Genomic DNA, 273,890 nt, shown 5'->3' on the forward strand with positions numbered 1-273,890 from the left:
TCCTTCAGACACAAGCTATAAACAACAAAATTTATGCAGCCTGGTGTAGTAGGTTTTGCCCTAGTAAAGGGCTGTCTCCTCACTATTTATTGCTTTTCTAACTCAAAGCCCATAAAGTACACATTTCCTTCATTTTATAGCAAAGCCCAGATGTACAGAGGAACCTGGCAAACTCCTGCTTCCTACAGCTCTTAAAGAAACACATAAAATGGACCCGTAGGGAAGGTGTTAGCATCCACAGTCAGAGACTCTGTCCATGTTGTGCTTATGGCATCGGGCAGAAGTCCTACCACCTAGCCTGTGCTTTTATGTATGCTTTGGTGAGGTATGATATTTGTGGGTGAATCTCAGGATGAAGAGCTCATCTTGGAAGCATGAACTCACCATATCATAGGACCATGAGCCCCTAGTCTAGTGGTGCTTGTATTAAAATCAACAAGAGAATAAGAAGCTACAATTGGAAGGGAGGAAGTTGCTGGCTGTGCTAGTTTGAAAGTGTTAGGTACCCCAGAAAAGCCGTGTCCTTTAATCCTGATTCAATATTGTAGGGTGGAACCATTTTGATTAAATTATTTCCACAAAGATGCTCCCAGCTGTGGGTACGGCCTTTTGATTAGATGGAGATGAGACTTTGTCTATTCAAGGTGGGTCTTGATCAGTTGACTAGAGCCCTGTAAAATGGTAAACATTTTGGAGAAACATCAGATGCAGATGTTTAGAGAACAGTTGCTTCAGAGTTGACAGAGACACGGATGTTCAAAGATGCTTGGAATGCCAACAGAGAGAGCAGACACCTAGACACAGAAGTTTGGAGATGCAGAGCCCAGCAGACTTTGCCATGTGCCTTTCTGTGAGATGCTAAGCAAGCCAGAACCCAGAGTTGTGTCCTAGAGGAATTAAGTGAAGGCCCATAGATGCTTAGAGAGGAAACTACCGGCATCAGAAGTGGAAGCAACAAGCCAGGAACAAGGACTAGAAGGCACCAGCCACATGCCTTCCCAGATCAGCCTTCTTTGAGCCAAAGTATCTTACTCTGGATGCCTTAGTTTGGACATATTTATGGACCTAGAACTGTTAACTTGTAACTTATTAAATTCTCTTTGTAAAACCCATTCCATTTCTGATATATTGCATTCAGGCTGCTTTAGCAAATGAAAATACTGGTCAAGTGTAGGTGCAGCCTGACTGTTGTTTCTTTGAAATTCCACAGTGTCTCCAAGGCCTGAAGCTTCCCACTCCAGAGGTTTCATCCCCCCCCAGGCCTCCAAGATCTCACTTTTGATGTCTGCCCTTCACTCTGATCTTCTGGTGGGTCTTTGCTCTCAGAATCTGCCTCTGGGCCTCAGTCCATTGACCGAGCCTTTGAACTATTTCTGCTTCTTGGCTCTGCCACACTACTCTGCATTGATCTCTCTCTGGCCCAGCTTGGCTCTCTGGCACCTCTGGATACCTTGCCAGGTGCCCCACTGAGGGTCCACAAGACCCCCTCTGGCCCTCCTCTGGTTCCAATTCTTTCCTGGAACCTGATAGAAGCTTATTCTCTCTAGTCATGACAAGGAGAAAGCCCAAATAATTTAAAATACATGGGCATATTTTGACATGCTTCATGTTGTTAAAATACAAAGGTCCAAATTCTTTTCTCCTGTGGACTAACGGCTAAGCATATGGACAAGAGAGATATTGCACAAAGATTAAATGTCCACCGTTAATAAGCATTCTTGCTGGGAAGACAACTTCTTCCAAGCCAGCCTTTCCACATCTCTGGGTAGAAAAAGAACACCATTCTTTCAACAGTTTGCTAACCAGAGTACAAGTCAAGAGTTCTTACAATCTGTGTATCACAAAAGGCAGAGTTTGGGCGTATCTGGACATTCTGGAAGATATCAGTTCTTCTGTTACTATCCCAGGAAAGCAAAGACTTGGATTTTTCTGAAATTCCCTTATTATAAGGGTAAAAAGAAACTTGAAGGAAAAGTTGCTCTTTTTTTTTTCTTTAGGGGCCCTTTGACTTGCATCTCTGCCTCCTTACACATGACAATGTTCTTGATCTCCCCAGGTGGCTTTCTCTGACTCCTGCATCTGAATTTCTTCTGCTTATAAAGGACTCCAGTAATGGGGATTGACAGTCCCCCTGATTCATATGGGCCACACGTAACCAGATCTTCAAAGATCCTAAAAATGAATGAACCTGCATCTTAACAGCTAACACATCTCCAAAGGGTCCTATTTGCAGATAGGTCCACTCCCACAGGAACGGATGACAATTAAGAACACACACATCTTGCATTGGGTACATAATTCAACCTTACCAAATGTCAAATTAGAAAAATATTTTTAAATCACAGTATTGTTCTTCAAGCACAACCTTGCTGTGAACTGGCATGCATTTTTGCAGAGGGAAAATCTGGAACAAGCTTAGTTTTGTTATTTTGCCGGTAACTTGTCTTGTTCTTCCAGACTGGGTGCTCATAGGCTCCTCATGTGTCTTTACTCTCCATGCACCTGCTCAGGGGGTGACATACACTTTGTTACTCATTTTTCCTTGAACATCATAAACACTTTTGACCTCTACACTTCTTTTATTTATTTATTTATTTTTTTGAAGCTTGGGAAATATCTCTGTACCTATCAGTTTATTATAGAGAAGATATTAAAGGACTAAATGAATAGTGGTTAGCAAAATAGCTAAATAGAGTTTAGATAGTTGCTAAAACTATAAAATAATGAATATTATTATTGAAAAAGAAACGAATACATACACATATGTATGCATAATTAAAATAAATTTTATGTTCTCCATATTTCTAAGGTGCAGACAGAAGAAATGAAAAAAATAGTGAAGTGACATTTTGCTAAATTTCTATCTTATATATGAGCAGATCTACACATATTATTTCATCCATGACTCTGAAATCAGAGAAATAGCCTAAAGTCTTTCTGAAGAATAAAATACTGGTAATAAAAATAAACAAACTATATGAAAATTTAAAAAGAAGCGAACTTTGGCTATGAGGGAGAAAAAAAAAAGCAGAAAGTAGCAACTGAAAAGCGAAAATCCAAAGACATAGATATGACAGCAGAAGATATAAAAATTGCATACAATACATTAGATTTGCTTAATACAAAACAAAAACTAGATTTATGTCAAAGAAACAAATTTCAATCATATACTCTTAAAAATACACACTTACTATGAAGGAAAACTGAAATATCAAATTAAATTAAATAATTAAATAAATTTAATAATTAATATTGCATTAAACTAAAACATTTATCAAATAAATAAAACAGGGCATGACCCTGGCCAAAATCACTAACTCCAGGAGTCTAAGTTTGCCGGTCTGCCTAATGGACACCATGAAAATCGAACCTACTCAGATGGTTGTTACGTACATGAAATTATTTAATATTTATAAAATATTATCTTTATCTTGAAAAATAAAACAAATGCGTAAAGATAAGTTGGCAGTGTTGGACCAGAAAAGTGAATTCAGCAGGAACGTGGGCATTTCCTTTGGGCTCACTATTGCTTCCCAATCCAGCTGACTTACATGAGAAGTCATTCCACTACTCCTTCCAGGAGGAAAGTTGCATCTCTTGAACTGGGTTTGCCATTTCTGTGGGCCAAAGACCAAGAACGGCACAACAAATCTGTTGTGACAAATTGGATTCATTTTTCCCATATCGCATCTCATTTGAAAATACTTGTAACAACTGGGAACACCTCCCATCAGTCTCACAAAGACTATGGGGAAGAGAACCCAGATGCACCCTTTGCGACAGAGTCTGGGAAAAGAATGGATACTTTTCAGACCTAAAGAACACGGTCCGTGATTTGCAGGCGCCGCGGTTGCAGTGTGTCTAATGCCCTGACACAGAGTCAAATGGGAAGGCCTGCCATGTACGGCTCATTAGCATTAGGCTCCCATTATTGTGTAATAATGGAAAATAATGCAGCTGTCCCATTCCATCTTTGTAAGAAGGAAAAAAATCTAAGTGTCCAAATTATGAAATTCCAAATTAGTAGCTAGTCTGCTGAGTTATTAGCGCAATAAAATCTCTCTAACTTGTTCAACATAGTATTCTCAAAACTCAGAAGACATTCTAGTTCATGGTAAATTCTCAATAAATAGGTTCTTAGTAATGATTAATAATTCATGATTAATGAGTGACTAATAATAAAAATAAGGGGGCAAAAGAAACTATTCTGAAAAGATTGAAAATCTTGCTGAAATAAACTATTTTCTAGGAAAACACAAATTGAAAAATTGCTTCAAGAAGGAGGAAAAGAGAATAGGCTGAATAAATCATATTGAATAATTAGGCAAAGAACCACCTACCAAAAATAAATTAGGCACAAATAATTTGACAGGTAAGTATTATCAAACTTGAAAGAAAAGATAATTGGCACTTGTTTAAAATGCTCCAAAGAATAGAAGTCACTTGGGAACACCTCCAGTTAATTTTACAACATTGACAAAACCCTGAAAACCAAACAGAAAAAGTAGCACACACACCTGCATGCAAAAACTACTGACCCTTCTCTTTTCTTGTAATTCATATAAATATCCTAAATGAAATACTTTAAATGTGAAATAATGAATATGTTTCAAAATAACGTTCCAAAACAAAGTAGGACATTCAAAAAATAGTATTCAACAAAATTTTAAAGCTAAGCAATTATATTACTAAGCCAAAGGGAAAATAGAAGTCTTTGAAGTTTGGAAAAGGTGGCAAAGTCTCTCTGCACCAAACAGCCAGGCGTATGCATCAGAATCATATACAGATTTTTAAAAAATCAACTACCCCACATCTTCCCCAGAATGAGAATCATTATCTCAGCCATTCTCTTAGAGAGACCCCTATGACATGAGCTTCAGACCCCCAAAAAACTGGCTCCTACCTCTATAATACTCAAATGAGCAACCCATTGGCGGAAAGGAAGAGGGCAGGATTCCCACGCCTCACTGATATGTACATTGCTTTTTTCATGCACACAGTAAAGAATAGAATGTTTTAGAAATTTCAGGAAGGATGTGTGTTTGGACATCAGAAATGCTAACTACTCCCTATGGGATAAAAGTTGATTTTTCCTTCAGAAGGCTGAAGGGAATAGAGGGTGGGAAGAAAGTGATTATTGCAGTGCCAGATGACAAACCACCATCCTGGGAGAAGGTATTAGTCAGGCCTCTCCAGGGAAGAAGAACCAACAGGAGATGTGTGCATAATGTAAATATTATGAGGCTTTTTAATAGGAATTTGCTCATACGACCGTGGGGATGCACAAGTCCAAATTCCTTAGGGCTGGCCACAAGCTGGGAACTCCGATGAAGGTTTTGCTGAATTTCCCGAGAGAAACTGCCTGGCTGAAGTAGAGATGGAAATGCTTCTTCTGACTGCTGACATCATCAGTTCTCCCTTTAAGGCTTTCAACTATTTGGACGAGCCTTCTCTCATAGCTGAAGGCCATTTCCTCGGTTGATTGAAGATGCAATCAGCCATAGATGCCATCAACTTACTGATGATTTAAGTCTGTGTAATGTGCTCACAGTGACCATCAAGCTAGTGCTTGCATGACCAAACAACTGGATGCCATCACCTGGCCAAGTGGACACATGAACTTAGCCATAACAGCGAGCATTCAAGAGATCAAGGGCCCATTTAAGGACGGAAGTATATCCTCCTGGAGGGAGGATGATTACAATGTAGTATCAGTTTTACTTTTCTTAATTAGCTTCACACCCCACTGTAGTGGTCAAGGTAAGTAAGGAGAGTACTGTGACTAAAACCCTGGGAAGATGTTGCAAGTCCAAGCCCCAGGTCCTTGGATGTGGACTCATTTGTAAATAGGCTCTTCAAAGACCCTTTCAGAGGAGGCCAAATTGAATCAAGAGGACCTTAACCCAATGTGACTAGAGGACTTATAGGAGGGGAAATCTAGACAGAGACAGAAACTGAGCAGGAGGGAGAAGAGTGAGAAGAAGACTGGAAGGGACAGATGGCCAGGAGACGGATGCAAGGTTGAGCCACCATCAGCATGACACAGACTCTGGAGAAAGCATGGCCTACTGGTGCCTTAATGTGGGACTTCTGGCCTCCAAAAGTGAGAGGCAAAAATTCCTGTTGTTTAAGCTGTGAGCCTGTGGTACTTGTTATAGCAGCCCTCGCTAACCAAGACAGGAGGCGTCTGAAGGAAAGGCAGGTCTCCAGCACATCTGGTGCCTGGAAAAGTGGACACTGGGCTGGGAAGACTGGAAAACAGCTGAGCCTGCCATGCCTGGGCCCTACAGCAGCTGTGGGGGGGCTGTGTCTGTGCCCCTGGGCTCTGGCAGTACAGTGTTGAGCCCTGAGATTGTGATCCTTTGAACGACAACCCGTGGCCTCCACCCTTGTTCAGGAAGGCCTCCTCTACCTGCACCCACTCAACCCTCCTCACTGTCCTACCATGCTAGGCCACCATGGTGAAGGTTTGCTTGCTCCTTACTCTTTGCCAGCTGTCATGTATTGAATCCCCTGAACTCTTTTCTCTGCCTTCTTCTAGTGAATTTTCCCACCTTAGGAGATCTCAACAAATTTCTGTTATGTTCTGCATCAATTAAAGAAGGAAGTATTTGAAGCTGATATGGATTTTAATTTTTTCTATTGATCTGGCCAACTTATCCTTTCAAGAGGCAATAACAACTGTGGCTAATGCCACTGTGAATATTGGTGTGTAAATATCTGGTTGAGTCCCTGCTTTCACTTCTTTCAGAACTTACCTAGAAATGGGATTCCAGGATCCCACTTCTTTGAGAACCACCAAACTGTCTTCCACAGTTGTTGTGCCATTTTACATTGCTACCAGCAATGAATCAGAGTACTTATTTCTCCACATCCTCTCCAACGCTTGTATTTTCAATAGTAGCCATTCTAGTGCATGTGAAATGGTATCTTGTGGTTTTGGTTTGATTTCCCCTGATGGCTAATGATGTTGAGCATTTTTCATGTGCTTTTTGGCCATCTGTGTATCTTCTTTGGAGAGATGTCTATTCAAGTCCTTTGCCCATTTTTCAATTGGTTTGTCTTTGCGTTGTTAAGTTGAAGGAGTTCTTTATATATTATGGATATTAACTCTTTATCAGATATGTGGTTTCCAAGTATGTTTTCCCATTTTGTAAGCTGTCGTTTTACTTTCATGACAAAGTCTTTTGAGGCACAAACGTTTTTAATTTTGTGAATTTTAAATGTTGAAAAGATACCATTTATCTACTTTTTTCTTTTGTTGCTCATGCTTTGGGTGTAAAATTTAAGAAACCACTGCCTAACATGCTCTAAGTCATTCAGCTTATGGGGATTTGGTTGGGCAGCAATAGTCATCTGGTACACCAAATTTCAACCTTTATTTTACCTTTTTATGCATTAGAAGAAAGTATGTTTAGCAGCAACCAGCATTAGGATGGATCAGATGGCATGAAGGGCAATAGCCGAGTTTTATTCCCCAAGACCTAAATGTGAGTGACCTTCATTTCCCTGTACCTCACATAAAGCTTCGGTATTGAGAGACAGCACTTGGCACCTCATGGCAAAGTATGGTGTTAAATACCAACAATTATAATAATAACTGTTATTATTTAATTTATAATGATTATTATAAATCAAAATATTGCACAATTAATATAAACTTATGGAGTAATATATATTATTATTAATTTTGCTGTTATCCTTTAAACTATATGTTTATGTGTTTCATAATAAAGGGGGAAAGCTTGTAAATATCATATTTTGAATTCAGGAATCTAATGTTATCTGTTCTGATTGGTTTTCAATTTTCCTTTCTTCTTTTTTCTAAGGACAGTGAAGTGTCAATGTGATGGGAGAACCTAATTCTAGAGTATAGCGGGTAACAGATTCACTGTGCAAACTGCTGACATCATCATATTGTTTCTTAGGCATAAGCATGACAGTGTGGCCCACAGACCCAGTGCTTGTAATCCTATCAAACTTAAATGGAGGAGCTTAAGAAATCCAGGATATGTTAACCATTGCCAAACATTCTGGAAGAGCACTTCCTCCGACAGGGTCTGCTTTCTTGAATGGTCCTTGAGTCAGTGTTCCTGCGAACTGTAAAGCCCATATAACACATGACTCCTGGCCTAATTTTCAACCTGATTTGGGAATTTAAATTTTCTCACATCAAAAGTCCCTGTTTGTTTTTGAAGATGCTATTTCTTCACATTGTAAAGAAATTCTATTTCAGGCCTGTAAACCACCTTCCTTGGGGTTGGGGGAAAGGAAGGGCTGGGGGTAGAATAAGTATCATGAGACCTGACCCCAGGCCGACTATGCCAGGGGCCACCCAGCAGTGTTTTAACTCTGCTAGGGCCTAGTTTTCTCAAGTGGAAACATTCGACCGGAGGACTTCTTAGGTTCCTTCAAGATGGAAAGTAATTTGACATTATTATTATTTTTACATTTCACTGAAATTGTGTTCTTACTCATGTAAAGAAATTCTAAAGGAGACTCTAACTAATTCACAGTATTATTAATTAATAAATTCACTATCTTTCAGAAAAGAAAATGAAGTGCAGGAGTTTTCCATAAGATCCTATGGAATCTTTTCCCGCCAAGAATTTTCATGCACAATACGACAATAAATTTTCCCATCTTGGAAACCCCTGGTGTTCACTCAAACATTAGGGACTCTCAAGTAAACAAACCAAGGCCTTGATTTTGAGGCCTGCCCTTATGAAACTTATTTTTGTAGGGGAGAATCTAAGACTACGTAGTCAAGACTATGTATAGATATGCCTAAGAGTTGCTTCCAGGAAACCTCTTAAGTTGCTCAGATGTCGCCTCTCTCTCAGTAAATCCAACTCTGACAAGAACATAATTACCGCCCCCTCTATGGGGGACGTGATATTCAGGGTTGAAAGTCTCCCCGGCAATGGGAACATGACTCCCAGGGATGGGCCTGGCCCTGGCACCAAGGGACTGATAATACCTTCCAACCAAAACGGGGGAAAGAAAAGTAACAAAACATGATATCAGTGACCAAGAGAGTTCAAATAGAACTGAGAGGCTATTCTGGAAACTACTCTTATGCAAGCTTCAGCTAGATATTGTTAATTGCTATGATTTGCCAACCCCTAACCAACAAGATGCCTATTAACCCTAAAGAACACCTAGAGCTCTAACTGAAACTCCCTAAAAGTTCCATGCACTAAATTAACTTTACTGAAACCCATCACCTCCACAGGGTTTCTAGGCTAGATAAGCCCTGAAACCCAGAAAAGCCCAGTTTCTACAAGAATATTAATTAATTCTACACCCCATCCTATATTATCAACACCCCTTTTTACCTGAAAAAGTCAGAAAGGACATACCCTAAAGATCTTTATAGAATGGGAGAAGGATCAAAGGAGAACGAGAAGTTATAATAAAGAAAGGATTTGACAAAGGCGAATGACTGCTGAATCATTACAGTGATATTTCCTTCAGCCTCCAGTGTTTTGGAGCAGCTAGAAGGAAAAACCTGAAGCTGGAATGGTAATCCATACCAAACTAAAAAAACTTTTCTGTAGCTGCTTGCAATTTGAAAATCACTGCTTTTTCTTATTTTCTTCTTTTTTTTTTGTATACATGTTATATTTCACGATAAAAAACACTTTAAGAACGCAACTGTAACGTGTATGAGACCTGTCTGACCAGTTCCAGCAGTGCAGGGGAAATGGAATAAGTTCACACAGACTGAAGAGACTCTTCATAGTTTACAAACAAACCTGATTCTAGGCTGAACTGTGTGAATGGTGGTTTTACCTACCAGGTAACATGCCCACTTACGTTGCTTTGGTTTAATGTTTATACAATTCAGAAAATGACTACTGTGAAGTTTGGTCCATAGAATCTAAAACACCATATTTCCACCTGAGAAAGAGTCCTTGCTTCCTTGATTTCGAGAGGAGAAAAATCCAACACTTGTGGAGGACTCTCTCCCAGATCTTTTGCTAAGCACTTGACTTTTATTTTTAATTTACATTTTATTCTTTATCAAACATCTACTTGATATTCGAAATGACTTGTTCTTAAGTGATAAGAACCATCACAAGGAAAACTAGTTTAACTGTCACTGGTCTAAGGCAGGGATCAGCAAGATTTTTCTGCGAAGGGCCAGATGGCAAATATTTTAGGCTTTGCAAGCTACACAGTATCTCTTGCAGCTATTCAATTCTGCCCTTGTGAAAGCAGCCAGAGACCATCTGCAAATGAGGAGGCTGCATTCCAATAAAACTTTATTTACAAAAATAGACAGCAGGCCAGATTCGATCATGAACTGTACGTTCCTGGCCTTTGGTCTAAACAAATGATAAAATTATTTTCCTAAATTTGAAACCCAAAGTTTAGAGGGCTAAGTTCTGTACAGGCAGCAAATTGAAAAGAGCCTCAGGCCGGCTGTTTGCTTGGGCCCTTCCAATATTCGTCTTCAGAGTAATTGATGGGACATTTTAAAATTGAGAGTCTTCACATGCAAATTTGGATTCCCATCTTTGATTTAAAAACAAGGAGAACTGGGACCTCACGAGTGAAAACACCCACCTGCCACTGAATTGCAGTTGCCCATTTTAATAGTGCCCCAGTCCTCTCCCCTCCCTGTTGCCCCTTCCTGGGACTGAAGCAGCTGTGATTTAGCATGTTCTGTGGCCTTCCTTATATCCAGCATACGAACTCATCTCAGCCACCAACCTGCTGACCCCATAGATATGGAGTCTGCTTTCCCCTGGATAATCTGTAGGCATTCACATTCTAGGATCAGTGTTTAATTGAATGTACAGTAAAAGGACCTGGAAAAGTCTTGTCATTGTAAAGGACATTGTTTCATTCTCTCTTTACAATGGAAAGAGACTCATTACGCAGTATTTGGGTTTTACTCTTTAAACAGAAGACATCCATGAAAGCGAATACTTGTCCATCAGCTATTCTTTCACTCCATCTGTTTGAACTTATTAAGAGAAAGCCCCGGGGTGTCTTCATGTGATCCTAGTTAAGACTTGAAAAATCCGATTCTTTTTCATTTTATCCTGCACATGATTAGAGATAATTAGAGGTCCCCATTTATCAAGTGTGCAATGCCCTGTATGCAGGACAAAGGCAGAATCTGCCTTCTCTTGCAAGACCTCGAAATGAGGCCTAAAATCCACTTCTGGGTGGGTGTAAGCTCCCTGGTGCACGCAGAGGCAGACACTCTCATACGTGTGGGGGCAGGGGGCCGGGGGTACCAGGTTTGGAGGCCACCCCCGCCAAAGGCTTTCATTCCGTTTTGTTGTTTGCCTTAATTTAAAACTATTCACACTTTTGAAAAGTGTTTACAAGTGAATAGATGTTAGAACCAGAACAGAGAGAGAGAGAGAGAGAGAGAGAGAGAGAGGATATCAAGCAGGTGTCAACCTATGCACGCCAGGTACTCCAGGTTGGCCATAGGCCAGAGTCCTGCTCTGAGCTCACCCAGGGGCACCCACAGACGCATTTCCTTCTTCAACTCCCCCTCCAAATGCAAAAAGCAGGAAAGCCAGGCTAAATTGGAAAGGAGGGACACTAGAACCAAGAAGCATGAGCGCAGACACCAGGACCCGCAGGATTTAGGTGGTCTGAGACCTGAGAGCAGCCTGCGGGTGCTGGGGAAGGAGGAGTCCTACGCCCGCCCGTGTGCACCAGGCAGGTGTCTGCACGCGCACCCCACACAGGCGTGAACTGAAGCACACAAACGCGCACACACTAACACCCGGACAAACCTTCGGGACAAACACAAGCCCACATCGCTGCACACAAGTGCACACACGCACGAATGCATGCACACGTATGCACACGTATGCATACACACTTAAATAAGCCCACACAAATGCACGCAACCACGCACACACTCGCGCGCACTCACGCTCATTGCACTACACGGGTCAGGCCTGTCGCCCCGCGGGTGGCCGCACACCCGCGGCGTCGGGTCCACACTGGGGACCGCTCCTTGGCCTCCCTTCCAACGGCACCCGGGCACCCCGCGGGATCCGGTAGAGGAGGTGCGGATCCGCCGGGGGGCGGTCGGAGCTCTGGGTCCAGCGAGCGGCGTGCAAATCGTCCAAGCCACGGAAGGGGGTTCCTGGAGCCTTCGTCTCTCATCACTTGACACGCTCTAGAGCGACGCACAGAAGTCTGTGCTCATCCACGCGTCCCAGGGGTGTCTCGGGACCCCTCCTCCGCCCCGGGTCTCCTCCACAGGACGGGAGGGACCATCCCAGCCGCACAGCCCTGCGGGGCCCAGGGGGCGGGGACAGCAGGTGCCTGGGCGCCTCCGGCTGTGGCGGCTCCAGACTTTGGGGGTCGGGATCGGGAAGAGCGGCCAGAACCGGGCCCCGAGTCCACAGCGGGGCCGCCGGACAGAGGGTGCACCCGCGGGCGACCCAAGCGGCCCACCGCCCACCCCCCGCTCTCGGCCCCCTTCTCCTCTACGCGCGCCCAGCCCCTCCTCTTCTCCGCTCTTTCCCTCGTTCCCGTGGCCCTCTTCCTTGGCCTCCTTTCCACTCTCCTTTCTCTCTTCCTCCTGCCCTCCCCCTCCTTCCTCCCCTCCTCCCCAACCTACCCTCTCTTACCTCCCACCCCTCCGCCCTCTCCTCCCTCCCTCCCTTCTCTCTCTGCTCCCTCCTGCCCTCCCTCCCCTGTCCTCTGCACTCCCACGGTTCGGGCGGGCGCTCCGCCGCCCCCGCAGCCGCCCCCACCCCCCGCGCGGTGCGGAGCCGCAGTAAGAACCCGCGCGCGGGCGCCGAGTCGCCGCGGGGACGAGTCCTTCGCTTGGGGCCGGGCCAGGTCCTCGCTGCCGTCCTGCACTCCTGCCGGCCGGGCACGATCGCGTGGCCCCGCGCCGCCCGAGCCTCCGAGCGCCCCTGGATGCAGTCTTGCGGGGCCGCCGCGGGGGCGCAGCGCGGGCGGCGGGAGCGGGGCGCACCAGCAGCTCGGGATCGCTCGGCCATGCGCGCCGGGGGCTGCGCGGCAATCTGGGTGCTGCTGCTCGCGCAGGTGGGTGTGCAGGTGGGTCCCGTGCGCGCCCCCCTCCCGCGGTCCCCGCCGTCTCACCGAGGTGTGCTCGCTGTTTTCCAGCAGGCACCTGCGAGCGCCCTGGGACCCGCAACCGCAGCACCTGGCAGCCCGGGCGCCCCTGCCCCTCACCCTCCCGCGGAGCGGCCCGACTGGGTGGACGATGGGGGTAAGTCCGCGAAGGGGTGGCGGGGGGACGTTCCGAATCGGTGCGATTTAGCAGTTAGCAAAACTGCGAGTGCTGGTTTATAAGGTCGTGATGTCCAGCGTTCTCTCGAACCCTTTAAGATGCTGCTGTGCTTAGCACCCCAAATCTGGGAGCTTTCACCAGTATTCACATCGCTTTCTCGTGGAGAATAGTAACAGCTCCCAGAGCACGCCAGGTGAGACCCAAGGAAATATATTCTACTTGTTAAAAGCTGGGTTTAGCGGTAGTCGGGAGGTTGCATGAATACAGGCACCGAAGCAGTATAAACAGCTGCCCCTCCTCGCCACGGTCCTTGTCTGGTCTTCCTCCTGCTGCCAAGAACCGCGTCCTTGACTCTCAGGACAGGAGCCCACAGGGCTCCTCATCTACTTATCACATCTGATGCTCTCCAAGAATTGGTACCTAATTGAAACATAATTGTGCCTAAAATGGATAACCAGCTATTAGGATATAATAAGCATTACTCATGTCCTGTGCCATGATTTGGGGTAAAAAGAAGTCTCATTGCTTTGGGTTTTACAAAGTGGGATTTTACTCCTGGCACTGAAATGAGGCCTCTGCGCATGCGGCATTCCCGTGGAAGGGACCTGTGCTTCCTCGCACCGCGGTAGGGTAAGTGCGAAAGCGAGGGTCTGGGGGGGTTGCTAGGTGGTTTTCACCTGAACCCAGCTCTTTAGTGATTATTAAATAATAATTGCATCACTTCAAGGATAAATTTTCATCTCAAGTGCTAATGGTGACTTTTAGAGGAAGAACTAGGTTTAATTATCCCCACGTATTTGCAAACTCTTTAAAGTTAAATTTAATAACTAAAAAAATCCTGAACATAATTTCTCGTATTCAAAGAACAGCATAAAGTCAATACTTAACGTATGCATTAAATATTGAAGTTCTCCCCTACTGAATGGACTATAATAAAATGATAAATAAGTACCTTTGTGAGGACCACCAGAGGGCGCCAGACATAAGTATATGAAATGCTCAAAATTCACTTTTCACTGTGTATTTGCAAGAGGAAATGATCTATTTAGAGCCCTCTTTTTTGTGTGTGCTTGTCTGTCTTCTTTAATGTTTCTCTTACAATGTGTTTTGCAGTGTTTCAATGTGATCCACATTTAGTAGTCCCAACTTACTTATTTTTAAATTAGAGAAGATGGAGGTTTATAGAAAAATCATACAGAAAGTAGAGTTCTCATATACCCCCACAGTGTTCCCTATTTATAAGCACTTTGCATTAGTATGCTAATTTGTTAGTTGATAAAATATTATAATTATAAAAAATAATATTATAATTATACTATTAACTGAGTGCTTATAGTTTACATTAGGGTTCACTGCGTTGTACAATTCCATGGATTTTTATTTGTATACCATTAGCATATATACAACCTAAAATTTCTCATTTTAACCATTTTCAATTATACAATTCAGTGACATCAATCACCAAATCTGTCCATCACCCCAAACAGAAACTCTGTAGCTACCTTTTATTTTTTTTAATTTTTGTTTTGAAAAATATTTATTGTAGTTCCTTAAAATCATGAGAATTCCAGACAGACTCAGGAATTCTCGGCATATGTTATTGCATTTGTTTTATTTAAAATTAGAAAGTTATGGACAGAGAACCTTCTCCAGGAAGAAAAAGTGAGGCTTCCTGCAAGGGTACTCTTCCCGTGAGGATGGATTCCTCAGACGCTCCTTGCAGACAGCCTGCTGGAGGTGGTCAGCGGGGACACTGGGGTCTTCGGGCTGCCCTCATCACCTGACCTCCATGGGCATCTCCAGCACAGCATTTCCATGATACCCAGTTAGGTACCTTGCTTGGTCAGAAGGTAGCAAGTCCATTGATGGGAGGACTCCAACTTAGTGGACACGCTGGCTCCTTTATGTGCTTTGGAGTTTCAACTAAAAGATCACTGAGAGGGGCATTTGCTCATTAGTGTCATGTGCTCTGACCTAGAGTAGAGGAGGAGGTAGAATAGCCTCTGTGAGGCAGCAGCGTCAGGTTACTGTTGAAGGTCTAGGTGTCTATCTCAGCTTCCTAAAACTGTGGGAATGCAATTTATCAGAAATGGATCGGCTTTCATCAAGGGTATTTATTAAGTTGCAACTCTAAGGCTATGAAAATGTCCAAATTTAGGCATCATCAAGAGGATACCTTCACTCAAGAAAGGTTAATGGAGTCTGCAGTTTCTCTGTCACATGGAAAGGCACATGGCGATGCCTGCTGTCCTCTGCCCACTTCTGGTTTCAAATGGCTCTATCTGCATCTCCCAGGGTCTGAACTTTCTCCAAATATTCCCCTCTTAAAGGACTCCAATAAGCTAGTTAAGACCCAACTTGCATGGTTGGGGCCACATCTCCATAGAACCAATCTAATAAAAAGGTCCAACCCAAACAATAGGTGGCCCCCACAAGATTGTAATAGGATTACAAGAAGGTGGCTTTTTAAAGATGGTACCAAACAGTTTCAAAGCACCAGAGTATCCATTATACAAGTTGACTTTGGAATAAAGACTCTGGCCATAAAATTTGTTTAACGTAGCACATAACTCAAGCCATTACTGAAGTTTTGCTGAATGTTCAACGTAATTATGCAACAGGAATGAAAACTCCATATATTCTTTGAGGCGATAAAGACAACTTACTTGAGATAAAATCCATATTCAGGCATCAAGTACACTAAATTCATGTGCTGATTCAGCCTTGCATTTCCCTGTTCCCTAACAGGAGACTTGAACACTTTCTCCTACCAATTTAAAAATCATGGCTCCTGCTAAATGCAAAGACATATCAAAGATTGGTTAACCTTCAATTCCAGAGTAAGCTAGTGCCCAGGGCAAGGTTAGGAGATCTTTAGAACCATGTTTCATTGGGCATGATACAGATGATGTTTGTCTCTGATTGAAATTCCTATAGATTCACATTGAAACATTTACATAGCACACGGCAGGGCTGTCCTTCTCAGGCAAGCCCATGTGTGCTTGAGAAGGGGGTGGACAGGCCCTTGGGGTGGGTTGGGAGGGGTGTGGGGCTCTGATTTGTAACATTTTCCTATTCCCATGGTGTAAATACTCCACGCTGACTGATTTTGAACTATCACCCTGATGTCACTGAACAAAGAGTTAGGAAGTGATGTGCAATATTAGCTCTCTGAAGCTGGGAAAGGCTGGCTCCAGCACACTGCTGGGTGGGTCTACAGGCCATGCTATCATTTTGAAACCAGAGTCTTCCTCGACTTGATGCTGTGGTCCCCAAACCTCCTGAAATCAAACAGTTCAGGGTACCAACTTGAGCAGCCATGTGGAAGTTTTTTCCCTTTCAAAAAATCTACATAGAACCAAAGTCTTATTTAAGGCTTCACAAAGAACTTTTTGAAGTCACAAACTAATAGTTTTGGAGGTTATAATTTAAGAAGAGAAACTCTAAAGTTATTTTAAAGTTTTCAAGTTATTTCCAGTGTGCGTTGAGTTCTCTCCAACTAATAGTAAGTATATGATAAGACACAGTAATTATTTCATTCACTCATTGGATTCTTTCTTGGACTCTGAGCTTTTACACATTCATTTATGCACAACTGAGAGTTCATATTTGGTACTAAGGACTACTATTTTACTAAGTCAGGGTTTCTCGACCTTGGCACTAATGTCATTTTGTGGTGGGGGCTGTCGTGTGCATTATAGGACGTTTAGCAGCATCCTTGACTTTGACCCACTAGATGCCAGTAGTGCCCCCCCCATGCATGCACACAACACTCCATTTGTGACAACCAAAAGTGTCTCCAGACTTTGCCAAATGCTCCTGGCTGAGAACCGGTGGAGCAGACTGAAAGATGTGCCTTCTTCCCCAGTTGTCCTCAGGAAGGGACTGTGATTGATCAGCAGAGAGTAGATATGCAATTGTGAGGTGTGGACCAGCTCTTGAGAGCTGATCAGTACATTGTCAGGAATTGTGCAAACTGTGTTTGCTAAATTTTTTTAATTAAAATATGCAAAATGTATTATGTTAAAAACAATGTTAAAAATACCCCAAACTCATCACTTATAATTATTTTACTATTATCAATGTTCTTGAGGTTATTTGTGTTTTTGTGTCTGTAGGGTAGAAATACTGCGGTGCATCTTCCTAACTCCATGTTCAGGGGTGTCACAGTGGAAATTCACATCAGCCCCGTGGGAACGTTTCCACCAGGGAAATCGGCAGATGCTATGAGCCAGGCCATTCTTTTCCCTCCAGAGATGATGGTTAAACATTTATCAGCACAGCCCTATGTGTGTGTGTGTGTGTGTGCATGTATAAAAGAGACTTAGCCATTATTTTGCAAGATAAATATTTTATGCCTCACACAGTAAAGGATAAGTATTGTATGCCCTCCAAAATAAAGGTCATTAGATGGCTTAGCTCATCTGGGAGCAATTCAAATGTTTAAAACTCTGATCCCCTTTTAATGTGCAATAGTTTGCTAATTAGCCCCTGTGTGGAGCGCTCCTGCGTTTTCTGCCCGTGCTCTGTGATGCTTGACCGGCTTTTACCCCTTGTCCAGAAGTCGGGCTGAGGGGCCTACACGGGGGAAAGGGTCTGGGGAAACGCAGTTTGGACAGGCCTGCCCTTGCCAGTTTTGTCTCGTGAGTGCCCAGAGGTCTGCCTGGGCATCTACCAGTCCTGCTAGTAGTTCCTCATTTGTTCTCCACTTTTCTGCCGTACAACTGTTTCACTCCCCCCTTTTCCCAAGTAAAACAGTGAATCATTCCCATGTATTTTACCTTCAGCCCCAAGTTACCTGCTTCACTGTATATTTCAGTGGTTTTGTTGTCAAGCCATCTACACTGCCTGCAGCCTGTCTCGTCCCCGTGCTGTCGCCTCAACCAGGGACCTTTGGCCGTCCCAGGGTCACCATAGCAAATAGCTGCAAACCCCGTGGACCAAAACAGCAGAACTGCTTCCTCTCGCTGCTTTGGAGGCTGCGGGTCCAAAGTCACGGTGTCTCAGGGTTGTGCTGGCCCCAGCGGCTCGAGGAGAAATCCTTTCTTGTCTCTTCCAGTGTCTGTTGGCCCCAGCAGCTCCCGGGCTCGTGACAGCACGCTTCAGTCACTGCCCCTCTCATGGGGATGCCTGCTTCCCAGGGTGTCTGCGTCCTCAGGGTTCACATCAGCTCTGGCTCAGAAGGGAGCACGTGGCAGCTCTGGAGCTGAGGGGGAGGGAAGACTCGGGGTGCTAAGTCCGCCACCACCCCCTCTCCTATCCTCCCGCTGCCCCCACCCCTGCTTACCCATCTGAGCCCTCGGCGTAGGGTCTGCCCTCCTGGGCTCAGTCTGCAGTCCGCAGAGCTCTCAGTAAAGTACCCTGTGACCCTTCTCTGCCACCGCAGAGCCCAGCACGGGCCGCGACAGGCCGTCTGTTCGCTGGAGCTGCTGTGTTCCAGGGCAGCTGTTAAATTCCCCACACTGACAGGTCAGCCAAGCTCAGACAGGGCCTGTGCTGGGAGGCTCCGGGCTGTGAAGGAACACTTCTCTTTCCAGAAACAATAATGACCCAATGACCGTTCACTCATGGTCAAATGCCATCTCTGCACGACGCTGCTTGATTTTCTCTTCTGACCAAAAGTCTTAGGCTAGAGACGAAAACGGGCCAAGTTTTTAAGCATCTTACGGAACACTCTCCTAATTGCATTCGATGGTCATCAAGGAGAAGATAAATACATCCTGCGAATATCAGACTCAGGATGGGGGTATGAGTCAGGGTCAGGAAGACGTCAGGAGGGAGTGGCCTTTTGAGCTGCGCCCTTCAGTGCAGGCCAGAACTCCCCTAATCCTTCGAGGTGCTTGGGCCAGGTGTCCTATTGAGGACTTCTCAGAGGAAACCTGGAGAAGGCTGGCGTCCTGCTGGTGGTTGGACAGACCGCAGACCTGGGAGCAGGCCCTCCCCGAACACATGCCGGCCCAGTGACCACAGGTTTAAATGTTTAAAAGGTGTGAATCGAATGGTTATTTTGTAACCCTGGCCTTGACAAATCACCTTTGTATGGCCTGTTGGTCCAGGCCTGAGTTTAGGACGTGGCGGTGTGGCAAGAGCTGACCCCAGCATGCCAGGCACTGTTCCTATCCTGGACCGAGACTTCTCTTGTCCGGGTTTAAATAAAACGCCACGTTGAAGCAACCTTTCCCGGAACTTTGGGTGAGAAATTCAGAGAAGATATTTTTTGTAATTGGTGATGAGTGAACAAATCCTGGTCGAAACAGGGAAAATAAAATGCTGAATTTTTAGAAGGGAAGTCACCTATTCAGAAAAGACAACAGGAATATTTACAGAAAGGAAGCTGAGGCCCAGCCCAGGATATTGAGAGAGCTACACTTTTGACAAAGAGGGGAATGATTCAAATATATCCAAAACGCAATGCTTTCCCTTCAGAATGTTCCTGAATATCTATAGGGGTAAATACCTGCGCACCCCAAAAGCTGACTTTTCCTTCCACCCTATAACCTGTGCCCCTAATCATAGCACCCACCTGACCTTCAGACAGGTGTGGGTTCTGCCTGATGGCCAGTTGGTCTGTGATGGCCAGGAGCCCTGTGGACCTGGTGAGTGTCCTGAACTCCAACAGCTCCTTGGGGTTTTCTTTTTTTAAAAGAAATTTATTTGAATACATTTAATGTATTTGAATTTGTTTTAATTTATCTGCATGCTGTAAGTGACAGCATGAAGATGAGGGCAGAGAGTTCTGAAAGGCCCTCGGTGCAATCTGCTCAAGAGGCAAGGATCCGTGGCCAGCAGGAGGGTCAGCAGTGGCTTTGAGTGGGAGCAAATACGTCCCCCAAGCACTGGGAACCCTGGAACGCATGTATTCTCAGCCTTTTCCCCTGCATGTTCAAAATATTTATAGATCAGATATTTTTAAAATTAGGCAGTGAATAATGCTTAATTTATTTGCCTCTTTAACTGTTTTCTGAAAAAAATTAGGGGTATTTTTTAAGTTAAGATTTCTCATCCAGTTCATTGAAAATGTTTATTAAAAAAAACATAATTAAAGGGATGTTTTAGAACTATAAAAAGTTTTAGTAAACTGCTGTGAGTAGAATTTATGGCACCTGACCGTAAAAATCTCTTCTGCTTTTAGCTATTCTGTAACTGATGTTCCTTTTTAGTGTCATAGAATTTGCTGTTGTAGTTAAAGCATCTTAGGGACAAAAGTGACTCGCCTATAGGCCCTTTTTCAGATTTGCCCTTTTAACTCGGATCTTGCTTATTCTACAATTTGAGCTGGAGCAGGGGGCCTGCTGAGTTTCCCCCCAGCATTTTGCTGAGTAAAAATGCCATGTGGGGATAAACATCGTCCTAAGTGTTGCCGCGTTGTGAGGGTTGTGTGCAGCGTTCTCAGCTGCTGCCGCTCTTTCCCTTGCAGACTTCGACCTCGTGTCCGCCTACGAGGTGGACGGCGCCGGCGCCTACGTGTCCCACGCGGTCCCGCACCACCGGCGGCAGAGGAGAGCCCTGGCCACGGGAGCGGATTCTCTCCACCTGCGGCTGAAGGGGTTCGGCCACGACTTCCACATGGACCTGACCGCGTCCAGCGGCCTGGTGGCTCCTGGCTTCATCGTGCAGACTCTGGGGAAGGGAGGCACGAAGTCAGTGCAGACGATTCCTCCCGAGGATTTCTGTTTCTATCAGGGCTCCCTGCGGTCCCACAAAAACTCCTCCGTGGCCCTCTCAACCTGCAGAGGTCTGGTGAGTACAGCCCTCGCCTCCTGGAGGGGAGGTGTGATCGCAGATCCAGGGTGAACATGAACCAGGATGTGTGAAAAAGGATAGGACACCGGCGCTTTCCCTTGTGAACTGCAGTGCCTTCTGCTCTAAGGGTATCTGTAAAAGCAGGAGGAAAATTGCCAAATAATATTTTCTGAAATATGTTGTGCTGCTTCCTTTGGCCCATTTGGAAACAGTGTGCACACCGCTGTACATGCTTATATATTTCTAGTTTAGCCTTGAATAATTGTGGCAGAGGTCTTCGGTTTGAAAATCATACATAAGAACTTATGACCAGGTCTGAACATGCTAACTTCTTAGGGGACGTTCTTATTCTGACTTACTGACTCACTGAAGCTGCAGGAATGTCTTCAATTTGAAAAATACAACCGTTTCCAGCCCAGGGACCATGTTGGTTATTTGAACAGACGCTGGGAAGACTGAGCCCTCTGCTTCTGCCACTCACATGGGGACAGTGTGCCTGTTGGCTAGGGTGTTCACTCCAAACAGGGTGATGAATCCTGGCAGAGGGATGTCAGTCTTGGGCTAATAAATCTATTGGTGCATTTCCCATTTTTTTAACTTCTGACGCAGACCTTAAGCCTCACGTAGAAGCCCCATGTTGCCTTGGCAGGCGAGGGGCATCAGACCTGGGTGAGAAGCACGTGCATCCCTCAGGCCTAAGCCCTACCCAAGTGCTATCCAATGACTTGTCTTGCCTTTGTTAAAATTCTGTATCTTTTGGGGAAAATTAATAGTAGATTTTTAGATTTTTGGCCAAAATTACTCATGTAGACACAGAGAGCAAACTATGACCTCAGTAAAAGCCTAACATTTTTTTAAGAAGTGACCTTTAAGTAAATACTTCAGTAGTGGAGTGAAACGTGTGGTCAAACCTTTTAAGGTCTTGAAGATGTTAAGGGTTTGGCAAACAGGTTTTTGAACAATTATTAGATTTCTAGAAAATGCTTTAAGCCTGTGTCTCAGATACCTTTCTGTCTTTGGAAAGAGAGAATTTTGACCCTACAGCTCATAGTTTTTTCATGTGTGGGAAGATCTGATGCTGAAGGACTTTCATAAGCAATTCCTTAAAATACTAAATATATGCTCTGATGGTTACGTTCATGTCTCACCTTGGCTGGGTCATGGTGTCCAGTTGTTGAGTCAAGCAAGCACTGGCCTGATTGTTACTAGGAGGGTGTTTTGTGGCTTAAAATCATTAGTCAGTTGATTGTATCTATGCCATCTGCAATTATAGGAGATTATTTTCAGCAATGAGAGAAGTGTCATCCAATAGGTTTAGACATTAAAAGGAGAAAAGATTATTTCAGCAGCCAGAAAGAATTTCTATCTCTACTTCAGCCAGTCTGCTTCTCCTGAGAATTCTCTGAAACCTTCCTTGGACTTTCCAACTTGCAGTCTGCCCTTTGGAATTCAGACTTGCCAATCCCCATGGTCATATGAGCCAATTCCTATAATAAATCCCAAAATATTTACATGTATATCCTGTTGGTTCTGTTTCCCTGGAGAATGCTGACTCATTCATATGAAAATGCTAAATCCTGCAAACACATTTTTAAAAGATTAAAAGTGTGCCTTCGATGGGGATTTGATATTGGTTGGTCTCATGCCAATTTTCATTTGTTTGCGGATATGTACAACAAGTTGTCAGGGATAGGCTGGGCTGCTTGGGGTAGACAGGGTGGTTATTTGGCCTACTTCTTAAGCATGTGGTTGATTTCTTTCACACTCTCCCAAGAAAAATAGGTCTTCTTGAACTGCAGGTCTAGAATCCATCATGCAGTGCACAAAATGAAGGTCTCTCATCCTTGGCTTCCTTCAACAAAGGCTCAAACCAGATGTGGAAGCCATTTGTGTGGCAAAGAGCATTTGTGTGCCATGCTCTTCAGGTTTCAGTGATCGTGGATTTACTTGTAGAGAATGGGAGAGGTGCTTCTTGTTACGCTGCAGGAAAGCTAGCTCATTGGTGCCCTGAGCCCTCTTAAGCCAAGGCTCTCCCATGGGGGCTGGGCCGTGTTCTGGAGTCGGTCTTTATAATAGAGATGGTGGGTGGCAACTTAAGATTTCTGGCTGTGTTTGACTTTCATGGGAGTTAACAGCAAAAGCTGTAAGTGAGCAATTACATGAAAGATAAAGAAACGAAAGGAGAAGAGAAACTTCTCTGGATGATAAACACTGGGTTCTCATGTTGTAATCACTGAGAATTATATATGCCTTCTGCATTCATCTTACTAATACATAAATTCCAACTTCACTGGTAGTTTGTCTCTAGATGGTCATTACAAATATGAGCTAGACTTACGATAGTGAGGTAGGTGCAGGGCCAGTAGCCAAAAGATCTGATAAATCAAAGACATTTTTAAAAAAAGAAAAAGGGAGGATTAAAAAAAGCTCTATGCCTACTTAGATAATAAAATTATTAAACAGAAACATCCCTCAAGTAGCTGCCAGATCTGTTATTTCTTTCCTGATTAATGGTTAGCCCAATTCCTCGCTTTTCAAATATGTCGACATCTGAGAAAACCCAGCATGCCTCTCCCATGAGATGATGGCTGCCTTTTGCTTTTGTTGTTCTGGACTCTTCCAGATTCTAAATAAGGCCAAGTCAGGTCTGGGCGAAGCCTTTATGTAGTGTTTCCAGTAGGATTTGATGGACTCGGCTCTCCCATAGGAGTGGGAATCAGGAGAATCCTCTTTTGTTTGCTGTCTTCTCTCTTGGGCGCCTTTGCAGCGAGAGTGTTGAAAGAAAAGATCCCCTGTGGTAGGGAACACAGTGTTTCTTGTTCTTCCATTCGGTCCACAGTGTGAGAATATTGTTTTTCCAGCTAAAAACATCTACTGCTTGATTTTAAAATGTAATACCTTGTATCATTCAATTAGAGGAAATGGTTTACAGTTGTGAGAAAATTCAGTTTCCAAAGTGGTATGTGTTTCGCCTTGTTCTCAGATTTTGAGTTAGGGAAATTGTGCTCTAGTCCTCTACTGCTTTTGATTTGAGGAACACTGGGCACACTTACTACTTGGCAGTGTGGTTCTCCTGTGCCTACATTTAAATGCTTAAATAGAAGAAAGACAAAGCGAAAACAAGTGTCTGCCTTAGCCCTGGTGGTCACATGTCCAGATGAGTGAAGACCTTCCCGACTCATGTGTCCCCCGGCCTGCTGCCCCTGGGACCCAGGAGTGAGCATCTCACGGGGAAGGCAGTGAACAGACAATCAGAGGGTGACGGAACAAGGCCTGCTATGGGTGCTCGGAGATTCCAGAGGTGGGTGTCTCATCCTGCTTTGAGGGGAGAGAAAAAGTCCCCTGCCCAAACCACCCAATATGTGGCGGTTTGGCTAGGGGACTCTCGTCCAACCTGAATCCCCATACTGGATCAGGATGCAATTCCTGTAAAGGGAAGAGGGAGAGGCGAGCATCCTCGGAAAGACCACCCACCTCCATCAAGTTCATGGAATCCTTGACAACATCATCTATGAAGGCAAGAGATGAATGTGTGCACAGTCAAGTCTGAGGATAGTAAACCAAAAAGACCCTGAAAGTATTTTGAAATTCATGCTGTTATTGCCACCAAATATCTTGACGCAAAATATTTCTTATATAATTAAGTAGGTTTTTTTTTTTTTTAAGAAAGAGATTGTCTTTCATATCTGTCTCTAATAAATTTATGTCGCAGACCTTTTGGGACCACTGACCACAGGCACAGCAGATGCTTCCCGTAGTGGGAAGTAGAAGGTGGGTAGAATCAGCAGGCTGGTTACTGCATAGAGAACAGCAATGGTGATGGCAATAGCAGGAGAAATAACTTTACCAAATTGTGTGCTGAATACTTGGGTAATTGCCTCAGCTTTGTTAGCTTACTTGGCCAGATGACCAGTTCTAGGAGAGGTAAATTTTCTAATTTATTGATCTACAAGTCACAGACCACAGTGTTCGCCCATCGAAATTGCACCTTTCGAGAGTTGTGCAAACACTGCCATCTGATTTTAGAATATTTTCTCATCGCTCCAAAAATAAACCTCATATCCATTAGAGGTCAGTCCTCATTCCCTAGCCCTAGGCAACCAGTAATCTGCCTTCTGTTGGTATAAATTTTTAGGCTCTGGCCATTTCATATCAATGGATCTATACAATATGTCTTCTTTTGGAATTGTCTTCTTTTGCTTAGCATAATGTTTTCAAATTTTATCCATGTTGTAGTGTTTATCAGTATTTCATTCCTTGTTAGCAATGAATAATGTTCCATTGTATTAAAAGTCATTTTGTTTATCTATTCATCTGTGACATTTGGGTTGTTTCCACTTGTTAGCTATTGTGAAATAAATAGTGCTATAAAGATTTGTGCCCAAGGACATATGTTTTCATCTCTCTTGGATATATATCTAGAAGGGGAGTTGCCAGGTTATAAGGTAAATCTGTGTTTAAACTTTTGAAAAACTGCCAAACTGCTGTGTAAAGAACCTTCACCATTTTACATTTCCACTAGCAATATCTGAAGGTTTCAATTTCTCCACGTCCTTGTTAACACTTGTTATTGTCAATCTTTTTTATTTTAGCCATTCTAGTAGTTGTGAAATGATTTCTCATTGTGGTTTTGACTCTCATTTCCTTAGTAACTGAGGAAATTGAGCATCTTTTCCTGGGCTCATTGTACATCTTCTTTTGGGAAATGTTGATTCAGACTTTTCCCATTTTTAAATTGTTTTTTTTTTTAAATATAAGATTTCTTCATGTATTCTGGATTCAGGTATCTTATCAGATGTATGGCTTACAAATATTTTCTCTCATTCTGTGGGCTGTCTTTCCACTTCTCTTGGTGGTGTCATATGCAGCACAGAGGTCTTTGATTGTGATGAAGTCCAATTTATCTATATATATATTTTTTCACTACTTGTGCTTTTGGTGTTGTGCATTAAAAAACATTGCCCAAGCAAAGGTAACGAAAATTTACTCCTATGCTTCCTTAATAAGAATTTTATAGTTTTTGCTTTTACATTTAGGTCCATGATCCACTTGAATTAATTTCTATGTGTGGTTTGAGGAAGAGGTCCAGCTTCACTCTCTGCATGTGGACATCTAGTTGTCTTTGCGCCATTTGTCAGAAAGACTACTCTTTTCCCATTGAACTGTCCTGGCACCTGGTCAAAAATTAACAATGGCTGTAAGATTTTTGTTTTTAGACTCTCAATTATGTTGCATTGGTTTCTATTTCTAATCTTAAGCTATTACTGTATGATTTTAAATATTGTACTATTCTGTTCCTTTGCATATCTCTCATTTCTTTGTTGAAAATTGGACATGAGAGATAATATAGCAACTCTAGATAATTCAGTCCAGGATTGTAGGTGATGTTCTTGGCTTCTTCATTTGGTTATTGACGTGGCTAGACCAATTCAGTCAACTGTGTTCTCCCCTCCCTGAGACTGTGCAACCTGTGGTGTCAGGTCTCAGAGGGTGCAGACGGGGGAGTGTGCAGTGTTTCTGAGAGCCTGTGTTGGTCTGTCTGCTTCTAATGGTATTACACCCAGGTATTCAGTACACTTATTGCTGGCTGAGTGCTCTGTTGTTTCTGACAGTAATTCCTGGGGCATAAATTAATCCATTGCATGATTCCATTAAAATAGGGCCCCTTTGCAGGAGCAGGTTGTTAACCTGTATTTGAGGCTGCTCTACTCGCATAAAGGATCGTTACCGTTGTCATTTCTCCTTTTAAGTTTATAGCTTGTCTGCAGTTTTGCTTGTTGTAAGTGTTGTGGAGACACCAACCACCACTTAGTTGCTCACAGTCAAGCCCTCAATTATTTTCAATAATGCCTTTAGGCACAAACTTCTTCACCCTCAACTACAAATGAAGTCCGCCCTTTTAGTGTGAGCTGTGGCGCTCCTTATTCTTACAGCCTTCCTCACTTCCCAGGGAAAACCTCTGAACCACTGCATTGGAGCTTGGGGCAGGAACAGGTTCTGCTGACACCCCTGCTCTGTGAGTGGGGCTCTGAATGGGGAGAGGAGCGCTTGGTCTTCCCTGCTTGCCCCTCCTGTCAGGGAGCCTCCACCCTACGCACCAGCTGCAGTGGAAGCATTCAAGTCTCCAGTGTTTTCTGCATGCTGCGCCCGAAGGAGAGTTTCCACCCTATGAGAAAGGGCTGGGTAAGGGCAGGGATTCTGATCTTCTTTCCTTCACCTTCTGGGTATAGAGCTTCTGCAGTACTGAGCTGAAGGGATAAGAGATGCTGATAGCCTGTCCCTTGGATGGTGAAACCATAGCCCTAGACCAGGAGGTGGGGGAGAAGGAGCCCTCTTCTTCTTTGGCTGCATGTGCCAATGCCATCGACCTGCTAAGGAATTTTGCTATTCTTATTGTGATTTAGTAAGTTTTATTCAACAGATGTTTCTTCATTTTTCCTTATGCCCTTGGACTTATGCCTTTTAAATGTCTATGTTTTTTAAATAACTTTACACAGTTCATGGTTGTTTCACTGGGAAGTGTCCACTGTGCTCATTATAGCATCTCAAAGGTCAGTCTCCAATATGTGTAATCGTAAACCTATTTTACAAATCATTACCACTTTATTATTCCCAAGGTAATTCTTAAAAAGGCTGGGATTTGGACCTAGGCAGTCTTGAAAGCCCGTGTTGCCATTTTGCTTCCCTTGGTCATGTGGCCTTCCCTGCTTTCCAGGCACCTGTGTGATCACTTATGACGTTCCACAGCATCATCCTTGAGCACCTGTGTGTAGTAGCGGCTGTCTCATTTGGTCTCCACCTCTGTGCTGCCCTCCCGACATCCAGCTCTGCCTGAGCTTAGTGGCCCCATCTGTAGTACACTCAGGGGCCTCTATGAAAACATATGTGGCTTCATTCTATACCTGTTTTCAGTCTTTTTTATTTTAAATATCAGACTGTGAGCGCTTCAAAATCTGTACTGTATTCATCTTTGTATCCTCAAGTTCCTTTAACATACTAACTAGAGTTCGTTTTTTTTTCTTTCAATGAATGATTGTACTTCAAAATTACAAACAAAAATAAGGTGTCTTAACTTTTTACTTTGGGAAATGAATGAAAACTCAGTGTATAATGCATTTCGTCAGATTTCTTTCAATAACTAATACCTATCACCCTAAATTTCCCTTTGACGCATATAGCTCATAAGAAATTGTTTAATTAATAAGGTATATGGCAAAACTACTTGTAAAAATTTTCATTACTCAATGTTTTTAAACTAGGTTTCTTTGGGCATAGTTCCTATTGCATGTGACAGGATTTTCTTAAAGGATTTAAACAAATTCTTGTACTTGGATTAACACTTTAGAAAAAATGCAAAGTCTATCAACTGTCCTTGGCAAAAATCAGCTATGAACTTTAGCTTCTATTGAGCAGAGTGTGATATCTGTCAAGGGCTTGATGCACAGGAATTATATTGCTTCCCCTCAAATCTAATTACTCTTTCTTTTGCAGCACTGTTGGGAAACTCACTCTTACAGTTTTTGGTTCTGTTTTTAAGAATTCCCTCCCTGGGTTTGAGATTTACTCAGGGCTCTGGTTTGAAATTGTACTAGGTTTTATTTCCAGCCACAAACTCCAGGGATTCTCTGGAAACTCTAGTCATTGAGAGATTTTTCTAAAGCACCCAATAAATCTGAAGAGCTTTCTGAAATACTGCCAAACCTAACTGACTTTGAAAAATGTGTTTGAGCCAGAAAAATGAAGCAGGAGTAAAAATGGAGAATGGGCAGGGAGGAATGGCTGGAAGAGATAATAAGAGTTTCAAAAGGAAGGTTTCACTGTCTGAAGAGGCCAGCAGAGACATTTCCAGATGAAACTAAGGCAGTACTGGGAGGTATGTGGGAAAGTTGTACTGCAATAAAGTTTATGGATGAAGTATGCCGAACTTGGTGGTGATTAGGGGATTTAAAATGCAAGCGTGAGAGCAACTGAAAAGTGTTGTACAATTGCACAAAAGTCTGCTAATTAACTATGAAAACTAATAATAAAATTTTGAAACTGCTAGAAATGAATGCGTTTAATCCAAAGAAGAAGGTCAAAATAACATTAAGATAATCTTTTATACTTGAAGTGACCACACATTTTTCTGTAAGTTGTAAACAGCGAGATGATTAGAGAAATTTAATTGTAAAATATATGGATTTGGTCTACTCCCTCATTCTTCAGGTGATACATCTGACAATCAAAAGGGTGGGGGACTTGGCCTATATTACAAAGCCAGTTAGACTTCAGGTAAGTCTCAGGATTCTCAGTTCAGTGATGTTTTCATTGCAACACATTGCCTGTAATTCATTTTTTGTCATATGAAGGAACTAATTGACGGAGTTCAAATGCTGGAATCTTCATCAGAGCTTAAAAAAAAAAAAATGTCTTTGGTCTGCAGCTCCGGGCAGAGTAGCAGTGGGCAGAGATCAGAGTGATGGGAGTGATTGGGCTTCCCTTCTGGTTAGTGTTTGGGGTTCCTGGTGAACTTTATCAGGAGATGGGTGCTTCCCCATCACTGACAAGAGCCTTCGGATGGACGTATTTGCTGTAACAGTCATAAAATGATGTTCATCCCTGCAGCCAGTATACCCAGGGCATTTTTCCTGGCCAAGATTAGCCTGAGAGTAGCTGAGGGGATCCTTGCTCCAAGTCTGGGGCTGGCTAAAGGGCCAGGATGCCTGAAACCCTTTTTAGACAGTGGCTATTCAAGAGAAAGTCCATCCCAGAGACAACAAAAGAAGAGGTCAAGTGAAACTAAACTCTTCAAAAAAAGATCCTGCCTCCCTGCCTTGCCTGAGGTTCTACCAGAACAACCTGTCCATGTCAGCTTAATGCCCAGGTGCATTTTCTTCCCACGCATCGCCTTCACTGTGAGGTCTTTCCCAGCCCACCAGTCTAAAACTGCAAGTCTCCCTCTCTTTCTAATTAGCTTCATCTTCTACCTTGTCTTTATTACTATTTGTATCAGTCAGAGCCCAGTTAGGAAACAGAAATCACACGAGTTACCTGAGCAGAGGGAATTAATGCAAAAGTATTGTTAAGTAGGTATCAGAGGACTGAAAAATTACAAGAGGAGGCCAGGGCATCCGGAGGCTATGCAGGGATGGAACTGTTGACTCCCTGGATCCAGACCTTCTTCCCCCATGAGGAGTCGCTCTGATTAAAATTAAACATCCTGTGCAGCTTGCCAGGCAGGAGAGGCAACATACTGTTCTTGCATAAGCTTGGTGGTTGTATTTCCTGCTTGTTGTATAGGAATGAAATGGCACTCAGGGACTTGTGTCCATGTGTGTGTTTTTTCAATGTCTGTTAGTTTGATTTCTCTTAATCACCACTAAAGGAGAAATTGGGGTGTCTGTGTATGTAGGCCAGAGGTCAGACTTTAAATCCTAATAAATTTATAGTCAGTGGAGTCCTGTCTTCAGTAATCCCATTCCACCTCTCAGGTATTCAGAGCTTCAAAGCTGAAGTTGAAGCCTCCAGTTGCATTTGCTTTTCTGTTGATAATCCATTTGCCCATTATTTCAGGTATACGGTTTTTCTTTTAGTGACTTTGATTGCTTTGCATAAGAACAACATCCAACCTTTGCCATCTGTTGTACACATTTTTCAATGCCCAGGAGTTCTATTTTAAATTTTAAAATTAAATAACAGCACATTTTTGAGGCATTAGAGTACATCATATAATTTTAAATGATCAAAATAAGGACTTATTTTTAGGTTGTTTTCAATAATAAGGCATTGTAAGCTTATTTCTGAAAGTCCAATGAAAACGAACAACCTTTCAAACAGTTCTCAGTAACTGTGGATTTAAAAGTACACTTATCACTCTGAAGGGGTAGTATCTGCTTTTCCATTCTTAATGACCTCTGGATCATTTCATTCCATCATAATTTAACTTTTCATAGGAGTGTATTGTACCTTTTTCTCATGGATGAAAATAGTCCACCCTTCCCTGCATCTCTATCCTCACTTTCTGTAAGTTTCAGGATAGGGCTGAGATCCTCCCTGCCTCAGGGCCTTAGGAAATGCTGTTCCCCAGCTTGAAACATGATTCACATCCCATTTTCTCTGGTTTATTATTATTTATTCTTTCGGTCTTAATTGGAAAGGCATCTCCTTAAGCAATACTTCTCTGACGTGCCACAGCATGTCACCTTCAAATCCATTCATGCTGCACCTTATTTTCTCCTTCAAATGACTTATCCTGATTTGATGAATTCCCTAGTGTGGCTTAGTGTGGTTTAGTATTTTCCCCTCCCTCCCGACAGAGTCTGAGACCTCTAAGCATGGCCACCTGCTCCAGCGCATAGCGCTCTGTGGGAGAAACTGAATAGAAGAGCAGGGGCGTGGCTGGACGGGTGGACGGAAGATGAGTTTCAGAGGACTTATGCTGCAGAGAGTCCCTGTATCCACAGGGAGGGCCCAGAGACTGTGAAAAACTCTGTCTAGAAATGGCCTTGTCCAGTTTAGGTTCGGAAAGTAAGCATTACCCAGATAGTCATTACACAGACCCCAGCCTGCCTCTTCAAGTGCAGGGAATGAATTTCCAAAGCAAGGAAGAGAGCAGGTCAGGCACTATTTCACATTTCAGATGATCTCAGGAAAGGCCATTTGTAAGTGAGCACTTTTTCACTCCTGTCTTGATAAATAAGGATTTTAAGACTGATAAAGAAAACTTCTAAACAAATTTTAAATCACGAATGCTGTAATATACTTTGGGCAACATGATATGATATACTTTATATAAAGTACAAGAAATGAAAATCCAGTGGCAGTTGTTCAATCCTTGGCCTGATATTCTTTACTGTGTAAGCATAGAGAAAATAATATTCTTGTGACTCAGTTTCTTAGACATATGTCTTCTTTAATTACCAAGGTTATGACATGGGACGATTGGCTACTTTGTATTAAGGTTTCTAAGAAAGGATATTTTTACCACCCTACATCATCCACAAAAAATGATACAGCATACTTACTCTGTATTAACACTCAGGATGACCACCTGGCACTTACCATAAAATAAGAAACATTTTTTATGCACATTGTTTAGTTAACCAGGATAAAATTATATAAAAAGCAATTATTTTATCAAAATGCAAAACCAAATGCGTCAACTCCCATTTTTGAGAATCTACAGTTTAAGGACTGTAGGAGTAATCTTGGGAAATAAATGAATTGAATTATGAGCTCTCCACATGCAAAAAAAAAAAAAAAAGAGAGAAATCGGTGTAGGGAGACATTTAAACTAGAAAGGGAAGAAAGGAGTTTCTCAAGGTAAACACATGGGAAGCCTGAAGAGCATGTCTTAGAGTCAGACAGGCCTTCTCAGATGTCACTTGTTTGGGTTGCTGCTAGTCAAATGGCTCACTTGACATCCTTCTGAACTCCAGCCACCTTAATTTGCAGTGACACTGGCCTCGAGTTGCCATGAGGATGAAATCAAACGATACACAGGGGAGCAGTTAGCAGAGGGTTGGTGCACAGTAGGAGCCCAACAAGTATTTGTTTTCCTCATCACCTCCCACTACTAAATTATGTACTACAGAGGAAATCATAATTAGGAAATGAATGCAAATATTATTCTGTAATTGAATTCAAACCTCATCAGAGGACCCGAGAAGAAAAGGTGCACTGCCCTTCAGAGAAATCTTGCCTATGGGCTGGGAATAGACTTTGAACATATTTTATTCACTGTAAAACCTTTAGTGTGGTTTATTGAAAGCAGTTAGGAAGATGGATAGACCTATCGTTTGGGCAGGTGATTTAAAATGTAAGGGTGTTGTTTATGCCATTTTGAGCACCACTGCTTATGTGTACACACTTGATAGAAATGTGTCCCTTCCCGACACCTGGGAGATCACTTTACGCTTAACAAGGTATCATTAACCAGGAAAGTTCCTGGACCAGCTAACATTTTGACTTCACCCCTGCATTTGCCAAAGGAGCTATAAACAATGTTTGTATTTGCAGAGATTATGTAACTGATGCTGGGGGAGTTTTGACTATTCCCTTTGCAGTCATCATTAGGTAATAAAATAAAGAGTGATGGACTGCAGGATGATAAGCCAAAATAGAAGCTAAGATATTTTATAGCACAGCTCTATTTCTAGTTGAAATGTGCAGCAGTGTGCAGAAGACTTGTGAGCATGAATAGTAAATGTTTAAATATATAAGGGCTGTGCTACAGGAGCTTGTCATGGATAGAAACATAAATCATCATTTTTTTCCTTAAGAAGCTCAATAGAAAAGTATTTATCATGATCCCTCAACCGTAATTATTAGGTTGAATCATGTGTAATTACTATCATTCATCAGTTTTTGACTCAAAATATAGCAATTTCACATCTTTTCAATGCAATACGATTTTATAGCAATTGAAATAAAAACCTGTTATATAAACCAATATTTAGTATTTTGCTTTAAAGAATAAACAGAAAGTTTGTTTTAAATTTGCTAATTCATATATACTGTCCTTATGAAAAACTCAGATGTCTTATGAAATTTTTTGATGAATTCCATCTGTGTACATATTCTACATGCATCATTAGTAATTTCATGCTTATTGAACTTAATTAAATAAGTATGAACTTAATAATTTATGCTTATTGAACATAACCCTCTTTCATATTTACCTGATAGTATTTGATGATAAAATGATCTACTTAAATGAACTTTCCATTTTTATTTAGCTGAATTAATATATAAATGTTAAGATTAATTAATCATAACAGAATACCTAACTAGAAATCTGTTGGTACCAAATTAGAGTACCTAAAATCAAATAGTACCAAATTAGAACCCTCAATGTTGTTTTTCCTTGTCTTGATGATTCAATATCATTATTCTGAATTTCTAATGTTTGATATTCAACATAATTAAACATTTGCAACTTAAAAACTGTTTTGTATCTAACATCTATACATCTATTATAGTTCCCTGTCTCTGCCTCTGTAGTCAAATATGTTGTCATGGTAAAGAATAGGGTGTTTTGTGGTAAATATTTCAGATGTTCAGAGTATTTTTTCCCAGCTTATAATAAGCATATGCATTTTAAGAGAATCGTGCTTACCAACTCCTGGAACTTTCAAGTTTCCCATCACGACTTGTCTGAATTGACCAGGAGCCACAAGTGCAGCATGAACTTAACTAGAAAGACTTAAAGTGATCCTGTACACTTGGGCCCCTGTTTTCAATGTATAGAGAACACAGCATTTGAAATTATGTGGATACGTAATGCTTTAAGATGTGCGGTGTATTAGCGAGAACAGTTTGATGCACTTGCAGGTTGCAATTTAAATGTGAAGATATCTTAAAAGATGGGACATTAAAAATTAAATTGTTAGTTAGGTATATAATCGCTTATTACATACGTTATCATACACACATGATATTATATATACTGTAATAAAATCAGCGGTTAAAGCCATTCCAAACTACGAAGGCCAAGCATAATGATTGCATTTTGAAACTGCATAGCATGCCATTGTATAGTTTGCAAATTAATCCTCTCATTTGGCAGTTATTCACAGTTTAGATTTCACTTCTATGTCATGCACTCTAAAATGGATTAGATTTGGAGACTTACAAAGGTCATTTTTTGTTTGATCTTGCGTTCAAAGTCAAGCGGTACCAACTTCTCCTTTCTCTGGTTTCAGCCCTTTCATCTACCCTCTTCTCAAGGGTACAGGCCACTCTAGGTTCATGACACAGCTGCTGGGGACATGATGCACGTGTAGGTGAAGTCAGAGAGTCCATAAGCAGAATGGAGAGTTTACTCTTGTGACTGGCAAAATGTAGATAGAAACATATAAACATATATACATTGGAAGATACTAGATGCTATTGCCATCATGCATGGCTGGATACTGCTTGCTCATGGAGTCAGAATCTAGAATATAGGTTAGCAGGAGGTGGGGTGGAGATAAAGAATAGGCAGTTAATTTAAAATTATAGCTGAAATGTGCAGGGTTCCTACTGGGAGCATTTTGGTAATGGATGGTATGATGGAAGCACAACATTGTGAACATATTAAGAGCATTGAAATATATCTGAATGTGATCAAAAGGGAAAATGCTGATTGTGTGTATGGTAACAGAATAATTTTTTATAAAACCCATAGAACTACACTACAAAGTGAACCCTAAATTCATCTATGGACTTTAGGTAATATTACAATTATAAAAATGTACTATCGTAAATTGTAGCAAATGTTCTACATTTGTGGTATGTGGAGATCCTGCACTTTATGCATGACTTTCCTATAAACCCACAACTTTCTAATAAAGAAAAATAATACAATAATAATACAGTGACATAATTTGAATAGTTTCAAATAAAATCTGAAAATGCACCTATTATAAATAGGGAAGTGAATATTTAAATGAGCACCTACAATATGCCAGGCATTTTTGCTAGGCAGATTCATTACATGTATTATCACTGCATATAATTATATGACTATTATGAGAAGAGTGTCTATTCCTGTTCTGTGTGAGGGGAAACAGGTTCAGAAATGTCATGAAACTTGCTAAAAGCTGGCATCTAACAAAGGAGAGAACCTGGATTTGGAGGCAGGTCTGTCCCATCTCAGAACAAATGATGAGCCTTCCACCCAGTCACCTCATCTCCTGCCAGAGGTTGTCCCCCAGCATCCATGCAGTCTGATTCACTGGATGGGGACACTGATCTAGTCAGCACAGGAACACAAGTGTACAAAGCCTGTGCATTTAATCACTTTGGGTGTGCGTGATAACTGCAGAGAATTCCCGAGGCTGTGCATGTCTTCTACAGCCCTAGCAGATACAAACTCATGTAATTATGTGACAAAAGTCAGAAAGAGAGAGAAAGAAAGAGATAGAAAGAAGGAGGGAGAAAGGGAGGGAGGTGGAGAGGGGGAGAAGGGAAGAGAATGCTTGTGTTTTGAAAACACTTTAAAATCCAAAACTAATCAAAGAAGCCTAAAGGAATTTCACATTAAAAATAGTGACTGGTTCCCTTAATTCTGCCCAATTCGCAGCCAATCTGGCTTTATCCATTTCTTATGAACATGATGCCGTTGCTTTCAAACTTCTGTGTTTCCTTCTGCGACCAAGCCAATGATGCACGTGGAGAATTGGCAGAAAGTTTCCCTCCGGGAGCACGGTGATAACGCCCACCCAGTGGTCTAAGAAAAATTAACAGATTGCCTGGAAATAGCTGAGATAGAACTGGTCCAGGAGCATCCTTTTTTTATTATTTCTTTGGCAAATAAAAAATATAACCTGTCAGGAATCATCCTTGCCAATGAAAGATACATATAAACACACTCATATATACTGATTTCAAGAAACTCCTTGGAAAAAACTATCATTCTGTTACCTGAGCATGAATAACTTGGTGGGTCCAAGAGTCACCATGTAAATACAGGTTTAGTATCTGACCAGGGACATGGAATTCTCATTTATTGATCATAAACTGCACTTCAAGTTCTTGCATGTATTTTAATCAAAATAGAGGGAAAGGAGTGCTTGGGTGGGCAGTGGCTGGTGGGTTAGAGGGAAAGGAGGTAGAGCCTGAGGGTGGGAAGGTGGATGAATGGAGAGCTGTCTGAGTGGGTGAGCAGGGAGCGAGTGGGTGAGTGGGTGGGTTGTTGAATGAGTGAGTGGACCGATGAGTGAGTGGGTAAGCAAATGGGCGAATGGCTGGATGGGTACTGGGTGATGCATGGGAGAGCAGTCGGTGAGTGACAGGCGAGTGGGTGGGCAGGTGGGCAGCTGGAGGTGGGTATGTGGGTGGGTGAGTGGGTAGGAGGTTGAGGAATGGGGAAGTGCAGGAGCAGGAAATGGGCCTCATGGAGAGCTTGAGGAGGTATCTGCAGTAGCTCATCACTGTCCCCATTAACTCTTAGAGGGGAGGGTGGGTCTGAGCTGGAGGCAGGTTGGAATGTCTGGCATGATTGAGGCCCCACAGGTGGAGGAACTGGGGAGAGCGGAGTCTGTGGATGAGAGAGGGTCCCAGAAGACACTGGAAGGAGAGGAGGTAGAGAAAAGAGGGCATGGAGTCCCTGGAGGCCATTGGAGTCATGAGGAAACAAATCCGATGCAGTGTCCTAGGGACTGAGGGCTCCAGGAGGGTCTCCAGGGAGAACTTTGGAAAGAGTGTGTTCAGTCAAGCGTGTGGTAGGGAGGGAGAAATTACGCTGTAGTGGGCAGAAAAAAATATAGGAAAGAAAAAGTACATGACCCAAATATATCATAGGGAGCATTTGGTAGTTGAGTCGAAATTATTATAACTAATAGAGGAAGCTAAATTCACAGTTGCATCCAGATGATGTAGAAAAAAATTATTTATGATACTCAAAAGCATTGAGTGCTGTTAGGGCCACACACTCAGCTCGCCTTTGCTGGGCCATGTTTCTGGCCATATAACAGGAGGAGGAATCCATTCCCAACCTTATTTGGAATTGCTGTCTCAGAGCCAAGAGTAGGAATCGTACTCTGTTTTCACTGTTTAGCAAGAATAGCAGTGAACTAAAAAGTGTTTTAGAGAAATGAGAGGGGACCACCATGAGGATCCAGCTTAGGCCGTGTTTTCCTCAGAATTACAGCAACCTTCTTATTATTTTTTGGTTCCTCTAGAAGTGACCGACCTGCCCAAGTGCTCTAGTAGGGAACTGTGCGTGATAAAATTCTGCAATCTCCTGTTGCTGGTGTTGGGAAGACCTATAGAGTTGGAGCTTCAGTCCTTCTTGGCTAATTTTCCATGGTGTTGTCAGTGCTTTATTTCTAGAAAAAAAAATGACCGTATTTGCTTAATAAATTTTTGATCACAGCTTATTAGGAATGCGTTCTAAAACAGACCACGTTGAACATGTTCTGCCACATTGCATAATGATTATACAATTTAATCTTACAGCCTGGAAAAAAAGATGGGTCATAATGTTTATAATACCCTTGGGACTCTGACATCTGTATGAACATTTTCGCAGCCATATCCATAACTGGAATTTGTGAATGGTCAGATTTGGTATCCATAGTAGCAGATGTTTAAAATAACTGCCTGAAATGTTACATGTGGAAGAAAAGGCTTGTAGAGTACACATTTTCGGTGCAAATGAACATTTCCAGGCCCCATGTGGTAGAAGCCATTGGATAACAATTCCAGCCTAGTTTAGTGATCTTAGCGGAGAGTCGCTGTACTTGATTTCTACAGTTTATTCAACAGTTTACCACCAGAAAACCTTAGTGTCTAATGCCAACATGCTTGAAAATCAGGAAACTTCAGTTATAACAAACTTCATTTAATGTTGACTTGTATCACAGCAAACTATATAATATATGCTAAACATCCACCAAAACCAAATTTCCCCCTTGGGGAGCATCTGTTGTGTCCTTGACAGGAACACTGGAAAATAAAATATGACAAACAGAATGCAGAGTCTCCGGAACTTGTGTCAGATACACCCACATGCTTACTAAAAATCCATGTTATAAAAAACAATGCATGTTACCACACCCGACCAGGACCTGTCAGAATACCTGGGGAGGAGAGGAAACAGCGTGGGCTTTATTTTTAGTGCAGTTTTAGGTTTACAGGAAATTTGCACAGCAAGTACAGAGTTCCCATATATGCCCCCAAACACACAGTTTCCCCTATTATTAAAATCTTGCTTTAGTCTGGTACATTGATTGCAAATGAACAAATATTGATACAGTATGAGTACTTCTTCTAGTTTACATGCTGCCAGAATGCAATATACCAGAACTGGAGCAGCTTTTAAAATGGGGAATTTACTAAGTTACTAGTTTACAGTTCTAAGTCTATAAAATTGTCCAAACTAAGGCATCCTGGGAAAGATAGCTTAATTCAAGAAGGTCGATGGGTCAGGAACACCTCTGTCAGCTGCGTAGTCCGTGGCTGGCATCTGCTGGTCCCCTGCTCTTGGGCTCTGTTGCTTTCAGCCTCTGTTCCTGTAGGGGTTCCTCTCTGTACTTCTTCAGGGCTGGCTTTCATCTCTTGGCTTCCCTTGCCTCTCTCTGCATTCTGGCTTCTTAACATCTCATGGTGATGTCTGCTGGGCTCCAAGCATCTCAAACCATCCATGTCCCTGTTCTCTGCCTGTCAGCTCTGCTTTGAAGTTTCTGTTGGCTCTCTCTCTGTTGTTTCTGTCATTTCTCACTCTCTCCAAAATGTTTCCTATCTTAAAGGATTCCAGTAAACTAATCAAGACCCACCTGAAATGGGTGAAGTCACATCCATCTAACCAAAAGTTTCTATCTAACCAAAGGTCACACCCACACTGGGTGTGCCACATCTCTGTGGGAATAATCTAACAGAAAATTTCCAACCTACAATATGGAATCAGTATTAAAAGAAACAGCTGCCTCCACAAGATCGAGTCTGGACAAAACATGACTTTTCTGGGATGCATAATATTTTCAAACTGGCGTAGTACCTAAAGTTTCGTGTATACATTAGGGTTCACTCTTGGTGTATGTCTTTGGACAAATGAGTAATGCCACGTATCCACCATTATGGCATCACACAGAATAGTTTTCACTGCCCCAAAAGTGGCCTCAGGAAGAACATGGATTTTAATGGACTTCTCAGCTGATCCTCATAAACAAAGTTTGAGAAAAAGAGATGGATACCTAGAAGGTAGCTGTCTCAATCAGTGACACCCTCCCATTTGGTCCCTTCTGCGGTGAAAATGCATTCACATCCTGTTGCATGCAGGAATCTGGGACCCCAGATGTGGATCAACACCATCCTTCCCTGGTGGGTTGCCCAGTGGGGTAGCAAGATGAAAGGGAGAAGACCAGAAACAACTGATTTCAGGACTCTCCCAACCCCACTGAAATGTAAGCTCCAGGAGGGCTGTGGATCTTGCTCAGTGGTCCCTCTGGATCCCCCTGGCTCAAGGCAGGCACTTGATGGGCATTCATGGAATGAATGCGTGAATGAATGAATGAATGAATGAAGGTACTAACGTTCCTTGGATGAGGACAATGGATTCCTTAACACTCTCTACAATTAAATTCATGTCTAAATTTGCATGACTTTGTAAAGGACTCTGTTACAATGTGTGAGGTCCATGAAGTTTTCATTATCTTTTGTGGCAACAATGTAGTAGATGTTTTGAGTAGGTGGTTGGCTGTAAAGATATAGAATGTGAGAATGCATAGACAAGATCTGGGAATTTGTTTACATTCTGTTCTTAATTCAGATTGCTCTGTGTGGGCCAAAAACAAGTTTACTAAATCAGTGTGGGATAATTTGTTCTGCTTGTTTTAGCAAAGACGATTTTATTCAGATGCTAGGGAACTTAATTCATAAGTTTGTTCCTAAAACATTTGCCTGTGAGATGTATATTGCTTGTTACAACTAAATTTATAGCAAAGTTATAGCAAACCCACTTATATAGCAAGCTAATCTTAAGAAGTAATATTTAATTATTTGTTCTAGATCAGCACTCTCCAGTAGAACTTTGTGTGAAGGTGGAAATGTTCTCTGTCCCTCCCAGTGTAGTAGCCACTGGCCACATGTGGCTATTGAGCAATTAAAGGATTATATTTTCCATTTTATTTTATTTTAATTAACTTAAATTTAGATTTGAATAGCTGTGTGCAGCTATTACCCAGCATATTGGATAGTGTGAGTCCTGAAGGATTCTTCCAACAGAGACTTAAATCCATTAATAGGTTGGCATGAAAAATGTCATAAAATTAAAAAAAAAGCACATAGAGAAACAAATTTAATAATATAAACTAAGAATACACACTGAAATGACATTTAATCTCCAAGAGAAGTTTAATCTCCCATTATACATCTGCATCATACCCTTTTATAGTATCTATTTTCTTGAATTTTTTGTCATTCTTTTCATTAAATTTTTATGAGGTATGTCCATTTTAGTCTAAGAACCAGGTCATGGATTAACTAGATTTCTTCTGTTTGTTAATTATATTGTTTTAATATTTACTGATTCATTTTTTCTGAGTTTGTTTCTTTAACTTGTCCTTTCTGGTTTCTGTATGCTCATTCATTGCGTTTTTAAAAAGTTCTTGCGTTAATGCTTAATTGTTTATTTTTTCTTTACAATAGGAAAAACTTTTAGGGCTTTGGGTTTCTCGGTGCAGCTTAAACTCTTCTCACCCCTTTTAATCTGTAGGGTCCTCATTTTCTACTTTATAATTAGCTTATTATTATACTTTCTTTCTTCAGGATACAGTAGTTATTAATGAATGAGCTTTGTATTTTTGGCCTCCACTTTGGTTGTACTGTTTGTTGCCTCTCACAACCTGATGTGTACTGTCGAATTTACAGGTTGGCCTTCCCTTCCTGCTTGCCTATCCATCATTGCTTCTCATATGGTTTTCATTTCTTTGTTCTTTCCTGTTATGGTCCTGCAGACAGAACTTTTCATGTCTTTCTTTCAGAGCACTGATTAGATTTTTTGCAACTTTGATTCTCTTCTTTGCTATTTCCCAGTAGAAACTTAATTGCATGATTTCTCTTTAAGTATCTTTGCTTCATTTTCACAGACCATATGTTGACTTCATTTTCTTTTGGCTGCTCCTTGAATAAGGTGAACATCATTCATAATCAGTGTTTGCCAATAGAGAGGGTGCCTGTGGTGACCCGTGCCATCTGCTCTTATGTGCTGTCATGCTGGCAGAGCCCCTGCTTGGACTTAGACCCACAGCAGATGTTGATGTGTCTACTCCCTAGAGAAACATGTCAGTTGTCTAGTTTGGTTCCACTGAGCTCATATGCGATCCTCTCCTCCATCTCCAAAGGATGGGTCATTGACTGTGTAGGAGTGTTAAAATCAGCAAGTCTTCTGTGACCAGAAGCCATTTATGAAAACTTACCTTACTCATGGGTTTTCCCCACAAGAACTTATCCCTACACTTACATTGCTTTATTGAGGCAATTATTCTTCTGGGCAGCAACATGACACACACTCCCTTCCCCCTTCTATCACATGTAATAGAGCAGAGAGAGTACTTGATGAGTTGGGAGTCACTCCAACCACATCAGAGAACATACCTCAAACTGTACAAGCCACCTTCCCTGTTTTCTGGGTCATGTGGTCCTTGAAATATGAGCAGAGTTAAGAGGCCTTCGATTTACTGTGATTTCTAATGTCTTTCCATTCAGAGGACGGAAGAACCTGATACATCATTGATTATCAGTCTATCATAGCTGCTGTTCTTATCAGGAAAATTCCCTTCACCTTTAGATAAAGGCATCTCTCTTAAGCATTAAGTCCAAACCTATAACCAGTTTCCCTCTATTTGCTTATCTTTTGTTTGCACATTTTTATTGAGAAATCAAGAACAGTAATTCTAACAAGCTACTACATTTTCCTAAATGTATAAACTGAAATTTAGGTGGGAAAATTAATTTACATGAGTAGGGGATTCTTGCTTTCAAAGCAATGCGTGTGAAAAGGTTGAAGACAATTCTTAAGCATTTAGTGTGTCAGCTCCTCAGCAGCTTAATGAAATCTCTCACTATGTTACTTAGACTCCCAAATCTAATCATTTCACAGACTATACTACCTTTGGAGATTCGTGTTCAGAAGAACATTGACAAACTAGGTTTTGGACCCAAGAGAACTATCTACAAGAGCCCAAGGGACTTACATTCACATACAAACATGATGAGGATGGTCAGAGGTTATTTGGCCTGGAAGAGAGAACACTTAGGTAGGATAGGGCTATGTTCATATACTGAAAAGTACTTCATAGAACAGTGATCAGATTGGTCCTGTCTAGAACCAATTATCTGGACCAGTGAAAGACTGACTTTAACACATATTTGAAAGAAAAAAAAAATCAGAGCTTTCCAACAATGCAAAGTTATGTTTCCAAGAAATGTCAATACCTAGTATGCAGAAAATGTAGTAGACATGAGAGACAATCCTTGGAAAAGCTGGCTTGCAAGGTTGGCCCCTGGCTGGTGTCTGGGAAGTGGAATTTAAGGAGGCTTCCCAACCATTTCCAAATATAGAAGAGTGGCTTCCTGATCCTGAACTGTACAAACAATGTGGTTTATGCTGAATGCCTGCTTTCGTTCCGGGAGTACAGAATCTTAGTACGTGCCTGACAGAAGCCCCCAGTTTTACTGAGCCATAAGATTCTAATGCACTTCCTGGTATATAACATTTCACAGGTACTGTCACAGTTTCTTGCTGTAGGAGTTGAGCTTGTCCTCGGTAATCTACTGGAACGTTTTTTGTTTGTTTGTTTGTTTGTTTTATTAATCAAAAAAAGAAAAGAAATTAACACAACATTTAGAAATCATTCCATTCTACAAATGCACTCAGTAATTCTTAGTATCATCACATAGATGTATGATCATTATTTCTTAGTACATTTGCATCGATTTAGGAAAAGAACTAGCAAAACAGCAGAAAAAAAGATATAGAATGTTAATATAGAGAAGAGAATTAAAATAATAATACTAATTATATATATATATATATAAAAAGGAAAAAGAAAAGAAACAAAAACAAAAGATACAAACACACAAACAAACGAACAAAAAAAACATATTTCAGGTGCAGCTTCATTCAGTGTTCCAACCTAGTTACATTACACTTAGGTATTATTGTGCTGTCCATTTTTGAGTTTTTGTATCTAGTCCTGTTGCACAGTCTGTATCCCTTCAGCTCCAATTACCCATTATCTTACCCTGTTTCTAACTCCTGCTGGTCTCTGTTACCAATGATATATTCCAAGCTGATTCTCGAATGTCGGTTCACATCAGTGGGACCTTACAGTATTTGTCCTTTAGTTTTGGGCTAGACTCACTCAGCATAATGTTCTCTAGGTCCATCCATGTTATTACATGCTTCATAAGTTTAGTCTGTCTTAAAGCTGCATAATATTCCATCGTAGGTATACGCCACAGTTTGTTTAGCCACTCGTCTGTTGATGAACATTTTGGCTGTTTCCATCTCTTTGCAATTGTAGATAATGCTGCTATAAACACTGGTGTGCAAATGTCCGTCTGTGTCTTTGCCCTTAAGTCCTTTGAGTAGATACCTAGCAGTGGTATTGCTGAGTCATAATCCATTCTGCCATTCTATGTCTTTTGATTGGGAAATTCAGTCCATTAACTTTTAGTATTATTACTGTTTGGATAATATTTTCCTCTACCATTTTGGCTTTTGTATTATATATATCATATCTGATTTTCCTTCTTTCTACACTTTACTCCATACCTCTCTCTTCTGTCTTTTCGTATCTGACTCTAGTGCTCCCTTTAGTATTTCTTGCAGAGCTGGTCTCTTGGTCACAAATTCTCTCAGTGACTTTTTGTCTATAAATGTTTTAATTTCTCCTTCATTTTTGAAGGACAATTTTGCTGGATATAGGAGTCTTGGTTGGCAGTTTTTCTCTTTTAGTAATTTAAATATATCATCCCACTGTCTTCTAGCTTCCATGGTTTCTGCTGAGAAATCTACACATAGTCTTATTGGGTTTCTCTTGTATGTGACAGATTGTTTTTCTCTTGCTGCTTTCAAGATCCTCTCTTTCTCTTTGACCTCTGACATTCTAACTAGTAAGTGTCTTGGAGAACGCCTATTTGGGTCTATTCTCTTTGGGGTGCGCTGCACTTCTTGGATCTGCAAATTTAGGTCTTTCATAAGAGTTGGGAAATTTTCAGTGATAATTTCTTCCATTAGTTTTTCTCCTCCTTTTCCCTTCTCTTCTCCTTCTGGGACACCCACAACACGTATATTTGTGCGCTTCATATTGTCATTCAGTTCCCTGATCCCCTGCTCAAGTTTTTCCATTCTTTTCCCTATAGTTTCTGTTTCTTTTTGGAATTCAAATGTTCCATCCTCCAGTTCACTAATTGTAGCTTCTGTCACTTTAGATCTACCATTGTAGGTATCCATTGTTTTTTCCATTTTTTCTTCTTTGTCCTTCACTCCCATAAGTTCTGTGATTTGTTTTTTCAGATTTTCTATTTCTTCTTTTTGTTCAGCCCATGTCTTCTTCATGTCCTCCCTCAATTTATTGATTTGGTTTTTGAAGAGTTTTTCCATTTCTGTTCGTATATTCAGCATTAGTTGTCTCAGCTCCTGTATCTCATTTGAACTATTGGTTTGTTCCTTTGGGCCATATCTTCAATTTTCCGAGCGTCATCCATTATTTTCTGCTGGTGTCTGGGCATTTGATCAGATTTCCCTGGGTGTGGGACCCAGCTGGTTGAAAGCTTTTTCTGTGAAATCTCTGGGCTCTGTTTTTCTTTTCCTGCCCAGTAGGTGGCGCTCGTGGCGCTCGTCTGTCTGCACGGCAGTCGGCCCGGGAAACCGCGCGTGGAGGCGGGGGTCGCTGGCCGCCGCGGCTTGGGAAAGTGCCGGTCCTAATTGCCCAGCTGGCCCGAAACGCCAAGCGTGACGGGAGGGCCCCGCTATCCAACGTTCCCAGTCAGACCGGGGAGCCACGTGCGTGGAGGGGACCCCATTCGCCAGCCGCCCCGGCCGGGAAAACGCGCGCCCCTCGGGTATCTCACCGCAGCAGATTCTCCCTGCCCGTTCAGCTGTTCCAGAATGGGGTACGCTGTCTTTTTGGTCACTGTCGTGACTCCGGGAGCTGTTTCGTATTGTTTCTGTTTCTTTAGTTGCTTTTCTGGAGGAGGAACTAAGACCCGCGCGTCTTACTAAGCCGCCATCTTCTCCGGAAGTCCTACTGGAACGTTTTTGAAGCCTGTGCCTAGTTTCCTCCAGATTTTGACCCCTGTGCTTGTGTTCTAGTTTGCTAGTTGCCAGAATACAACACACCAGAACCAGATTGGCTTTTAATAAAATGGGATTTATTTCGTTAGTTCTTCAGAGGAAAGGCAGCTAACTTTCAACTGAGTTTCTTTCTCACGTGGGAAGGCTCAGGGTGATCTCTGCTGGCCTTCTCTCCAGGCCGCTGGGTTCCAACAACTGTCCCCAGAGGTGATTCCTTTCTGTATCTCCAAAAGCCTGGGCTGAGCTGCGAGTGCTGAGATAAGGTATGCTGAGCTGCTTGGGCTGTGCTACATTGAGCTCCCTCATTTAAGCACCAGCCAATTAAATCAGACATCATTCATTGCAGCAGGCATGCCTCCTAGCCAACTGCAGATGTCATGAGCAACAGATGATTTTCATGTACCATTGGCTCATGTCCACAGCAACAGGTGCCTTCACCTGGCCAAGTTGACAACTGAATCTACCACAGCCTGCTTTTCCCATTCTTTTTGCCTTACTGATTTTGCTTCACATCCTTTTGCTGAAATAAATCTTGGCCATGAGTACAGGTATATCGAGAGTCCTGTGGGTCTTTCTAGTGAATCATCAAACCTGGGGTGTCCTTAGGGACCTTTGACATACCCAGTCGCTCAGAAGCAGAGGCTGGAAATCTGTGTCATGAGTATCCTACAGGGCTTGGCAGCATTGGAGGTTTGATGAGCTCCTGAGTCCTGGGCATTTTCAGGGCTGATCGTGTAGCTCCTTCCCATTCTGGGATGTAGTAGCACGTTGGTGCAACAGGCTTCCACCAGTCTGTTACTTCCTGGCATTTGATCTTGGATGGATGGTTTAGCATCGGTTACAGCAGCTTCTTCATAGGTGTTTGGTAAGGACTCAAAATTAATATCTCTGAAATACAGTTTTTGGCACAGAATATAGGCTTAGCAAATGGAAACTATGATGGCAATTATTTTATATTGTTTCTTGCAGAATCTCAGTGATGGAGAAAGTATGGTCTTTGGGAAATTCCCACATTTGGCGCCTGTGGATTTTCATGGTTAGCTTCTCAGGTTTTGTAAAATACCCAGTCAGGACCCAGGCAGGGCCGAGGAGAACTGCCACAATACACTCAAATTTGGAAAATACATTGTTTTTAAGGACTTACCGATATTGATTAATTCTTGAATAAAATTTATTTTTTCAAAGTTATTTTAATAAACACGGCATCAGAATCAGCTCCCCAGCCCTGGGGTCGCTGGGTGACCTCAGGCTGCCTCCACTTGACTCTCCCTTTGACCCCTCACCTTGCACGTGGCCAATAGTGAGCTCTTTGTCTTTTCGCATTAAAACAATTCCTTTTCACACTTTAGTTTTCTGTTAATAGAATAACCACTTTCCTAGAACTCCAACCTCAAGTCACATTCTATTCCCCCTTTTCTTTTGCTTTCCCAATGGATTTGTCCCCAAACTGTCCCCTCTCTCCTTCATCTGCCCCCCCCCCCCCGCCCACTCCACTGCCAGTTCCCTGGTGTAAGCCTCAGTCACCGCACACTTCAGGCACCAGTTGCACCACTGGCAAATGAAAGCAAATTGGGGAAATTCCTGAATTTGATTTCCCTTTCCTTTAAATGGAATGTTAATTCTCAGTTTACAGAGTTGTTAGGATTGGAAAAACAAATGGATCAAAAACACCTTATGCAGTGCCTGCTATAAAATAGTACTCGAAAGGTTGATACTCTCTCATGTGCATGTGTGTGCTTACTAGTACATATATATTATATAAAATATATAACAAATGATTTACTAATTAATAAACCTGGGAGCAAATAAAGGAGAGTATTGGGACTTGAGGAGGTCCAATAAATCGTTCCTTCTTTCCTACCTGTGTTCTGAGTGAAGAAAAATATGAACAAAAAAGAGTAAGTCAGATGGAAAACCTATATATCACCTATGTTACTGATAAAACCATTTTTGGAGAAAGAGGGCTATTTGTGCAGGCAAAGGATTTCCAAAAACTGAGCCTCATATTTATGCACAAGCACTAAGTCATGGGGACCTCTTGAACATTGCTAGCCACTCCTCCTGGGACAGGATCTGTAGCTAAGCTTATCCTGTGGTCGCGTCCATTGAGGACACAGAATTTTCCTGGAGGGCCTGTCCCGTGAGTTGAGGGCTGTCCCCTGAGTTGAGGGCTGTCCCTCATGTATTTGTTTCTGAGCCTAAACTCTCAGATAAGTCGTTCCCTCCCTGGAGAGGTGGAAGTGAGGGTCCAGAGAGGGGCCAGGGAAGCTGTGCTCTAGAACCTGCCATGCTGACGAAATCATTGTAAGTGGAGGAGAAATGTTTTCCTCTAGCAGAAAGTCAGCTTTCATTGTAGTAGGTTCAGTCCTTAGCCAGGGATGCTATTAGATCATCACAAATAACTTTTTTTTCTCTGAACTCTAATTGTAAATTATGTCACTATGAAGATTAGATCATAGTGTGAGATAAGAAATAGTAAATTAAATAGTAATTTAATTAATGTTCAAATGAATTAGATTAGTATTAAATACTAAAAATATGAGCATTCTTCCTCTTTTAAAGACAGGGACTAAAAGGTTTATAGTCATGTTGTCACACTCTCGGTGATGAGATTTTAAGGCTAAGAACCACTGCTTCTGACAGTGGATAAGAAATATGGCAACAGGAGTGGTCTTGCATAAATTCACTCTCAATTATTAGGAATAACCTAGAATAATCTCAATGCATTCTTAAGTTGTTCTCTGAAATTACATGCCTGCTTTCTCCAGCCTTCCTGCCTTAAAATTCACCCAGAGCCTGATGGTTAAAGGCGTAGATGCTCACTATTGTACAGGAATCGCAGGAGATATGTTGATCATCCTGTGACTGTGTATAGTGGCATGTAGGGTGGTGGCACTTCACCTGAGCTGTGTTTGTTTTGCTCTGTTGATTGTTACACTGGCCCACCGTGAGCATGTGGCAAGAACCAGCTAGAACTTAGCAAGCAAACACATTTATTTGAATTGTGCCGATTGGGAGGGACCCAAAAAATCTTCTCTTTGGGAGACACACGTGTTTTGTGTCTATGGAGTTGGCCTCCCCTAACTCCTTTGAAGATCTGCTTTTCTTGCCTCCACACCCACCTCAGTCTTCCCACTTCTCCTTACCAGGCACCAAGTCCTCAGGTGCCAAATTGAGATTTGGGAGAAACCTGGAGAGGAATTCTTTTGTGGACTATGATGATGTGACCAATACCATAACTAACGAGATCCAACTTTGAGCAGCACCTTATTAAAATATCTAGTGTCAAAATGTAAGCCCTTTGAATCTATAGATGAGAGAGGAAAATGACCATGTAGGCTGAGCGAAGGACTGAAAATTGAAGCATAGAATTTCTTGGGTTTAAGATGGTGGGTGATTCATGTCACCAGCACATCAGCTCTGTTGCATGTGAATACAGGAGGGTTGAGAAAGTCCAGTGACCAAGCAAGGTGTGGTGGTGAGAGGAGTAAAGAGAATCAGATGCAGAATTGCTCCTCTTGGGGCTAGAGGAAACCGTTGGTTTGTTTGGCTTCTCAGATTTTGATTGAATTGTAGCTGAATATTGATTTCCAAAGCATTGAAAATAATTGTGGAATATAGGCATTGTGGGTTTTGATGTATGTGGCGAGTGATGGATTGACCCTGCACCTGATTCATGTTGGATCCTGAGGAAATAAAAAGCAGTTTGGCTTCTAGAAAAGTTCTATAAAAGTTGACATTGCCTAATATTTCTGAAACATCACTAAGGCCTAGAGTGAGCAGACTATTACCCAAACAGCCTTACTTTGGGAGAACAGACAAAGGAGAAACGTGAAAATACGGTTGCTTGGGAACTTAAATGCATATTTATCCTAAGGAGCCAGAGCCCTTCTTCACTGTTGATTGACAGTTAGCTCTCTTGTAAAGTGGCATCACCTGAGCCAAGCTTGGGACTTATTCAGTAGGATCTCTTACACATTTACCACATCTTCCTAATTTTCATTTGATTTGTTAATTCATGCAACTTTAATGGATAGCTTTTATAAATCTCCATAGGTGCACTTCTAAAAATCTTATAACTTTTAATTATGAAGAAAAACAAATATATTTCTGTTTTCAAACTTGAACGTTTTCTTTACTTACATTGCTCAGAACCAGTATTTTCTCAACATTGTATTCTTTCCTTCTTTCAAATGTCATCTGCGTTTTGTGACTTTCCTAGTATAAAATGACTTACTGGATGGACTGTGAGAGAAGCAGTCCCAGAGAGCTCCTCTGCAAAGCCTGCAAGAAACTGGCCATTTCTAAAAGCCGATTAATTCTACCCCAGCAGGCAGTCCAGCCTTACTGTAGGCTGTGGGCAGGTTTGCACTACATGCTTCATGCATTCCCAAAAACGTATTCCTTGATTCAGTAAATAACAGCTTTGAGAATAAGAAAGCATTAAGTGGAATTAGTATATTCTTCCACAGCTTACCTTATCTTTGGAATAAGCTTGCAAACTAATGGAGAAAAGTTTTGTTGTTTTTTGCATATTTCACTATCTGTGGATTATGAAAGGATCTCAAAATATGAGTTTTCTGTTATTTTTTCCTATAGGTTTAATGAGGATGAAAATATCATATCTCAGACTAAATTATAAATGAAATAAGTGCAATTCTTTGACCAGTTCATGAAAATTCAGATTCTCCAACTGTAAAATGTTAATTTTTGCTAGGGATCAGCTTCTCTCAGATATGAGCCAGGAAGAAAGCAAGAGGCAGTTTTGAGTCTAGAAGAGCTGTGGTAGAGCTCAACTATTTTATTTCCAGTGAGGGGGCTGGAAAGGGTGTAAGAAGTAAGGCAGCAGACCAGAAGCCAAGATGTGTTTGGGTGATCTCAGCACTGGGTGGACTCACTGCGATTTCTAAGGGAGCACTTCTTGTCCTGTGAAAATTGCCCCCAGCGACCAGCTGAATTATCAGGAGAGAATCAGGCCATCTGGGTGGAGTATGACATTTTACATGATTTGTTTTATTAATTCAGCAAATCTTTTTCATATGTTTACCGGGGTCAAGTACTTTAAATTCATTATTGTTCATTACAAACTCATGATAGGTAATTATTCTTAAATCCATCCTCCTGATGACAAAGTAGCACAGAGTAGGTGAATAAATCATCCAAAGTCACACAGTTACTAAATGTTAGAACTGAATGGTACATGCCGAGGTGCCTGAGTCAACTGGGTCTTTTTTCATGAATCCACTCAGATTTGCACATAAGATGCTAAAACGTCCCCTACTCTAGGTTCTTTAAGAACTGATATCCTTCTAAAGGGCTGCTTGCGAAGTAGGGAATTGCTTGCATGTCAAAAAAGCCTGGTTGGTTTTTTAAAGCAAAAAATAAATTTTTCCTTTCTGAGTTTAATATTTGAACTGGCCACCTTCAGGAGTGTGGAAAACCCATGTGGGAAATGGAGGTGCTTTTGTAAAAGCTTGAATACACTGGTTATTGCTTATACTATTCCTGGATTAGTTTCAAAGCTCAAAGGATGAATCCCAACCAGTTTCACCTCGTTCCATTCCAATACATGGCTGTGCCCTGGTGGAACTGTAAGCTTTACCACTTTGTCTCATCCTTGTAAGCTGGTAGCATTCTAGAAGCCCCATCAGATTTGCCAGTAACTCAGGTGGAGCCTTCGGTGAGCAGCCGCCACCTCCTCCTCAACCCAGGTGAGGAGTTCAAAAGCTTTTCAGAGTTTTGCTCAGTGGCATCTGGCTCCAGGGGGTCTGTCTCCCACAGTGCCGATGGCTCCCTTGATAATTCACCAAGAAAATGGCCTTTCCTCTTCCCTCTTCCTGTGGCCAAGGCTCCACCCCCCAGTTTATAAGTCTGGTCTTCCTTTCCTTTATATCTCTCACCCCCAATCATGCTTTCCCTCGAGTTGTACTTGGCCCTTTCTTAAAATCAAAGAAATGCTCCTCCATGCTGGTTACCCGACAGGCACAAATACTCAGGCTTCCGCAGGCATGCTCAGACCAGCAAGCATAGAACTTACTCGTGGGGCAGTGATGTGCCCAGATGGTCAGACTCAGGTGCCCTAAATCAGGGACAGACTTACAACAACAGGCAGCATGTGGTTAGAATACCATGTGTCTAACCCGGTGTACCAAATTATCCAAATAACCTGGGACAAATTGGCACAATAATTACACTGGATAAAACTAGATAATGATATACCAATGTTAATCATAACTTAACATCTTATTGAGTCCTCAACACTGTGACCCACCCTTTGAGCAATTCTCTGAGGTATGTACCATCATTATCTCCATTTTATAGGTGGGGATATAGAGACGGAGAATGACCAAGTTACATTTTCATGGTCACCTGGCCATGGAAAATAATGTAGGGAGGTGAGCAAAATCAGAATAAGTTCAGAATCTGTAAGCTTAAAGTTTATAATACAGGGTTTCCAAAAGACATTAAGTCCAAAAGACCCAGATGACTCAGGCACCTCAGCATGTCTGAAAAAATCAGACAGTTTTAAATGCTGTTTTAGCAGATTTTCAGGATTAATTGTGTTCTATAATTATGGTGGGACTTAATATTTATGAGCGTTTTTGAAATTTACCTACAATCCCATGACCCAGCACACACATTTTAAAATCCTCAATAGTGCAGAAAGATAAAAATGAAAGTGGAACTTTCCCTTTGAACCTCTGATCTTCTTGTTCTCCCTGAAAACAACGTCTTTCAACAATATCTCATCAGTCTTCCCAGGAAAACTTTGTAAATTTTAAAAATTTGAGTCATGCCATTATACTTTATTATATGCCTTTTTTTTTTCAACTTACTGCCTTTTGGAAACCCTGTATTATAAACTTTAAGCTTACAGATTCCGAACTTATTCAGATTTTGCTCACCTCCCTACGTTATTTTCCATGGCCAGGTGATCATGAAAATGTGGCTTCGTCATTCTCCGTCTGTATATCCCCACCTATAAAATGGAGATAATGATGGTACATACCTCAGAGAATTGCTGAAAGGGTGGGTCACAGTGTTGGGGGCTCAATAAGATGTTCAGTTATGATTAACATTGGTGCATCATTATCTAGTTCTTTCTGATGGCTACATATTCTCCAATTATGTGAATGTACTTAAAAAAAAATGTACCCTGAACTCATTGATAAATATTGAAATTGTTTTTTGTCTTTATTTCATTTTACTTTTTATGCTTTTGTGCTATCACAAAGACTATTGCACTATGCATTGTTATCTGTTTATCAGTATTGGATAAGTATTAACCAGAAGTATTTGGCAAGAGTTCTGAATGGTTAAATTCTTGAGATTGAATTGTTTATTGTCAACCTAGATTGAGGTGGAGGATAGAAATGGCAGGTAAAATGGATAGACATGGCAGATGGATGTGGTTGATAGATAAGGGGAAGAGATAACAGTGGATAGATATGGCAAATGGCCCAAATGTGGTACCGGTCTATACTTTCTCAGGGTGTAAAACTGCCTGTTTGTTTACAGATAGAAACGATTGCTGTTATTAAGCTTTACATTTTATGTCATTCTAAATAACAAAATGTAATCTCACAACTTGGTCCTTTTAAATATTTTGATTTCATTTTTGCTATGTTCATTGTTTGTCATGTGGTACAGACATTTTAGGTCTCTTTAATCAAGACAGCTCTTTTCTGTTTCTTATACTATTCTTAGAAAGGCGTTCTTGATTCTATCAGTAAGCTCTCTCTTGCTTTTTTCTGAATTAGTTTTGATAAGTTACACTTTACTCGATAGGTATTCATTTTATTCAAGTTTTTAAAGTTATTTTGACAGTCTCACACATTAATCTGTTGAGATTCCTCTAACTTCATATCCTTATCTGAAATCTTCCCAATATTAATATCTAAGTTTGTGCATGTCTGCTTTCTCCTCCAGTATTTTTGTTTTAGATTAATTGACTTTGGAATGTTTGTGAGCCCTCTCTAAATCAAAAGTTACAGAACATCTCCATGCAATCTTTCTCAGAAGATACAGCCATAGTTTTATGCATAAAGGACTTGCCCATTCTGAAATCTCAACCAAGGTTTTTCAACCCTTTCAACATATGGCCCCGTGGAAGGGAAGGGCATGTTTGTAAAAGAATCATGAAATATGTAATGCTTGGAGAATTGGTCCTGTCTCCAATTTGAAAGTGTAATTGTGGGTTTATTTTTTTCATCTTCTTTATTTTTTCTAGTCAGGCATGATAAGAACCCAAGACGCAGATTACTTCCTGAAGCCACTTCCTTCACACCTAGCAGGGAAACTCAAGGGGTCTGGCCCAGCTGGCCCTCCCTCGCACATACTGTACAGGAGATCCGCGGAGCCCCGGTCTCCGAGAGGGCACGAGGTCACGGTGATGGAGAGGAGGCGGGAGCAGGAATGGCAGCCCGGCTCTCACCAGGGGAACCAGCACCTGCATGGTGCCTTCACCCTCAGGCAAAAGCAGCACTTCTGTGGAAGACGCAAGAAATGTATGTAAGGGCAAATCTCTTTGTCTATTTCATGATTCTGACATTTAGGTAGGCCAGTGCAATATTTCTAATTTTCCTCAGCATATATCTGCTGATGAGGTGAAACTTATTATTGTTAAAGTAACGCCAATTCCAAAGAAGGCTCGCTATCTGTTTACTATAAGATCTCTCTCCATGTTTGGATAATCCTAGATGAATTGTTTTAAGGAACTCTGTTCCTGGAGAGATTAAATGACCCATTGCTCAGAAGTGGGGAATTTTCTATAGAGGTCACAGAAGAACCCTGACAACCCACCTCAGCAATTCTGTATTTTTTAGATGAAGATTTATTAAAGCCTGCATAATAATTTATGCATGTATATACTTTACCACATCAATAGGACAGGTTATGCTTGATATAATATACCTTCAATTTATCATCAAGGCTTAAGCTATATCTTTTTTTTTATGGACATTCAGGGGATGATTCATTATGTTTTGTGCAGGTACCTCTCACCAATTCAGGAATCAGAGTTCAGTGTATTTTTGCAATTTCCTTTAGATCTCTTTTCAAGCATCCCTTTATTAGACTGTCCCCAGTGAGCCCCCAGAGAACCCAGTTGTCCCCTGCCCCATCATTCTCTGCTCTGTTATTTCATTGACTGCTGGGCCCCATGCCCCCTCCAGAAGTGGGCATGTTGCAGGAGAGACCACTGAATAAAGGAAATGAGGAATAATCAATGACACCTATGGCTAAAGTATAAGCTCTCTTTAAATTACAGTACCTTGGTGTCATTTGAACCTTGGTAGTAGTATGAATAAAACTCAAATGCTACACTCAGATGAACTTGAAAAGCCCAACTTCATCTTCTATGGGTTGTCAAAAGACATGTTCAGGTCTCAACTCCCAGTTCTGTAAATGTGACCTCATTTAGAAATAGGGTCTTGGAAGATATGATTAGTTCAAATGAGGCCGAACTGGAATGGGCTGGGTCCTACTCCAGTAGGACTGGTGTCTTGATAAGGGGAGACTTGGACACAGACAGACACCGTGGCCATGTGATGACTAGGTAGAGATAGAAGCTCAAGATCTGCAGGCAGACCTTGTCCACCAGAAGCTAGGACAAGGCAAGGAAGGATGCTCCTCTACAGATTTCAGACGTCTACCCTCCAGATCTGTGAGACAATCAATTTCTGTTGTTTTAGATCATCCAGTGTGTAGCGGTTTGTTATGGCAGCCTCAGGAAACTGAGACACAATTTAAAATTGTTCAATGCACTTGGTCTTATGGCAGCAGCAGGAGCAACCAAATTGAGAATGAGTAGAGGTGTTCAGGAGTGTGAGAGAGTTAAGGAAGACAGACGTTGAGTGAGGATTAAAACAGGGCATGCGTCTCAACAGCATCCTCCTGAGGCTTCAGCAGCAGGGAGAAGCAGAGGCAAAGCTGGCAGAAGGGGAGAGGAAGGGGCCGGGCAGGGCCATCAGTGGGAATGGGCAGTGCAGGAATCAGCATTGTGCCCGAGACGGCACGAGGCCTCAAGCCCCTGGATCTGGTGGGAAGGGTCTCATGGAGTCTTAACCTCTTTGGCAAAACCAGAGTCAGGAACAACTACTGCATGAGCCCGAGAAAATGGGGCAATAATGGCAATTCCAAAATGAGTGTGGATCCTTACCTGAAGGTGGTCTGAGACACTCAGACTGGTGACACAGGCAAGGCAAGTGGGGCACACATGAGAGACCCCAGAGAAATGATTCTCGGCTTGCAGTGAATGTGTGTGACTGTGCACATATGTGTGTGCAAGTGTGTGTGTGTAAGGGTATGTTGTGTTGAAAGACATTTCAGAATCTCAAGAACGTGTTGGTGGGAGACAATTTATTGAAAAAGACTTTGAAGCCATATAATAAATTATACATTTGGGAAATGCAGAAAGGCGCCACATTTTCACAACCAAACTAGAAAAGGACAGCTCAGCAAAGTCCTTCTCACCAGCTGAGGAGACATAGCAGTCAATATTATGCTATTTGCCGACCATTCCTGACCCCTCCAGGCTGGTGGGCGGCTGTCTGTCTGGGTGGCCTGTGGGGTTGGTAGGGCTGAGTGGCTGGGAATGGCCGTGAACCGTGAGTGGAGCATTGAATTCTTGGGACCTCTTATTATCTGTGAATGGACGTTTCCACTTTATCCAAGAGGGTTTTGGAGTATTCCAGAAGAAATCCTGGTCTCGTTTTGGCTCAGTGGAGTTCTTAAAAAGAGTCTGAAGCTCTTAAAAAGAGTCTTCCCCATTAGAATCTCTGGTTCAGAAAACCAGAGAGTTTGTATGTATTTATCGGTAGTAGCCTTCCTTGCAAAGGGGCAAAGGCAGATTGATTACTTAAAAACAATGTTGAGGATTGATCCTGAACTTGGGGCTCAGTAATCTGCAGGCTGCTTCAGAGAGACAGGGGTCATGCAAGGGTATGTTTTTAGCTGGATGTTTTGGGGGAAATGCAGCAAGCCGTATCCAGGGGTGAAACGTTTGCCCTGAGGGGCTTGTCAGAAGCCCTCGACAGTGAGATCACTACCCAATGGTCACTGCTTTTGCCTCCTGCACCCAGTTCCAGGGACACCCCACTTTAATTCTGCATATGTTTCCCCGCCAGCAGGCATTGAGGCCAAGGGGCCTGGAACCATGCTGCTGAGATCTGAAACCCATTCCCATCATTTTCTAGAGAGAAACTGAACAAATTCCTTTCCCTCTCTGTGCCCTGAGGTCCCCGTGAAGGGCCAGTGGGCTGTCAGAGAGACTGAATGGGTCACACGTGTGGTCTTAGAGTGTTGTGCTCTTAGAGGAGGACTTTGGAGTGCAGGGACCCGTGCTCTTGTTGTTTTCAGCCAGGGCAAAATTATATAATGGCAAATGAAGTAGTATGGTGTCTAGACAATGCAAACTTCATTTATATATAATCATTCTCCTTCAGCACACGTTATGCACCCCGAAGTATCAAAGGCTGTATGATTTGTATCATGAACATTAATTTTTAGGCCAGATCTCACGTATAATGTACACCATTTGATACTGCACAATGACTTTTGCTTTTAATTTGCTCTCTGTGTGTCTTCCACAGACATGCCCAAGCCTCCCAGTGAAGACATTTTCATCTCCCCTGATGAGTATAAATCTCCCTTACGGCATACGCGCTCCCTTCTGAAATCCCACAGAAATAAAGAACTGAATGTGGAGACATTGGTGGTTGTTGACAAGAAGATGATGCAAAACCATGGCCATGAAAATATCACCACTTACGTCCTGACAGTTCTCAACATGGTAGGCTGGTCCTTGTGAGGCTCTGTGTAATTCTACCTCCTTGCATATGTGTGTCTGTGTGCAAGGGTACACCTGTACATATCTATGCGCATGTGTGTGTATATGTGCACTCACATTTTAGTATTTTACATCCCAATTTTTGATGGCTTGCTTAACTATTATATAAAAGATATATTTTATTTGTGTCTGCTCCTTCAATTTTACTATGCCCCAATCAAAAGTTTAAATTCTAGAACCTTGAGAATAATATAAAGAGGAAACATAATTTGACCATCTGTGTGTATAAGCCTGTTTGGTGTTTACTGGTGTCTTCATTTACCAGCAATCTGTGAGGAGAATGCTGAGATGTGTTAGTTGATGTTAGTGAATCTGTTTCCCAGCATTATACATGTGGTTTTAGATGGCTGTGTGGAAAGCCTCATCTTTTCTAGAAATAGTAATACAAAAAATATTGAATATAAATTACTTTATCTACAGATACAGAAACACTGTACAATCGTTTAGGAAATCATGTCAGATGAAATGTGCCACTATCTCAATTTGATGGCTGTAGTAATTATTGAAGAAGGATGAGAGTATATTAAGCCCCATTTCATGTAGGTGAAATTTTATATTACAGTAGGCAAAACATTGGATCAACAAAGTATGTTCTGTTGAATAGTTTTAATAATGATATTTTTAAAATATGGCTCATGTACCTCTTCCCTAGTAAATGGAGCACTCCTACATGTGCTTCATCTTTCCTTGATGTGTGGTCAGCATTGCCGGCTGCATCATGTCAGTTGACTGAACTGCGTAGCTAATGCTCCCCCCAAAAGCTAAAAGGGAGGAAGATTGAGGACAACAAGGCAGGCAGTTCTGATGTGGGGATGCATTTGCCTCTGCTTTTCCCATGTTTCCACCACCTCGAAGGCAAATTGGCTCCTTGCTGCATCCTCAATGCCACATCATTGTGACTGTTTGTGTCTCTCAATCCGTGTCTTCCTCCCACATTGTTTCCCTCCCTTTCTTGCATCTATTTGGTCTTTCCTTGAGCAGTTCTCTTACCCCTTTGGAATTCTTCCATGAATTCTTTGTGTGAAAAGTCCTCTCTTCAAGGACACTTGCGAATTTGGGGGCCTTGTAATCCTTTCGTTGGTGTTTCATTATAACAGCATCCCCTCCCCAAATTTTGTTCATTTAGTTCCAGATACCAATGATGAGGATCCAGCTATTCATACTTAGACATTTCTGTACCTGTCTATGCACTAGTGTAAGAAATGCACATTTGTAAGACTGCTGAGGGGGAACCAGCCTTTGGCTGCAGGACCCCAGGCTGACTCACAGGCTGCGGACAGGCCACTATTTAGGGACTGACATGGGTTTCCTGCCTTCTCAGGTGTCTGCTCTGTTCAAAGATGGAACCATAGGAGGAAACATCAACATTGCCATTGTAGGGCTGATTCTTCTAGAAGAAGAGCAGGTATTGTACCTTTGAAACCAGCAGCTTCTTTCCAAGAAAAAATAAATGCAGTGCTTAATTTCCTTACTGTAATTCTTCCATGAATTCTTTGCTTCTCTTTCTCTTGGGGCCAAAAAGTTTTGGTATTTTATGTCTAATGTGATAAGTTTCTTCTCAGTCCTTGAGTGGTTTTTTGGCTCTTTGTGTTTTATGTGTGTATGTTTGTGTGTGTGTGTGTGTGTGTGTGTGTGTGTGTGTGCGCAGGAGATAGTAAGGAATAATTTTTTTTTTTTTGCCATGTGAGAAAATGGAAATGGAAGAGCTGCCTGTGTTGTCTTAAATGTTTGGATGGGAAGCACACTAGAAATATGAAGTAGGAAATTGTCTTAAGCTACTTTGAGCTTTTAGGGTACTGTCTTAGTGTCCTAGGGCTACTCTAACAAATCACCACAAACTTGGTGGCTTGAAACCGCAGAAATGTATCCTCTCTAGTTCTGGTGTCCAAAAGCTTGAAATTCAAGTGTTGGCAGGGCCACACTCTCTCTGAAAGCTGTAGGGGAAATTCCTCCTTTGCCTCTTGCTGGCTTCTGTATCTCCTGGCAATCCTTGACATTCCATGTCTGTGGCTGCATCACTCCAGGCTCTGCCTCTGTCTTCACATGGGGTTCTCCCTGTGTGCTTCTGTCTTGGTGTCCACATCTCCCTTACTTGCTCTTATAAAGATACCAGTGATTAGTTTTGGGGCCCACCCTAATTTAGAATGGCTCTTCTGAACTTGATTCCATCTGCAAAGACCCTATTTCCAAATAAGACCACATACGTAAGATCTGGGGTTAGGATATATGTCTTTTTGAGGTCACAATTCAACCCACAATAGATAACAGTGGGAGTTGACCACCTTTGCCTTTGCTAGAAGATTAAAAATGTTTCAGACCCTGAAAGTTAACTTGTAGTGATTCACCCTGCATTGTTTCACTATATCACTTCCAAATTCCTAAGTTTGGTCACACTCACCCTCGCTATCATCAGTCTTGGATTTTTATTTTCGTAGAAATTTGGGACCTTTGAACACATTTCTCTCCATGTGTACAAAATCTCAGGTTATGCCAAATGTTGGTAGCAGCAAGTGAAAGCATCTCCCTTTGCTTCTATTTCAGAAGCCTTCTGTGAACTCAGAGAGCAACACAGTGCTTCAGTTCAGAATGGGGAAGTATTTGAGGATTTCCTGAGAAAAGCAGTGGGGGGTGTCTTTGTCATAAAAGTTCCCCATTTCTATTTTCCTCCAGCCCAGAGAGTGAGCACAGGCTCTGCGACAGGCACCCTGCATTCAAGTGCACCCTTGCTGGTATCTCGGCAGAGTTCCCTCTTAGCCATAGTTCTTTTGTTTATAAAATATGGAGTTTGATGGATGAGCTCTAACATCACTTCAGACTTGAAAGGGTTGCTGCCTTCTTCTGTGCAGGGCTATACCTGAGCAGTCAGAGGATATAGTTTCATTGTCATTGTGTGTGTGTGTGTGTGTGTGTGTGTATGTGTGTGTGTGTGTTATGTGTGGGATGGGGGTGGGGTGGGGTGCTGAATAGCAGGGCTTCTCAGGCAACACGTTAATTATTCCTTGAATTAAAACGTTTTCACCTTGGAATGCATCCAAACTGCCCAGACTAAGCAAGGTTATCGTTTGATCATACACCTGTGTTGACTTAATGAATGTGGCTTTCCTGGAAATCACCAGCTGAAGAATGCAAGGCATGTTCCACTGTTAATGCAGAGCATCAAGCTTAGGCATATTTGATTCTCTGAGAAAATAAACTTGTAAGGAAAAAGCAATATTTTTGTCTGAGAGACAGATGTCAGCACATCCCTCTAGTCCTGAAAGCTTTAAATGATTGGTGACCTGAAATCAAGGTGTTTGACCTGGTTTTCTCTGACTATACATAGGAAAGGAGAGCAAGCCTACAAATAAGGCTTAAATAAGACAAGCTGCTTGCATGCATGTTCCTGCCATCCACAGATTTTCCACCATCCAAGAGTTGTGGTCTTCCTCACTGATATTTCTCTCAGCGATATTAGAACTGGGTACATCTGAATAAAATCATGTGCCTTCTATACAGTTTCCTTCCCATTCCAGCCTATTTTTAATGCAATTTTACTGACATGTATTCTCACACCATACAATCCATCCGAAGTGTGCAATCAATGGCTCACAGTATCATCATTCCAGTCTACTTTTAATACATAATATTTTGCTAGTCAATAATATTTTGGCCTGTCTTTTCTCATAAACATGTTGCCTTTATAGGAAAATTACTTAGTTTAAATCTGTCATAAAAAGTATTTAAAAAGTTATAAATTGGTAACTCTTATTCATCAAACTTGGTTATAAAAAGAGCATGTCTGTGTGGGCTTATGTATAGGCATAAATGATTCCATCATCTTATGTATTTTGAAAAGTATTTTTCAAAGATTATGAATGTAAAAAAAATCACGCACAGATGTGATCTTTCTTGGGTCATGAAAAATACATTCCAATATTTGCTCTGTTTCAGGGATGCAAAATTATCCAGCTGTGTTTCAGCCAGATATATCCCACCTGTTCTGGTATAGAGGTGTAGACATGACCTTAAACAGTCAATTTTCTAATACACTCCCCTTTGGAGTTTAATATATATACTGATACATGAGCTTATTTCCCCTTCAGAGCCTTCTATGTATTTGGAATCCAGGTTAGTGGTAGTTTGGTGTGATGAAGATATGAATGCCAATCGCATTACAACGTGTTGCCTTTACATTATCATGGCGGTTTTGGGCTCTCTCACTTAGCCAGGACTCGTGATAAATCACCATGCAGACCACACCTTAAGTAGCTTCTGCCAGTGGCAGTCTGGACTGATGGGCAAGGATGGAACTCGCCATGACCATGCGATCTTACTCACCGGTCTTGATATATGCTCCTGGAAGAACGAACCCTGTGATACTTTGGGTAAGACTTTCCGGTAGAGCTTGGAGGAGCTTGTGTGCATGTCAAGTCCTCACCAGAGTTGGGGATTGACTCATTTTGCTCTCATTCTGTACTTATAAGCAGCAAGTGCTGCTGAACCCAGTTGTAAAGAATGGGCTCATTTCCACATGTAAACACTTGCCAAACTTAAAAATGTGCACTTATTCATCAGAGGGCTCATTTAACAAGGAAAGCCCCTCATAAATTCAAGAATTCCTGTCTCTTCCAAATTGAGATAATTTCTTCCATTTATGAGAATGGGGTCTTTATATTCAGAGATATGTTATCATGTGGTAGAAATAGTACATTGATGAATATTTGTAGCTGTGACACTATTCTATTCTCCATTTTCCATTTTCCCTGTAGATACCTCAATCTCAGCAACACTTTAATGTTTATGGGGCTAGGTATATCTTGGAGGCATACTTTGATATTTTTACAGAAAATCAGTGTGCTCCTGAACAGGGGCTCTAGTGCACATTCTAACCCTCCATTGATCCCAGAGTCTTAAGGGGGAGAGGGTTTTTGTTGTATAAACTTTCAGATGGGAGCCAGTTGAACAGAAGGTAGTCCTTTTCTCTGCAGGACTTTTATTTGGCTTTTGAGAGCACAGGTGATTACAGAAACTCCCCCTGTGTCTGCAGTAAATCTCCCATCCTGTTTAGTTCCAGTTATAGCCTGTCATATGAAGATTACATAGAACCATGAATTGTTTCCCAGGCAAGAGAGGCAGAGAGAGAAGGAGAGTCCTGTGGGCTCTTGGGAATAGACCCCCTTTTCCCAAATTACTAAGGGTCCTCTCTGTCATTGTTCAAGATTACTGGGTCATATTTCTCCAAATAAAGATGAGAACCCAAATTCTCTAAAGGAGAGAGAGAGAATAAGTACACGATATTTTCTTCATTTCCTTCCAGCAGTACTGCTCTGTGTTCTCTTACTCTCGATGCCCTTTAGGATTTGCGCCCATAAGTGGAATGTGTAGTAAATACCGCAGCTGCACCATCAATGAAGACACAGGTCTTGGGCTGGCCTTCACCATCGCCCACGAGTCTGGACATAAGTAAGTGCATCTCCATCCTTCTCCACATTGCATGACTGCATGGAGATGATGCAATAAGCCGAGTCTATAAGAGTAATTCACAGTAATTTAAAAAATGTAATTAGCAGCTGTAAATCTGTTCCCAGTTTGGTACTGCAGGTTCTTTTGGTTTTGTTCCCATACCTGTCCATGCACACTTTAAAGCAGCAGCAATGTATGCATTTATACTTCCCTCACACTGTTCTTTTCTTACCCAGTCCTGCTCACACACGGGTAGAAGATGGAGGAGTGTTTTCTCTGTCTCTGTTTCTCTGATCTGTGCTTCACTCTTAGTCCTGGGTGCTGATCTGATTCCCTGGTTAGCTCCTACAGTAGGCTCCAGATGCCTGAGGACTGGGCAGGAACACACCCTCCCATATGTAAAATGTTGCCACTCTTGAGCTGTGTCGTTATATAAGTTTCTGTAATGTTTAGAGAATCTGTTGTTTTCTTACTATGCTGGGCAGAGTTGGGAGAACATGGGCACTGTGAGAAATACGTCCTGGAGGGAGCCAGGTGGCTCCCCATCTCCCCACGCCTGTCCCCGGCTCCAGTGTGGCTGGTTTTGAAATGGGCAAGGGGCCCTGGGACTTAGCACAGCCCGGTGCTGCACAGGTGGCTCTCAGCAACGGTGACATGCCCTTGCCATCTTCGCACGAAAGAGCTCATGAAAACATTTTCCTGTAGAGTGAAGACTTTGCATCAGTTGTTCAGAGAAGCCGTTATTCTAAGATGAGGTATCTTAGTCTGATTATTCTGTAAACTGTCTTACTTTGAGGTACCTTCTATTAAAAAACAATCAGCAGAAGGGTCCTGCTTGCTGTGGAAGCAGCTGCTTACTTTGTAACTGCTCTGATGAAATGTGGGTTTGCCAGCTGTGCTGCAACTGCACTTGAAATTGCTCCTAGAAAATGTACAACTAGGAAGTATAATTTTTCTATTATTTTTAACTTCCACTCCTGTTTACACTGGCAAAAGAAACCAGAGAAAGTGTTGGAAATTTGTGCTTTTTAGCAGAGTTGGGCTTCTCCACCCCTATGAGGAAATGAACTGAAGCCACAGACTCATGTCCTCGAGGCCTGTTCAAAGTGTGTGTTTATGTGCATATGCCTGTGTGTTCACGAGTGCGTGCTTGTGCCTGCGTGTGGCCCTGTTTGTGTGTATGTGCCTGTGTGTAAATGAGTGTGCATGGGTTTAATGGACTCCATCAGAGGCCTTGAAGGCTTTGTCTTTGTGTGAACCAGTGACCTGAAAATAAAAGCTTTATATCCCATTACTGATCCCTCATCATTACAGGTAATGATTGACTGACTTTGCCAGTGCCTAGAAAATTGCACCTACGCTTTATGAGGCTTTCAGTTAAATCATAATTGTATTTTTAATAGCCAGTTTAGAGCTAAAACTTCAAAAACCCTCATTATTTTAACTGCACTGGACTCTTACTGTCCTCTGAACCATACCTGAATTTAATTAAAGAATCAAGGTAAGAAATATTTAAATCACTGAAGCTGAGAAAGTCAATGTTAGATAAGCAGTTGAGATATGGGCATTGGCAAGCACTTTTGCAGGTGGCAAATTTAAAGTTAAACTTGATACATCACAAGCCAGTCTCATAGTTTCAGTGTCAACAGGTATAAGCCTTTGCTTTTCTTTTTCTTAGAAATATTTCCTTTACTTGATTCAAGCTAGGCCTAGATAGAAAAAGAATGTCTTCTAAAAAGAAAAAAAAAGTTTTTACTTATAAGTGGGAATGCAGAGGGGAGCACCTAATGTGTAGAGGACATGATGCCGGACACAGAGGAACTGGTGCCCTGGGTGCTCTGAAGAGCTAGTGTCTCCAAGGAAATAGCTTCTGCTCAGGTTGAGGAATTAGGAGGTGCATGTAGGAGACATTCAGGTAAAGGGCAAGTACTAGATGCCAGCAGGGGCTTACAATGACAACAGTCTGCTTGCTCTTTAGGGAGCAGTTACCTTAAACTATGCAGAGCAGTCATAAGGGTATCTGAAAGGCAGGAACCGCAGATAAGAGAAGCTGCTTGAGACAGTCGCCTCTATTGCCTTTGCTAGCTAAGGAGGACTATGCTGAGGACTCGATAAAGTGAAGGAGTAAAATAGGTGGAGTGGGTGAGTCAGTGTGTGAGCAAGTGAAGGAATGCACAACAGACATTTCCAGTTACTTATTAGCTGTGACAACTACTTCACCTGAGAAAGGCTGTGGCCTGTAAGTCTCCATAATAAATGCCAGTGAATATTAGGTGAATTGAGATAATGTGCTTTTAGTCAGTACACTTATTTAATAAGTGTACTTAAAATGACATTATTTAATAAATGTTACTTATTGAAGAAAAAATTATAAGCTTTATGCCTGAATCAAACTAAGCATCCATAAACATCATGCCTTCATTTTTTCTTTGGCATCAAGTTCCAAACAGAATCAAGTTTTAGAGTTCCCCACCCAGGAGTTCAAAGGGAACTTTACGTTTACTGGGCTTTTTATTATGATGGACTCGTAAAGCATTCTGACCAAAGGTGAATTTTAATCAGCGTTGTTTACATTCAGAGAGACATTATTTGGGGTGGCAGAGTGTTTCTCCATGCCCTTCAGCCATAGGTTTTCCAACTTTTAATTCAAAGAGAAACATCAGTTAATATCTACCCAGTCTCCTACTATGTTCAGTTCTTTTCATGCCAAACTTCTTGTCATTTAGGCTAGGAAGTGTAACCTAGAAATAGAAAATGCTAAGAGCGAGTGTTTGGATTTGTGTTGGAAGAGGGAGGAAGAGAGCCTGGAAGCAGAAGCGAGGAGGTACCCTCTCCTTTCTTAGGTGGGGTCGAGTTGGAATTCTGTTGTGAGGCAGAAGGTTGAGGACATTTGCTGGCTCTGTTAAATTGCTCGATACACATGTGCAGTCAGCCAGATGCACGTGCTGAAGAGCTGGCACAGTCACACCAAGGGCTGGAGTACACGTTTTGGAGAGTATGTCATCTGGACATGCATCCACTTGAAAAGTTCCCATTTGCTAAGGGAAACCATGTGGTTTGATGGTCAGGGTCCTGAAGCTTGGGTTCCAGTTGCATGATGGCTCTCCACATCCTGGCAATGACCAGGACCTTTATCTGGTCTCCTGCCTCCTTCTCCTGTCTGCAGAACCAGTGGAGCTCTATGCAAGCCTTAGCATGTCTGTGCACCTGTTCCATAAATTGCATTATATAGATTAAAAATGTTATGCTCTGAGTTGCATTATCATTTCAGACCATTAAGATAATATTAAAACACACTTACTGTGCTTAGAAGTTTATGCGTACATACATGTATGTGCATACACCGCATCTACACACAAATGACATCTTGAGGGATTTGGCCAAGATCACATTTGACTTCAGGGAAGGAATACAGATTTGAAGTTATTCTTTGTAACAAGCATTCTGCCAGGAAATCTGTACAATTTATGAAGAAGGTTCTATTATCAATGCCATTTTATAGGTGAGGAAACTGAGTCTCAGGCAGAGAAGTAATTTTCCCAGTATCTATTGCTTGTGAGTGACAGAGCCAAGACTGTGGCTGCCCAGGTCCCCTGATTCCACCTGTGTGCTGTCCCTACCATGGGGGATGCTTCATGCTTCTCCAGAAGCCTCCATTAGACTCAGGACATCAGGTGCCCCCTGTAGTTGCCATCACTATCCCAAGGGTATAATTTCCCACCAGGTGACACTGGCTGTGGCCCCTTTGAGGGAGTTTCATTCCTTGACTGCCACTGACTGTACAACCTGAAATAATTGACACGATCTCTGAAGATGCTTGGGCGTTCGTCATTCAGGATATGTAACTAGTAATACGTAAATTCCTGCTGAGGTACATGAATCACTTGAGAAAGTGCTATGGAAATGTTAAAAGCATCTGACATTTAATATAATTTTCAAATCCAGTTTAATCTACGAATATGTTTATATGTGGGTATTTGGATCAGTGGTGCAGTTTATTTGGTCAGCAAACATGGATGGAGAGCCTGTTATGGGCCAGTGATGCCTGTTATGCCCTGAGGCTGTAAGGAGGGATAGGAACAGTCTCAGTCCTTTAGAAGCTTAGAGGCTAATGGGGAAGCAAGGAGAAAATGTGATAATTATGTTATTATATGGGGCAATAACCACGTTGAATAAAGTGCCATGGTGCTTAGGAGCAAAACAGAAATGCATCTGCTATACATAAAATGAGTAGTAGTTATAAATTCTTATTTTTAGATTGCTGAATACCAGCCTTATCTTAAAAATGTGTTCTAGCCATTCTTGGATGACTCCGTAATGCTAATGTCAAATATCGCTGTGTGGCACTTTTAGGCTGATGTACCAGCATCTGCTGTACTACACTTGTGGGCATGGCATGGTTGGAAGCACAGCCTGTGAAGCGGTCGTGCTGAGATGTTGGGGGGCATCGGAACCACTTGGGGAGTGGCCGGAGCCTGGCATCCAGGCTGCTCACGCAGAACCCACCAGGGCAGGCTTTAGGTCGTTGCATTGTGCCGAGTACCTTCCAGATGGTTATGGTGCGCCACAGAGTCTGTGACTCACTGCTAGAAAATGTTTCAAGATACACTAATCCACAAGTTCACCAACGTTGTGACTTTGAATTCTTTAGAGACATAGGCACAAGTGGTGGGAGATTTATCTAGAACAAATGCTGCAACATGATACATCCATTCCATGTTCAGGTCTGGTGCCAGCCAGGAGGGGTCCTTTGGGATTTTGTTTTTATCACACTCTCCGCAGGGCAGCCTCCCATCCATGATGTCAGCCTGAAAGCTTTCCATAGTATGACCCACTTCCCCTGCCATATGGTTACCCTGGCCTTGATTAATTGCTTTTAATAGAACTGCAGAGAATGGGTGGAGGCTAAAATGACTAACTTTGCATCACCCTTGGTACTGATCAGGAATTTTTCAGAAATCTGACAATGTTTGCATGCCAAATTTCCATGGATACACCCTTCATGCATGCTTGGGTTACACCATCGCATGGGTTCCTCCTGGATTCTGGCATCAGGGTCAGATTCCAGAGCTGGCTTTATGACCCGGGCCAGTTTCCCCTCTAATCCTCAGCCTCCTCATCATTGTATAATACCTACTTCATGGGGTTTACATTATTTTGCCTGGGCTGCATAACCCAGCCAACATAACCAACATCGTACAGGCTAGTTGATTTAAATGACAGGAATTTATTGTCTTGGAGTTGTGGAGGCTGGAAGTCCAAAATCAAGAGGTCATTAGGACCATGCTTCTTCATAAATGGGACAGTTTGTTACCTGCCTCTCCCCTGGCTTCTGGTGGGTTGCGGCAATCCATGGTATGCCTTGGCTTGTGGCATAACTCATTCTCTGCCTCCATCACGTGGCTCTCTCTCTCTCTCTCACTCACTGTGTACAGATTCCCTCTTCTTGTAAGGACCCGAGTCATATTGAACCAAGGGCCCACCCTAATCTAGTTTGGCCTCATCTTAACTGATCACATCTTCAATAATCTTTACATACATGTTCACATTCACAGGATTGTAGCTTAGGGCTTGAACATGTCTTTTGAGGGGAAATGGTTTAGTCCATATCAGGATTATCCTGAGCATTATGTTAGAGAATGTAAGTAATACGCTTAATGTCATATCTGTAATATAGTGAGTGTTCATGAATGTTAGTTCTTAGTTTTAATGATATTAAAGAGCTCTAAGCAAATCAGTTAGTGCAAAAGTGTGCCTTCAGCCTCAGTAGGAAGTAAAGACTCTCCAGTCGCTTTTGCAGCCCACTACTGCCCTGTTGGTATCTTCCCTGTCCCTGTAGCCTGCCTTCCACTCACTCATCATGGGACTCTTGGCTGCAGCTTGGGACTGGGATCCAGTAACCACCTTGTCCCTCTTTGCATTCTCTCTCTTGTACCCTTACCCTTCTCATTCATTTGAGATCCTGCTCTCAGGGAATGCATATAGTAATTGAAAGCCAAACATTAATGGCCAATAAGAGCTTGGCTTTGGGGGAACACATTTGCCTTATAAGGAAGGTCTCTGAGACCAAACAAAGCTTCTCCCAAAGTAGTGCCTTCTGCTCTTTTGGGAGAGTGGAAGACAGCCATGCATGATTCTTCTGAAGTCAAAGTTTTAGGAAGTTAAGGGGAAGAGGTGAACTTGGTAAGGGCACATCAGACCATATGACTCACTGCTCAGGTCAGTGTGATTCTCATAAGTAGGTACAGGGTTAAAGATCTCCCCAAGTGTCAGTAAGGGGGTTCTGACTGACGTTATAATATTGGAAGCTCCTCCAGAGGATCCAGCTCAGGTTTCTACAGCCACTGTACCTTGGGATGGCCCAGTATACTAAAGTCAAGGCTGAAGCCCTCAAGCATGCTGATTTTCACTCAACATACCAGGTGCAGCTTCAGTCCCACAGGTAAATGCACCCTATGCATAGCCACCCATTGAGGGTTGTAGAGCTACTCCCTGCAAATGGGACTTAGGAAATCAGATCAAGCACTGTCCATCTGTCCCTGCTTCAAGTCGTACAGCTCTCGAATGAGAATGAGCCACACCAATGGGAATAGGGACCCTATGTCAGCACCACCATGGATTTCTGCCCAAGCAGGGCAGGAGGGTTTGCTGTAGTAGCTGTCACCCTTGTATTTTGTTAGGCATCACCTTCACCTGAGGAGGCTCATTTAAAAGCTCAAAGTCTGTATCTCTCTTTTCTGAGTCAATAATTCCTGGCTTAGAGCCTGACATCTGTATTTCTAATAAATATCACTGGAAATTCTAACAATCCCTGGTGAACAGAAATGACTATAGAGAGAAGGAAGTAGTATAAAGTAGTTAAGCTTTATCAAGAAGATCACAATTGAGTTGCCCCTCACTACCTTACCAGAAATGCTTTCCCATGACTAAACCATCTTAGGAGACATCTGGATATTGTCTCTGCTTTGATAGGGTTTACACTCTGAAGGGTTTACACTCTGAAGCAACTTGATGAATCATCTGTTCTTTAGAAAAGGTCTGTGAACATCTAAAGATTTCACATTTGGGCTGTTATAACTTTTTATTTTTACCCAACTAATAATCTTGACATATGTTTGTTGGAAAGTATGAAATAATTTAAGCTTCCCTTTATTTTGAAAGAAGTGTTTCTCTTTCTTGCAGTTTTGGCATGGTCCACGATGGAGAAGGAAACATGTGCAAGAAATCTGAGGGCAACATAATGTCCCCTACTCTGGCAGGACGCAATGGGGTCTTCTCCTGGTCACCCTGCAGTCGCCAGTACCTGCACAAATTTTTAAGGTATGAATTCCTCAACCAGTCTTGTGTTTTCTCTGTGTCTTTGCAAGCTTATTCCCTGGTTAGCCTAATCCTGCTGAGACAGTCCAAGTACCCACAGGTCTGGTGGCTCATCTTTGCCAAGATGATTCTAGTTTGATGGTGTTCATGAAACACTTTCTTACAGCATCGAGGCCTGCCAGCTTAGCCTGACATTGTTTGACTTTTAAACCCAAAAGAAACCAATAAAGACATTTACCATGAAATATTTGTCACTAGCATTTAATTTTCACTTCTATAATTAGATATAAATAAGTAGGAAGATCTGACATGCATGCATCTGTGTCTGCAAGGATAAAGCATGTCTGGTGGCTTGGAGCTGTATGTACCTCAGAAAATCATGTTCTTAAAGCTAATCCATTCTTGTGGGTAGAAAACTATTGTAAGTTCGACCTTTTGATGAGGTTACTTCAGGGAAATAATCCTCTTGTGGGAGTCCTTTATAAAAGAATGAAATTCAGACAAAGAGAGAGGAAGCCATGGGAGCAAGAAAACCCAGAAGAGAAGGGAGAAAAGAAGAGATGATGTCATGTGCCTTGCCATGTGACAGAGGACCCAAGGCAGCCGTCTTTGGGAAGAAAGCATTGCCTTAATGATTTCTTGATTTGAACATTTTTCTCACCTCAAAACTGTAAGCTAATAAGTTCCTGTTATTAAAAGCCAACCCATTTTATGGGGTATCTGCTTTCAGCAGCCTAGCAAACTGAAACAACCACTGTTTCTTTCTTTCTTTTTCACAAAATGCATTTTCTTTTAGAAAAAAATTCCATTTTTATTGGAAAAAGTTGAGTGTAAATTTTAATATGAATCTCAAATCCTGTAATTTTAAGAATTACTTTTAAATAATTTTATTATAAGATTAATTTCTATGGTGTTTAGAACACTGGGGAGGTGACCCCTCAGGAAGAGATAGTAGATTTTAAATTGTGGAAGATAGAAGGGACTTGGAGAAATGTCCTCAAATGTGCTGGTCAAATAGACTGTCCCTCAAATCTTAGTGACTTAAAATTTAGCATTTGGTTTGAGCCTTAAACCAAAACTTTATATTTGGCACGTCATACTCGAGTGTGGGTCTGTGGGAGACTGTGCTCCATGCAATCATTCAGAGGCCTAGTTTCCTTCCATCCTCTGGATTTTCCCTCAGCTACGATTTAGTTCTCTTCTGTGGCCAGATGGTGCATGTGGAACTGAGAGCACTGGAGGGTGTGCAGGCCAAGGGGTGCATTTATGGAAGTCGGAATTCATCAATGGCTTCCCAATGTGCAAGGGGGCTGAGAAATGTTCTCTGTGTGTTTGCTCTGGAAGAGAAGGACGCAGGAGTAAAGAAGGCCACCCATGGTTCATTACCAACCTCAAGTTGTATCACAGTAACTGAAGCCTGGAAGGTCTAAGCTAAAAATGAGTGGCAGAACTGAGAGTGGAGCCTTAGCACTCCAGACCCCAGAGCCAACCTCTGCCCACCACTCCAAAGGATGATGGAAACCAGCAGAAGAAAAGCCGTACTTTGGCAGTCATAGCCATCACTTTTATTTTTATCTGCGGGTACTTAACGAAATTACTTAGTTCAAATACTAAAAAGAAATGGGGAGATTCCTTATTTGTTTAGAAATCAGCTTTTATCTCTTTAAAGATGACTAATCTGTGAAAATTGCACAGGCATGCTATACAAAATGCCCCCACATACATGGACATAGAATGGACACCATGTCCTGGACTCATATGAACTCTTCCATTCGGGGCACAGTCTTCTGGAACCAAACGGCACTGACAGATGGTGCTCTCGTAGAAGACACACCAATTTCCATCTTCGCTATTTAGGGAATGGTATTAATTCTTTGGCCCCAGATAAGAGATGAGGGCTAAGGGCACATTTATTCATTGGACCAAGATGTATTTTGCGGCACATAGAAAGAGTGTGCTCGCCGTCTAACAGACTCTCAATAACCAGCCGATTCATGGAGATAAAGAATATGCTTCCTCAGTTCAAATATACACCAAGGTTGCCAGGAAATAAAGGCTAGTGGGCTGCTATGATTAGTTTTCAATTAATGTCATTCAAATTTTTCAAAAGAGCACAGTTCTGAGATTGTCACATTCGTTAAAGGAAGTATAGGAATTTTCAGTTCTACTTTAATTGTATACAATTCTACTCTAATAAAGCCTGCCATACCTTCAGAGTTTAGGGCAGTTTGTCACAGAAAACACAAAACAATTAAGTAGAAATAGAAAGTTTGATCAAGAGGAAAAGCAAATGAAAGTAAAAAAAAAAAAAATGAGGACCAGAGAAGGCACAAAGATTTATAAGTCATAATGAACTACTTACCTGTAATATTGAGGCAGTAGGAACTTTTGAAAAACCAAAGCAAGAAAAAAGATAGAGTCTTTTCCTATTAACTGAAAATAGGGCAAATACCAATATTTTAAGGAAAGCAAAGCTTTTAGTAGGCATGGAATCCTTCAAAGGGACTTCTCTAAAAATAATAAAATTGAATATATGTATATATAGAAATAGAAATAGTAAAATGCATGCATTTAAAAATATATGTATTATCATTTTAGGCATTTCTTTACATTTACATAATACACTATTATGTTGTCTTTACAAATTTATATTTATATGCTGGATCCCCTTTTTCTTCTTAGTTATATATAAAATAGACTATGTGTCAATGATGTCATATAAGGAGTGTTTATAAACATTAGTACAAAATCAAAAAAGAGAAAATGTGATAGGAGGTGCCACAGTGTGTACATGTGTTTATCTAATGACATGCATGTGTCCTCCCACTTCTGTCCCTCTGCATCTCTTTGGACCCAACCTGGGTCCCAAGACATGAGGATCCTGTTACTTCTGCCAGCGTGACGGCGGCAGGACCACATGTAGATGTGGCTGCATAATAGGTGGTATTTAAAACACCTCAGCAACACCCAACAAGTTCCCCGGTTAGCAGGCTGGAGAGCTGTCTTCCAAGTCTTGGCAGTTTATATTACATAATGCTCTTCTAGTCAAAACTAAGAATGAAGGAGGCAGTGTTTTCTTCAGCCCTAGTCCACCTTGTGGGTGCCACTCTGTTCAGCTGACCTCTCTGGATTGTCCCACTGGGCTCCTACTTTGCATTCTACCTTTTTTTAAAGAGGCCTTTTTCCCCCTTTTGCACACATTAAGTTGTCTTGATTCGAGAATACTCTTTGAGTGGGATCATGCCAGTATTTTTGTTAGGTTGACTCCATTTATTATTTGGACAGCTCCTCCCACGATTGCCTGTAGCAGTGACCTACCACTGGTTTACTTTCCCTGCCACCTCAGCCAGAACGTCTTGTAACAGGTTCCAGTGAGCTAGCATCTTCACCACCAGCCTTGAGGATTGCAGTCCTTTCCATAATCTTAAACTGGGATATAACTCCATCAAGTTATTTTACCACTTGAAGGAAGGATGACCATTTGCGTATTTGATGCCACTCAGAATTTTGTGGACAATCATTGTATTGTGTATTGTAAGAATATGCATTTGATTATTTTTCTTTTATTTCTGTTACATGAAAAGGCAGTGTGAGCATCCTTTAACGCCTGACCGTGACACATTGCAGTGCCTATAACATTTGTTATGCCCCATATGGCATTCTCATAGACTCACGAGGGTGGGGGGTGGTAGCTACTTCTTACAGTTGTTGAAATTATTTTTCATGTATAGAGGCTCTGCTTTCTGTTCTAAAGAAGAGAATTCTCTCTAGGTCTATGATGCTCTTGTGTGTATTAACAAGGAGAATTTGGAGTTTTCTATATCCCAAATCTTCTTATAATTTTCTAGATTCTTTTTCAAAATTTTGTATCTCTTTTTCTGCCTCCTGGTTATGATGAGTATAATAAGCATTTTTAATTTTTTGAAATAAACTCTGACAACTTAGAAAATGAGAGCTTGCAAACTTGGGTGTGTAAGGAGAATCCACATCACAAAAGAGTCCAGAAAAACTTTTGAAACTGCCAAGAAATATAGGAAAATTCATGGAAAGAAAAAGTTACATATTTAGAGAAGAGTTTATTTTGTGGACATTGCATGTGGACTGTTCTCTTCAAATCAGAATATGGTCCTAAAGTGATTAAGATTATGGAATTAAAACTCATTTTTTCTGTGATTCAGGGGTAACCAAACTGTATGCTGAATTTTTGTCTTTTTTTTGTTAGTGAAGTTGTGGGTTTACAGAACAATCGTGCATAAACTACAGGATTTCCTTATACCCCCCATTATCATTAACCCCTTCTTTTTGTATGGTACATTTGTTACAATTAATGGAAGCACATTTTTATAATTGTGCTATTAACTATATTCCATAATTCAATTTAGGGTTGACTATTTGTGCATTGCATTTTCATGAATTTTTAAAAATTTTTTATCCTATTACCATATATATAACCTAATACTTTCCCTTTTATCCACATTCAGGTATATATTTCAGTACTACTGATTACTTTCACAATATTGTACTATCATCACTACTCTCCATTAACCAAAACATTTCCTTCATTCCAAATAGGAACTCTGTACATTTTAGGCCTTTAAGTTTTTGTGCTAATGAGTAAACTCTTCTGTAGCAATTCTGTAATAAAACTTCATTTTTAGGGATTTTTCTTAATTTTTAGATCACATGAAAATGAATAAAATTTAGCATAGCCAGAAGTTTGTTTTCCTGAAAGAGTAAATTTCCCACTAAAGCCTTTCATTGTTAAATTCCCTGTCAAAGTTTATTCTATGTGAAGTGACCAGTTGCAAATTGGACTCTTCTACAGTGTATTGATGCTTATTTTTACATAGATTAATAAATCCTAGTCTGTGTTCTTTGATGTTTGCTGGCTTCCTGATCTCTCAGTATCAAAATGCTCTTATATTCTCTACCAATTAGGTGGCTGTTTAGGTATGATCCCCAAAATGAGTAAGGATAAATGGCCAAGTTTTAAAGATGACTCTGCCCTCCATACTTAGCAAACCAGCATTTGATACATGGCAAAAAACATGTAAGAAGGAAACTCAATTGGCCTGACACTGTCACAAAAATTTTTCTCCATTCATCCTGTAATTATGAAAAGTCCTGTTTGTTGAGAGTAAATTCATCAATCCAGTCAATAAAGTAGTATGTCATTTCCTATTAATAGGCATGGACCTCATCTTAATTACTCATGTCTACATCTGGGAGGCCTACGATTTAAGGAAATTTTAGCTCATGACTAAATTTAATGTCAGCATGGGCTCATCTTCAATTTAAATTTTAAATATTTACATCATGTCCTACTGATCAGTGAATATGCCTACCCTCAAGCCTTGTGTGTATAAATCAAAACATGAGCTCTGAATGCAGGGAAAAGGAAGTTTGGGGGCTGCCCACTTCCCCTGCCATAACCCATACCACCTGTTATTATCAATGAGAAAAAATTGATTTGACCTGAGAGTCCACTAAGCATAGTGGAAAATTTTTTACCTATTATGTGCACCTGATTTTTATATAATGTGCAAGAAGTCAAGATTCGTTTTGTCCATTTTGTCCATATGGCTATTTGAGTAGAGCGTTTGCAGAATGGCTACAGTGCTTTTCCTTTTTGTACCTACATTCTTTGGCAGGCCCACCCTAACTCAGCATCTCAGAATTTGGAGACAGCAGTTAAAATGTAGGAGTAAATGTGACTGCTATAAGAGCTTCTTCAATAGCTAGTATATATATATATTTTTTTTTAATTTTTAAATTTTTAAAAAATATAACAACACATAAACACAAACATTCTTACCATATGATCATTCCATTCTTGGTATATAATCAATAACTCATAATATCATCACATAGTTGCATATTCATCACTGCAATCACTTCTTAGAACTTTTGCATCAATCCAGAAAAAGAAATAAAAAGAAAAAAAAAATTCGTACATACCATACCCCCTCCCCAACGATGATCATCAGCATTTCAATGTATTAGATTTATTTTAACGTTTGTTCCCCCTGTTATTTATTTATTTTTAATCCTTGTGTTTTACTCATCTGTCGATAAGGTAGATAAAAGGAGGGTCAAACCCAAGATTATCACAATCACACAGTCACATTGCAAGAGCTATATCATTATACAATCATCTTCAAGAAACATGGCTACTGGAGCAGAGCTCTACATTTTCAGGCACTTTCCTCCAGCCTCTCTATTACACCTTAACTGAAAAGGTGATTATCTATATAACACGTAAGAATTACCTCCAGGATAACCTCTCGACTTTGTTTGAAATCTCTCACCCAGTAGCATTTTATTTTTGTCTCATTTCTCTCTTACCCCTTTTGGTCGAGAAGGTTTTCTCAATCCCTTGATGCTAAATCCCAGCTCATTCCAGGATTTCTGTTCCACATTTCCAGGAAGGTCCACACCCCGGGAGTCATGTCCCACATAGAGAGGGGGAGGGCAGTGAGTTTGTTCGTCGTGTGGGCTGAGAGAGAGAGAGGCCACATCTGAGCAACAAAAGAGATTCTCTGGGGGTGACTCTTAGGCCTAATTTTAAGTAGGCTTAGCCTATCCTTTGCAGGGATAAGTTTCATATGAACAAACCCCAAGATTGAGGGCTCGGCCTATTTCTTTGGTTGTCCCCACTGCTTGTGAGAATATCAGGAATTCTCCACATGGGAAAGTTGAATTTTCCCCCTTTCTCACCATTCCCCCAAGGGGACTTTACAAATACTTTTTTATTCATTTACCTAGTGAATAATTTGCTATTAGTATGTAGCTACTGTAACAGATTAAGAAGTTCTCCTTTATTTTGAGTTTGCTAAGTGCTTTCATTTTGAATGAGTGGTCATCTTTATCACATTTGTTTTTGTGTATCTATTAAGGCAATTTTATGACTTTTCTCATTTATTCTCTTAATATAGGGAATTAATTTTTCTCTCTAATAAACACAACTTGGTAAAGATGTATTACCCTTCCTTATATTACTGAACCTTATTTGGTAATATTTTCTTCGGAATACTTGCATTCTGTGTTCATGGGGTTGTCTTATGATTTTCATTTTTTGGAATGTCCTCATTAAATTTTAACTTTAAAGCTATGCTGACCTGGTAAAACAAGTTGGAAAGTGGATTTTTTTCACATTTCTTCTGTGTTCTGTTAAACTTGCTTTACATATTCTGATGCTGTGTTACTCTATACATACACAATTGCAATTGTAATGTATTCCTCTTTTACTTTCTCTTTTAAACTTGAAATATCCATAATTAGTCACAGTTCTTGGCTTGAAATAAACAGTGTCTGCTATCATTACAGCCTTGCCAGATTTATTTTGATTACAGTTCTCAGGGCATATCTTCTTATTTTCAAAATCCTGTATTTGACAAGAGTTGTTTTACACAGTTTCAGTTTATATTTATTTTGTTTTGTTTTATTTATTCATTTTGACACTTTTCATCTTTAATTAGGATACTTAGTCTGTTTGCATTTTAGGGTATTATTAATATATTTTCATTTAGATTTTTCTTAGTTCCTTTATTTTTGTCCTACCAGTTCCATGTTACTTTGCCCCTATTTCTATCACTTTTTCGGTTAACAAGTATTTTTATTAGCCTCTTTCCATTTATTGATTTGTTAGAGATGCATTTGTTAATGATTCTTTCATGACTACCCTAAAAAAAGTACAATTTGCCTCTGTAATTCATTTTTATTTTTATTTATTTATTTTTTTTATTTTGTAGGATTTGGTGATTTATTTTAAGTATTGTTTTGTTCCGTTTTTTTTTAGCGTAACCATAGGCATATTTAAATAATTATCCATATAATCATTGTAAAGCCTGTGTTTATGCAGTAAGTTTCATAAACAAATTTAAAATTAAGGCAGCAAGGAAAAAGTCTACATATTTCAGATCGCAAAGTTCTTAAGTTCTATATATTAAAAACTAATTTAGATACCATTTGATCAGCTGTCAAAACTGTGAATGTTCTCAAGATATCAAATAGAAAGTTCTTATAAAACATCTGCTTTGCTATAATAATGACCTACGTTACTAAATATTTTCCTTATTTCAGGAAAATATGAAGATACAAATATTTTTGCAATTAACATATGGAAGTCTTAACCAACTAAGATGGATATCTTGGCTAGCTTATCCATAGGCATATTTAAAATAATATCTAAGCAATCATCATAAAGCCTGTCTGTACAATATGTTTCATAAACAAATTTAAAATCAAAGCAAGGACAGGAAAAAGATTCTATAAGTACAGATAGCAGAGTTACTTGAATTCTGAATATTAAACAGTATCTTAAATACCATTTGATAAATTATCAAAACTGTGTGCGTTCTCAAAATATCAAGTAAAAAGTTATTACAAGTATCAGCTTTGCTATAGTAATGAGCTATGTTACTAAATATTTTCAAATTTTTGATTTCAGGAATTTATTTCTTCTGATATTACTATAACTGCATGTCGTTTTTTTAACTTTTTTTGTTGTAAAATATAACATATATATGTATACATCCAAAGAAAAAGAAAAAAAGCAATAATTTTCAAAGCCTACTTCAACAAGCAGCTACAGAACAGTTCCCAGAGTTTGTCATGGGCCACCATGCCCTCAACTCAGATTTTTTCTCCTAACTGCTCCAAAACACTGGTGGCTTTATCAGAATCGTAGTAATGGAATCATACAGTATCTGTCCTTTTATGTCTGACTTATTTCACTCAGTATTTTGTCCTCAACGTTCATCCATGTTGTCATAGATTTCAGGAAATCATTTTGTCTAAATGCTGCATAATGTTCCATTGTAAATATATACCACATTTTGTTTATCCACTCGTCTGTTGATGGGACCTGGATTGTCTTCATCTTTTGGCAATTGTAAATAATGCCGCTATGAACATTGGTGTGCAAATATCTGTTCGCATCACTGCCCTCAATTCTTCTGGGTATATACCGAGTATTGGTGTTGCCGGGTCATAGGGCAACTCAATATTTAGTTTTCTGAGGAATCCCCAAACTGATTTCCACGGTTACTGAACTTTTTACCTTCCCACTAACTGTGAATAAGTGTTCCAATTTCTTTCATCCTCCCCAACATTTATAGTTTCCTGTTTGTTTAATAGCAGTTATTCTTACAGGTGTGAGGTGGTATCTCATTGTCATCTTAATTTGCATTTCTCTGATAGTCAGTGAAGATGAGCAGCTCTTCATATGCTTTTTAGCTGTCTGTATTTGCTTTTCAGAAAAGTGCCTGTTCATTTCCTCTGCCCATTTTATAACTGGGTTGTTTGTTCTTTTGTTGGTGAGCTTTATGTGCACAGGATATCAAGCCTTTTTCTAATATGTGGTTTGTAAATATTTTCTCCCATTGAGTTGGCTGCCTCTTCACCTTTTTAACAGTGTCCTTTGAGGCACAGAAGCTCTTGATCATAAGGAGTTTCCATTTGCCTATTTTTTCTTTCACAGCTTGTGCTTTAAGTGTAAACTTTAAGAAGCTACCTCCTATTACTAGATCTTGAAGATGTTTCTTTACATTTTTTTTCAAGTATTTTTTTGGTACTGGCTTTTAAATTTAGGTCTTTGATTCATTTTGAATTAATTTTTGTACGGGGTATAAGATGGTGTCCTCTTGCCCATTTATTGGAAAGACTCTTCTGTCCCAATTCAGTGGATTTGGGGGCCTTACCAGAGATCAGATGTCCATAAATTTGGTGGTCAGTCTCTGCACTCTCAATTCGGTTCCACTGGTCAATCCTTCTGTCTTTGTGCCAGTCCCACACTGTTTTGACCACTGTGGCTTTATAGTAAGCTTTGAAGTCAGTAAGTGATAGACCTCCCAATTCGCTCTTCTTTTTTAGGATATCTTTAGCTGTTTGAGGTCTCTTTCCCTTCCATATAAGTTTGATAACCAATTTTTCCATGTCTTCAAAGTAGGTTGTTGGGATTTTTATTGGAATTGCATTGAATCTGAAGATCAGTTTGGGAAGAATTGATATCTTAACAATATTCAACCTTCCTATCCTATCTTTCCATCTATTTAGGTCATTTTTAAATTTCTTTTAGCAATTTTTTGTAATTTTCTGTATATAAGTCCTTGATATCCCTGATTAGGCTTATTCCTAGATGCACAGTTCTTCTGGCTGCTATTCTGAATGGAATTTTTTCCTTAGTTGTCACCTCAGATAAGTCATGGCTTGTGTATAGAAACATTACTGATTTTTGTACATTAGTCTTATATCCTGCCATTTTGATGAATTTATTAGCTCAGTTTTTTACTGTAGATTTCTCAGGATTTTTAAAGTATAAGATCATGTTATCTGCAAATAATGAAAGCTTTACTTCTTCCCTTCCTATTTAGATGCCTTTTATTTCTTTTTCCGGTCTAATTGCTCCAGCTAGTACTTCTAATACAATGTTGAATAGTAGTGGTGACAGTGGACATCCTTGTCTCATTCCTGATCTCAAGGGGAATGCTTTCAATTTCTCACCATTAAGTGTGATGCTGGGTATGGGTTTTTCATATATGCCCTTTATGTGAGAACATTTCCTCCAATGCCTAACTTTTGAAGTGTTTTTATGAGGAACGGATGCTGGATTTTGTTTAATGCTTTTTCAGCATCAATTGATATGATCATTTGATTTTTCCCTTTGATTTGTTAATATGCTGTATTACATTGATTGATTTTCTTATGTTGAACCACCCTTGCATTCTTGGTATGAATCCCACTTGATCATGAGATATAATTCTCTTAATGTGGTGTTAGATACTATTTGCTGGTATTTTATTAAGAATTTTTACATCTATTTTCATTAGGGAGATTGTTCTGTAGTTTTCTTTTCTTGTATCATTTCTTACCTGATTTTGGTATTAGAGTGATGTTAGCTTCATAAAATTAGTTAAGTGGTGGTTCCTTTTTCTTCAAATTTTTGGACGAGTTTGAGCAGGATTGGTGTCAGTTCTTTTTGAGAAGTTTGATAAAATTCTCCTGTGAAGTCATCAGGTCCTGGACTTTTTTGTGTGTGAAGATTTTTGATGACTGATTGAATCTCTTTACTTGTGATTGGTTTGTTGAGATCTTCTATTTCTTCTCAAGTCGGTATAGTTAATTCGTGTGTTTCTAGGAATTTGTCCATTTCATCTAAGTTATCTAGTTTGTTGGCATATAGCTGTTCGTAATATTCTCTTATGATTTTTTAAGTCTCTTCACAATCTGTGATAACAACCCCCCTCTTATTTCTGATTTTATTTATGTGTGTCCTCACTCTTTTCTCCACTGTTAGTTTAGCTAAGCGGCCATCAATTTTATTAATTTTCTCAAACAACCAACTTTTAGTTTTGTTGATTCTTTCTGTTGTTTTATTGTTCTCCAGTTAGTTTATTTCTGCTTTAGTCTTTATTATCTCTCCTCTTTTATTTGCCTTGGGGTTAGTTTGCTGTTCTTTCTCTAAATTCTCCAGGTGGACAGTTAAATCATCAAGTTTTGCTCATTCTTGTTTTTTAAAGAAGGCATTTAGGGCAATAAATTTCCCTGTCAACACAGCCTTTGCTGCATCCCATAAGTTTTGATATGTTGTATTCTCATTATCATTTGTCTTGAGATAATTACTGATTTCTCTAGCAATTTCTTCTTTGACCCACGGATTATTTAGGAGTGTGTTGTTTAATCTCCATATATTTGGGCAAGCTCTGGTTCTTTAGTGATTATTAATTGCCACCTTTAGTCTGTTGTGATCAGAGAAAGTACTTTGGATAATTTCAATCTTTTTAAATTTATAGAGACTCAGTGTTTTTTCAGTCTTTAATATCTATCTTTCTTTCTTTCTGATTTCATTTATGCCCCCAGCCCTCCTCCCTGTATCATTCTCACGTGCAGCTTCAGTCAATGTTTTAACGTAATTGTATTACAGTTAGGTAGTATTGTGCTGTCCATTTCTGAGTTTTTGTATTCAGTCCTGTTGCACAGTCTTTATCCGTTCAGCTCCAATTGCCCAATATCTAACCCTATTTCTATCCCCTGATGGTCTCTGGTACCAATGAACTATTCCAAGTTTATTCACTAATGTCAGTTCATATCAGTGAGACCATACAGTATTTGTCCTTTTGTTTTTGGCTAGTCTCACTTAGCATAATGTTCTCAAGGTCCATCCATGTTGTTACATACTTCATAACTTTATTCTGTCTTAAAGCTGCATAATATTCCATTGTATGTATATACCACAGTTTGTTTAGCCACTTTTCTGTTGATGGACATTTTGGCTGTTTCCATCTCTTTGCAATTGTAAATAATACTGCTATAAACATTGATGTGCAAATGTCCATTTGTGTCTTTGCCCTTATGTCCTTTGAGTAGATACTAGCAATGGTATTGCCAGATCATATGGCAATTCTATATTCAGCTTTTTGAGGAACTGCCAAACTGCCTTCCACAGCAGTTGCACCATTTGACATTCCCACCAACAGTGAATAAGTGTGCCTCTTTCTCCACATCCTCTCCAGCACTTGTCATTTTCTGTTTTGTTGATAATGACCATTCTGGTGGGTGTGAGATGATATCTCACTGTGGTTTTGATTTGCATTTCTCTAATGGCCTGGGAAGTTGAACATCTCTTCATGTGCCTTTTGGCCATTTGTAGTTCCTCTTCTGAGAAGTGTCTGTTCAAGTCTTTTTCCCATTTTGTAATTGGATTGGCTGTCTTTTTGTTGTTGAGTTGAACAATCTCTTTATAAATTCTGGATACTAGACCTTTATCTGATATGTCATTTCCAAATATTGTCTCTCATTGTGTAGGCTGTCTTTTTACTTTCTTGATGAAGTTCCTTGATGCGCAAAACTGTTTAATTTTGAGGAGTTCCCATTTCTTTCTTTCTTTCATCAGTGCTCTTGCTTTGGGTGTAAGGCCTATAAAACTGCCTCCAATGATAAGATTTATAAGATAGAGACTCAGTTTATGTTCTAGTATATGATCTATCCTGGAGAATGTTCCATGTGCACTATAGAAGAATCTGTATCCTGGTGTTTTGGGATATAATGATCTATACATGTCTAATAGATCTAATTTATTTATCTTATTATTTAGATTCTCTGTTTCCTTGTTGACCCTCTGTGTCATTGTTCTATCTATAGCAGAGAGTGTTGTGATGTCCCCACTATTACTGTTGATATGTCTTTAGCTCCCTTCAGTGTTTCCAATATGCACCTCATGTATTCTGGAGCTCCTTTTTTTCTTCCTGGACAATAAAAAATTGTCCCTTTTATTAATTCGCGGTGTCCTTCTTTGTCTCTTATGACATCTTTAGATTGAAAGTTTATTTTGTCTGATATTAGTATAGCTACTCCTGCTTTCCTTTGGTTACAGCTTGCATAGAAGATCTTTTTCCATTCTTTCATTTGCAATCTAACTGTGTCCTTGAGTCTCAGATGTGTCTATTGTAAACAGCGTATAGATGGATTACGTTTTTTGATCCATTCTGTCAGTCTGTATCTTTTAAGTGGTGAGTTTAGTCCATTAACAATCAAAGAGCAGTTCTTGATTCTACCATCTTGTCCTTTAGTTTTTATTTGTCAGATCTATATATTATTTTCCTTCTCTCTCTTTTCCTTTAAATTACCTTTACTCATATCCTTCAAATCTGTACCCTCCTCCAGACCTCCCTCTCCTGTCTTTTTTTTTATCAGCTCACAGGGCTCCCTTTAGTATTTCTTCTAGGGCTCGTTTCTTGCTGACTAGTTCTCTCAATCTTTCTTTATCTTTGAAGATTTTAATCTCTCCCTCAATTCTGAAGGATAACTTGGTTAGATAAAGATTCTTGGTTGAAAGTTTTTCTCATTCAAGATTTTAAAAATATCATACCACTGCCTTCTTGCTTCCATGGTGCCTTTTAAGTAGTCTGAAGTTGGTCTTATATGTTTTCCCTTGTGTGTGGTAGATTGCTTTTCTCATGCAGCTTTCAGGACTTTCTGTTTCTCTTCAACACCCAATGGTCTCATTAGTATGTGTCTTGGAGTGGGCTCATGTTCAGATTTATTCTATTTGGAGTTCACTGGGCCTCTTTTATGTGCATGTTCATGCCTTTTATAAGGGTTGGGAAATATTCTACAATTATATCTTCAACTAACTTTATCAACACTTTACTCTTCTCTTCTTCTGGAACCAATAATTCTTATATTTTGTGCCTTTTGTTGTCCATCATTTCCTTAAGATCCAATTGCATTTTTTCCATCTTTCTTGCCATTTGTTCTTTTGTGCACTCTTGTTCTATCTTCTGGCTCACTTCTTCTTCCTGCTTCTTTGAATCTGCTATCGTTTGTCTCCAATAAATATTTTACTTGGTCTACTGTATCTTTCATTTCCATGAGGTCTGCCATTTTTCTGCTTAACCTCCTGAATTCTTTGCTCTTCTAGTGTCTTCCTTATATCCTTTATTGCTTTATAAATATCCTTAAATAGTTTTTCCATATACTGTGTCCCCTCTGGAATTTTGATTTGGTTGTTAGGCCGTGCCACTTCTCCTTGCATCTTCATGTGCTTTGTGATTTCTGTTGTGTTCTGGGCATTTCTTTATCTTGATATGGTTATTATGCAAGTTGGTTTCCTTCACTTTTCTAAACTTTTGCATTTACTTAGCTTTTGCCAAATGTTTCCTTTTTAAACTTTGTTTGTTGATTATTTTCTGTCCAGTCAAAGTCCGGATCTCATGCAGGGGATACAATTCAACTTAAGGGGCTACTATAAAGTATGCCTGGGTGCATGGGTACTCCAGTAGCAGAATGGCTGCCTACCACACAGGAGACCCAACCTGAACTTCTAGCACCCTGGAACCTGCAATCCTGGACATTTTCTCCCTATCTTCTATCTTGTTTCACAGAGCAGGAGTGAACTCACTCCACTCTAGTCTGTCATCTTCCTGGAAGCCCCTCTTTAATTTATCAAAGTCTAAAATAAATGAATGATTCCTTCTTCTTTTAAACTGTGTATATCTATCACATTTTGTATATCATTATATATGGGTTTACTCTAAGATATTGTCTTTAGCATTTCTGGGGTCTGGCTAGTCAAATCTGAAGTCCACTCCAAGTCTGAAGTCAGAGAATAAGATTATAGCAGGCTGGAGCACAATGGGCATGGGTTAGGGCTTACTGTCCACAGGTAGACTGTCAAAAAGATCAAGGATGAAGGGAGACAATGCCAGACCCTCTTTTAAAAGCTTCCAACTGATTAAATCAGGCCCATGTAGGATAATCTCTTTTTTTGATTACCTTAAAGTCAACTAATTAAGGACTTCAGTTGCATTGGCAAAATCCCTTCAGGAAGAGTTCTGGTGCCCCAGGCCTCAGAGAGGGTGAAGCACGTTTCCTGGGGATTGGAGTGAGCCTGGCTACTACCCACCCTATTGTTCTGAAGGACTTGAGTATGTGCCCCAGGGATGGCAGAGAATCAAGGTGCCACCCAGATCCTTGACAAGGGTGGAATCAAGGTAAAGGTGGTCTCTCCAATGTTTCCCAATGCTGCAACCTTTATCCTAGTTTTGGAGAAAGCAGGGCCTCTGCATAGGCCCCAGAAGGGTGGGGGCTACCACTTTCTAAAGCCCCAATGTTGAATGACTCTCAGATTTTGGTATCTAATGGAATTTGCCCTGCATTTGTTCTGGTCCAGTGACTCCTGATTTCCTCCAGTTTTTCCCTATGGCAGTGGGATCATTTATCCTAGGATTGTTCCTTCCTTGTGCATTGAAAGCGGATAATTTGCTTTAAGTTCACAGGGCTGCAGCCAGAGTAGAATTTTGCCTATAACTGACTTGGATGAGATTATGTACTATTTATGAGTTGGTATTATATTTGTATTCTTACTGAAATGATTTAAGGCTTTTGTGATATTGTGATGGAATGAATGCATTTTGTATTTGGAAAGATTTAGTGCATTGTATGCAGGACAGGTGAGCACTGTTAGATGAAAATATGTCTGTTATTGTTTTCTATTTAGAGATTAAGTATGGTTTAAGGTGATGTGTACAGTTGCCAAGTTGATAGGACAAACACTAGTAATATTTGTGTTTTTAACTGAATAAATCCAATTTATAAAAGCCAATCTATCTCTGGTATACTGCATTCCAGCAACCTTAGCAAAGTAAAACATTCCCTTCTGTATTTCTGTTTTTTCATTTGGAATCATCATATTTCTTAGGTCTGAATTACTCACTTTAAGTTTTTGGTATGTTGTTCTGTTGCTTTTGTTTTACTGGCCGCTCCTATCTAAAAGTTCTATTCCTGTCTAAAAATGCCTTTACTTTCCCTTTCTTGGTGGAGGTTATTTCCATTTGGTTTGGAATTCTAGGTTGGCAGTTACCTTTGAAACTCTCATTCCCTTGTCTTCTGGTTTCTGTCATTCTGTTGACCGTCAACTGTCTGCTCTATTATTGCTCTTTCAAAGGTCACGTCTCTTTTCTCAGATTGTTTTTCATATTTTTCTTTGCTTTTGATTTTCTACAGAATTAGCCTGACTTACCATGGTGGTTTTTCTGTATATGTTTCCTGCTTAAGCTTTTGCTTACATCTGTGACTTTTTGTCCTTTATGAGTTTTGAAAAATTCCTAGCCATTTTGTTGATAAATATTGTTTCTGCCTCAATCTCTCTATTCTCTCATTCTCTCTATTCTCTTATTCTGTTGATTTATGAAATCAACAGTTACATAAATGTTAGAACTTTTCACAAGATCCCATGTGCATGTTTTGTATTTTCTACCTTTTTTTTCACTGCTATGCTTCAATCTGGTATCACTAATGCTTTATTTAGTCAACTTCAGTCATCCTCTCTTCAGCTGAGTCTAATGACTTAAAACTTGTTGTCAGGTTGTGTATATACATTAGTGTATTTGCTTTCTGTGTTTTGTTTTTATTTTTTAACATGAGCAGGCAACAGGAATCGAACCTGGGTCTCCATCAAGGCAGGCAGATCATTGCCCACACTGTTCTCTGTATTTTAGTACAGAATTTATATATAAATGTCAATGTGTTTGTGTGTGTGTGTGTGTGTGTGTGTGTATTCATTCTAGTTTTCTGGTGAAATTTTCCATCTTGTCTTCTATTTCTTGAACCTATTAATCAGAATAATTTTGAATTCTGTATATGGTTATTCCAGTGTCTGGATCTTTCTGTTATTTGCATATTCTTCTAGAATTCAGTCATTTTGTCTCATTTTCTGGTAGACTTGTTAGTTTGAACAAATGCTGGGCATTGATCATGAAAAAACTTAAAGACAAAATAAATTTCTAGATATTATTTTACTTCAAAGTGGATTTTCTTTATTTCTAGGAGAAAGAGTAGTTGCAGTTTACCTTAATCTGCTTTGGGGTTGAGCTGATACAAACCTTGCATCCAGCCTTTCTAAACTCATCTCTTTCAAGTTGTTCCTTACTCTGAGAGCAGAGTCCTGTTATGGCTTCCTTCAAGATCTGGTGATATTCACCAAGGCCCTTCCTCTACGACAGCCCTTAAATTCTAATTTTCATCTCCTAAGCCCCATAAAAGGGTCAAAAAACTGCTCAGCTTCTCAGCCTCTTAAGTACAACTTTAAACTCTGCCACTCAGCTTCTTAGCAGCTGCTTGTGATTCATCAGATTTCTTGAGATTAAAAATAGCCCCAAATGTTGGGCTCCCTTCTGTGCTTCCCTGCTCTGTGGGTGTTCCAGTCCCTCCTGGCCAGTCCACTTGATAGGTCTCTGAGGTCTATCACGTCAGATACCAGCTGGCCCACTATGGAAGTCCCCTTTGCATGAAATTCTGAGGCTGCATAATAAGTAACAGGTTACATTTACACAATCTGTAGAAATTCCTGAACCTGTCAACCTTCTTTTACTTGAAATCTTTTGCTTGGGCCAAACAATTTAACTGACTTTTCCTAGTTTTCTGTCTGTGGAATGGGAATAATATTGCCAATCCTGCCTTAATCATAGAGAGATAATATAGCATATCTAACTGGGATATAGAATCATTTGAGGGCCATTGTGGAGTTCCAAAGCCGCCAAAGACAAATATTTTTGTCTTTTTGCCACTTTGTAAGAGTGTCAATTATGTGTTCACGCATATCTTTACTTATAAATGTAGCCTTGAAGTATGATTTTAGTAGCCATCATAAACTAATCATTTATGGGATACCCACAAAGAGTCAGGCACTGCACTTAGCATTCACTGAATCACTTAACTTAATCCGTGCTTTCTAAAAGCCTTCTGGCTTCCTTGCCTAGAGAAGCAGAACCTCATCTGCATTTCTGCTATCTATAGTGAGTGGTGCCTTCTCCTGTTTGGTGTCTGTGGTCCTTAATTGAGGGCATACCTCTGAATCATCTTGGCAGAATTTTCTCTCTTGGTTATTTGTTGCTTTTTCAGGTACAGGCTTCTGAGCTCTGATGATCTGTATGAGCAGATTTATCATTGATGGGTTTTCTATGATTACAATTTTTCTGGCTTATGAGAATTTCTAGGAAGGATTTATTTGCTATCTAAAAACAAAAAGTCCCCACCCCAAATGCAAAAATTATACCTAGTCAAATCCCTGGTAGGAAAGGAAATACTCTCTTTGTGGGAGAAGGGATCATTAATTTGTCTTTAACCATCTGCCAGTGAACTTCAGTAGAGGTAAACTACTTCTTCCCTTGTGAGTCTGGTCAGAAATTAGCCTGAGCATTGAGCATTGCTCAATGGTGCAAATGACTGCATTGCTCCGTGAAAAACTTCTGGAAGTTATCAGATAATGCACAGGTGTCTCCTAGTCTAGAAAAAAAAAGAAAGCAAATTCCAGCCTTTGAAATAGGCTGCTTGCATTTTGACCTTTATAGTGCCCATTTCCATCTTTCAATCGTTCTGACATCCAGGAGTGTGCATTCAGGTGTCTGTAATAAGAGCTTCTCTTATCAAACATCTGCTCATAATTATTCAATTCCACCTTTCCCCAGAGTAAGTTTGAGACCTCTAATGAAAAACAAATCACTTTCCTGGAAAAGGTGAAATGTATTACAAACGATTGCAGAACATGTGGCCTCTGTATTTCAGTATAATTAAGATAAATGTTATATTGGACCTCAGGAGAAAATTTTCCCCTCTGCTCTATACAGGATAGGTTGTAAAATTGCATGGGAAAAAAGTATGAGCAATTGTTCATTCTGTGCTAACTCTTGGCTTCTTGGCTATACCAGAAACACATCTCCTCTGTGTTACAGCACTGCTCAAGCTAAATGTCTTGCTGATCAGCCAAAGCCCGTGAAGGAGTACCAGTATCCTGAGAAGTTACCAGGAGAGTTATATGATGCTAACACACAGTGCAAGTGGCAATTTGGAGAGAAAGCCAAGCTCTGCATGCTGGACTTTAAAAAGGCAAGTGATTATTGGCAAGCACTCAATGCAATATGATTCATAAAACTCTTTTATTTAATGGAACTGACATTGATGTATTCTTCTTTTATTGGGTACCTACCAAATGTTAAATCCTGTGTGTTAGGGCTGCTCCTATATAACAGGAAACACATGTTTTACTGGCAAAGAGGATGGTAGATGCTGTGAGGGGTGTCAGTTTTCATTTGAGAGCTGACTCGGCCTGTCAAGTCAGATCACTTCTTTCTGATTTATTATGCAAGAGCCCAGCAATAAATTTTGGTTGGTGTGAGTTGGCAAATTAATGCTCTGATTTTTACAAAGTGTGTTAAGAAAGCAGTGTACTCCCAGTATAAGCATAATCTACCATAAGACACCAGCCTATGCAGGGCTTTTAATTACGAAATTACTAGTAAAGTCTTTATGGAGTAGGTTCTCTGAAGGCAGTATCCATTCCGTCAACCGCTGGGACTGTCACCAGGGTGATTTCCTAGTATAAATTCCTCATACAGCTCACAGACGTATGCTCTGGGCACAAAGAGAAAATCAAGAATAAGCAACTTGCTCTCCTGAGCCATGGAGGATAGCGGTCCATAAATTAAATGCAAGTAACGAGTTTTGAGACTTCATTTATATTAGTTTATAATGGATCAAAAGGAAAACAGGAAAAATAATATAGTCCTCTAGAAACCATGCAACATTTCAGAATGTGCTTGGAATGCTCTCAACTTAAATTTAACATGATAATCTTCTTTCTTCTAAACCCCAGTTGAATTCCCCCAAAGATCCATTACAGCCTTGGGCCCAAATTGGGTTCTTACCTTCTCAGCTGGGTAATCTCAGTGTGGACAGGAGCAATAAATCGTCAGCTGCAGTATATACTCCCCATGCTGCCGGTTCTGTGCCCAGACTGTGAATTCCCGAAGATTGTTGTTAGTGTTACTCTTTTGTTTCTAAAGGAAAAGGAGGAAAAAACTGATTTTTTTTTCCAAACATGAGATTTTCTGTATAATACTTTGGCTTTCCACGTATTTTGCTTTGCAGCCATGCACTTTTTCATTTATGGAACACCAGCACCATTTGGAAAATCTAGGCACTAATAAATGAGAGTGCAGCATGTCTTTTATTTTGGGGGAATTATTTATACACATGGAAATGCTGTCATTTTAAGTTGACTACTTGAATTTTAGCAGTCATGTTCATCCATGTTATCAGCATCCCAGTCAAGATACAGATTATTTCCATAAAACCAGGACACTCCCTTCTGATGCCTTCTTCCAATCAACGTCTTCTCCACTCTAATATGCAGCCATCATTCTGATATCTGTCGCCATAGATCTGGTTTACCTGATCTTGAACTTCAAAATTGCCTTGTCCCAAAAAAAAAAAAATTTGCATTGTTCTATATAAGTGCTTAACATTTCAACATTTGTTTCTGTATAGATGCCCTAAATAAGATTGAGGAAGTTCGTTTTCTACTTTTCCTACTCCTAATTTATTGAGAAATTTTTTTATCATAAAAATGTGTGGCATTGTTCAAGTTGTTTCTACATCTATTGACATAATTGTATGGTTTTCTCCTTTGTTATGTTAATATGTTAGTTATATTGATTGCTTTTTATTTTTTAATTGACTTTTTAATATTAAACCAACCTGCATTCTTGGGATAATCCCACTTGGGATATCACAGTGTAATGTTCTTTCTTATATTTTGCTGATTTTATTTTTGAATATTCCGTTCACCTTTGCTGCTGTGTTTTTGAGTGATTTTATTTAGAAACCTTGTTTTCATTTCTTTTTTGAGAATTGATATCAGAGCTTTGCTGATTCCATAAAATGAGTTGAGCAGCATTCTCTAACTCCTTTCTTTTCTTAAAGAATTTAAGACAGGTGTTGTTTCTTCCTTCAGTATTTGTTTTAACTCACCAGTGAAGCCATTGGAGCCTGCATTTTGTCTAGTGGAAGGTTTTTTTAATTAAAAATTAAATGGCGTTAACAGATTTGGATTATTGAGAATTTCTTTTTTGCATGTGTACCTTTTGACAAGTTCTTAGCCTTTTCCAATGAATTTGTCTATTTTAGCTATGCTGTTGAATTTATTACAAATAGGTTGTTTGTAATATTCCCATTTATTGTTTTAATGATTGTAAGATCTGTAGTGATGTTTCCTATTTCATTTCTAATAAGGATAATTTATGTGTGTGTGTGTGTGTGTGTGTGTGTGCACACCGGTATATGTTTACCTTGACCAGTCTAGGTTGTAGTTCATGAGTTTAATTAACCTTTTCAAAATAACAAGCTTCTGGCTTTAGTTTTCTTTACTGTTTGTTGTATTCGTTTCTATTTCATGGTGTTCTGTTTTGTCTTTATTACTTCCCAGGGCTTAATATGCATTTCTTTCTCTAGGTTCATAAGGTAAAAACAGATCATTGGTTTTAAAATTTCTTTTCTTAGTATAACCATTTAAAGATACTCAAATCTATTACTTTCCTTCTATGCACCATATCAGCTGAATCCTGCAAATTTCAGCATGTTGTGCTTGTAATATTATTCAGTATGTAATATTTTCTATTTCCATTAGTGATTTCCTCTTTAACCTATAGATTATTGAGAAATGTTATTTAATTTCCGAATGATTGGGTATTTCCATATAGCTTATTGATTTTGATTTCTAAGTTAGTTCAGTTTCATTCAGAAGATATGTTATCTAAAATTTCAATGCTTTGAAATTCATTGAAGCTTATAAAAGAACTTAGGATGTGGTCTCTTTAGTGAACTCTCTATGGGCATTTGAAATAATGTTCATTCTTCAGTTTGGGGTGTAGTGTTATTTGTTCCTGGCTCTTTAATCATTATAAATATCCTTTATTTTTGATAATCTTACTTTTCTTGAATTCTTTGTTGTCTGGTATCAATATAGCAATATCATTACTTAAGAATACACTTTGCATGATTTTTCCATCCTTTTCCTTTTAATTTATTTGCATCTTTATATATATATATATAAACACTTGTGTTATAAATATCCTGTAATTTGTTACTGCTTTTCTATCTACTTGAAAATCTCTGACTTGTCATTGGAATGTTCAATCCACTTATATTTTAGTTTGATTATTCATATGGCAGATTTAAGCCTACGTTTTACTATTTATTTTTATTATCTGTTAGTCTCATCTCCTTTTCATGTTATAATTTCTTATTTCTCTGTCTTTTGTATTAAACGATTTTAAAATATCCATTTATTTGTTTAGATATAGTCCTGGGTATTAATTTTAGTGATTGCTTTAGATATTACAATACACGTTCTTAACTAGTAGTCTACTCAAAATTAATATTGTGCCACTTTACGTAAAATGTAATAACCTTACAACAAATAAATCCATGTATCCTTTTTCCATCCTTTGTTTGGATGGCCTATATTTTACTTGTATGTATGTTTTGAGCTGTGTGATACAATGTTATAAATTTCTATTTTATTCAGTTGCTTTTAAATAAAATGACACCACCTTTTATATTTACCCACACATTTTCCATTTACTGTTCTCTTCACTCTTTCCTATAGATCTGTGTTTCAAAATGGTATCATTTTCCCAGAGCCCAATGCAGCACAGATCTTCTTTGCACTAAGTATCTCGTTTATCAAAAAATCATTAATTTATCTTCATTTTTGAAGATTTTTTTTTTGCTGGATATCAAACTATAGAGTCAGAAGTTTGTTTTTATTTTATATTCTCCTTTAGAAAAAATTTGGGAACTGATTTTTTAGGTAAAAAAAATTTTAGCTAAATTATTACTTTGTAATTTAGAAAAATTAAATTTTGCTAAAATTATGAGGAATAAATACCAATAAAGTTTCAGAGATGAAATTAAGTTCAACCGAGTCCAGAACATGGGTCCTTGACTCCCTACTCTGCAGCATGCATCCATCTCTAAGCTGATGCCAGCTTCTGATTACGTATCCATTTCTTTTCCCTTAATGTTCAGTGATATTTTATCATGGACATATGGACCATTTGTGATATTGACTCTTTTGTGCTTCAGGACATCTGTAAAGCACTGTGGTGCCATCGAATTGGAAGGAAATGTGAGACTAAATTTATGCCAGCAGCAGAAGGCACCATTTGTGGGCACGACATGGTAAGAGCTAATCTTAGGCACATCCATCATATTCTGATATTAGAGTCTTTCAACGCATGTGTTTTTCTTCATCTCTCATTGGTACTTTTTGAAACCTGCCGTTGTTGTATATTTGTGCATACCCATATCCTTGCCAAACCATTGCATTTATTTTTATGTTGATACTCTGAAGAGGATTCTTTGTTTTCTTACTTACCTGATGATGTAATTGCTGAGCTATCTGGGCTTGTACATTAGGTAATAGGTGATGACTCCAAATCTTTTTTATAAGGGAGAATAAAAATATTAAACTATTGATTGCTATTTCACCATTGGTGATACTCCTTCAGCTTATCCTAGGAAAGAAACTAGTTATAACCTAACTGTTCTTGTTACATTTGGTTTACCTTGAAAGCACAGTGAAATTTACTTTTATTGTTGCTTAGTGGTATTTTAAATTATTAGCTATGCCTTCATATTGAAAATCATATTGTGTCTTTTAGGATAGAATAGGACCCTACAAATTACTGAACTGATATTTGATGGGATGAAATGCCCTGCCTAGCATGGCTTGGCTGTTTAGTGGCCTCAGCGGGACTAAGTCTGAGTCTGACATCAGTGCTCGCTTTTGTATCACGTGTATCTTTGTGCATTATTCATTCACATGTGTCCATGAAGTTACTAATTTAGAAGTGTGCATCACCAGAAATAGTATTTTTCTGATCACATGGGAGATGGTCAGAGCAAGCCTTGCCATGCAACATGTCTTCTTAAATGGGATTCCATCACAGAGGTCAATTCTGAGAATAAATTAAAGAAAACATGTTCAAACTATTGGGTCCTTAGAATCGACATTCTTCTCTTTGTTTTTGAGCTATCTTTTTTTATTTTCACTAATTATTTTTCATGTTCGGCAATTGCCTATTAAATAGATTTAAGGAAAGGCCCATGTGCAGAGGGAGAAAAATGTGTTCTGGGAAGAGAAACCAGTGTGGTTGGAGCTGAAGCTCCAAACAGCGGTATGTAACAGGGGACGAGTTTAGCATGTAGTTGCAGGCCATTCTAAGGTGACGGAAATTGGACCTCGTTGTGGAGGAAGTGGGATAATGCTAGGAATGTTTGGTACAAAATGTTTCGTACAAAAGCAGATTATAAGGCACTTCTTCTGACAGCTGTATTCCAAATGCACTGGGAGACTCTGATTCTGTGTGGTGGGCTAGGAATAGAAAAACAGGAGCGGTGCACAGCTGGATGATGGGCGGTAACCAATGTGGATATTGAGGGGAAAGGTGGATCATTGAACTTTTCATGCTTGCTGGATGGATTTGATCAGACTTGAGACCAATGGAAAGGGATGTAGATTTGAGGTTTAATTGGTACTTTTTTTTTGACCTCATGAGTTCGAAATTTCAGAGGAAGTCCAGACTACAGAAGAAGCAGTTGGATGACGCATACTCGAGCTTAACAGAGGGGAGCAGGGCTGACTCAGATTGGTAGCCATCCTCTAGACCTGCACCAGAGAGCCAGGAAAGTGAGTGAGTGAGTTAGCAGGACCAGAAAGGACAATGAGTATCCCAGAGAAGGTGATGGGAAAACACGTCAGAGAAGGTGCCAGGGTGCTTGAGAATGCTTTGGCTCCATCATGCCCACTTTAAACACCTAAAATAAAGGACATCATTGAACAGCAGAAATAGAAGCCCCTAACTGGGACTGAATGACAGTCTGTACTTAAACTCAAGTAGCAATCTTCAGCCAAAAATTACTTTCTTTATAGCAAGGGGGTGCAAGGTCATGGAACTGCATGAAGGTCCCTAATACTTTGAAGTATACCATGTTAGCTGGTGAGTTCTAGATGGCTCCCAAGAACTGTACTGCTTCTATGCAGTTTTCTCCTTGTGGGAATGGTTTCAAGCAATCATCCCATTATACACATGCTGCTTTAGCTCTTCTAAAGCTATTATATGTTATAGGATACAAGAAATAATTATTATGCTTATGTCGCTAAGAGCCAAAATTTTTAGTGTAAGAAGAAAGAGATAGGAATATAAAACTCAAAGAAGCTAAGTAATATGTGTAATCCTAAATTTGAATTGGATAAATTAGTATAAACTAATGAGGTATTTTTTAAATTAAAACAAAACAAATCAGACAAAAATTAAAGTATTTCTTAGCATTGTTCATTGACCAACCCTATAGGAAATGAGCACTCCTTAAACAGATTGCTTCCTTTCATTACAATAAAATGAGCCAGATCTGTTCACCTAAATGGAAGATTCCAGGTATGGAACAAGAAATGTAAGAGATCAGCTTGTAATACCTTCTCATGTCAGAAAGCTAGAAGCCTATCAAAGATTCCTGAGCACTATCAAAAGGACCTGCGGCTAACTTTTCCAGAAGATGCATATAGCATATTGTAGATCTTTCTTTAATACTATTAATCTTTCCTTCACATATAGAGAAAGTATCAAGCATGTGTCCTATTTTTCCCATATGAACTCAAACTCAGGGTACCCAAACATTTGATGAGGTATTCTCTTAAAGAAATATTCTAGCTTGTAATAGAAACAAAAAGGTCAAAATATTGTATCCTCATACTTGTAATCCTCAAAGACATAAAGGATCCAGGAAATGATTCTCAATGCCTGATGAAACCATTAGGTAAGAAGCTGATGGGGAATTTTACAATCAGTGAATCAGGCTGATGGGTCCTGAACCACTGATAAATCTTAACATCTCAAACAATGCCAGGCACCAGGTGCTGTGTGTGCCTGTACACAAAGCCGTCTGTGGTGCATGGCTAAACATTCTAAGTAGAACCTAGCAAGCCTCTCAATCTCACTAACTGATTACAGCAAACATAGGGGACAAAGAGGCATGGCGATGTAGCCAGCAAAATCCAGAATGTGGGGTCTGAGATCCAGAAATGGAGTGCTACAGCCCTGAATGTTAGCATAGTTGTATGTAATAACAGTTAAAGTAGCTAGAAAAAAGTTCAGGCCCTAATTAGAGTTTAAACAAAGCCAATCTGGCTGGGTCTAAGGTAAATTAGAATATAGGGTAAAAGATAATAGTGTGTGTACTCTAGACCTTTACCTTCTTGTATGAGACCAAACGCAGAGAGGTTCATTATGTCTAGAACCTATATTTTCTGTAACACATAATCTAAATCAACCTCTCTGGATAGCTCATTGAAGCAACCCGAACCCCTGGAGTCCAGAATGGGAATGAGGCTTTGTATTTCTGTATAGCTTGCTATAACGCAAGGATACATCTCAGTCTATGGTGGGCTGATAATTAAAAAGTACTGGTAGAGGGCAGTGCGACGGTGGCTCAATGGCAGAATTCTCACTTACCATGCTAGAGACCAGCACTCTATTTCTGGTGCCTACCCATGTAAAAAAAAAAAAAAAGTACTGGTTCTTGCCTGCCATGCAGGAGACCCGGGTTTGATTCCTGGCACATGCAGTTCCCAAACAAATGAACAAGCAAACAAACAAATGAAAACCAAACAAAAATACAACAAACAGTGCTGCAATAAGGGGATACTCACATGAAAAAAGAATGAAATGTGGCCCCTGCCATACAGCATACAAAAAAAAGTATTAGTAGAGCCCCTTGAGAGGGATCCAAAGGTTATATATATATTATATATAGAGATTTTATATATTCTCTCTCTATATATAGATACAGATGTGTATGTATAGAGAGAACTATATATAGAACTATTAATCTTTTCCATCTGGGAAACCCCAGGTACCCTCTCAACCATTGGAGACTCCCAAGAAAATAGGTCAAGCCTTGGAGTTTGAGGCTTATCCTTATGAAACGTATTTCTGTAGAGGAGAAGCTAAGACTACCCATAATGAGCCTCCAGGAAGCTTCTTTGTTGCTCAGATGTGGCCCCTCTCTCTCTAAGCCTCCAGGAAGCTTCTCCGTTGCTCAGATGTGGCCTTTCTCTCTCTAAGTCCAACTCTGCAAGGAAAATATCATTACCCTCCCCTCTATGTGGAACATGACATTTAGGGGAGAAAGTCTCCCTGACAATGTGGGGCCTGACTCTCGGGGATGAGTCTGGCCCTGGCACCTTGAGATCAAGAGCACCTTCCAGACCAAAGGGAGGAAGAGTATAATAAAGTAAAGCATCAGGGGCCAAGAGAGGTCAAATGGAGTCAAGAAGCTCTTCTGGAGGCTACTCTTATGCAAGCTTCAGTTTGACAGTGCTAATTGCCATGGTTTGTTAACCCCCAACCAGCATCCCTCCCGTTGGTTCTTAAGAACACCCAGGTTCCATTCCTGACCATGCGCGGCCCCCCCCACCCAAAAAAAAAAGAAACCTAGGGCTTGAATCAGACTCTATAAAGATTTCATGCACTATGTTTGTCTTCCTGGAACCTATAACTCCAGGAGGGTTCCCAGGTCAGATAAATCCTGAAACTCAGAGGGACCAGCCTCTCCAAGATGATCGATTAATTACATTCCCCTATCCTTTAGTGTAGACACCCCTTCTCAACATGAAAAAGTCAGAACTGGCATTTCCCAAAGATCCCTGTAGACTGGGAGATGGACCAAAAGAGAAGGAGGAGGTATAACAGAGAAAACAGGGCTTAACAAATGAATGTGACTGCTGAATCACTATGTTAATAGTCCTTCCAGCTCTTTGGAGCAGCTATAAGAAAAATTCTGAGATGGTAGAATGATGGCCCCTGACAAACTCTGAGTCTACCCTGTAACTACTTATTGAAGTATATTTTTAAAATTGTTGCTTTTTTTCTTTCTTTACTTTGTATATATGTTATATTTTACAGTAAAAAAAAGTTTTAAAAAAATCCAGAATGTGGGAAACTCTGCCAGGCAAATGCATGAGTTCCTTCAACAACCACGGATTGAAAGGGAAAAGAGAAAGGAGTGGGGAAGCATATATGTTGAAAAGAACTTTAGAGGCATATTAACCAAAAGCACTAGATGAACCTTTGTTTGTATTCTAACAAATCCATTTTAAAAAATAAAAATGAAACAAATTGGAATTTGAATGCAGACTGGATATTTGATGGTATTAAGGAATTATTGTAGATTTCTAGGTGCAATCATGATTTTGTGATCATGTGTTTTAAAACCCTTAATTTTAGAGATGTTTGTAGTATTTTTTGGAAGAAAATATGTCTGGCATTCAGTATTTGGGAGAGAGGAAGGTGGTGTATAGGTGAAAGATTGGACATAAGTTGATACCTGTTGAATCTGGGTCTGATTTCAAGAGTTTCTATGCTATTTACTCTATGTTTGTATATTTTTTTAATTTTCCATTAAAACAAAAAGCGAGTGTAAAAGCTATTAAAATATAATTACCCCTTATGAATCAGTGAACTTTGTATGAATAGCAGATAGATGGAAACATCATGATTAACTTTGAGTTTACCTACAGGCTCTTGGTAAAATGATGGGTTCATGGATAAATTAATCCTCCTTGCTTTTGAGAATTGCCTCCTGTCTTCAGCTTCTTATCTGCCTTCATTTTGGAATTCCAAATTCACTTCATTTTCAAACCAACATAGATTTTTGGGAAAATATTTTCTGGGTTATTTAAGTTGTTGATAGTTGCCTTTCTATCAGTATCTCTTGTATTAGGATGATCTCACCAGCTCATTTTAAAAACTTAAAACAAATGGCTACAGCAGCAACAGCAGCACTGATTTCCCCTCTCTCACCCCTTTGCCCTGCCCCCATCTGTGCTCAGAGAGACGTCTCTGAGTCATGTCTTCTCTTTGACTCACGAGGCCATCAGGGGCACAGGCACCCATTCGTAGATGCCAGACACTCATGCGCTCTCATGCGCTGGTGGGGGGAGGGGGGTTGCAGGGCCTCATGTTGTCATTTGGGGTGAGAGCCTGTGTAATTGAAGAAGAGAGCCATTTTTTGCTTATAGGGAAAATATGAACCAATGAGGCTTTTATCCTCAGAATTGCTTTTGTTTTAAATTCAATTTCTCTTGGTTAAATGATACTGGATTGAACCATTTGGAATTGCCATTTTTGTGGGACCAAACTGTTTAAATATGTTTTAACCTAATACATCAATTAACACTTCAGGTGTTTTTATTTCCCTCTTATGAAAGAAATCTGGTGGCTCTATTTGGAGATAGAAAAGTTGACACCCAACCTACCCACCCACAAACACACACACACACACACACACTCCAGTCCACATCCCAGGCCCTGCTGGCTCCACACAGATCAGTGACAAATGGCGAGCATCCTCCTCCCCTCCTGTCAGCAGAGGGCCCGCTTCTGTAAGGTCCTTCCATTCTTCACTCAATGCAGGCGGGAAATCCAGCACTGAAGATCACAGGGTTAGAACCCACTCCCCACTTGTGTGTGACGGAGGACATGTGACCATGTGGATTTCGCCACGAATCAAAATTCTGTAAGCACTTGAGAGAAAGGGCTGCTGGTGACATCTCCAGCCCTTTTGGGAACAGATGGAATGCCATGTAGGTTTTTTTCTCTCTTCAAAAAGCTGTCAGTGACCTGTGACATGCCATCAGTTAATGACTTTGAAGCAGCACGCCAGGTGCTTGGGATGAAAGCATGGGGGCACCTCCCACTAATGAGAAGGTGTTGAGCCACAGGAAACCATCAGCTAGAGTTTTCTACCAAAGCTTCAGTCCTTGCTGAAAACCAAATATGAAAAGCAGCTTGTTTCCACAACCACTTAGAGGCTACTGACTTGAGAGTTGAATAATCAGACCAATGTCTTTGTAACACTACTTAACAAAACATGTTCAATTCTAGTAGTTCAGACATTGGAAAATGATTTTTCTATTTATCTTTATTTTGATTCAGGATTTATAGAATGACATTAGATTTAGGGAGAAGAAGCAGCAACATTAAATTTACTCTTATTATATGCTACTTGAGAGTATGGGAATAATGTCTGCATATCTTATAAAACACCACGAGTCATGTAATTATGTTTTTCCTTTTCAGTGGTGCCGTGGAGGGCAGTGTGTGAAATATGGGGACGAAGGCCCCCAGCCTACCCACGGCCACTGGTCTGCCTGGTCCCCCTGGTCCCCTTGCTCCAGGACCTGTGGAGGAGGCGTCTCTCACAGAGATCGTCTCTGCACAAATCCCAAGTAAGTCTTCATCTCCTTCCTCATGAAGGAGCTGTTTCTGTGCCATGAACCTGCCAACAGCATGCTCACAGCTAAGCTTGGTAATGTGCACTCAGTACGTGACATATTCCTTTCAGAAGTTCCAAGTAGGAAAGGAATTTTACTCAAACATTTATTAAATTATATCCTTCTGATATAATTTAAGATGTTTATAACTATCTGCCCCCCCCACACACACACACACAAGACAGCCTGATGGTGATATTCAGGAACTGGATTTTAACACGACGTACCAAGAGTCTGCCTAAAATAATAATAGAATATCATGAGAAGGATATAGAACATAAATGAATAAGAATCAGTAAGAGCAATTCTTTCATGCAAAATAACCCACAAATTTTGATGTCCATTAAATATATTTAACTTTACAACATATTGAGGTCAGAAGACAATCATGTTCAAAGGAGGCACCTACAGAGTAAAGCGGAGAAGCTTCTAAATCATCCTGTTACACCTAGATTTGTTTAGGAAATCATTCATATTGCTTGTTATTTACGTCCTGTCTCTAAAATGTGAAAAGGTTCACAGCAGGTCACCCCTGCTCCACGCCTCATTTCAGGGACGCCCTAGCCCTGGTGTGTAATGCAGGTTCCACTGGGAATAAGGAGCAGGTGTCTGACACAAGCGTCAACCAGCAAAAAAGACTGATTCCTAGACTCAATCCTGTTGTCCAACAGGATGGTAGTGGAAAGACTTTGAGATCTGGAAAGCGAAGCAGTTGAATTTTTGTCTGGTAGTAGTCAGGGTTCTCTAAGGAAACAGAACCAACCTGAGATGTCTGCAAAGATTGGATTTTATAAAAGTGTCTCGTGCAACTGTGGGGTGCACAAGTCCAGATTCCATAGGGCAGGCTGCAGGCTGGCAACTCTGAGGAAGGTTTTCAATGAATTCTCCAGAAGCTGGCTGACTAAAGTAGAGACGAAAGTTCTCTCTTCTGACGGTGAAGTCATCACTTCTTTTAAAGCCTTCAATTGATTGGATGAAACATCTCTCATTGCAGAAGACACTCCCCTTAGTTGATTGTAGATGTAATCAGCCATAAATGTAATCAACTTACCGATGACCTAAGTTCACAGAATGTCCTTGCAGTAACATTTAGGCTAGTGCTTGCTTGACCAGAAAATTGGGCACCATGTCCTGGCCAAGTTGATGCATGAACCTGACTATTACAACTCTCAGCTGTGCTTTCCATCAAATATGTAACCAGGGAGAGTCTTGCCCTCCCTTCCTTGAAGCCTCCTTGTGAATGTGGGGAATAGCCTGCCCACCTGGCCTTCCTGGGAAGAGTGCTGGGAGGCAGCAGTGGACAGTGACATGCCAACCCTCTTCCACATCCTAACATGTTCTGCAAATCCTGTAACTAATATGCTCAATAGAAAAATAAATTGTAACCTGTACTACTAACACATGAGAAACTGTCAGCAACTTCTTAAAGGCTCTTGAAGTTGGGCCCTTATTTGGCCACTCTAAATAATCTAACATTATCAGCTCCATCTCCAATATCTAAGATGTAAGGATTCTAACTGCTAAATGTACATTCCAGACCATCCCACGGAGGAAAGTTTTGTGAGGGCTCTACTCGCACTTTGAAGCTTTGCAACAGTCAGAAATGTCCTGAAAATAGTCTTGACTTTCGATCCCTCCAGTGTGCGGAGTACAATAGTAAGCGGTTTAGAGGGTGGCACTACAAGTGGAAGCCTTACACGCAAGTAGAAGGTAAATCTCAGATCCCATTTTCTGTTAATAACCTTGTAGTTAATTTTCTGTTCTCTTTAGAGATTGTCTGTATCGACTGCTTGGTTTCATATGTATACTAAATATCATTGTATGTGGTCAAAGTCACAGAGTTCTGTTGTGGTGGTTAGTTTGATTGTACCTAACCCATACCCACTGGCTTCTGGTCTGCAGTGGCCAGTTCTCTGGTGAGAGTGGACAGCATGAGCATGAGGCAGTGCTAATTCACCAGGGAAAGTATAATGGAGCTGTGATTTTTTTTATTAAGAATCACCACAGTTGTTAATGATGATGTTGCTATAAGCATGTGACCTATCGAACACTTAAAACTGTCAAAGAAGAAAAGAAAAATTTTAGTAACTTTTGGAAAATCGGATAATTCTCAAGGATGCTTGACTTTGGTTGGAAAAATCTTGACAACTATAAATCAAGAAGTTTATTTGTAGCATATATAAGATTTCACTGTCCAATAAAAAAGAAACATGCATTATTCTTATGATTATAAAAAACTTAACTTGTTAGCTAAAGTGGCAGAAATTAGGGAGAAATTCAAAGAATACCTGATTATTTTGTGCCCTAAAACCAGGGATATTTATTGTCCAAGCAGAAGGCAAAGGTACTTGGGAAATACCTAAGTCAAACCATCCTCTCTGACATTTACAGCATCCAAATTTGTGCAGTGTTGTCACGGTAGGAGTGTTCTGAGGCTAGTAAACTCTGGAAGGGAATATTATGTGTAGTCCCATACAAAGCATTTTTAGTTATATTTTTACTCGTACACCCAATGAAAGCCAAGCTTCTGAGAAGTAGACCATTAGTCATGAGACAGAAGTACAAAGAGCTTTGAAATTTGGAGTAAGAAAATGTGTGTTACTCCTGCCTGTGCTAATCTTTAGTACATATATCATTAGTCATAGAAGTATATACTCAATTTGACTCTTCGTATTATTCATTTTTAGTCTCTTATTTGCACAATAAGAAAAATATCTGTAGATAAGTCTTGGACCTCTGAAACCTCTTAAGGCAACACAGAATTTTCATCACCAGTTATCCCTTTCTTTACCAAGAAGAGATCAGCAGGAAAAAGTTCATAAGAACTATACATATGTATCATAAATCCTTGAGATGGATTATCAAGGGAGGAAGTGAAATTAGCCTTCAATCTAGAAAATATAATGATATTTATATTCTCTATATATGGTTTTTTAACAAATCATTGTATTTATAGAAATATTCCCTGGGGATTTTTTTCTAAAAAGTTTCTCAGTTTAAAAATATTATGTACGTCATCAAATGCATTACTATTAAAAAATTCAGTGATTATTTTCCCCTTTTATTACATTTCATTCATAAGAATCTCATAGTATTACAAAATGGCAGTGGCTTTGCTGCATTTCTGCAAGAGAGTAGTGAATTATAGCAGTAAAAGAGTAAGCCGTCAATGCTATAGTACAAGTCAACAAATATTTATTGAATGCCTACTATGTGCCAACCTGTGTAATGAACAGATTAGTAGAGGACAGATTCGAGTGAAAACTAATAGTGAAGCTTTTAAAAAATGAAAAAAATAAGAAAGATTAAAGGGAAAAACTGAACCTAAGGAGGCAATGATTTTAAAAAATGTCTTTGCAATGCATTATTGTGTGGGACTTATTTTCTGGGCAAAAAATAGGAAATTAAAATAAGTCTAAACTTCAGAGCGAAAATGATCAGAGCTTATGTATCTTTCTTATTTGTGTTTGTGTGTGTATTTCTTTTTAAGATCAGGACTTATGCAAACTCTACTGTATCGCAGAAGGATTTGATTTCTTCTTTTCTTTGTCAAATAAAGTCAAAGATGGGACTCCATGCTCGGAGGATAGCCGTAATGTTTGTATAGATGGGATATGTGAGGTAATAATGAACGTTCATTCATTCAACAAACCCCTACAGACAGTCTTGCTTTGTGCCAGGCATCCCTCCAGGTGACAGCCCAGTGGGGGAGAAAGCCAGAGGCATGCACAGTGATGGCACATGGTGGTCTGTTTCCTTGGAGGTATTCCCGGAGGATGAGGAGAAGGGAACAGCTGATTCTTTCTTAGGTGGGGGACTGGGGGATTGTGGGCTCTGTGGAGAAGGGAGTCTCCCAGTTAGTTCTGAAAGGGTGAGGAGGCAGAGGGTTGTTGGAGAACGCACACAGAGGGGAGGTCATGGTGGGACAAGAAAGTGTGGACTGGTAGGAGCTGCTTCAGTCTTCAGGGAGCCAGAAGACAGGCTGGGGTCTGGGAGATGCTGAGTGGGAGAGAAGAGGCCAGTGGAGGCTCACTCTCAAGGGGCCATTCACACCCAGGATGAGGAATTGGGCTTTTTGTCCTCTCACCCATGTAAAAAAGGCCCTAGGATTGGGGATCGTGGAGTTGCAAAATCAAATTGTAATCCCTGGGCAGAAGCTCCGAAAATAAATGAAGGCAGGAAAGCTGGGACACCAGAAGCTAGCTGACAGCTATTTGCATTGCTGTCTGAAAAACCCAGTAGCCTAAACCTCAGGTGGGCAGGGAGGGACGCAGAAGACAATCAGCTGGGCAAGATTTGGTGGCTAAGCAAACTCAAATAGCGAGGCTGTCACCATGTGCTGGGGCCAGGGTTCCAGAGAATTCTGTTAGGAACTCAGCTCATGTGTCACCGCATCAAATGCATGGCATGTACACATGGGGTTGAAACAAAGAGCTCACTGAAAATGCATATGGTAGAATTAGGAAGCTTAGGTGCTAATGCTAGTTTCCTCTCCTGAGTTGTATGTTTCCTCTCCTGGGGTAGAGTTGGATCATCCACGAGGGCCCTTAGTGTAGGAATCTTGAACATGTGAAAATTAGACCAGATGAGTGTATTAAAATATCTTATTACAGCATTAAAATGCTCAAATCCCTAATTATTAGATCATTTGTTAAATATTTCATTATCTGCTAGTGTGTCTTAATTATACACTGTCACAGTCCCTTATTTGTAACTCTTAAATCCAGAAAGCTCTGAAACAGAAGTGTTTTGGAAACTCATACGGCCACAAAACACAGACTGACCCAAATTTATTTGGTGGCAAAAACCTGCTCTGAATTGATAGGAGACTGTTTTTTTTACCCACTTAGTATGAACATGTATTCATTTGTCATAGAAATACATAGAAACATTGTGTTTTATCATAGGGTGATGCCCTAGGCCCTACTGGGACCCTCACAACCTTTCTAAAATCCCAAAGCATCCTGAGTTCTGAAATGCATCTGGCCCTAAGAATTTCAAACAAGGGACTATGATCTATAGTTATTTTAAAATTGAATGGACTTTTCACATTTTATGGACTATACTTTGTTAGGAAATGTACAAGACACAAGCATCCTAACAATTGGAAAAAGCTCCTAAAATTCTTAGACATTGAACAAATATACTCATTGCAAAATTTTCTACTAGGAATAGTTTCCATGTGCCATTTTTTCCTTCCCTGCTATTGCACAGGGCTGTTCAAAAACACAATGGCATATTTCTAACGAAGCCTTATGTGGACACATTGCTTGTCATTGCATAAGTAAGCTGTTTATTTCCTTCCAAAATTTACCCATGTCTCCAGCATGCCAATCTGATAGATTTAATTTAGGGCTCAAGATGCTACTGCTGTGAAGCAGTGCTGAAGAGGAGAGGTTATGATTCACATTTAAAGGTGTCTTACCTTGGATCTGAAAAGTAGAATTTTAGTTTTGCTGTGCACATACTGGGTATCCAATAAATATTTGTTAACCAATAAGTGAAATTTTCATTTAGAGTGGGGAGGAGATTTCTTGCTTGAAGCTTGTGACCTTATTGCTTGTGCTGTTCTTTCTTTTATGAATGGCATGTGACCTCACCGTGTCCTTCAGAGGGTTGGATGTGACAACATCCTTGGATCAGGTGCTGTCGAAGACTCCTGTGGTGTGTGCAAAGGAAATAATTCAGACTGTACAATTCACAAGGGGCTCTATACCAAGCAACACCATACAAACCGTGAGTACTGCATAGGTGCCCGCAAGATTTGAGCAAGGAAGATTTAAACTGGGAAACTTCTTTGTGGGAATAACTGGAGGAGATGGTGAGCAGAGCAAGTGTTCAGACTGCTGAATGGTCTAACGCCATTTCATTTCCTGCTTTAGGTTGCACTTTGCTTCTCAAGCTTTTTGTTTGATTGAAAATGGTTGCTAGGTTATTTGAGTTAAAGTAGTTCTTAGATATAGTGAGAATTACAATAACGCTGCTCCAATTTAAAACACTTGTGATTCATAGGACTAACGTAATTGATTGCCAAAACAGATCTTCTCCCCATTCTAAATGTGGATTCTCAAGTTTTGGTTATGGAGGACTCAAGTTGCTAGGGCTTTGGCCTTGGCATTGTTGGGCTTTTTTTCTGTCTCCTTTAATCTAGAGTATTATCAGATAGTCACCATTCCCCCTGGAGCTCGAAGTATTCGCATCTATGAAATGAACGTATCTGCCTCCTACATTTCTGTGCGCAATTCCCTCAAAAGATACTACCTGAATGGACACTGGACTGTGGACTGGCCAGGCCGACTCAAGTTTTCCAGCGCTGTCTTTGACTACAAGCGGTCCTACAACCAGCCGGAGAGTTTGACCTCCATGGGACCCACCAATGAGACACTGATTGTGGAGGTAAAGTCCAACCCCTTGGTTTCAGGGCTTGGATTTGGGGAATCTTCAGGTGTTACGGTCGATTCATCACTATAAGCAAAATTTTCAGTCTATAGAAGAATGTTTACAATTAGATAACATACTGGAGACAAACACTAAACCTCAAGCAGATATTTGCACATCAACATTTATAGCAGCATTATTCACAACAGCCAAAAGTCAAGAACAATCCAAGTGTCTTTCAGTAAGTCAATGTATAAACAAAATGAGGTCTGTCCATACAGGAGAATGTTACTTGGCCCGATAAAGGTATGACATTCTGAGACACGTGACAATATGGATGAAACTTGAAGACATCATGTTGAATGAATAAGTCAAACATAAAAGGATAAATATTATGTGATTCCACTTACATAAAATAGCTAGAATATGTACATTCATAGACACCAAAAGTAGAGTTATTGTTTCTTGGATATAGAGTTTCTGTTTGGCATGGTGAAATGTTTGATAATGGACAGTGGTGATGGTAGCACACTGTGAGTGTAATGAACACCACTGAACTGTATTCTTGGAAGTGGGAAAAATGGGAAATCTAGGGTTGTATTATATGCCCACAATAAAATGTTAAAAAACAAGCAAAAAAATCAAGAACTAATCTATTCATCTTGAATGGATCAATACACTCTTGTTTATATTGTCTTTCATTCTTAGGTATAAGACTTAAGTTTTTATTTCCGCATGCACTCACCATGCAGTTCATGATCTTTATCAGTAGATTTTTGCAGGACTTCCCTTCTCTCCCATCGTCTCAGTGGCTATGAGAGGCTGTGCCTCTCAGGGGGATCAGCATCCCTGTAGAAATGGAAGCAAGATGAGGACCCAGATGGGTCCTGGATCCTTTCCTTCATCATTTCTCTTGTACCATGTGAGGATTTTTGTCTTAAATAACCATGGAGAAAGAGAGATCAGTCAGGATGGACCATGAGTGGGGCTTATTAGAAAAATGTTCTTGATGGAAGGAGAATGACAAACGCTTGGCGGGTCGAGGCTCTAGAGCACATCCGGGGCCTTGCAATCCAGCGCCTGCCCAGTGCCAACCCTGTCCCAAAATGTCTTTACCAAAGAAGGGCTGGCCACTTGCCGAGTTGGTCGGGAAAGGGTAAGCATGTTTCTCCATGTGAAAATCTTATCTGGGACCAGGCAAGGCTCTGAGACTTGGAAGTGGGATTTCTAACAATAAGCTAATAGTGAAGTTTCAATAAAAGCCTTCTCATTGAGATTCGAGCTTTTGATACATGTATGAGGGTGAGGGTAGCTTCTGCATCAGAGGTGGAGAGTCCAGATCCACCTCTGTGCATGATGCCATGGCTCACAGATGGGCTCGGTGCCAGTGGTCAGCCTCCTTGATAAAGTATCCTGTCTCCCTCCTGGCATTAAAGGGCACATGTCAAGCAACACATCCATAGCCTCCCATCTCAGTGGAGGGTGTTCTGACTGAACTTAACCAGGGCCTTGGTGAAACCTGCTTGTGAGTTCTGGGTTACCTACAACTCACTAGGAAGTTTTGGTGCTTTTTACATACCACTTTCCCCTTCACTCAGGGGCAGAGGATTTGCAGAAAATACCAAAGAAACACAGAATGCTTTCATCATGTTGCAAAGGCTTGCTCAGTTTTGTATGGAGGGAGAAAGTAAATATAAGGCTAGAGGGGAGAACATCTGTAAATTTTTCTAGATTTCGCTCAGTCTAATTGAGAGCATTATTCCTGTTTAGAAAGTTCATGCAAATCATGGAAAATGGTATTATTTTATCATAGTAAGTGGTTTCATATTAATCATTTTACTTTTCCCCTTATTTTGTAGCTTCTGTTTCAGGGAAGGAACCCAGGGATTGCCTGGCAGTATGCAGTGCCTCGATTGGGGGCTGAGAAGAAGCCCAGTCCCCAGCCCAGCTACACGTGGGCCATTGTCCGGTCTGGATGCTCTGTGTCCTGTGGAGGGGGTAAGTCACATCTCATGTCTGTCTGGGAAGTGGCCATAGTCATGCGTGGGGCCCCCTCACCGTCCTCGCGAGTATCCTGAGGCCTCTTCCTGACCATGGCAATGCCCTTTGCAGGGGCAGAGAAGGGGGCCAGGGCCCTGAATCTCACTTGAAAGCCTAAGCTACATTCTCACATTTCCCTGCATCAGAGTGTGGCTTTGAAGAAGTCATCTGATGAACGACTTTCTTCTTTCCATGTAACTTAAAATATTTTCAGAATAGTTTTGTTATTTGATGGTTATTGGCTATTCAGATGAAAACCACTTTATTATATATGTTGGTGGTGAGACAGTGACATAGTGTGAGGCTTTTTATCTGACTGGTCTTATTCAAAAACTTTCTAGGGAATAAATCTGTCCTAGAGTAGTATATCTCAAATTCAACAAAATATAAAAGAATGTTATGGAAGTTGCAGTGAAAAATGACAAGAACGAACACATCAAAAGAAAGAATTTCATATGACAACAGATGACTGTCATCTTACTACTACAAACATTCAAAGTCAATGTTTAAATTGACAGAACTTTATGCTACTGAGGTCTTAATAATTCAGAAATCAGTGTGGACATTAGGCATCACCAAGACTATATTTGATAGACAAATGAATACTTATATAAAGTGAGATTTTAATGATTGAAGACAGAAGAGTTAAGGCATACATTTTTAATAGTTGTTCCAAATAAATGATGTGAAGAAAACAAAGGAAAACTCAAAGATCAAGAGAAGAACATAGTAGTCTGAAAAGTTAAACTACATCCTTGAAATATTTTTGCTGTTCCTATTTATAAGCTAAAAACAAAAAGAGACCAGAATAAAATATTTAAATAATGGGTGCCAGTCAGGCTAATGATTTTGGCATTATATGCTTTCTGAGGAAAAATGTGACTCTCCTCTGCACAGGAGATTGCAAGCAAATGACTCAATTGGCAACTAAAGTGAAATGCACAAGGAATTCCCCAATGGTGATGTGGCCCCCCTGAGCCACCATTTAGGTCATTCAAAAAACATCGGACCTAGGGTGCACGGGTGGTTCAGTGGTAGAATGCTCGCCTTCCATGCAGGATACTGGGTTTGATTCCCAGACCATGTACCTAAAAAATTAAAATATCCATTAAAAAACAGTGGACATGGTTTTTTTTTGTTTGTTTGTTTGTTTGTTTTGTATGGTCATCATTTACATGAAATGGGAAAAAATAATGCCTACTCATACTTATTTTCTTTTTCTTTCACTTCTCTTCAAATTGCTCTCATAACCATCTTTCATGCACCTGTGGATTATAATAAATACAACTGATATACCCATCCCTGTTTGAGTCATCTGATAAAGTGTTTAATTCAAATAAAGCCTTATATTTGTCTAAAGCCATTGTGATTTTCCAAATTCTTTTTTGCATGTCTTCATTTAGTGAAAAAAAGTATAGTGAATTACACAGAAACATCTGTAAGAGATGGCCAGTAGATGATTATATTTCATTATAAGAGTTGTGCTCCTATCTTCCCGTCAAGTGTCAAGCATTTAGAGGGACTCTCAGGTTTCTCAGCTGTTACCAAATTACTCATTTCAGCGTGCAGAATAGCACTTCACGTTTGATTATTGTACTTGAAGATCATCTGATTATACCTAGGGAATAATTCTCCCATTGGGAGTTTCCTGGAGGAAGTCAACCCAAAATTCATTCCCTAGTAATTTGCCTAAAGAACTGCATTATGAAGTCAGTGGATTTGTTGTTTGTTTTCAATTTGGATGGAAAATCAAGGTTTCTAAATTCAACAGCTGGATGGAATGTGGGGTGCCTGTAGTTTTCAGTGATGGGCGTAGGGCCATAGTGGGTTTTGGTACCTAGAAATCAGATGCTAAATATCTTTCAGTGCACAGATTAGCTATTTACTGAGCACCTATTTTTTTTTAGGTTTTTTATTGTAATACTAGACATATATACAAAGCAAAGAAATAAAAAGGCAATAGTTTTCAAAGCACTCTTCAACAGGTGGTTACAGGACAGATCCCAGTCTGTCATGGGCTACTAAACAATCCTCTCATAATTTTCCTTCTAGCTGCTCCAGAATATAGGAGGCTAGAGGACTTAAATAGTTTTTTGTCATCAGAATCAACTTTTTTTCCTTCTTTTTTTGTGAACAATAAAATATATACATAAAAGCTATAAATTTCAAAGCACAGTACCACAATTAGTTGTAGAACATATTTCAGATTTTGACACAGGTTACAATTTCACAATTTTAAGTTTTTGCTTCTAGCTGCTCTAAAATACTGGAGATTAAAAGAGATATCAATTTAATGATTCTGCATTCATAATCATTTATTAATTCCTATCTTCTATGTATAATTTCACCATTACCTTTGATCTTTCCATACCTCTCTTTGGGGTTGTTTGGGCTATGGCAATTTTAAATTTTTGATATCAGAAGGGTCTGTCACTAATATGGGGTAGAGAGATGGAACTATCTGATGTTCTGGAGAGGCTGGGCTAGGTTTCATGACTTATCTGGACCAAGGATCCTTCTGGAGGTTGTAGGTTTCTGGAAAGTTACTCTAGTGCCTGGAAATCTTCTGGAATCTTATATGTTGTCATTGGTGTTCTTTAGGATTGGCTGGAATGATCCTGGTTGGGGCTTGGCAGGTTATGATAGGTAACAAGGTCTACCTGAAGCTTGTGTAAGAGCAACCTCCAGAGTAGCTTCTCGACTCTATTTGAACTCTCTCTGCCACTGATATTTTATTAATTACACTTCTTTTCCCCCTTTTTTATCAGGATGGAATTGTTGATCCCATGGTGCCAGGTCTTGATTCATCCCTGGGAGTCATCTCCCACGTCGCCAGGGAGACTTTCACCCCTGGATGTCATGTCCCACGTAGTGGGGAGGGCAATGATTTCACTTGCAGAGTTGGACTAAGAGAGATTGAGGCCACATCTGAGCAACAACAGAGGTCCTCCAGAAGTAACTCTTAGTTATGCCTTAGGTAGTCTAAGCTTTTCCACTACACACATAAGCTTCGTAAGAGTAAGCCTCATGATTGAGGGCATGGCCTATTGATTTGGGTGTCCCTAAAGTTTGACACAGTATCAGGAGATTCCCTGATGGTAAGGTTTAATAGTTGCTTTTTCTTTCTCCCATCCCTCAGGGAACTTTGCCAATACTTTTTGATTATCTGCTTAATATACTCTAGGATGGATCCAGGCATTACAATAATCTATACAGGATTAAGGGACCTCTTTCTTATTCTGTGCTTCCTGTGTTTCAACTGTTCAAATGAGCTATACAGATAGGTTGAATTAGATTATTGAGCACCTATTTTTTTACCACGCATTTTTTGCCCTTCCCAAAATGCCAGAGTGCAACTCACTCATTTCATGGATGAGGAGACTGAGGTTCAGAGATCTGAGATGGGTACTTAACTTTCTTAGAACTTCTGTTTATTGACATTGTATTAAGATTCTGTGTCTGTCTGAGGTCACAGGGGCAGATAATCTTGGTCGTTGAGTCTGACCCCTTCTCCCTTGTCACCTCCTAATCATTGTGCTTGCCACAGTTCTGAACGATGAGATTAAGCAGAAGTCGTGGAGTGGTACTCATGGGAAGACTTCCTCAAACGGGCAAGTGAGGTTGACATACATCTACCCTCTTAGCTCTGCTGCCTTGCTCTTGCTTGGAACTTGGTTCAGCAGTCATCATGTAGTTCATACAGCACAAAGCCGCACATTGTCGATAGGGGAAGAGATAGACGAAAAGATCCTTTGTCCCTGATGACTTCCAAAGAGTGCCCCAGCCCTAAACTGCCCACCTCTGGACTTATCAAGTGAGAAAAATAAAACACTATTAGTTTAAGCTACTGTTAATTGAACGTTTTGTTGACTGCAGCTGAATGCATTTTATGATAGAGTCATGGGGCTTGTTAGTAATAGAGCTGAGGCTGAAAGCCAGTCTTACTCTCTCACAAACTAATATTTGCTCCTCTACAGCAATGGTTCTCAAGTAGCATCAGGAAACTTACAAGAAATACACAATTTCATACTCTACCCCAGACTTTCTAAATGAGAATGCCTGGTGGTAGGGGCCAATAATCATTTTTTTATTAGAGAATTTGTAGGCTTGCTGAAAATTCATGCATAAAATACAAAATCTCCATATAGCCATTTGCCTAAAAAAATTGCATTATGAAGTCAGTTAATGTGTTATTTGCTTTCAATCTGGATGAAAAATCAAGGACTCCGAATGCAGCAACTGAGGGAGTGCTGCGTGTGCCTGTACTTCCACAACTCGGTAGGATGTAGCCTTTCTGTTGTATCTTCCCTGTGGAAATATGACCTTCCATATAGCTACAAACTCAGCTCCTCATCAAAGCACCAACTCACATGGAATCAATATTGACGCTTCAAAGAGATTGCCAAGGGTGGAGAAGACAGCAATGTCAAGGCCATGAAAGGGCCACGTGTGAATGATCAGGAAGGGGCACTATTTAAAATGGGGATCTCATGGGACTCAGATGAAACTAGACCCATCCTGTTTCCTTAGATGTATAAGAGCTCAACCTCACCCTTCTGTGCTTTCTCTTCACTCTCTTAGTATCCCCCAGGATTACTTTATTTTCCTACAAATATATAATTGCTATTTACTGAGCACCTATTTTTTTTTTCACATACGCTATCTTGCTTAAACCCTCAACATGGCTTAAGAGTGGATAGACAGGTGGGCCACGGTGGCTCAGCAGGCAGGAATGCTTGCCTGCGATGCCAGAGGACCCGGGTTCTATTCCCGGTGCCTGCCCATGTTAAAAAAAAGAGTGGAAAGATGACAGGCTTGAAGCCAGCCAGGTTAGGTTCAAATTTTGTCTTCAATAGGGCACGTTCCACAGAGTTTTTGAAACAGCCTTTCATGTCTGTGAAGATTAAAGATTCTATGAGCATCGGTGCCTGGAAGTGATCAGCGTTAATGTCTCAGCGGTCTCGGTGTTATTATCCCCATTCTCTACAAACCGGAGGCTCAGAAGTTTGGGCAACTGCCCAGGATAACCCAGCAGGGAACCTGGATTCAAACACGTCTACTGACTTCCTCATGATTTTTTCCCCATGACCGCAGAATTCCAGCTGAACACATTTCTGATGGGCTGGTATCTGTTCCTGTCCTTTAAGAAGGATTATTCTACTGGGAAACAGCATGCATACTTCAACTTGCTGTCTTCCTTTTATGATTACTGGAAACTGCAGTCCCTTGAATGTAAGACTGAAATGCCAGCGAGTAGGAAGCACCCTCACAAAGGAGCCAGTGCTTGAGTTTCACGGCCATCTAAAGGTTTAGGCTGATCATATTAAATTCTGGTATTTGATCTTTCTTTGTTTATATTTGGTGGACCTGTCAAATCTTAACTGACATATGGCTTGCTACGTATTAATGACAGTGACTTATTTTGAGGTGAGGGTTTTTCTTTCCCCAAACTTTAGCTACCCCATGATAAGTGGTTGTCTTGATTATACGGATTATCAGGACTCATTGTCTATACTTTTCTGAACTTTGGTGTTCAGGATTTGCTGATATCTGATGGCACATATCTTTAGGGACTCAAATTCTTAGTTACTTTAAGTCGATAAAATATTTCATTAGTTCTAACCTATTGGAATCATGTAAATTCTAAAAGTTAGGTCAAATTCCTTAAAGTCTTTACCGAAATATTCTTTAGCCTATTTAATTGTGTGAATTATTTAACTTTTGAGGGTGAAAATCAATTGTGAGATATCTAAATTTTCAATTTATTTCAACATACTATGAATAAAAAATAAACTTTGTAAATATCTCATTTTCTCAAATTTATGAGAGTGTACCCACCTTCTCCAATGAATCTAATGGAAATAGTGCTTGAGTAATGTTCTAATTTTTAATAACTTAGATCTATGTTTCACTTAATATTGAAATGATACTGCTTCTCAAAGTAAAAGGAAAAATATAGACACCATTTTTGTTTTACTTTCATATTTTTAAGACATCTACTTACATAGAATGGATTTGGGACTTCAAAATGTCATTTGCTTAGGTCTCTCCTCGTGAAGTTAATGTCTATAAGGGATTTTTAAAGGAACGTGCTAGAGAATTAATGAACTGGGAGAAGATACTTGGAAAAATTACCCTCATTCCTTACTTCACTCAGCAAGTATTATTTGGCATTGGTAGTGCAGGGATAATTCTTTTTTAGTGAAAGAGCTCACATTTCCATATTTTTTTTGTAATGGACCCATGTCTCTATGGAAAATAAGATTTCAGACAGATGCAGGGTGTCTTCTTTTCTGACACATTTCCTCTGTTCCTTTTTCTTTTTTCTCACACTTTTCTGAGACGACTGCATATTTTGTTTCCATATCCCTGCTTAGTTATGCCTCACTGGACCCTCAGTCAGTATCCGGGTCAATGGTAATGGGGAAGGACTCAAAAGAAAGAGACACAAAATCAAGTCACTTATCAGAACCGGCTTGGATGAGGATATCTGTTCCTAAGATAAGCTGCAGGGGCTTTTGTTGGTGTCGTTGTAAAGGCACCAGTCATTGCTCAAAATTTCATGTACTGTCATTTTTAAAACTCTGTGGTCTGTAGGTTCAGTGACTTTCAAGTAACTAATCTCAAACTTGAAAATGCTTCTTAACATTTGACTTTCTGTGATGTTTTAAATTTTCCAGTATGTATTGTGCAATGTCTGGGGATAATACTTTTCTTTCAAATGAAAATATTCATCTAATTCACAAAGTTCCTCACATAAATCTTAAAACTAGTTTGTAAACCAGCCTCTCTTATGGTTTTCCAACAATATTCTCCTCACCATTGTTTCACTTTGCTAAAGCTGTCACAATGCAATACACCAGAAATGGGTTAGCTTTTACAATTGGAATTTATTAAGTTATAAATGTACAGTTCTAAGGCCGTGAAAATGTCCCAATTAAGGCGTCAGCAGACAATACCTTCTCTGAAGGAAGGTCGGTGGCATCAGGGCACTGCTGTCAAATGGGAAGGCACGTGACCAGCGTCTGCTCAGTCTTCTCTCCCAGGTTTCGTTGCTCCCAGGTTCTGGCTCTTTCTGCTTCTGTGGGTCTTTTTTTGCTTCCACCAGTGCTTTTCTCTCCAAGCTGACTGGGTGTTTCTCTCTCTGTTCTCTTGGGTTTTTCCATCTTATCCTTTTATAAAGGACTCCAGTTAAGAATTAAGACCCACCTTGACTGGAACGGGGCATCTCAATTGAAACAAACTAATCAAAAGATCTCACCCATAATAGGTCTGCACTCACAGGAATGGATTAAAATAACATGGCCTTTTCTGGGGTCTGTACAATTTCAAACCAGCATAACCATCTACAAGTTTTTCTAGAACGTAACTGTAGTTTAGTGACTAGGTTTGGGAAAAGGAATGAAATTGTTCACAATCACCCATTATCAGACCATTCATTCTTTGATTCATTCACTCATTCAGTCAGCAAAGACTGTGTGTGTGGATCTGAATCTCAAACTTCTTAAAATTTCATGGGTCAAATGCAGGGGATCTGTGCTTACTTCATTTCCTCCCATCTCTGAGTTGGACAGTAAAATCATGTTGTCATTGTTATACATGAAAACTGCTGCTTTTTAACACTGAAGCTCATTGAGGTACTGTGCCTCTCTGCATCTCCACCAGATAAACTGAATACGTCAGTCCCATAATTCTTTCTTAAATGTGGGAGGCACCCTGCAAAGTTCTCAGTCTACAAAGTTTAATGATAAATACTGCCCCTGTCTTCAAAAACATACAGTCTAGATAGGGGTGTACCCACAAGTACACAAACAGCATTGCACAGATCTATGACAAAAGCTCTCTGGGAATGTGGCATAGAAAGAGGAAAATTGAGCTGAGTCTTCAAGATCTGTCTGACATGGAGCTGTATTTCTGCGATAGCTTATTCATAGCAACGGTATTTTCTGGCTCAATATTCTCATTTAGTTGGCTAAAATCTCTAGATCTTTTCTTACAGAAACTTGTTCACATTAGATCCTTACTCTCTTTGTGCTAAAATGTTCAGGATCTTAGAGTGAGTGGGTGCCTCCCTCTTTTAAACATTTCCCAAAAGATTTGGCTTGTCATTCTAGGCTGCGGAGATCAATTTGAAATGATTCTGTGTCTTTCCTCCCCATCTTGGGTCACTTTTTGAGTTGGATTAAGAAGATTGCCTTCTGTGCTTTAGCCAAGTCCCTGATACACTATAGAATACATTAACCTCCTTAACTTCTGCCCAAAAATTTTTAAAAAAATAAAAATTAAACAGAGGAGAGCAAACAAAGATTCTTCTCTTGGATGAGTAGCTTACTCCTCGGAGCCTCCTGTCTGCTGATCTCCATGTCCCGATTCACCGAGGTCACTCAGAAGTCCTGGGTAAAACAAGAAGGCCTGCCGCACCCCGAGGAGCAGTGACCTTTTCCCTCTTCCTAGAGACTCTCCCGTTGGGGAACACCATCCTGCAGCAGGCATTTGGGTCACAGTACCCCTCCTCCCATCCCACTGAGTGCTCATGGAGCGCCTTGTCCCTCCTCCGCCTGCTGGACGGGCCTGTGTGCACACTTAAGGGGCTAATTTTGCTGCTCACATGGCAGCTCACTAAACGTGGAGCTTTAGAAATGGGTAAAATGAGGCTCCAGCAAGATGAGGTGCATGTCTCTTGTCATCTCTGCTAGGTCAGAGCTGTCCGAGGAAACGGGCCAGTCCCAGGGTAAGCAGATTGTCTGCGTCTGACCAGATGGTTGAGAGCCACCCCCCACCCCACCCCAAGCTCTCCTGTGCCTTAGAGTGCCTCTGGTGTGGATGTGGTCCTGCCAAGTGGCTGTCATTTAGGGGCACCTGGGAATCACTGAGAATCTGATTAACTCTCAGGATGATTCCAGTTTCCTAGAATGATCTTCCTTCTTCCCATTTTAAAGCTCAGTAATGCTCCTGCAGCATAGGGCGGCACGACATTCGGCCCGAAGATGGAAATGCGTCGCCCTTCCCATGGGATCCCAGGCATTCACTCTTGGAGTATTTTTCAGTTTTGTGAGTAGTTTTGCTGAAGTGCTTGTTTTGATTTTTTTTTTCCAAATAAAAGGAGAATAAGGCCTTCGTCAACAGCTGGAATTCATCTTATATGAAGGACTATTGAAAACATAGAGATTATTTGATAAAATCATATTCTTTAAGACTGAAGACTACTTTCTTAGATACTTGGCCAAAATATGAAGATTTCCAAAGAACTGGCTGGAATTGGTTTCTGCAAAACGAAGGATGTTGTCCTGAGTACTTTGCTCATTAAACTCACCAGCTTCCCTGGTCACCAGCCCTGTTTGGGCTGTCATGGTCAGTGGAGTGTTCTCTTTGACTTTCTTACTTTATCCTTTGACTTTTATACACTTTCCCTTTTTATCCATTAGTATGGATCGTTTGAGCAAATTGGTCAGCGTGAGTCTGCATTCCAATGGCCTCCCTGACTTTCTTTGTGACAAAAATTAAGTGATTTTATGCACTGTTGAGAAATTGCTTCACAGATAGGCCTGTGGTCAGCAAAATCACTTCTGAGTCTTTGTACACATTCAGCTAAATGGCTGAGCAGGATTCATTCAACCAAGTGAAACTCATCTGACATTATTATTGTAAGTTCAAATAGAACCTGGGAAACCAAAATACCTTTGGGCATGCGACTGTGTCTGTGTATTTTTTCTCAAAATAATGAGACTTTTGCAAACATCTAAATTCATTTTTACGTGTATTATGATTTAGATAGGTTGTAGAAAAAGACAAATTTAAAATTTAAATGTCAAGTAACCCCACCAACCCACCAGACAGACTTGACCCCCAAAATTCGCTTACCACATATTGCAGACCTTTTAGATTTCTGACTCTTTTAACGCCAGGGAAAGCGCAGTGCCTGATGTTCCTAAGCTAAATCCCTGGCAGGGTTTCTTGTCTTTTGGAAGATGCTGTGACTTGATTGGAGAGGCAAAGCCAGGATGTCCCCCCAGGGTCCTCTGTGTGGAAGGGAAACAACTCCCAACCTGGTGAGAGCAGGGGATGGCGCTGAAACGCCTGGGCCACTCTGCTGTCTGAGGGTGCTCACCCTGGGGTGGCGGGCATTGGTGTGGTGGGGGCTCCCCTGTGGTTTCCAGACATTGCTGAGCATGTGTGCAGGGTTTCTTCGGGAAGGGTAGAGTACAGGAGAGGCTGGCCGTTTCAGTTTCAGTGGTCTTGGATTTGGGTATCCTTGGTCCAACCAAAGAGTACCTGGCATGTAATAAGTTATTTGTGTGTGTGTGTGTGTGTGTGTGTGTGTGTGTGTGTGTGTGTGTGAAGGGACTGGGGGCAGGTGAGCCTTGTGTGGCCTGAGGGAATCTGGTCTGTGCACTCACAGCATTTAGCTAGTTAGTATACTGAGCCAGTGCTCCTTCTCAGCCTATCTTTGCTCAGCTCTTTTAATTCAAAATCTGATCCAATCCCCATAAAAATGCAGTGAGATATGGAGTACAATAATCTTTTAGAAGATGAAGAAGCAGAGGTAAATGGCTGTTGTACCATTGGAGAGATTTTTTTTTTATATGTTCCCAAGTTAATTCTTGCAGAATGCCTAGGATCTGGGCATATTCGTCACATGAAAATGAAGAAGGGGCCTGCTGATAAAAGAGTCTGTGTCCTCCATCTTGGTGTCTAATCACTCCCCCAGCCTGTTGTGCTTAGCATCTGCCTCGGTTTTATTTTTCTGTGGTTCTGATTCTTCTCTGTATTGGTTTCATATTTATAAGCTTTCCTATTCCCTATTGTATTGGAATTTCCTATTTCCTATTGTTTGTAATGTTTTCCTGTGTCTGAGGAAGGGCCTTTTACAGTCTACTGTTGTCTGCATATTTACCTTATGTTCGCTGCACTCATCAATCCTGGATTTAGGAAGCCCTAAGCCAGCAGTCTGTCCCTCGCCACTGTTAAACCGTGCCACTCGCAATTCCTTGATCCAGGTATTTGTCTTTATAACACTTATGGTACCTGCTGTGTGCAGTGTCCATGCTTGTTATTTGCTTGTGCTCTTGTACTCTGGGCCGGCAGCCTTTCCGTCTTCTAGGTGGTGGCTGGTGCTGATGGCTGGTTGCATTGAGCTGCTGCATCCCTGGTGCACACCAGGCTTTGGCAGGATGGATGAAGGCACAGGCTTGGCCACTTTTTGATCTGTAAACATGCAAATGGTGGTGCTTGACAGTGGTGATGGGGGTCAGCTCCCAGAGCTGAGGACTCTGTGCCCCTGTCTCTTCTGCTTCTGGAGAAAGGGCCTATGGCACGAGTGCCCTTTCTTCTAGTTGTGTGCTCAGTTCTCAATGAAACATGGTGTAAATATTGTAAATCTGTCTCTCTCTAACAAGAAACAAGAAGGGGTTTAAAGTCCCTCCCTACACATCTTAAACTGGAGAGAGAGAGCGCGCCCCCCAGGCAACCCTGCAGCCAAGGTGAGCTGTGACACGCCACATGGCATGGACCACACTGCCAGGGGCCGAGCCCTGGTTCTGCCTCTGACACACTCGTGATGTTGACGAGTTACTTAAACCTTTTACATCTTAATTAGCTCATCCGTCTGGTGAAGATAATGGAGATATCAGCTTATAGGGCCCCTTTACTGAATTAGATAATACTTCTATAGCTCTTAGCACTTTGTCTAGCCAAATAATTATTGGTCTCTATTGTACTGGCTAATGCTTTAGTTGTCCCTAAGAAATATGGACAGTCTGGCTTGCTAGACTCTTGAAGCAAGTGGGAATGGGAGGTTGGCCTGATTGTGTGTGTGGCCCCAGGGTAGGAATGATGAACCCGCTCTTCCCTGTTTTGGATTATGCTGCCACCTTCAAATGTGTGTGTGTGGTGTGCACATGTGTGTGTGCGTGCCAGCTTGTAGCCACGTGCATGAGTGTTCAAAGAAAGCTGGGCTCACCACTTTTCTGCTGAAACGTGGCCACAGCCCATGGCAGGACTCCCAGGCAGCCTGGGGGAAGTGGTGCTGGAGGGAGGGCAGTATCTCCAACCTGGAACCTGCAGCTTAGAGAACAGACTGTATTTTATCCTGTATATTAAAGATGAGGGAGTGAAGGAGTCCTGTAGAATATTTTTTTATGTTCCGCACTTTCATGGAGCTGCCCTTTCTCCTGCTGATTCAGGGTCATCATAAGGGATCAAACACAGTGGCGCGTAGTCCTGTCGGCACTGGCCATCCAGGCCTGTCCACACTGCAGGGCCATTTACCCTTATGCTAAATGGCCCCAGACTCTGATTCTACTTGGCATCCCTCTTCCTTTCTTCTCCCCGGCTGATGCCATGGCATCAGTTCTTATTGATGCTCCTGTTTTTAATACCTGCCCTGCCCTTACCCAACAACGTGTTGCTTCAAGATCAGCATGACAGTGTGAGAACACGAGTGTGGTTTCTCTTGCATGATTTGTGTTCTTGCCATTTTCCCTAAAGGTGAGGCTGATAGATAGTTGAAATATGGGGAAGCACAGTACTATGAGTAGAAAACAGAAAAGCAGGCATTTGAGAGAAGGTTTGAAGGGAAATCCTAAGGGAGAATTCCTTAGGAGCTGCACAGAAATTGCAGTCCACGTCGAGGAATTTGGAAGAAGTTGCGTAGATGATCTTGGCCTAGGCTTGCAAGCTCTGCTTTCCAGATCCATGAGCAAAGCCCAGACCTTCCAATCATAAATGATTCTCCATAGCCTGGACTATCCTTCAAAAGTGGTTTCCTAAAGCCTAGCTCACCTGCAGCCTGAAGAGGTCACACCTGCTGCTCCCTAAGCGTTCAGGCAGGAACGTCAGGGCACACGCCCTCTAGAGTGGGACCATGAGTGGCCCGGAGGTCACTGTTTGGGAGCCTGGCACCTCCATCTGCCTTTTGCTGACAGAGGAGCTTAGATGGGTCCCCAGCCTTTCTGATCCCTTGTGTGCCTGAGCATGTATGTTCACAAGCATGCATATGTGTGTCTTAAAAGGGGGGCCTTAAAGTTCTTTCCAGTTCAATATTCTGTGGTTCTGTGGCAATCGAAAGTATCTCTTATCTATATAAGATGGCTTAAAAGGGAAATCAGAATATCAGCTCTTCCCTTGTCCTCTGGCTCATCCCTCCTTCTTTTGCCCCTTTGGTCTTCAGATACCCAGCACTAGGGGGGAAGGGTGCATGAGCAGGAAGGGAAAGGAGAGGCCAGAGGTGGATGGAGGAGACCACAGGCAAGCAGGACGGTGAGGGGCGGGTGCCTGTGAAGTGCAGCGCCCCCGCCCCCACACCTCACGGCACCAGGAGCCTCACGGGTCATACCTGGGCGGACCCCCACAGCGGAGCCCCTGCTGAAGGGCCCACTAATGCCCGTGTGGCCAGGCCTACCTAGGACATAAGCACGACAAGATGTCCACACCTACAAAGGCCCAGATTTACAAATGCTGGGTTTATTTTTCATTGCAAATGTAAGAACCAAATAAAAAATAGGAAAATAAGTCTCCAAAACACCCTAACCATAAGCATTTTCACACATTCCATCCCATCTCTTCCCCATGTGCGGTTCTGCGACTTCTTTTAGAATCATCCTCAGTGCTCAGCTTTTCCGTTAGTATATAATTTATAACCTTAATTTGTAAACAGTTCTCCTTTTTATATTGAACAAAAAGCTGTTATTATATGGCCATTTGTGTTTTTGAGCAGTTGTGTTGGAGTATTATTCTGATTTTTAAGAAATCGTAAACAATGCCTTCTTAGAAAATTGTCCTTAGAAATTACAGATTTAGGCCCTACTTGTGTTTAGTGGGATGCCGAAAGGGTCATTCCTTAAATTCTAGGACCCTTTCTCTTGGGAAAGCCCTGCCTACAAATACATGTTGAGGCAGGTACAGCCCCATACATGCACATTCTCACACAGAAGTGAAGCAAGGGCTGGAGCTCTGAGGTATGTCTCTGCAACCTGTGGATTCTGATTTCACTTCCCTAAACCTCAATCTCTATGGTTAAACACCACTTGATGCAAACTTCTGTGGAAAACTAACTGAGATGCCATTGGCCTTGGACAATCCCAGACCAGTGACTCATCCTCGTCTAAGAATACTTGAGAAATGCTGATTCTTGGCCCCCAGCCCCAGACTTGCTGAATCAGAAACCCTGGGGACGGGTCTAGCAGTCTGGGTTCTGAAGAGACTTCTTAGTGATCATTTTCCACACTAAAGTTTGAGTGGTCTAGGGAGTTGCTTTCAAATGTGCTTTATCATGGGGACTTCTCTAAAAAACCCATTGTCCAACAGAATCGCTCGCTGTGTGTGCCAGATAACTGGGGGACTGCCAGTCCCCTGCCCTGTGCCCCAGCATCCTCCAGAGAGGTTTCTAGAATCCTTTGTGTCCAGGAATTCAGTATGAAAACTACTGCCCTTGGAAAACTGGTTCTAAAAGAATCACAGTAAGTTCACTGAAGCAGTTAATTTAAAAATTATAATCACAAGATTGCCCATGAGGGATTGTGATATGAAAAGGCTCTTTGAGGGTGAGTTAAGACAGCGGATGGGTGTAAGAACTGAAGACAGGACTTCTTGAAAAACACCCAGGAGGCAACTCAGAGGCCATTGCTTGACCCATGCATGTTATTTTAATCATGGTAATTTTTTGAAAGAAGGAAAACAGTTATTGTTAACAGAATCACAAATCCTACTGATCTTTGTAGATTATAGATTAAAGTCAATGGTTTACACTCGGAAGCAATTGGAAGCCAGGCCCATTATGGAGGATGGCTGTAATAGTTTCCATATGTTTTTTCACTACACCAGCCAGTTTCTCTTCGTACATCTACGCAGCTTGCATCACTCTCCACAGGGAAGGTTACGCTGAATGTAAACGTCACGAACCAACCAGCAACCCATGGCAAAGTCCTCTGTCCGCTTCAACCAACTGCAAACCTGCAAACTCCTGGGTTCAACTTATCGCAAAGTCCTCTGTTCCCTCCAACCCATGGCAGAGTCCTGTTTGCTCATCCTCCTGTTTTGTCTCCCTGCCCCATAAATGTTTTTCTTTCTTTCCAAGACTAAATGCTACATGAATGCCCCTGAGCCTGCTACCCTGATTTCTTGTCACCAGATATACCCTTTCTATCTTTCAGTGACATCTACCCAACCTTTTTTTTTGCCCTAATGAGTACAGATGTGCTCTGTAATCTTGAAATATGCTCCTCCTTCACTCTCCCCTTTCTCTTTTCTCTTTTGCCTTTCATTGTGAAATTTTTCCTGACAGTCGTATACATTTTCTGTTTCCTTCCCAACCACCTCCCACCTTCTCATCTTTAATGCCTCACAGCTTAATTTCTACTGTCCTCATCTGCAGAAACTCTTACAGCCAAAACCATCACTCAGTCACCAATCCTAGGCCCTTTCTCTGACCTTATTCTCCTTGGCTTCCCTGCAGCACTCCATACTTTATCACTCATTCTTTGAATGTATTTTCTTCCTTCGATTTCCAACATTATATTACCTATGTTTTCTTCTTTCTCTATAAGTACATTCTTTCCACCCACTGTGCCTCTTTGCTACCCCAAACGCAGGTGTATAACAAAATCTGGGGCCCTTCTTTCCCCATATCCTCCCTTGGGACGCTGAGTTATCATCATGTCTTCCACCTTCATCACTACCCATGAGACCTATGAGCCCACATTTTTTGATACAGTGTCTGTCCCCAGTGTTACCCTTCTGTGCATCCCAGACCTGTAATAGCTGCTGGACACATTCATTTGCATTGCTCTCATTATCGCAAATGTAGGCCATTTCTGCAACAGGCCCAGAGCCAGCTCTGTTTCCTATGACCTCTTTGGTCTTGTGTCCCTCCCATTTCGACCCCTTTATTCCTGGGCCCATGAATCGTGGTTATGGGAGAAACAGCACCATATAGTAGATGCTGATTCAGAGCATATACAACCCCTTGGAGAATAATTCCCCAGCTCTACAAGGTTTTGCCACTTGGTTGGTACCATAATTGGGTCTTTAAAAGACCATTCCATCATTCTATCAACATTGCTGCCCCTGGATGATGGGGAACATGGTAAGACCAAAGAATACCATGAGTATGTACCCATTCCCACACTTTATTTGCTGTGAAGAGAGTTCCTAGATCAGAAGCAATGTTGTGTGGAATACCATGATGGTGGTTAAGGCATTTCATAAATCCACAGATGGTACATTTCATAAATCCACAGCAGCATCACATGCAGGGAAGGCAAACCTATATCCAAAGTACGTGTCTATTCCAGCTAGAACAAATCTCTGTCCCGTCCATGATAGAAGTGTTCCAGTGTTATCAACCTGCCATCAGGTGGCAGGATGATTATCTCGGGGAATGATGCCACATTGGGGACTGAGTGTGAGTCTCTCCTGCTGGCAGATAGGGCACTCCACAGTGGCCGTAGCCAAGTCTGCCTTGGTGAGTGGAAGTCCATGTTGCTGAGCCGATGCATAACCTTTGTCCCACTACCATGCCCACTTTGTTCATGAGCCCACTGGGCAATGGCAGGAATGACTGGGGGAAGAGATGACTTGTATTTACAGGATGGGTCATCTTATCCACTTGATTATTAAAACTTTCCTCAGCTGAAGTCACCCTCTGGTGAGCATTCACATGGGACACAAATATCTTCCTGGGTTTTACCAACTCAGAAAGGCCTATCTACAATAACCTCTTCCCCAGACCTCGTTGTCACCAGTTTTCCAATCATTCTCCTTCCAAGTCCCTGACTATCCACCCAACCATTAGCAGCAGCCCATGAGTCAGTGTCCAAGTGCACATCAGGCTAGTCCTCCTTCTAGCCAAAACAAATCAGGAGTGCACTGCTCAAAGTTCCACCCACTGCAAGAATTTCCCCTCACCACTGTCCTTTAAGGACATTCCAGAATGGGAATGTAGTACTACAGCTGTACACTTCTGGATGGTGCCTACACATTGTGCAGAACAATCTGTAAACCAGGCCCGAGTTTTCTCTTCCTTAGTCAACTAACTGTAAGGAACTCCCCAAGAGACCGTAGCTCTGTTCTGGGAAAGAGAAGGTAATGTGGTAGGAGTGCAGACTGTGGACATTTGGGCCACTTCCTCATGTAACTTACTTGTGCCTTCAGGATCTGCTCTGTCCCTATCTCATATATGCTATTTCTATTTTATGATGGAGTGCTGTTGTGGCTTGGGGGTTCAGACAACATCCAGCTTATGATAGGCAACTCAGGTCTCATGGTAACTTGGTGGCCCATGGCTAAGCATACGGTTTCTACTAAGGCCCAGTAGCAGGATAAAAGATGGTTCTCAAAGGGAGAGTAATTATCTGCAGTGGATGGTAAGGCTTTCCTCCAAAATCCTAAGGGTCGGCATTGTGATTCTCCAGTAGAAGCCTGCCAGAGGCTCCAGGCAGCATCCCTGTTTGCCACTGACACTTCCAGCACCACTGGATCTGCCATATCATATGGCCCAAGTGGCAGAGCAACTTGCATAGCAGCTTGGACATGTTGCAGAGCCTCCTTTTGTTCCTGTCCCCACTCAAAGCTAACAGCTTGTCTGGTTACTCACTAAATGTGCCGAGTAGCACACCCAAATGTGAAATATGTTGTCTCCGAAATCAGAAGAGGCCAACTGGGCATTGTGCCTTTTTTTTTTTTTTTTTTGGTTGTAGGAGGAGCCAGATTCTACAGCTTTTCCTTCACCTTATCTGATCTTAGGAGGAATATCTCAACATGCCCTATACCACTGGACACATAGAAATTTCACTGAGGAGGAACCCCTATAATTTTGTTGGATTTATCTCCCATTCTCTGACACACAAATGCCTTACCAATAAGTCTAGAGTAGTTGCTACTTCTTGCTCACTAGGTCCAATCAACTTGATATCATCAATATAGTGGACCAATGTGATTTCTTGTGGGAGGGAAAAACGATCAAGATCCCTGCAGACAAGATTCTGACATAGGGCTAGAGAGTTTATATATCCCTGAGATAGGGCAGTGAAATTATACTGCTGGCTTTGCCAGCTGAACACAACTGTTTTTGGTGGTCCTTGTTTACAGTTATTGAGGAGAATGCATTTTCCAGATCAATTGTTGCATATCACATGCTAGGGAATGTGTTGATTTGCTCAAACAGTGATACCCTATTTGGAACAGCAGCTATAATTGGAGTTACCACCTGGTTAAGTTTATGATACTCTGCTGTCATACTCCAATACCCATCTGTTTTCTGCACAGGCCAGATAGGAGAGTTGAATGGGGATGTGGTGGTAATTGCCACCTCTGCGTCCTCCAAGTCCTTAAGAGTGGCAGTAATCTCTGCAATCCCTCCAGGAATCCAGTATTGTTTCTGATTCACTATTTTGCCAGGTAGGGGCAGTTCTAGTGACTTCCACTTGGCCTTTCGTACCATAATAGCCCTCACTCCATGAGTCAGAGAACTAATGTAGGGATTCTGCCAATTACTGAGTATGTTGATTCCAATTATGTATTCTGGAACTGGGGAAATTATCATATAATGTGTCTGGGGACCCACTGGACCCACTGTGAGATGGACCTGAGCTTACTCCATCGATCACCTAACCTCCTTCAGCCCCTACTCTGACTGGTGGACCAGAGTGATGTTTTGTGTCTTCTGGAATTAGTGTCACTTCTGAGCCAGTGTCTAATGATCTCTGAGATACCTGATCATTTCCCTTTCCCAGTCACCCTGATAAAAGGCCATGGGTCTCCTTGGGGAGGACTGGAAGGAAGGTTAACAATGTAAATTTGGGCAATGTAAAAGGGTCCTTCTCCAAAGATACCCAGCCTTCCCCTCATTCGAGCGGCGCTGGGTCTATAAACTCCCTAAAGTCTGGTAATCGATTAAGTAGCTGTGACTCTTTATATTTGTAATTGAAGTTAGACTTCTGTTCAGTTGACCTAGAATTCTTCTGCTTATAAAACTCAACCAAGAATTTAGTAGACTGCCCATCTATTTTACTTCTAGGTACCCCACGATCTACTACCCAATGCCATAGGTCTCTGTGAGTCTTATAATTTTTACTGCTGTCCAGTAGAGTAGCCACGCCAACCTTGTCTTTAGTGATTAACCATTGCCACATGGCTTCTGCCAACTCAGGATCTGATCATCCCCATTGTATTTAAGGATTCCAGCTCAGTGACGGCATTTCTCACAATATCTGACCTACAGAGAAGGGTAACTACAGAGTTCTTCAGGGATGATGGAGCTAGCCTCACAAATTTATTTCTCAAAGTTCTGGTGAAATATGTGTCCTCTAGACATTCTTGGGGTGTGTGAGCAGTTCTTCCATGATAAATCCACTCTAACGTTCCAGTCTCTCTGAGCCACTGGATCCCCTCATCTACATCATACTAGGGCAGTTCTGGCATGTCAACCTCAGGTAATGCCAACCACCTTTTGATCCATGTTTCAGCCCACCATCCAAACTATTAATGCCCTTTCTAACCCCTTGAGCTACAATATTGATTGCAGAATCTCAGCTTAGTGGCCCATATCAATACATTCAGCTTGATCCAACTTTATATTCCTTCCATTATCCCATAACCTTAATGTCCATTCCCACACTTATTCCCCTGATTTCTATATTGACCGGAAAATCATGCAGTTCTTTTGGAGTATAGTGTACCTCCTCAATGATCATACTTTGTCCCTCACTTTTCAGGCCTTGTTTGGCCTTTGGTCTAGCTATAGATCTTGAAGAAAAGAGAGGTGGTGGGGGGAGGGGGGTCATGAAAAGAAATAGAAGTGTCTTTCAAGCCAATAACACAGGGCATTTTGTTACAGTTTTATCTGGTGAAACAGGATTAATTGCCCTAGGCAGAGGCGTGAGGGCTTTTTCCCCAGGAATTTGGTTTCAGGGTTAGCAGGCACTGAAGGGTTAATCTCTGTAGGTGGAAGTTGGATGGCAGACTCTTCTGGGCAGATTGGAGTCAGGGAAGCTGTTTCCTACAGGCAGGCTGGAGGTTGGGAAGCCCTTTCTGCAGGACAGGCCGGATTTTGGGTGACTCTTTTCTCGGGGCAGTTTGGAGGTGGAGTAGCTATTTCTCAGGGCAGGAGATTGGATGGCTGTTTCCTCAGGGCAGTTTGGAAGTGGAGCAGCAGTTTCCTCAGGACAGACCATTATAGGTCAAGGCTCAGCAGATTCCAGGGTTTCCAAGTCCCCATTGCCATCATTATCAAGCTATATGGCCCCATCCCAAGTTTCAGAATCCCATTCTCTTCCAGGCAAAGCTCTTACTTTAACAGCAGACACCCTTCAAGTTTGAGATTTTAGTTTAAGTTGTAAATCTGCTATTCGTACAGTGAGGCTCTGTGTCTGGTTTTCAGAGATCTCAAGTCTGTGACCACAGGAAATAACATTTTCTTTCAGGGCACACCTGGAAACTTTTACATCTTTCATACGGCACTTAAGTTGCAAATTTGAAGCCTTCAGCTCATCCCTTTCCCTCATAACTGTAGCCAGCATATCTAACAATATCCAGCCAACATCATTATACCTCTTAATACCACAAAAAACATTAAGATACCCAAAACACTGTCACCCAGAGCCTTGCCTTGTGTGAGCATACCATTAGCAGAATCAAATGGTGATATTTTGCATATCTCTATTCCCATCTCACCCGTTGGACTGTCAGTGCCATTTTGATTATTGGAAACAGAGTCTTTAGTGCCTCTGAGTCTAGACAAAGTAGAAAACCAATTGTAAAATCCCATTTTTAAGATTCGATTTCTCAAGAATCACTCCTGATTACCAAGCTATATTAGGGTGCACCAGAGAAACAGAACCAAAAGGAGATAGTTGTAATTATGAGATTTATGAAGGTGTCTGATGTAACCCTGGGGTTTTAGGGCAGGCTGTGAAGCTGGTATCTCCAGTTAAAGGTCTCAGTGAACTTCACAGAAGAGGCTCGCTGGCTGAAGAAGCAGTGAAATTTCTCTCTTCTTCCTCAAAAGTCTTCAACTGGTTGAATTAAATCTGATTGATTCGATTATCTTGCTTAGAGAGACATGCCCTTAGTTGATTGTAGATATAATAATCCACAGCTACAATCAACTGATGGTTTAATAAACCAACCTTCTGGCTTATCAGCCAGCCATGAAATATCTTTGCAACAACAGTTAGGCCAGTGCTTGCCTGACCAGAAAACTGGGCATCATTACCTGGCCAAGTTGATACAAGAATATAACCATCGCAGTAGGTAGTTATCCTTCATTAACATTTTATTCAAATAAAATAATTAAATATTAAGTATAAGTTAATAAATTTGAAATAATTGAATTCTGATTAAGAATTTGTCACACAATGAGCTTTATTACATTTTTTGTGTTCTTTGATCCATTAAAGTGAAGGATTAACAGATCTTTGTAACTTTGAAACATCCTTATATTCCTGGCATGAATCAATATCTTGTGACATATTTTTCTCAATGAGTTAGTTGATTCTTTCTGCTCTTAGTTGTTTAGTATTTTTCCATTAGTGTTCCTGTATTATTGATCTTTAGTTTTGTTTTATATGCTGCAATGTACTAAATTTTTTTTTTGGGGGGGGTATATGGTCCAGAGATCGAACCTGGGTCTCCCTCATGAAAGGTGAGCATTCTACCCTTGAACCACCCGTGCCCCCCTTAAATTTATTTTTAAATACTGGAAATGTTTCTAATGTTTTATGCTCTGAACAATTTAAATAGCATTATTGTTACCTGTTCCTTAACTGTTTGTAAAGTTTATTTGAAGTACTTGAAACTGTCTCTTTTTTAGGAGTTGGGTTTTTCATAAGTTTTTATTTTCTATATGGCAACTGGATGACTTTGATTATTTTTCCCAGCTGGATTAGTTTTGCTAATTAAGAAAACCATGTTTTCTATAGGATTTTAAATTTTATTTTTATATATTTGTACATAGTACCTCCTTTAGATTCATTTAATTTCTTCTGCATGTGGACATTTTCTTGTTCTCATTTCTTAGGTTGTATATTTGTGGTTTTCCCCATCACATCACTGTATCAGTCACAGTTAATTTGGTCAGGAAAACAGCTACTATTCTAGGTATTTCAAGCAGGAAGACATTTAATGCAGGGGATTGGGTGCTTACAAAATATTCAAAAGGGCTGAGGAGTGAAGATCATAGAAAGTCACTTGTAGCTCTCAGCATCACTCTGACTTTTAAAGAGCTAGGAAGTTGGCGGCAAATGCTAAAACCGTTGGTGATAATTACAGCTAAGCACACAGGTGATTTCCAGGAAAATGCTTCAAAACTGCCACACCCATGCTTATATCTGCTGCTGCTGGAGTTGCAGTGGTGTGGCTTCTCACTCTCTCCTGCCTTCCAAATCTTGTCCTAATGCCTCTTATTGCTGGAATCTAACTGGGAATCTCAAAGATGAGATTTAGGAAATGCAGTAGCTAAACTTTTGACTCCTGTGATATAGAGGAGAGCAAGAAAAAAGGGTGTACACTGCTAAGTTGCATTTTATTATGTTAAAAGTCTCCCCAAAGAAACATCAGCTCTTAGATTTATTTCACTTATACCATTGTCTGTTTTCTAACTTATTGAATTCTGCTTCAAACTGTTATCTTGTTTCTAATGTTCTGACTTCTGTTTCATTCTTTATCAACTCCTTCTTTATGCTTCCTTGGACTATCCATTGTTCTGATGTCCTGATTAGATATTTGATTTGCTTATTTTTATTCCTACATATTTATCAATATAGGTATCTAAGACCATGTCTTTTTGTTTGTTAGTTTTTTTTTTATTTTTCATTTTTTTGGCATGGGCAGACTCCAGGAATCGAACCTAGGCCTCCAACATGGCAGGTGAGAATTCTGCCACTGAGCCACCGTTGCACCGCCCTCTAAGACCATGTTTTATCTTCTAAATATTGCTTTAACTGTATTGCACAGATTCTGCTTAATAGCATTTTACATAAGTGTTACTTTCTTAAGTAATTTTGTTTTGAACCTGCTAGCTCCTCTTCTTTTTGCTCTATGTCCATTAATTACTTAAAAAAATTGGCGGCACTTTACATTCCCCCTTTCCTTTCCTTATCACATACTTTTTCCCTACCAGCTGATATTCTATCAGTGTTTCTCAACCAAAGATCGTATCTTTAGAAGCATTTGAGAATGCATGGAGGCATTTTAGTTGTAATGATTGAGAGTAGGATGCTATGGGCATTTAGTGCATAGGATCCAGGAATGCTAAAATCCTGCAATATGTGGTCTGTGCTACACGACAAATAATGTCACTACCCTAAGTTTCAATTGTCTCCACTAAGAAAGATGAAGGCTCTCCCAAGTCACTTGGCTATTAAAAATAATCAGCAGAGTCAGAACTTGCACAGTGGCTGTACAATCCCATGTTTGTCTGTATTTTAACCACATATTTTATTGATTTATGAAATGAATCACTAGATTTGGACTTCCCTCTTAAACCACCAACAGGTGAAAGTTTGGGGACTTGTATGTGGGATTTGACTGGCTCTGAGGCAGCTCAAGAGTGAAGCCAAAAAATCTCCAATGTAAAAGAAAAATAAGTACTATAATAAACTTCTCTTGCTCTGTCAAAGCAAAAAGGAGTTCTTATTTTCTTCACTGAGAGACTGTGCCTTGCTCAGAATCATCAGTGACTATTAAAGCATGATTCTTTGCCAAAATTTGAGCAGAGGGCTTGATTCGCATGTCTTTAATTTGAAAATAGGAAACCAAACTTGTAGGCATTTTTATAGAGTACACTTCTTCAAAAGCTGTAAGAGTTTGATTGAAGATTTTTTTAAATGAACTTTTAAATTGAATTATAAGTAGAGGAAAATATCAATTTTTCTTCTCTGTTAATTTCGGAGCTCTCTTAACAGTTTTAGAAAATTTTATCCTTTTCAAAAATGTTTCCCATTTAAATTGAATCATTATGATTATTAGGCTCAATTTAGGGAGTCCATAAGATTCTCTGCAGAGCAGTTCTAAGCAGACATGTGTTTTCTTTCCTAATTTAAGAGTCTCTTACTCTTCATTAGCATGTGGGAAAGTGGGTCCATAAAACACTGGTTTAGATTTCCTATCAGCAGTGATACTGGGGTGAATCTTCAAAAAGAGTCCCAGTTCATTATAAGTAATATTTAAAGGAAAGAATGTAGCACTGCTTTGATGATTTTTTTAACTAAGAATTTGATAACCCACTAATAGCTTGTCTAGTTACTGCTTGTAACTAAACTGACCAATCGCCCAAAAACACAATGAAAGAACAAGCTAATCCTTGCAACTACTGTGATTATAGAAAAGGATTAACATGCTCACTGCCCTCTGGATTTTTCATTAGAGTCTCATATACTCTATTGCTCCAGCTGCTCTCAAGCTGCTCTCAAGAGTGAAAGGGGTAACTATTAATGATTTTGCTAAGACAGCAAGCATCAACCGGGGCTCTCTTGGCCAAGCTGAGATGGGAACACCATAGGCTCTAATTTTGCCTAGAGTAGTGATTCTCACAGCCAGGTCTCTAGACCAGCAGCAGCAGCTGGGCATTTTTTAGAGGTGTGGGGTGCTCCAGGCCCTGCCCCAGACCTGCTGAGTCAGACATGCATAGGACAGTCTAGCAGTCTGTGTTTTAGCAAACCTTCCAGGGGATTCTTTGCACACTAACATTGGAGAACCACTGACCAAAGTTATTCAGGAAAGGGGATATTTGCATTTGACTTAGGGGCAGACTCCATTAGAGGGATGAGAAAAAATCTACCAGGTTAACCTGGAGGTGGGCAGCAGAGGGCAGAACCCTGGGCAGAGGGAGCAGCATGGGGACAAGAGGTCAGGACCACAAGGGCATGGTGTTGGAGAAGCAGGGAATACAGAAGGACAAGATGCAGAGGTCAGAGTTTGAAAAAGAAATAAGCTTTTAATCTAGGGATGACATGAATATGTGTGTCTGTGTGTTTTGAAGAGGCAGTGTCTTTGGAAGCAGGTAGGAAATTGGGAGCAGTTAGACCACAGCAGAGGCCATCACAGAGCGGGATAGAAGAAGCCTGGCATGGGGACCTGTCAGCCAGGCCTGTGTGTCCAGGAAGCAGTGTGCAGATACTGGAATGGAGTGAAGAGGGAGTACTGGGGCAAGAGAATCAACTTCTCAGGACTCTGGAAATGGATCTGGAACAGCCAAGGGGAAGAGCCGTGGCAGGTACTTCACTGTGAGCTCCTTTGGGGGCTGTATCTGCGCCACGTGTGATATGGCAACGGGTCACACAGCTGGTCCGTTGCCCTCTTGGGGATGCTGAAGGCGACCAACTCCTGGGCCTTCCCTTAGGTATGAAGCCTATTTGGGTCATCATGTGCCACACCTATAGGTCTCATGCAGATTTGCACATGCCCCTGCCCTCTGGGTTTCCCCTGAGCCTAGTTCAGAATGCACTGAAGGCCATCCTGGGACCACTGGCCTCCCCACATTCCCCTTTTGCCATGTCACACATGTGAGGCCCCACTGCACCCATGGATATGGGGCCGGGCATCTGAGCTGAATTATCCTGCCCAGGGTACTTTCAGTTGCCAGCTCCTCCCAACTGCGTGATGCCTGCAGGCTGGGAAGTCAGACCTCCAAAGGTCAGTCGTCAAACCCATCTTTGATTGTCCTACTTTTATATGTTAGAATAAACATCCCAGAGTGATTGAAATATATATATACATATATATTTTACCATTCTGTTGCTTCATGGGATTCATTCTCAATAGGTACCAATGTGACCTTCCTAACTTTAGTCTTTAGGAGGTAAAATTATATGTGGGATTTAAATCTTATACGTACATAGGCACATCATCCTTCCTATATGCTTCAGTACATCTCCTAACATTTTTACAGAAGTATTTCATGACTTACATCAAAGTCAGTAATTGCAAAATTTAAAATCACTTCATTTGGTTTAAAGATATGATTTTGTGATTCAGCAGACTGCTGAATATTTCTACAAACCTGCAAGGCTTATATATAAACTCCTTTTCTCCTTTTCTCCTTCATCAATGGCCCAACTGCTGAACCCAGGACATGGAGGGTTGAGGATCAAACCCATCAGTTTCCACTAAGGTTTCCTGCTTTGAACCTGGAGAGAGTTCTCCTCATCTTGCCACTTTAGAAAACCAGTTCTCTAGTAGAATGCAACTTTCCCCCATTGAATTGCCTTACTCTTTTTTGACAAAACTGAGCCAAAATGTCAAACTTCTTTCCAATTGTATTAGTTAGGGTTCTCTAGAGAAACAATATCAACAGAAAACACTCACAAATATAAAATTTATAAAAGTGTGTCACATAACTGTGAGAATGTGGAGTCCAAAATCCGCAAGGCAGGCTGTGAAGCCAATGATTCCGATGGAGGGTCTGGATGAACTCCACAGGAGAGGCTCACCGGCCAAAGCAGGAAGAGAGCCTGTCTCTTCTGTATCCTCCTTAAAAGGCTTCCAGTAATTAGACTGAACATCACTCATTGCAGAAGACACTCCCCTTGGCTGATTACAAATGGAATCAGCTGTGGATACAGCTGACGTGATCATGATTTAATTCTATGAAATGTCCTCATTGCAACAGACAGGCCAGCACTTGCCCAACCAGACAAACAGGTACCACCACTTGGCCAAGTTGATACGTGAACCTGACCGTGACACCAATGTATACTTTAGAGACTTTTAAATTAATTTTTGTCAAGTAAAGAGGGCTTTGCCTTCTTCTAGAACTTAGCATTAGAGAATTTTGTGCCTAGTGTCTACAATCTGCTGCTTTTCTCATTTGAAACCCATCTCTTTCATCTTTTTCCTTATGTACAAACTTCGAATGAGCTATCCTAAAATGGGACTCAGGTTGGGTGGATACATTGCAGGAAGTCATCTGACTTGCCACAGCTCAGGCTACAGAGGAGGGCACAACTCTTTCTTTCCAAGTACAGTGATAAAATTATCCTTCATCTTAATATATTTTAATTGTGTCCATTTTGTATCACTTGTTTGTTTATTTTTCTTTATTTTTCTTCTCTATTGAATGAATTCTTCAGTGGCATACTTCAGAATGTCTACCTGTTGATAGTTCTTTTTTGGGTAAAATTAATTGAATGAGTAAATTTAGGGATGTTTCACAAAACCTGAAACGTTACTGAGGATGTAGATAGAGGATGAGACTCAAACCAATTTTCATTTCCTTTGGCCTCATTTGATACTATACATGCATGGTTATTACAAAAAAGCAGCTTATAGGCTTGTGATGAAATAGGCCTAACAATGCTCTGAATTCTCTGGTCATAAGCTACTTATATTTTTGTGTGTGTGCTTTTTTTTTTTTTTTTTTTTTTTGGTGTATTCTGAATTTTTTTCCTACGTGCATTCCTAGTTAATATGCCTGTCACCTCCCAAATGAAAACATTTCTATATTTAGTATTGGTATTTCTTTTGAAAAATGGCTGGTGTTCCCAACTATGAAAGCCATGGGAGAGAACTCGTGTATGTAATCAGATATATTATAGCATTGATTTCCAGATATATCCAGATTTTAAGGGTGTTAAAATGAGGGGGAAGTATGTGCGTCTTAGAAATGATGACATTCCTCAACATAAACTATAATAGCAGACCGGAAAGTAGAATGTCGAAAGCAGGCCCTTGGTCATTAGCACAAACACAAGATATGGGTAAGATTTTTAAAAAGAGATTTCATGAGCTCTTCATCTGCCTTTTACAACAGGGTGTATTTGTGAGTCTTCATTATCCATTTCCCCCTTTCCAACAGGGTATATGACCACGAGGGAAGGTTGCTACAGAGACCTGAAGTTTCAAGTAAACACATCATTCTGCAATCCCAAAACCAGGCCTGTCACAGGGGTGGTGGCTTGCCAGCTCTCGGCCTGCCCTCCCAGGTAAGAAGCATCGCGTTTATCATAATGGGTCTCATAGTTTTGCTTCTTTGCCTCACCAGTCCTTGGACTCCTGAGCCTAGAAAATTAGAAGTGCTAACTGCTGGCCTGGAATTCATCAGAGCAAAGAGGCAAAAGTTACAATAACTGTCTGAAACAGTAACCTCAAAAAAGGATGTTTGGGTGAATAATAGATTGGAAAGTCTTATGCATACAAGTGGAAGTGCTTGTAATAGCCTCCTTCTTGTTTTATTTTTACTGTAATCCATTGCAGATCAACGTGAGTGATAACACATTACAGCAGTAGCTACATTTTATCTCACAGCCATTTGTCCCTTTCACTATTGTTTTCTTTTCTTACTGAGTGAAAATATGTTAGAAGAACCCATTCACACAACCAAGTTGTGAGAGGGGTCAGGGTCATGGGTTGCTGTAGCACATACGAGTGTGCAGATATATGTGATGGAGCCATAGAGAGCAAGGGCTTCTATAATCCACATTCTGTGTTGAGAACTTTTGCCCTTTGATATTTCTAACTGAAAGCTCAGTTCCTCCAGGACAGTGGCCTGGGAAGGAGGCGGGAGGAGGGAGCTGTGTGTCTGCTCTGACCTTAGTCAGCCATTACATCCTGGGTGAGTCCTCTGCACCTACACTCCCCACTTTCCTCACCCTGATCTGGGGACACGTCACAGTGGCTGTGAAAGTCACCTGAGATGACCTGTCTATGGAGTGAAGTCCTCACTCTGAGCACAGGCTTGAGATGTTTAAAACTTTCATTTCAGAAGACATGACATATCTGAGCCTGCAGGTGGAAAGGTCTGCAGTATCTGGCTGATTGATCCTGTTTTGGCTAAACTGTGCCTCAAAAGCATGAAGCTGGATGTGCTTTGACCAGAGACAACATCGTACAGGACAACTAGCAGCCCTGTTTCCGGATTCTCTCCTGGGGTGCTTTGGATCCCTGGTCTTTGCCTAGTGTGGAGCTGGTGGCCTCTTTACATTTACTCCTGTGTTAGCTAGGGCTCTCTAGAGAAACAGAATCAACAAGGGACACTTGCAAATATAAAATTTATAAAAGTGTCTCACATGACCGTGGGAACACAGAGTCCAAAATCCGCAGGGCAGGCTGTGAGGCCAATGATTCCGATGGAGGGTCTGGATGAACTCCACAGGAGAGGCTCACCAGCCAAAACAGGAAGAGAGCATGTCTCCTCTGAATCCTCCCTAAAAGGCTTCCAGTGATTAGATTGAGCATCACTCATTGCAGAAGATACTCCCTTTGGCTGATTACAAATGGAATCAGCTGTGGATGCAGCTGATATGATCATGATTTAATTCTATGAAATGTCCTCATTGCAACAGACAAGCCAGCACTTGCCCAACCAGACAAACAGGTACCACCACTTGGCCAAGTTGGCACATGAACCTGACTATGACAACTCCCTTAACAACATTTGAGGGGCTGGGACCTTCCCTCCCATCACAGTAAGGGGGTGGGGCTCTCCATGAGGACCCTTTCCTCACAATACACCTGTCTTCTCAGGTGCTGGGAACTTGCCATCTTAACAGGCCACTGGCCCTCTTCACAAATGGTTCTTACATCCCACAGCCTACTATTGAGAGAGATGCCTGTTAAATTTTACACATGGATTTCAGTGGTTAAAACCCACCACAAGGTGTTGCACATTCACTTGAAGAATTATCCTGGGATAGAACCAGGCTCTGAGAATCACTCTCTGCCCTGTGGTGAGGCTTTTTATCCATCAGTGAGCCCCCAGCCTTCCCTGTGCACCCCTCTGGGCCTCAAAAACCCAGCTTTGGGTCCTGGACTCCCTACCCTATGCCCCACAGTCCAGGAGTACAGCTTCCATCACTCGCTGTCCTGCCTGCAGTGGTACAGTGTACACCAGCAACTCAGAATGAGTTAGGAGTGCAAACCCATAGGCAGCTGAGACAGGGTGTGCACACCACAGCATGACTGTAAGCTGAAATGTGCATTCAGGCTAAAGTCAGAGAGGGCAAGAGAGCCAGGGCTGCCCTTGCCTCCTGCTGGGTTGGACCCCAGCTCAACTGCCTTCTCCCTAGGCGCCTGGTCCTGCGTCTGTTCTCGTCAACATGGAGTCCATGTCTCAGTGGCCTACAGTGAGTCTCTTGAAGCCTCGTGGCCCTGCTGATGGGGGTTGGGGGCTGCTCTGGGCACCACCATTGTCTTTCAACATTGTGCTTAGTCTGGGTTCCCTAAGGTAGAATCGTTTACACTGCATCAAGCCGTCTAGTTAACCTTGCTGTAAGGGAGAAAAACCTGAATAATTTAGACTACAGCAAATGTATGAATGCATGTATGTGTGTGTGTGTGTGTGTGTGTGTATCACTTTCTTGTACAGGAGAAACTACACAGGCTTCTGCTAATGCTCAGAAGAGCTGGACATAGACTGTGCCTGCATGAAATGGCTCCAGCCACCCCTTGTGTGACTTCCCCAGGGCCCTTACAGTCCAGCCTGCCCCGGTCTGCTCGCTGAGGCTCAGACAGGCCCCTACAGGTTCCTGCAACCCCACAGGGCTTGGGCAGCAGGAAAGGCAGGTGGCCCCCACAGAGCAGAGAGAAGTAAAAGCAGGCACAGGCTGGGGACAGCAGTGAACCCTTTCCAACACCACCCTTGGCCCTACCGTGCAGGGAGAGCCGACAGCTGTGTCAGTTCCCTCATGAAGTAAGCAGAGCAGTTTATCCAAATTGTGACTTCCCATCATTGTGATCTCGGTCCCCGTACCCGCCACCCCAGTCTCACAGAGGTCATCAGTGGCCCATGGAGACCGGGATGCTGGGGTTCACCCTGTGGAAGGGGCATGCCTCTTCCCTGAGGCGGCCTCCTGTGATGTTCCCCAGGCTCTTGCAGCAGAAACTCAGGTTGAAGATGCTCAGGGGACACCATATTGCTGGCTGTTCAGGGTTGCATTTATGACTTCTGGGTTGTCTGCACCCTTCTTACATATGTCAGATTATCACCTGCAACATGAGACTCCTCAACTTCCATAATAGAAATCTAATGTACCTACATGATCAGGCAGAACTGGCCTCCCCTGCAACCCTCACCCTGTTATCCTGTCTCGTACCCATTTAGAGCAGTCTTCGTTCCTGGTACAGAATGTCATACTCACGATATGGGAGGATCTTTGTTTTTCCCACTGATAGATCCCAGGGATGGGACTGGTGCCTGGACACAGGGGCACTCACCAAGTGCTTCTAGAATAAGTGTGTGAACCATTGGTCTCCATCTCACCAGGTGCAAAATGCTCCAGATAGATGGTGTGGCCTTGGGAAAGTTGCTTTACCCTCTTTGTGCTTCAGTTTCCTCAGCTGTAAAGTGGGAAAGATAAAATGCATGCATTCCCATGCCATCCTCTTGAAGCTCTGGCATCCTGTTCTCCCCTGGGGAAGTTTTGTAGGGATGCATGACAGATTCTCTTTGGAATGAGGCCATTGAGAAGTAAGTCACTGCACAGTATCTTGAAATGTACTTGAATCAGCTGTACATCTGAATCCCATTTGTGTTTTTCCATGTAGAGTGTCTGCCTTACCCCAACTTTCTTAAAGAACCCCCTCTGGAGGATGATGGGAGTGAGTGAGGTTGTGTTGTCCTTGATTCCTCATAGTTTTGTGGACTAAACTCGCATCAGATACTCACTCACCACCATTTCTTACTGTTGTGGCCAGTTTGGAGAACGCTGGCACCCATGGGAACCATCACCCCTCCCAACAGACCGGCCCCCTCCCCTTCCCTGACTCTCAACCCTCCTCTCTCAGTGCCTTTCTCCTGCCATCTGACTGCATGTGTCAGGAGATCAGTGTCCATTTTGTCCATCCTCTCTTGGAAAGAACCCACCCACCCACATCTCACCTCCCATACAGAGACACATGGGCATGGTAGAGACTGAGTCATGATCCCACAGAAGGCACATTCAGACCCCACCCCCTGTCCTGTGAGTGTTAGCCCTGTTGTAAGTAGGACCTTTGAGGACATTATTAGTTTAGGAGTCCAAACCGAATCAGAGTGGGCCTTAACCCAGTGTAGCTGAAGCCCATGTAAGCAAAGGAAATTGGATACAGACAGAGAAGCCACAGGGAACAGCCAGGAGCTGGAAGTCAGTGGAGCCAGGAGAAAACGGAGAAGATGCCACTGTGTGCACTGCCACGTGATGAAAAAGCCAAAGCATTCAAAGATCTTTTGGTGACTGGTCAGAAGATACCAACTCCAGGAGGAAGCTAGCCTTCAAGCCTCTGAAACGGTGAGCCAGTAAACTCCTGTCCTGTTGAACCCACCCATTGTGTGGGATTTGTTTTGAGAGTCAGAAACTAGGGTGCCCAGCAGGACGCTCCAGCTCCCTCCCGCCTGGTGTTAAGGCCAGTGAGGTAGGAGGGAGAGCCATCCTGAAAAGGCTGCCTTCTGCCCTCCCCGTCCTCCTCCCCGTCTGTGATCTCAGTAAAGCAGGCTTTGGTCATATGGGTAGGGCCGGCCCCGAGGGTCATGGAATAAAAGCCAGAAGGAGCCAGAGCCCCTGGGTGGCAGCTCAGACTTTCCCACTGGGCCCTTGTCAGCTTGGTGTCTGCTCCTGCAGCTGAGCCCCTCTCCCCTGCATACCTGCCTCTCCTGTGGCATCTCAGGCCCCAGCACCCTCAACTGGCTTCTGCCTCCTGTCACGCAGCTCACCTGCCCCAGGATCCGCCTCCCTTACCCTTCAGTCTTCCCAGGACAGGGATTTTTCCACTCCCTGCCATCTGAGACCCCTCATGTCCCCCTCCCCAAGTCTAGTGTCTGTGGTTGGCGCTGTAACCCTTCCCTCACCAGCCCCCCGAACCCTCTTGCCCAACACTACCCCCATTATACTGTCCCCGGGAAAACCCAGCTTACCCCCACCTTTCACCTGCTCCACCCCTGGACAGCTCTACAGCAGACAGTGAAAATGTGTTTCTTTCTGATCAGACCAGCCTCCCTGTGCGGTCTGAGCCGCTCCCTGAGACTCAGGTGTCCTTCTGTGTTGTTCTAAGCAGCCTCAGCCTCACAGAATGGAAGTGGTTGCACCCAGTGAAGACAAATCGCACATCCTGCCCCACCGCTGCCAGCCTGGGCTAATGCTAAAGGGCATGAAGCCATAGGGTGCAATTTGGTCTTTTGCATTCTGCTTGTAGGACCATCCACAAAGCATTGGAGAGCGGAACCTTTAACACATCTTCATCCACAGCCTTCTCACGTTTAACTGAAATGGAAAGGAGAAGTTGCCGAGTGGGTTGGAGCCCCCTCCCCATCGCTCAGTGTCCGGAGGCGTGCATGTGCTGTGTCTGGGAGCGCGCAGCTGGATGACTGTCAAACCCCCGGGTCACGATCCAGGTGGAATCCCAGAGGCCGGCCCTTTGCAGGGGGCAGATATTGGACGTCCAGGAGTCTCATGGCTGGAGGAAGATGGCTTTAAACTGTCTTGGAGGCTCCAGCCGGCAGGAGGGGCACAGCTGAGGAGCAGGCGTCAGCAATCCCAAGCCGCCCCTCTGGGCTGGAGAGATGCCAGCAGGCAGGCCTGGGTCTGTCCCTGAACGTCCTGTCGTCCCCCGGAGCAGCCCTCCCCATCCACCACCCATCCTTCTTCATTTTAGCATAAGTCAGGCAGTTTTATCACTTGCTTTCAAATGGATTATAAATCACATGAATATTCATTCCCTTTGTATTTCTCAGTTCATATAAATGGAGTGGCTCTTTGTGTAATTTATCCTATCTGGTTCCCTAAACATAAACACTAATAACATACCTGTCTGGCTGATGTATTGAAGCTGTCACAAGAGGAAATGCTTTCCAGATGTTAAATGGATACTTTTCCTCTCTTTTCGGTGTTTTTACTGAATTACAAATATTGCGAATAAATGCTTTGCTTTCCCCTCTTAGACATCTGTGCAAATAGAGCCGCCTCTCTGTGACCTTCTCCCTTGGGTGCTTGGATGTTGTATTATTTGTACTTTTTCCTAGGTGATTTCTTACAAATCCATTAGCTGAACTTTTTTTTTAAACAACAAAGATACATTCAGTCATATGCTATAAAAATTAAAGATAGGGTTCAGCAGGGTGATTTTATCACTAATGATATTCTGTAGTGACACTGTACCTGACAGAGAGGAAAGGGGAGTAATTGTTTTTTTGTCTCACCTCTTTCAGATATGAGTCAGGAAAATATTACCTCCCAACATGAGTAGAAGTTATCAAGGAAATGATAATTAGGTGATACCTAGATATAAAAGGGTTTAATTCATGGGAATGACAGGGGGTGGGCATTTAAATGGGCACTAAATGAGCTCATTTAGTTCTTTGATTAATCAAGAATAAACTAGCAATGGGGATGGCTTCATGGCATGTGGACCCCGCTCTCAGCAGGACCCCAGGCATTGGTTGGTGCTCTGCTTTCACCACCTTGAAATTCCTAATTTTTTTTGGAAATTCTTAATTTTTGAACGAGGGACCCACAGATTCATTTTGCACTGAGCCCCACAAATTACCTGGGCAGTCCTGCCCAGCAGCGCCAATTCAATTTCAGCAGTGTTTTCTGGAATATTGGGGAATTATATTAGAATATTTCTTGTTTTAGCAAACATGCTATGCATTTTACTTGAGTTAGGGAAACTTCTTAGCAGTGTCTTCAGATCATGGATTTGTCACATGATACTCGTAGAAGGAAAAGATGGAGCATACTTGGTAGCAGTTCTCTTCTTTGACTTTCTTTTCTCTTAGGGTGATGTTTCTAACTTTTAGAACACAGTCCTTGGGGCTACCCCTCTGCCTCCCCCACGTGGCTGAGTTCCTCTCCTTCTGGCATCTGCCCTCCTGGGGTCTGCCAACATCTGGTCTCTCCCTGTGTCTTTCTCTGACGGCATCCAAATTTCCTCTTTATAGGGCGCCCTGATTCAATTTGGCTCATTGACTAATAAGAACATCTTCAAAGCGCCGTGTTCACAGCTGGGTTCACACCCGCACGGCTGCGGATTGAGACTTGGCTGAGCCTCTTGTGGAGGGCGTGGCTGGGTCCACAGCATGAGAAAGGGCAGAGAGGTGCCTGGGGAATGCACCTGTTCCTCAGGCCACTCCCCAGATGATTTAGGGGGAATAACACATAAAACTTCCATATTTTCATCATCATGACCTCTAGACCTCAGTGCAATTTTATTCAAATTCTTTGACCAAATCACCCCATACCTCTGTTAACTGTCTCCTAATAATTCCTGTCATGGCAGACACTTCAAATAGTGTCTGCCATGTAGACACTACATGCCTACACCATGTAGGTACTACATTTAGTAGAGAATACTTCTAAAACACAGGTGTATGTGAAAATCACATGTATCACTATATACCTATATCCATTTCTATAGTCAGATACTCACATATATTATTGTTTCTGGAAATGATTGTTGAAAACTGAAAGCTTCACTGAAAATCAGGACTTTGTTGCAGGGAAATAATGTATTGTTTTCAGTATATTTAGATCCTGTTGCTTTATTCTCTGATCCATGTATTATATAGAATTGTGGTTTTTTCACTTCCAAATGGATGGAGACTTAGGGGTAATTTTTTGTTATCTCAAATGTCATTACATTGAGATAAAATGAAGGTTTATGGCTTTTTTTACTTTTGTGAATCTTCCTTTCTGGCTTAGGAATGGGAGTTTCTGTAAATATCTCCTGTGGGAATGAAGGAATGACGCGATGTGTGTGCTGGTTGGGGCCCAGTTATTGATGCACCCGTTAGAACCAGCTTCTTGGTTGTTTATGCAAATCTGTTACTTTCTGATTTTTTTGGTCTGCTTTGGTTATCTGTTTCTGAGAGAAGTTCATTGAAGTTTTGCATTATGATTAAGTATTTATCAACTTCCTCCTGTTAATTTTACTTTATCATTGACTCTAAAATTTCACTTCATTTTTTAGGTGTGGTTATAGTTTCTGCATGAGTTTGTCATTTAGTATTAAGTAGTAGCCGTCCCTAGCCTTGTGATGCATCCTGTCCTCGGGTCTATTCCAGTCTGTCCTTGTCGGTGCAGCACCAGCTTCTGTTTCTTATCTTTGGCCTGGATTACATTTCATCATTCTCTTTATTTTTTTAAGTTCTCTGTGCCTTGAGTAAATAATACTCTGCTGTATTTTTATTTTCCTGCTCAAGAACCTGTTTTTTAATATATACGAATTTAATCTATACACATTTACTGTGATTGCTGTTATGTTTGGATTTAGCTGAACCAGTTTATTCTGTTTTCTAGTCATCATGCTTTTTCTGCTTCTTATCATTTTATGCCTCTCCTGTTTTCTAACAAATTGGTGAAATACTCTTTCACTCCCACTGCTGTTTGGAAGTTTCATGTCCTCCTTCTTTGACACCAATGCTTTCAGAGAAAATGTGAAAAACAGACTATATATAAATTAAAGTGACTTTTTAAATATACAACATAACCTACACGTGGTTGTCACACAGCTCTTAGAAATAAGTAATTTATGCAGTTGACTAAATGACAATTAAGCTTTTTGACAAAGTTTAAACTGGAGTAAATCTTTCTACGAATCAGTTATTCAGGATTCCTAGAGTTCTTGCGTATGCATGGTGAGTGTTAGAAGGCACTGGGTCAGGAGCCAGACATGAGACAGACAATCCATACACAGGACAGAAATGCCCAGGGCAGCCTTGGCCTGGCCCCCAGGGTCACGTGAAAGCTTTCCTGCTCTGAGCATTTGGACTGAGGACAGCTGGCACCAGTGGGCTGCCACATGACCTAACACTGCAGCCCTGGCCTGAGAAAGAGGAGGCTGCCCCTCATGCTTGAAGCCACAGGTCTGACTCTGCTCTTTTCCTTGGCAAAGAAGAACAGCACTGCTTCTGTAGCCCTGAATCTGCTGAGAGCCTGCGTGAGGGTCAGTGGCATTTGTTTTTCCAGATACTTGCCTGTGCCTTGTTTCGAGGAGCATTGTGCCCCACCGAGGAGACCCCTGCAGCACTCTGCAGTCTATGGAATGACACTTTCATCCTGAGAATCCTGGCTCCATGTCCACAGTGAGTCAGAACTGCTGTCTAGTACAGCGAATAGACTTTATGCTGACGGTAATGATTTATGCTCGGAAGCCTCGAGGGGCACTACCCAGTGACTTTCTAAGACAGAACTCTGGACTGAAACCTGCCTTTGTACATCTCCAAGTATGAGGCTTGCTGATCTAATTAACAACAGAAATCAAGTGTCGTAGAAGGGTAAATATGGAAACTGTATCATAGGAAAAAAGACTCTTCCCTTGTCACAACTGCAGCTTTTAGTTTAGGGACTCTACACCCCACAACGTTATTTAGTCATTCAGCAAACGTTTACTGAGGAAAGACCCAGTCCCTGGCACTGTTCCCCGATGGGGGCTCAGGCACTGGGAGGGGCCAAGCAGCCAACAAGCAGGTTTCATTCAAGGTTTGCTACAGCACCAGTCACAGATGTGGGAGGTGGTGTTTACTTCCATAGAGGACCAGAGGGAGTGGCACATGGAATCAAGTGTGAGGCTGCTCCGAGCACAGAGAGTTGCAAGTGCAGAGGCCACGGGGCAGGAGCCAGCTGGGCATGTTGGAGGAACAGGAGTAGGCCATTGTGGCCAGGCCAGGAGCCGGTGACAGCAGGGCAGGCTAGGGTGGGGGTGGTACCAGGGTCTCAGCGCACAGCTGGTGGATCACAGGGTGGTATCCTATCCCTCCAGTGTTGACAGAACTTGGAAAGTGTTGAGCAGGCATTCCAGTGGGGTCTGGGGATGAAGGCAGTCAAGCATGGAAGAGAAGGGAGAAAGCAGAGTGGACAAGCATAGGCACGGCTTTTCAAGAGCTTTGCTATAAAGGAGAGCAAAGGAGTGAAGTCCTAACTATAAATGGCTGTAGGGCAGAGAGAGGGTCTACTGCTGTACAACTGAGGCTCTCCAGAGAAAGAACCACAGGATATACAGAAAGAGATTCATTGAAGGAATTGGCCTCCATGATGGTGTGGCTGGCAAGTCCAAACCCATAGGGCAGTGGCAGGCTGAGAATTCCACTGAAAGCTGATGCTGCAGTTTTGAGCTTCAAATCTGTAGGGCAGGAGGCAGGCTGGAAATGCAGAGGAGTAGATGCTGTGATCCTGAGGTAGAATTTCTTCTTCCTCTAGAAGCTTGGCTCTATGCTCTGAAGGCCTTTTGCTGACCAGATGAGGCCCTCTGTGATACTTGAAGTCAGCTGATTGTGAATACTCCCATCTGTAAAATCTTTCCATAGCAGCCTCTAGGCCAGCATTTGACCCAACACCTAGACATCACAGCCTAGCTAGCTGGACACATACACTCAACCACCACATTGCTCTTTCCTTGAGATGACCTCAGAAGATGATGTGTGCCAGTTTGAAAGTGTTAGGTACCCAGAAAAGCCATGTTTTAATCCTGATCCAATTGTATGGGAGTAAGAGCCATTTCTTTTAATCCTGATTCAATACTGTAGGTTGACAACTTTTGATTAGATTATCTCCATGGCAATGTGACGTGTCCAATTGTGGGTGTGATTTTTTGATTAGATGAAGATGTGACCACTGATTCAAAGTGGATCTTGATTAGTTTATTGGAATCCTTTCAAAGAGGGAACATCTTGGAGAGAGTGAGAAATGACAGTAACCTCAGAGCTGATAGAGAGAGCCTACAGAAACCTCAGAACAAACAAACTTGGAGGCAGAGCTAACATGCAGAGAACAGAGACACGGATGTTTGGAGATGCTTGGAGCCCAGCAGATGGCACCATGAGACATTAAGCAAGCCAGAATCTGGAGAGAACCAAGGGAAGCCAAGAGATGAAAGACAGCCCTGGAGAAATAAAGTGAGGAACCCCCACAGAAAATGGAGGCTGAAAGCAACAGAGCCTAGGAGCAGGGACCAGCAGATGCCAGCCACGTGACTTCCCAGCGGACAGAGGTGTTCCTGACTCATGGGCCTTTCTTGAGGGAAGTTAACCTCTTGTTGGTGCCTTAATTTGGATACTTTTACTTCCTTAGAACTGTAAACTTCTAAAACTTACTTAAGTTCTCCTTTTTAAAAGCTGTTCCAGTTCTGGTATATCATATTCTGGCAGCTTGCAAACAAACACATGGTGCCGTATGTCTGTACTCTGTTGACAGGGATCCAAGGGAGGATGATGGAGAGAGCTGACAGCAGCAGGTGCCAGGCCCAGGAGTGCAGGGGAGGGGAGGGGTCCAGTGTCCAGGAAGAGAGGCTTCATAGGCAGACACAGAGACAGTACTCAAGAGCTGGTGGCAGGAAGTTGAGGACATTCCTCACTAATCCTTCTCCTTTTCCCAGTGAGAGAAGCAGAGTCTTCATTAGAGAATGAGATGGGAAGAGGAGCTGGTGCTGGCAGAGGAGGGGGTCATGAGGGTGTGGGGGCAGTGAATGAGGCAGGAGCATGCATTGTGGTAGGGACCAAGAGCCCACTTGAGCTTAGAGGTCCTGGCTTGAGCCTGGTCGCCTGGGCTGTGGGTGTGGTTGTAGTGGGCAGAGATTTGCTTTCACCAGAATTAGGGGAAGAAAACAAAGAATCAAAATAGTTTATAATTCATTCCATCTTGGTGATGCCAGAAGAGATCTGTCTACACAAGTGGCGACTGGCGTTTGAGAGGGCCTGCTCTTTGGATGAAAGCACACTCGACGAAAACACATGGTTGGGATTTTCAGAAAGTAATTGCTAATTATTTAATTAAGCAAGAGAAAAAAAGATCAATTCAGTTTTGGAATGGGGAGACGTCCTTCTGCTGTTCAAATTTTGATTTTGCCTCCCATCCAACAGGGCTGACTGTCCATCTAACATTTAAGGGTGTCCATCTAACATTTAAGGGTATGCATTTTGCTGTTGTTTTGCTTTTTTTGTGCAAACCATGGCTTGGTTTGTGGCTCAAGGAAATAGCAGTCCATCCCACAGTTTTAGGGAAATGCATGGTGCTGGCCAAGCAGAGCCCATTGTAACGAGACAGAGCCTTCTCTTTGTGCTGCCCCTGTGGCGGTGGCTTTGTTTGCTCTTGGGCCCCACCTGAGCTCCCTGGGCCTCCCCAGTGGTCTCTGTCTCTGTTACCACCAATGCCGTCCACAGCAGCCATGTTTCAGGAAACAAGATATTATAAACTGGTGGACAGGAGATTCATTCAGGGAACAGATCAAGAATTTGTCTTTTCATGCCAGATATATATATATATATATTTTTTTTCTCATATTGTATTTTCAGGAAGCTAAGACTTAGGGAAAGAAAAGAGGTGGATGTGGTATAAATTGAATATGAAGTCAAGTATTTTTTAAATTATTGTCAGTCCAAGATTGATTATTTATAACCCTTCATGACTTGAGGTCCCACCTTGAAAGAGATGCCCCACGCACAGGTGTCTGCAAGGACTGCTGCATGCATGGTGTTCCTAGCAGGGACTGGAGGGTCTCCTCCCCGTGGGGCAGCCGGTGGGCTGGAGCCTCAGAGCCAGCGGGTGTCCTTCTGGATTGGTCCATGCCTGGACCATGCACAGGGTGTTAAATGTTCTGGACATGAATCCTGGTAGAATAAAATATTCATCTGATGAGTCATCTCAGGAAATCAAAACTGTGCAGCAAACATTAAGGATCAAAAACATAAGAAATAATAACTCAGCCCTGTAACAGTCCCACAAATTCTAAAGTGTTTTTTTATGATTCACCAGAACATCACTGAATATTATGCTTTTCATTTTGCTTTATCAGTAAATCATTCTCTATCATTTAATAAGAACTAGTGATTTTCATATTAGAGTGAGTGCACTGTTTTTAGATAGTATTCATATTTGATCAGCAAAAATTCTGAAGTTGTAAATGTGGGAGGTATTGCACATGGCATTTCCTGTGATATTCATGGGGTCAGCCTGTGCGTTTCCTCACCAAACGGACAGATCTTGGAAATGCTGGAAAATGGAACGTCAACAAACATCTCGCCTAATCCCTGACATGACATTTTAATTAACTAGATTTTTAAAAGGTAGACTTTTAAAAGAAGATTGTCTCCTCTTTGGATTTTTTGTTAGTGTTGGTGGTAGTAGTTTTGTTATATGTTTTCCTTCACGTGTGGGAATTACCAGGTAGTAGCCAGTGATTACCAGGCCAAAACTTCTGGACCGTCTCTTCACAGGTGGAGAGCTCCCTTCCCTGCCTTTCCCAGATTCAGGCCAGTGGAACTTGGGAGGGCAGGAGGGACCCCTTCTTTATATCTTCCCTAAAGGTGGCCACACTTCAGAACTGAGCACGTCCAGTGGAAAGGGACAGGGAGCAAATGGAAGATGACTTTTCTTTGCCTGCATCCCAGTTGTAGCTCTGCTAAGGACCACCTGCTTCTGACACCAAAAACACTCTGAAAGGTTCTATAAGGTTTCAGTCAAAACTTACAATGTGGGACCCAGTAGCACGTTATGAAATGGCACCTTACTGCTCTCTGAAAAGTTGCCTGAGCATTTTGGAAGGAAAAGTCATTTTTCCCACCATAATCCTCCTTTAGGCCTGCATCCCCCACCCCAATTCCCCATGTCTCCATAAACAAAAACCCCATAAACACTTTAAAAATCACTAACTGTACAGGGCAAACGAGCACAACACTACTGTGGAACCTCGGAAGAGCTGTGTCTTTAGAGGGAAACCGAGCTAATTGATTTTAGAATTTTGATATAGGAGTTTCATTTGTCTTAGTACCACCAACATATCTCTTTCCAATAGACGGGCCCCCCTGACCCAGTGCTACAAAGGAGAAACATGTCTCTCAGTGTGAAGGTGATTTATTGCAAATGCACTTGCCAGGAACTGGAGGAAATTTTCCTAAAATCAGTTCAAAGTGGTGATGTATGTTAGGGTTTTTATAGGTAAAGGAAAGGGGATAAGGGTTAAAAAACCTAAGTAATGTCCACATGACTCATTCTTGTCAGGCCAGTGATGTCGTTGGATCTTTGGGAGGAGGCCACAGGCAAATTTCTCTCAATTCTGTATTGTCTCCAACACATCTTGCTGTTCTGGTTTCAGTAACTAGATTTAGATACTGATGTGCAAGCCCTTATGTGCAGGGTCTTCATGACTCTACTTAGCTGATCCTCAGAAATATCAAACTTTTGTTTCTTGAAGAGGAAGTCACTGATTCATTGGCCTACAGAGAATTTTTGATGCTATTCTGTCATCTTATTCCTGTAAGCAGAGCTAAGAAGGTTTGGTTAAAGTTCTGGAACTCAAAGCTAGGATATGCGTATTTTCTAGTATCATAATTCACATTAGCATTTTACCAAAGAATTCAAGTTAGTTTTTGTTAACTTGTTGATGTGCTTGTCATTCCAAACTCACCTGTAAAACCAGGCTTTTGCCAAGCATGTTCACCAGTTGCAAAGACTTGAAAAGACTTATAAATTTGCTTATTGTTCCTCCAGAGAAACAGAACCTATAAGAGATAGCTATGTCCATGTAAATAGTAAGTGATTTATTATAGGAATTGGCTGACTCCACCATAGAGATTGCCAAGTCCAGATTCCACAGGGCAGGCCACAAGTTGGAAACTCTGATGCAGATGACAGTGAATTCCCCAAGAGATGCTGGCTGGCAGACACAGAGGTAGAAATTCTCCGGCTTTAAGGTCTCCAAGTCCTTGCCTAAGGAGCCCCCTGTCGTTGCTGAGGACCATCTCCTCTGTCGTAGTCAGCCACAGGTGCCACCGGCTGCCTGAGACTTGAGAGCCGCCTGTGAGCCACCTTCACAGTAACACCTGGCCAGTGCTGGGTGACCCAACAGCTGGGCTGCAGAACCCAGCCAGCTGGACACAGGAAGTAACCATCACACAGATTTTTCTAAACACTATTCCCAGAGCTAAAGGAATCAGTGGATTTTGTTTAGATAAGTTACATTTTCATTCTCAAGAACAAGATCTCATCTGCTGTGACATCATGTTGCAGAGTGAAAAATGTGACCACATGACAGCCGAAAACATTTCTCTGTTCAACTCAATGTGTTTTGCTGCAGGTTCCATATAAGTTCAGGGCAAAGAGACCTATAACAGCAAATTCTTGCTATGCCACTGACTGTGGCCACCAAGAATGTAAGAGCCGTAACGGAGGACCACAGACTCCCAGACTGTTTAGATTTGTCTGGATCCAGGGCAAGGCAGGAATCCACACAAGAAACCCTTCCCTCCTCCAGCTGCCTGCATTATTGCAGCGTCTGTTCATTTATGTCAAATGAAATTCCAACAATAAGGAATTTCTATGGCTTTGATGGCTTTATTTCATATTTCTTTAATGATAGAAGACTAAGAAGCATTGATTTGAGTTCTCAAAATTCAACCTTAAACTGTATCTAGATTTGTCCATTAGTTTAAATTATTTTTAAGTAACCATGGTACTGTAAAGCCCACGATGAAAAAGTGCATTCCCCTGTCCCACCCACCCAAACCCTTCCACAATCCCCCTGGCCAGAGGCAGCAATTTCAGTTACTTTACCTCCTCCGCTGGTATCTCTCCCAGCATTTCTAAACAGTGTGTGTGATTACCATTGCCGTCTTTATCAGTTGTTTAAGTTCAGCCTGTTATTGATCACAACTGAGGGCTTAGCTTTTTGCATCTCACTTTATACTCTTGTCACATGGCTTTCTTAGCACTGACCTCTGGTCCCCCCTTCCTGCCAATACCCTCATTTCACGTTGCTGTTCATTGCTTACATCGTTATCCATTACTCCCCCTGGGCTGAGAATGCCCTGATTCTGTTTCCTTTTTTATGCAAAATTTTGTTTTTCTTCAAGTTAATCACTGCCTGACTTTGGTTTCCTTACATGTATTCACACAAACTCCAAAAGATATATTACATTCACTCTTTCACCTAACAAGTGTAAATGTAAACTGAATATCTGTTATGTACCCAGGCACTGTTCAGGCACTTGTGGAACATTAGGGAATCCTCAGACAGAAGTCCCTCCCTTAAGGAGCTTCAATGTAAGCAGAGGAGACACACAGTCTACAATAAACATAAGACATGAAAAGGTGGTACTGTATTTTAGAAGATCCTTAAGTGTGATGGAGAAAAAGGAAATAAGCAGGAGCCAGACAAAGGAAATTAGAATGCTAAGAGAAGGGCTGTAGGCTGTCAAGGTAAACGTCATAAGGAAGGGATATTTAAACCAACTCAGAGAATGAGGATGTCATATGCATCACAGCAGGGTTTTCCACCCTGTCAAACACATCAGAGAGTCTCGGGCTCCCCTCCCCACAAGGAAACTTTATTTCTGATGCTTCTACCTCTTCTTCCAACCTCGCCCTCATCCTGGGACTACAAGGTTGAAAATTCCATTTCTTGGATGTCAATCATTGTGCTGCTTGGTTTATACCATCATATTGACAAAGCAGCTTGAGAGATTTTCAATGGAGTTGAAGTTTTCTGAGGCTTCACTAATGATTGATAGTTGGAGAATAGAATTCCGGGGTAGAATTCACTCTCCCTGGGAGTTTTACAGGCATGACATCATTGTTTTCCATTTTCTATCCTGGCTGCTGAGAAGTCTGCGGCTATGCTGACTCTTTTTTCAATTCCTGAGTTACTGATATGCTTTAATGAATATTTATTTTAGTTCATCATATTGCCTCCATAGTGGACCCATTCAATCTAGAGACATCTGCCCATCAAATTGTAAGGGGGAATGACTTAAATAATTTCTCCCTTCATTTCTTCTTGCTTTCTGAACTTCAATACCTTAGACTTCTTCATTTCTGTTCTTAGTTTTCTTTTCAAATGTCTGTTTCTCTTTTGTTTTGGGAGATTGATTTGATCTTCTAGGTTTTCTGCTAATTTTATGTTGTTTCTTCTTTGATTTTTAATATCTGACTATCCTCCTGTTTATTTCAAAATTCTCTTCCTTTTCATTTTGGGTCTTTGTCCCCATTTTTGATAGCAACCTGCTCTCCTTTTGTCTCTGAAAAAAAAGTTATTAAAAGAAAGTAATTATTTCTTTTCTTTCTTCTCCTAACTATAGATTCTAGTCCCCCCATATTCTTTGTTTTTTACTGATTTTTTTTTTTTTTTAACATGGGCAGGCACCGGGAATTGAACCCGGGTCCTCGGGCATGGCAGGTAAGCATTCTTACCTGCTGAGCCACCGTGGCCCACCCATGATGGTTTTTGCTCCTTGTCTTTCCTGCTGATATTGTCTTGAAGTGCTTAGTCATCCTCAATTGTCCTGACAAATCACACAGAGGCACGACAACCTGGATTGGATGTTCTCTGTGCTGAGACAGGCGCCTTCACTGTCGGATGACAAGGCAGCAAACAGCCCAGGTCATTTGTGTCCTCAGGGAAGAACTCTTGTCAACAGGTAGGTGTGTGTCTGGGGAACACAGGAGGGAAAGGGGCTGGAACAGGGGCAGGAGGACAGACTTCCCCTGGAGACACCCCTCCCTGCCCTTCAGTCACGTTGGGAAAGTCATGGGCATAAAAACACGTATGACACCCACCACTTTTCATGAGAAATCTCTATTTGCTTTGCTTGTAGGTACAACAGGGTGACCATATGATATTAAAAATGTGCCCATTGCTGGGACATTAATAATTTGAAGCTAAAGTTATTGAAATGGTGAGGAAGGTGCCAGGGAATCTTTATGTAAGTCTCTGGTTAAAGCTATTGACAGAAAAGAAAATAAACTGCTTTTAGGGTGATCGTTTCCTACCAGTTTTAAAACTGAATGTCTGTGTCCAGGGAACCCCCTCATTCCCAGGCAAACTGGAGCCACTAGACTCCCTGCCCCCTCTACCAGCTTTATTTTTATGCATATTGAATAGAGTAGAAAACACTGACATTGTGGGGCTTCTTTCTACCTCTTCCATCCAGTGATGCGCGCATAAGAGCCTGAGAAGGGGTAGAAAGGTCCAGGCGATATTCGTGAATTAAGAGCTGCCTATTAATAATTTAGGGAGATTTACAGGAAGCCAATGAATTCAGAATTCATAGTTTTCATTTTACTTTTCTTAAAGGGAGTTACCCTAAGTTTAGTAGGACAGACCCCACAAAACCAGGCTTCACCCCCACTGATGGCAGTGCTGATAATGATCAAATGTCAGCAGCCAGCATTGACCTCATTGTTGTCCAAATGAGAGATTAATTGATTTAGTACTCACAATAAGCCATTAAGTAGGTACCGTTATCACCTCCATTGTCTAGATGAGGAGACTGAGGCAGCAGGTGTTGGAGACAGTACAGTGAATGCATTGCCAGGAAAGGCTCCAACCACCACGGCGGGCAGTGGTGTACGCTTGAATACGAATCGGAACGCACACCTGTTTCACTGTGCCTTGTCTGTACTCTTCCATATGCGTGTGAATGTGTGTAAGGAAATATGTGCATGCAGGTATATTTCCTTATATATGCACGTACAGAAACACACGTGTGTATGTAGTAAAAATGAGCAGTGTTTACATCTAACTGAAATATGTTTATATGTGTGCGTGTGATGAAACAGAGTGGAAAAAAAAGAAAGCCCCCTAAGTAGGGCGATCACACATCCGGCTTGCTCAGAACAATTCCAGTTTGCTCATACATGTTATGTTGCAGTAATAGTTACTGGAGTCTCCCCAGAAAAGTATCCTAGTTTAAATAATGAATTCATTGGTCACTCAACTCCTAACCCTCCCTCCTTGAATAATCATTCGCAAAAGTTTCCTCAGGCACCTTCTCAGACACATTTTTTGTTATTATCATATTTTTAAATGCAATGAAATTTATTTATTTATTTAATTTTATTTATTTATTTAATTTACTTGTTTATAAATTTATTTGTTTAATAAATGCAATGAAATTTACTTATATTTTCCTTTGATAGTCTTCTTTTTATGACATGCTTTAAAAGCTTTATGCTCTGATATTATAAAATATGTACTCATACTCTCTTACATTTTGATTATTTAAAATATCTGACTTTGACCAAAATACTATATAGTTTTTTTAAATTATTTATTTTTAACTGCTAAAATATACATAACCTAAAAATCATCTTAACCAATTTAAGTAGACAATTCTTGAACATTAAGTAGAGAATAAAGTGCAGGTTTCCACAATTTTTCTTCCTTGGGCCTAGCAAGCTGTCCCAACACTATTTATTGAAAAATTCATCTTGTCCCTCCTAATTTGCTACTTTCATCATTGTTTTGATGCAAATTTACAAATGCTGGGCCCTCTCTCTCTGCCCTGCTCACTCCTGCTGAGTTGCCCTGCTAAGCCACTGTTCCACTGTCTTATAGCAGCACCTTTTGAAGTTTCCTGTGGAAGAAAGGTCCACCTTTTGCCACTCATCTTTCTTAGAACTTTCCTGGCTGTTCTTGAATGTTTTTTGCAGCCAAACTTTATATTCCTGTTGTCAATGAATTTAAAAAAAAAAAAGTCCTTTAAAAATTTTAATTGGGATTACATTGCATTTTTTACTGATTTAGGCAAAATTAAAATTTTGAAAATATAGAAGCTAGCTATTAAAAACAGTTTTTTCTTCATTACTCCATTTGCTTATTGGCATCATCACAATTCATAAATTTATTCATGTTGAGTGCTGTAAGAGTCTGGTTGTATTTTTCCCTAAGTATTTCTTAATTTTATTAATATAGCAAATGAAATCCTTATACCATTATATTGAATTAGATATTTTTGTAGAGTAAAGCCATCTATTTTAAAGTTTAATCTTGTGGCCATAATCTTACTGACATTTTATGTTTTTCAATATTTTCTCAGCCAAGAACCTTACCTTCTAATATTATGAAGTAATAATGATAATTTTGGCTTCTCCTTCTGGTATTTATACCTCTTGTCACTCCCCTCCTTCCCACCCCCACACCCAAGTGTAACTACAAAGGTTTAAATGTCTAGAACAACCCTAGATGTATCCCCTTTGTTTCTCATCCCAGTTGGGATGCTTCTGCATTGTCACAATTACCCATGGTCACTTCATCTGATATGTCATGTCCATCGCATTTTGATTTTATCTTATTATTGAAGCGTCCACTTATTCCTATTTTCTCAGAAGTTACTGAATTCTAGCTAATGCATTTTCTTCCTGATATAACTGTTTCATAGCAGATTTGAAGAGATTTTAAGAAAAGAAATTGGCAATCTGTTAAAGAAATTTTGTGAGGTTCTACACATAGCAGATGGTGGAGAAAGCCATGTCCCCCATGCCACTCTCCACCCCCAGAAAGCCCACTTTATCCTGGCATCAGAAGGGGTAGAGCTGGATGAATATTCCTTTGATCGAGAACATCAACCCTGGTCTCGACAGATGGGGGCTCTGGGCATTGCAGAAATAAACCCACCGGAGTCAAAGGCCACCACGATTAGTGTCTTCTGTCGACTGATGTTCTGTGCATTTATGTAGGGTAAGCTGTGTGAGCCCCCAAATTACTGGAAGACACTTGAACCAAGACATTTGCATCCTTCAAACATGTCGGTACTCATGGCATTAACTTCTGTGAAGTGAAGGAAAGAACATCTGCACTTTTAGGTGAGGGAGGCCTCGAATGTGTGCTAATATCACACCATCCTGGCAGTCTGTTATGAGCCCCAGTTGCTCATTGTTTTTCCCACGAATGCACTGGTGACTTTAATTTGATTTGATTTTCCTTATGATGTTACATACATTTCCGTAAGGTTGAAGTGTGGTTTTATTTCTTTGTGCACTGTATTTCACTAGTTGTATCATATTGATTCCTTCATCTATGTTTACTTTCTAATTTTATTTAATGTTTTAAATTACTTTTATAACTTTTGCTTTGTGATCTTCTCTTTTTTACCCCTCTGGTTATTTAGGAAGCAAACAAAATGTATTTCTAGTTCTGCTATAGTTCCCTATACAATTTAAAGTAATACGTTTAAACTTCTATTTCTTGATTTGTCAGTTTCACAAATTAAACTGAATGTGTAAAGGCCCTACTAGGCAAAATAAAGCATTTAGCACATTTCTAATTATTTCATTCTCTACTCATCCCAATCTTAGTTATATTTTCTCATTTCATTTTATTTTTCTGTGTTTCTACTGTATGTCTCTGTGTTTCGATAACTTTAGCATAGTAACACTGACTGATGATGACCGTAGTTGTTTAGGTTAATTATCTATTCCAGTGGGCCGGGTGGTCCTGACAGTCCTTTTATATTGTGACTTCCCTGTCCTTGGGTTCTGTGGTTAAAATCTTTTCTTAGTCAGCTGAAGTGTGCCACAAGGAGAATTTTCAGAAAAAATAATTAAGGCATGGCGTTCCTAACTTCTTGCATACCTGGGCTTGTCCTTGTGTTTCTTTCTTGAAGCTCCTTTCAGTCTCATTTTGTAATTATCTCTTCCTTAATGTCTTCTTTCATGGAATTCTTACTCCATTTTAAATTTCCTGACAATACAATGTATTTTGATTTTTTTGTTGTTGTTGAAATAAGTCTTCCAGAATATTTCCTTTTCTTAATTTATTTTTTGAATGCACTGTATCTCTTTTGTATGCATGTTTTGTTAGGGATGGAGGCTGCTGTATAATTTACACATAGGTTCCATTTGAAACCTGTGAGTTTCCCACTCATTTCTGACCAGGAGCATTTCCACACAAGTCTTTTACAGAACAGAAATGGAGTTGATCTCCTTCATAAGGTGTACTTTTCCTAAGTTGCTTTCTGGAGAAAATATTGATATTTTGTAATTTGTGTAGTCTTTTTCTTTTGGCTCTTTTGGTATTTTCACATTGCTTAGCCACTTCTTTGACTTTTAGGAAACGGAATCTCTGTAATGTCGTATTTGCACCATCTTGCCCAAAATCCCTATCATGACTTTTATGTTAAAAAAGAAATTACAGAAGGTGCACAGGTCGTTAAGTGGTAGAATGCTTCCTTTTGTGTGGGAGACCTGGGTTCGATTACTGGACCAAGCACCCAAAAAAAAAAAAAAAGAAATTACAGAGAAATCTTTACAAAGATATCAAACAGAGTCATGCCCAGCAAATCGCTGTGTGGCCTGTCTTAGACTATCAAAGACATTAATGCAGAGTCTGGATTGTTGGTGAACAACATCATCCATTATCTCTGAAGACAGCGTCCTGTCCGCCCTGCGGGGAAGGAGGCGTGTGTGCACAGGATGCTTACGAATGTGCTTCCCAGAACTGCCCGTTGGCTGTGGTGAGCAGTGGTCACAGTGTGCCTCTGTCCGCCTCTGCACGGTGGTCCTGCGATGGTCCTGGGTACAAGGGCCAGGGCCAGGCACCTGTGCGGGTGCTCCAGCCCACCTCCACCCAGTGCATGCTCCCCATGCAGCCTTGTCCTCTCGTGCTTTTGCACCTCAGTGTCCCCATCCTTGAAAAGGGCACAGCAATTGCACTTACCACCTAAATTTGTCATGAGCATTAAAGAGTTAATGGAGATAAAGTACCTCGTTAAATATTAGCCATCATTACTAGTGTTATTGAGGCCCAGTAAGCTACAGGAATTTGGGCTTTGGAATCATCAGCATGAACCATCTGACTGTGCATTGTTCAAGGACTTAGAATACATGTTGGTTTCTTTAAGGCACCGTGATCTTTCACACCTGACCCATGTCATCTAATGCCTATTAGACCATAATGTGCAACGAGCCATACTGTAGACCTCTCTATATTTGGCCCTCCACTTGTCCCAGCATCTGCAGACACCTTCACTTGTTCTTCTTTGGGAGAACCTTTCATGTGGTGCAAAGAATTGAATTTCCCACAGATTTCTTTCCCATGCTCTGACCACTAATGCAGTTCTCACTCATGGCCATTTGTGCATATGTAGACCTTACATCATCTGGGCAGATACAGAAAGACATTATAGTACTGTCTAAACTATCCAGACGGCGTTTCTATGTTCTGCACGTGAAATTGTGGAATAAATTATCATAAATGCTGTACTGGTTGGCTGCTGTCCCAATTTGAATCGCTGAAGCCAGGCAAGCTTGAGCATGAGGTCTTCCAATCTAGGGCTTCTCTCTGCCCCATCTCGTTGCAAGAATATCGAGCATATGTGAAATCATTTAAATATAAAATAGAGTATGTTCTCATATCCAAATACCTAATGTAAATACCATTGAATCACTAAGCTCTTCTGCAACATAGACTAAAAAATTGCACCAATATAGAAGATATCATAAATGGAACACCAGTACAGTACAGTACATTCTTTGTCACTGTCATAGATGTTTTTAAAAGCAGTAGCTAAATATGTCATTTGCAACCTGACTCATCTGGTAAGTTTTGTGATATAATTACTATAGCATCGCATTAGGATGTTAATTCCAAAGAATATAACAGTAACTAAATATTTCAGATGTTGCTTATAACCGTTCAATATCTATTAATATATAGAGCCCGTCTGAGGGGGAAAATTTAGCCAATGATTCCATAAGACATAGAAAGAAAATAAGACACACCTAATCTGCAGGTGTCTTAAAGAAGAATGAATGCACTTGGGAAGGTAGTTTCACAGGGACTAGAGCCAGGAGGTTCCATAAATATTATTCTATATACTGTGTTCATTTCCTGCATCAGGTTACTCTCCTCAGCATGCCGCAGTGAGAATCCCTTCCTACAGAGAGTGGAATTGTCCCAGCCTCCTCAAGAAAGATGACTCCTTCGTCTAATGTTAACCATATATTCTCTGCAGGCTCCCAGTTTAATGGCACCTGTTGGCCAGAGAAGTTGTCTACAGCATGTGTTGCCTCAACACTGCACTTAACAGGAGCTTGAAAAATGAAGCTGATCGATTCTTAGACATCATTGTAAGAATCGAGCCCTATTGTTATTTGGTGGAAACTGGGTTAATTATTCACCACTCTTCCCTCCTTTCTGCCCTTTAATTTTAAATTCTTTGCCTAGACCAACCTACTCCATCATTCAGTTGTCACAGACCCCTATTATAAATTAAAAAAAAAAAAAAAAAGCAAGGGAATGAGATTACCAGTTTTGTTTTGGTTTTGTCATGCCAACCACTCAAAGCTAAGGGGAAGCTTAAGGAGCCACGCTGTTGCTGCCATCTGCCTCGATTACCTGACAGGGACATGACTAAGACCATGCAGGATACTGACAGTGATTTTATTCACCTAAAATGCCCACTCGTTTGGGCACTGGATCTGTGTGAAATATGGCCTCAGTTGCGCCTTTGTCTGTCCGTGAAAACCCGCTGGATTTACAACTTTTCCTGGCATTCCCATCACCACTGTCACATAAAACCCTTACGTCCGTGGCTCTGCCTCACCAATCCCCTTCCTCTGGCTCAGACCCTTGCAACCTCCCCCCCCTGATCCTGCTCATGGCCTCGGGAGCGAGTGGCTGAAGTCCGAGCCAAATACGTCTAGACAAGGACACCTGGAAGGCATTCGTCAGCTCTGGAGAAGATCATTTCAAAGGGCTTATCTCGGCATGAATGCCCAAGAAACCCTGAAGAGAAAAGCCCAAAACTGCAGCGGGAATGAGACCACCATTTCTAAACCCTTGTCACAAAAGGAAGAAGCCGCAGGGAGAAGAGGGGAGAGTTCAGCTTCTGACATGGAAGGAGAAACCAACTCTCTTTCCCCAGAAAAGCAAGCTCCAGAGAAAGTGGCAGGGTCCCGGCTGTCAGTGCCTCCTCCGTGATTTGAGTTCCACGTTGCACCTTGAGACCTGAATTAAACCATTCCTAGTGGAAAGGACACTAAATTGAAAGAAAGAAAAGTGACCCTGAGCCAGTCATGGAATGTTTGAATTCGTGTTAGACACATAGCCCATCCCTGGGGTACTGCATAACAGGCTCTCTTGAGAGGCAGGAAGGATATTTCGGAAATCATAGAAAATCCGGAGGGGCTTATGATGACCGAGGGAAAACCGTCTGGACAAAGCATGGCCCTAACTAGGTATTTTGACCTTGACTCAATACTAAATCATTAAGAGACTTTCAGAACACTCCTCAGCATGGGTAATTGTCCATAAAGGAGAAATATAAAACTTTTACCTATAGTACTGAATTTCACACATATATATGTATAAAATAGATATGCATAACAAAATTTACAGCTATCCAAATAAGATACTGAATGCCCACCCCCAATCTCTAAATGTATGCATCTTTCCTAGGACATTTTTGAGCTAAGCAACATTGAATTGCTAACTCACAATGATTTTTCTGCCGCTGAAAAGCCAGCCTTGTAGTTCTTATTTACATAGAGCAAACAACAGAGCAGAAAGAACACAGGCTGACTGGTCTCCTTCTGGCCCTGTGATTACCAGCCACGTGGACTTGATCATCAAGGACCTGAGTGGCTGGAGCCAAGACTCTCACTGGCTCTGGGCCTCAGTTTACTCAGCTGTAAAATGGGGACACTCCTAGATCCTCCCCAAACTTTGTTGTTAGGGTGCCATAGCAGGAACCAGTGGACCGTAACTGGAGGTCAAACCCCACCCCATACCTCTCACGGAACCTTTCTGCACTGCCTTTTTTCTCCTCCACAGCATGGAGTTAATGATAGTCTACCCTATTGGCTTGCGGGAGAATTGAAGGAGTTAGTAGATAGAGAGCTCTCAGAGCCCTGCTGGCTTTGGGAGTGACCTACACGGGCATTAACTCTTCTCCACTGGAATTTCATTGGATTCACAAACTCCTGTAAGCACTGCTGGTTTTCCCTTCTCCCTGTGGCAGTGTTTAAAGCCATCTGCCACAGGCCTCATTTTGTCCCTTTAGGTTTTGCAAATGTTTCCCTAGAACGTCAAGATTTAACATGGGGTTTGATGATAGTGGTGATGGTTTTAATGTCAACATGTGTCTCCCACAAGGCAGTGGTTCCTCCTGATAACCTGCTATAGTGACAGTAAATGTACACTAACCCTAATTTAGCTACCCTCCAAATAGTAATAATTCTCCAACACATGCATCATAGCCACTGTTAAGAGAAAGACTGAGAAACTTCAGAACCAAGTTCTAAAAATGAGGGGAGAAGAATTAAAGAATACAGAAAATAATGCCCCCAAGCAAAGGCCTCCTGATGCATTTACTTGCCACCAAAGAGGCAATGGTATGGCAGCTGTAAAAATGCCAATACTACAGATTGCTTCCTGGTTTCTGCAAATGGTTTCTATCCTGTATCCATAAATGGAATTGGTTAGATCAGGGGTCAACAAACTATGGCCCACAGACCAAATCCAGCCCACCGCCTGGTTTTGTAAGTAAAGCTTTAGTGGCACGTAGCCACACCCTGTCTCAGTGTTGTCTGTGGCTGCTTTGGGACTGCTGTGCTAGAGCTGAGTGCTTGAGACAGAGACCGTACAGCCTGCAAATCCAAAATGTTTACTTTCTGTCCCTTTAATAAAATGTTTGCTGGTGCTTGAACTAATGAAAGCTTTTCCCCAGCAAAATGAATGTTCCCATCAAGCATGCTGTCTCTATGTCTATCACTTTTTGTCCAGAAAAAATGTCAAAATTAATGTTATTCCAGCAGTAACAGGTGACTTTTGAACTTTACTATGTATTTTGCAGAGTGGTTTATATGAAGTATTTGTTAATATATTTTTCTTTTCAGCAATTTAGGCACCATGTGTAATTATCTTTTCTCAGTGAGTTAGATTTGGAATCATCAAATTCAAATGCGAACTCACATGCCTATTGCTGTTTTTTCCCTAAATTGCATAAAGAAAACATTTCCTAGCCAGTTACTGTCTGAATCCTTGCAGTCCATTCTGTAGAAGTGGTAGGAGCCCTGCTTTTCCTTTGGGAAATTTTAGGACAAAATGTTACCCAAAAGCACAAATCAAGGAGCCCTCAGATTTCCATATTTCCATGACTTGAAATTCAAAAGCATCTTTTATGAGTTATTCAAATATTTATTTACCATTTCTCATTGAAAAAAAAGGATTTCTAGATGCATTACCAGTAGTTCCTTTTCCTTTGCACGTCTTTATACCCTGACTGCCATGCTCTCCCATCAGTACCACCAGCTTCTGTTCTGCCTTCAGGTGAGGTGGGGAATGCCTGACTAGGGCCCTCCGGGCATCTCTGATTTCGTTTAGTTTAACTGAGATGAACTTGCCTCTCCATAGACATAAATAAATGCATCCGCTTATCTTTTCTTGGACATATTTTCCACATTCTTTCATTCCCCCACCCCTCGCCCCACATATGTTTAGGAACTTGTTCTGAAATTTCTCAATATTTCTCCTAAGAGTGGACATCCTAAAACTCCACACTCTCCATATAGGGATCCCTTTATAACATTATTTTTACCCAGAGAATCCCTAAGAAGTAAGACCATGAAATAAAGTTTCATGACTCTGAAATATTTAGCTTTTTGAAAAATCATATGTACTACTCAACTCTTTATTGGTCTTGTATCCAATCATATCAATCTTGACTATTGTTTAATTGATTTTCAAAATGCACATATGAAGTTTTAATGCAGTGGGAAACATGGTTTTCCTCTTCATTTGTAAGTTGAGCAGATAGACTGAGGGACTGAAATAATAGAGTGCTGAACTAATATGGAAGTGACCTCACTTTCCCGTTTGGTGACAGGTGGTGAGAGCTGAGGAGGAGAAGGGAGGGAAGGAGGAGGAGAAAGAGGAGGGGAGCAACAGCAGCGCTAAGCCTTCAGTAGCACCTACTCTGAGTTAGCCCACCCAGTCTTCCTGGAGCTGCATGGAGGAGATGCTGGGCTTAGCTTCATGGATGAGGATGCAGAGACAGAGAGGTGCTGGGATTTGCCAAAGGCCACACAGCTGGCAGGGGGAGGAGCTGAGATAGGCACTCAGGCCGCCTGCCGCCCCTGCCCCACTCCTCACTGGAATATCCCTCCCATTCATTCTGTGCTCTGGATCAGACCCAGGAAAGGCAGCTCTTGGGAAGCAACAAGTCAGGAACAGGGATCAGTGCAGGACATCACAAATCAGTTGGATTTGCACGGTCCTGTTGGGACATGGTTATAATTTTGTGGATTTCTGTATCCACAGGCAAAACAGAGAAACACAGAGTCATAAATGTCCATCCATAAGGAAAGTTTGGGGGATATTACTATATCTCACTAACAACATAGCTTCTCTGTCTATGGAGTGAGGATGGAAATATCCTTTGTCAACTCCTCAGCAAATGTCGAGTATTTTCCATGTGACTTTACTAGGGCAGTGGTGAAATACCTCACTGTAAGTGCATATTTTTATGGGTGGACAGACTGGCCACTCCTAACGTGTTGTGCCCCCACCATGTCATGACCATGTTGCCATCATCCTTCCCAGGCAGCCATAGAAGCTTCCAGTTGGGTTTCCACCTTCAGCCCAGCTCCCTCTAATCCGTTATTCTTTCTGTAGTGGCATTCATTTAGCTAAAGAACAAATCTGAGATAGGGACTGCTCCCCACAAGCCTTGGTACCCCGAACTCAAATACATCATGTGGCTCCAAGATCCCTCCCGGGCCTGCAGCCACCTCTCCTATATCTTCCAGGCGCTGGTTCCTCTCAGTCCAGGCTCTGAGCAACACCAGACATCCTTCTTGCCTGGCCTTCATCACCCCTCCCACGTTTGGCCTTCCTTAGAGCCTGTGTTCACGCTCATCCTTACCAGAATGAGTTTGTACGTGCCTCATCATGCTGTTCTCTACCCCCAGGACCCACGTCAGGCCTGGCCATCTGCACAGCTTGCTTGCTAGAAGGGTCCAGGGGCTCTGGACTTAATTTCATAAAATCGTACATAGCCAGTGCCACTAGAACGTAAAGGCACGAATGCCCTGGGAGCCTTGGCGAGGAATTGGAGGAGGAAGCAGGAGCTGAAGGTGACTTCCTGGGACCCCAAAGGTCATGGGAAGAGGCCTGTGGGTGTATCAGGACTGTCTGTGCACTCTTTTTTTGTAAGGTGGAAATTTTTGGTAACAGCAGCAGACGCATTCTTAGCCCACAAAGTTTGAAATTTAGGACGATTAGGAATAATCGCCTGTTGTAGCTGTTGGTTCCAATTTTCTTTCTCATTCACTTCGTGAGAGTCTTTTCTGTGAGGGAAAAAAAGAAAAAACGTGGGGTGGGTGGTGACCCCTCCAGCTCAGGGTGAACAGACCTTTCTTTCCTGCTGGTTCCTCCTTCCCCACAAAACAGCCCCCCTCTTACCTTTTAACTGGTGAGAATACTGAAGTCCCTGCCTTGGAATGCAGTTCTTCAAAAAGTTATACGATGCATGAGGATTCCGATTTTGCCACATCTTCACCAACACCTGCTGTTTTCCTTTCTCTATTATAGTCACCCTAGTGGGTGTGACTTGGCCTGTCACTGTGGCTGGGCTTTGCATGTCTGGGTTCACATTTCAACTGTGGTTTTCCCTAGGCCCTGAGAGTGTAGGGAAATGATTCCCCTTCCTTCACTGTGACTTTCCAGTGTGTTTGCAGTAAGCTTATATTCCTTTCATTAATAAAATTAGTATTTTGAAATATTGCTAAGTCAGTTTCCACCAATAAAGCAAGCTTCCCAATTAGAGCACAGGAGAAAGGGAGAAACAAGCAGTTGAGGTCATTGGGAACTTGGAGTGAACAAATAAGTATTTAGATTTAGAGCTGTGTGAATGACTCCCTAAAACTTAGACTCTTTCCTATGGCCAGTAGGTTTTTAATGACATAAAGCCTCACCAAGAATGCCTCTTCCTTCCTCTTCCTCGGGGGCTCTAAACCCCAGCACCACATCTGCTGTGTGCTTAGTAAGGACTGGGGAGGAAGGCAGACCCGACAGGGGCCTTGGGTGGTGAGCTGTGGCCCTGGGCAGCGGGGAGCCACCAAGGGTTCAGAGAGTCAAGGGCATGTTGTCCTCTAAACTGATCATCCCTCTCGGCAGCAAGGGTGACCGGCATCGACCAGGGCAGCCCCAGAAGCGAGAGGCAGCTGCATTCTGCAGATGAGAGATGACAGGAGCATCCACTCGGGCTGCTTGTGGGTTACATGCTGGAAGGCCCGGAAGTGGAATCTGTGTGATTCCGTGAGATGTGGGAAGGGCTGGAGGGAAGCCAGCGGCCGGGGACCACGGGCACATCCGGGGTAGGTGACTAGAGGGGCGGCGGCATTTCTCCCTGGCCTGGGCTCTGGGACAGAACCTGGGAGCCACAGGACTCCAGGTTTCCATCAACATCCAGAGGGAAGTTTAAGCCTAAGATCACCAGGTAGGACAGATGCTCTCTTCTTCAACATGTCAATGAAAAGAGCAGGTTAAATTTTTTAAAAAACCGTTTAAAATATACATATAAATGTATATATGCACACACATTTACCTTGAGCTTTTATTTTTACTGAAAACACATGAATGCACTCTCTTGCTAATTCTGTTGCTTTTGAGTATGGATTTCCTTATTGATGGTCTAAGTAGATTATTTACATGAAACAAGTCCATGGTATGTGTTTTTCAGTTTGAGTTTCTTTAAGGAAAGGTGACACCTGCCCCACTCATCCAAGTGGGAAATCATTTTACATTTTTTTTTTCTCTCAGGCACACCTCACTTGACAGCTACTTTGTTTCATGACTGTTCTCTACTGAGTTGTTCCAAAGCATTCAACCTAGTTTTCATAGAAACAGCTTTCTCTTTTTTCGTGCTTTATTTCATCGAGCAACTCCACATTTAATTATATTACCTAATTCCAGTGGCAGCTCAGCTGGGCTAAACAGGTTTGAGCACAAAATGACAGGTTCTGTGTGAGCCTGCATGTCACCAGTGGCAGCTGGGGGCTGATGCCATGGACAGGGCTGGCACACCCCACAGTGGGCATGGCCAAGGGAGCAGGGCAGCGTGGCATGATGAGCCTGGCACGTCCATCCAGAGGTGATTAAGAAGAGGGCTTCTAACGAGGCTGGATATGAACCAGCGGGCAGGGATGGGCCCACCTAGGGTGGATGTGTGGTGTCCAGAGAAGGATGGGCCAGGGACAGGGTTAGCAGGGAAGCTGGGCAGAAACTGGTCTGGAGACTATTCCACGGCTTAGTTCTTCTTAGAATAAAATACTTAGGTGTCTTGCCCAGACCCTGCCCAGAGGGAAACCGGTTGTCTGCTTTGGATTTGCTCTGAAGGTCGGTGGCCCAAGGATGAAGACATCCATTATCACAACCTTCCGTGTCCAGATAAAATGTAGGTTTGTGGAAGCCTTGCACGACAGAGCTATCTTTAGATAGGCATGCCTCCCCAGGTCTCAAGTTGGATTCTTTAGGAGGCTGGGAAACTTGGGGGAGTGGATACTGTGTAAATATTGGACAGGATTACCTTGATTTCATAGCTGTCTCCATGCCAATATTGGAAGGATCAGCACACAGGGAGCAGCTCTGGTCCATCCCAGCTCTTAAGCCATGTTGGGTTCTGAGCCGGTCTTTCTTTGCAAAGAAACTTAGGCTAAAATGATATTGAATTCCCAGAAACTAAATTGTTGCATCTGGGACCAGGGGCCTGCGGTCGAGAACAGTCTTTAAAATCAAGAGGATTATGCAGAGGCAGAGCAGCTGGCCATGGGAGAGCCGGGTGGGCCTTTCTAATTGCTGATGTCAGGGAATGAGGTCGTCTCCTCCTTCCTCTGGAAGAAGAATCTGGTCACCAGGCCTCCCCCAGGTCTTTTAGGTTGGCACAAAATATGAAATCTGTAAAGCTGTAATACAAAGGATTAAAGCACAAAAAGGGGCTGGATTTCAAAACTGCAGGGGCTGGTGCCCTGGACCATCCTGAAGAGTAAGTTGGATGATGTTGCATTCTCAGAGGTGGACCTCAAACCTCCAGGGCTGGGCAGAGGGAGCACTTTATAAAAATCTAGACTCCTGGTCCCCAGCTCCTAGAAATCTAGGGCCTCTGATTTCTGATGCATAAGGAATAGAGTGTGGTTTGGGAAACCCTGTCCTAGCTCCAGACAGTGTCCCAGGCTAAAAGACCCGGGTCTCCCCAGACCCTGGGTGTCGAAATTTTGGGGTTTTCACCTGGGAAAATGGAGGGAGGTACCTCCTGGTCCATTAGTACTCAGTTTCAGTTGCTCTCTGGCAATAGCTTGCTCATTTCTCTCAGGTATAGAGTTTCTACCCAATAGTTTTACTCTGTAGCAAAGATGATTGTAACGTTAACAACTGGCTCAGCATTGGTTTTTGCCAGGGCTGCTATGACAGATATCACTCAGAGGGTTAGCTTAAACCAAGCAAGTTGTTTTCTCATTAATGTGGAAGCCGGAGGCCCAAAATCACGACGTTGATGGGCATGCTTTGTCCACGCTCGCTAGCGTTCTGGTGCTCCATTCTGCAGTTGCAGGCGATCACCCTCTCTTCGTGTCTGTTCTTCTGATTTCCTCTGGCTTCTTCTTGTGGCCTCTCCAACTGCCTGAGTCCAAATTTCCTCTCTTTGTTAGACCTCCAGCGTATCTATTAAGACTAACCATGTTTCCATTTGACCACAGCTTGACTGATCATTCCATCTTCAGAGGTCCTGTTTGCAAGTGGCTTCACACCACAGGAAAGTGGATAAGGTTTGAACATGTCTCTTTGCAGGGGATACAATTCAGTCCCCAGCAGATGGGTGGGTATTGAAGGGGGACAGGAGAGAGACATTTGAGCCCCCAAGGTTGAAATCTGAAGGAGGAAACGACCCTCGTTCTTTCCAGCAAAATAGGGAATAATTCTGAGAACAGTGTGGTTTAGGAGATGGGTGTTGGCTCTAAGACTTCCATCCCCTCCTATTGGCCTCCTCTGCTGACCCCTGCCTGCCCTCTCCGCCCGCAGCCCAGTGCCCCACGCCCAGTTTAGGGCTGAAGTCGTGCTTAGCTCTCATTCCCAGGCTTCTCTTTTCCAGTTTTCTTTGGAAACTGGGTAGAGGGAAAACTCACCAAAAAGACAGACCTTAATCTTCGTTTAGGATCTAAGGATTTCCCTTTTGACGTTTATGAGCTGAAGTTTTTCTTTTAAGTTAATGGAATGCAAACACCTTCAGTGTCTGTGGAGAGAAAGTCCTCAGATGAAGGCTTTTTGCTGAAACGGGGGATTGTTAAGACCCTTCAGAGAACAGCAAGGTCAGGTACTTTTCTCTGTGTGCGTCTCATCATTTCATTTCCACTGTATTTCCCTGTGCAAATAAAAGCCTGATGGATTTCACTGATTCTTTGTCAGATAAGTTCTGATGACAGGATAAGAGCAGACAAACCTAGTAAAAATAGCCTGTTGGCCTCTGACCAGTAGAAATTCACATACCTTTGGCTTCTCACTGTTCATAAAATTAACACCCACAGTGCCTCGTTTTGGGTGAATGTTTGATGTCCTACAGCCTAGCTTTGTATGATACGGAAAAGAAACCCAGCATTTAAAGATGAAAACAATTCAGGGCCTGTGTCTGGCTCGTTATAAATCTCTCCTTTGGTTTCGCAAGTCCAACAAAGCGCTGTGACTAGTGAAGCTGAACACAATGGAGGAACTGTTGAGTTGCAAGCTTCAAGGTACCAACTGCAAGGGCCAGGCTTCCCAGTCCAGCTCTCCTGTTTTCTAGCCTGGCCCCATTTCTTACCAAACAGTTGCCAATAATGGGCTTTGAGTTCTGAGGTGAGCAGTCATGGGCCCATTCCCGCCACCAGCCCCTAAGAGGAGGGGTGCTGGCCCACAGTCTGAGGAGTCCTGGCTTGTCCAGGCAGTGTCCAGAACATTTGTGCCAACAGACAGTCATAAAGGAGAGGAGGGTTGAGTGCCAGGCAGATTACTCTCAATTTCTAACTTATGACTGAACTGCAGAAGGCATTGGAATTTTTTTAGGCACGTTGCTCCAGAAGTAAGAGTTTATGAGAAGAGCACAGTCTAATAACTCTGGTTATGTCCACAACATTCACTTGCATATTTGATTACTAAAATCACTTGGTCTTTAGGAGCTGGATCTCTGCTTATTAACTTGCTTAGAGTGTAGTTGGCACCAGTTGGTTCTGATAAAAAGTCCTTTGATGTAAATCGATAGTGAGTTCCCTGACCAGCCAAGGAAGAAGACCAGCTCAAGATCCTTGGCCACCTCACAGCTGGGCTTAAGTCCTCAGTCCCTCACCTTGCAGTCTCCTGTGTCCTGCTGACCCCTGCCACCAGACCTTCTGCTTATAAGCTACCCACACTCTTTAACTTAACTTGTTTTTTCCCTATGAAAAGGCAGAGTTTTTCAAACCGGTACCTGTTTCTTCTTGGATATATTCTTGTCTTTCAAACATTGCATTAAAAGAAAAATGCAGGATTTTAGATCACCTAGAAGTAAAAATCTAAAATTGTGAAATTGTAACCCATGTCAAACTCTGAAATATGTTCTGTAACTAATTGTGATGCTGTACTTTGAAATTTATAGCTTTTTTGTATATGTTATTTTTCACAAAAAAAAGAAGGAAAAAGTCAATTGTGATGATCAAAAAATACTTAAGCCCTCTAGCCTCCTATATTCTGGAGAGCTAGAAGGAAAAATATGAGGATCGTATGGTAGCCCATGACAAACTCTGGGATCTGTCCTGTAACTATTTGTTGAAGAGTGCTTTGAAAACTATTGCTCTTTTATTTCTTTACTTTGTATGTATATTATATGAGACAATTAAAAAAGTGAAAAAAAAAAAAAACCTCTTGGGAGAATTCCAAAAGAAAAATGCAGAGCAGGGAATGGTGGCTCAGTGGCAGAGTTCTTGCCTGCCATGCCAGAAACCCGGGTTCGATTCCCGGTGCCTGCCCATGCAAAAAAAAAAAAAGAGAAAAGTGCAGTAGAGTTCCTATTATTTGCACATGTGAAGAAGCTGCAGTTTCATATTGAGTCCAAGACAAGTGCCTTCAAACACTGCACCACTGCCTATCCCATCTAGTGGGTCATTAGGTGGTGAGCAGGTGAGTTGTAGTTGCAGAAATTGTTAAAGATCATTGAAGAAAGTGAAAGTGGGTAACTTAATTAGGAACAAGCCTATTTGAAAGTTCTGACTAAACATTAACATGTGAAAATCAGATTCTCCAAAGGCTGGCTTCAGTATTGAAGAAGCACAAGGTAAGTGGAGCTGTATTTTGAGGCTGTCATTCACTGTGTCTAGCACTCGGCACTCTTGAACTAAACCCAACCATGAGTGCCTAATATTGTCCATGCACTACTTGTGGGTTGTACTGTGATGAGATTTCTGCCCAGTCATTATTCCATGTGTCTATTGAGCCTGAAGATACCATGTGGAAGGTCAAGAGTTATGCCTGAAGTGGAATGACAGAATGCTTCATCTTGCAAGTTCAGAAAGAATGATCTTAAAAAAAAAAGAGAGAAAATTACACTGAATTATAAAACAAAGTGTGGTGGTTGAAAGCTGGATATACCCTCAGAAAAGCATGTTCTTAAAGTTAATCCATTCCTGTGGATATGGACCCCATTGTAAGTAGGATCTTATAGTGAGTAGGATCTTAAGATGTGACCCCCTCATTCACAATGGGTCCTAACCCTCTTCCTGGAGTCATCTGTAAGAACCAAGTTCAGGCAGAGAGAAAGAAAGCCACAGAAGTAAGAAGGTGAAAGCAATGAAATCTAGAAGAGACCAGCGGATGCTCCTCTGCTCCTCTCCATGTGGCAGAGAAGCCAGGATCCCTGGCAGCCGGTCTTCAGGAAGAAGGAATCATCTTGATGATGCATAGATTTGGACATTTTCACAGCTTCAGAACTATAAACTCATAAGCTAATCAATTCCCATAGTTAAAGCCAACGTATTATATGGTATCTGCTTTCAGCAGCAAAACAAACTAGAACACAAAGCTGGCAGTTATTTTCTCTCTTAGAGACTTGCTGAAGCCAAATCAAGAAACTGGGGACTCTCTGCTGAGCCCAGCCATGAGCTGAGATGCTGGTCCATGCTCGGGCCTAGCCTCTGAGCCTCAGTTGCAGCTCTGGCCCAGTGACTGCTTGTGTGATGGCTTTGTATACTCTGGAGGCAGCACTGAGAGCCAGAATGATGTGCCCTTGGCAGGCAGACCTGGGCAGTGGAAAGTACTGGCCGTGGCGACTGAGTCCTCCAAACCTCAGCTTTGGAAGCGGACTGGTTTGGTTATTACCAGCACTTACTTTGTTCAGACTGGTGGACTTAGGAAAACCAAAACCAAGTGGAGAGCGTGGCTGCAGTTGGGCGACTGAACCCAGCTCACTTCTGATCACTGAACCCTCAGGTATGAACACAGAAGCACGCATGGGTTTTGCCTCTATCTGGAGCTGAAATCAAAACACTTCCCCAGAGCTCTGCTTGTGAAACAAAACAGATCTTTGGCATTTCCAGATAAGGTGTGAATGATCTTTGCTCAGGAGGATTTCTTAATGATGTGCCAGTCGGAGACTAGGGCACTGAAAGGATCGCCACACTTGGAAGGGCTGAAGATGCTGGAGACAGAAGGACTTAACGAGGAGGTGTGAAAAGCCCACGGACAGCCAAGAGATCTTTTGCAACCCCAGTGTGGACGCTCCAATTATATTTTATAAGGCTGCAGGGCTGAGAGAGCAAATGTAAGAAGTGGGAGGAAATATAAAAACAACGCAAAAGCCCAGAGGGTTGGCAGAAGAGCCATGGAGAGGCTCCAAAGGCAGAATCATTGTGCTCCTCCAAGCTGAAAGCCAATCCTTCATAATGAGGATGCAAAAATGAGGGTGAATGAACATGTAATTTAAAAACACTGCTGTTTTGATTCTGAAAAACTGAAACATTTTCACAGACGATTCCTACAAACTTGAAATATTTTCTATGTGTATAAAAATTTACATGGCAGCCTTTTTATAATTTTCTTAGAAACATGATGGTGTCTGTCCAGGAAAGACAACGTGGTATAAAATAATTCAAGATTTATATAATAAAACAAAACAAAAATATTGTGGTACTACTTGGTCTAAAAATGTAGGGTTGCCAGCAGCCCGATGGTGGGACTGCTCCCTTTTCACCTCCAAGATGCACCTCGAGTTCCCTCTCCTTCTTCCTCGTTTGTCCCCAGGACTTTCACAGGATTCCAAAAAATGTCGAAATGTCATGGACCCTTTTGAGAACTTGAGGAAAGCACCTGATCCTTTTGCTCTGGAATGATGGCAGGCGTGCCAACAGAGAACTGTGCAGTTTGAGGGTGCTCGTGGGCTCGGGAATTGGGGAACTGCTGGACCATAGCGGTTCTTCAGACAGTTCATACTGGGTCGGGCTCCTGCTGCCCATGACCCAAACCCGTTATGGACATCCCCTAGGACTTAGGGTGAAAGACATCGCTCCCCAATCCTTTTTGCCTTTTTCTCCTTATTTAGATATCGGTAGAACTTGATCCATATTGCAAGATATTAGATACATAGAAAATATGTTCGAAAGGCTTTGTGGAGTTAGTAAAGAAAAATGCCTGGTTGAGACATTGAACTTGTTAAATGCTAAATAAAAAGTTACATATGCTGCTTGCCCTCAACCATGTTAAATAACTACACATAGTCACACGCATACCCAGATATAGAAGAAGCACCGGAAGGAAATATGATGCGATATTTACAGTGGCTATCACTGGAAGAAGAAATCATAGGTAATGTTTAGCTTCTCTTTTCTATTTCTCTCTGTAACTTGGATTCTGTAGTGGGGTGAATTTTGCTCCCCCAATTTCATGCCCACTCAGAACCTGGCTGTGACTTTGTATGGAATAAGGGTTTTCACAGATGTAATGGATTAAAGATCTCAAGATGAGATCATCCTGGGTTTAGGTTAGGTCCTAAATCCAGTGACTGGCATCCTTGTAAGAGAAAGAAGGAGATTTGGACATGGATACACGGGAGGCAGCAGGGTGAAGAGGCAGACAGAGCTTGGAGCGGTGTAGCCACCACGGACCGGGAAGACCAGGAAAGTCTGGCTGCTGCTGAGAGAGGCAGGAAAGGAATCTTCCCAGCAGGCGTCGGAGTGCTGACACCCTGATTTAGGGTTTTTGGTCTCCAGAAGTGCAAGAAAATAAATTGCTGTCATTTTAAGCCACTAGTGTGTGGTCATTTGTTACAGCAGCCCCTGGAAACTGATTTGGATTTGTAAACTTTGGTCTCTAACAAATCTCATCCAGACATTATGTGTTTTTCTGAGAGGTGCAGGTTCTTGAGCCAGCTCTCTCGGCCAATGCCGTGGCTCCCAGCCGAGTGTGAGTGTTGAGGTGCTGTGGTGAGTTGCTGGGAGTCACGAAACCAAAGGATAAAACTGGGGCATCTCCACAACTGCTCAGTTTTACCTCAAGATTCAGGAGGAAGGTATTGCTATATTAATTCCTGCTCAGAAATGCTGGGGAATAGAATACCAAATGTTCCTCCTGGAGGCAGGGCTTCACCACGCAACTCCCCTGGACCCTGCTGTTCCAGAAGGGGCCCATCCTGACCCACACTGATATACTGGAAACAAGGACCATGTAAGGGCTTGGCACACAGCCACGTTTCACCCCCCGACTCTCCCCTCTCTTGGTTGAGACCCTCCCACGGGGCATCTCAGAGCCTCCTGCACAGGGACTTGTGCAAGACCAGGCACCTGCTTTGTAGACATACCCAGGCTTACCTGAGACCAAGGGGGCCATTGGATAGAGCAGAGCCCCTCGCCATCCCACCACCTGCCAACACACATGCTGGTAAGGAATATCTGGAAAACCAGAAAATAAAAAATGTTACTTAAAGAGAAGCATTATTGAGTATCAATAGCTGTTAACACATGGAACAAAAGATGCCCAGACATGACAGGCCTCCTGCAGGAAAACATGTCATCAACTTAAGAAGTTGTCATGCAGAAGATAAAAGAAAAGACACAGAACCTGAATCTGATAAAGCCTCTGACCTAACACTCCATTAGATGCAGTACAGAGGACAGAGGAGCATGTTAAGTGACACCATAGGGATGTAAGTCACAAAATTCTGTCATCAGCCGAAAAACACTGTGGGGACTCAGCAAGTTACACAGTCCAGCTTCTGCAAGAAATTAAATGGAAAACTAAGTCAGATGAAAGGAGAACCAATAAACTAAAAGGATAAGAAAGACATATCACCCAATTGTCCAGTGCAGACCACATTTGGATTCTGATTCAAGCAAGCAGATGAAATTAAGATATGATTTTTATGAGAAAATTGAGAAATGGAACATGGCTAATGCTTAGTGATACAAAGAAATTGTCATTAATTTTTAGACGTTTTGATGGTATGATGGTTATGTTTTTTAAAAAAGCTAGAGAGAGAAGAGATATGTGAGGTGGATTGGTTCCCAAAACAGTGAACCCAAAAGCCAGGGGAGAGGGAAAGAGCGCTTGTCCCCAGCTGAGGAAGTGAGAACCGACAGAAACACGGGAAGGCTTTGGGGGCAGAATCATGCCGCCATGTCTGAAGTCACCCTGGGCCTGCGGACCATGTGTGGGCAGTGATGCTGGCCACTGCGCGGTAGATGTGCATGTCCTCACGGTGCCCACCCTCACCTGGCATCTCTCTGTGCCCCCCACCCCCAGCTGGTCCGTGGGGAACTGGAGCGCCTGCAGCCAGACCTGTGGTGGGGGAGTTCAGAGCCGGCCGGTCCAGTGCACGCAGCGGGCCCGCTACAGGTCAGAGGTGGTCTCGAGCAGCCTGTGTCCGCAGCCTGTGCCCACCAGCCGCCAGGCCTGTGGCTCCCCGAGCTGTCCACCTGCCTGGGTCACTGGACCCTGGGCACAGGTAACCTGGGATGGCAGTGAAGTATAGGGGTGGCAGCTGGGCACCTGTCAGGCATTCCCCCCTCCCGGGTCTGAGAGCAGCTCGTTCGTTGGGCATACTTCCCTCCTGGAGCTGACCCTTGTCTGTCCCTGCGCAGTGCTCCCGGACCTGCGGGAAAGGATGGAGGAAGAGGTTGGTAGCCTGCAGGAACACCCACCCCTCTGCCAGGGCCCCATTGCTCCCCGATGCCCTCTGCACCTCAGAGCCGAAACCCAAGACCCAGGAAGCGTGCCTGCTCAAACGCTGCCAGAAGCCCAAGAAGCTGCTCTGGCTTGTGTCCGCCTGGTCTGAGGTAAGTGCCCAGTCTGGACGCAGCTGGGTGGCCCACTTCTCCCAGGGCCACCTCTCATCCTCCAATGCCCTGGAGAAGCTTTTTGTCTCCCCTGGTGGCTTCAGGCTGCCCAAAGGGTTTGCATCAGCCTGTATCAGCCAGGGGTCTCCAGAGAAACAGAACCAAAACTATAAATAGAGAATAGCTTAAGGAATCGACTCACCCTGCTATAGGGGTCTGAGGTTCACAGGGAAGGCCAGTAGGCTGGGTTTTCTGGAAAAAGAGATGTTGCTGTTTTGAGACCAAATCTGTAGGAGAGACCGGCAGGCTGGAGCTCAGACAAGAGTAGATTCTGCAGTCTCGAGGCAGGACTTCTGGAAACTTCAGTTCTGCCCATAAGGTCTCCACCTGATTGGAGGGGCCACTCCCAGAACCAAGGGGTGGCTTCCAAGGGGGAAGCCTCCCCTTCACCTAAAGTCTCCTGACTGCAGAGGCTAAGCCCATCTACACAGCACCGACACAGCAGCAGCCAGGCTGGGAGTTGATGGAACAACATGCCATGGCCTGGCCCAGAGGGCGTATGGCATCAGTGCCCCCCCCTCACTGGCCCCTGCAGCTGTTGAGGTGTCCTTTGAGCATGTAACCCAGCACATCCCCCTCCCGTGGTCAGCATTGAGCAGAAGATGAAGGGGGCACGGGACCTGAGCTGGGGAATGTGGGGTCCTTCCTCCAAGCTAACTGGGAATAGTCATAACTGTTTTCTCAGGAAACTTGTATCTAGCATAGAACAGGAGGATGCTGAATTACTTTGGAAAGGACCAGAGCACCCATTCCTGAGACAAAAGTAGAGGAAGGTTTGATGTCTGCAGAAGAAACCCCATGGTTGGATTTGCTGGCACTGATGCCTCGTGCTGCTGAAAGCTGGGAACCCCCAGAGGCCCTCTTGGGCTGTCCCAGAGCTGTCCGCCCTCTGAGGGGGTTACGTGGATTTGCTCTTGAGCATGCTGGCCATCTTCGTGGGCTAGCACCCTGCTCTCTGGGGCACACTTGAGGGCCCTGGGATTCCCTTCCCTACCCTTCTTTGGGGACCAGTGTCATATCTGCCATCGGGTGGTATTATAGTGGAGCTTGCTGGTGACATATGTCCTTGTGTTTGAATGTCAGTTGCACTCTGACAGAAATGACAACCAAGGTTCAGACTCTTCCAGTGAAATGTTATCTTTAGAATGACACCCTTCCTGGTTTCTGACTGCCCTGCCTTGCCCTACTTATGCCCCATAATACTCTGCCACTATGACCTCAAGATCTTTTCTTTTTTTAAGGTAAGTACTACAGTGCATTTTGGAAATTCCAAAGCCCAGTAAACCTTATTGAATATCTACACCTATAAATATTAAAGCTGATTCAATGGCACAACATTTCGACCCACAGATTTTGCAGGGATGACCATAACAGAAGATATATTTTCACTTAACTCTTGTTTTCTTTTATCATTTTAGTGCTCTGTTACATGTGAAAGAGGACTACAGAAAAGATTCTTAAGATGTGCGGAGAAGTATGTTTCTGGGAAGTACCGAGAGCTAGCCTCCAAGAAGTGCTCGCATTTGCCAAGGCCCAGCCTGGAGCTGGACCGCACCTGTGCTCTGATCCCGTGTCCCAAGCACCCCCTGTATGCCGCTGTGGGCCCCCCACGGAGCAGCTGGTTTGCCTCACCCTGGTCTCAGGTACAGAAGGCTCTGAATTCTCAGAGGCCAGGTGGGCAGAGCAGCTGCTCTCGGCAGCTGGCTTAGTAGGGAGGCGTCTACAAGGGTTTAGACCCCGCTGAGCTCTTCTGTGACCTTTCTGTGGAGGCTGCATGCATGCAGGTGGCTGCATTCCTGAGTGTGGGTGTGGCTTCGGGAGGGGAGCTGTCCAAATGTTATTCAATCCTTTAGAACACGTGTTTTGTTCTGAATTGCCTCCCAGTGAAGCGTAGGAAAACGGGGTAGAATTCCTGAGACAAGATTGAATGGGGAAGCAATATGAGATGTCGGTTGTAAGTTCAGACGCGTTTGACGGCGAAGCCGTGCAAGGGAAAATGGAGGTCGAGCCCTCTTTGGACCCGGACAGGGAGGGCTAAGCGAGGGCTGCGGGATCTGCACATCCCTCGCCTTCCTTTCCATCGATGATTCTTTTAATTCTGAGAAAGGATTCTCCTCTTCCTGCTTTCACACCAGCTTCATTACTTCACCTGGATTCTGCTGTGTTTACTCTCGTCTGTGTGTGGTGCTGCTCTCTGGCCCTTCATTTCTGGATTTCCCCTCCCCCCAGGGTCCATGTCTTCATGGGGCGGCCATGTGGGGGTGTGCAGATTTTTCCTGCTCAGGGAGGGGGCTTAGATGGCAGCCGCGCTGTGCTTGCCAGTGCGGAGGAGGGGGGGCAGGGTGACACGGTCTTTTTGCTTCCTAGCCTGCTGGCCCAGAGAGCTCAGCATGCCTTTTCCAGATTTGCATGGGGGTCCCTACCTGCTGCAGAGGCCCAGTTCAGATTCCCCCCTTCTTCCTAAGTGGGCCACGGGAGAAGGCAATGGAGAGGGCAGGGCAGAGATGGAGGTGCTGCGGCAACCCAGCCCATGACGCTTTCTCTCCAGCTGCACCCCCCCCCCCAAACAGTGCCCTTACCCTCTCCCTCACCTCATGGTCTGTGCAGAATCCCAGCTCCATGCCAACCCTGTGGGGCTCAGAAATCACAGAGCCAATAACAGCTAACACCTGCTGGGGACCTCACTTGACAAGCAGTTCTAAGCCTGGTGGAGTCACTAATTCATTGATTCCTCCCAGCAGCCCTATCAAGGAGGTAACACAAGCCTCCCCATTTCCCAGATGAGTAAACCAATGCACAGAAAGGCTGCCAGCCCAGTGCTAGTGAAGGGCAATGGCTCGCAATGGGCCCTGAACAGACTGTGTGGTTTCAACATTTGTCCAGCTGGTCTCTTCCTTTGGTTCTATGATGGTGTGTCCACCCCACTGGGCCTGCAGTGATGCTGGCCTGGGCGGTAGACAGCCCTCGCTGTTCTTAGGTTAGGGCAACAGGTCAAAGACCTGGTCAGAGCCCACTGTCATCGGGGTGAACAGTGGCTTTCAAGAAGATAGTGTCAGCATGGACAGTTTGGCTCCTTCTAGAAGCACACTGTCTCCACCTGGGCCTCCTAGCCATCTTAGGGATATTTGTTCCAGCCTATCAAAGGTGAAGTCCTGAGTTTTCATACACAGAGATGTTGTTCCACCAAGGGATTCGCCTCCGTTCCCATCCACGCTGGAGCCTTGCCTAGACGCTGACAGTTGATCACAAAGACCATTTGCTGTCTTCAAAGAAACTGTCCCAGGTCACTGGGTCTTGTCTCTCTTTCCCAAATCATTTCCCAACAGGTCTGCTCAGAGCCTGATACACGGCTTGGACCTCTCTTCCTATCCCCCTCAAACTGCTGTCCACAGTATCCCTCCTTGGATGTTAGCCCAAGTGTTGGATGCCCCTTTGTCCACTCACCTCTTCATGTGATCGTACAGCCCAGCTTTCCTGAAAGCTCACCCTGCCCTGGGTTTCTCCCTGACCTCCCAGGCTTAGACAGAGCCCAGTCCATGGAGAGAGGGCATCTTCCCAGGAGCAGCCCCTGCACCCCTGGTAGAGATTGAGTTGCATCCCACCCCCCAAAAAGACATAGTCAGACCTTTCCCCCTGGTCCCCTGAATATACCCTTATGTAGAATAGGTCTTTAGTGATGTGATTAGTTATGATGAGATCAGCCTGGATTAGAATGGGTGGTTACCCAACAGGACGGGGCTCCTGAAAGGGAGAAGAGATTTAGACACAGAGACTGGCACAGAGAAGAGAACCACAAGTCAACCACAAGCAGAGGTGGCTGGCCACCACCAGAAGCTAGAAGCAAACAAGAAGATTCTGCCCTAGAGGCTTCAGAGGGTGCAGAACTCTGCCCTCCCCCTGATTTCAGACCTCTGGCCTCCAGAACTGGGAGACAATATGCTTCTGTGTTTTGAGCCCCCCCAGTTTGTGGTCCAGCCTGAGCAAAGTAAGGGAGCCCGGAGGCTCATGGGGGGAGTGGCCTCCAGGGCCCTGTGCTAAGTCGGGGGACCCAGCAGGACACAGGGTCCTGGGGGAGGCTCCTCCCATCCCAGAAGCAGATGCTGTCATCCTGGGGCCTGATGACCCCGCCGCGGGTCAAGGCTGCTCTACCTGATTGAGCTCCTTGAACACAGGTGCGGTACTGCCACCTGAGAGCTCTGTAGAGATCGCTTTGTCGCACCTCCATGCTAAGGATTTTATGTCTGTATTCTCCATAGTCTATCCATTCACATGTACATGTATTTTGTGCACATATATACATAAATTTGCATGTGTGCATGTTCACGTGGTCCCCAGTCCATCCAGCACCTGAGCTATAGGCAGGATTCAAGAATCCTGAGTGTGTAGATTGTAAACAGGAAAACAACTTTAATGCATGAGACAGAGCAGCTTCTTATAATCCCCATTTTGTGAACTTTCCTCCCGTGACAGAGACCATCAGAGCAAACGCCTTCTGGTTTTTGTTTTCCTTGAGTATGGGTATTGCATGCCCTCTTGAAAGACCCATTTACTGTGGCATCTTCAAAAACCAAAAGGCAGCCCTTGCTCATCAACCCCCTGCTCCCTCTCCCTCCCTGCTCTGCTGTGATTTAACTTGAACAAACACATCCATTTCATGGTGCAGTTTGCAGCAGGTAGAGTGCAGGTGCATGTGCAGTAAGGCCATCCAGCGTGTTCAGCCAATCGGGTGAGGTGAGAGAGCTCCAGGAGAAAGGTAGGGGAGGCACCTAACCAGCTGGTAAAGCCTTGTCGACAGTTCACCTCCTGGTCAGCAGCTTTGCCCCAGGCCCCGTGGAAACAGTAACATTTGGATTTGGATGCATTTTTATTAAGTACTAAGAGCTGCTACCGTTGTCCTGCCAGCTGGACAAGGCTTCTCCATGGCAAGGTGGCTCTGGTCTGCAGCCCTTTCCCAGAGATGAAGCCAGTGGCCCCAGGAGGCCGGCCAGGCTCGCCTGGCAGAAGTGAGCAGGGGAGCGTCACCCCGTCTGCTCCCACCAGACTGCCGGGCCCTGACTTGGACCCACTCACCCTACACCTCTCCTTAGGGGCCCCTTGTCCTAGTGGGGGGCTCCTGCCCCCAGGTGGAGAGGCCAGCAGCCTGGTGGCCACCTCCCACCCTTCGTGCAGCCCACCACATGGGGCACCGCTCTGCGCTGCCACGACCTCTGCGTCCCGTGCCAAGGGCTTTGCCCCCACACCCCCCGAGGGTCAGCTGCCTGAGGACAGGGGCTTCTCTCTCTCACTTTCCCTCCCTGAAGAGGAAACCAAAATGAACCGTGTGATTTGCCAGAGACATAAGCACACAGAGTTATCTGTAAGCCCGGAGGGAACACGCAGAAGTGTTTTACAGAAACAGTTTAATTCATTGCAGAATCTTTCTTCAGTATTACTAAAATTCTGCCAGAATGAAACCAGTTCCAATCCCCTCCGAATGACAGCACCGCTCACTCTGTTGGAGCTGTGGGTGTGCGTGTGTGTGTGTGTGTGTGTGTGTGTGTGTGTGCGCGGGGCTGACCCTGCATCGGGGAGCGTCGGCAAAGCTGGGCATTGGGCGGCCCCTGCCAGGCCCCTGTAGCCCTCGCCCAGGCCTGTGTCCCGGTTCAGGTGCTCTGCAGACGCCAAGCAGCCCCCGCGCCCGTGGGGGGGAAGGATAGCTCTCACCATGTCTCCCGCCGCCCACTTCCTCTTCCACTTGGGTTCCTGTGCCCTTCAAACCTGATGGCGCTTTCTCATTTAGAAATATTTGAACCCTTTCCCAAAAGAGAGACACTTTAATTCACTTTGTTGGAGGAGGGAACACTTGAACTATTTTCTTTTCAAATACATCCTGTTTGATATAGAAAATATCCAAAGCAATCAGTTTTCCCAGGTAACCTCGTTTAGTCCTTCTGAATAAGCAGTATTTCAAGTAAGCAAAAGCAGCCAGTGAGCTAAGAAGCCGCGTTGATTTCTCTGTTCCTTGAGAAATGGGGTCCCCAACCCACTGTCTCTTTGTCAGTGGGGAAGGCAAGGTTCCTGCTCCCGAAGCCATTCCAGAAACTAAAGACACATTTAGAAAGGAGACAGCTAGGTTCATTATTTAATTTACACCAGTCTTTGCCAACACCTGAAGTCTGTCTTTAGGAGCCTTCACCTATCCGAGACACTCATTTGCGTGTCTGAGACGTCCTTTCATTCTGAGCTGCCTGAAGCTGTTCTCTAGTGGGGTGTTTCCCATGTGCTGTGCCCGTGGCCTCTGGGAGATGGGTGTCTGCTCACCACGCCCTCGGAAGTGTGGGGCGCTGTCAGGGGGCAGGCCAGGCCAGCGCCTGCCCGAGGGATTTACTCCTCTAACAGTTAAAAGATGGTCGTTTCTCCTGCTTGGTGCCTGGTTTCTAGGATATGACCGGCCTTGCTCCTCAGCATCCGAACCGGAGCCTCCGGCCGGGCTGACCTCCCTCGCTGGTGTCCCGCGGGCAGTGTGGCGTGGGCGGGCCTCATGGATTTGGTCTGAGCACAAACACCTGTCGGGCTCTGACGCCCCTCACCATAACAAACGGGCCATGCACTCAGGGCCGGGCAGGATGGGGGGCGGGCACAGCCCCACTCCATGACTTCTTTCCAGGCCGCGCCCAGAGCCCTGAATGCCACGGGCTCCCGAGGGCCAGGAGCACCCCGGATGAGCAGGGGCTCTCCCCACAGCACCAGGCTGCAGTGTGCCCCACGCTCACATTCTCACGCACACATGTGCACAGGCACACACACTCTCTCACACACACACATTCTGTCACATACGCACATGCACACTGATGTACACACACTCATTCTCACATACAAGCTCTCATACACTCTGCCTTCTCCCACACACATTTGCACATTCTCATGGATAGTGCTCACACAGACTCACACTGACATACACACACCTCACAGAACTCACCACTCACGCCTGCATGCACTCACGCAGTCTCTTACATGCACATTTACACATTTTCTCACACACAGTGCTCACTGACATACATGCACATTTACACTCCCATATACTCACACACTCATACACACACATTTTCAGGTACACTGCTCACACACATTTCCACACTGACACTTACATAGTTTTATATACACTCCTATCACACTCTCACTTTGACACATTCACACACTTCTGCACACTCACGCACAGAATGCATAGGGACCACAACAGCTCTGACCTGCACTGCATCCTTGTGTCAAGATACCCACCTCTCATAATTTGCTGACAAATCTGCCCTCACCACGTTCCAGAATTGTGGGGGGTACAAAAAGTGGTTCACTGAGTTTGAGGGTGTCTGCATTTGTGATTAATTCACACAAAGCTCACACCCCCATTTGTGACCACGCTGGGCTGACTGTGGTCTTTCAGAGTCGTCGGATCATCTTCTGAAGGTGCGAGTAGACCCTTGTGAGTAGCCTGGGGTAGGCCCGCGGGGACACGCGGTGCTGGTGAGACAGTGCACCCGGGCGCCTGGGAAGAGGAGTGTGGTTAGAATTTAAAGGAGTAGATGAGCCCTAGATCTCAGGAATAAAGTGTACCTGGTGGCTTCGTGTCCCTGAGTGTGAAAGATGACCTTCGTCCCTCGGAGCCCTCGGTGCCAATTCTGCCTGTGAGTGAGGCAGCAGAATGTGACTCACAAAGGAGACCTGCAGCCTTCTCCTTCCACTAGCGTTTTCCCGCAAGGGCAAATTGCATTTCAGAAAGAGAGTACAAACACTCACTTTAATTCAAAACCAACCTAGAGGCAAACACTATTATTTAAAAATGAATTTTCAGCCCTTTACTAATGACTTGAGTAATTATGTGCCTCCGGCCACTGTGTTGAGGGCACCCCCTCCCGTTTCCGTGGGGGAACGGAGGCCTCCAGAGAGTCGGGGGGCTCCTGTGAGCAGCTTCAGGCCTGGCCAGGGCAGTGGCACCGCGGAGCCGGGCAGCGAGGAGGGGACAGCGACAGATTTCCCAGTGCCCCGTGATCCACCGGCTGTGGAAGGGCCAACGAGGTGGCATCCAGAGGTTGCAATGCCCCAGCCGCACCGCCCACGCCCCAGGCCCACGGGGCACTGGAGATGACCTCGACTCACTGGCGCAGTTGTAGCTGCCTGCAGATACTCAATGCCGGGGACCATGCTAGGAGGTGGTTCCTGGGAATGGGGGTTCATTTAGAGTGAGAGTTGGCGGGGTCCTCTGGGAGGCTGGAATGGGGTCATTTGGCCCACAGGGCGCCCGAGCGGAGCGGGGAAGTGGAGGGCCGGGCAGGGGTCCACCTGGCCTGAGCAGCGGCAGCAGCGGCCTCGGCACCGTGACTTCCGCAGACCCTTATAGTCACGCCAACACTGGCTTTCACTCCATTTCTGCAGATGGAGGCAGGACGGAGGTTTTTAAAAGAGAGCAGAGAAAAGACATTGGCCCACTGGGTGTAATTGTGACAGCCTGGGGCTGAGGTTCTCCATCCTCACGAGATGCAGGTTCTCAGGTCCTGGCCCGGAGGCGAGCACTGGGGTGTGGCCCGAAACCTTTGGGGTGGGGCTCAGGACCTGTGGGGTGGGGCCCAGGATCTGTGGGGTGGGGCCCGGGACCTGTGGGGTGGGGTCCAGGACCTGTGGGGTGAGGTCAGGGATCTGTGGGGTGGGGCCCAGGGCCTGCAGGGTGGGACCCGGGATCCGTGCTGCAGAAATGTCTCCGGGTGGTTCTGGAGCTCCTGCTCCAGAGGACAGAGCCAAAAGCCAGGGGGGGTGGGGTTGGCAGATTCCCACGACAGTGGCCTTCCAGGTAGGTGGGGCAAGCAGCCTCAGGCCAAGTTCCCCTTAGGGTGCAGCGCAGGGGTCTCTGGGTCCACACCCTCTGCCGTCACGAGGAGGTGTGGGACCCCGTCTGCAGATGCCCTTGGGGTGCAGCCCAAGGGTCTCTAGATCCGCGCCCTCTGCTGTCATGAGGAGGTGTGGGACCCCCATCTGCAGATGCTCAGGTTGGCGGTCCAGAGCCAAGTTCTAACTTCTCGTCCCCCAGGCATTGGGCTGCACGGCCTGCCCACCAGCCACACTGGCCTGTAGTCCCCCAGTCCCTACTCAGCCCCCACCCGCTCCACCTTACCAGGGGATCTGTGTGTCTGTCCGGGGCTGTAGGTGATCCACCTGCTGTAAATTTGCTGAGTTTAAAGCCATTGTGTTTGCCATGTTGATAAACAACCTGCAGGTTTTTTCCTTCCTGGAAGGGAAAGCGAATACACGGTTTCAGGCCCCTTGTTTCCCACCCATGCCTGGACTGCCATCCTTGTCTGCACAGTGTACTTTAGAATCTGCCACTGAACGCCCTGATCCTTTTCATTTGCACGAAGGATGCAAATTTTGACAACTTTGGGGGCTTTTTCACCAAAGCTACTTTATGCAGGTACAATTATAAAACTGTCTGAGCCAGTGCCTGCCGGACTCCATGTGAATGCAGGTCATTTGAGGATGATGTGGGTTTGGATTCAGTGAATCCGGGGGCGGTGGGAGGCCAGGGTGGCTGGCCAGCTCCCAGGGATGCGGGGGATGCCGGTCCAAGGGCTGCACGTTGAGAAGGCAGCTCTGTCCGTGCCCTGAGGACTGGCGCTGGGGGGTTGGGGGCGGCTGGGCCCCACTCGGCTTCCCGGGCCTCACACAGTGCCTGGTACGGGGAAGGTGCGTGCAAATATATACTGAGTAAACGAATGAGGCAGCAGTGATTCAAGCCCCATTCATTACTCGGGAACGGTTTAAGTGATGAAAACTGATGGCTATATCTGTTGATGTCTAATCGACACCTAATATCCTTGGCAAGAATGTCATTTTGCCCCAGCTGCTGATTATGAAAGAATTTCAACTCGAGGCGCTGGAGCTGTTGCAATCTGCGGACGCAGATGTGACATAAAAGCAGCACTTCCGTCTTGGCTCGCAGGCATGCGCTCTTCTCAGACGTGCTGAGCCGAAAGAGGGGCTGAGAGTCAGCGCAGAGAGGGGAGGCCTGCAGCGTAGTTCCGCCGGAATGTTCAGGAAGGTGTAATGCGCGACACTAAACATCTGTCCCTACTGTGGGGGACCCCGATAATTCATAAATCAGATACGAATCTGCCCACAGCGTCCTGGTTTTCTGCTTGCTCTAGTTGGATTTTGAAACAGGATTGTTGATGACCTTGCTGAAATTGGTTTTGAAAAGAAGAGGTAGGGGTAAACCTCAGAGAAATGTTCAGACATGTGTGCTTATCAGCAGAAGTCCTACCTTTTTGTCTCCTGGGACCCAGCCATCGTTTAGCCCAAGAAGGAAAAAAGAACAATAAGAAAGGAAAAACTCTGGAGTTTGTCATTTTGCAGGTTTCTCTCTATTTCTAATTTCCCTCCAAGGGGGCAGATGAAGTATGCCCTTGCCTGCTCCATCACCCAAATCCCCATCCCGGGAAACTAAACATCAGTCTGCAAAGCTCCGATGGGAAGAGGCAAGAAAAAGTTCACTATCTGTTTGTCCCCCTGCAGTCTGATTCGGGCCATAAAATCAGGGCCCACCCATAGAGCAGGGCTGCGATACCCATCCTTGTTAGTTCTGGCCCCACTTCCACCAGGCGCTGTCTTCGTGCTTAAAGAAACCTTCGCTTAGCCCCTGGCACTGGCACTTCCACAGTGTCACCTGACCCCTCTTCCTGCAGGTGTCCCTGGAGCAGCTTACATTCTTCTTCATGTTTCTGAGCACGGGAACCTCCTTGGAGAACAGTTCACATAATTTAGTCTAGACTTGCAGATGGATGAATGGCTGTGGGTTCGGGTCATTTCTTCATTCCCAGCCAGCTTCCCTTCCTCCGTCTCTCTGGTCTGAGAGCAGCGCCCTCGGAAAGACTCTGGGGCCTTCCCAAAGGGGCCGGCCAAACTTGCTCTCCATCCCCACGCCGCCCAGCTCTGGGCCAGACCACCTCTCCAGAACATTCTAAAGTGTCCACGCAAAGAAGCTCCTAGAGGTTAATTAATGAGGGAATCAGGTGCCAGCAGAAGCTCAGTTTTACTGTGCGCCTGGAAGATTTGACTGGTTCAGCCTGGAAATCAGGAGGGGCTGCCTGGTGGGGGATTCCATGTGGGGAGCCCATGTTTCCTTCCTGCAGGGCCCAGAGAACAATCCTGGCACCCCAACTCGTGTCTCTCAGACTGCGGGGTGACCACCTTCTCCATGGCCATCCATAGCCGGTGCCTGGGCTTGCCTTGGGGCTGAATGAATGAATGAATGAATGGCATGCATTCTCCAGTGATCTTCTGTGTATCGAACAGGTACTTAAATACATGAGGACTGTTGAAGTGCTTGAGGATGACGGCTTTTGGCACAGGGGACGAAAAGGTGCATGAGTCATTCATTGACCGGGCCGACGTCCAGGAGCATTTAGACACCCAGGCTGTGGCCGCTTAAGCCAAGTGTTCTGGGTCCGAGCCAATTAGTGCCTCTTACTTGTCTGCTATGCTGCTTTTTATTGGCCTCTTAGTCTAGGGCCCTTCCAGGGTAACTTGAGCTTCAGGAAGGCATGTTAAAATTGCCCCCGTGGATGAAACCCTTTCTGCATGCCATGTTAGAGACCGGATCTGTTAGTCCCAAACCTCAGGAGGGCCCTGGAGACATTGCCCCGAATGTTACAGATGAGGAAGCTGAGGCCCTGAGGGATTAAGGAGGGGTCCCCACCACAGGCGTTGCTGGGCGGGAGCTTGACCTTGGCTTCCCTGCTCGGCAAAGCCGGCCTCCGGAGGGGAATCGTGTGTGTGCCTAGCCCCGAGGATGGGTTTCTGGGAAGAAAGTCTGGGGGGGGGTGAGGTGTGGGTGAGGAGGATTGGAGAGGGAATGAGGGGTTCCCACACCTGTGGGCTCCTCCCAGGGGTGACCAGGGGGTCCCGGATATAAGAGTTAAGGAGGAAGCAGCATGTGGGAGTGGAAGTAGCTTTGCTGCAGGGTCCTACATGGAAACATCATCTGCTGCTGCTTGAAATACTTTACCAGACACCGAAACCAGGTGGCTTTTTTTTGTGTTTTTAAGTGGAAGGATAACTTTTATGTAACTTGTTTTTAGGGTGGAGGGCAAGGCATTGAATTATTTTTTCTCCCTCAACCTTATAAAGCTTGAGCAGATGGTGTGCCAATGCACGAATGTTTTTTTTTTTTTATCTGAGGTGCTTACTTCTTTACAAATTGTGCCTTGGCCCCAAAGAGCTGGACCCCACGAACCGCAGGTGTGTCTCCGCCATCAGATCCCAGGGCTTCACGTCCCGGCCTGAGCAGGTCCAGGCCGTTTCCTCTGCTGAACTTAGCAGTGTCAATAGAACTTCTCTGCATGGACATTTTAGAATGTTCCAGAGAGGCAGCCTGGCCCAGGGGATGGCTGATGTGCGCATGCAGTAAAGGAAGCAGTTGTCGCCTTCCTGTGCCCAGGGCGAGCATGAATGTACCTGCCATGGCCAGCTCTCCCCCCTTTACTAAAGGGGATGTCCCTCGGCAGCCCTCACTGCCCTCTCTGGAACCGGTGTGCCCCCGGAGCCCCTGAGAACCCACAGCTGTGGGTGACTGTTGTGTGTCTGCCTCCCGCAGTGTTCGGCCAGCTGTGGGGGCGGCGTGCGGACCCGGGCCGTGCAGTGCCTGGTGGGGGGCCGGCCGGCCGCCAGCTGCCCTGTGCTCCAGAAGCCGGTGGCCGCCCTGGCCTGCAACACCCACTTCTGCCCCATCGCAGAGAAGAAGCGTGAGTGTCCGCACCCGGGGAGGCCCTTGTAGGTTGGAGGGGGGTGCCAGGTTTCGGGGCCAGCTCCTTGGAGGGCCTGAGGAAGCAGGGGTAGGACCCCCCCGAGTCCTACCTTATCTCGTTCTACCCATTCTCCCATTCCCTCACCTCCATCCCTTCTCAGGTGCAGTGGCCCACAAATCAGACCCCACTCATCTCTCATTGCTCCCCAGAACTGACCTAGATGTGAGAGGGGTGAGGGCTATGAGCTAAGCCTGGCACTGAGGAAACTTGGTGCCTGCCCTCTGTTAATACTATTCGCTGTATTGAAATAAGGCGATGTTAGATGAAGAAGCCTTCCCCTAAGCTAACAAAATCCAACCTTATTCACTAGGTGTGTTGTAAATGCCATCCCTGTGTGCATACCCCCAAAAGGCTTCACAATAGAAACCAAGTCCGCAGAGCATCCATTGTCTTGGGCAGACAAATGGGTGGGTGGGTGGGTTTGGAAGAAAAGAATATCTTAGTGTGGCAGGACACTTCCGAGAAGGGTCTTCTGCAAATAGCAAAGCCTTCCAGCCCCGTTAGACCTGAAGAGCTGCCTTTCCCCAGCAGCTTCTAGGCAGCGAGCAGCCTGCCTTTACTTGCCCAGAAGAGCCTCCAGTGGACAGTGCCGCCTGCGGGAGCACTGGCTAATGCACATCTGCTCCCTTTCAGATGCCTTCTGCCAGGACCACTTCAGCTGGTGCCCCCTGGTGCCGCAGCATGGAAGGTGCCCCCACAGCTTCTACAGCCGGCAGTGCTGCCGCTCCTGTTCCAAGTCCAACCTGTAGCTCGGGACCAGCGCCCCACACCTACCCCCAGAGAGAAAGTTCCTATTTCCTCCACAAAATGAGCTGTCCAGTCTCCACTGGACATGGCCAAGGATGAAGAAAACCGCATTAGGAGTTTTGATGCAGATCTTGTGTAGGCTTGGGGGTGGGGGTGGGGGGGGTGAGCCCAAATGCACACACACACACACACACACACACACACACACATATACACTCCCTTTGGTTTGAAACATGGAGCTCAAGCAAGCAGGCCTTCTGCGAGAGGCAGGTGCCTGGGGAAGCCAGCCCAAGCAAGGACAGGGACCCCCATGTTCCCCAGCCAGAGCTGGGCCACCACAGCTCAGGGCTCCTCCAGGGAGAACTGAGCTCTGTCTTCTGATTTGGGACTTTGCATTTGGAAAGTGGAAAAATGAAATCTCTGCAGAGGTGCTTCCATCCCCTTCAGACTCATGTGCTAGAGGGGAATTTTTTATATACTTTTTTTTTCTTTCTCAGTTAGTTCACGTGAATGTTCCTATTTATACCCATTTCTTAATGCTCTTCTTGTTTAAATGGCTGATCAGAATTACAGATTATACCAAAATTAGAGAATGACAGGTAATACCCAATCCCTGCCATCCTATCCAACAGCGTGGAGCTGCTGTCCCCCGCCAGCTGTATGACCTTAGGACCCGCGTGTGTGTGTGTGTGTGTGTGTGTGTGTGTGTGTGTGTGTGTGTGTGTGTGTGGTGTGTTCTTTTCCCTCCATGCAGCGTGGCTGTTCCTGGAGCCCCATGCAGGACGCAGGCCTTCGGTTGATGAGCAAGAAGCTGACACCCCATCGCTGTGGGTGCTGCTTCTCATTCTCCTCGCTTGGGGGCAGCTGCTTTCTGAATGGGCATCTGGGTATTTATATTTGCTGAAGTTTTATAATAAATTTTATATTGTACAGTGGGCTTCTGAACTGCTTCATCATCTTTCACGGGATTTGTGCAGAGAGCCAAGGTTAGCACCTAGAAGATCGGGTGCCAGCCTCCAAAAGGAAGGCATGTGGTAGAATGTTCTGGAACACAGTAGAACGTCTGAGGAGAGGCACCACTGAATGAGGCAGCCTAGGGAGGGTGGCTGGTAGCAGGCGTGGGCGATGAGGAGGGTGGGAGGGAAGGAAGAGGGAATGGGAGCATGCGGTGCAGGTCGGTTGGGTTGGCTCTGACTACTGCCTGGGCAGAGAAGGTGCAGCCTCCCTGGGCTGGGCACGTTGAGTTAAAAGGAGGTGCCCCTGACCCTGTGATCCCCGCTTGTCTCTGGTTGGGAAATGCCAGCCCCAACTGGACGCCCAAGAAGAGCAGCTGCAGCCTGTTCCCCGTGGACAGGTACATGCCGTTTTAAGATGTTGGGGCCCTTCTCCCCCAAGCTCCGGGGCTCATCCTAGCACCAGCTGTCAAAGTCTGTCCACAGGCCCCGTCCTACCCCAGCTGAGGCCCAGTCCACCCTCCAAAGGACACATCCTTAACCCCATTTCCCAGTGAGGACGTGGGGACAGAACAAATGTCATTTTTCCTGGCATCACGAGCTGGGTGGACCTAGGCCGGGCTTGTGCAGGACAGGCTGTCTGGTTCCCAGGCCCAGCACCTCTGAGCACTGCAGTCCTGCTACTTCTCCAGGCAGTGGAGTGGCCCCCAAACTTGTTCCTCAAAACCTGTCTTCCATTACCCCTTATTGAACACCTGCTGGCCAGCTCTGTGGTCCGCGCCCTCAAGGACATTCTGTTCTGTTGGGGAAATAGGATCAAGACACAGATGGAGATGGTGCTGGACAGGGCATGCCCGCAGAACTGGTGGGGGGAGAGGGCTCCTTTGGTGGGGGGAGCGCGGAAGAGCATGAGCAGTGGGAGAGGGGTAGGGAGGGCTGAGCACAAAGAAGTGCCCCGAGGGCTGCCCCAGAGTGTGTGCTTGAGGGCACAGGGCCCGGCCAGGGGTGGCCGGGGCTGGGGCAAGGGTCAGCCCTGCACCTGGCTGCCCTCCCTCACCTGCTCCCAGGCCCTTTCCAACAGGCACCCCTCCCTGCACCCAGGGTTGCCGCCCCATGCATCTGAGGAGCCACCCCAAGGGGTCAGTCCCCTAGGCAGAGCCTTCCGCTGGCGAGACATGTGGGCTGCACGAACCCTGTGGCGAGATGAGCACTCTAGCTGTGAACCCCCTTACCCCTGTCACCATCCCGCCAGGGGGGCGTCACGGCCACGACCAGGCCACGTGGCTGTCCAGCTACGGAGCCATACCTGGGCACAGGTGCCCACCCGGCAGCGTCCCTCCCTGCCCCTGCCCCACAGACCCCTGAGCTCCCACCCTGCCCCGCCCCAGCACCCCTGCCCCAGCTGTTCCATGCGCCTACTCAGGAGCAACGCGGCTTCGGAGCTTCCTCGACCTCATGTGGCTTCTCCTACAAACGTTCATTCCCAGGGGCATCTCGCTTCTTTGGGCTGGGAGAGAAGTTGTGAGCACAGAGCCTGTGGGACATGACATCCAGGGGTGAAAGACTCCCTGGCAACATGGGAGATGACTCCCAGGGATGAGTCCGGCCCTGGCATGTGGGATCAACAATGCCATCCTGTCCAAAATGGGGAAAAGAAGTGTAACAAAGTATCAGTGGCTAAGAGAGTTCAAATAGAGTCGAGAGGCTACTCTGGAGGTCACTCTATGCAAGCTTCAGTTAGACATTGCTATCTATCATAGTTTACCAAACCCCAACCAAAACCATTCTACAAAGGTTCCATGCATTAGGGTAACTTTCTAGAAACCTACAACCTCCAGATGGGTCCATGGACCAGATAAGTCCTGAAAGGCAGGGGCCAGCCTTCCCAGAACATCAACTAGTTCCATCCTCCATCCCACATTATTGACAGCCCCTTCCAACCTGAAACAGTTAGAATGGGCATAGCCTAGATACCCCACAGAATGAGAGAAAGATCAAAGGTGATGGTGGAGTTATATAGAGAAGGTCAGGTTTAGCAAATGAGTATGAGTGCTGAATCATTAAATTGATATTTCTTTTAGTCTCTAGTATCTTAGAGCAGCCAGAAGTAAAAACCTTAAACTGTGGAGTTGTAACCCATACCAAACTCTGAAATCTGTTCTACAACTATTTGTTGAGATGTACTTTGAAATTTATTGCTTTTTTGTATATATGTTATTTTTCACAAAAAAAGAAGAAAATATATTTCTTCCAGCCTCCAATATTTTGGAGAAGCTAGAAGGAAAAATCTGAGATAGTGGAATGGTAACCCATAACAAACTCTGTTATCTGTTCTGTAACTATTTGTTGAAGTGTACTTTGAAAATCATTGCTTTTTCTTTCTTTTCTTTGTATATATTATATCTAACAATAAAAAATGTTTTTAAAAAAGGTGATGGTGGAGTTAAACAGAGAAAGTTGGGTTTAATAAATGAGTCGGATAGCTGAACCGTTAAATTGATACTTCTTTTAATCTCTAGTATCTTAGAGCAGCCAGAAGTAAAAACCTTCAACTGTAGAATTGTAACCCATGTCAAGCTCTGAAATCTGTACTACAACTCATTGTTGCACTGTGCTTTGAAATTTATTGCTTTTTTTGCATATATGTTATTTTTCACAAAAAAGAAAAAAATACTAGTTGTGATGATGAATGCACAGCTGTATGATGATACTGTGAATCACTGTACACGTTGGATGATCACATGGTATGTGATTATATAATACATATCAATCAAAAATAAAAAACTAAACAAGAAAGAAGGGAGGAAAGACGGGCCATGGGGCCGCGCTCTGGGGGCTGGGGCCGTGGAAGCAGAGTCACGCCACGTGGGTTAAATCAGCCCCGGCGGCCGGTAGAAGTCTGGTCATCACAGGACAACCTGCATAAAGGACTGGGACGCAAACATTTGTCTCAGTGTCATGTCTATTTGTCTCAGTGTCATGTCTATTTCAGCTTAGGGTACAACATGTGAAGACTGCCGGTGACAAGTGTCATTCTTTTCAATTTTGAGAAAAATAAAACCACAAAATAAAGATACACACGTCATCCTAGCACTACGCTGACCCTGGGGCCTCTCAAGGGAAGGACAGAATTTGCAAGGCTGTGGTCAGTTAGTTTTCACCTTAACCCCTTCCTTCTCTCTGTGCATCACATCCTGTTTTCCTGGGCAGACGTGAGGATCAGACCATGGCTGGGTCCTCTGGGAGCCGGGCCCAGTGCTGCGGATTGAGTAGAGAGCTCCCTGCCTTGCCAAGTTGCCTTCATTTTGAACCAATAATTAAATAATTCAGAGACAGAATCTTCTCCCCACTCTGCAAAACTACTTTTACGACCACCATTTCTCTTCTCCATCAGAATGTCCCCAGGAAAGACTAGAAAACATCGTGGATATCAACTTCTGCTTTTCTGGATTTTCGGACCAGTCCCAGTTTCGGACCCTGTTTTATTCAACACCTTTTCTCCTAAATCCGCTGCTGCCTGGTTTTCTGGGAGAGACCGTAGGTTTGAGATGAAGGAACGAGGGAAGCTCTGTGTGTGGACAGTCCCCTACATGTGTTTATTGGGCCAAGAGGTAGAAGACCTGCCTGTGCGAGTGCCTTCTAGAAGCTACAGCAGACAAGGGCTGGGACGTTGGTGTTTGTCAAGGTCTTCATAGAGGCTTCGGCCCCTTCAGCCCCTGGGTTAGAGGAATGCTGTACCCATACTGTCCCCTAAATGGTTTTTCAGCCTACTCTCTAAGTTTTATCCTTGGAAGCTGAACTTGACTTAGATTTTTGCTTAGTTTAGACGCAACTGAGTCAAAGATGCAGAAAAACAAAACCCCCCTTCTGACCTGGCATGGCTCCTCGCTGGTGGGCCTGGCAGAGGTCCCTCCCTGCCCTCCCTTTCTCCCTGTGCCCCTTCCCTGGACAACGTCACCATCCCACCACCCAGCTCCCAGCCCAGTCTTGACCCTCAGATGGTTTCTCGCCCTATCTCTTCTTTTCAATGGTCCTTCCAGAATCACCAACTAATCAGGTACTTCCATGAGTCACCACCGCCTCCCAGGTCCTTGCCATCTCCCCGCTTCTCTGGTAGCACACCTCTGCCATCCATTCATCCTGCCTCTTATCACTCTATAGTATATATGAGGGGCCCCAAACCCATTCCCTCCCTGCCATGCACACAGGCACAACCCAACTTTGGCCTGTGGTTGGAACATCCTTAGGCCTGACTGGGGGTGTCCCAAAGATGTCGGGTTCATCCAACAGAGCAAGGCGTCTCCTTGAGGATGGGTACCCGGGTGTCACAAGTGTCCAGTCCCGAGAAGATGGGGCTGGAGGCTCAGGATGAAGAGGTCATTCTGGGAGCGTGCCTTGTTTGTACGGCCGGGGAGGACAGTGATACACTTTTGCTTAGGATTTCCCCCTCAAGGGGAAGGGGACGGAGGAAGCCAGGGCCGAACACACAAGTCCAGGGTAGAGGATAAGACCTCAAGGAAGAGCCTCTGCCCAGAAGCCGACCGTGCCAGCTTGTAGACCAGACCGCGCAGGCTGTCCCTGGGCCGAAAGTGAAACACTGAGAAACGTCTGTCCACCTTACAGGAACTCCAGACGCGCACATATATAAATATGCACTAAGTGGAAAAACAATGATCAGGCCAAATGGGCCTTGCAAATCAGTTTGCTGGGGCAGGAGACAGGGGAGAGAGAATGTACGTCTGAACCAGGTTTCCCTGTCAATGAAGTGGCAAGTGTGAAAGCAACAAGCAAATCCTAAGTATTTAATAGAGATTCGGTGAAACTAAACGGAATAGTTAAGTTCTGCATATTTTAGACACAAAACACGGTAGGATGGAAGGTCTAGACAGAGTAAGCGGGTGGCTGGGCCCTGCCTTGTGCTGTAAAGCAGTACCTTGGCCACGTGAAGAAAAATAAATGCATAAAAGGCCTGAAAATGGTTTGCAAAGCTGAAGGTTTCTAAAATGTTAGATACTGTTCTGATAATGTTGCCTGTGACTGGGCCGTGATTAATTACTGTTCCAAAAAAGGAATCTTCACGCCTCTATCTCCCTGTTCCTTAAATCACTCTTCAGCTGTGATTTCCTGACCTGGAAACGCAACTAGTCTGAAGCTATCCTCCCTCCCCTCCCCCAGCCCTACCGTTTCCCAAACGGGGTGAACTGAGCGTGAGGCCCCGAGGCCATGCACCCCAACCCTTCTGAAACATAGGGAGGGCCTCGGGCGACAGGGAGCCCGCACTCCCTGGAAGCTCAACCCACGCACCAGGCAGCCAGTTTCCCCGCGCAAAGCCTCCGAGAAGGTCCTTGTGCCCGAAACCTCTGCGGCCACCTCCTCGGGCTCCTCCCCTTCGGGGTCCCCCTCGCACCGCATCTCTACCCGCCCAACACCCCGAGCCTTCCCAGCTTTCCAGGGCTGGCCGGCAGCGCGAGTTCAAAGCTGTGCTGAGGCCCACAGGATGCGCAGCGGGGAGCGTGGCGGGCCGCGGGGCCGGCCCAGTGGTGAGAGCTGGAGGCTCAGGATAAAGAGGTCATTCTGGGAGCATGCCTTGTTTGTACGGCCGGGGAGGACAGTGATACACTTTTGCTTAGGATTTCCCCTAAGGGAAGGAGGCGCACGCACATTGATCCCACGCAAGCTGCTCCAGGGCAGCCCTGCTGGGCGGGCGCTGGGCTCAGGGAGGCGGACAGACGAGCAGGTGGCCCAGGCCTGGGGGGAAAGCGAGAAAGCTGTCCAAAGAAGAACCCAAACACCAAATGTACCCAAAGCACACAGCCCCCTGCCAATGTGCAATGGCTGTGCGTGCAGCTGGGACAGAGGGCAAGGGAGGGGACAGGGGAGGGAAGGCACTGGGGATGGAGGGGACAGGGGAGGGAAGGCACTGGGTAGGGAGGAAACAGGGGAGGAAGGGGACCTTCCAAGATGTCCCGGGCTAGGGCCTAAGCCTCTGCCCAAGGAGAAGCCGCATGTGGCCAGTCTACTGGGCAGGGTAGAGGGCCCTGGAAGCAGAGTCAGGGGCCATGGGCTGGGTGGCAGAGCAGCGCTGAGGCCAGGAGCCCATCCTCAGTGGTGCAGCAGAGGCCCACGCAGGAATGGGCTGACAGGAAGAGCTGCTCCTGGACAATGGCTATGGTTTGTTTTGCCCGGTGCACTCTGACCAATTCCTGAGACACTGGGGTTTTGAAAAGATAAGAAGTTTATTACTAGGCCCATGATAGGAGATCAGATGGCCTATCTGCCCAAACTCTGTCTCCCCCAGCAGCAGTAACTCTGATAGTTTATTAGAGAAAACTAGGGTTTAGGTTAATGACCCCAGTGGCCCCAGGTGCTGTAATGAGAGGTGATCAGATTATTGAGTCTGCGCAGATTGATTCCATGCCTGGTCACATATCTAAGAAAATGGTGGCCTTCCTGTGATGATGGCCATGTCCTTGGCTAGGGAGGTCAGGAAGGTATGGCAGAGTCTCATGGAGAGCAATTCATCCACCAGTCTCCTTGGGCAAAATTTATCGTGCTGAGACACTTCAAGGAGATTATAATTAGTGATGAGCGAGTACGAGGAAGATGATCCCAAACATTAATCTTCTGGTCCCGACCTCACCCTCCACTGCATGTTGGCCCTCACGTCCTGGCCCGGCTCTTCCCATTGGTTTGCACAATCCTCCGTACATTGGTTTCCTCCTAGCATTACTCATTTCCCCATGACTCAACTTTCGCATGGTGTGGGACTCCCTCACGTTCCCAGACAGCGAACAAGTCACCCTTATTGTGCTGGTTTGCATCTGTTGTGGACCCCAGGAAAGCCATGCTCTTTACTTCTCATTCAATAGTCCTGGGTGCGATTTTTTATTGTTTACGTGGAGATGTGTCTCCACCCATTCAAGGTGGGGTTACTTACTGGAGCCCTTTAAGAGGGAACCATTTTGGAAAAAGCTTAGGGCCAGCAGAGCCCACACAGCCACAGACCCTGGAGATGCAGAAGGAAAATGCCCCCTGGGAAGCATTATGAAAGAAGCAGCCAGGAGAGAAAGCTGGCAGATGTCACCATGTGCCTTTCCAGTTGACAGAGGTGTTCTGGACCCATCAGCCTTTCTTGAATCAAGGTGTCTTTTCCTGGATGCCTTAGTTTGGACATTTTCATGGCCTTAGAACTGTAAACTTGCAACTTAATAAATTCCCCTTTTAAAAAGCCATTCTATTTCTGGTATATTGCATTCTAGAAGCTTGCAAACTGAAACTTTCCTTTCTTATTTTCTTTAGGGATTCTGATTGGTTGATCTTACACATCTGAAAATCAGTTCCTTTGGGATGGAACTCCGCATGCCTTCCGTGTCCCTCTAGTAGCCAGCTTGGGGGTTGCTTCTTGCTCAGATGCCCAGAAGTGGCCCAGGTCTGTGCTCCTGGCCACAGCGTTCTCAGGCCATGGTCCCTGGACACACAGTGATTCCTGGGCTGCATCTGGTTTGGATTTCTGTAGCCAGGCCAGGGCATAGCAATATATCGGCTCTGGATATATTGGAATCCTGGTTTGAGTTTCCCCCATACTCCTCCTCCAGTGCTTTTTACCAGTTGATTATGGTGAAGAGAAGAAACCAATTTCACACACACACACACACACACACACACACACAGTGGTGACTGTCTCAAACATGCAGCCATCAGCTCAGAACTCACAATCCTGATGTGAATTATAAATGCTAAAGCCTAGGGTCAAGATGGCCTCCTGATTAGGCTGTGCTGGCACCACAGGCTGGGAAGGTGGGTAGAGCAGCTGCTGCTCCATCCCCATGGGGGCTGAGAGAGCAGTAGCACCAGACTCTCACCTTGGAAAGACTGGTCTGTGAACATGGGCTCATACCTGCCCCAACCTGAACTGCTAGAGCAGAAGAGGGCCTGCCCCACAGCTCAGGTCATTTGCCAAGCAAAGTTGGCCATGACATGGGGTTGGAGTAGAGGTTCCCTGAAGTCCCACCTGCCCCCAGGGCCCTCGGCTCCCTGTGTAGATGGATTTGGTCTTCCAGTTCTCAGGGCACATCCTCATCTGCCCTGAGCTGGCCAGCCCATCCTCTCTGAGTGGTGTCTACCTTTCAGTCATGTTGGGAAGATGCAGGGCAAGTGAATCACAGTCCACAAAGATGCAATGTCCCATGAATACATTACCATGTCCCATGAATACATTACCTTATATGGGAAAAGAGACTTTGCAGCTGGGATTGGGTTGGGCTGTCAAGATGGGAAATCACCCTGGGGTCTCTGTATGGGCTGCAAATCCTTCACAAGTGTCCTTATGGGAGGGAGGCCAGGGGAGGCAGAACAGGGAGGCTGGGAGATGCTGGCCAGGAAGATCAGAGTGAAGCTGCCACAAGCCAAGGAAAGCTGACAGAGGCCAGAAACAGATGCTCCTGTCAAGCCTCTGCAGAGAACCTGGCCCTGCTGATGGCATCTGGTTCCAGCTGAATTCAGACTCAGAGGATAAACACAGGTTGTTTTCAGCCACCAAGTTTGTAGTGATTTGTTAAGCAATCTTAGGAAACTAAGACAAGAGTGTCCACTGGGCACTTGACCTGTGGGAATTAGCCCATTGAGACAGGTGAGTAAATGAACCAGCCATCCCCAGAGCTTCTGAGTGCTTAGCCAGCCAAGGTGCAGTGTGGAGGACATCAGTGACCAACAGTCCATTCTGAGTGGCCCTCGTGGCGGCATACCTGGAATTTTTAGAGGCTCTACCCCACAGAAAACGGTTGCTAACAGACACGGGCAAGTGGGAAAAAGTCATAGAAAAATGCTTGGTGCTGGAGAAAATGTTGCCATCTCTCTAGCTTCATTCTTCTCTGGGGTCTCTCTTCCCAGAACAGCCTGGTCTCGCATGCCCCTTGACCTGCAGCAGTTAAGGTTGTGATGAGCTTCTCGGGTGGTCTCTGCAGGATACTTCATTAGTTCACACATTTCTAGGCCCTGTGGGTGAAGCCATCCACTTGAGGGAGTGAGGGTGGCTGGATTAGCTCAGCAGCCACCAGGCATCTTCCTCTTTGGAGTGGCTGCACTTCCAGCATCGTCCAGGAAGCCAGGAGCCACCCCCTTGCCAGAGTGTCCAGCAGGCCATGTATGAGCTTTCAGGAAAGTCCCTGGGACAGCAGCAGGATCTGTGCCTGCTGCCTGGAAGCAAAGGGCTCGGTTCTGCGTCTGAGGCAGCCACGTAAGCCCCAAGCCAGAAGATTTCATCTTAGCGCATTCAACCAAAGGGACAAGAGGAGACTCCTCAGCAGCTCAGCTCAGATGACTGAGACGCTGTGATTCTGCACATGTGCCTCTGCATGGTGCGACTGATTGCCCTGGATCACCCGTCCATTGATCCCTTAGGTTCCTCAGGCGACAAACCAGTGGGGTATTTGCCTCACCTTCCAAGATGCCCCTCATCATGTCTGGCTCCAGGGCCACATCTCACACTCAGAACTTCTCATTGCTCCACGCAGTTTGTAAATTTTAAAACTGTTTTGAATGCCTTTTGGCAAACCGAGCGCATGCTAATATGCTTCAGCCTTTTCCCTACCTGTGCCCACTGTGTTGATTTATTATCTGGATCCCAGAGGTAGTTGAGTCAGAAACATCAAAATGATGATTTCTCTGTGAAAGAAGGTGGGAGCAAGAACAATTCAGCTACCACCTATAAACTGCCTTTAAATGACCATCAGCATGTGGGAGGCCATTCTTTGCTGGTCTCTGACAACCATTAGATGGTCTTGGACTTGATGTGCGATGGCTTATTTTAAAGACATACCTAGGCTTATTTTTATGTTGCTCCATTTTGAAAATTGTTTGTACTTACTTAAAAAAAAAAGTCTCAAGATGTCTGTAAAGTCCTCTGTCTGGCAGTGTCTGTGGAATAATCTGATCTGAAGAGCAAACTTGATTAAATTCAGTCACAAAAGGCGATCTTTATAGCTAGAAGGGAGTTGAGAGAGCATCTGGGTCCCCAATTTTTCTTCTGAAAGATCTGAGGGATGGAAAAGAAATTTGAGCACAACTGAAGTGACTGAAACCTCTGAGCTTTTGCTTTACTAATATTTCTCTTTAAAATTCATGAGAAACGACAAGCTCCCTTCTAGAAATTGCCACCCCACTACCCCCTGCTGAGAGGATATTTCTAGAGATGCTGGGGCTCTGGCTTGATGGAAGATGCCTGCATTGTATGCAAATGAGCACAGTCCTGGCTTGTGGGAGGTGCCTGCATTGTATGAAGATGATGTACTTGTAGTTGTTTGTGATTGGAGATGACACAGGAGCAATCAGTTGTGATTGGAAGTGCCTGCATTGTATACAAATGAAGCAGTGCCCTAACTTGTGGTAGATGGTGCCTACATTATGTGCAAAGAACACACATTCCATTGTTTGTGAAGATAGACAGAAAAGGATGACACCAAGGGACTCTAGCTCCAAAGGTCAGCTGAGTGATAGAAGAATGAGGCAAGATGGGGACAACAGGAAGCCCCAGAGAGCTACAGCCAGAGTTAGAGGCATTGCCAAGAGAACCCAGAGCTTTCCCAGATGCTGTCACTGCTTGAAGACTCAGAACCCACAATGAGCACCTTATTTCTGTGACTATAAAACACTCACAATCATGAAATATGCTATCAATTTAGCAATAGCTTTCGTTGAAGGGATTACTAGAGTGGAGGTATTAGATGGAAGGAACTAAAATGTAGACATTAATAATAATTTAAAAATCAAGATTAGCATTTAACATCTTTTTTTAGTATCACAAAGTTTGAGTCGAAGCTTTTTTTTATGCCATTGAAAGACTCTTCTGGGTTTGTTTTTTTGCGTGAATAGTTTACCCCGCATGAAAGGCCAGATGATAGTGTGGCCCCTTTCCATCTTTGCTTTCGCTCCCTTTTGGCTCCTGGGTTCTGTTCTAGGAGCTGAAGCTATAGCAGTGAGTGGAACAGGTGAATTCCCTTCTTTCATGGAGCTGAGATTCTGGATCGGAGGAAGAGAAAGAGACTGTGAATATGTATGCACATACATGTAAACACATGAATGCACATACATGCACACATACGCATATAATCTATCAAAAGGTTTAAAGTTCCATGGAGAAAAGTGACAAAGAGTAACTGCAGAGGACAAGTGGGGCAAAGATGATAGGGAGAGAAGAGAGTGGCTGCTTTATAGGAAAACCTCACTAATTAGTGACATTTGAGACCAGATCTGAAGGAAGAGGCCATGGAAGGGGGGCAGGCATGTGTAAGGAAAGAGCACACTAGTCAAAGGGCAGAGCAGGGCAAAGCCCCTGAAGCAGTGTCCTCGGGGACACGGGAGTAGCATCCAGGAGGCAAGTGAGTGGGGGGAGGGGATGTATTGGGTGCTGAGTCAGAGGTCAAGGCTGCCATATTAGCGGGGGTGGGGGTGGGGGTGGGGGTGGGGGGGTGCTGTGAGTTACTGTGATTGTATCTCCCAGTGAGCTGGGGTAGGGAAGGCTGTGATGTGCAAGGCTAGTTTGAACTGCTCGAGGAAAGATGGGCAGAGGCGGGAGATCAGTTAGGAGGCGACCCCAAGAATCGCAGTGGGAGGCATGTGCTGTAGGGTGGTCGGGGTTCTGAGAAGGCGGCAAGTCAGGATCTGGTGAGAAGACTGTTGGTGGGTGGGATAGATGGGTGTGAGGGACAGAAAGGGGGCCAAGAATGACCTCAAGGTTTGGGGCTGGCCCTGCTGGAGGGATGGGCTTGGGTGGACAGAGGGCGGAACCGGGTTAGTCTCCAAGCACTCAAGACATACTGTGGCAGCTGGACCATTTAAGCTCTGAGGTGTTCTTGAAGCATCATCTATAGTTCCTATTTGGTCAAACCTTCCCCCCCCCCCCTTAAATTACACATTGCTGAAGCTGACCTGTTCCTCTTGGAACCCAGCTGCAAGACTAGGACAAATGATGTTCGAGCCTCTACTAACCTCTCCTGAATTCTATCATCCACTACAAGAGACTGAGAAACACTTACCACTTTTGGCTGAATTGAGTGTCCCTCGGCAGGCCTTCATCTGGGTGCACGGAAACTTTTCAAAGCTGCATCAAAGTCAGTGTTTTCTAAGACAACTTAAGCAGCAATTAGCCATCCAAAGTTCTAAGTTAAAATCCAGTGCAATGGAGAAGACAACTGGGTGAATGCATACTCCCCTCTAGACACTCACACGCGTGCGCACACACACACACTCACACTTAGGGAAGAAGGCCATCAGAATCCTGACTGCTTGGTATAAAGCAGTTGAATCTATGGAGGATAATTCACTTTTTGACAGTTGAAGTATAACTATGGTGTCTGGGAAAAACCAGCATTCTGAGAAAGGATCTTAAAAAAGAGAGCTCAGAGAGCCCCACCTGCATATTTTATAAACCAGACAACTGAGGGTCTACGAGTTTAAATAACTCACCCAAGGTCACATGATAGGGAGATGACAAAGCTGGGCTGGGGACCTGGGTCCTGTCTCTGTGTCCATTGCTCCAGAAAGGAGCCTGGGGCTTCTTACCCACTGCTCTGCCTGCTCCTCACATAGAGCTTCCAGGGATCCCAAATCCCTTGTGGTCAAGAACCCTGGACGCTTTCCAAAGACGCACACACGAATCCCATAAGAAGGAGGAAAGCTTACTTGGACAAGACAGCTTGGAGCATGGGCCTGAGGACCCCAAGGAGCTTTCCATCCACCTCCCCCACAGGCTGGTTCACCTCTCTTGGGCGTCCCACTGACCCCCTGGACTTGGCACGACCACCTACCAGTGGACTCCTCCTGCGCATCAAAACAGGGAAGGGGCAGCCAGAGATGCCGAGAAGAGGACAAATGTATCGGGAAATTCTGGCATGAGCAGGAAGTTGAAAGGGGAAAACATTGGGCAGAAACAGGAGTGGAGCCTTTTCTGGGGTGCAGGCACCCTAGTTCATGTACTCCTCCCTCGTGTGAGGGTGCCATGGGAGTGGGAAAACGGATATAGAGAAGCACAGTGCTGTGGTGCCAGAAGGCTTCAGCACATCAGCAAGGGAAAGACTCTTTGAGGTTTCCTGGAATCTCATAGGAATCATCCCTTTTCCCAAGCTGCCCTTCGCCGTTGCCTTGAGAGCTTCCAGGGGAAATCTGAACACATCCCTGCACCAGGGCAGCTCACAGTTGTCTTCCTGGTAATATACATCTTTTTTCTATTTGTGCCGGTGCTCTGTCTCCCAGCTCGTGTTAACTTTCTCAGTTGCTGTGTTCTGAAATCCTAGCGACAAGCCATGGTGACTGTCAAGACAAGTGATAAATGGGCTTGTCAGGCTACCATGATATTCATAAATCAGCACTCAATAGCTCTGTCTGGGCTATGAACATCTCAGGTCTCTTTCATCCTGGGGAGCAATGTCAATAGTTTGTGTGCTTGCCTGACCTCTTCCCAGGGATTCCAGGCAGGCAGGGCCCCGTGGAATGCTGCGGTGTCCATTCCTCCCCACTGTCCCATGGATGTTCAGTTCGTCCCAGCAGTTCATGTCTGTCTGGGGCCCATGGGGGGCCTTTTTCCCTGCACAGTGAGGTCCAAGGGGAGTATAGCACCAGACACATGGGCATGGAGTAATGCAGATCAAAAGCAGTGGGCTGAGGCACTCAAATGACCAATCCCTGGACACCAGGGTTTCAGAGAGAGCAAGTGGATTGCTGGGCACAAAGAAGATCAGATGGCCTCGTGACCTAAAAATCTGTCTCCCCAAAATGCAGTAACTCTGATAGTTTTACACTATTAAAAGATGGGCAGGTTTTGGGCCATGGTGGCTCAGAAGGCAAGAATGCTCTCCTGCCATTCCAGAGGACCTGGGTTTGCTTCCCAGTGCCTGCCCATGTAAAAAAAAAAGATGGACAGGCTTTTGGATAAAGAACACAGTAGCTCCAGATGATGCAGTTAGAGGTGAAATAATAATTGGGTATGTGCAGTTGGATCCCACGTTTAGTCACAGAAGGTATGTAAGAAAATGATGGCCTTAATATAGTGATGGGTGTGATTTTTAGTATTATAATGAAGTATTGGCTACTTATAGATTAAAATCTAAGCTGCTGCACATGTCAGGCAGGCCCACTGTGGTTAGATCCAGTCTCAGTTATCAGAATGGCTTTGGACATGGGGTGGGTTAGTGCTGGGCTAACCCAAGACCTTTCATTAATAAACATTAGGAACTGTCTTTAGTGATGATAAGACTCTAAAGTAAAAAAAAAAAAAAAAAAAAAAAAAGACTCCTAATGAGGGTTAGTCATAAGGTTTTTACAATCAGAAAGGTGCAAAATAAAGATCATTATCAGAGACCAAAGCAGCTGGATGACAGTTCAGAGGTTTCAGGTATTTCCTTCCGTCAACTCTAATACACCAGAAACTAAAGCAGAATATCTATCTAATGATTCAGTAATTATAATCATCCCTCAAATGCTAACTTCTGGGTTACAGGAGGGCTCACTGCAGAATTCCCCAAAGGCAATGTGAGCTCCTGTTCCTAGCATGTGGGGGTTGGGAAACCCTCTTCAAGGGGTGCCTTACAGAAGCAAATGGACCCCAAGACTTTATTCAAAGTCATCGGGATGTTTTCTTTTCTTATGTAAATTTGAACATTGCATAAAAGGCTTTTGCAAAAGAAATTTCCTTGTGCTTATAAACTGTCAGAACTTCTTTCTGCTGTCTTTCCCCCTTTTTGGGCAGCTGCTCTTTTTCCTCCCCTGCCCTGCAGGTGCCCTGACGCTTCCTGGTTCTTGGAGGCCCCTGTGCCCAAGTCTCTAGCACCTTCCACGAGACAAGACCCCAGATGGACTCCCCAAGGCATCTGTCTTCTCTGCCCCCTTCATCTCATTTCTCCAAATGTCCTTTGTGACAAGTTCAAACATGCAGACAAAAGTGTAGCAGGCATCCAGGCTCCTGTGCCCCGCGCTTGGCAAAGGCGCTGGGGAAGGGGGGTCTGCCCCAGCAGGACCCAGTGCTCGTCACGGATGCCCCAGCGTCACCCCATCAGCACGGCTCAGCTGTCTGAACTCAGGCGGCCTGCCCGGGGTGAGACGAGCTGTGCGGGGACAGCATTTTGTTCCTCTGTTGTTTGAACACAAGATTTTCTCATGAGCTCCACTTGCACATCTGGTTCGCTGGTTCGTTTTAAATACTCTGGGTCCATCGAATACCAAGAAAACTGGGTTTTGTCAACTCTCTAGTGGGTAGATAGCCATGGAAACACTACGTGTCATTTCATTTCATTGTGAGATTCCCTCTTCCTTCCCCACAGAGTGGAGAGGCAGAAGCCAGCCCGCTCACCGGCATCATGGCCAACACACAACCCAGTGAACACAAATCAGCAGTGGGTTTTGCAGAGTTGTTGGGTTGGAGTCACCACATAAAGTGTCATTGATGCCTCATGAAGTTCCACCATGTACCCCCAAATTCCACCCTGTAGGTACTTGAGGATAAAGAGGTGTAACATTGCATGAGTTCCCAGTTTCTTCAGCCACACGTTTGCCATTGCAAGCACACCTGTTTTATAATGTAAGAAAAATTATTTTACCCACATTTGCTAATTTCATCCTTAGATAAACCAAGTGACGGGTGGGACAGGTCATCTGCAGGTGCGGAGAGGCTCAGAGAGGACGTGTGAGCGAGCCCATAGAACTCGCTGCTCAGTGATAATGGGACCCAAACTCAGCCTTCTCTCCACATGCACACCTCAGTGCCAAGCAAATCGGAATGCAAAGCTCTCAATTTTAATAAGCGTTGACCTTTAAGTCTCTCTTCTTATTGGAAAAATGCATGCATACACACACATGCAACATACACATGCATGTAACTACTGCAATAAATATAAAAGTAAATTGTTCCTCTTTGAGGAACATTTATGACCAAAACATCTTAATCATGTTACCAATTAGGTGAGAATAATCATAGATACAGAAAGCACATTTCACTCACTCACTAGAAAACCAAATGTCTTTTTTTCTGAAGACATCTCCATTGGTTGCCAGTTAGGAAAATGGTTCACTGATGCATTCCTTCATGCCATGTCACCATCTGTAAGGAGCACAAATGGACCATAATTAAACTCCATAAGCCTCCGGGAGTGCTGCTTGTCCCAACAGTGCCAGTTTGGGGTGCCAGCACTCACCCTGGCATTTGCCTGCCCAAAGAACAGTCTGCCAGGAAGGCACCATACATTCCACTTTCCACCTAACCAGAAAATCAACAAATACTCCCTGCCAGGGAATTTGGAAAGTACAGAAAGGTCTTCCGTGATCCCACCAGCTGGGAATGATCACCATTAAACTTTTTGTCTACTTCCTCCCAGTCTTTTGAAAGTTTTTTTATGATTCCACATTTTAAATATCTCCATTAAGACCCCGACTTCATTCAAAAAGATAAACTCATAAAATTGGGATTGGACATACGGAGTCTCCTCATGAGAAGGTGAAGGGGTCAGTGGCTGCAGAAAGCATTTCCCTGCAGGAGAAGGGCCTGGAAGCTTCTCGGGGCTGGGAGGGGCTGGCATTGCACTCGTGCCTCAGAGGAGGCTGCTGGCTTCAGCCCATGCCTCTTTCAGCCTGTCACCAGCTCTGTGTGCCACTGCACCTGTGAAGGGGACCCTGTGCTTGCACACAAAGTCCACGATAGGAGGGCTATCTACATGTTGCCTGCTTCTCTGAAGGACAGAACTGCAGCTCCTAATGTCATCTTCATGGTTTGTCTTCAACGGCTCCATCCAGCGTTTCCCCTGAAGGGATGTGCCTGCCAGTCTGCGGAAGCTGGCCTGCAGGCCAACTTCCAAAAGAGAGGAAACGCCACCCCACCCGGGAGAAATATCTAATGAGAAAGCCTGGAAATTCGGGACCTGTCATATTTTTGTGCTTCCTTTATCCTATTCTAAACATTGGTTTTGGACAGGGTGATAAAGCCCCACTCCTATTTGATCTCATCCTTTGTAAAATCAAGACCAGCCCAGTGGTTTCTGGCCACAAAAGTGACAGGTAGGAAATAGTCATACTAGGTAATTCCCTGAATTATATTCCCACAACAGAAGGCGAACCCAACTCACTAATTTTAGAAAATGTATAGTTGAATGAGTGGATGGTTGGATGGATGGATGGATGGATGGATGGATGGATGGATGGATGGGTGGGTGGATGGATGGGTGGGTGGATGGATGGGTGGGTGGATGGATGGGTGGATGAATGGATGGATAGATAGATGGTTGGATGGATGGATGGATTGATGGATGGATGGATGGATGGATGGATGGATAGATGGATGGGTGGATGGATGGGTGGATGGATGCTTCCATGATGATAGCCACAAAATTTGATGTTGCCAGTATATCTATTATATTTTGCTTAAGATGGGCAAAATAAACTTAAGTTTATAGATCATGGATCCATTAACTGAAATTTAAGGCCAAGGATTATTTTTTTACTCTTCTATAGAGAAATCATTTTGCCAAATTCCACAATCACTCCTGTAATGATAAATTAAGGTCCAACTTTACTAAATTCTGAAAATATGCCATTATATACACAGATATTTAAAATAATATGTTAAAGCTCTGGATTAGATGATCAATATTTAATTTTAAAAAGTCTGATTTTTCTATAATGAAGTAGGAATTGTAGTTTGAATATAATTATGTGTGTATTTGTACGTGTGTTTCTCTAGTCCTCTCTCACACACACACACAAAACTAAAGTCATCATGTTCTATTTAATTCTTTGTAGAGTACAAAATATAATCAGCCAACATCCACTCCAATCTCACATACTAGAGTCACTTATTTTCAGAAAGATGTCATTTTTTGCTGCCACTTTAAGTTTGGCCACCTACTGGGAATGCCTACCATATAAAACTTTGGCCTTTTCTCAAGCTGGAGACCATAAAATTTATAGAGCACAAAGAAGGTGGCATTTTTTGAGGAATTGGAGTGAGCTATCTATTATTGTTAGAATTCTTTAAAATGTAAACAGGCTAGGATCATGAAACAAAGATTAGCTTTTGGAGCAGAATATTCCCACACCTAAAAGCAAAATAAACCAGCCCAAAGTACACAAACATAAATCCCAGCATCACCAAGGAGGCACTAAGAGATTTCTTATCCTGCAGCAGATCAGAACAGAAATAGACTAGTGACAGCGTCTCTGCAATCAGGGCAGCTCTCCAAGGGCTGAGCTGTGGGTGACTATGGGAACTCAGGTTCCTGTGAAGAAAGAGGCAGCACGGAGACCTAAGCTCTCTGCACAATGCAAGTATTTTTACCCTGACTAATGAAGTCATTTCTTTCTAGTTACATCAAGAATAAATGTCCACTTTCTTGGATATTCCAAGGAGAAAAATAAATGAAGGATGTGATATGTTTGATTGTTTTGAGCTGCCTTTTAAAACTCTTGATTTGACTCTTAAAGTCAGTTGTAGTAGTTAAATGGACCATATGCTTAGACGCAGGCTGGGTTAATGTCCTTTTACTGAGGACTTTTTAAAAAGAGGACAAAATAATGAGTCTCTAACTGGGACTTTTCAGCAGTAGAACCCAGCTGGTGTGAGGTTGACCGAAGGTCAAAGTCTATGACATATATAGACTTGCTACTCCACTTACTGGCTTTGCAAAAAGCAGCATCTCAAGCACAAGACCATTTCACTGGGAATGTGATCATTTCCTTTTCTAAGCCTGACTTTATAGAAATCTGGGTTGTGAATCCAAGCCTCCCTGTGGGTACTGGGAAGGGACTCAGAGATTTTGAAACCACTGGTGCTGCTTGAGAGCTTTGGTGAAGAGCCAAAACTTCAGGGATGGACTTTCAGGTGGACAGAGAGGGCTCTAAGGAATTGGGGGATTTTGGAGAGCCCACACAGCCTAATAGCTGTTACCCTCAGGTATCCTGTGTGAACACAGCTGCTCTGGGCAGGGACGGGACATGAGGTGGCCATCATGAAGCATTTCACAGAGCGTTTCTGATACATTACCCAACAGATTTCAGAAGAAAGTGACCAGAAGGATGAAGGTTCTCCAGTGATTTGTTGGAATTACTTTCTCATTCTAAAGAAATACCCACTTACATATCTAACTCCGCATTCTTTTTCTGACCAGGGACCTCTCAGGTTGTGAAGGTTTGGACACCATAAAACCCGGATCTGCCGTTAGGGACCGCCAAATTTTAACCTTACCCCAGATTCCTCCAGCAGACAGTTGTGTACAGAACAGGGTCCTAATGCAACAGGCAGTGGGATGGAGGCAATGGGGGCAGAAGTCCATGCTTCCAAAGACACATTCTGGCCAGATAGAGAGCCCTATCTGGTGGTCAGCACAAGGACATACATGTCCAGAAAGAGGTGGACAGAGAAGACAAAGAGAGAGCAGAGAGCAAGAGAAGGCATGATAAAGGTCCGCAAACCCATAATCCCACCACCCTCCCCAGGTGCCTTCAGTGGTGGGGGCTGGGGGACAATCTGGGTTTTTAATGACAACAGGGGAGGGATTGACACTGAATAGCCCCTACCTGCAGAGAGGGAAGAGTTGAGAGGAAGCTCGGTTTGGGCATGTTTTAAATGCATGTGTCTAGTTTCAGTGATGAAACGATCAGTCTGCTTTGCTCTGCTTTGGTATTTTATAGTTGACAGATATCGCTGCAGTAAGAATTTTAAATCTTTAAGTTTCACATATTCTTGCCTGCCGACTCCTGCTTCCATGAGTACACTCTAGCTGGAAGCATGCCTTATTCGAGGGCTGCTTCACACACTGAAGAATGCGAAGAGAAAAAGGATGGGGTGGGTCTTCAGGGAGGGGTGTCTTCTCTGTGTGCAACTACTATAAACTTTTTTTTAACTTTTTTTGTTAATTAAAAAAAATTAACAAAACATTTAGATATCATTCCATTCTACATATACAATCAGAAATTCTTAATATCATCACATAGTTGCATATTCACCATTTCTTAATACATTCGCATCGATTTAGAAAAAGAAATAAAAAGACAACAGAAAAAGAAATAAAATGATAATAGAGAAAAAAAAAACTATACGTACCATACCCCTTACCCCTCACTTTCATTTACCACTATTTCAAACAGAATTTATTTTAACATTTGTTCCCCCTATTATTTATTTTTATTCCATATGTTCTACTTTTCTGTTGATATAGTAGCTAAAAGGACCATCAGATAAAGGTTTTCACATTCACAGAGTCTCATTGTGAAAGCTATATCATGATGATGATGATGTTCAATCATCATCAAGAAACATGGCTACTGGAACACATCACTACATTTTCAGGCAATTCCCTCCAGCCTCTTCACTACATCTTGAACAACAAGGTGTTATCTACTTAATGCGTAAGAATAACCTCCAGGATAACCTCTCCACTCTGTTTGGAATCTCTCAGCCATTGACACTTTGTCTCATTTTACTCTTCCCCCTTTTGGTCGAGAAGTTTCTTTCAATCCCTTGATGTTAATTCTCAGCTCATTCTAGGGTTTTTCTCAATTCTTTGATGCTGAGTCTCACCTCATTCCAGGATCTTTGTCCCACGTTGCCAGGAAGGTCCACACCCCTGGGAGTCATGTCCCACACACAGAGGGGGAGGGAGGTGAGACTGCTCATCATATTGGCTGGAGAAAGAGGCCACATCTGAGCAACAAAAGAGGCTATCTTGGGGGTGACTCTTAGGCCTAAATTTTAAGTAGACTTGACCTATCCTTTGTGGGGTTAAGCTTCATGTGAACAAACCCCAAGACTGGGGGCTCAGCCTATAGCTTTGGTTGTCCACACTGCTTGTGAGAATATCAAGAATTCAACTTGGGGAAGTTGAATTTCTCCCCACTCTCACCATTCCCCGAAGGGCGCTTGCAAATACTTTTCCAGTCACTGATCAAATCATTCTGGGATTCATCGGGGGATCACTCTGGACAAACGAACAAAATCTCATGTGCTACCTGAGATTCCAAGTACTTATGACATTCATTCAAACTATCTACATGAGTTATATTAAGAAATGCTCCAGTCAAAAATCCAAATTTTGTAACAAATAAACATTTTTTTGCTTTAGTCTCATAAATAAGGTGACATTTTAAAGTATTAATTCTCATCTATTTTCAGCACCCTGCAGTAATGACATTCCTTTGTTCTTCCTCATGCCAAAACATTTTTAAACTTTGTATATTGTACATTTCACTATTATTATACACTCTAGGCATTCCTAGATTATACCATCTCGATCTTTACCATCTATCTTTCTTTCTGATTTCATTTATGTCCCCAGCCCTCCTCCCTCTATCATTCTCACATGCAGCTTCATTCAGTGTTTTAACATAATTACCTTACAGTTAGGTAGTATTGTACTGTCCATTTCTGAGTTTTTGTACCCAGTCCTGTTGCACAGTCTGTATCCCTTCAGCTCCAATTACCCACTATTTTACCATGTTTCTATCTCCTGATGGTCTCTGTTACCAACAACATATTCCAAGTTTATTCACTAATGTCGGTTCATATCAGTGAGACCATACAGTATTTGTCCTTTAGTTTTTGGCTAGTCTCACTCAGCATAATGTTCTCTAGGTCCATCCATGTTGTTACATACTTCATAAGTTTATTCTGTCTTAAAGCTGCATAATATTCCATCGTATGTATATACCACAGTTTGTTTAGCCACTCATCTGTTGATGGACATTTTGGCTGTTTCCATCTCTTTGCAATTGTAAATAACGCTGCTATAAACATTGGTGTGCAAATGTCCGTTTGTGTCTTTGCCCTTAAGTCCTCTGAGTAGATACCTAGCAATGGCATTGCTGGGTCATATGGCAATTCTATATTCAGCTTTTTGAGGAAATGCCAAACAGCCTTCCACAGTGGTTGCACCATTTGACATTCCCACCAACAGTGGATAAGTGTGCCTCTTTCTCCACATCCTCTCCAGCACTTGTCATTTTCTGTTTTGTTGATAATGGCCATTCTGGTGGGTGTGAGATGATATCTCATTGTGGTTTTGATTTGCATTTCTCTAATGGCCAGGGACATTGAGCATCTCTTCATGTGCCTTTTGGCCATTTGTATTTCCTCTTCTGAGAAGTGTCTGTTCAAGTCTTTTTCCCATTTTGTAATTGGGTTGGCTGTCTTTTTGTTGTTGAGTTGAACAATCTCTTTATAAATTCTGAATACTAGACCTTTATCTGATATGTCACTTCCAAATATTGTCTCCCATTGTGTAGGCTGTCTTTCTACTTTCTTGATGAAGTTCTTTGATGCACGAAAGTGTTTAATTTTGAGGTGCTCCCATTTATTTCTTTCTTTCTTCAGTGCTCTTGCTTTAGGTGTAAGGTCCATAAAACCACCTCCAATTATAAGATTCATAAGATACCTCCCTACATTTTCCTCTAACTGTTTTATGGTGTTAGACCTAATGTTTAGATCTTTGATCCATTTTGAATTAACTTTTGTATGGTGTGAGATACGGGTCCTCTTTCATTCTTTTGCATATAGATATCCAATTCTCTAGGCACCATTTATTGAAGAGACTGTTCTGTCCCAGATGAGTTGGCTTGACTGCCTTATCAAAGATCAAATGTCCATACGTGAGAGGGTCTATATCTGAGCACTCTATTTGATTCCATTGGTCAATATATCTATCTTTATGCCAGCACCATGCTGTTTTGACCACTGTGGCTTCATAATATGCCTTAAAGTCAGGCAGCGTGAGACTTTCAGCTTCGTTTTTTTTCCTCAAGATACTTTTAGCAATTTGGGGCACCCTGCCCTTCCAGATAAATTTGCTTATTGGTTTTTCTATTTCTAAAAAGTAAGTTGTTGGGATTTTGATTGGTATTGCGTTGAATCTGTAAATCAATTTAGGTAGAATTGACATCTTAACTATATTTAGTCTTCCAATCCATGCCCTTCCATCTATTTAGGTCTTCTGTGGTTTCTTTTAACAGTTTCTTGTAGTTTTCTTTGTATAGGTCTTTTGTCTCTTTAGTTAAATTTATTCCTAAGTATTTTATTCTTTTAGTTGCAATTGTAAATGGAATTCGTTTCTTGATTTCCCCCTCAGCTTTTCATTGCTAGCGTACAGAAACACTACAGATTTTTTAATGTTGATCTTGTAACCTGCCACTTTGCTGTACTTGTTTATTAGCTCTACTAGTTTTGCTGTGGATTTTTCAGGGTTTTCGACATATAGTATCATATCATCTGCAAACAGTGATAGTTTTACTTCTTCCTTTCTAATTTTGATGCCTTGTATTTATTTTTCTTGCCTAATTGCTCTGGCTAGAACTTCCAACACAATGTTGAATAACAGTGGTGATAGTGGACATCCTCGTCTTGTTCCTGATCTTAGGGGGAAAGTTTTCAATTTTTCCCTGTTGAGGATGATATTAGCTGTGGGTTTTTCATATATTCCCTTTTATCATTTTAAGGAAGTTCCTTTGTATTCCTATCCTTTGAAGTGTTTTCAACAGGAAAGGATGTTGAATCTTGTCAAATGCCTTCTCTGCATCAATTGAGATGATCATGTGATTTTTCTGATTTGTTGATATGGTGTATTACATTAATTGATTTTCTTATGTTGAACCATCCTTGCATACCTGGGATGACTCCTACTTGGTCATGATGTATAATTCTTTTAATGTGTTGCTGGATTCGATTTGCTAGAATTTTGTTGAGGATTTTTGCATCTATATTCATTAGAGAGATTGGGCTGTAGTTTTCTTTTTTTGTAATATGTTTGCCTGGTTTTGGTAGGAGGGTGATGTTGGCTTCATAGAATGAATTAGGTAGCTTTCCCTCCTCTTCAATTTTTTTTGAAGATTTTGAGCAGGGTTGGTACTAATTCTTTCTGGAATATTTGGTAGAATTCACATGTGAAGCCGTCTGGTCCTGGACTTTTCTTTTTGGGAAGTTTTTGAATGACTGATTCAATTTCTTTACTTGTGATTGGTTTGTTGAGGTCATCTATTTCTTCTTGAGTCAAAGTTGGTTGTTTATGCCTTTCTAGGAACTTGTCCATTTCATCTACATTGTTGTATTTATTAGCATAAAGTTGTTCATAGTATCCTGTTATTACCTCCTTTATTTCTGTGAGATCAGTGGTTATGTCTCCACTTCCATTTCTGATCTTATTTATTTGTGTCCTCTCTCTTCTTCTTTTTGTCAATCTTGCTAAGGGCCCATCAATCTTATTGATTTTCTCATAGAACCAACTTCTGGTCTTATTGATTTTCTCTATTGTTTTCATGTTTTCAATTTCATTTATTTCTGCTCTAATCTTTGTTATTTCTTTCCTTTTGCTTACTTTGGGATTAGTTTGCTGTTCTTTCTCCAGTTCTTCCAAGTGGACAGTTAATTCCTGAATTTTTGCCTTTTCTTCTTTTTTGATATAGGCATTTAGGGCAATAAATTTCCCTCTTAGCATTGCCTTTTCGTCCAATAAGTTTTGATATGTTGTGTTTTCATTTTCATTCACCTCGAGGTATTTGCTAATTTCTCTTGCAATTTCTTCTTTGACCCACTCGTTGTTTAAGAGTGTGTTGTTGAGCCTCCACGTATTTGTGAATTTTCTGGCACTCCGCCTATTATTGATTTCCAACTTCATTCCTTTATGATCCAAGAAAGTGTTGTGTATGATTTCAATCTTTTTAAATTTGTTAAGACTTGCTTTGTGACCCAGCATATGGTCTATCTTTGAGAATGACCCATGAGCACTTGAGAAAAAGGTGTATCCTGCTGTTGTGGGGTGTAATGTCCTATAAATGTCTGTTACGTCTAGCTCATTTATTGTAATACTCAAATTCTCTGTTTCTTTATTGATCCTCTGTCTAGATGTTCTTTCCATTGATGAGAGTGGGGAATTGAAGTCTCCAACTATTATGGTAGATGTGTCTATTTCCCTTTTCAGTATTTGCAGTGTATGCCTCACATATTTTGGGGCTTTCTGGTTCAGTGCATAAATATTTATGATTGTTATGTCTTCTTGTTGAATTGTTCCTTTTATTAGTAAATGGTATCCTTCTTTGTCTCTTTAAACTGTTTTACATTTGAAGTCTAATTTGTTGGATATTAGCATAGCTACTCCTGCTCTTTTCTGGTTGTTATTTGCATGAAATATATTTTCCTAACCTTTCACTTTCAACCTATGCTTATCTTTGGGTCTAAGATGTGTTTCCTGTAGACAGCATATAGAAGGATCCTGTTTTTTAATCCATTCTGCCAGTCTATGTCTTTTGATTGGGGAGTTCAGTCCATTAACATTTAGTGTTATTACTGTTTGGGTAGTACTTTCCTCTACCATCTTGCTTTTTGTATTTTGTATGTCATATCTAATTTTCCTTCTTTCTACACTCTTCTCCCCACCTCTCTCTTCTGTCCTTTCATATCTGTCTCTAGTGCCCCCTTTAGTATTTCTTGCAGAGCTGGTCTCTTGGTCACAAATTCTCTCAGTGACTTTTTGTCTGAAAATGTTTTAATTTCTCCCTCATTTTTGAAGGACAATTTTGCTGGATATAGAATTCTTGGTTGGCAGTTTTTCTCTTTTAGTAATTTAAATATATCATCCCACTGTCTCCTTGCCTCCATGGTTTCTGCTGAGAAATCTCCACATAGTCTTATTGGGTTTCCCCTGTATGTGATGGATTGCTTTTCTCTTGCTGCTTTCAAGATCCTCTCTTTCTCTTTGACCTCTGACATTCTGACTAGTAAGTGTCTCGGAGAACGTCTATTTGGATCTATTCTCTTTGGGGTGTGCTGCACTTCTTGGATCTGTAATTTTAGGTCTTTCATAAGAATTGGGAAACTTTCAGTGATAATTTCTTCCATTAGTTTTTCTCCTCCTTTTCCCTTCTCTTCTCCTTCCGGGATACCCACAACACGTATATTTGTGCACTTCATATTATCATTCAATTCCCTGAGCCCCTGCTCAAATTTTTCCATTCTTTTCCCTATAGTTCCTGTTTCTTTTTGGATTTCAGATGTTCCATCCTCCAGTTCACTAATTCTAACCTCTGTCTCTTGAAATCTACCATTGTAGGTTTCCATTGTTTTTTTCATCTCTTCTACTATATCTTTCATTCCCATAAGTTCTGTGATTTGTTTTTTCAGATTTTCTATTTCTTCTTTTTGTTGATTCCTTGCCTTCTTCATGTCTTCCCTCAAATAATTGATTTGGTTTTTGATGAGGTTTTCCATTTCTGTTCGTATATTCAGAATTAGTTGTTTCAGCTCCTGTATCTCATTTGAACTATTGGTTTGTTTCTTTGACTGGGCCATATCTTCAATTTTCCTGGTGTAATTTGTTATTTTTTGCTGGCGTCTGGACATTTAATTACCTTAATTAGTTTATTCTGGAGATTGCTTTCACTTATCTTACCTAGGGTTTTCTTGCTAGATGAGTTTGTTGTCTATCTGTTCTTTGACCTTCAGTTCAGTTTTTTCTGGGCCTCTAGCTTAAGTTTTGTTTAACAGAGGGTAATTTTTCAGTTCTTGTTTTCTTGTTTCTTGTCCTGCTTTTAAGGTGCCTTTTCCCTCCCCACTCTTAGGAGGGTCTACATAGGTATCACAAACTCCAGCTGGGTTTTCCTGGACTAAACTGGCCTCCTTTTGGGGGGAAGGAGTCACCTGTGTCAGTTTTCCCTGAGGGTGAGACCCAGCAGGTTGAAAGATTTTCCTGTGAAGTCTCTGGGCTCTGTTTTTCTTATCCTGCCCAGTATGTGGCACTTGTCTGTCTGCAGGTCCCACCAGCAAAAGATGTTGTGGCTCCTTTAACTTTGGAAGGCTCTCCCTGCTGGGGGCATGGTGGAGACAGAGGAAAGGTTGTAGGCTGGTTTTAATGGCTTCGAATTGCCCAGCCCTGGGGTCTGAATTCCTTGAGAGAGGGATTCCACCGAGTTGAGTTGCGTTTCACCCCTCCCCTGGGGAAGGCTCAGGTGGGAGACAGCCCTGAAAGCAGCCTGTTTCTGTGTATGCCTGGGGCAGTTGCAGCCTGTGTAATCCTGCCACTGAATCCAGAGGCAGCCAAGCCTTTGTAGAAACAGCCACAAAAACCTGTTTCATCCCCTTTCCTCTTTTTCAGTTAGCCAATAAGTGCCCTCCACCTTGACCAGTATCGCCTGAGCTGGGGGCCTATTTTTAGTAGTCAGAATTTGTTTATTAATGCCACAATTGGTGTTTGGTTGGACTCAGTCCCTGCTACTGTTAGAGTGTCTTTCCTTTCCCTCCAGGAAGCCGCCTGTGGGGGAGAGGCGCCGGCCACCAGCCACCGCGGCTTGGGGAACTCACTGTTCCAGAGACTCACAGCCGGTCCAGCTGGTCCAGACTGGGGTATGCTGTGTGTTCGGTCACTATCGTGGCTCCGGGAGCTGTTCTGTACTGTTTCTGGTTATTTAGTAGTTGCTCTGGAGGACGAACTAAAACACGCACATTACTAAGCCGCCATCTTGGCCCCTATGATCTACTATAAACTTTTACGAAGCTGGTTTAGGACCAGCGGTCTTTCTTTTTTTTTTTTTACTTTTTATTTTGAAATAATTTCACACTTTATGGGACAGTTGTAAAAATAATACAAACCCCTAGAGAGAATTCCAACATACCCCACCCAGAGGTCCAGATCTACCAAAGGCAACATTTTGCCATGTTTGCCATAACATTGTCTGCTGTCGGTCTGTCTGCCTGCCTGTCTATCCAATCTATTTTCTAAACAATTGAGAGCAGATTGCACACATCATACTCTTTGAACACATTGTACATCCATGTACATTTCCTACAAGCAAAAATATTCACTTATGTAATCACCTTAAGTGCAGTTGTCAAGCTCAATAAATTTAACGCTGATATAAAGCTTACATTCTATATTCTAATCTTTTTCTTATGTCCAAATAACATCCTTTTGGGCCTTCTTTTCTCCATTTTTAGATCCTATCCAGTATCATGTATTGCATTTAATTGTTCTTTATCTTTAGTTTCTCTTTCTTTTTTATTTGTGTAAACATATATACCACAAAAATGTCCCCATCTCAACCTCTCCCAAGTATGAAATTCAGTGGGACTAATTAATTACATTCGTAATGTCCTGGACCCTCACCACCAGCCATTATCAGAAATTTCCCTTCTCATTAAGTGAAAACCCTATAACTCATTTTGCATTGATTCCCCATTGCCCTTTTCTCCCATCGCTAGTAAACTATGCGCCACATTCCACCTCTAAGAGTTTGCATATTCTCTAATATTTTCTTTGTTGGGTTACCACAGGGCTTACATTTACATCCTACATCTATAATAACCTCATTTGCTTTGATACTAACTTAATAACTTCAATAGCATTCATACCCCACATTTACGTAGTTCTTGTCCCAAAGTACACATTTAAACATTATCAGTCCCAAACCACTGACTTATTATATTTTATGCATTAGCCTTTTAGATTCTGTAGAAAGTAAAAAAGAAGCTACAAGTCAAAAATACAATAATATTGGTATTTATATTTATCTATGTCACTATCTTTACCAAAGATCTTTATTTACCATACAACTTCAGCGATTTTCTAGTGCCCTTTTTTTTTTTCAGGTTCCAAAGCAATTATTTTATTATAAGATGAGTTTTTGACATTTCATGCATTCACAAAATCTCTTTGGCTTCTTTTATTATTATTTTTTATCAATTCCTGCCACAGTCCTTGAACCAGATACTCTTAGAAGCGAGGCTCCAGGGACATTAGGTAGTGACATAAAAGCTTATCAGCATCACGCGGCGCCCACGCCCCGCAGCAGCCGAGCCGCCCGCCCTCCTTCTCCCCTCTCTTTCTCCGCCGGCCCGCCGCGCGGCACCCACGCCCCGCAGCAGCCGAGCCGCCCGCCCTCCTTCTCCCCTCTCTTTCTCCGCCGGCCCGCCGCGCGGCGCCCACGCCCCGCAGCAGCTGAGCCGCCCGCCCTCCTTCTCCCCTCTCCTCCCCCTCCTGCTCCGGCTGCTCTCCAACCACCACGGTGCCCTCTTCCCCCGCCTTCACCGTGCTCCTCCGCAACCAGCCTCGACAGTCTTGCCGCCCTTACCTTTCCTCCTCCAGAACAGCTACTGGGGGAGTGGAGATAATACAGAGCAGCTCCCGGAGCCACGAGGGAGATCAAAGGGACAGCGTACCCCATCCTGGAACGGCTGACTATCTGGGAGAACCAGCTCCGGTGAGATCACCAAGGGGCACGGGCTTTCCTGGGTGGGACGGCAAGCGACCGGAGTCCCTCCCTTCCACCTTCCTCGGCCAGCTGGTAGAATTGGACAGGCGGTCCCCTTAGGCCGCGGCGGCTGGTGCCCCCACCACACGAGGCCCCCCCGGAACAACTGAGATAGTTGGGTCGGAAATCCCCAGACTGCGGAGAACAGTGACCGGGGGATCCCTTCCAAACACGTGACTCCCCCGTCGGCTGGGAACAGTGCACTCTCCCGGGCTGCGACAGCTGGCACCCTCCCGCCACGCTTGGTGCCCTGGGCCGATTGGCTAATTTGGCCGGACGCTCTCCTGTGCTGCGACGGCCGGCGACCCTCCCCGCGTTTGGAACCCCGGGCCGGCTGGCATTCTTCCAAGACGCTTTGGTTGCCGAACCTCCCCTACGGAGAGAGTTTTCCAGAGTTGAGGGACCCACAGCAACTTTCGCTGCTGGAACCCACAGACAGGCGTGTGCCACGAGCGCCACCTACTGGGCAGGATAGGAAGAACAGATCCCAGAGATTGCACAGAAAAATCTTTCAACCTGTGGGGTTGAACACCCGGGGAAATCTGACTAAATGCCCAGACGCCAGCAGAAGATAACGGATCATGCTCAGAAAATTGAACATATGGCCCAGTCAAACGAAGAAACCAATAGTTCAAATGAGATACAGGAGCTGAAACAACTAATGCTGAATATACGAACAGAAATGGAAAACCTCTTCAAAAACGAAATCGATAAATTGAGGGAGGACATGAAGAAGACATGGGCTGAACATAAAGAAGAAATAGAAAAACTGAAAAAACAAATCACAGAACTTATGGAAGTGAAAGATAAAGTAGAAAAGATGGAAAAAACAATGGATACCTACAATGACAGATTTAAAGAAACAGAAGATAGAATTAGTGATTTGGAGGATGAAACATCTGAATTCCAAAAAGAAACAGAAACTATCCGGAAAAGAATGGAAAAATTTGAACAAGGTATCAGGGAACTCAAGGACAATGTGAACCGTACAAATATACGTGTAGTGGGTATCCCAGAAGGAGAAGAGAAGGGAAAAGGAGGAGAAAAACTAATGGAAGAAATTATCACTGAAAATTTCCCAACTCTTATGAAAGACCTAAAATTATAGATCCAAGAAGTGCAGCGCACCCCAAAGATATTAGACACAAATAGGCGTTCCCCAAGACACTTACTAGTTAGAATGTCAGAGGTCAAAGAGAAAGAGAGGATCTTGAAGGCAGCGAGAGAAAAACAATCCATCACATACAAGGGAAACCCAATAAGACTATGTGCAGATTTCTCAGCAGAAACCATGGAAGCTAGAAGACAGTGGGATGATATATTTAAGTTACTAAAAGAGAAAAACTGCCAGCCAAGAATTCTATATCCAGCAAAATTGTCCTTCAAAAATGAGGGAGAAATTAAAACATTCTCAGACAAAAAGTCACTAAGAGAATTTGTGACCAAGAGACCAGCTCTGCAAGAAATACTAAAGGAAGCACTAGAGTCAGATACAAAAAGACAGAAGAGAGAGACATGGAGAAAAGTGTAGAAAGAAGGAAAGTCAGATATGATATATATAATACAAAAGGCAAAATGGTAGAGGAAAATATTATCCAAACAGTAATAACTCTAAATGTCAATGGACTGAATTCCCCAATTAAAAGACATAGACTGGCAGAATGGATTAAAAAACAGGATCCTTCTATATGCTGTCTACAGGAAACACATCTTAGACCCAAAGATAAATATAGGTTGAAAGTGAAAGGTTGGGAAAAGATATTTCATGCAAACAACAACCAGAAAAGAGCAGGAGTGGCTATACTAATATCCAACAAATTAGACTTCAAATGTAAAACAGTTAAAAGAGACAAAGAAGGACACTATATACTATTAAAAGGAACAATTAAGCAAGAAGACATAACAATCATAAATATTTACGCACCGAACCAGAATGCCCCAAAATACGTGAGGAATACACTGCAAACACTGAAGAGGGAAATAGATATATATACCATAATAGTTGGAGATTTCAATTCACCACTCTCATCAATGGACAGAACATCTACACAGAGGATCAATAAAGAAATAGAGAACCTGAATATTACTATAAATGAACTTGACTTAACAGACATTTATAGGACATTACATCCCACAACAGCAGGATACACCTTTTTTTCAAGTGCTCATGGATCATTCTCAAGATAGACCATATGCTGGGTCACAAAGCAAGTCTTAACAAATTTAAAAAGATTGAAATCATACACAACACTTTCTTGGATCATAAAGGAATGAAGTTGGAAATCAATAATAGGCGGAGGGCCAGAAAATTCATAAATACATGGAGGCTCAACAACACACTCTTAAACAACAAGTGGGTCAAAGAAGAAATTGCAAGAGAAATTAGTAAATACCTAGAGGCAAATGAAAATGAAGACACAACATATCAAAACTTATGGGACGCAGCAAAGGCAGTGCTAAGAGGGAAATTTATTGCCCTAAATGCCTTTATCAGAAAAGAAGAAAAGGCAAAAATGCAGGAATTAACTGTCCACTTGGAAGAACTGGAGAAAGAACAGCAAACTAATCCCAAAGCAAGCAAAAGGAAAGAAATAACAAAGATTAGAGCAGAAATAAATGAAATTGAAAACATGAAAACAATAGAGAAAATCAATAAGACCAGAAGTTGGTTCTATGAGAAAATCAACAAGATTGATGGGCCCTTAGCAAGATTGACAAAAAGAAGAAGAGAGAGGATGCAAATAAACAAGATTAGAAATGAAAGAGGAGACATAACTACTGACCTCACAGAAATAAAGGAGGTAATAACAGGATACTATGAACAACTTTACGCTAATAAATACAACAATTTAGAAGAAATGGACAGGTTCCTGGAAAGACATGAACAACCAACTTTGACTCAAGAAGAAATAGACGACCTCAACAAACCAATCACAAGTAAAGAGATTGAATTAGTTATTCAAAAGCTCCCTAAAAAGAAAAGTCCAGGACCAGACGGCTTCACATGTGAATTCTATCAAACATTCCAGAAAGAATTAGTACCTACTCTCCTCAAACTCTTCAACATAATCGAAGTGGAGGGAAAACTACCTAATTCATTCTATGAAGCCAACATCACCCTCATACCAAAACCAGGCAAAGATATTTCAAAAAAAGAAAACTACAGACCAATCTCTCTAATGAATACAGATGCAAAAATCCTCAATAAAATTCTAGCAAATCGTATCCAACAACACATTAAAAGAATTATACATCATGACCAAGTAGGATTCATCCCAGGTATGCAAGGATGGTTCAACATAAGAAAATCAATTAATGTAATACACCATATCAACAAATCAAAGCAGAAAAATCACATGATCATCTCAATTGATGCAGAGAAGGCATTTGACAAGATTCAACATCCTTTCCTGCTGAAAACACTTCAAAAGATAGGAATACAAGGGAACTTCCTTAAAATGATAGAGGGAATATATGAAAAACCCACAGCTAATATCATCCTCAATGGGGAAAAATTGAAAACTTTCCCCCTAAGATCAGGAACAAGACAAGGATGTCCACTATCACCTCTATTATTCAACATTGTGTTGGAAGTTCTAGCCAGAGCAATTAGGCAAGAAAAAGAAATACAAGGCATCAAAATTGGAAAGGAAGAAGTAAAACTATCACTGTTTGCAGACGATATGATACTATATGTAGAAAACCCAGAAAAATCCACAACAAAATTACTAGAGCTAATAAATGAGTACAGCAAAGTAGCAGGCTACAAGATCAACATTCAAAAATCTGTAGCTTTTCTATACACTAGTAATGAACAAGCTGAGGCGGAAATCAAGAAACGAATCCCATTTACAATCGCAACTAAAAGAATAAAATACCTAGGAATAAATTTAACCAAAGAGACAAAAAACCTATATAAAGAAAACTACAAAAAACTGTTAAAAGAAATCACAGAAGACCTAAATAGATGGAAGGGCATACCGTGTTCATGGATTGGAAGACTAAATATAGTTAAGATGTCAATCCTACCTAAATTGATTTACAGATTCAATGCAATACCAATCAAAATCCCAACAACTTATTTTTCAGAAATAGAAAAACCAATAAGCAAATTTATCTGGAAGGGCAGGGTACCCCGAATTGCTAAAAACATCTTGAGGAAAAAAAACGAAGCTGGAGGTCTCACGCTGCCTGACTTTAAGGCATATTATGAAGCCACAGTGGTCAAAACAGCATGGTATTGGCATAAAGATAGATATATCGACCAATGGAATCGAATAGAGTGCTCAGATATAGACCCTCTCATCTATGGACATTTGATCTTTGATAAGGCAGTCAAGCCAACTCACCTGGGACAGAACAGTCTCTTCAATAAATGGTGCCTAGAGAACTGGATAGCCATATGCAAAAGAATGAAAGAGGACCCGTATCTCACACCCTATACAAAAGTTAACTCAAAATGGATCAAAGATCTAAACATTAGGTCTAAGACCATAAAACAGTTAGAGGAAAATGTTGGGAGATATCTTATGGATCTTACAACTGGAGGTGGTTTTATGGACCTTAAACCTAAAGCAAGAACACTGAAGAAGGAAATAAATAAATGGGAGCTCCTCAAAATTAAACACTTTTGTGCATCAGAGAACTTCATCAAGAAAGTAGAAAGACAGCCTACACAATGGGAGACAATATTTGGAAGTGACATATCAGATAAAGGTCTAGTATCCAGAATTTATAAAGAGATTATTCAACTCAACAACAAAAAGACAGCCAACCCAATTACAAAATGGGAAAAAGACTTAAACAGACACCTACCAGAAGAAGAAATACGGATGGCCAAGAGGCACATGAAGAGATGCTCAATGTCCCTGGCCATTAGAGAAATGCAAATCAAAACCACAATGAGATATCATCTCACACCCACCAGAATGGCCATTATCAACAAAACAGAAAATGACAAGTGCTGGAGAGGATGTGGAGAAAGAGGCACACTTATCCACTGTTGGTGGGAATGTCAAAGGGTGCAACCACTGTGGAAGGCAGTTTGGCGGTTCCTCAAAAAGCTGAATATAGAATTGCCATACGACCCAGCAATACCATTGCTAGGTATCTACTCAAAGGACTTAAGGGCAAAGACACAAACGGACATTTGCACACCAATGTTTATAGCAGCGTTATTTACAATTGCAAAGAGATGGAAACAGCCAAAATCTCCATCAACAGAAGAGTGGCTAAACAAACTGTGGTATATACATACGATGGAATATTATGCAGCTTTAAGACAAGATAAACTTATGAACCATGTAATAACATGGATGGACCTAGAGAATATTATGCTGAGTGAATCCAGCCAAAAACTAAAGGACAAATACTGTATGGTCCCACTGATGTGAACGGACATTCGAGAATAAACTTGAAATATGTCATTGGTAACAGAGTTCAGCAGGAGTTAGAAACAGGGTAAGACAATGGGTAATTGAGGCTGAAGGGATACAGACTGTGCAACAGGACTAGATACAAAAACTCAAAAATGGACAGCACAATAATACCTAATTGTAAAGTAATCATGTTAAAATACTGAATGAAGCTGCATCTGAGCTATAGGGTTTTTTTTGTTTTTGTTTGCTTGTTGGTTTGTTTGTTGTTGTTGTTTTTTACTATTACTACTACTTTTATTTCTTTTCTTTATATTAACATTTTATATCTTTTTCTGTTGTGTTGCTAGTTCCTCTAAACCGATGCAAATGTACTAAGAAACAATGATCATGCATCTATGTGATGATGTTAAGAATTACTGAGTGCATATGTAGAATGGTATGATTTCTAAATGTTGTGTTAATTTCTTTTTTTTTCTTTCCGTTAATAAAAAAATAAAAATATAAAAAAAAAAAAAAAAGCTTATCAGCATCAGCTTTTCCTTTTCATTTCAAACCCATCTCACCACCATCACAGCCATAGCTTCTCCTGCTTCACAAGACTCCTGGGTCATCCTCCATTACTACACAATTACTTCTTAAAATAATGCACAGTGTTAGAGTAACTTCTTTTTTTTTATGGTATAATATAACATATATACGAAGCAAAGAAATACAAAAGCAATAGTTTTCAACAAGTAATTACTGGAAAGATCCCAGAGTTTGTCATGGGCAGCCACACGATCTGCCCTTTCCTTCTAACCTGCAGAACTCCCTATAACATTTCTTATAGGATCAGTCTACTAGTGCCAAAGTTCCTCAGCACTTGTTTATCCGTGAATGTCTTCATTCCTCCCTCATTTTTGAAGTGAGGATTCAGTTTTTTGGGATACAGAATTCTTAATTGGCAATGTTTTCCTTTTGCACTTTTTATATATCTTACACTGCTGACTTACAGAATCAGCACTTAATGTTACTGAGTCTCCCTTGTATGTAATGTGTTGCTCCTCTCTTGTGGCTTTCAGAATTCTCTCCCTATCTTTGACACTTGATAGTTGGATTTCCCCACGGAGTGGTATAAATGTGTTTGGGTCTATCCTACTTGGAGTCTGTTGCACCTCTTGGATGTGGATATTCACGTCTTTCATTAAATTTGGGAAGTTTTCAGCCATTATTTATTTTAATAATCTCTCTGCCCCTTACTCTTCTCCTTCTGGAACCCTCATCACATATATATTATGCTTGATGGTGTCCCACAGGTTTCTCTGGTTCTGTTCATTTTTCTTCAGTCTTTCCTCTTTCTGCTCCTTAGATTGGATGAATTCAATTTTCTTATTTTGAAGGTCACTGATTCTTTATTCTGCCAGCTCCAATCTGCCACTGTATCCCTCTAGGGAATTCTTAATTTCTGTAACTGTGGGCTTCCGTTCTGCATGGCTCCTTTTTATAATTTCCATCCCTGCACTGATATTCTCTTTTCCTGATTTTCTTGAGCTCCTTGTCCATGTTTCCCATTAGCTTTCTGAGCATATTTAGGACCTTTTTTGTGTACACGGGCAGGCACCGGGAAATGAACCTGGGTCCTCTGGCATGGCAGACAAGCATTCTTGCCTGCTGAGCCACCGTGGGCAGCCCAGGACCATTTTTTAAGTCTTTATCTGAGATGTCCCAGGTCTGTTCCTCCTTACTGATGGTTTCTAGTGCCTTAATCTTCTCCCCACTGGGTGGTGTCAGGCAGGGGCTCTGGTTTGCATGAGGCCAGCCTTGCTCTGGGACCCTACTCTGGGAAGGGCCCACCGCTCATCTTCCCAGTCCCGTGGCCGCAGCACAGGCTGAGCCTGATCAGGGTGAGTGAGCCCCGTCTGGGGGTCCCGAGGAGGGGCTATGGTGGGCTCTGCTCGCTTTTAGACCACACGGGGTCAGCACTTTCTGAGTGCAGCATCGATGGGATCCAAGTGTCTCAAGTGGCTGCTCCAGGTGAGCCTCCTGCCATGCCCAGGTGAGCGTCCACCTGTGCCCCGCGTCTGCCCAGGTGAGCGTCCTGATGTACCCCGGTCCCCCCAGGTTAGTGTGCTGCTGTGCCCCGGCCCCTCCAGGTGAGCATCCCCCCTGCCCCGGCCCCTCCAGGTGAGTGTCCTGCTGTGCTCCCTACGATGAGGAAAGAGGAGAGAGAAAACTAGCACAGCAGCTGGCGCTGTTTAGTTGCTACAGAGTTCTACAGCCCTGAAAGGCCATTGAGAAGGTCCCTTGGGGAGAGCAATTGCTGGTGGTTTTGGAGGAAAAGGAGAAGCTGAATCTCTGCTCCCTTGAGAATGCTGGGCAAGCGCCTTCCTGTTTCAGGCCTGGTCACTGGGCTCGAGGAACAGGGAGAAAGGAGGAGGCAGCCCTCCCCGAGACAGCTCCGGCCAGCAGGGTGGGAAAGAGGGAACTTCTCATGGGTGGTTGGGGACTCCCCTTGAGCTGGAGAGAGCCGCCCAGACTGCTGCAGGAGACCACTCCCCCTTATCATGAGCCCCCCAGATCAGCACTTAGGCTCCCAAGGGGGCAGTAGGGGTCAAAGGCGGGTGCCTGTTTGAACTTTATCAGACAACTTACCCAGCTAAGAAAAGTCCTGACCTTTTATTTTCCCTCTTGAGCATATGTTTCCAGGGGAGCAGGATTCTTACTTCTCCAGGACCTTCCTTGGCCCCGCTCTTCTGGGCAGTCTCCGTGTCAGGTCAGCCTGCTCGGGGCCCTCCAGGAAGCTGGGACGGAAGGAGACGCCGCTGGGAACCGGGACAAGCAAAGCAGCCTTTCGGAAGCAGGTACTGCTGCCCGGGTGCGTGGAGCGCTTCTGTCAGCACGGCCCTCTACCTCCCCCCCCCCCCCCCCCCCCCCCCCGCCCCGGCCTTGCCTCTTCTTCCGGCTCCTGGCCTGGCACAGCCTCTCCCCAGCCACCCGGCGGCTTCCCGGAGAAGCGCCTCCTCTGCCCTGCCCACCGCGCGTCACCCTCGGCCCCTCACCCGCTGTGGCCTCGGCCTCGGGTGGAAGCGAGGAGGCTGCGGAGACGCATCGTCTCCCCTCGCGGACCGACCTAGAGAAACAGAAAATCAACAACCGACGTGGGCCAAGGGAGAGCACCCCACCCCACCCCCAGATCCGAGCGAGAAGCCCGCCAGGGGCCTGAATCTCCTGGTTCGGGGCGCCAGCGCCTCACGGGGTTTCGTCGGGGGATCGGAGCAGCGGGATTGTGCAGAACTGGGGGGAAGGTGGCCGCTGTCCGGACCGAGGAACAGGCAGGGACTGCGGGGAGGCGTGCATGAATCTGGGGGTGACCCATCTCAGGGCACGCGGCTCTTCTAGGTGCCGGCCCCCACCCCGACTCCCTGACCTTGGCTGGGGTTAGGAAATTGCCATCCCTTCCGTCTGCTTCGGGGCATTCGCCTTGGGAGGTGGGAGGGACAGGATCACCTGCATTTCTAGCTCGCAGTGGGTGCCTAGGCGCGGGCTCGGGGACCCCACTTTGAGAACTACTGGTGTCCTCCCTTCAGCCCCGCACCCATAGGCTCCAGGTGCTTCGAAGACTAAAGGAAGTAGCGTGTGCAAAAGCAGCAGCGGGTCAGCCATGAAGACATTTGGGATTTTTTAATACAGCTGATCCTATTACCCTCTTCTTTAAAATGAGGACTTTTAATGTCTTGGGATCTAAGGCATTGGATTGTTTTCTTAATTATTTTTCCTCTTAAGTTACAGGCCTTAGTTCCCAGCTGTGGTTTTAAAATTCTTTCCTCCCAATTGAGGTCATGAGACCAGCAGGATAACACCCTCTAAATCTAAATCACTCTTTAAGACCCCTGTGATATTTGAAATCTCTCTTGTTTCCAGTGTTGGAATATTTGACAGACCCTTTCCCTGTGTTTCTGTTGATCTGTAGTTTTCTTGAGGAGGGGGGAACCCAGCCCGCAGGTGGCACCCAGCTGTGCCCCTTGCACCCGCTCACCTGGGGTGGGGACCCAGCCTGCAGGTGGCACCCAGCTGTGCTCTTTGCACCCACCCACCTGGAGGGGGAGCCAGCCTGCAGGTAGCACCCAGCTGTGTCCCTTGTACCCACTCACCTGGAGGGTAGCCAGCCTGCCGGTGGCACCCACTCACCTGGAGGGTGATTGAAGGGAACAGCCTGGAAGGGAGGAGACAATCATCGTGGAGGCAGAAGAGGCACAGCCGCCCCCTGTAGTGGGCACAGTGCGGGGGTTCCAGAAGCCAGGGAGCGGGAGCCAGGCCTTCCCGGGATGCCATGTTCCCAGGTTTCATTTTGAGGGCATAGAGCACTAATTCTGTTGTGGTTGTTTTTTTAACATTTTATTTGAAAATGATTTCAAAATTAGAGGAAAGAATATGTGTCTATCTTTTAATATTTTTCATTATGAAATATAACATATATACAAAAAAAAGCAATAAACTTCAAAGCGCATCACAGCAAGTAGTTCTTGAATAGATTTCAGGGTTTGGTATGAGTTACTATTTCCCAATTTTAGGTTTTTCCCTCTAGCTGCTCCAAGACACTGGAGACTAAAAGAAATATCAATATAAAGAGTCAGCAGTGATACTCATTTGTTAAATCCTTTGTTCTCTGTTATAAACTCCACCTTCTCCTTTGATCCTTCTCCCAATCTTTAGGAATATTTGGGCTATGTCCATTCTAGCTTTTTCCTGTTGGGAAAGGGCTGCCGATAATATGGTATAGGGGGATGGAACTAATTGATATTCTGGAGAGGCTAACCCATCTGGGTTTCAGGACTTATCTGGCCTAGGAACCTTATGTTTTGGAAAGTAATCTTAATGTGTGAAATTTCTATAGAATCTCAGGTAGAGCCCTAAATGATTTTCATGGTTAAAAGGAATGCTTTGGTTGGGAGTTGGCAAAGCATGGTAATTAGCAATATCTAGCCAAAGCTTGTATAAAAGTAGCCTCCAGAATAGCCTCTTCACTCTATTTGAACTTTCTTAGCCACTAAAACCTTATTTTGTACTTTTCTTTCCCCCTACATATATATATTTTATTCAGCATCAACTGTTTTGTGCCAGCCTGCTTTTTCATTTGTTCACTCTGCCTCTCTTGCTCTCTGTCTCTGTCTCTCTCTCTCTCTAACTCACACACACACACACACACACGTGGTTTCTGCTGTTCTATGAGTGCACATGACTGTGTAACACACAGGTGTATTTGTGTGCATATATGCATGCTTATGAATGTATCCATAATATTTTCTGAACTATTAGAGAACAACTAGCACATGTCATGGCTCTTTCCTCCTGTGTAATGGGTGTCCCATTACGTAGCAGTCCCATTACCAACTGGGCCAATTTAGCACAGATACAATACTTTTCTCTAACCCAACATCCACATTCCCATTTCTCCAGATGGCCCAACAACGTCCTTCATAGCATTTCCCCCTTTTGCTGAGGATCCAGTCTAAGACTGCATATTGCATCCAATTATCATATATTTTTGATCTCCTTTAATCTGAAATGATTTCTTGGCCTTTATCTTTTGCAATTCTGACATTTTTTTTAATCCAACCACACCGCCACTCTCTTTTTCCTACAGACAAGGTGCACTCAGAACGTCTGATGTTTCCTCTTATGTAGCTTGGCGTCCACACTCAGGGTGTCCATTGCACTCTGAGGCCCTGGTGTCTGTCTGTCTGTCCTCATTGCCCGTGTCCTCATTGCCAGCACTGGTTGTGGTCCTCCAGTCAAGGAGGAGCCCAGTCTCTCCTCTCCGCAGTTATTGTTTCCCTCTTCCTTCTAAGACGACTCTGCAGGGAGATACCTTAAGACAAGCCAGTCCCTTGCTCTTTGCCAGCACCCCCTCCCCGGCAGAAGGAGTCCCCGTACAGAGTTGCCCTCTCACCCCTCTTTACCATGCTGGCTGCACCCCCAGACGCCCCTGTGCTACCACTGGACAGGGCATTCTCTGTAAGCATGGGTCCCCTTGTGTCTGTTTATTACTGATAGGAACTCATGGTTTGCACTCTTCAACCATTCACTACTTCCCTTATCCTTGTGGAACACAAGTTGTCCCCAACAGTGGCTGCTGGTCTCTGCTTCTTCCACAAGTAGCAGCGACTAGCCCCCCATCCCAAGAACAGCCCCACCCAGGTCACCAGCCATGCCCACAGCAGAGCCATTCTTGCCACTGACCAGGAGCACCCCAGCAGCTCCAGGCTCCCACAGGGCCAGGGAACCTGCAGGGAGCATTGGGACTGGGCTTGGGGTCTGGGTCAGAGTCAGGTGATGTGTGTATTGACCTTATTATGAATGTTGCATGTTTCTAAGAGTGTCAGAAGGCCTGGAAAGTGAATGTGGGACTAAACGATTGGGTCCACCATGAGGAATAGGGTTAGTGGTTCCTGGGCTCCGCCAGAAACCCAGCTGTGTAGACAAACTGCAGTGACCTCATCTCCCAAATGATGAGCTGGCCTGGGCCAGCTGTGAGGGGGAACTCTAGCTCCAGGGTGTCCAGCGGTGCTTGAGTAGAGTGGAAAGGTGTTTGAGTATTTGTGGATACAGGAGGGGAGAAGGAGAAGGAAAGAAATATGTGCTATTATTACAGAGTATACTACGTAGGGTTCTCTAGAGAAACATAACCAACAGCATTATATGTATATATCACATACACACACATAGATATAAACTGATTTATAACAAGGAATTTGCTCAGGTGACCCTGGGGTGGAGAGTTCTGAACTCCAAACAGCATGCCACAGGCTGAAAATTCCAACAAATGCGATGTTGAAGTCCTTAGTCCCAATTCCCCAGGGGGATCTAGCTGATTGAAAATTCCAACAAGAGCCAGTTCTGAAGTTGAGTTCTATTTCTCTTTGAAACTCTGAAATCCTCAGTTCTGGCCTTTCAGAACTCCAACTGATTGGATGATACATTCACCATATTGCTGAAGGCAATCTCCTTTGTTAATTGTAGATGAAATCAACTGGTTGTAGATGCAATCAACTGATTATGGATGAAAATCTCTTCTATGAAATACCCTCACATTAACAAGCATGCCAGTTGCTTGACCAGAAAAATAAGCATATGCATGGCTTGACAGAAACAGTGAACACCAGGACCTAGTCAATTGACACCTGAAATTACCCATTACACCAAAAGATGATGTGAGCAGATGGTGAATATTAGTGTCCTCGGGAAGAAGAGAATAGGAAGTAAAGATTGGAGGACTAAACAAAATAAAAAGAATGCAGTGTCCATGAAAGAAAGAAAAAGTCACAGAGAGGGATCTGGGTCACTTTGTCCTTTGGCTAGTAGGTCACATTTCATTGTAACCAAAGTGGCTTATAAAAAAGAAGTGCTAAGATACATAAGTACTAGAATATTTCTTGATTTGCCAGAAAGGATCAGTGAACTGCTGAGTCCTTCTTATGGTGACAGGACTTTCCCTGGTGTTAATTGTGGACAGGCTCACTTCTTTCTTCCACCAGGTATTTCCTTGAGACATGAGTGGGCAGTCTTGCAGGCATTTCTTTCATTCACTTTGTTACCATCTGCCAAGCACATACTGTGGGTCAAACTCTGTAGTACACAGAGGGTCACGAAGGTGGAGGAGGCATTGTTGTCCAGCTGTCAGAGGACACAGAGGACACATGAGGACAGTAGCAGGGAAAATGCTGCAAGTAGGATGCATGGAGGGGGCACATGTCCCTGGGGGCTGTGGGAGCCCAGAGAGGCGGCTGAACCCGTGTCGGGGTGGGAAGGACATCAGGAAGCATGTAGATTAACTAGGACCACTGCGTCGCTGTTGGTTGGTGGCATTTGGGGCTTAAAGCCAAGGCAGGGTGCCCAATTCATTTCCTCATGGACGGTCCAATGCAGAGTGGATGTAACTTGGTGACACTATTCCCTGCCTTGGAAGGCTCAGCTCCCTCCCCTCCCCCTGTGGATTCCTACTCCTGCCTCTGCTTCAGCTCAACCATCATTCCCTCAAGGAAGAGGTCTGTCCCGTAGAGAAGCAGCTTTCTTCACAGTGATTTAATTATTACTCATGGAATAGAAGCACTAGGCAGGCTAGTGTTTTTCTCCTCTTTTCTTTTCCTTTTTCTCCTGTTAGTCCTCTCTCTCCTGGACAGATTTACAGGGTGAACAGGAACTAAAAGCAAAGAGGTTTCAGCAGCTCTTTAGTTGGCCTCCTTTCTCTACGTTCAGACAGTTGGAAAATCATTAAGGTATTAAAGAAAGCATGTTTTGTCTCAGTCCTTTTTTTTTTGTTTTTTTGCATGGGCAGACACGTTGCAGTCCTTTTGAACCAAAATTTAATAATAATTTATATCAAGGGGGAAATGTAGTGAAACTACTAAATAACAAACACGAAATGCTCATATTTTATTATATTTCTTCCTATTAAAATCCAATAGAATATTCAAACTAGAATGATAGAGAATGTAAGTTTAATAACTTGGCTATCAATCATTCTAATAATTCATACACAGCTGATTCCACCAATAATGGACATTTTAGAAAGACATGGGACAAATTATGATAATTTCTGAAAGACTCAGATTAACTGATTTAGATCATTCAATATTTGGTAAAAACATTGGAAATGAACTCCTGGAGAATTGCCATGCTTTATACAAATGAATAAATAGAGTAAATTTTAAGAGGCATGTGTGTGTTCTCCCGTAGAATTCAACCTCCCCTTGTTTGTCTGCCAGAATTGCATTGATGATGTGTTGAGCAAGTGTTTTAGTTTGCTAAAGCCAGTGAAATGCAGCATATCAGAAATAGGCTGGCTTTTACAATAGGGAGTTATTAACTTACAACTTACAGTTTTTACACCAAGCACATGTCCAAGACATCAACAGGATAAAGCCTGGACTCTGAAGACAGGCTACTGGTGTCCAGGGTTCCTCAGTCACATGGGAAGGCACACAGCCTGTGTCTGCTTGTCCTTTGCTCCCGGGTTCCATTGCCTTCAGCTTCTGACTTTCTTCTCTGTGGCTTTACCTCTGAACTTTTCTGGATGTTTCTCTCTAAACTTCTCTTAATTCCATCTCTCTTTTTTTCTCTATATCTTTTACTTTCTTATAAAGGACTCAAATAAAGGATTGAGATCACTTGGAATGAGACAGGTCACATCTGAACTGAAACAACCTAATCAAAAGGTCCCACTTACAAGTCTGCACCCACGGAATGGATTAAAAGAACACGGCCTTTTCTGGGGTACATAACAGCTTCAGCTTCAAACTACCATAGCAAAATACAGAAATGTCACGAGGACTCTGATGAGACTTGTGTCCTTAACATGCTGGCACCTTCTTTCTGGGTTCCCCTCCTCAACAGCATGTGAGAAGATACGGAGAAATTGGGTTGAGTTGTTGTAGATTTGAATTGAAAGAGGGAGTCAAAACAATCTGTGCAATTTCTCCTGAGGATTTCAATCCTAACAGGGCGACCAGATCAAATCCCAGAAGAAAAGCCAAGACCAGGAAGCCAGGTCTAAAGAGTGTTACATTGTCCAGCACTTCTGGGTCAACTACACATTTTAAGACATCAAGGCATTAATAAAACCAAAGTGAATTGTTCTTTGGAATGTTGTAAAAATATTACAGTACTCAAATCACAATATAGAGAATTTATCCAAATTATCACAACTGGTTCTAATTCACTTTCCATTGCTTGTATTAGTACCGTGTTTCAGTTTGCAAATGCTGTCAGAATGCAGTATAGCAGAAATGGATTGGCTTTTACAATGGGGATTTATTAGGTTACAAATTTACACTTCTAGGACCATGAAAATGTCCAAATAAAGCCATCAGCAAGAGGACACATTCACTTAAGAAAGGCTGATCACATCCAGGATTTCTCTGACAGCTGGGAAGGCATGTGGCTGGCATCTCCTGGTCCTTTGCTCCCGGGCTGTGTTGCTTTCAGCTTCTGATTCCAGTGGCTTTCTATGTCAGCTCTCCAGGGGCCTCCAAATGTCTGTGTCTGGGCATCTGCTCGCTGTATCAGCTCTCTTTGTTGGCGCTCTTAAGGACTCCAGTAAATTAATTAGGACCCACCTGGGCCCACCTGGGCAGGCTCACATCTCCATCTAATTAAAAGGCCCTACCCACAATTGGGTGGTCACATCTCCATGGAAACAACCTAATCAAAAGGGCCCGCCCACACAATAGGTCTACCCCCACAAGATTGGATTAAGATTGAAACAATGTTGCTTTTCTGGATATATAACAGGTTTCAAAACAGCAGACACCACATTAATTGCCATAGTTCTCCCGAGTCCCAGCATTTCCAGCAGTGTAGGTATGGTCTCCAAAAGTCAGTTAATTCTCATTTCACACACAAATGAATAAGTGGTTATGTTTCCATCATAACAGACTAAGCATTAATGAAAATTTCCCTTGGAGTATAAAAATTATAACACCCTATCAGTTAATTAAAAAGCAAGTGACTTTGGACTTTGTCTATAAGTCGTGAGTAACACACACGTGTGATCAGAAATTATGTTGTGTTTTATTGTACCCACCAGCCTGTTTGCCGTAAATAGTGTCCTGAAAAGCAAGGGCTGAGAAAGTAGCAGCATGTCCTCACCTAAGTTTCTTCTCGAAGCAGGTGGGTGCCACTCCGGGCTCTTTGGCTGCTGTGGGGGCCGGCGGAGGGGGCTGCCGGACCTTGGAGCCAGCTCTTCAAACCTCAGCAGGGCTCAGTGGTCACCTTCTCTCTACACATTGCCCTGTCTGTGTGACAGGGAGGCTGTGACACCTGTGAGGTTGGCCACACAGGGGCCTGGACAGTATCTGAAGGGAGGAGGCAGGAGTCAAATGGATTTGGGTTAAACATGAGGTTATTGAGACAAAACTATGCGTGCACTGCCATTCCAGCACAACGTGCACCTGAGCCGCCCTTCCAGCTACAGCTCTGTCCCCGTGTAAACCTGGGCTGATACATGCAGCTGCTTCCATGGAGACTTATGGAATTGCACTTCTGCTTAAGACTTGAATTCCAAGGCCAGAGCACAAGGCCAAGGAGGTAGACGGCAGGGTTTTCAGAGCCGGGAAACACCCTGTCTGTGGCCAATGAGGTCTGCCCTCTGTGAGATGAAACAAAAGACATTAGTCTACCCTGTCAACTGAAGCTCCCCAGTAAAGTTTTTTTTTTTTTTTTTTTTTTTTTTTTTTTTTTTTAAGGAAAGACAGAGAGAAGGAAGGAAGGATAGAAGGAAGGAAGGGAGGAAGAAAGGGAAACATCTTTTAAACATTTTCTTGTTTTATTGTATTTTGTTTCTCCGTTTTTGTTACATGGGCTGGGGCCGGGAATCGAACCGAGGTCCTCCGGCATAGCAGGCAAGCACTTTGCCCGCTGAGCCACCGCGGCCCGCCCCCCAGTAAAGTTTTTAATCAATATGGTTTTCCTGATTAAATTTTCAATAATCCAGACAGTCTGAGACATTTACAACATATATTTGTATTCATAAATCTTAACATAGAAACATTCTAGACATGGTGTAAAATCAATGGCTCATAATATTACCACATAGTTGTGTCATCATCACCATGATCATTTTTAGAACATTTGCATCACTCCAGAAAAAGAAATGAAAAAAAAAGAAAAAAAAACCTCATACATCCCATATCCCTTACCCCTCCTTCTCACTGACCACTAGTACTTCCATCTACCCAATTTATTTCACCCCTTATCCCCCCTATTATTTATTTATTTTTATCCTTATTTTATACTTATCTGTCCACACCCTGGATAAAAGGAGCATCAGACACACGGTTCTCACAATCACACAGTCCCATTATAAAATTATATCATTGTACAATCTTCTTCAGGAATCAAGGCTACTGGAACACAGCTCAACAGTTTCAGGTACTTCCCTCCAGCCACTCCAATACACCATAAACTGAAAGGGATATCTACATAATGTGTAGGAATAACCTCCAGGATAACCCTTCAACTGTGTTTGAAACCTCTCAGCCACTGAAACCTTGACAATCTGAGACTTTTAATGAACCTAAGTGGGGAAAATCAAGAGTCCCAGGCCCAAAGCTGCGTGTCTTGGTTTCCTGAGGCTGCTGTAATGCATTAAAGTTAAGACAGTAAAAAATTATTCTCTCATAGTTCTGGAGCCTGGAATTCCAGACAGCAGGTGTGGGCAGGACCCGCCCCACCCCCACCCCAACCATAAGACTCCAGGGATGGCTCTGCTTCCCACCCTCTCCTGGCTTTTGGCATCACCCCAGTCTTCCTGTGTGTCTCTGCATCATCCCTCCCTCTTCTAAGGACACCATACTCATGCTGGAGTCGGGTGAAGTGGAGGCACCTTCACCAATTCCATCTGCAATGACCCTATTTCCAAACAAGTCCACACTCTGAGGTCGCAGGTGTTAGCTCTTCAACGTATCTTTTTGGGGGACACAGCTCAACCCACCACAGTGCCTGGCCCTGAGGTGGCAGGAGCTGGTCACAAAGCAGCCGGGAACACATGGCTGCAACCCTGGTACTGCTTGTAACATCATGCAGAGTTTTACCTAGGTCTCCTGGAACTGTTTTCCTTCTAAGAGAATGTTTTCAAAGTGGAAAAGGCAAACTAAGGAGAGGCAAAGATAAAACTGCTGTCCAGAGTGAGATCGGATCTGAGACTGGATTCCATCCAACTGGTGCTAGGAAGTGAAGGAATCCCGCGGCATCTGAGACCGAAATACAGAGGCTGCTCCGTTTTCACCAGCTCCGCTCCCATGGCCCAGTTTGGGGGGCTTAACAAGAAGCCAGCTTCAATGGGGACAGACATTTAAGGAGAAAAACTCATTTTATTTAAACCTTTCTTTTATTCAACTGAAGGAATTTGTGTCTAAGTTTAAGAGGGTTGATCTGATAACGATAGGGTTCACGTGGGCCTCTTCAGAGAGCTTCTAGAAGCCTCTCACCCCCACGGAGGATGCAGCTGATAAAACAGACTGCCACTTACCCCGCCTCAGTGGGTACACTTGCTTGATTCTGACATAATTAAAAGGCCCCATTTTCACAGTGTCCGCCAGTTTGTGAGCATCATCCTGGTTTTCCATAAGCTGCATTTGTGACTCTTCCTACATCAGTGAAAATCGTCTGCCCTCCCACGTGTGCAGCTCTGTCACTGCGTCTTCATCCCACCTCCACTCTGTGGACAGAGGAAAAACCCGTTGTTGCAAATGAAAAACTGTGTCTCCGGTAGAGAGCAGCCTGCGGCCACAGGGGAAGGCTTCCTGCGGGAAAGGAGACATTCCCACCCCAAGGCGGAGCCCACCCACTCCCCCCCATCCCCGAGCTCCCCAAAGCTGTGGATGTGGGCCTTGGGGTCTGCCGGGCAGCTGTGTATCTGTAAACACCAGGCCAAGGAGTTCCGCCCCACAAACACTGGGTACTGTCACGATGTGTTCAACAATTAAGCCCAGATGTTGACTCTTGCAGGAAATGCTTTACAATGGATGCAATTCTTGTAATTCTTTGTCATTCTTAATCAAACAGAGCATCTCTGCCTCTTGTCAACCCAGAAAGTGCTGGGTGATTCCTGGATTTTGGAGGGGGTGATTAGGTCCGAACATCTCATAATGGGGGGAAAGAAAACAGTTTCCCCCCAAAATGACCCCATTATTTGGTATAGGGGTGATTGGAAATCATTTTGTTAGAACAGGAAGAATTTGTCGAGCCCAACACATACTCACACACAGCGCAAATATCCATGTCTTTAATTACTATAGTTAATTAGGAGAGTGGATTTTTCTCAGAAGAGGTTAGTTGAGACATTTGTTTGGGGTTGAGCATCTTCCCCTCTGTGGAGCTGAGACTACCATTGTAAATACAGTATTTAATAACATTTCTATCTGCAGTGCAAAAAGTGTTGACACAGATGTTTGGCTAATCATTCATAGCAAATAGCTATTCCCACAAAGGCAGAGATTAGTCGGAATTGGCATGCATTTCTTTCTTCCGTGGGTCTCATTTGATTATAGATGATGTTTTGTTAGAGTGTAACCATGCAACCTCATAAATGATGTAAAACCCAAGAAAAACACAGATGCTATGCCAAAACCAAATTAAATATGCATCAGAAAAAAATGTGAGCTCGATTCAGGTTCAGGTACTATTAAGTCTGCATTGGTCTGTCATTGTTAAAACCTTCAGAAATAGTATAAAAAAGCAACTCTGATATTAATATCAATTTTAAATCGGTGTGGCTGCCAACATTTATTCAACACAGAGCTCAACTGGCTGCATCATCCCTAGCACAACATACAGCGGCAGCAACTGCAACCTCCAAAAGCTATAAAAACTGACCCGCACAGACCATGCAAATGAACCATAACTGCCACCATTTGTCCAGCACAGAGAAGTCCAGCAGGTGGAGGAGGACATGCTTGATTCCTCCCCCTTGTTCTGCTTTCTGTCAATCTACTGACCCCAAGAGCTGCATTTAGAGCTTTACCACTCTTTTCTGTACTACCACCCCCTCCTCATACCCATCCCAAGTTCACTTCCTCACATGGTTACTTTTGGAGCTTCTCGGGAATGTGGAAACCCTGTGTCATTTCTCTGCATCCAATGTCTTGTGACAGGAGTCCAGGGACACCAAAGCCTAGTGGGCATTCTGTCTTCAACCATGGAAGCCTTCGTGCCTGAACATTTAAAAGGCGTTTGTTCACCCTTAGATGCCTGCTGTCATCCGGGCTCAGCCAGGTGACAAATGCTTGTGCCACCTTTGCAGGAAGGAGGGCTGAAACACAGTATCAGGATGAGATCTGGAAACAGTCAACACGGTTCTGGGGCATTAGGTGGAGACGAAGGAGGGATGGCCCCTGACCCATGCCCCCGAGTCCTGGCCAAGGGGAGGAGAGGCCCTGCCTCACTAGGGTACTTGCTGTACCCTCTGTCCCCCAAACCACCCCCGCATTGCAGGCAGCCGCCCAGCCCACACTGGACACCGGGCTCTGTGTCCTCCCTGACGGTGGGTGATGAGAAAGGCCTGGTCACCTGCTGAACTTGGCCACTGCTGTTATCCACTCCTGCCTGTCTGTTGCCATGAAGCAAACCGTCCAAGTGGCCACCTAAGCTGTCCTTTGAGATCAGGCTTAGCATGCCGAGTCCTTTCAATTCAGCAAAAACACTTCCCAAGCCCACTGTTGGTCCGATTGCAAGGACCCTGCTCGCATGTGTGCGTCTTTGCATTGCTCTCCTGTGGGAACTGAGGTCAGGGTCATTAAACCAGCCCCTGGGGTGCACCACCTCGTGCCCTGTCCCCCACTCCTCCCGCTCCAAAGGGACACGCATGGGTTGTCAGACATGGAGATCCACCCCGCCAGCAGGACCAGGCCTAAGCACGTTTATTACAAGTCCAGGCGGTCAGCCCGCCGGAGGTAGCCGAGCCTGCTCTCGGCCTTTCCCATCCGCACAGGCCTGGCAGGTGCACGGTTTCCCTGTGTCCCAGTACGCGCGCCTTCACAGAGTAAGGGACGCTGAGGTGAGCTGCGCCATCCCCGGGCGAGAGGAACTCCCAGCCTCGGACTCTGAGTACACTTCCCAGGCTTGCCCTATGTCCACCAGGACTTGAGATCCTCAGCACCCCAGAGGGCCACGGCCTTCCCTCCAACCCAGGCTCGCTGTCGCCGCCCCGAGGCAGGCAGAGCGCCCGCCCCCACTGCCACCCCAGCATCTGCCTCTTTGCTGCTGAGAGCCCCTCGCCCAGCCCCAGCCTGTCTCTGGCCTGCCCCGGGCCGCAGCTGCTGCCCCCACCCCCCACCCCCGTCATGGTTTTAACTCAAGTTAAAACCTTGGAGGCTTCTCTGGGGTGAAGTTTAGCAGCGGTGGGGTTTCGCCCACCTTGGAGAGGAGCCCGCCCCAGGCGTGCGTGTGCAGCTGACGGCCTGTTTCGGGGTCAATCACCGCCCACGGAAGCCTGTGCACGGAGAACCTCCAGCCTGGGCCTCGGCAGCGGGGGTTTGCCCATGTCGCATGTGGGCCTGGGGGCTCTGCTCCCCAGCCAGGTCTGGGGCTCTCTGACCACAGCCTCCGAGGACCAGTCTGAACAGCACCTAGATCCGCCGCCAGGGGGAGGGGCCGAGCCCAGGAAGGAGTGCAGGAGGGCAGTCGGAGTCCTTCCAGGCATGGATGGGGGTCTGGGCACCCCTGGGCCGCTGCCTGCCCTGCTGCCCGGGCCTGCACAGGAGGGGAGCTGCAGGGCCCTGCGGTCTTGGAAGGCCACCCGGACCTGCTCCCCTCCCGCTCCCAGCTGTCCCCGCAGTAGACTGGGGCAAGGGGAGAGCAGAAACACCAGTTGCCCCCTTCAGACCTTCCAGGCCGTCTGGCTGCCTTGTGGGACGCGGCTGTAGCCCCTCCGCCCCCTGCAGAGCCCGCAGGTCCCACCCATGACTGTCAGAGGGTCCCCAGGATGGCCCATGCGCACCAGTCCTGGTAAGGAAATAAGGCCAGGAGGTGAGCGGAGAGAAGTTGCACTGGCCTCCCCCAGGGGCCAGCTCACAGGTGACATTGTGTTTGGCTGCGGGGCAGGGTGCCCATGTTTGAGGGACGGAACCCCTTCTAGAGCTGCTTCTCCAAAGGCCCTCCTTTGTCCGGGGTTGAGACCCTCGGGCCTGGACCCACACTGACCCTCATAGTGCAGTGAGCTGCGTGGCTTCCGTGCGGGGCGCAGTGGCCGCCAACGCCCCAATGCTTTTACTGTGGTAACTTCTATACATGCCAATGTCACGCTGGCACAGAAGAGGCAGAGTTGGAGAGGCAAGCAGAGGTGCCCCGTCAGGATGCCTGCAGGCCGCGCCCTTCCAGCAGGATGCCCCCCTTCCCCCCCACCCCGACCTCCTGCTTGTGGTCTGGGCTCCACCCAGGAGCCACCATCCCACCTGTGCCCTCCGACCTCCGCACCCGTGACTGTGTGCACGCACACTAGCACTAATTCCGTGTGTTTGCCCATCTGCCCCGCCCCAGATGGAACTCTGGGGGGACGACTGTGTCTGGACTGCGGAACTTTCTGCAACAATGGGCACGTCCGTCTCTGCAGCGTCCAGCAGCATGGCCACTAGTGGCACATGGCTGTTGAGTCCTGACATGTGTCTCGAGTAACTGGGGAACCGCATTTCCAATATTTAATCTTATTCGCTCGGATTTCTGGCTGGCTGGCCACCGCGTTGGGCAGCGCCACTCCAGGGGCTGTGAGCAGCTCTGAGCACCCGGAGGTCTTGGGGGAGAAAGAGTGGGGCCTGCCCAGAAGGTGGAGAGAGACTTCGAGGACAGGGCAGCAGTGGGGACGCCACAGGGCTTTTTGACATTGGATTTGAGCTTTGAGGACAAGAGAGGCCTTCACACCCCTCCAGGATCAGGGTCTGAGGGGAAGTAAGATGTTGGGATGCTAAGGTAGACGCATGGTGGAGATGCCTGAAATGCCTCCCGTGGATGCATTAGGGTTAAAGCCAGCAGGCAAATGTCTGAAACAATCTGAGTGGACAGCCATGGCCTCTGCTCTGAAATGTAAAGTCTACCAACACCAGAAGACCCCACGTTGAAGGACAGCAGGCATCGGTTTATTTTCTTTCTCTCAGAGAATAGGGGGAATTTCTGAAGGTTCTGGTCAGCCCCAAGCTCGGAGCTGGCCACGCTGGCGCAGGACTGGCGTGCTTACTGGGCTGGGAGGACGCTGAAGCTTCTTAAATCACCCCACACTCTAGTTCCCATGTACTGAACTGTTGGATGCAGTTGTTGAGAAATGTTGGAATGCCCCCCAGATTCTCTTAAATTTTATTTCTCACAGTGGACTCTCTACAATGAGATAAATTTAGATTCCCTGTTAAGCTAGCTGCACCATGGTAGTTTTACGAGTCTGATGTTTTAAATTACCCTTCTATTATCTTGCCTTTCTCGTGTAATGTGTGATTCTTCTTTCTCATCACTCTCTGGTTATTCCCAATCTGAATCCCTTTCTCCTCCTTGCAAGACAATTATCAAACCATTCCCACTGCCAATAAATGGTGGAAAGAATGATGGGCTTGGCTCTAAAAACTCCCAAGTAGGCGGTAGGGAAGTGGTCTAAAATGAAAACCAGCCGGTTTAATGACATTAATGTAGCTCATTAGAGAAAATGAGGCTCGGCCCAAGTCCCGGGGCCCTGCTTTATCAATGACGTCAGCTCAGAGGGAAGGGCTGGGGTCCGGGGAGCCCCCTTGGTAGCCTGGCCCTCAGCAGAGGCAGCAACACAGGGGCCTGTTGGTTCCACCCTCCAAGTAGCTCAGCTTGTTTCACGTTCAAATGGGAAATAGTGGCTTCCTTCAGACCAAAGCTGATGACTCCTGCAGAGAGGGGCCTGGGATGGGGCAAGGGTCGGGGGTGGAGTCCTGGAGGTGGGTCAGGGGTGCTCCATCAGCATCTCTCCCCCCAGGCCAGCTGAGAGTGGAGAGCTGCCACTAAGAAACCAACAACCCCAGGGAGCCCCACTCCTGGTTTTCACTTGCTAGGATCATCACAAAAGAATAGTTTACACACTTGCAGTCAGGAATACAGAGAGTGGATGCAGGTGGAGTTCGGGGAAATGTAATGGCTCAGCACCATTGCATTATACGTGACATCCTTGCTGAGATCCAAAGGAGGGCTTTGGAATTGGTAGGTTCTTTGCATTTATTACTGAGCACAAGCAAAACGTGAGTGACATTTGTATTCCAATTAACAACAGCAGTATCATGACTGTTTAACAGCCCAGTGCATCGAGGTTATATGCACCAGAGGCAACAGGGAAGCTTAAAACAGACTTTTTAAAAATAAGGCAGCCATGGAAGCTCTGTAAGGATTCCTCCAGTTCCCGGAACAGAGGGGCGAGGGCAACAAAGGTGGTGTATTTTGCCAGATGTGGAAAGAGCTTTCCCAGGTTGTCAGCCCTGGCCTCCTGAGGGCCTCTTGGAGATTCTGACACATCCTGCTGGCTCATACTGAGATCAAATTTACTCTGGCCCATTTTTTATCTCCCCAGTTGTGTGTGGATATCTCAGTAGCATGGGAAATCTCAAAAGCAAGTGCAAGCCTGGTGCCTCCAATAAGTACAGAGTGTAGTCAACAGAATTCTTAGATGGCCCCAGGTTTCCTGCCCCCTTGTGTACACATACCTCAACCCAGCTATTCAACCAAAATCTAATCCAGGTAATTCTGTGAAGCAATTTTGCAGAATGAATTAAAGATAGAGAGATTATCCTAGGTGGGCCTGACTTCATCAGGTGGGGCTCTTCATAAATAAAGAGATTTGAACTATGAGAGGATTTTGACTTGAGGGGCATTCTCTATTGTGATTTAGAAAGGGGGGGTCACATGGCAGGGAACGCAACTGCAAGGAGCTGAATTCTGCCAACAGAAGGGCTTGGAAGCAGTCTTCCCCTGGACCTATAGAAAGGAGCAGGCTTAGCCAGTACCTTAGTCTAACCACATGAGACACTAAGCAGAGAGCCAGTCATGCAAACCCTGGACTTCTGACCCTCAGAACTGTGAACCAAGAAGTGAGGGCTGGTTTAAACCACTAGGTTTGTGGCAATTTGTCACACAGCAATAGAGAACTCATCTAGCATGGAATCGATGGTGGAGATTTCTGGCTGGGTCCCACCAGCCCATGGCTGCATGGCATCTGCTTTCTCCGAGTTGGTTTCCTCATTCATAAAAGACCTCATAGCTTGGGAGTGGGGGTGAGTACTGAGGAAACAGACAGAGCTTACTTGGAAAAACAGAGACTTTTACATGAGATATAGTCAGTCATATTCTCATTGTCAACCACTACCATTAAGTACAGTTATTTTCAGTTTCACTATTTAAGATTTTATCTTTTTCACAATTTTGCTTGAAAAATAACGTCAGAAAAATAGCTTTCCAAACTTGCTTTACTTGGAACACTAACATGCAACAGAGATGATTTTTGTTTTTTGGAGAAGGGTGCAAAACAAATAATCAACAAGTTCTCAGAGAGTCACAGAAAATTTTAGCAAATTAAAGGTCCTGAGAAGTCCTGCCGCAAAGAAGCTTAGCATTGTTTATGTTGGATTTCAGACTAAGAGCAAAAGGAACTCTTGAAACAGCACTCCCTCAGCCCCCTCCTCAGTGTCCTTGGCAGGTCCAAAGACCCAGATATGAGCCAATTGCCATACTACCTAGAATTGTATCCTCCAGGCAGAGCTACTGATAACACCCTCCCTGCCAGCATCCTACCCTGCCTGATACATGTACGTGCACATCAAAGGAGACTACCTCAGCAATCCATTATACCCTAAGTCAACAGGCCCTCATCCAATCAAGGACAACCCAACCCCCAATGGGCACCCTCCCCTCCTGTCCCTTCAAAACACAACTCCCAGAACAAACACCCAGAGCCATTTTCTCTTTCTTCCTGCTGGCTCCCCAGGCAGGAGCCAATTTCAGGCTCCTACCTGCTTTCTTGTTTTCACTCTCCCACCTGCTTCCTCCATACTTTATTCCTTCAATAAATCTGTTAATCTCTGACTCGCTGTCTCATGTGGAATCCCTAACGACCCTGTGCCTAACAGTTTAATCCAGCACTTTCCAAATATTCTCATCCAAAAAGCACTTTTGTCAAGCTACTCTGTTAAATCCCATGGGACTCAAGAAGTCCCTGAACCTGGTCTGGGAAAACTGGTTTAGAGATCAATAAAATAAGCAAACAAATGAAGATCTGCTGACTCTGCTTTGCAGGAAATCAGGTCTTGCCCCATGATTCACTTAGGAGACAGTTCCTGCACCATCCCAGTCCCCAGGTGCACTCAGCCAACTTTTGGACGCCCCTCCAAATCCTTTGGCCTGAACATTCCCAGGCACTCTGGCCAAAGGAAAATGAGTGCTGGTAAGAATATTTATTCTTATAAATACCTTATTTTGGTATTCTGTCACTATGCAGAGAGAAGTCGCAACCCCTCAAAATGTTTCCTAAGAAATAAAAATGTCTCTGTAACAGGAAAATGCTTGGTTTGATAAGATTTTTAAAAAAGCACTGTCCTTAAAAAATACAAACACCTTTTTATTTATTAAATTCTATAAAACTGATATTCTATCAATTTGAAAATGAAGACTGTGACCTTCAAAACAAGACCTGCTGTGCTGGATAAAGTATTGTGAATCAAGAGTAATTTACATGATATGGCCTGGAGCCAAGGGGACAGGCAGACCAAGAGAGTAGAATAGAATAGACCTTCCAGAAACGTCTCTGGGGTATAAAGAATTCACATCTGAGCAATATAACTTGACCACACCAGTAATCAACTAAATGGAAACAAAATAATGAAATGCTGTCGGATGGAAGATAATAAAAACGAATGACAATCCCCAGTGCTAGTTACAGCTGTGGGAGCTGGCTCAGTCCAACAGAGGATCATTTTTTTCAAAATTTCTGGAAGACAATGTTAAGAAGAAAAGAATAATTCCAGACCTCGATATAGGTAAAAGGTTGAGTGTGTGTCTTTTTGAGGCTGTACTGGAGGGTGGTCTAACATCTCACCCACCCACGTCTGTCTAATGCACTAAGATTATCTTCCTTTGGTTTGACATTTCTGTTGGTCAGGATATATCAAACCCTGTAAGCCAATGCTAATAAATGAAAAACTGATAGTAATGCAAATGATGCTTGTCTAATGCTGCAAATGAACATGGTCCTGGGAATCGGAAAAGATTATAACCTAGAGGTGGCGGTTTCATTTTGTGATTTAGCAACCTCAATCTCTTCGATCTTTACCTTCCTGCTGGCTTCCTTGCTGAGTGAGCAAAGCCATTCTTTGATATATGTCCACTACATATGAGTTGTGCTTTTAACTTTGTAAAAATGAAACTAGAACCTTAGAAAAATATATCACGGTTCGTAAATGAATGTCTCATCTTGCCCTCTGGATACAATTGGGCAAACTTAGAAGGCTATGTGTAGGGACATTTAGGCAGCTTTGTCCGAAGATAGTAAAACTTCAGAAATCACTTAGCATCACAGGTTCTCAGCCGGGCCCATTTTGCCCCTGGGGGACAGGTGGAAGTGTCTGGAGACAGTTGTGGTTGTCACAAGGTGGGAGGGAGGGAGGAGAGGTGGGGAGTTTGCTGTTGACATCGGTTGGGTGGAGGCCAGGGAGGCTGCTGAACTCCTAGAATCGCGCAAGACCAGCCCCCATATCAAAGAGGTATGGACAGTGCCAAGGCTGAGAATCTCTGACCTTCACGCACCGTTCTAGGGGTTAGATTGAATAAATTAGCAGTGGACTTTTCTGCAATTAAAAGAAAATTGATATTGTGGGTATATAGCTGTATTTATGTTTAGGACACAATGTTAAGTGAAAACAACTGATTATAAAATTGTATTTAACATATGACTAGGAAAAATATGTTTACTAATAAATAGATGCATATGAACAGAATATTATATCTTCTGTGTTTTACATAGAATTATATTCTTTATAGAGCTCCATAAAAAGCAGATTTTATATATATGTCTATATGTCTATGTATTTCTGTGTGTGTGTGTGTGTGTGTGTGTGTGTGTGTGTGTAGAGAGAGAGAATGAGAAGTACAGAAGAATAAATACCAAAATGTTAATAGCAGTCATTTCTGCAGTGTCAGTATGACTGGTAATTTTACTTTTCATTTTTATTTTTTCATTTATATACATTTTGTAATATTAATGTAAAGATCATTAAAATGACTTTAAAATGGAATAAACAAGTACAACTGCAGATTGAAAACTCTGAACCTAGTAAAGAAACGGCATAGCTGAGGAAAGAAGGTTGAGACAGAATGTAGAGGTTCAAGAAACGTACACGCCTTAGTTCTCAGGGGAGCACGCGCCTGGCCAGCCGAACCCTCAAAATTGCTTGCTCTAGAGAACAAAGGTGCCTGTAGGCTAGGCACTTATGCAAAACTCTTGCTTTATTTTTTCTCATGTAGAAGGCCATCTGGGTGCAACTATCGTGGATTAGAAGCCAGCTGATTGCACTGTCCCGCTTCCAAATTCCCGACCCACAGATCCCACCATCAGATGGTGCTGGTCCCTGCCGCTGAGTGTGGGCACAGCCTGCAGAGGCCCGTCACATCCCAACGTCCCTTCCTTCCGACCTCCTGGGTGCCTGAGCTTCCATCACCCTTGAGGAGTCCAGCCTCTCAGTGTCCAAGTGCATACTTGTCAAATGCATTGTAACACACGCGCCTCGGGAGCTCTTCCATTCATCCTCCCGGAGGGACAGGGCGAAGGGGCTGGGGGTGTTGGCTCTGCAGATGCTCAGCTCTGAGAACGGTGCTGGGGGCTGGGGGCTCCACTGGGACCTGGGAGAAGGGTCTGCGGAGCTGCCCAGGGAGAAGAGGTGGGATGCGGCGGTGTCACTTGGGCTCTGCTGCTCTCTGTCAGGGCTGGGGGAGAGACGGGACTGGGACCACATCCACAGGGGTCTTCCTCTGATCCCGGTGTCTCAGCTGGGGGGTGAGGCCTTGAGCCAGTGTTCTCCAGGACTTTCTCAGTGCCCTGGGCCTCTGAATCCCTCATCCCTGCTCTCTCCCTCTGTGCCTGTTGAGATAGTTCTTTTGTCTCTCTAACCTCCTTCCTGCTATTTTCAAATGATCCCAGGCTTTGGGGTAGAGAGTTTAAGTCAACCTCTTTCCAAGCACTGGGCCCCAAAAGTTCCAAAGAAACTTGGGGTCAGCCAGCCCTGCTCCCTCCGGGGGCGGGGAGAGCTGCTGGCTCCCTGCTGTCTTTTCTAATCTTAGGCCTGTTCTGATCCTCCATTTGATAGCATAATTTTCCATTTATTCCTTAAGGCCCAATAAATCTCTCTCTCTCCAGCACTTTATCCAGGGAATAGCAGAATTTCAGCCTTCTTTGTTCATACATGCAAATATCTACCCCAAATTGCTGTGTGATTATAAAAGTACTGAATCCTGTAGCTGCTTTGAAACCAGTGAATCTCACTCGTTCTCTCCTCTGGGTTGAGCTGCAAGGTGTGATTAAGAAAGAAAAGAACACCAGGCATTGTAAATGTATCTTTCATGGCACATTTTTGTGGAAAGACGGAGTCCAGGGCTTCCCAGCCTCAGCACTGCTGGGGTTTCAGTTTTGATCATTGTCTGTGGCGGGTTGTCCTGAGTACTGAAGGATGTCTGGTGGACTTTGTCCACTACCCACTCGGCTCCAGTAGGCATCTTCCAGCCCCAGTCGTGACATCAAAAATGGCACAGCACAGGCAAAGCGGGAATCTACCAAGCTGGCAGTGTGAAGGGGACAAGGGGGCTCCAGCAGCTTCCCTCCCTCCCATGATGACGGAAATGTCATGTGCGTGGCCTCCAAGAATGCAGCTGGACCCAGATCAGATTCCCAAAAGGTCATCACAAACATTGAATGGAAAATCATGGCTGAAGGAAGCAGGGCGCGGGTAAGGGTGACCAAAAACTGGGTCAGGTGCACACACCAAAGTGTCACCAGTGACCCTCTCTGTGCCGTAGAAATAGCAATGATTAGGATTCGTTCTATTTTCTCCTTTGTCTTTATTCATTGTATTATTCAAGGTTCTCTAGAGAAACAGAACCAAAAGGAGAGATCTGTAAATATCAGATTTATAAAAGTGTCACACAACCATGGAAATGCAAGAGTTCCAAATCCATAGGGCAGGCTGCAAAGCAGGCAGCTCCAATGAAGGGTCTGGATGAACTCCACAGGAGAGGCTCCCTGGCTGAGGAAGCAGCTGTGAAAATTCTTCCTTCTCCTTTAACAGTTCTCAATGAAACCCAACTGATTGGATTATCCCATTGGCTGGAGATAAGCCCTTAGTTGATAGTAGATGTGATTAGACACAGCTGCAATCAACTGACTGATGATTTAATTCACCAGCCTTCTAGTTTATCATCCACCCATGAAATATCCTTACAGCAACGGGTCAGGCCAGTGCTTGCCTGACCAGACAACTGGGCACCATCACCTGGCCAAGTTGACAGCAGAATCTAACCATCACATTCATGTAGGTAAATTTTCTCTGTGTGTTGCTTTTGTGCTTTTTAAAAGCTTAAGAAATGGAAGGACTCATACAGATGTTTATATGCCCTCAAGTCATGCAGCGTCTGCAAGGTGTGTCTACACCTTCCATGGCCCTCAATGGTCTCTGTCCTGTATCATCCCCTAGCCAGTAGACTGCAGCATGGGCTGTGAAATGGCTCTCACTCCTGTGGTTATGAATTATATAAGACTCTCTCCCATCACAACAGACCAAGAGAGAATGTCCTTGGGTGACTTTGAAGAAGGAAGCATCATGTCATGGTACAATCTATGAGAGCGCCAGGTGGCAAGGACCTGTGGGTGGCCTCAAGGAGCTAAGAGTGGTCCCCGCAGTCAGCAAGAACTAGGAATCTCAGATCTTCAACTGCAAGGAATGAAGTTCTTCAACGACCAGGAATTGCCTAGTGAGGCTCTTGGCCAACCAAGGCTCTGGTGATCTGCGGCCCTAGATGAGCTCATGATACCCTGAGCAGGGGACTCCGTTTGGTTGTGCTGGAAAGTGTGATAACAATATGCATTGTTTTAAGCTGCCAGTCTGTGCTAATTTGTTATGCAGCAATGGATAATGAGTACAGGTGCTTTCCCACTCCTTTGAGAATGCCTGAGCCAAATCACTCCCACAGGTGTTACAGGTATGTCTACATGAAGAGAACGGGAAACCCTTCCTTGTCCTGCATCCAGCAGATCAGAGCTTTTAAATACTTTGAAAGAGAAAAGCAGTCCCTGGGAGCTGGAAGCCAGCCTGGCTTACAATTTCACAGGCCCCACCTTCCACCAGGGCCAGCCTGTGACTGTGACGAGGCCATTCCACTATCATGTCTAAACAGAGACTGTTCCAGTTTGCTAGCTGCCAGAATGCAATGTATTAGAAGCAAAATGGCTTTTAAAAGGGGGAGTTTACTAAGTTGCTAGTTTATAGTTCTTAACACTGTGAATTGTCCAAATTAAAACAAGTCTATAGAAATGTCCAATTTAAGGTATCCAGGGAAAGATACCTTGGTTCAAGAAGGCCGATGACATTCAGCATTTCTCTCTCAGCTGAAAGGGCACATGGTGAACATGGCAGCACCTGCAGCTTTCTCTCCAGGGCTCTTACTTCATGAAACTCCCCGGGAGGCGTTTTCCTTCTTCATCTCCAAAGGTCACTGGCTGGTGGACTCTGGTTATCTTGTCCTTCTGTCCTGGTTCTGCTGCTCTCAACTTGTTCTCAAAAGGGGCCCTCTCCAAAGTGTCTCCTCTTTTATCAAAACCTACACAGAATGGGTGGAGACACATCTCCGCTAATCAAGTTTAATACCCACAATTGGGTGAGTCACATCTCCATGGAGATAACCTAATCAAGTGTCCAACCTATAGTACTGAATAGGGATTAGAAGAAACTGTTGCTCCCACAAGATTGATTAGGATTAAAACATGGCTTTTCTAGGTACATAAATCCTCTCAAACTGGCACAGAGACAAAAGCAAGACCAGAGTCAAAACCCCAAAGACAGCAAAACAGCCCCCTATCCTGGCCAGAAGGAGTGCCTGCAGATTTCTCACCAGTCCCAGTGTGAGCCTCACTCCACTCTTCTCACCTTCTACCTGAAAATGACAGCAACGTCCAGTTGCAGACGGGCAGCGTTCAATCCTGAGCAAAGCCCTATTTCCTTGAGCCCTCCCCCAAACTTCCTTAAACAAGTCCAAATTCTAGGGGTCCTTTCCCACCTCCCTTCCTGAGACGGTGCACAGGTCCCCAGGGTGACCGGAGTGGTTCAGTGGCAGGTGTGGTCCTGGGGTTCCTTGGACGGAAGCTGTGACAATACTATAACCAAGGTCACTGTGGCACGTGCCAAGTGTAGTGGAAAAGGAAAAAAGCATCATCTAAAAATAGCCCAAACCAGGGATTTCATGAAATAAAATAAAACACCCCAGGGCATGTTGGCGGCATGTAGTTCAATCATTTACTTTTTGTAACTGTCTCCTCAGTGTTTCGTTGATGTTTGAGGAACTTCAAAATCTTCAAGCATCAAAGAACCATAAGTATACCATAATTACTCTATATAATGAGGCAGGCAATTGCAATAGTGCATTTTAAAAATATTTTGAACCAAAGATGAGGAAAGTAAGGAGATTTCATTGTTAACTATCAATTGCCCCAATATTTGGGTAAATGCAGAACTCGTTGTTTCGAGCAGTAATGGCGGATGGGTTTTTCACTTTGGTTCCACCCATCACTTCCCACCTAAATTCTCTCAAGTGGTCGCAACAAACTGGACAACACTAGGTTTTCCACAAAAAGACACTCACTTAGCAGCTTTGGGGTGATCACGCATTCCAACGGTGTCCCTGGATGCCAGCCGTCACCAGGGCCAGCCCTCCCCAGGGCCGAGGTGGACACTTGCCCCACCCTGCCAAGTCTTTGACCCTCAGCTGTCAGAACTTGGGCGTGCTCCCTGACCTAGCTGCTCACACGCTCCCCATTCCTTTCCTCCACCCCTGACCAGCCAGCGACTCATGCAGCTTCCAGGTCTTGCCTCATCTGGTCCCCACCCAGGCCCTGCCACGACTGTGTCCACGTTTTGTGGAAAGGCCTGGAACTTTTCAGCGGCAGGAGAGAAGGGTGGGCAGGAAGGAATTGGTCACTTTTGTGAAAGATGAGGGCTGTGGGGATGACGTGAAGCCTCTCCCTTTTGGTGTGGAAGGAAACAAGTCCCTTTCAGATGCCATGCGGAGGTGGAGTTCTGGAAATCTGCTTGGCAGGATGTCTTTTCGTTTTCAGACATTCTAGGCAACTGGGATAAAACTTTTTAACTGGGCATAATTTGAATCATCCAAAAAATCATTGGAATTTCCCCAAAACGAGAGGAAAAAGTAGAGGATCAAAGTCAGAGTTTATCGATATTGCTCACTGGAAAAGACTTGGTAGAGAATATTTTCTGAAATAAAGTAGAAAATCTTGACATAAAAAATACAAGAAGAAAGTTTCAAGATTTCCTATACCCCCAGATATTATTTATAACTATAAATACTTTGGGGCCAAACTTGAGGAACTAGATATTGCATAGAAGAGGCCTTCAAAGCCCAGAACATCTGAGCTACATGACCCCAAGTGGCCAGGACAATGTCCAAACAGCCATTGTCTTCATGGTGGCCTTGCAGGCATCATCCCCTACATCTCGCAGGGTGGGGGCAGGAGACCGACACTGACCACCACGCTGATTGGGAATCATCAAGCTCCATTCGTTACGTGGACATCCTTATGCAATTCCTAAGTACCTGAAAACGTAAGTTCAGGTTATTTCAGGCACACTGGCTTGCTGTCTGCAAGACGTGTGAGGGGACTGCAATGGACTGATCAGGGAACTGGAGCTGGCCTTCCCTAAGCTGTCCTCTTATTTCTTTATCGTGAGTTTTCTCGCGGCTTCTCTGGATATAAGAAAGGTACAAGCCCTCTTCTTCATCCTGGGGCCTCTGGGCCATTTCAAGACTAAAAGCCAGTGAGGAGTTCCACTCCCCAGTTAGCTTGGGCTAAACGTCCATACCAGGCCCCCTCCCTGCCCCACTTCATCTGGCCCTTTTCACTGAGGACAAATCTGGGCCATTTGTTCTACATCTGGGGTTTCTTAGTAAGGGAAAATGAAGTATGTAAGACTAAGACATAATGAGGATGATAAATCTACTGTCATTAACATCATATACTTCATTCAAAGCCAAGCAAAAGTAACTTTGTGACTTTTTACTGTTTGGAATCCTGTGTTCACTTGCTTGCTTTCACTAAGGGCCAAATCTCTGGCGTTTTAGAGGAAGTTATATATCATCTATTGACCTGGCAGTCAGCAGACAGCTATGGAGCACAGACAGGCCCCGTGTCCAGGCAAAGTTGAACCAGACACGGCTTTCCCACGTGGCCTCGCAGGGCAGACTAGCTCGCACCATCATCATCGGACCTGGGATGTACTCACCACTCAGTGTCTGCCGGACACGGATCCAAGGGCTTTACATCACACAGCTCAGTGGATCTTTGTAATAATACCAGGGGATAGTCCAGTTTCTATCGCATTTTACAGATTAAGAAACTCAGTGAATTAGTTTCCTGTTGTTGCTGTAAGAAATTACCACAAATTTAGTGGCTTAACCCAGCACCAGTGTGTGTATCTCATAGCTCCGGAGGCCGGAATCTGCAGTTGGTTTCACTGAACCCAGGCCAAGGCACTGCAGGGCTGGCTCCTTCTGGAGCGTCCCAGTGGGAATCAATCTCTGGCCTTTTCTGGCTTCTAGATGCTGCCTCTGTTCCTTGACTTGTGGCCCTTTCTCTCCATTTCTCCAATCTCTGCTTCTATCATCTCAGCTCCTTCTCCTCTTCATCACATCTTCCTCTGCTCCTCTTAGACTTGTGGTGACATTTAAGGTCCCCCAGAATAGCTGGGTAATCTGTGACTGAATCACACCTGCAAAGTGCCTTTGCAGGGACAAAGACCGGAACGACTTTGGGAGACATGACTCCGAGACACGGAGCTGGGTGCTTGGCCAGGACCACACAGCTGGTGAGTGCTGGAGTCTGGACGCAAGACTGAACGGAGGCTGATGGCTTTAACTGCCCTATCAGAGTGCCTCTGACCATCCTCAGAGGCATATATTCTCAGCCTGAGCACACAGAGCAGACACTGAGGGACCCAAGGACCCGGCATAGCAGCGTTTGTGCTGAAAGCTGGCTCCCTGAGCACCCCAACCCAGCTGGTTGGTGACAAGGCAGAGCTGAGACGGTTGCTGCCATGGTAAAGGTGAGCGCTTCCTGCGCTGAGTCTCGGTCATGGCTTGGAAGAGGAGGGCCAAAAGCAGGATATTTAGCATGTTTTCGGTGTCTTGCTTAAGGGGGTCTTTCAAAGCAGGGGTGGGGCATGATCAGGATTGGTAAAGCCTCGTGATGTAATAGTGTGGAAGGATTGGAACCAAGGAGTCTTGAGAGTATAGCGTCATTTGGTGCTCTCTATTATAAACTGAATAGCCTAATGTCCATTTAAATTCGTGTGGGGACATTCCTGAAATTGGCAATGAAGTTATTTGCAATGACTAGCCTCCTGGGCAAGAATCTCCTGGTAATGTCAGCTTAATTGAAACAGCAGAACAGAGAATTGATGTTAACGTTTTACAGCAGCCCATCCGAAATGTGGGGATAAACAAGTTTGGTTCTCAGATCCTCAATGTGTCAGATTAAAGCAGAGCATGCTGGGGGGAAAGCCTTTGGCCTCAGGTAGGTGCCCAGAAGTCACGACCGGCGACTGAGATAGAGCAACGGTGGGGGTGGGAGGGGCCCCTCTGGGCAATTTACGGGGAAGGCAGCTGGAAGAGCAGAGCATGCTCCCCGCCTGACCACCAGAACCCACAGCCCACGGGCCTCCCACAGGTGCAGCCAAACGACAGAAGATGTGGAGGTGGAGACCTCCTTCAATCTTCTGAGGGAGGATTCCTTCAATGACAACGGCCTGCACTGCCAGCCGACAGCCTGTGGGAGCCTGCCCGCCTGCCTGCCGTGTCGGAAGGCACTTCTGCATCGCAGAGGGGCTGCGCCAGCTGCTCAGCACTGCAGTGAATACCAAATGCAGGCCAAGGGTGAACGTTTTAAAATTTTTTTTTTATTTAAAAAACCAAGAATGGTTCATACAAAACCTGCAACTTTATTTATAAAACCTGGAAGCTATCCAAATGTGCTCCAATAGGTGAATGGATAAGCAAGCTGTGGTATGTCTGTGCTGTGCAATAGTATTTAGTGATCAAAAAGAAATGAGCCATCATGCCATGAAAACACATGGGGGAAACTTAAATGTGTATTACTACATGGAAGAAGCTGGTCTGAAAGGCTGCATACTTGTGATTCCAATGATATAAAAGATAAAGCAAACCAACAGAACAGAAAAGGTCAGTGTTTGGCAGGGGTTTGAGTCAGGAAGGGATAAAGAGGTGAGCTGGGGCATTTTTAGAGCAATGAAACTATTCTTTATGATACTGTAACAGCAGATACATTTGATTTGTGAAAATCCATAGAATGGTAGAGCCCAAAGAGTTGAGTCCTAATGTAAACTCTGGACTTTAGTTAATAATGTTTCAATATTTGTTTATCAGTGGTAACAAATGTACCAAAGGAATGCAGAGTGCTAATAATAGGGGAAACTGGGGGTGAGGTGGGGTATATGGGAATTCTGTCTACTCTATGCATAATTTCTCTGTATACCTAACGCTGCTTCTGAAAAAATAAATTCTTTTAAAGAAACAAATAAAAAACACGAGGAGAGCATCTTGTTAAAAATAGTGTAATCTAGGAATGCCTAGAGGGTACAATGACAGTCACTAAATGTACAAATTAAAAAATGTTTTGCATGAGGAAGAACAAAGGAATGTCAATATTGCAGGGTGTTGAAAATAAATGGTCATTCATATTTTAAAACTTCAACTGTGTGAGACTAAAACAAGAGATGTTTATTTGGTACAAAATTTATATTTTGACTAGTGTGTTTCCTAATTTAAATTATATAGACAGTTTAATTGAACACCCTAAGTACATGAAATGTTGAATAGGGCATGAGATTTTGTAGGTTTGTCCAGGTTATGTGATGCCCCAATAAATCCCAGAGTGATTTGAACAGTGAATAAAGAAGTATTTGCAGAGACACTTTGGGGGAATGGGGAGAAAGGTGGGAAATTCCACTTCTCCATTTGGAGAATTCCTGATATTCTCGCAAGCAGTGGGGACAAAAAAAAATGTAGTCCTGCTTCCAATGAGAGCTCAGTCTTGTGGCAGAAAGCAGAGAAAATTAATAAACCCTGGTTTGCTTTTATTAACTTGATGGTTCTTCATATTTTAACATCTATCTCTTACTGAGAACCTTTCGACCAGGTATGTTACACCTGCAATTAACTTGACACAAAGTAAAGTCTCACTGCCCCCATTTTACAGATGTGTAATAAAGACAATCCCCAAAGTCGAGCAAAGCAGGGATGGGCTTGATCGGGGTTGGTAAAGGCTCACAATGCAATAAGTAGTAAGTAAATGGCTGAGCACACAAAGCATACACCTATATCTTAAGGCGCCACATCTTCTCACAAACTGCCCCCTAGGGCAGCAGCCGTACTCCACAGGGCTCCACAATAAGTACAAACACAAATACAGGATGGCAAGAGTTAGCCATCGCACAGAAGAAATCTGTCCTGAGATAGCTGTCTTCCCTGGAGCTCCTGCTTGTTGTATAAGACCCTTCCCTTCCCTGACTTCCCACAAAATACGGTATTGTGAGTGCTAACCTCCTTACCTGGAATTTAAAGATCCCCACAACATACCTGCTGTCTAACCTTTCATTTCTCCCTCCCCAGCCTACCCTTTCCCATATGCTATCACTCACCAGCCCTCCTCAAGCCAGCACTCCTATGTCCTGTGCCTTTGCCAACACTGCTGCCTCTGCCTCCGTGAAGAACACTCTAACCCTAACGGTCTGCTCATGGCAAAATCCCCTTATGCTCCAACTCAGAGTCAGGACTCTTCTTCCATGGCAGTGGCGAACCATGCCAGGCACCCTGCTGCATCTCTTCCCATCATGGTGCTCAGGCCAGGGCACCAGGGCTCGCTGAGGGTGCCCACCTGTTTGGTCTGCCAGCCCCCAAGGGCAGCAATCGGTCTCTGCATCCCCAGAGCTGCACCCTGCCGTGGACAGGTGCTCGTCCACACCTGGACAGAGAAAAACATAGGGAAGGGATGTGCAGGTTTCTGATTTTTGTGGGGAGGGGTTTAGATGAAGAAATCATGTAATTCTATTCCTGTAACATAGGTGAGTTTTCTCATGCCTAGGGGGAAAAATAGGAGTTTTCTCCAAAAAGAAGAGGAAACACTTGAGGGTAAGTGAATTGAAAACATTGTCTCTGGCAAGAACAAGGATTTTTTTTTTTATTATTATTTGCTAAATTAGTGCAACTTGGTTCAAGGGCAATAGATCGTGGTTATCGAGTTTAAAATACATTAGATTCCTTTTGCTTTTCTCAGGTTTTAGATCGATGACTTAAACATGAAGCATAAAGAAAATGACAGTGGCCTCTTTGTGTTGCTATATACCAATGAAACACAAGGTGCTTTACAAATAGCTGCTCTTCACAGGATTCCAGCCATTCCAACATACTTGCCCCCACGTTATGGGAAGGAAATCTAAAACACAAGTTAAAAAAAGATCTCTATGGAAACAAAAAATGCACAACAGAGCTGATATTAGAATGAAAACGTTTAACACCACACCCCAGGGTTGACTGAGCGAGCTCTGCATCTCCATCTTCTCTTCCCGTGCATTCGTTTCAGATAAAGGGCTGTGGGTTAAAGCTCTGAGAACGGACTGGTAATATGCAGTGTGGGAGCATAACTTGTGGTTCTGAGAATTGGTGACCAAAACATTTAAGAGTGAAGGGTGGCTCGAGAGTGAAGGGTGGCTCGAGAAAAAACTCATGAGGTGACTTCAGACACACGCACGGTACCTGACCCCGTTGGATGAGTCCTATCGGAGTTTATAAGTGTTGGGGATTGAACCATGGGCCCCCCACAGAAGACATGCTCTTAATCTTGATCTGTACTCTCCTGGGTGTGAACCTATTATAAAGGGGACCTTTAGAAGATGTTATTATTAGTTAAGGTGTGACCAAACTGAACCTGGGTGGGTCTTCATCAGAATAACTGGCGGCCTTAGACAGAAAGGAAATTCAGATGCAAAGAGAGCAATAAGGGAAAACCACAGGAGGCCAAGGCCAGCACAAGGTGATGGGGGACTGTCATTACCTGAAGGCTATGGACTCCAGGAGAAGCCATGGCCCTGCTGATGCCCTGCTCGTGGACTTCTAGCCTCTGTAACTGTGAGACAATAGAGTCTTGTTTAAGTCACCCCATTGTGTGGTATTTATCATAACAGCTCTGGTAAACTGACACAATAGGGCAGAACAATTATTCTTAACTAGATAAATTAGGGGACAGATCATGGAGGAGAGGGGACTAAGGCAGGAAATGCAAGGTGGCTCAGTGGAGATATTGGCAGTCAGCCTTCCCCACAAGGAAAATGGATGGAAGAAGGATACAAAGCAAGAGGATCAAGGCATGTTTGGGAGACATGGTGTAATGTTCTAACTGATAAATGAGGCTTAGCAGGTGGGCAGGAAACATGGGGGGCGTGCATTTGATGGCACTTAGACTTTGTCTCAAAGATTAGTGAAAGTGTTTGGGGCAAGAGAGTAATTTGGTTTAAAAAACTGCTTTAAGAGAAGTAACGTGACATGCTATGAAGGCAGGTGGGATGAGATGAGTTTGAGTCTGGGCCATGAGCTAACATGCTCTTTCTGGGTATCAACATGTAGTGACGAAACCTGCCTAAACTAAGCAGAAGGTGGTATAGGTAAGAAGGAAGAAAATGAAGCCAGAGCCGGAGGAAGAAAACAGGTGAATTCAGAGTTAACAGGGAGAATGAGCTATCACTGACAGAACTAAGGAGATAGGAGAAGCACCAGTTGGGGAAGAAGATCAAGAGTTCAGATAAAGTTTGCATTTCTTCCCTCAGACCGATGGAAGACAAAACATCATGTCAGGTTAAAGAACAAGAAACGGGAATCACTGGCTATTTTAATCAAAAGCATTTAATGCAGGGAATCAGGTGCTGACAACAGGGCCAAAGGGTTGGAGGAGGGGGTTCTGTGCTGGTCCTCCAGGGAAATCTCTAGAACACCTTTCAGAAGAGCTGCTGCTTCCACTGTGAAGAGGAAGGTAGGAAATCAGGAGACCACCACTGGAACTGGAGACTGAAAGAACACATGGCCGTAGGTGCAATCCAAGGACCAGAAAGCTGTCCTGCAATAGCCTCTCAAGATGCAGGAAGAGAAGGTTGAGACAAGGGGACCCTTCTGCAGAATACCCAATATCTTGGTCCTCTTGTCAGCTGAATGGCCAAAACAGCAGAGAGGTAAGTACTGCCTCACTTCTGTCTGGAAAATTCCCTGACAATCTAATTGTCAGAAGCTAGTTTACATCCAGAACCCCAGCTGGAAGAGGATTTACCTGAGAGATGCAGTTTCACCTTGGACCTCTGGGAAGGTGCATTAGAAAGAGTTTGCAGTGGACATTGAGTGCTGATCGCTAAATGTGCCACAGGAAACCCCTTTTGACAATGCTGTGTCTGTCCACAGCATTCCACATCGAAACTTCCATACCCCTTTATCAATAACAAATGCTCCTGCCCAACATAATGAATTTGTTCTTCATGTAAATCTTTTCCACAAAAGGGGATTTCTGTCCAAAATCTCATCAGTCAGCACCTCCATTGCCGGATCACATTCTTTCCCCTTTTAGTTCAGTCACCACATTCTACAACCTACAGAATAAGTTAAGAAGTTAACTACTGCTAACATACCACATAGAACATAAAAACAGAGAAACAAAAGGAGAAAAAGGAAATTGGACAATAAACAGGTCACAGAATTAGAGAAAAACTGTGGGTAGTTAACACAATCCTCATTTCTACAAGTGTGCACAAAGCCATGACTATTATTTGTTATTTAAGTATCAATAATTCTTAAATTGATATTTTTAAACTGGTAAATCCAATCAAATCTTCATTCTCAATGGTTTGAACCATTTGGGGTACTGCTTGTATCTAATTGTCATAGTCTTCAATTAATCTTAGCTGCTGGCCAGGCAGTACTAGGAGACATCCCTAAGGATAATCTGAATTTCAGCATTTCTTTCTTGGGTACTAAGGTCTTAAAAAAAGTAGAGAAAAAGGTTGGAGATCTGGAAGCAAGACTTTTGTGGGAGGGTCAGCAGGTATAATGATGAGCGCATTCATTCCTATTTCCTGGGTTCTGGAGCTCATGTACTTTGGCGATAAGGAAAGCAGAACCAAATGTTGATCAGCGCTCCAAAGCTGCATCATACTGCATCATATCAACATCAGTCAATCTCACACGATGTTGTCTCCAAATGGACATTTTATCTCTGTATACAATAAGTCACTCCACCACTTTTTAAGGCCAGCTGTCTTGGAGTGCTAGAGTAGGTGGAAGGGTCATGGAATCTCATGGGTATAGCCCATTGCCTTACTACTCCTGCTATCAAGTGAGAGGCATCTTTTTGATCAGAAGGAAGCGTATATGGAACACCATGATGACAATAAACGAGACATTCCTTTGATGTCCAGAGTAAGTGTCTGCTCCTTTTACAATAGAAGGGGTCTGATGAAATCAACCTGCCTTGAGATGCCTGTCTGATTCCTCATGGAATCACACCATATTTGGAGCTCAGCATCTTCTACCATTGGCAGGCTGAGCACTCGCCAGTTATGACAGTCAGATCAGCCTTTGTGAAGGAGAACCCACATTGTTGGCCCATCCTTAATCTTCAACCATGACACTATGGCCATCTTGTTCCTGAGCCCATTGGGTAAATAGAAGGCAATGTGGGAAAGAGGCTGAATGACCTTCACAGCCCAGGTCATCTTGTTCACTTTGATACCAATAAATTTCTCTGCAATTGGTACTCTTTGGTGATTATTCATATAGGACATAACTATCTTCATACTCTGAATCTGTTCCAAGAGACACCTTTTCTGCAAACCTCCTCATCACTGATTTTTCAATCTTATTCCTTTGAAGTCCCTGAGCATCCAAAGGACTCTTTCCTTCCCATGAACTGATTAATATTTATACCTCCGGCCATGTTTCCTTCCAATAAAATTGAGAAATCTGAAATATTGCTTTATAACTGTCCTCAGGAGCATTTTCCTTCACTACTATTCTCCTGGGACACCCTGACAGGAGTTGTAATACTGAGGGAATCTATTTTGGGCTGGTCCCAGCATATCATGCTGTGTTGGTTTGAAGGTATTGTGTACCTCAGAAAATCATGTCCTTTAATCTTGATTCAGTATTGTAGGGTGGAAAACTTTGGTTGGGTTGTGCCCATTGATATATGACACACCCAGTTGTGGGTGGAACATTTTGATGAGATGGAGATGTGACTCTGCCCATTCAAGGTGGGTCTTGATTAGTTCACTGGGGCCCTTTAAAAGAGGAGACATTTTGAAGAATGTTGCTTCAGAGCTGACAGAGACGCAGACATTCAGAGATGCCTGGAGTGTTGACAGAGAGAGCAGATGCCTAGACTTGGATGTTTAGAGATGCAGAGCCCAGCAGACATCACTGTGTGCCTTCCCATGAGATGCTAAGCAAGCCAGAACCCAGAGTTGTGTCCCAGAGGAACCAAGTGAAGGTCAACAGATGTTTAGAGAAGAAACCACTGGCATCAGAAGCTGGAAGCAACAGAACCAGGAACAAGGACCAGCAGACACCAGCCACATGCCTTCCCATGTGACAGACATTGGCCTTTCATGAGTCAAGTGTCTTTCTCTTAATGCCTTAGTTTGGACATTTTTATGGCCTTAGAACTATAAAGTTGTAACTTAAATTCCCTTTTTGTGAGCCATTCCATTTCTGGTATATTGAATTTCTGGCAGCATTAGTAAACCAATACACACTTAGAACCATCTGTAAACTAGGGTTAATATTTTTTTCTCTCTGATGACTTGTCATTGAAACTTCCACTGAGGCCACAGTTGTAGGTTAAGAGAAGGATAGCAGTATAGCACTGAGAGAATGAGCCTCCTGCTCATGTAATGTCCTTGGCCTTCAAGACCTGCTTAAGCCCACTTTTACATATGTCACTTCTGTGTGATCTGCTGCTGTTATGAAAGTCAAACTTTGGGGGTCAATAGGTTAGATTATATGGTCACACAGTGTTCTGTGTCTAGACATTCTTCTCTATCAGGATCAAGTAGCAAGGTATTTCAAAAAGCAAGGTAGCTTTGAAAAAAAGTCCTCATAGTTACTTTCCAAAAATGACATTAATTTCCTCCAAAACACTAAGGGACTTCACCAATTCTTCTATTAGGGCTTGCAATAGGCTCCATGTAACATCTCATCTAACCTACTGCATCTTCTGGGAGGTCAAATGGCAGCTCTTCACCTTTTCTTGTTTTGAGATTCATAAAGCAGAGCTTTTTAGCTTTTTTCTTTTTTTGCATGGGCAGGCACCAGGAATCAAACCTGGGTCTCCGGCATGGCAGGCAAGAACTCTACCACTGAGTCACCACTGCCCATCCAGTTTTTTAGCTATTTTGTTCACCTCTTTATCAATGGCAGTTTAAACATTGCCTAGAACAAAGAAGGTGCTCAGTACATGTTTTTGGGATGAATAAACAATAGCCCCACTTCATGTTGGTAGGATGTCAATGTAAGGACTTGGCCAGATACTAGTCATATGTATTACAACTACCCATCTGGGGAAATGACTCCAGGATGGATTTGTGAACTTTACTATGAGACTAAATCAAGCAGAAACCCTACTAATCACTCAATGCCCAAGCCCCAACACTGAGACTTAGACCCCAGTTGCATTTTTGTCTCCAGGGGTAGCATTATCTCCCAATCAATCTGCAATAATCCCCCATGTAGCCAATAGTTCTCTTACCTCAGTGCACATAACCTTGATAATTGAATAAAGGTCCTTTCAAAGAAGCCCAGGAGGAAGACTCATAGTATGCATCAGTGAGTAGAATCACAGCTCTTCATCAGGGAGATCTGAATTGATGCATGTCTGGGAATTGGATGGAGGTCTGTCTCTTCATCTTTAGTGACTTAAGTCAAACCTCAATCTGCTAGATTCAGAAGTGGCTTGTCTCTTGTCCCATGTAGGGCCTTGGCATATTGCCATCAATATTAGTCCTAGAGAGTGAATGATCAAGAAACCACTACCAGTAATCCTTATGGGTTAAAGTTTTGAATAATATTCTGGTCCTGTACCCTACTTTGCCAGTTGTATGTACCTTATCTCTGGCGGTTAATTGATGCCAGGTGGCCTCTGCTACCCTGAGATACCTTTACCTCCACTGAAAGTTCAAGGTCCGCACCTTCGATCTTCATCCTGACTTTTCGAAAATATTGGTGCTCTTTTTCCAACATATTCCTCAATCTCTTCATAAAAGGTAGGTACTCTAGGGACATAATTTGAGAGTGACTAAGCAGATCACCTGTGATAGATATGCTAAAACATTTCTCTCCCCCCAAGTCTTTGGATTCCTTCCTCCATATTACACCAAGAAATTTACAGTATTTTAGCTTAATTTATGTAAAAATAAAAAAAAAAATTGTTGAATTCAGTTTTTAGTCAACCAGTTGATCAGTTAGAACCCCTCCCAGCTACCTGGGTTAGCATATTGAACCAGAATATCTGATAAATTTTGCCCAGGCTAAATTTATGCTTCTTTTTACCTTGGTTTAGAATTATTATAGTCCATTCCAGTACTTATTACCCAATAGGAAAGTTATGTAATTAAACATAAACAAGCTATAATTAATTAGATGATAAGTCTTCTCTTTCTGAGTCAGATTTTTCAGTATCTAAAGCATGTGGGGATATGACTCAAATTATAGGTCTAGAGGCAACAGGGGAGAGGGCATAGGAATAGGCAGAAGGAGAACTAGCACCCCCTTTCAAGGTAACCATTGAGAAAAGAGATAAAACAAAATGAAGTTACTATGACTAAGAGATTTAAGATGGAGTTGGGAGGCCATTTAGGAAGTTACTTTTATGCATGTCTCAGCCAGATATCAGGAACTGCCAAGGTATGCAGAACCAAAAGCAACAATGTTTCTGAGAACATCTGGATGCCATAAGCCAACCACCAGATAAAGAAATAAGTAAACTGTCTAACCTGAAGGACATTTGGAAAGCCCCAAACATCCACCAATCACAATTCTTTACAAACCGCTTAGGTAATTTCCTTTAAAAAAAAAAAACTTGCTTGGAAGCCACAAGATAAGATGCAATTTGTGTGGCTGTCTGAATCCATGCTCTCTGAATTTTTGCAATTCTAAGACCCTAAATAAATGCTTTTGTTGTGTTGCAACTCAGTCTGTAATTTCGTAGACACATTAAGGTGATCAGACCTGAATGAGGAGCTGCTTCTGTTAGCAAGGAATCACAGTGGCATTGGCTCCATCCAAATATCTCTATGGCATTTCTCCTATTTCCACTCTTAACAAAGCAATTTGCTTCCATAAAGGAGACCTGGTGAAGTTTTGAATTCACTTACATTGTAATTCAGCAATGTGCAAGATTAGACTTCACATGGGACTTTTGGTTCTGTCAGTTATGCAGCCACAAAAGAAAAGCAATACTTTTAGGACTTATCTACAAAGTATTGTCTGACTGTGACTTGAACTGAGGTTTTAAAACCTCAAGTTGGACATTTTCTTTCCTTTAACTCTTTATTTTAATGATGGCAGCCGGCACACCCCAAACTCTTTATTTTTCTCTTTCTACAGTCGCCATTCAGTTCACCAAAGACTTCAGGTGATAATCTAAGTAACTGGGATCCCATTTTGTGCCCTTGCAGGTCCAGTTTCCCATTTTCTAATGGAAATTGGATCCTTTCTGATTGCTAACCCAACCAACAACGATAACCAGCCCCACAGTCCGAGCCTTGAAGGACTGTTGCCTACAATTACTTTTGCTACCAAATACCATATTATTAAGTTTTGAGTTGTAAGAAATAAAGACCACTCCATTTTAAACAGAAAGGGATTTAAAACAGAACATGCACAGGATTGCTGGGCACTACATAGGAAAAGTGGCTCCAAGCTGGGATTCTTGGTCATTGCAGCCAGAGCAGACCGGGAGCTGCTACTTCTGCCAAACATGGAAGGCATGGAGTTGGGGGAGGGCAGTAGGCCCCATGCCCTCAGTGACCCCTGTTCTGGGTGATATTTAGCAATTTAGAAGCTACAGCTACCAGTTCTGTGAAGGACTCTTGAAACCTAAAAAAATTGGTGACCAGATAAGGGAACACTGCAGGAAACAAAAACAAAAGCACAACACCCTCCTACCTAATCAGAGCAGCAAACACAAGATTTCTCCTTTTTTTCTACTTGAACCTTTGTGAGTGCATCTCATGGACAGAATCAAATTCACATTCAGACTCTGGCTGTGAAGACATACGAACAAAGTAGTTTTGGCTTTCTAGACTTCTCACCCACAAAAGCTGCACCAGAGGGAAGATTACAGGATTACGCTGCCAATTGCCTCTTTTTATCACATTAAACAATGTTTAAGCAGCAGGGATATCTAATTTAACTTAAAGCAATCAGTTTCCTTGGATGTGGATTTGAATTGATTTACTGTATGTGTCATTTTTTTTTCTTTTTTTTTTTCGTATGTGTCATTTTTGTTTAAAACATAAAGGTATACAGATTCAGCACCTCTTGAAAAATGTTTATGCGCTGTTCCAATATTTTATGATAATTTGATTTGCCTGCTTTTCCTAAGTTTTGGTGTCCCAAACTTAAATTTTCTTAAGTTTGGTTCTTAATCCAAACAACCAGCCCTCAGTTAGCTAAATGAGACCTAAGCAAATGTTTTTGTTCATTCCTTTAAAATAACTTGGGTAGGGCCAAACTTTATTTTTATATGATATTCATATAAAATTCTTTATATAGGTATCCAGGAATAACCCAATGCTTTTCCAAATGACCGTTGACCATAAGGCTTCTTATCAGGCTTCCTTTTTAACTTTTTGTGGCTTCAGAGACAGACACTCTTAGTTCCAAGCTTCAGGAGTGTCTGAGTATTCCTGGCTCCCTTGTAGCTCCCCCAAAGACTCTGCTGGGATGGGTAGGGGAGCTCCTGAAGCCTGAGGACAGGGCATGCTGATCTTGCGGGTCCACGTGCCAGCACAGCATAGAGGGCAGCCAGCGAGCAGAGCAGCACATCCGTAAACGTGCTGAACAAACGTATGAAGGAAAGAAATCTGCGATCATGGTTATCTCCCTGATCTGCTCTCCTTTTACTGTTAAGGTTCTGAGCAGTCACCTTAGGATTCAAGATTGCTATCGAGCCCTTACAGAGCTGCACTCTGTCCTTTCCATAGAGGGGGCCCAAAAGTGGGGGAGGAGAGTCACAGGATTGATGTTTAGAGCATGCCTTGCATCCGTTCTTCCATCTTTTAGTAGCAGATCTGATGCCATTTCGGTCCCCGGCCTTCCCCCTCACAGCCCTGGGGTGGGGCTGGGGGAGCTGACTGCACTCCTAGATAGAGCCAGGTGTGTGGCCCACAGCTGGCTCAGCCACAGAGGTGGTTCAGGTGTGAGCGCCTGGGCGCCAAGCAAAGCAAAATACAGGATTTGTGTCTGTGCCTGGTGGGAGTAGACTCTGCCTTTCATGTTGGAAGAGCAACTATCATCTATCGCATGACCACGGATGAAAGCGTCTGTCTGGTAAGTGCAGCAGAGATGATGGGTCAGATTCATTGAGCACTGAATGTGCTCACTTCCTAAAGCCAATACATTTCTTTGAGAAATAGAGTTAGACTGAATCGTTTCTAAATGATATAAGTACCCCGTTGGATAACTTGCCTAGTCAAAAGTCCTCCTGGTGTTTATATGCTTGAAAGGAAAAAGGAAGCATCATGATCAGTTCCCGCTGGTTCCTGGAAAGAAAGGATGCACTTGATGATCTGCAGTGCAGATTCTGGGAGTTCGATTAGGAAAGGACCTGACTTCACAAAAGACCTTCACAGATTTCTGAATTTCTGAAGAGCTTTCTAACCTGTGCTTAAACAGATATTTAAATATTTTCAAATCATGTTAAAGTTCCTTACTGACTCTCAATGGGAATTCAGAATATAACAGTCAATATAACTGGATCCATTTAAGAGAGCTGTAGGGTTCATAAGAAGAACATTAAGCAAAGATATTTTTTCACTTTGGTGTCTGCTGAATGATTGTCTAAAAGTCTTGGAGCTTCCACCACATATCTGGAATGTATTGTTAAAGTTTAGCACCATTTTTATTTATGTCCGGGCTTGAAGATAAGGCCAAAAGAAAATTTCTGGCCAAAGATGTTTAGTATCCTTTTATCTAAAAGTCAAACAATTGCCTGATATTTTTTCTAGATGAAGACCTTCCCCCTCAACTCCCGCCCTGGCCATAATTTTCTGCCTGGATACATTACTGAATGTGCTGTATTCTTGTGGTCTTATAATAAAACCACCCTGATCCACCATCAATTTCTGTAATAATGAATTTTTAAGAATCATGGCTTCTTAAGACTGGTTTAAGTCTTAAGACCTTAAAATAAGTCTTAAGACTGGTTTAAGTCTTAAGACCTTAAAATAACAAAATTTGGTTATTACTTTTCAAAAACATTTTGTCTTTTTCAGTCCAGATAATGTTGTGTTATCTTTCCTTTGTTAAATCCAGAAAGAAAGTTAGTACCTCTATTAAATTGCAAATATACATCTTTGAAGCAGCACGACCTTTACCTCCTGCACACAGATGCTTCTTCTTTCCCCAGTCAGGAAATGATACCTTCTATGCCACCCCCACCCCCACCCTCTACTTCCCACCAATCCTGAGTCATCCATAATTCCTTTCCCTTAGTCTTAAAAATAATTCCCAAACTCGTCCTGCCAACGCTATGGTCATCCATGCTCCCTCTACTTCCTTTCAGCCCCACTGCCTCTAAGGCATCCGTGCCACCATCCTGTTACCTAGACCATGTCAACATTCCCTGAACCGTTCTACTTCCTCCACTACCTTCTCCAGGTCTATTTCCATATGACAGCCAGAGAGAAAATGTTAACTGTAAATCAGACAGCACCACTCCATTCTGAAAACTCTTCACTGGCTTCCCCTTGCACTTAAAATCTAAGATATTTCTACCCTGGCTTACAAGAGTGTATATGACCTGGCCTATGCCTACTTCTCTCACCTCAATTCATCAAAAACGAGTGGTCCCTCTCTCCATGCCAGCTATCCCAAGATGGTTTCTGATGCCTCAAGATGCCAGGTATACTCCTGACTTGGACACCTTCTATTGTCTTACCCACCATATAAAATATTTTGCTTTTGGTTTTTTAACATTATTTTATTATTGTAATTACACCTTAACAATCAAAATGGTCTTTCCACTGTGTATTTTGTAAACATGATACTAAACTGTAGTTATAAACAAAAGTTGGTTGCACAGGGAACATTATTTTTGCTTTTTTTTATTTCACAGGGTTATACTTTTACCTAGATTTCAGTTCAAACATTCCTGTACTCATTCGCTCATCAGTGCTTGCAACAAAACATTTGTTGAATGATTGCCATATGTGAGGTATGACTAAGGGGCTGAGGATCCTACAGTAAACAAAAAAATGGATCTTTCCTACACCATTGCATCCATGCTAGCAGAGGAAATGTTAGGTGGTGATAAGAGCCAAGTAAGAAGAAAGAGACAGAGATTGACAAAAATTGAGGCTTTGGTTAGGCTTGTGAAACAGGTCCCTGTGATAAGAAGGCATTGGAGCAGAGATGTGCATGAGGTGAGTGGGCCCAGTGGATGGTGCGGAGAAGATCAAATACAAAGACCTTGGGGTGGGCATCTCCCTGCCTGCAAAGACATGGCAAGGAAAATGAGGAGGGTAGCCAGAGGGAGACAGGGTGGAAGGAGCACAAATAAGTGACTGGTGAGAAGGTTTTGGGGGAGGACAGAGGAGTGAACCTTGAGGAGCAGTCAGGGGCGGGGCACAGAAGTGACATGTGAGGCTGAATGGGAGTGAGGGCAGAAGGAATATATCTGGGTTGGTTGTTATTTTACTCTTTCTTGGTCAAGGAGGAATGTGATCTGACCTGTGGTTTGTTTGGTGATTTAATCATACTCCCCCAAACAGACATGCTCAAGACCTCACCCCATCCCTGTATCGTGTATGTATACCCATCTGTAAAAGTTTCTTTGGATAGGTTAAGATGAATCAGAGTGTGGATTCATTTGTGAATAAGGTCTTCAAAGATCCTTTACAGATGATACCACACTGAATCATCTTGAGTCTTGATCTATATGACTGAAGGCCCTATAAAGAGAGGAAGTTTGGATGTAGCCAGTAGAAGCTAAAAGTAGGAAATGTGAGAGAGGAAGGATGCCTTGCAATAGAAGACTGCCAGAAAGCTATTTCAGAATGCAAAAGACTTTGGAAAGCTTCGTCAATGCCTTTATGTTGGAATTCTAACCTCCAAAACTCTGAAACAATAAATTCTGGTATTTAAGCCAACCAGTGTGCAGTATTTGTCATACCTGCCCTGGCAAACTATGCCAGTTTGAAAACATCACTTAGACTGATATGCAGAGACAAGGGTGGAGGGTGAGAGAGGATGACGGCTTGGACCAGTCTGCATGGTTAGGAGTGGTAGAAGTCACATATACTCTGTGACTTCTACAGCTGGAAGTAGAATGCGGGAGAGGAGAGGAAAGGGGGTGCTTCTGGGCTCTGTGTCCCAGCAAGTGGAAGAGCATTGCTGTCACTACTAAGCAGGAGAAGTCCAAGGGAGAAGCAAGTTTGGGGGATATCTTTGTTCACCAGGACTGCTGCAACCAAGAAGGATAGATTGATTGGTTTAAACAACAGAAATTTATTGTCTCATGGTTTTGGAAGCCAGAAGACCAAAATCAAGGCATTGGCAGCACCATCGTTTCCTTGAAGTCTGCATCATTCTTGTAATGGTTTTCCAGCAATTCAAAACTCAATCTCTGCCTTTCGTCACATGACCATCTCTCTGAGTCCAAATTTCCTCTGCTTGTGAGAACTCAGATCACACAGGATTAAGGCCCAACATAATTCAGTTGGACCTCATCTTCACTAAGCATCTTTGAAGATCCTATTTACAAATGGGTCCATACCCATAGGGTCAGAGATTAGGATTTGAACATATTCTTGTGGGGGAATATATCTCAATCTATAAGGGTAGAGTTTAAGGACTTTAATTTGGGACATGTTAAGTTTAAGATACCCATTATACATCTGAGTAGAGATATCAGAGAGACAGGTAGATGTGTCATTCTGGAGTATAGGCCAGAGTTCCAAGCTGAGTATATTGTGTTAGTTTCTTGGCTGCTAAAATAAATGCCATGCAATGGGTTGGCTTGAATAATAGGAACTTACTGGCTCATGGTTTTGAGACTACAAAAATTCCAACATCAAGGCACCATCAAGGTGGTACTTTCTCCTAGAAGATTTTCGTGCTTTAGGGCTGGCTACTGGCCATCCTTGGTCCTTGATTTTGCTGTCACATGGCAATACATGTGACCTCTCTTGGTTTCTCTGGGTTATGCTGACTAAATTTCATTCTGCTTATTAAGGACTCCAGTAATAAGATTGAGACCCATCTTGATTCAGTTGGGCCACATCTTAACTGAAGTAACCTCATCAAGAAGTCCTATTTACAATGGGTTCATACCCACAGGAATGGAGGCTTAGGAATATGTGTTTCTGGGGTACAGAGCTCCAAGTGAGCACAGATGACATTTAATGACATGTGACTGGAAGACACTGCATAGAGAATAAAGGTCAAGAGAGAAGAGGAGGTCCAAGCACAGAGCTCCAGGGCACACTCACATCTAGATATCTGAGAAATGTAAAGGGCCCTAGAAAACAGACCAGAAGGAGTGGCCTGCAGGTGAGATGAGTGTCCAGCAAGAGGGGTGCCCAAAGGCCCATTAAGAAGCAAGATTAAGAGAAGGGCTGGCAGTTAGCTGTGTCAAATGCTGTTATAAGCTGGTTCCCATGAGGACTCACAGCAGTGGTATATGTCCCTATCTTGAAAAATTCTTGATTCCATATTTCCCCTTCTGGTCACCAAGAAAACTAAAGAAGCACCTACTAAAATCAGGGGCGAGTTCTCATTCAGGGGAGAATTTGCTCCCTTTTCCCCCAGGGGACATGTAGCAATGTCTGGAGAGAGATTTGATTGTCGTGGCTGGGAAGGAGGTGCTCCTGGCATTTAGTGGGTGGAGGCCAGGGATGTTGCTCCACATCCAACATTGCACAGGATACCTGCCTGCCCCCATCCTCACCCCCGCCCCACCCCTCCCACCCCCGCCATACACACACAAATAATGATCCTACCCCAGTGTCAGTAGTGCTGAGGCTGGGAATCCCTGATGCAGAGTGACAGATTTCCATTTGAGAATATTAATGCCAAGATCCTTTCAGAGATCCTTTTCTATAGTAACCAAAGTGTTCTGGTTCTTCTAGAAGACTTCAATGGAAAGCATACCCATGGTCAACTCACAAATGAATGAAAATATTTCCTTGAATGGGATTGAAGACACCAAGGGGCAATTTTGTGCAAAA

The 273,890-nt window shown here is 43.4% G+C and overlaps 1 protein-coding gene across 1 annotated transcript; it reads left to right on the forward strand.

Moving 5' to 3' along the window:
* The first annotated feature begins 20,797 nt into the window (after positions 1–20,797).
* ADAMTS16 (ADAM metallopeptidase with thrombospondin type 1 motif 16) lies at positions 20,798–191,011 on the forward strand. The gene is made up of 21 exons (XM_077115112.1): positions 20,798–20,986; positions 53,983–54,259; positions 57,344–57,543; positions 58,922–59,005; positions 61,805–61,964; positions 62,937–63,042; positions 70,225–70,362; positions 89,589–89,742; positions 93,781–93,876; positions 100,836–100,984; positions 102,567–102,739; positions 104,520–104,650; positions 106,642–106,765; positions 107,181–107,425; positions 109,267–109,405; positions 137,235–137,361; positions 176,843–177,044; positions 177,181–177,375; positions 178,854–179,078; positions 190,052–190,199; positions 190,896–191,011. The coding sequence occupies exons 1-21, from the start codon at positions 20,813–20,815 to the stop codon at positions 191,009–191,011; spliced, it is 3,363 nt and encodes a 1,120-aa protein (XP_076971227.1). The 5' UTR covers positions 20,798–20,812.
* Positions 191,012–273,890: the final 82,879 nt, after the last annotated feature.

The sequence above is a fragment of the Tamandua tetradactyla genome, chromosome 9 (genome assembly GCF_023851605.1).
Source record: "Tamandua tetradactyla isolate mTamTet1 chromosome 9, mTamTet1.pri, whole genome shotgun sequence".
In the NCBI taxonomy this organism is placed as follows: Eukaryota; Metazoa; Chordata; class Mammalia; order Pilosa; family Myrmecophagidae; genus Tamandua; species Tamandua tetradactyla.

What these genes read in the sequence shown, in the direction of transcription:
- ADAMTS16 (XM_077115112.1), top strand. Translation starts at nt 20,813, where the DNA reads ATGGACCTGACCGCGTCCAGCGGCCTGGTGGCTCCTGGCTTCATCGTG. An exon ending in GCCCACGAGTCTGGACATAA is followed by an intron (nt 63,043 to 70,224) that starts GTAAGTGCATCT and finishes TCTTTCTTGCAG; the next exon opens with TTTTGGCATGGTCCACGATG. An exon ending in GTATAGATGGGATATGTGAG is followed by an intron (nt 104,651 to 106,641) that starts GTAATAATGAAC and finishes CGTGTCCTTCAG; the next exon opens with AGGGTTGGATGTGACAACAT.